Source organism: Toxorhynchites rutilus, chromosome 1, assembly GCF_029784135.1.
Source record: "Toxorhynchites rutilus septentrionalis strain SRP chromosome 1, ASM2978413v1, whole genome shotgun sequence".
NCBI lineage: Eukaryota > Metazoa > Arthropoda > Insecta > Diptera > Culicidae > Toxorhynchites > Toxorhynchites rutilus.
The window spans coordinates 45,091,539-45,375,152 of NC_073744.1; the positions used below are offsets into that span (position 1 = coordinate 45,091,539).

Genomic DNA, 283,614 nt, shown 5'->3' on the forward strand with positions numbered 1-283,614 from the left:
GAACAAAATACGCCACAGTCGTTGTCGACCACGTATTAGGAAAACGCCTTGCTATTGAAAGTGTTATAATTGAGGGGCTTAGAATGAAAGGGGTGTAAGTGGTTTGATCGTTTTCTCTACATCGACTCTTTCTTTTGGTCATAACTTAGCTGCCAATTCGCGACTACGAAGCTGAATTTGACATTTGATTTAACGTTTTTAGCAGAAATTTTCGTAATGGTGAGTATGTATCGAAAGAACTATCCTCTAGGATGCTAATTTAGTTAAATCACATAAATTTACTGCAGGGGAAAACGTTTTCTTACCGCATCCAAAGGCCACTGTCTTTACTTGTGAAAAAGTAAACAAACTTTCAGGATACTAAATTTTAATAAAAATTAATAATTGTGTGCAAAATTTATCTTCCAAACGGTTGGAAAATGAATTTTCCTTATGCAGTGAAAAAAAACTTTGCTGTAGCTTAAGCTGAATTTAACTTATAAGTGTTTTTCTGTGACCTTGTTTCATGCATTATCAGGAGCCATCAGTCGGAGAAAATGAAACCTGCTACGTGGCTGTGGAGTTTGCGGATGTGTTCGATTACGCTGCGGGTGGAAGCCGTTTAGTCGTCGAAGGCGAAAGAGTATTAAAAGCTGGACATCTTTTAAAAGTTGGTGTTGAAGAAGTTCACGATGAAGGCTTCAGTATTTTCTCGTCCTGCCTCCAGTAATCATCTCCAAGCTCGGAACCCCATACAATAAAAATTGGTACGAAAATCTCCTTCTCCAAATGGTTGTTTTCGTGTTCCTGTAAAGCTGGCAAAGGGAAGTGCAAACACGTCATGGCTGTTTTGTATCATTTGCTTAAGTATGTTTTATTTTATTTCTTTATCATCGCACATTTTGCACCAAGTTGGACTGCTTCACACTTTTTCAAAAGTGCGAAAATGTGAATGTGAATACTTGGAGAGTAGAAGTTCGACACGGTGAAATGGAGGCTACAAATACGGGAGGTTTTTGTAGGTTCTATCTTTAGCCGTAGTCGTTGGATCCAGTCTAGATACCGCGATTTGTCCGTTTTCGGAGGGAAGGCATGAAAAGAAATTCCGGGGCGATATCTCTGCTTACATCCGGGGACGACACAAACAATACGGCTTTTGAATTTTGCAGATTGTTCGGAGTCAGCCTCAAGCAAATTTCGTCCGACTTGCATATTCTCCGGGCAATTTGCGCAGCTTTCGACGTCCATATTTCACACGTTCTAAGGAAAATATTTCGAAAAATATTAGAGCACTGTTTGAATAGAAGCCAGATCTTTGTATTTTAGGTATTTTATGAACACTAAGCGGATATTTTTATATCAAATTTCATTAATTCGGTTTACCTCTCTCGCAGGTAGATTGACAGAGGGTGTACTTCAACGGCTTTTTTTCACTACTAAATGACAATAAATTTTCGTTCGGAGCATCGAAACAGCTAAGAAAAACTATTTTTCAACAATTTACACTAATTGTAAAATAAACACGGTACAAGTTTTCGAGAAATCAGTATATTAATTATAGAGAAAATATGCAACGGTTTGTTTACATATTTTTCACTCACACGCGAAACTTTCATAGGTGGCGACACCGTACCTTCGATGACTCGAATACATTCCCAGCTGTATTTGACAATGTGGAAGATAGGTCAGAACCTCACCTATCAGATTATATAGCAAACTTAAATTGGAACGTTTTTGCAATTGAGTTATTAACTAAAGAAAAAGTTGATGAAGAGAAATCGATCAAGTCACTTACACCCCTTGCATTCTAAGCCCCTCAATTATATAATTCGAAGAGATTGTTGGGGTGTATCCAAAGTCCCGCAAATTCATCAAGAAATTGCTTAGCAATAAAAAATTTAACAATAAGCTCAAAATTGGACAATTTTCGTAACGTGATCGATGTTCGGTTTTTAAATTGGTACCCCTTATATGTTCCCGAAAACATACTCCTACGTCAAAATATCTTTATCAGTTTCGTTTAACAGTCTTAATTTGAAACCAATTCACCAAATACAAATCGATAAAAAAAATCGGATGCGGCGGATTTGAATTAGAACAAACTGATAAATATAAAAACATACGTAATGCAATTTTCATTATACAGTGGCAGACAATGATCAGAGAGATCATATACATGGAGCTGTAAAAAGAACAAGATCATTAATAATAAAAGCAACATAATCGATGTCAATGAACAAGGAAAAGGATGAGCAGTGCCTCTTTGCTGGGTAAGAGTATACTACAAGTGGGGCGCCAGCGAAGCATCCTTATTTTTATCGTCCTCATCATCGGGATACAGTCGTCATAACATATTTTGATACCATCATGCATACCAGGGAATCATCGCTCGCCGAGGCTCTCTGACCTTGTAAGTAGAGTGGCAGGCTACGGAAAAAAAACTCAAGCAAACTTCTTAAGATAAGTATTATTGACCAATCCCATCGTCCTTGCCGGATAACAACAATTCAGGAGCGAGAGAATGCACTTCAACCCGAACACCCAAACATCGGCAAAAGGGAACGGCTGATCCCATTCATCATTCTCGGCGGCACTCTAGTCCAAGAGACCGAGAGCAGGACAAATTTACACTGATGATAACGGTGATGACGAAACCGATGATGATGATGATGATAATGATGATGATGATGTTGGCAGTGGATCAGCAATTACGATGAGATCAGCAATGTTCCGCGCTGAAGTGTCGACGAAGCATGCCAATACTCCAGATTAGAGCACTCTCCTCTTTCCTCTTGTCAGTAGTCAGTCAGATTTTGTGGATTTTGTACCATTAATGAGTGCTACTCTCGTTCGCATTCTTTTAGCCAACCGCCTCGATGCCGATCTTCCTCTGGTAATAAAAAAAATAAAAAAAACCCGTTTGCACTTCACTGGAAATAGATGATGCTGCAATCTGCTAGGAGTGCTATTCACGGCTGTTATTGTTTATGGTGGATTAAACAAATATCTTCAGCGAGGCAAATGGTGATAACTTTGAATCCTTATTTTTGTAAATTAGAAACCATAACACGTGTTGTACTAGGATCGATAAGTCGTCATGAATAAGCATGGTAATTTTATTCATATACAGGTCGGACTCGAGTATCCGGAGCATTGATTTTTTTTTTCACTCCGGATAATCGAATCATAAAAAAAGAATTTTCTCTCGGTAAACGTAATATAATTATGATTTGCACTTATTTATTGAACGGTTTTATCTAGCTTGGACATGTTTGTATTTTTGTGACTTTGTAACTGTGTAACTTTGTTTGTGTCACCGTACCACATTAATACAAATTTAACCCCCTTCCTGTTGACCATTTGGTCTGGAATTTGGAACACATCTTTATCTCTGGTGTCTTTATAAAACTGCGTATTCTGTGATCTTGAAAATCCAAGATGGCGACCGGTACAAAATGGCGGATTATATATTTTCTCCAAGCCCCATAAATATGGGTATCAAATGAAAGGGATTGACTAGTAGAACACAGTTATTTATGAAAAATTCAAATCCAGAATGACCACCACCACAAGATGGCGCCATATATAGTTTTTTCAAAGCCCCATCTTATACCCATATTATCAAATGAAAGCGCTCGACTGGTAGAATAGATGGCCGCAGTTCCCAAATAAACACTTACTTTTTAATGGTTTCATTGAGCTTGCCCTGTTTGTATGTATGTTCGAGTGTTTGTAGGATTGTCCCACATTGATTGAAATTTGACCCCGTTCCTGATCACTGATTGATCTAAAATTTGGAACATACCTTTAATTCTACTGCCATTATAAACACGTTTTCCATGATCTTGAAAAATTCAATTTGGCCGCCGCTAAAAAATGACTGAATGGCTTGACTTGGAAAATACACTACATTATGAACAACATAAATTCGAAAAGGTCGCCGCCACAAAATGGACTATGTATTTTTTGCAATCCCCTCAATATTGGTATCAAATGAAATAATTTAACTAATAGAGTACAGTACATCATCAAAATATTTCGATGAAAATTAGATTTTGATTGAATTTCTGAAGATCATGGAATACGCAGTTTTATAATAGCAGTAGAATTAAGGGTATGTTCCATATTTCAGATCAATCAGTGATCAAGAACGGGATCAAATTTCAATTAATGTGGGACAATCCTACAAACACTCAAACATACATACAAACAGGGCAAGCTGAACGAAACCATTAAAAAGTAATTGTTTATTTGGGATTTTTCATGATCTACTGTGTTCTACCAGTCGAGCACATTCATTTGATACCCATATTGATGCGGTTGTGAAAAAAACTATATATGGCGCCATCTTATGGTGGCGGGCATTTTAGATTTTCATCTTTCATGAATAACTCAAGACCCTTCATTAGATACCCATATTGATGGAATTGTGAAAAAGCTATGTATGGCGCCATCTTGTTGTGGCGGCCATTTTGGATTTCCATTTTTCATAAATAACTGTGTTCTACTAGTCAAGACCTTTCATTTGACATCCATATTGATAAGGTTTTGAGAAAATATGAAATCCGCCATTTTGTAGTGGCCGCCATCTTGGATTTGCCTTTTTCATAAATAACTGTGTTCTACTAGTCCAGCCCTTTCATTTGATAACCATATTGGCTATTTAATATGAAATTATTATACAAATTATTCAAAATTTACGAAAATCAAAAATAAAACACTCCGTATAAATGAGTCTTAAATTCCATATAATCGAGTCTCCGGATAATCGAGTCCGACCTGTATTCTTATATTCATTCATTGTTCGAGTGTCTAACAATAAAACAATTTTGGAGAATGTTCAGATTTAAATTTAACAAAACACAAACATATACTTGAAAAGAGAAGATTTTTTCATGCTAGGAAAGGAGAAACATTATTATTCAACGCTGTGATGAGCGTTGAAAATTAACTAATTTGTATGAAATCAATATTGACGAATTTCATGCCAACTCAGAGCTGACAGCGCCATCTCAGATAGCAGTGCAACGGTGTTGGTGTAAAGACATTGGTCATTTAGGCAACTTCGCATACTTGAAATATAAAACAAAAATCAGACTACGTTTAGGAAAGGGCCAAAGTTTTTTTTCTTAATTTTTTACGAGAATCATAGCTCAAACGCTATAATACCCAAAGAAGAATGAAATATAGGAAATTCAAAAAAAAAATTCAAAAAATTACACTGGAAAAGAAATCATTTTGAAAATAAAAATTCATTTTTCAAATTCAATTCAAATGCAAGTATTCTAAAAAAAATGGTTGGGTTATATTTATGATATAATAAAGGTTAACGTCGGACTACTGTTGGCTTAGTAAGCATTTGTTTGTATTGATTCAAAAACTTGAATGAAACAATTTTCGAATTCAATTGAATTCAAAATATTTGCTTTATAAGTAAAAAGTTTAAACAGTTGCCATGTAATATCAATTCATACATTGTAATAGATTATGTTCTTCGTTACAAGTAAACTTGATAACCGTCCTTTTACGTTTGATATTGTGCCTAGGACTATCGAAATATGTTAACGGAAGAATTGCCGAACGATCATCGTATTTTACATTTCCTTCTGAAATTTTTACATTTCGTGTACGTAGTTCTTGAACCGCGAATTTGCTTGTTTTAGTGAACTTCAGGCACTCAGTTTCGATTTTGACATACACGTCCAACGCATATTGTTGAATCAATCGACGTTCTCGCAGCAAATCATTATCAGCATTTTGCCTAATCATCAAACGGTATGCGTAGAAATCCAGTGAGCAGAATATATGAAGGCATATCTTCCAATGCAGTCTTGAATAATCGAGCCAAAGCATTGTGTTCGTACTCGCTTTTGTAGTCCGCGTGAGGACAATACACGGAGTGCAAAAAAAAACAAAACCAAGACGATTTTACCAGGCTTCTCAGTTTAGAAGTACGTGTGACGGAAACGTATTCCGGCCGCACAAAGACAAGCGAGTACAAAAGTACTCGCAGCTTGCATATATTCGCAAAGTGATTCCCCCAGGCACCATGTTAGGGAAACATATTTCGGTGGAAACAAAAATATTACCAACTTGCACGAATTTGCAAAGCGGATTCCCTCAGGCACTTTGATTTTGAAGTCCGTGTTAGAATTTGTTCATTACTCGAGAATTAATCAAGCAAACGAAATCAAATTTGGCATGTGGAGGTTTCAGGGTGCAATAAATGGTTCTATGGTGGTTAGACACTCCTCCTCCCTCTCTTAGGGTGGGCTGTCATACAAATGAAAAACAAATATCTGCATAACTCGAAAACTAATCAGGCAAATGGAGTCAAATTTGGCATGTGAAGATTTTAGGGGGCACGAAATGTTTCTATGGTGCATAGACACTTCTCCCCCTTCTCTAAGGGGAGAAAAGAGGGGAGGGGTATGTCTTTTTTCTATCACATTTTCTGTATCAAACATTTATTCCATGTAACGGAGTACATACTTGGAATTTTTAAGTAAAAGGTAAATTTAACGGGGTCGATTAGAAGATCATTCAATGAACAGTACTGCGATTGTACTCATGAACTTGCGCTTAGTAAGAAAACGTCAATGTTTGAAGGTATTGATATAAAAAAACAAATTTTTGTACGGGACGAAGTTTGCCGGGTCAGCTAGTTATAATATAAAATTAGAGAGAGTGGGAGGAGTGTCGAACCACCATAGATACATTCCTTGTCCCCTAAAACCTCCAAATGCCAGATTAGATTCCATTTGCTAGATTAGCTCTCGAGTTATGGAGAGATTCGTGTTTCATTTGTATGGTAGCACCAATTAGTGAGGGGGAGGAGTCTCGAATCATAAAAAAAACATTTCTTACTTCCTAAAAGTTCCACTTGCCAAATCTGACTGTATTTGCTTGATTAGTTCTCGAGGTATGCAGAAATGTATGTTTCATTTGTATGGTAGTTCACCCTAAAACCTCCACATGCCAAATTTTGTTCCGTTTTGTAGTTCTTACAGCTTTTGTACTGAGCTTGTAATTGCTTTGTATTTGCCAACAGATGATTTCCATCCCAATGACATTAGTACTTAAACTAACTTAAACGTTTGCTTGATTAGTTCTCGAGTTATGCAGAACTACTCTCCAAGAACAAGAATCAGACAGAAATCCATTTGTATATATAGGGGAATGGTAAAGATGGACACCTTAAGTAAACATTGATTTTTTTGGTGAATTTCGCCAAAAAATATATAGCTATCTTATCACAGTGACAGTTTTTTATAATAAAACATGTTTTTGAGGCAGAAATGTTTACAAAATGAATGTGTCCGGCATCTTTAAAAAATAAGAAAGAGTCGGGAAAGACGGACAATAACTGGAGGTCTTCAAATATTCCTTAACAATGATCGAACAAAAAGGCTAGACTAAAATCACTTAGAAGGACTTGTAATTTTCCTCATTTTTTCTTATCTAAAAATAGCTTCCGGCATTCAGAATCGCAAAATCGGATTACGGAAACGTTGGGTGTAAATTCAAAGTTTCGAAAACGAGAGAGTGACGCTGGAGTGCAAGGTTTCGCACGTTAATACCTATTTACCGGCTGAATGGAGCGGTATAATAATAACTTCATCCGAAAGATAAAATGTCAACGAGTTATATGATTTTCACTTATTAGTCCAAAAAATCGTTTCATTAGCTTAAAAATTGCTTTGAAAGCAAGAAATCATCATTGCTCATTGATGATGATTGGTGATCGCAATGTGTTCCCGAACACGGACGTAAAATCTAGGCACCTGGAGAAACCGTCATAGCGAATACATGCGAGCTGCGACTTCTTTTGCTTGCTTGCATTAGTGTTTGGGAAACTATAGCGGACACATGCAAGGCGTGAGTACTTTTACTCGCATCAGTTTTTGTTCTGCTTTCGCATGGAACAGTCATAAAAAATTGTTAGCGTGTGAATGCGTCCGAGCGAAGGAATATTCGCATTTACGCATTCGACTTGGTGTTCCCGTGATGCAATCCAATTGACGAATTTACGCAAAGCTGAATCAGCTCATGCGACACCTACATTAGAGTTCAGAACCCCAAAAGAGATGATGTTTGTTTATTCTACGCACTGAAAAGCAAGATTCGGTCGTGCTTATTCATTTTATTTCTATTTAGATTTTTTTCAACCATTGAATGTCTTCAGTATATGGTAAGAAAGTTAGGGCTTTGTATATTTACGATGATTTCAACACGCGATTGGACCAAATACATTGATAATCTTCGAAAATTTTGAGTTTGATAATGCATACAGGTTATGAATACTGTGGATAATGGTGATGAAATCGATATCATATTAAGTTGGATTATATCATTGAAAATGTAAGGGCCGATACAAGAAGGATTTGCAGTATTTTTAGCGCAACACATGCTACTCATCGTTTATCTAGTTGAAAAAAATTAAGTTACAACACTTATACCAAGCCATTTTTCAAAGTATACATACCACATTGTAAAATGGCGATTTTCTAACCTTTTTAGCGTAGAAAGAATACCTGAAACCGAGAAATTTGAAGATAAGTTCTGATTTTTCTAAAAAAATTGAGCTACCAAAAAAACAAAACATCATCATTTTACTCGTTGCGCCATCTGGTTGTAAATCTAACGTAAATTCGTCAATAGCATCAGTTTCTGTTCTTCTGCTTTCGCATGGAACAATCATGAAAGATTGACACATCACGATAAAAACGAAATGAATTTTATGCAAGGTTATATAGACTTTATTTCGTTTTCCCCGTGAAGTGGCGCTCCAGAGGAGCGGCTGATAAAACAAAGAGAGCTTACGAAACTCAGAGTTAACCTCCGCTAAATATACATTCTACATTAGAAACATTGAGAAGTATTCTAGTTCTCTCGCTTGCTTATTCTAAGGTGGGTTTTTCGTTTGTACTTAAAGAAAATGAAGTTGTATCCGAAAAAAGACAAAAATTATATATAACGGATTGAAAAATTTATAGGCTCTTCATGATATGGTATTAAACTAAATGCTTCATTTAGATTTTTAATCGTGACTTTCATATCTGAATTGGTTTTTTAGGCCACAAATACTTTTTAAAAAAAATATTCCGACATGCATTGGAACGGATACAAAGATACGAAGGATACGAAGAATTTCTTCCAAAACAAGTGGACAAAAGTAACAACGATTCGAAATAGAACCTCACAAATGGCACACCCTTAACAATCTAACCGTTTTATTGGCTATCGTTTTCTCACAAATTGAATATGACGAATTAAAAATTATATACACCAGTAGTGGTTCGATCCCTAGTTGATGGATTTATATCGTTCAGGATTGATATGGAAAATGATACTTCGTCGGTTCTCAGCAACGTGAGCCTACGTCCTCTCGGTCTCACCTTATTTTGTTCAGCATCCTTCCACCGTCCACCACGATAATGAACGTTGAACTAAAATTAATTTCATTCGTTTATTTTATTGCGAACTGGATAGACAATGTTTTCTTCTGCGCGCTATTGTTTGTGTTTGCTCAGCACTTGAATGTTAATTACTTTTCCCTGCCAAATTATTTCTAAACACCACCGTCAGCCAGCGCTCCCGTCTGTCTCGCACTGTCTTTTTCACAGAAATAAAGCAAATAAGTGGGTAATAAAACGATATTTTTGAAATTAATAATAAAATAGAACTGACGCACTTCGGCCAACCCGTATGCTCTCCCCTCCATTAGTCTTTCGAAACGTGCATTTTGGCTTTCTGGCTGACGTTCGACATGCCCCCGAAAATCGTTTCTCCACAGTGCTGAACGGAGTAACTTTCCCCCTTTTCGTTCGTATTCCACGTGAAAGTAAACTTTTGCATTGTCAAGTGGTTTGTTATTTCTGCTACATTCCAATATTTACCCTTGAAACAATGGTGGCATCGACACAGCAGAATAAGTGATTGTTTGTCTGCCTACCAGCACCCACTGATCATCCCACTGATGATGATGAACGGTGTTAAGGATGAGAATGGAGTCAGCGTGAAATAACGCTCCAGGGATTAAAACATGCACAACCAACGTGGATGATGATGATGGGATTGTAAAGATGAACCAAGCGGACATTGAAAAATCGGGAAATACATTTTCTTTCTTATTCCGATTGCCCATTGTTGTCAGGCGTATTTGTGAAGAGCAAGGGAAAAAATAAGTTGTTTAAATGTACACAAACACTAACCTAGGCTCATCTAAAACAAAAAATAGATTGAAAATAGGTCTATTTTTCTGCTGCTATTTGTGCGGGCACCGTTTCTTATTATTTGATAAGTTTTATGAGTATATTCGATATAATCATGTCAAAACTGAATGAAGCCCCTAAGACATTTATACCGTATCCATAGATTGGGAGTATTTCTTTCTCATACTTGACAGAATTTTCGTGTTTCTCTGATTTATAATTTACTTCTTTTATTTTTAAACCCTTCATTTTCTGTGTCCCAGTCACATTGTTGGATGACGGATGGATAGACGAACAAAGATAAATAAAATCGTACATTGTACTATATCTGTATTGATTACTTTCTCAATTAGTTGTTTAAATAAGAACGCCTAATATGATGAAAAATGAATGTTCTGTTCTAGATTACATACTAAACTAAACACAATCATTGGGCTCAAGCAAGAATTGTTCTATTCTACGAATCGAACCTAACATCAGGATCGATGTTGTGATTGTCAAGGAATGAAAATAACCCGAAGAAAATAGAATACTTGACTAATCATTTTTTATATAGATAAACTTCTTTCATGGAATATATATTCTTAAAATTACGTACATGAGCTTTTTATTTCCATTGCACAATGCTCCAGGAAGCGCATTTAAGTGAAACTTTGCATCTAGAGCTCGACAGTTATCCTCTAAACAAAAACAGCCTTCGACAAAGTTATTGCATATGACAGAGCGCTCATTTTGAAACAAAATTTGATATGTCGATCATCTAAATCGGTTCTGTGGTTCAAAAGTTATGAATTTTTGAAAAAAGTCATTTTTGGAAAAAAGAGGAAAAAGTTGATTTTTTGGACCACCCTTAAATGGAAATGGGCACCCTAACGGAAAAATTAAAAATACGGGTCTAATGCTTTACAATAAAGAACAAAATGACCATTTTTGACGAAAATCTGGGAACCACTATATCGGTTTGGCATGGAATGGCTGTATAGATAGATGGAAGTTCGATAATATTGTAGCCCCAATTATTGTAAGCAACCTTGTACAGCAAAGTTTTTTTTTCATATCTTTTGAAATAACCGATATAACGTTTTTTTCCTAAGTTGCGGGTTTTTCCTCTAACTTTTGTATTTCAAATTCTATATGCAAACTCTCTTCAGAAGACTTACTAAGATAAAGTGACCAGACGTCCCGCATTTCAACAAAATGTCCCGCGTAAGATTACGTCCCGCGAAACGTCCCGCAAATGGCAAAAGGAACGAAAATGTCCCGCGATATCAATATATTTCAATATTAAAATTTGATCATGTTGATTTTCTTAAAAATAAACCTCAAAATAAAACTTTTATTTGGCAGACTGTTCAAGAGTGCCTCCAATGCACGATTAATACGTTGAGCTGGTTTCATCGCACCGACAGCGGACTTTTTGTTCAGAGAGTGTCAACTGGGAACGACACAAACAAAATTGGAATATGATTTTTATAAAAGTTCCCTATTGATCTGCAGGGACCAACGTGAGTCAGACGAAAAGTTCATCTTTGGTCCCCTAGCTCGGTCAGGGCTTAACGTGTCAACTAAGCCGGAAGAACTAGTGTATACTGGACAGGAAAAGGGAGGGTTTTTTTCAGTTCATTTATTTGTAAGGCTCAATCACATAAGCTTTGCGGAGCCGCCAATTCAAGATTTGTTTATACAAAATTTCAACTTAAATCTATGTTTAGTAAGTTTCGACCGATTACTCGCGGTTTACTCAAGGTTAGAGTTTTATTTTGAGAGGGGCAAGAATTTTTGTGGGACGGGTCAGGTTAGGAATATGGATAGGAGGTATCATTGTTTCAACCGAGGGTTGTCGCACGCACTGTAGCATTGTGCATAATGACCAGCGATAGCACCTGATGTTCGACTAGCTGTCGAAGGTGGGCGAGGGTGAGATGAGGGGAAGAGGCAGGGTTCTTTGATGTAGTATCGCAAATGAAGCGCCGGGCGGCCTCACGGAAGTTGGTCGGAACCTCAATCATGGCCGATGAAAATATGTTGACGTGTTCTTTCACCTTTCCGTGTCTTTGGCAGTCAGCTATCTCCCCATTTTGGCCATTCGCCCGAAAATTTCCTATCGGTCGCAACTGGGGGATGTTGGGAAGGTTGGCGGTCTTCGCGACAATATTTATCTCCAGCCGATCCATTATCCATTCTCCAGTGATCTTTTGGCATAATGGGCTGATCCCAGGTTCGGCATGAATACCACATCACCTTCGCAACTTTCGGCAAGCACTTCGTACTCGTTCCCCGTTCACCATATGACTCGAAAGAAGAGCGGTTCGGACATTCCCTTTTCGTCTGTCAGAGAAGGACCTTCTTCGAGAACTTGATGTCCCCTGCCATTCGTTGAAATCTAGCATCAAGTACGTCTCGTCTTCCATTATGAGCACGAAAAGAAGTTTTTCACTTCTTTCGCCGGAAAGAAGTTTTTCACCAGCGCCTGAAGCTACTCCTTCTGGGTAATTGCCTGCTGCTCAGATACGGCCGGTCTCGTCTGACGCTCCGCATAAAAATGTCCATTTTGGTCAGATTCTCATTAACCGTTTGGCCGGTTGCTTCGATCTCCCGGCTTAATGAGCGACAGGGAGAGGATGTTGTAAATACCAGATCGGCTATATCTGGCGGACACAAAGTGCCTCAAGATGTCTAACTCCTTCGCTATGGGGTGGATTTGGAAGTATGAAAAAATCATCAAGTTGCTTGACAGTGCTGCTGCTACGAATCAACAGCCTTGAATCATTTTTGTTGTAGGCTTAATAAACGTAATATTTAAGGAAAATTTGTTCCAATAAATATTTTTTTGTAGTTTTTTTTGTTGTCATCCGAAAATAGTCCGTTTTTAATGCATACGTTAACACTAAAATCGATGAAAAATGGATTGGAATTTTTGAGCATACCATTCGGTAATTTGAAGAAAATTGTGGAATGTGAATCATGCTTGCTAGGCTTAAATGCCCTGACTGAGCGAGTGATTTTCAGTAATCCACGGAATAATCACAACTGAGTGACGATACTCAAAAAGAAATAATACAGATCAGGTTTAATTGCAAGGACACATGTTAAGTGTCTCACGAATAAATGAGATTCGCTAAACTATGTTTTTTTTGCACATAACGTATACACATAACGTATTGTTTTTTGTGTCCCGCGTTAGACCTCTGACCATCTGGTCACTTTATACTAAGACATACATTTTACGATGCAGAATTTATCAATATCTAAACTCTACTCAATGTTACTGATATTTCTTCCCCAAAAATACGCTCTCTCTCTAACATAGTTTTGAAAATCACACCCTATATAGAGTAAAATTTGTTCTTTCACATTCCGCCAACAAACAATGTTTATGCTTGCCCCAGAATCCGCAGCAAATCAGCCGAGGTCCGCACCTGCAATTCAAGAATAATTAGCGCATCTACATTTCTGTTTATCAATCGGCTCCCCTATCTCAGGCGGAGCAAAAACTTTGTGAAATATTGTTTGTTTGCACCACACATAACACAAAACAACAATCACAACAAACGAATAATAACAATAGAATTGTCATAAGATAAGAACATGTGGAAAACGGATTCGTCATACAAAGAGCAATTGTGTTATAGCGAATATTCTAGACGCAATCCAGACAAATAGAATTATAAACACTGATATCTGATAAATAGAGCAATGCATGTTTAGTAAGTCAAAAAGTCAAAACATAATCCTTCGTGAAGACACCGACTGGACAACATCGTTGCTGGGTGAGCTGAACGACGAGGGATCGAATACTCAAGGCAATGAGGGTGGAGGAGTAATACGGGAAAAGTAAAGTTTCCCAATGACCTTTCTCAAGGCTAGAGACGAATGAACTGCGAAAGTTTAAAGTCTCTATAATTCAAAACCATGCATCCAGTAAGTCAGCCACAATAAAAACTTCGATCAGTAAAGATCTACTTTGACTATATTCGATCCCATCTCTAACATACCATCGAGTAGCCAGTCTACTATCTACTACTCTGGAACTCTGCTCAGTAACATATCTCGACGGAGACATTTCTGGCACTGTAGACAGGATTTAATTTTGTGATCCTGACGAATGAACACGACAGTCGAAACAATGATGGACATCAGACTATTCGTTACTCAAAAACGTTTGCAGAACATCGCTGCAAGAGTCAACATACTGGATCACGACTCAATAAGCTGCGATTACCTCAACGCTGAGCGAGAAAGTCTATATGAAGCATGGGGAGACTACGTGATCATCTTCGATAATCTTCTGGAGCATTATGGCGACGATATCACCACCTTCGAGTTGATGGTACATAAGCGTAGAATGGCTGTCCCAGCAACAGCGCTTCAGCCATCTTTTCTTCATCACTAGCGAGTGACTCACCATCAACAGATCTATCGCCGCGAATAGAATCGTCAACTAAATCGTCTCAAATAAACCAATCGATCACACGGCCCAGGCCGAGATGGATATAGCTATAGTATAGAGGAAGGTGGCCTTGATCCGACCCCCTAAATTGCAACGGCCATTCATCACATAAAATTCTCGTTTTTTGGCAACTTCGGTATTGAAATGAATACTATGACTCCTCAACTATGTTTTATACTAGTCGGTGTGGTTCCTGAGTGCTAAAAAAAGAGAGGTAAAATTGGAATTCTCATTTCTTTACATCTTCAAAAATGGTGGTTCTAAACCAACCTCCTCATGGTCCTGAACCGGCCTTCGATTTTTTGCAGCGATTCTACTCCCAATTGCTCGGAAATAACATACATGAAAGTAACTGATGAGCGGGAAAAGAATAGAATCTTGTTTTGACTTCCGGTTTGTTGATAATGGCTCTAAATAACCAACAATGATGGATACCCCCTACGATATGGGTATTGGGTGAAAGGACTATAACAGCGCAAGTCGAATATTGTATTCTGATGCCATTTTCGAAACGAACATAAGGGCTTCCGCTTAACTGCCCAACGCTTAACACTCAACGCTCACCGTTCAACGGTCAACACGCAAACACAAACACCCACACACATAGCAAAAACATTTCACAACCATCGGGTAGCCAGTCTACTCTTATCTCAACTCAGGAACTCTGCTCAGAAACTTATTTTTGCGGAGACAGAGGTTCCTCAGTTTTTTTGATGTTTTGATGGTGTTTTTTTTTTTTAATTTTAGGTGGTGAAGCACGCAATCCGGTGGTTGAAAAACAGTAGGGCAGGTTGGGGGGATTTGGACATACGGGGTGATTTGGACCACCCCTTTATCTCATAAAGTACGGCTCAACTAGGATTTTTTTATAATGTCATCTGCTTCTATTGTTGAACCGTATGTACCTATCGTAGAAAACATTGTTAAAATTCAACATGTGGGGGGGAAACGGTAGCATGAACACAGCTAGCACTTTGATTGTCAAAAAATGGGAGTTTTCCGATTAAGGTTTTTCTCGCTGATTGAAAAAAATGTTCGTGTATTGTGCAGTAAAGTTCTGTTGGCCCACAGGAGAGCAACAATTTGATGCAGCGAAACTGTAAGTTTGATTACAATAAATGAAATTAATTGCATTTTAATTTCTGCACGTTTCTGTGGGGTGAATTGGTCCTACAGGTTCGAGGCTTTTCTTTAGTCTGATTGATTCCAGATGCCGCTGAATTACAAAAAAGGATGGGCAAACAACGTTGGAAAAAGGAGGAGCTTGAAAAAGCAACGCAGGCCTTCAAGAACGGATTTTCTTTGACCAAGCATCGAAAGTGTTTGAAAATGCTCGAACAACAGTGAAAAGATCCATGTAGAATTCAAAATGGTCTCAATGCATTTTTTCTTGTGTGGAATCTGGCCAAGACACCTGGTATCGGTATTGGTTTGGAAATATTAGGCGATTTGCTTAGGGGTCCAAAATCTCCCCATTTCCCCTAATTGCTCGCAATAGAAAGTAGGATATTAGAAGATGCAAACAGCTAAGTGCGCATGTAAACCATACCATGTAAAGTATGCCATATTATTAAACGGTTTTATTTCGCTTGTCCTGTTTGTATGTTTGTATGTTTGTATGTTTGTACACCCAAACTAGCGTAGGCAGAAAACATGTCATCTTTGGCAGAAAAGATGCTATTTCCTGTTCATGAGAGTCAAATGCGCGAATAATGAGCTATTTTGAAAGCTTAAAAATGGTTTGTATGTATGCGTGCAGGCATCTCTTTATGTTTTCTTTTCTCTTTTCATTTGGGATTGTGCAAAAAAAGTCCATACGACGTCAATGGGGATCGAACCAAGGCTGGAATCCAAAGTTGCTTTACACGACCACGCTACCCATATAGCTGCCAGCGCTATTATGAAGGAGCATGATAATATTACACCTCATCATAAAATGAAGTTGGAAGGTGTTTTCTAAGACGATAAAGAAAAACATGAACGAGAATATATCTTTCTCTATCTGGGCCGTGTATTTGGCAAACTATATGAAAAGCTTCCATTTAAATGTGTCTCCTGTTTCACTCCCTCATATTGGCTCTAGCATATATATTATACAAATGATATGCGTGTATTGGGGAGTAGAACATTTTATGTTATCTTTCAGCTCATTTAATGTAATAAATCGGGATGCCAGAAAATGTGCTAAAAATTAACTTTGGGTGTATGTTTGTAACATATCTGTAGCGCTGTCCCACAGTAATAGAAATTCGAGAAATTCCTATTGACCGATTGATCTGAAATTTGGAACACACCTTTATCTCTGCAGTCACTATAAAACTGCGTATTTCATAATCTTGAAAATCCAAGATGGCGGCCGCTACAAAATGGCGGATTAAATATTTTCTCAAAACCTCATCCATATGGGTTTTTTCTTCTAAAACCCCATCAATATAGGTATCAAATGAATAGGCTTGACTAGTAGAACACACAGTTATTTATGAAAAATGTAAATCCAAGATGGAGGCCGCTACAAAATGGTGATCACATATTTTCTCAGAACTCCATCAATATGGTTATCAAATAGAAGAGCTGGGTTAGTAGAACACATTTAATTATGAAAAACGCGAAACCAAAATGGCCGCCACCACAAAATGGCGCCTATATAGCTTTTTCAAAATCCCATCAATATGGGTATCAAATGAAAGGGCTTTGGTTTTATTCAGCTTGACCTGTTTGTCTGTATATTTGAATGTCTGTGAGGTAGGTACCATGTATTTTTGCAATCCCCTCAATGTCGGTATTAAATGAAATGATTTGACTAATCAAATACAGTACATCATAAAAATATTCCGAGGAAAATTAGGTAAGAAATAAAAAGGATAAAAAAAGTTAAATGGTTTTAGTATAGAGAAAAATGCTAATAATACAAATAATGTACTAAACACTAGAAAATAAAATAAGTAAAAAAAAACTTTTTAAGTTAAACGGGTTTTTTTTTGTGATTAAACATAATAATAATACAGATAATGTACCAAAAGCTAGAAAATAATTAGGCAAGTAGCAGTTAGCAGTTAGCATACCCCTTCCTTCATTAATCAAGGACATTGATGAGACTAAAATAAAATCGTGGGGCACGTTGGATTTCCGTTATCCGCATTTAATAGTTTCATCATATGCCCCGTGATTTTATTTTAGGCTCATCAATATCCTTGATTAATGAAGGAAGAGGTATGATAACTGCTAATTGCTACTTGCCTGATTATTTTCTAGCGTTTAATACATTATCTGTATTATTATTATTATGCTTAATCACAAAGAACCCGTTTAACTTAAAAAGTTTTTTTACTTATTTTATATCTATCTAAAAACAAGCAATCATTCGTAATAAATGGAATCTGGAATCTAGGATTTATCGAACGTCAATTCACGTAAAACACATGATCGCTACTCAATTGCGTGGCATATACATATTCCACATCCTATTAGATGACTACTTGCAGCAAACCAGCTGCCGATTTTATAAAAATGATGATTCACAGTACAGTACAAAACCTCCACTCGCTCTCGTAACCAACTTCCATCGCCAAAGCCCACACGTCAATGGTTTCGGATCGGTACACTCTTCGTCCAACGCGCAGCTAGAAAGCCGATTGAAAACTGAGATTAGCGCACTTGAGGAACGATTTTTTTCACTCCCATTGTTCCCTCGTAAAGTGCTTCGTCCCATGGATGTAAAAGCCAACCGTTCACATATTCCACTAACAGTCGGAGTCGGGGAACCCGCTAAAAATATGTTACAAATCGACATTCCCTCCAGGGTTCATTTTGTTTGACTTGCTGTGCGTGCAATTACATAGAAATACACTACCCAGCAATGAGGGACAGCTGACAGGAGATGAAAATTCAAAATGACTGAATTTTCTCAACGGTTACCAGCAGACAGACGGACGGGGCACATCGTTACGGATGGTTTCCCGGAATAGGTCTAATCGTATTTGAATTTACTTAACACCCAACACAATGCACCCAACAAAGGAGATTATTTGCCACAATTGGAGTACAAGTGAGGGTAAAAGATGAGCGCATAGAGATCCCGAAGTGATTAATGAAATCGTTAAAGGATTTGTGAAGATTTGTGTTCTTCATGCGTGGTCGGAGATTTGAAATTGATAGTGCGGAGGCTAAGGAATCGGCAGGGACCTCTAAGGATGTTTTGTTTTGTAAACAAGATGTAAATGGACCGATTTGACAAACGATTGGAGATCGTTTCGGTGTCATGAACTCTTTCCTCTTTGAACGTCTTCCATTGAAGAGAAAGCTGAAAGAGCAGATTTCTATAGAGTATTTCACCGTTTGCTAGATTTTTACGCGTGTGTTTTGTTTTTGTTTTGAATTTCATTGAATGATAATGTAGGTAATTATCAACCGGCCATTTGACGTTACTTCAATTCATGACTTCATACCAGCATTCAGGAATTACCATTCCATTGCAGTAAGTACGAAAAAGAGCGTACGTGTTTTTATGTGTTCTAATGAACTTATGGTCTTCGATTCACCGTTATATGCTTCTGCTTTTTCTCCTAAAATTATTTGCTTTATCTCCCGTAAATTGGTGTAGATATCGCCCCAATGCCCATCGGCTATTGATCGGCTATTGATCTCAACGTCAGGTTCGTCAGGTTCAGAATGGTATTGTATTTCATTGTCGCATCTTTATACTTTTTGATTTAATTGATAGAAACAATCAATTTCAACGTAATTTTTTAGGGTAAAATTAATAATAAGATATTAACTTTTAAGTTTTCACTTCCAAAATGTTTTTGAATCCATTAATTTAGTTGTTCAACTACTATATCCTGTACTAAATTTTTTCATCGTTCAAATGGAAGCAATAGAATCGTCTTCCTTAGCGTACTTTAGTGCCAGCTTGAGGAAAAAGAGTCCGAAATAAAAAAAAGCTCTATAACTCTGTCGTTATTGATATTCGAGCATACGCGTAGGAGGATTGTTTTTCATCAAATATGATCACCTATTCTCTCCTTAGAGATTTAGAATAAACTTATTTCTTTTAAGTGAGAAAGGTGTTTTCTGACTTGAGGGGATGAATCAAAAATTAAATTCTTCATTTATATTCAAAAAACAAAAAATATGTGCATAAAAAACAAATTAACCAAAAATTGTTTCATCTCGATTATACAAGGTGTTCAATAAGTTCCAATACACTTGAAAAATGTGTTAAAAAATGAAAATACAAGATATTCTCTTCTACGTCATTTTTTATTGAGACAATGTTTATTAAGATCCTTTACGATTTATTAGTTGGGAGCACCCGCAGAAAACGACTGCAACAGAAACACCCACTCAGAAACAGTATTGTTGGCTGGAAATATTGTGGCGCGGTATTGACGAATTTACGTTGGATTTACAGCCAGATGGCGCAGCGAGTAAAATGAGGATGTTTTGTTTTTTTTTTAGTATGAAATTCGTTTAAATTTTCTAGAAAAATCTGAGTTTATCTTCAAATTTCCCGGTTTCATGTATTCTTTCCACGCTGAAAAGGTTAGTAAATCATCATTTTACAATGTGCTATGTTATATTACGAGGAATGGCTTGTTATAAGTATTGTAACTTTAATTTTTTTCAACTAAGTAAACGATGAATAGGGTGTTTTGCGCTAAAAATACTGCAAATCCTTCTCATATCGGCCCCTACATAATCAATGATATCAGCCAATTTGATATGATATCGATTTCATCGCCATTATCCATGGTATCAATAACCCGTATGCATTATCAAACTTAAAATTTTCGAAGATTATCTATGACTTTGGTCAAATCGCGTGTAGAAACCATCATAAATATACAAAACTCCAACTTTCTTACCATATACTGACGACATTCAATGGCTATATAATAATCTAAATTGAAATAAAATGAATAATCGCCACCGAAACGTGCTTTTCAGTGCGTATAATAAACATACACCCTCACTTTTGTGGTTCTGAGCTCTAATGTAGATGTCGCATGAGCTGATTCAGCTTTGCGTAAATTCGTCAATTGACGAATTTACGTTAGATTTACAACCAGATGGCGCAGCAAGTAATGTGATGTTATTTTGTTTTTTTTATATGAAATTCGTTTAAGGTGAAGGTGGAAGCTAGCCATTGTAGTAGTATAGATAAACCCACGAGTAAAAATGGTGTAATAGTGTTTGTGAGAGAAGAGCAAAGCACACGTAAATAGATCAATTCACTTATTAGACTGTGTGGCGCTTCATTGACACGAGTCTTTGAATACATTTGAAAAACAAAATTACAATTCAATACTAAAGTAAAATGTATGAACGATATGTTCCGATGAACAATTGCAAATATAAATATATATAGAAGGTGCATTTGCATGTGAAGTATATACGCGAGCGTAACATGAGCAAATTTAAAACACATGCGAATTGGGGCTCTTTTGGTATTAACAAAATTCTTCCGATGGTGATAATTCCTTAATATTTTCTTCCGTTGATCGTATTATTTTCACATATTCACGTTGGAGAGCCTTAACCCTTCTCTTCGTTGGTCGAGGCATTTTGATTGAATGTAATACTTTTCCATTTACTGTTTTTGAAAGCATAGGCAGCCGTGGCAGTGTTCCGAGCTCTGCAATACAATTTTCTTACCCAATGTTCAAGTTGCTAAAACTAACATTATAGACCCATTAATCGTGAAAATAATAATTGTATTGATATCAACACAATTTTATTCTATTGATTTTCATGACATGAAACGCTATGACTTAGGAATAACATCTTATTGAGTGGTTTTTATAGCTGTTTCGATGATGTTGTCTGGCATCAGTGTCGAAAAAATAACGATGCTTTCACCAATACAAACAAAACCATTGTCGAAGATTGAAAAATAAAAAATTATCTTTGAGAGCACTTGCTCGAGTTTTTCGACGTTTTTCACTATACAGTGCGACAGCAGATGAAAATTTAATATCTTGTGAGTAATCGATTAGAGTTTGGTTGATATTACTTGGCAGGAAGTGTGCGAAAACGATCGTTTTTTTTCAAACTGTCTCGCTAAACTATTGATTTTCGGGCGAAGGGTGAGGGAAGGACATGAAAGAAATGAGCGCCATTGTGGCAGCCATTTGTGGCTAGCTTCCACCTTCACCTTAAATTTGTTAGAAAAATTTGCCTTTTCCTTCAAATTTCCTGGATTCAAGTATTCCTTACCTAATTACGCATTAGGGATCATTGAAACATTGCCCATCGACCACTATTTTATTTTTTCAGACAGTCTCAGCTCAATAGAGGCAATCCGCTCAATGAAAGTTGATAAACGCTCATCTTATTTCCTAACAAGAATAAGACAACTATTGAGTGTTTTGGTCGAAAAATTATTCAAGATTACCTTAGCATGGGTTCCCTCTCATTGCTCGATTCCGGGGAATGAGAAAGCGGACTCGCTAGCTAAGGTGGGCGCTTTAGAAGGCACTCTTTTTGAAAGGCAAATTGCTTATAATGAATTTTTCCACATTCCTCGTCAGTATACGCTCGCACGTTGGCAGCGCATGTGGAGTGATGATGAGTTCGGTCGTTGGTTACACACGATTATCCCTAAGGTCTCGACGAGTGCATGGTTCAAGAGATTGAATGTAGGTCGTGATTTCATTCGCGTGATATCTCGGCTTATGTCCAATCACTACAACCTAAACGCGCATCTCTATCGCATTGGGCTCGCAGCAAACAATCTTTGTGATTGTGGCGATGGCTACCACGACATCGAGCATGTTGTCTGGTCGTGTATCCGGTTCCATGCTGCTCGCTCTCAGCTCTCTAGAGCACTGAGAGCACAAGGCAGACAATCGGATATCCCCGTCCGGGATATCTTAGGTAGCCGGGATCCTGATCTTCTGCTTCATCTATACCTGTTCCTCAGAAACGCCGATGTCAACGTTTAATGATGTTTCCGTCGTTGTGTCCCCGTTTCATATCCCTCCTATCCGATCGATAAACTTTTACTTAGTCGCGGCAATACATACACACACTCTTTACAGATGCACGGGCCGAAGGTTGTGCAGTCCACTGATCATTCAACAAGAGCCAAAGGTTGTACCGCTCATGACAACTCTACACGAGCTGATGATTGCGCCGGCTAGTGACCATTCTATCCTGGATTCCTCGAGTCGAGAAAGACGCACCACGCTAGATATGGGGTACAGACTAGGGGGGCGTTGCTGATTAATGGTCAGCTGCATCCCAATAGGAAGTATCCCGTGTCGGGCACACGTACAGAGCATCGAAGACTGCAACATACCAATTATGAGAACACTTGTAATACTAACCTCGAGCCAACCGCGAGTAATCGGTTACATATTACTAACATAGTTGTAAGACAAAAATTGTCAAAATATTGGACTCCCGGCCCCGTCAGGCTAACGCCACATGTGCCTTAATAAAATATATATTTTGGAAAAAAAAAGTATTCCTTCCACGCTGATAAGGTTAGAAATTCGTCATTTTGCAATTCAGGAAATACTTTATTCTTTATTTACAAAGACAACAGGCTATACATAGATGCCCTACTGCTTCATAACTACTACTACTACAACTACTACTTAAAATACTACCACTACAAACTACAAATATATAAATCTATACTACTGTAACTAATCAAGTTAATTAGGAGCAATAGAATACATTTTTTGAGTGACGAACGAGACAGATGGAAATCGATATGGGATAGTTATATTATGAAGAATGGCATGGTATAAGTTTTGTAACTTTAATATATTTTCAACTAGGTAAACGATGAGTAGCATGTGTTGCGCCAAAAATACTGCAAAACCTTCTCGAATCGGCCCCTACGATATCAACCAACTTAATGTGGTATCGATTTCACCGCCATTATTCACAGTACTCATAACCTGTATGCATTATCAAACTTAAAATTCTCGAAGATTATCTCTGACTTTGGTCAAATCGCGTGTTGAAACCATCGTAAATATACTCTAATTTTCTTATCATATACTGACGACATTTAATGGTTGAAATTAATTGGCGATCTAACGCAAAACGTAAACGATCGGTGAGATATCTGGATTTTGTTTTTGAACTAAGAAAATGATGATAATGTAATCTAAAACTCAAATCACGTAAAACGTAAAGCACGTATATTTTACTTCCGGGCGTTCCAAGGTAGTTCTCACATGAAGGAACCATGCATTTTTGTACTTGTTTTTGATGGTGCTCTCGAATTTCCTTCTTTGATTCAACCATTGTCAATATTTATACAGATTTCACAACTGTAAGAGGTAAGAAAATAACATATCATATATAAAATTGGCCAGAATTTTAAATTTCTTCCAAACTCATCGCATTCAAATAATCTTTTATGATTATAACATTGTAATTTATGGAAAGAACTACAAACCTCCCATAAACTCACATGACGAAATTTAAAACCATCATCTCTTTCACCGCAGCGCCGCCTAGGTGTAGATTTGTACGTTAGATCGCCAATAACGAATTCATCGCGAATGTGTATGAATCTCCATTTCAGAGGGTAAGCAATTTAGTTGGCAGAAAACTAATTCGATTTTCAAAGTGTTTCATAAGACCCATCTCGTTAAAAAAACGGTGTACTTACGTGGTTGCATTGCATCATAATTTCCATCTGAGCGAACAATTAAAATACTAGCAAGAACGACGAATAACCGACAATTGAAATATGATTTTATGTTAAAATATGTGTATTATATACACAAAATGGGAAAAGAGCACTCATCTTGATATTACATGGTGATATTTCATAGGTAAACACAAATTTAACATATTTTCGTTTTTTTTTCATTTTTACGCTCCACCGAATAATAATAATTATGCCTCTAATAAAACGAAAAACAACGATTAATTATGGAAATAAAACCAATTTCAAACTAACATGGAACATAGTATCAATGAAACTTTCCAAATATCTTCCTTACCGCATACCAGCCTTAGACAATAAAGTCATAATAGTGACATCTATATATAGCAGCAAGTCCACTGAACATCCGCCATCTACTTGTTGGTTTAATAAACACTTCAATGCTGCAATGTTGTTAGATTTATATTGACGAATCTATTGACGCAAAGCTGAATCAGCTCATGCGACATCTACATTAGAGCTCAGAACCACAAAAGTGAGGGTGTTTTTTTACGCATTGAAAAGCAAGATTCGGTGGTGATTATTCATTTTATTTCAATTTAGATTCATGTCAGCCATTGAATGTCGTCAGTATATGGTAAGAAAATTAGGGCTTTGTATATTTACGATGGTTTCAACACGCGATTTGACCAAAGTCATAGATAATCTTCGAAAATTTTAAGTTTGATAATGCATACCGGTTATTGATACTATGGATAATTTCGATGAAATCGATATCATATCAAATTGGCTGATATCATTGGTTATGTAGGGGCCGATACGAGAAGGATTTGCAGTATTTTTAGCGCAAAACACCATATTCATCGTTTACATAGTTGAAAAAAATTAAAGTTACAATACTTATAACAAGCCTTTCCTCGTAATACACATAGCACATTGTGAAATGATGATTTTCTAACCTTTTCATCGTGGAAAGAATACATAAAACCGGAAAATTTGAAGATAAATTCTGATTTTTCTATAAAATTTGAACGAATTTCATAGCAAAAAAAAAACAAAACATCCTCATTTAACTCGCTGTTATATCCGAATGTTTCTTAAAATTTACCGGTTTCAAGTATTCTTTCTACGTTCAAAAGGTTAGAAAATCATCATTTTACATTGTTTCATTCATAACATATGAGGAATGGCTTGATATACGCGTTGTAATTTACATTTTACACATTAAAAAAAATCGAAGATTATACATGACTTTGCTCAATTTTCGTGTTAAGATCATTATAAATGTACAAAAATTGTAAATGTACAAAAATATGAAGGAAAATTCTGATTTTTCTACAAAATTCAAACGAATTTCGTATTTGTCGTATATATCATCATTCCACTCGTTTGTAAATCTAACGTAGATTCATTAATTGCATTGAGTTGAGAAATCATTCTGTGTACAATTTCTGAAAAGAAATGTGTTTCCCGAATCTAAGAAAAAATATAATACTCTGTTGACGATCCCCACGTAACTGGGGGAACGTTCTGGCTTCACTGGTTGTGTCCCTGCCGCATTTATGGCGATGCGGTAGATCAGAAATCGAACTGAGCGTGGAGAAATGTCACAGGCCATAAAAGTAAACAATAACAAACATTCGCTGTTGAGAAGAATAGCAGAAAATAATAAAGAAAGTCATAGGGGATTGTAAAAATAAAGTTATGGAAAGTTAAAAAGAGAGAAATTTCCATAAGTTAGTTAGTAGAAATTCAGACCATGGTATTCCCTCCGTGTCCGAACCTCACAGATCGTTAATCTTCTTCATTGAAATCTGTATTCTGTGAGTAATGTACATAAAATTATTTTTTCGCGATAGATTTTTTCTATTGTTAGTAGAGGATCATTCATTGAAAAGGAATTCTGTGTTATAAGCTTCCATGAAACAATCAGTCGATAAATTACAATAAATAAAGCTCGCAACTGGACGAGTCGAATTTCCGTTCAGTATTAATCAATATGATGGGCGTCGTGTGAGACCACCCAGCAAACATTAAGTCGTATGAATAGCTATAATTGGAGGCGATATACATACAACAAAGACACATTTGTATGATATATGATGCATATAACTAGCATATACACGCAAAAGTGGAGGCGATATACGTATATGCCATATTTTGTACACATATAGAGCTGTATATAAGGATATGCGAGGTTTTCTGGACTGATATGCGATTCGATCCGACAATATTACCACTCAATCCATCGATGATATGGAAAATCGTGTTTTTGCATTTTATGCGAGTTTAGATATACATGATCGATATTTTGATTGACATTTTATGCGATTGTGATTTGATACGAATTTATATGTAACTTATCATGTGCAAAGTTATACGATTTAATGTTTGCTGGGCAGGCAAGGCCCGGCAAACCATTTTGGAGTTTGGTTGGAATGCGCTATTCCACTCACCGTGGTAACCGGATATAGCACCTTCGGATTATTAAATATTCAGATCACTGCCCTATTCTTTTAAGCTGCGACTCTTTGAATAGTATAAAAACACAATGATAGTTTTTTGACGATAGAATGTGGAACAAACCGGTACAAAATATATATTTAAGTTTTTTTCTCTAAACCGGCCAAGCTTTCCGACCTGCCAAATATTTTCCAAGAAATTACACAGGAAAATCATTGGTACACTAGCCAGCCTAGTATTGTGTTCTTTGTTGCTAAGACGATATTGAATAGCAAATACCAATTCTAAATTTATTTCGATGGGATGATGAATCTGTGGATCAGGTAAGTGAATGGGCTCTGAAATTGGCCACTGATTTTGAGCTTGGGCGACAACTTGGATGTTACATCACACTACGAAACCTTTTCATAACTTGAACAGCTTGATGACGATATTATTATTGCAACCATATCATCGTGATTTTTGTTGCCAGTAATGTTGTTGAGAAATTAAATTCCTTGCAGAGAATGTGCGTGATGCAGTTTGTTTGAGAGTTACAATGTATCTAGAACAGCTCGACAAACATGTGGGCGATGCTATCGAATACACTTACTGTAGCATTTTTAGATTATCGACTAGCGCGAGTTAAAAAAAAGTGTGCTTCGTTATCTTGGGATCTGATCTTGGAATGCTGGTAAAACAGGAGCTTCACGTAAACGATTCTGAAGCAGTTCCCTGCAGGCCGTTTCGTAAATTCATAACGAAATGGATGAACTTTAAGATGCAGGATGTATATCCATTGTCAGAAACAGTTATAGCATTTCTTGTATGCACAAAAGCTAGCCGAAGACAACATAAATGGAATTCGGAAAAACCTGACGAGCGATACAAGAAACTTCCCGGATAATGTTGAAGAAGTCTAAGAATAAAGAACAAATCGCTACTATGGCATTGTGCACCAACGACATAACGCAAAAACTCTCCCTAATGTAACGCAAGATATACCCATAAAGCATTACAAGTAACATAACCTCGACCCGTGACTACTTCATTTTTTTAACATCATCATATCTTTATTCACTGAAAATCACCAAAATCACCTCGTTCGAAGATATTCAAATTCAACATACAACAAATATCTTAAAGTAAACCTACGTCAACTATTCAGTCAATTCAATTTTCTTGTTTTTCAAAAAAACATAAAACAGAAAATAGAAATGAAATGAAATTTAAACGCACTTCAATTATTTTCTTGATTTTTTTTCAAAAAAACAGGAAGTGGGTTATATCTATGGTATAACCGCAAGGGTGACGTAGGACTATCGTTGATTTAGGGATCATTTGTATGAAGTTGAATCTGAATTCATTCTGAATGAATGAATATTTGGAGAACTTCGAAAACGAGAGCGTTACGTTGGAGCCACAAGGTTTTATGCATCCAATATTGGATACGGAAATATCCTACTGATGGGGAAGAATAATCTTCAGAAGCTATCCTGTTGATTGCGATTGATTGAAAAATCACAAAACCTAATGTATTTGGTCACAGTGTTACATGGATAGAAAACATTAAAATAAACTCTTTCATATGAATGTAATTTTAAATTCCCAGAGGAACTGGCAGATTATTTTCAGTAACGATTAGATATTTCCACATTTTCCTCGATACTGGAAGCCCACCAGTGGTTAATGCTAACTCGATAACCATCTGTTAATAGCACTTGATTGAAACATATTTAGTCACAGTGTTACATGGATAGAAAACATTCAAATAAACTCTTTCACATGAATGTATTTTTAAATTCCTAGAGGAACTGGCAGATTATTTTCCGGATCTTTCTCGATCCAAACGGAAAGAATTCCGTGCGTGTATGTGTGTGTGTGTAGCGGCTGCTTCGAGATCTTCCCGGGGAACCGTTTGTAGCATCACTCTCCTCCTGATGGATTCCCTTCTGGCCTAAGGTGCACAAACAGGCTCTTGGTGACACCGTTCATCCGCGCTTTCATGATAAATGAAGAGCTTCACCACAACAGCGACAACATGCTCCAATCGCTGTTCAATTAGGACTGAGTGGATTTCCGAGCGGCGCTCGCTTATATACCGACTGGTGATTTCAATAGCCTATTTTGAAAGCAAATTTAAGACTATTGAAACAAGTTTTTGGATCAGAAAGTAACAAGTATAGAACGCGTAGACATTTTATCTTTCGAATGAAGTGTTTATCATACCATTTCGTTCAGTTGTTTAGGAGCTATTAACACTCAAAATCTCGGTCTCCGGCGTAACGCTTTCGTTTTCGAAACTTTGATTTTACACCCCGGTATAGAAATGAAAGACGTAGTCCTACGTCAAAAAATGGAAATGTCCACGTGAACAAAAGGGGAGGGGTATGAGAAATGTCCACGCTTGTCCACGGAGGGGGAGAGGGGTGTCTGAAATCGTCCTTTTCTGTCCGCGGGGTATGTAGGTAGCCCCTCAGGGGCCGTCCACATACCACGTGGATAACTTTAGGGGGGGTGGGGGTATCGAAATGTCCACGCTTGTCCACGGAGAGTGGGGAGGGGGTATAAACTATATCCACGTGGACACGAATAATAAATATTTTTTTCAAATATGATCACCGATACATTCTAATATAAATAAAAACTGTTCCGTGATCAAGAATTTTAAAACTCCGCCCAACCTGAGTATTCCGTAAGTATCAATAAACGGATTGAGTTGCCGGAGAGTGCTTCATATATTTTTTCATGCGGAATGACGTGTAAAATAAATTTGTTGTATTACTTTTCTCGAAAAGTAACAATTTTTCAAAACATTGGAAATTTTGTTTTCAATTCTTAGGATTTAATGTGTAAGTGTAAATTGTGTATGATTATTCATGCACCACAAGTCGTCATAATTTCCCTTGAATGAGATCGTATTATTTCTCCACGCTAATAATCTTTTGTTTACACCAAGTCCGTTATCTATTATCCATAGAAACTGCGTATTGATTCGTGATCAAATTCTCTAGACATTGAAATTCGTACAAATGAAGTGTAAATTATTGCATGTGGTAGGATAAAGGATAAAGTATTTAGTATGATTGCTTGCTGTGGTGGCTGATAGCAGACATACGACCGCAAAGAGTTAATGAATTGCAGAATGGTCGATAAGGATTTGAAAAATAATAAAATTATAAATAGGCTTTCAATACCCTCTGAAAATTTTACAAACTATGGCGGAAAAGGTTTCGTATTGCGCTACCGACTAAAGGTGAAACGGAAATCCAGAGAAGATGAAGCAGCATTTACTGTGATCGATCATATTCCGGAGTGGGCAAAGATCTGCACTCAACAAAAAAGGACCAGAATGCGGCATCGAAAATTTTGAGTGAGTTTTGGAACGCTGTAACTCTGTCATAAAACGATGCATTTGTCAAAGCAATTACTGGGTCTTGTATAGCACATTCCACAACTGCCCATCAATTTGCTGTGCGATGAAAAATTCATAATCCAAAATGAAAGGATAATTTTTCATCCGATCGAGAATACCCATGTTGTTACCGATGAAGTAACAAGACGGGGTTTCCAAAACCTGAATACTTCTTTATTAAGACGTATTAAATTTTCCTGTAACGATTTACATTGATTTCAATAATAGTTCATAGCAGTGGTTAATTCAACTCACATTGGTGCCCGTCTATTCAATGCAGTCCGAAATTTACTGCCGGACGGTAACTGCTTTCTTAGCTGTGACCTAGTTCGCACTGCGGGTTTTATTTTTATGAGAAACTAAAATAATTATTCATCAATTGTTAATCATACCTGATTAGGAAATCAATTTTTAAGAATATAATCTAAGTTATATGATCGATTGTTCGTCACTTTTCGCAATCAGTGGCTATCAAAATAAGTATGTGTTATTAATAATTTCACTTGCAGTTGGATAAACTAAATACCTCACTAAAGCCACTTAAGAGTTTAATTTAGAAAACTTCTGCCTATTGCGCTTGAATATAACTGAATTTTTTACACCTGTACGTTAAGAGCTATCACATGCAGTCGACTCGAGGTTCAATAGCACAATGCCATGTCCACACAATAGTACGCAAGTGCTATGACCTCTTCCGTAGCGTCATTGCGTGCGTATTTGTTCGAGTTGACCTACGCTGATGACCGATCGATGGCGATCCTTTGGGATCAAGAAGACTGTTTTGTGAAAAGGGCGCAACACATGTGAAAAAGGTTCTACTGGAATTTCATATGAAACGAATGGACGCGTATCAATCAGGTTAATTGGATTATTACTGGCGAATATGTTCCAGATGGAATAAGTATACTTCTGAAATAAAGCTGCGAACTTGAATTAACATTATTGTATCTATGTATTCCATTGTATTGATATCATCACATTTTATTGCAAGTGTTGAAAACATCCTGAATTGTATTAAAAAATGATTTTCAATCCATTTATTTTAATTCGATTGGCGTTTGCAATCACAATTAGTAAAGCTCAAGATCAATCTTTGAAGTTGTGTAGTTTATATTCAAATGCGGCTTGTTCTTCACCTGATCAACTGTACATTACGAGTTTGCGTGTTAGCAAACTTATAGCTTGCATATCTTCGCTGATAATGGTAAAACAAAAAAATATAGTTTACTCACAATAATTTCGAAATTAAATGAAACATGTGCTTTGTTATTCTACCCATTTCTCTACCATACAACAACAATGAGCCACAGCAAAGCTGGTACAACAGGGTACAGCTAGTAAAATTTAAAATAAAATAAACTTAGATGGAATTTAGGCGCAATTCAGTTATTCCCTTAATTATTTTAATTAAAAAAGGAAAAATGTCCACGTGGACATGGGTATGAAAATGTCCACGCTTGTCCACGGAGGGGGAGGGGTGAAGCAAAAATCGTGCTTTTTCTGTCCACGTGGTATGTGGACAGCCTCTTAGATGCTTATAATATATAGAAGACCATCATGAATGTTCATTGTAATTTGTGTGTCATTTCATATTTTCATGTAAAGAACTTATAGCAGCAGAACTCTACTGAAATTATTGACAAAGCTTTTGACCAAAAATATCCCACCTTCCATATTTCTGTTCACCTTGAGCTGAACAACCTTTATATACCGTTCCACCTATGTGGAATCTCTTGTTCATATGTTGATTTGCACAAATGTCAATATCATTCGGATACCAAACACTATTCGGACATTGGTGTTTTGCGTTCTCCAAATAAATTATACAGATAGTATTGGACGAAATATCATTTATTATATACAAAAATGCTGCGCTTAGCAGTCCATAACAGTGAGTCACTAGTTCGCAGTTTTTCGTTGCTTCAAACATGCAGAAATTTTACCAATGTGACAACTCCGAAAGCATGGTTTGCATCTTCTATTGGCGATAAACAGCCAACATCTGTTACTAGATCCGCGCATCTATTGATACCTGTAATTCCAACGTTACATAATTGCCGAACGAGTACCAGTTTTTTCAACAAATGTAAGTTGTTGTAATTCAAATTCATAAGTATATTGACATACTTTCATTTCAAGTGCCCGCGGACAAGATTTGGAAAGGCGTAATTTCGGTGAGCAATGCAGGTAAAAAGCGAGGTCGAGGCAAAGGATCCGGGAGAATTACACCAAAGGATTTGAATAAAGGACAGGTGATCGGTTTTGGAAAAGCAAATATTGTGTGGCCGGGTCTTTCCGCCCCAATTATTCGCGGCAAGGAATTAGTTCAGCAACAACAACTCCCAGAGGATAAGGACCGGGAAACAAATCTGAAAAAGATACGCGATGAAATGGTTAATTTCAAGCGGATGAAACTTAGCCCACTGGAACGAGGATGGTCAGGTTCGAAAATGGCTGGGCGAAGCATTGCTCCTCCGGACCCTGTTGGAGACGATCACTTTGAAGGATTTGAAACCAAGTGTTTGGAGCTCAAGACAGTGGTGAATATGAAAGGCAATTTGGGTCGAAAGCGTCGAGTTTCCGCGATGGTTGTTACCGGTAATGGCAATGGTTTATCTGGATTCGGATTTGGAAAAGCAATTGATATGAGAGCAGCATTGAGGCAAGCCAAAAATCGTGCTGGCCAGAAGCTAATGCATTTTGAGTTTTGCAATGGTCATACAGTTTTCCACGATTTCTGTTGTCAATTTGGAGCCACGAAAATTTTTGTAGAGCGCAAGCCAGAAGGCTACGGTTTGAAGTGTCACCGAGCGATTAAAACAGTTTGCGAAGTTATTGGAATCAAAGATCTTCGCGCTAAATGCGAAGGGTCGACAAGCGTTCAGCATGTTGTGAAAGCATTTTACATTGGTTTGCTGAAACAAAAAAATCATCACCAAATAGCTGAACAAAAAGGCCTCCATGTCGTAGAGCTTCGCCCTGAAAATGGCAAATTCCCCAAGGTTGTGGCAAGTCCAACAGTTTGTCGCACCAAGGATGAACTGGAGACCAATGAAATCCTAGACTACACCCAATTTTGTATGGATGGAAAGATTCAACTGAGGAGGAAGAAGCTTCCGCCCTTTTATACTAAATTTCGCTCGTATGAAATATACCTCAAGAAACAGGAATACCTTAGAAATCAGGATAAAGTGCGACTGAGAATGCTAGCAGAAACTGGAGAAATACGAAGTTTCCTAACGGAAAAGTACCCGGAGTGCAAAATGGGACCAGTTCCAAAAGAAGAGTAAACTTGTTTTGTATTTATATGAAGCTAGTAATAAATTGTATCTAACATACATTTCGCTGGAAGATATATTTCTTCCACATGGTCATTTAAATTTCGATGTTTTGGGAAGGATTTGATTGTTCTATGTAACATTTATGTGTCATCTGATGGGAAATAACAATAGCTACCTAATAATTATTTAAAAATTCATGTTTTACCTAGATGGCGCTTGTTGTGAAATTCCTTCGTACTTCATAGGTCGAAGAAAAGGATTTCTGATTCGGAAAGGTAATAAAACAATTCACATTTTATTTGAAGGAAACTGTTGTTTCGGAAAAAGTTATTGTAATAGATGTCACCAGCGAAGCTGGCTAAAAAAATTAGATAAAATTAGAGATTAGATAAAAAGGCAGAAAACAAAATTAAATTATGTTCAAGGATAATTTGTACCCGTGGCCTTGTGGTTAGCGTCTCACATTATCATGCCGGGTGTTCGGGTTCGATTCCCGCTCTGACCGGGGGATTTTTCGTCAGAGATGTTTCCTTCGACTTGCACTGTGGTCACACATATTCTAGAGCTTGCCCTTCGGAACACATTCAAGGCGTGTTATTTGGCTTAAGAAATATCAACTAAGTGTTAATAAATGTCGCTAGTTAATGCATACGTTGAGACGGCAAAAGTTCCACAGGGAACGTTAACGCCTTCCAAGAAGAAGAAAACAAGGAGAATTTGTTACTTTTACGAAAAACAAAATTTGAATTTTTTGTATCGACTTCAAAAACGTTGCAAAAAAAGACGGGTGGATAATGTCGGGGACATAACCGGAGTGACGTAGGACTATACAAAGGGGACAGCTTTTGTTAAATATATATTTTAAATATATTGTTTTATTTTCTTCTCCTACGTGAATACCTACCTATCTACTTGAAAAATGGATTAGTTTACTGTTTACTCTTTATGGGTATGTTGATGGTTCTGAAAAGAACCTTTGGTGTTGTCTTTTTGTTATCACTCGATATTCACATCTTGTTCGGTTAAACCTTCCTGTTTAGCTATTGCGTTTGCCACTCGCCACAGCTTTCACAGTTGGAAAATTTCTTCCCATCCAGCTTGTGACATGTTGTTCAGTAAATTACATTTAATACGACGTGCCGGAGAAACACTTTGCCATTCACTGAAACTAATTGTTGCCTTGATGAGCGCCGAACCGAAGCTGCTCTATTCTTGATGCGGGTTTTCTGATTGTCGTGAGCAGCTTTGCAAGCCAACTCGAGCACTCCGACGGCCGAAACTCTATAATCGCTGTTAGGTATACTGGTGCTCCGGCACCAATCCGTTCGGCCTAGTTACCCTTGCGGAGCAATCAGTGAATGCGACCAACAGGGAACTGGAGACCTGCACGGTTCGAGTGAGACTTTGCCTTTCCCTTAACTTGTCCTCCTTTGTTACGTCCACGATGCCGATGCCGTACAACCACACGGATTTACGGTTTAAAAGAAAATAAGATATTTTTTGGGGGTCCGCGTGTTTTATATTCTAGCGGTACACACTCACAGGATAGAGACAAATCGGCAGACTCAGCCAGAGGGGTGAGTCCAACGAGACGAACGAATGAGCGTTAAAAGGGAGCGATGGCAAAAAAATACATTCATTACGATTTGTTCGCTCGTTGGATTCGTATGCAGGCTAAAAAGGGTCCTTTTCAGGATCACAAAATTATCTTCAATCTAAAGAGTTTGATGTTTTGTTATCACTCGATATCCCCATCTTGTTCGGCTAAACCTTTCTGTTTAGCGATTGCATTGGCCACTCGCCACAGCTTTCACAGTTGGAAAATTTCTTCCCATCCAGCTTGTGACATATTTTACAGTAAATTACATTCAATGGCACGTCGCATTACCACCACTCAGTATCGGATTGTAGGTAATTTTAACCTGTAATTGAACATTTGCGATGACAGTGGTACAGTGTCGACTTTCAATGTGGGGTCATAATTTGGATCTCTATGTTTACAAAAAATGTCCGAATAAATATGTCGCACTACAGGTCCGTCCAATTAGCTAAATGTCGAGATAAGTGTAAATTACTGTACTCTCAATCTAGAAGCAATTTAAGAATTGGTGAAAATCAATAAGCTCAGAACAACTGCCAAATTCACATACTCATCATATCCTGGCAAACAAATTATGAAAAAATCAATTTGTGTTTTATTATTATTTTGGATATTGTTTTAGAAAGCATTGAACTGTATTTCCTAAACTCTTTTTTGGAAGGTTTAATGGCCCTGAAAAGCGCCTTGTTTTATGGAATGGTTCCAATTCAGAAAACTTAGTACTCGTGGTTTTGAAAAAAACCATTTCGGACGCCCTCGATGCCGCCTTGTTCTGGATTTGCCACCAAAGCATTTTGTATAAAAAATAAACTTTTTTCTTCTGCTACCTGATGCCGTTTTGCGATTGCGTTTGCCACTCGCCACTCGCTGCAACTGCTTGTTGTTGTCTTGATGTCCACCGAACCGAATGCGGTCTGTTCTGAATGCGGGTTTTTTTTATCGTCGCGAGCAGCTTTACCAGCCAACTCGATCACTTCGGCGGCCGAAACTATATAACGCCGGCTATGTGGACTGGTACTAACGCGCTAGGCCTAGCTACCCTTGCGGGGAACTCCAGATCAACACGGTTCGAGCGGGATTTTGCCTTTCCCTTCACTTTTCCTCCTTTACCATGTCCAGACATGGCTGCTTGGGTTGGTTTGTTGATGTGTTGTGATGCGAACCGATGTGGTGTACGGTTTGAATGAGAATGATCGTTACGGCAGCGGAGCGGGGATTTTTGAGCTGACTGGCTGGCTCGAGAATTACGCATGTGTGAGACAGCGACCAATGTTCATCTTTTTCTTTTTCCTTTCCAATCGTGCTTCATTCTATTTCGCTGCTGCTCTGGTTGCCCGTTTTGGTCGGTACGATTTGAGGAGCACAAAATGGACCAATCAAAAATGGGCACATAGTGCATTTGGACAATGCTTGATATCTCACAATTATTCAATTATTTATCTCAAGAAAAATGAAATGTTATTCGTTATGATAGATGCGTAGATATATTTCCTATCAATTGATGCAAAAACCTTTGCGATCTATTGAGAAATGCTCGAGTTATAAGCGTTCCAAATCTTGCATTTTTTCCTACTTGTTCAGTGCCTAGATTTCCATTTCACCCCCTATATCTTCCGGTTAGACGTAGTCCTACGTCAACATAACTTTTTAGTGTTTTGCAGAATCTGCTGTAATGCTGCAAATATTACAGCAAGTTCTGATATTTGCAGGAAAATTTTTTGCCCGGTGTATCCCCTAACCCCATTTGAACGCTTCATATTGAAGAAACGGCTTACATGAGGCGTTTTTTCTTGCTTATCGATCAAAGTTTGGAGTTCGATAAGTTCACATGAGGCGTTTTTTCTAGCTTATCGATCAAAGTTTGGAGTTAATTAGAGGAGCACTTTATCGCAAATTTTACCAGAAATACAAAATGCTATGCGTACCCTCGGAATGACCGATTCACAACTTTTGTTCCTAAACATGAAAGTTCCAGTTTTGAATGAATGTACATGCCATCTTCATGCATTGATTTTTCACGAAGTTACAGCATTTCAAAAACCACCTAAAAGTTTCGACTTCGCACTCTGTTCCTCTAATTGCGTTGTCAAGTGTAGAACGGGAATTGAGGAAGTTCCAAAAAACGCTTCCAAATTTTGAAGCTAGTTTGAAGCTGTTAATAACCGTTCGCGTTTTTGTGGCATCTTCTGAAAGAGTTTTGTAAGTTTGATCATTACAAAACAAGTAGTCACAAATTATATTTACACCATCACATTCACTAGGCTGACAGTGAGAATTGGGACGAAATTGGACGGTGATATCAGGTCCAGCTGAAACGTTCTTTCCTAGAACTGTGACTACTACCAAGATTTCGACTAAATACCAGACACATGGCACGGTTGGTTTTAATGGGATTATTGTCAGCGGAATTCTGGACGAATATCAGCTGTTGAATTTCTAATAATAATTTTCAATTAATTTATTCAATGAAAGTGTTCCATGACAGTTCAAGATTAATGCGCTGGAAAATACTTTTTTTTAGGTTTTCAAATTTGTTGTTTGAATAGAAATACAGGGCCCGAAATCTTCGAAGGTGAAAAATGAAGACCGTCTCTACTCTCAGTAGCTTCGCTTCGACTAGAACTGCTTCGGCAGTCGCCCACAACAAAAAGTGACTTGACTAGAAAATGAATTGACTAGCGTTGACTAGCGTTGACTAGCGAGGATGACTGGTGAACTAGTCCAGTCAGTGGTTATGTTAACTGACTCGACTAATGAATACAAATCTGCCTCTTCATTCAACTGACTTCAATCCACATTTATACTCCTCCTAGGAACGAAATTGTTACCAGCGTAGGAACGAAAACATGATTTCTGATGCAAAAAAGAAGTTACCCTATCAATGGACGGTTTATTGTCTACCCATCGTCAACTCAAACCAACGAACTTAGACATTTATCAAGTATGCTATAAAGGTCTCGCGTTGGTATTAGTAAATAGCGTGCAAAATAGCGCACATACACTGCACGCTATTTTATACGTGTGAGTAATTTTCGTGTACGATACAAAAGAATCTAGCTCACCTGTGGCGTATGTCAAACCACGTTGAACTCAAACATCGATGCATGCACACGTACATGGGAGATAGAAAGAGAGGAACGAATTCATTTTGGGGGAAGTGACTTAAAAATGTAATAAGGACAATTTGACTGTGAAGAATGAAATGATATAGTCGAGTCGGTAGAGGGAGATAGCGACGAAACACCCGACTGACTGTTTAGTCGTTTTGGCGGAGAAACTGCGTGAAGAAGCCAAAAGTCATTACTAACTGAATACGGATATAGTCACTCAGATAGTCCGACTATCCTCAGTTGACTATGACTATGCAGAGTCCTGAGAAATATGATACGTGATTTTGACGTAGAACTATTTCTTTCATTAAGGGTGCCAAATCAGAAAATAGGACACGTTTTTATGAAATAAAGTTAACGTAATAACTATTTTTGCCGTGAAACGAATAGGAAATTCCGTAAGATTTGTTTGAAACGTTATACATTACAATCCCATAGTCTGTATATGATTTAAATTGATGAAAATTGGAAGCATTCCCATTTCCTCATACATTTGTTCTGTCCATTTGTGTGCTTTCCCGAACAGAGCTGTCAATAACGAGCAACTTATCGACGAGCAACGAAGGGGAAATCGTAAGATGTAAAGTCTCTGTGAACAAAGGGAAAGAAGAAGAACGAAGGGGAATATTTGCCTGGAGTATAAACAGTAGATCTTGCGGAGGCAAACTTCATTCTTCGTGAGAACACCGACTGAACAACACCGTTGCTGAGCGAGCTGGACGGCGAGGGATCGTATGGTTTTCTCAACGCAATGAGGGTGGAGGAGTAATATTAGGAAAAAGTAGAGTTTCCAAGGGCCTTTTTGAAGGCTAGGGACGAATGAACTGAAGAAGTTTAAAATCTCTTTAATTCAACAAGGAAATGAAGGAAAGGCAAACTTTCAGTATCGTTCTAGATACGAAACAATGAACATCGCTTGTTCTTCCTTGTTTTGTGCCATCACGTCTTCGTTTCGGACTGAGCTGTGGACGTGGCCAAATTACTCACTCGTTGATGTCTCTGGCATTGAAATCATTGCATCAACATGACACCATTACGTTAAGGTTCTGAGCTACAAAAGTGTGTGGGGAATCAACAAGCTAGGCTATCGTCAGCTCACCAAGAAAATAAATGTTCTGGAATTTTGTCAGTGATTTGGTTTCGTATGACGGTATTAAAACTCTCTCCACAAAGGATGACAACTAAACTAAAGGTGGCCGTACACTGTTTGCCCGGTTTTCCAAGGTAGTTCTCACATGCAGGAATCGTATATTTTTCTACTTGTGTTTGATTGTGCTCTCGAATTTCCTTCTTTAAATTAAACAATTGTCAACATTTTTATAGTTTTCACTACTGAAAGAGGTAAATAAATAACATGTTATATATAAAATTGCGCAGAATTAAATTTCTTACAAGCTCATCGCAATCAAATAATCTTTTATGATTATAACATTGTAATTTATGGAAAGAAGTACAAACCTTTCATAAGCTCACATGGCAAAATATAAAACCATCATCACTTTCAACGCAGCGCCGCCTAGGTGTAGATTTGTACGTTAGATCGCCAATCTAGACTGGTAATATTAACAGAAAGGGCTTCTGTTGAGAAGAGCGCAAAACAAAGATAAGTGTGTGTATATTTAGTTACCCCAAGCCATCGATATATGGATATATGTGTGCGTGCATCTTCCTTACGCTGAAACCCCATTTGTAATGATAAATATAAACAAATATTTCTTCGACCTATGAAGTACGAAGGAATTTCACAACAAGCGCCATCTAGGTAAAACATGAATTTTAAAATAATTATTAGGAAGCTATTGTAATTTCTCACCAGATGGCACACAAACACACCTGTGTGGTATTTGTGTGCCATCTGGTGAGAAATTACAATAGCTTCCTAATAATTATTTTAAAATTCATGTTTTACCTAGATGGCGCTTGTTGTGAAATTCCTTCGTACTTCATAGGTCGAAGAAAAGGATTTCTGATTCGGAAAGGTAATAAAACAATTCACATTTTATTTGAAGGAAACTGTTGTTTCGGAAAAAGGTATTGTAATAGATGTCACCAGCGAAGCTGGCTAAAAAAATTAGAGGAGGTTGTGTTCAAGACACGACCGCATTGTGGACGTAGAACTACGATGTAGTTTAATTCAAGTCGCTTGTTTATAACTGCGGATATTATTTTATAATGCTACGAAAATTGTCTACCAGTTTGGTCACCCTGAAATGTTTTTTTTTATTGTATAATCATTTGACGATAATTGTTTGATGATTCATTCTTGTGCTCGCAGAACAATACATGCTCGAGATAAGCGTAGCTGTCATCCATAATGGAAAAAGTTTTGCTACCGGCAAGCGAAACCAAATCACATACAAAATTTTAGAACGACATTTACTTTCTTGGTGACTAAATAAGCAAGGTAAATTCTATCTGCACGCGAATCCAAATAAATGAATGACTTATTATAACTTATTGAATAACTTGGTATTCCCTAAATAATTTTTGGTGCGCAACCTTAACAACTGCTTCACCATAGCGTCAGTTCAATGCATTGATGCAATGTCAAAAGCACCAACGAAGCCTTTATGATGACAGAAAACAAACAATGTTAACTGCTTGGAAAATGGCTGAATATTTGCCTCAGCAGAGATTCATTACTAATATCCTAGGATAAATAATTCCCTCCCGCTATCTCCCCTCCTTGTTTATATTTATCATTACAAATGGGGTTTCTGCGTAAGGAAGATGCACGCACACATATATCCATATATCGATGGCTTGGGGTAACTAAATATACACACACTTATCTTTGTTTTGCGCTCTTCTCAACAGAAGCCCTTTCTGTTAATATTGCCAGTCTAGATTAGTTTAGCTGTCATCCTTTGTGGAGAGAGTTTTAATACCGTCATACGAAACCAAATCACTGAAAAAATTCCAGAACATTTGTTTTCTTGGTGAGCTGACGATAGCCTAGCTTGTTGATTCCCCATGGTGTCATGTTGATGCAATGATTTCAATGCCAGAGACATCAACGAGTGAGTAATTTGGTCTCGTCCACAGCTCAGTCCGAAACGAAGACGTGATGGCGCAAAACAAGGAAGAACAAGCGATGTTCATTGTTTCGTATCTAGAACGATACTGAAAGTTTGCCTTTCCTTCATTTCCTTGTTGAATTAAAGAGATTTTAAACTTCTTCAGTTCATTCGTCCCTAGCCTTCAAAAAGGCCCTTGGAAACTCTACTTTTTCCTAATATTACTCCTCCACCCTCATTGCGTTGAGAAAACCATACGATCCCTCGCCGTCCAGCTCGCTCAGCAACGGTGTTGTCCAGTCGGTGTTCTCACGAAGAATGAAGTTTGCCTCCGCAAGATCTACTGTTTATACTCTAGGCAAATATTCCCCTTCGTTCTTCTTCTTTCCCTTTGTTCACAGAGACTTTACATCTTACGATTTCCCCTTCGTTGCTCGTCGATAAGTTGCTCGTTATACATAGCTCTGTTCGGGAAAGCACACAAATGGACAGAACAAATGTATGAGGAAATGGGAATGCTTCCAATTTTCATCAATTTAAACCATATACAGACTATGGGATTGTAATGTATAACATTTCAAACAAATCTTACGGAATTTCCGATTTGTTTGGTATGTAAATCGAATTCGTTCACGGCAAAAATAGTTATTTCGTTAACTTTATTTCACAAAAACGTGACTTATTTTCTGATTTGGCACCCTTAATGAAATTAGTAGTCAAAATACGTCAAAATCACATATCATATTTCTCAGGATTCTGCATAGTCATAGTCAACCTAGGATAGTCTGACTATCTGAGTGACTATATCCATATTCAGTTAGTAATGACTTTTGGCTTCTTCACGCAGTTTCTCCGCCAAAACGACTAAACAGTCAGTCGGGTGTTTCGTCGCTATCTCCCTCTACCGACTCGACTGTATCATTTCATTCTTCCCAGTCAGATTGTCCTCATTGCATTTTTAAGTGACTTCCCCCAAAATGAATTTGTTCCTCTCTTTCTATCTCCCATGTACGTGTGCATGCATCGATGTTTGAGTTCAACGTGGTTTGACATACGCCACAGGTGAGCTAGATTCTTTTGTATCGTACACGAAAATTACTCACACGTATAAAATAGCGTGCAGTGCATGTGCGCTATTTTGCACGCTATTTACTAATACCAACGCGAGGACCTTTAGAGCATACTTTATAAATGTCTAAGTTCGTTGGTTTGAGTTCACGATGGGTAGACAATAAACCGTCCATTGATGGGGTAACTTCTTTTGACGTAGGACTACGTCTAACCGGAAGATATAGGGGGTGAAATGGAAATCTAGGCACTGAACAAGTAGGAAAAAATGCAAGATTTGGAACGCTTATAACTCGAGCATTTCTCAATAGATCGCAAAGGTTTTTGCATCAATTGATAGGAAATATATCTACGCATTTATCATAACGAATAACATTTCATTTTTCTTGAGATAAATAATTGAATAATTGTGAAATATCAAGCATTGTCAAAATGCACTATGTGCCCATTTTTGATTGGTCCATTTTATGCTCCTCAAATCGTACCGACCAAAACGGGCAACCAGAGCAGCAGCGAAATAGAATGAAGCACGATTGGAAAGGAAAAAGAAAAAAATGAACGAAACATTGGTCGCAGTCTCACACATCCGTAATTCTCGAGCCAGCCAGTCAGCTTAAAAATCCCCGCTCCGCTGCCGTAACGATCATTCTCATTCAAACCGTACACCACAGCGGTTCGCATCACAACACATCAACAAACCAACCCAAGCAGCCATGTCTGGACATGGTAAAGGAGGAAAAGTGAAGGGAAAGGCAAAATCCCGCTCGAACCGTGTTGATCTGGAGTTCCCCGCAAGGGTAGCTAGACCGAGCGCGTTAGTACCAGTGCACCAGTCCACCTAGCCGGCGTTATATAGTTTTGGCCGCCGAAGTGATCGAGTTAGCTGGCAAAGCTGCTCGCGACGATAAGAAAACCCGCATTCGGAACAGAACACATTCGGTTCGGTGGACATCAATACAACAGGCAGTTGCAGCGAGTGGCGAGTGGCAAACGCAATCGCAAAACGGCATCAGGTAGCAGAAGAAAAAAGTTTGTTCTTTATACAAACTGCTTTGGTGGCAAATCCAGAACAAGGCGGCATCGAGGGCGTTCGAAATGGTTTTTTTTTCAAAACCACGAGTACTAAGTTTTCTAAATTGGAACCATTCCATAAAACAAGGCGCTTTTCAGGGCCATTAAACCTTCCAAAAAAGAGTTTAAAAAATACAGTTCAATGCTTTCTAAAACATTATCCAAAATAATAATAAAACACAAATTGATTTTTTCATAATTTGTTTGCCAGAATCTGATGAGTATGTGAATTTGGCAGTTGTTCTGAGTTTATTGATAGTTGGGGACTTTCCTGATTATTCAATTTTCACCAATTCTTAAATTGTTTCCAGATTGAAAGTACAGTAATTTACAATTAGTTCGACATTCAGCTAATTGGACGGACATGTAATGCGACTTATTTAGTTGGACATTTTTGTAAACATAGAGATCCAAATTATGATCCCACATTGAAAGTCGACACTGTACCACTATCATCGCAAATGTTCAATTACAGGTTAAAATCGCCTCCAATGCGACACTGAGTGGCGCTTCGGCACGTCGCATTGAATGTAATTTACTGTACAACAACAAAGCTGGATGGGAAGAAATTTTCCAACTGTGAAAGCTGTGGCAAGTGGCATCAAATCGCTAAACAGGAAGGTTTAGCCGAACAAGATGGGGATATCGAGTGATAACAAAACAAGAAACTCTTTAGATTGAAGATAATTTTGTGATCCTGAAAAGGACCCTTTTTAGCATGTGCATGTGGATGTGAATCCAACGAGCGAAGAAATCGTAATGAATGTATTTTTTTGCCATCGCTCCCTTTTAACGCTCATTCGTTCGTCTCGTTGGACCCGCCCCTCTGGCTGAGTCTGCCGATTTGTCTCTATCCTGTGAGTGTGTACCGCTAGAGTATAAAACACGCGGACCCCAAAAAAATATCTTATTTTCTTTCAAACCGTAAACCCGTGTGGTTGTACGGCATCGACATCGTGGACGTAACAAAGGAGGACAAGTTAAGGGAAAGGCAAAGTCTCACTCGAACCATGCAGGTCTCCAGTTCCCTGTTGGTCGCATTCACTGTTTGCTTCGCAAGGGTAACTAGGCCGAACGGATTGGTGCCGGAGCACCAGTATACCTAACAGCGATTATAGAGTTTCGGCCGTCGGAGTGCCCGAGTTGACTTGCAAATCTGCTCACGACAATCAGAAAACCCGCATCAAGAACAGAGCAGATTCGGTTCGACGCTCATCAAGGCAACAATTAGTTTCAGTGAGTGGCAAAGTGTTTCTCCGGCACGTCGCATTAAATGTAATTTACTGAACAACATGTCACAAGCTGGGTGGCAATTTTCCAACTGTGAAAGCTGTGGCGAGTGGCAAACGCAATAGCTAAACAGGAAGGTTTAACCGAACAAGATGGGAATATCGAGTGATAACAAAAACACAATACCAAAGGTTCTTTTCAGAACCATCAACATATTCATAAAGAGTAAACAGTAAACTAATCCATTTTTCAGGTATAGATAGGTAGGTATTCACGTAGGAGAAGAAAATAAAACAATATATATAAAATATATATTTAACATAAGCTGTCCCCTTTGTATAGTCCTACGTCACTCCGGTTATGTCCCCGACATTACCCACCCGTCTTTTTTGCATCAGAAATCATGTTTTCGTTCCTCTTTATATGGACGTGAAAATAAGATTACGTACGCTGGTAACAATTTCGTTCCTAGGAGGAGTAGCAATGTGGATTGAAGTAAGTTGAATGAACAGGCAGATTTGTATTCATTAGTCGAGTCTCTTAACATAACCACTGACTGGACTAGTTCACCAGTCACCCTCGCTTGTCAACGCTAGTCAATTCATTTTCTAGTCAAGTCACTTTTTGTTGTGGGCGACTGCCGAAGCAGTTCTAGTCGAAGCGAAGCTACTGAGAGTAGAGACGGTCTTCATTTTTCACCTTAGAAGATTTCGGGCCCTGTATTTCTATTCAAACATCAAAGGCATTTAATTTTGATTCTCAGCATGAAGGTCAAAAACAAATTAGAAAACCTAAAAAAAAAAGAATTTTCCAGGGCATTAATCTTGAACTGTCATGGAACACTTTCATTGAATAAATTAATTGAAAATTATTATTAGAAATTCAACAGCTGATATTCGTCCAGAATTCCGCTGACAATAATCCCATTAAAACCAACCGTGCCACAGTTCTAGGAAAGAACGTTTCAGCTGGACCTGATATCACCGTCCAATTTCGTCCCAATTCTCACTGTCAGCCTAGTGAATGTGATGGTGTAAATATAATTTGTGACTACTTGTTTTGTAATGTAAACTTACAAAACTCTTTCAGAAGATGCCACAAAAACGTAAACAGTTATTAACAGCTTCAAACTAACTTCCAAATTTGGAAGCGTTTTTTGGAACTTCCTCAATTCCCGTTCTACACTTGACAACACAATTAGAGGAACAGAGTGCGAAGTCGAAACTTTTAGGTGGTTTTTGAAATGCTGTAACTTCGTGAAAAATCAACGCATGAAGATGACATGTACATCCTTCTAAAACTGGAACTTTCATGTTTAGGAACAAAAGTTGTGAATCGGTCATTCCGAGGGTACGCATAGCATTTTGTATTTCTGGTAAAATTTGCGATAAAGTGCTCCTTTAATTAACTCCAAACTTTGATTGATAAGCTAGAAAAAACGCCTCATGTGAACTTATCGAACTCCAAACTTTGATCGATAAGCTAGAAAAAACGCCTCATGTGAGCCGTTTCTTCAATATGAAGCGTTCAAATGGGGTTAGGGGATACACCGGGCAAAAAATTTTCCTGCAAATATCAGAACTTGCTGTAATATTTGCAGCATTACAGCAGATTCTGCAAAACACTAAAAAGTTATGTTTTTGCAACGTTTTTGAAGTCGATACAAAAAATTCAAATTTTGTTTTTCGTAAAAGTAACAAATTCTCCTTGTTTTCTTCTTCTTGGAAGGCGTTAACGTTCCCTGTGGAACTTTTGCCGTCTCAACGTATGCATTAGCTAGCGTCATTTATTAATACTTAGTTGATATTTCTTAAGCCAAATAACACGCCTTGAATGTGTTCCGAGGGGCAAGCTCTAGAATATGTATGACCACAGTGCAAGTCGAAGGAAATATCTCTGACGAAAAATCCCCCGGTCAGAGCGGGAATCGAACCCGAACACCCGGCATGATAATGTGAGACGCTAACCACAAGGCCACGGGTACAAATTATCCTTGAACATAATTTAATTTTGTTTTCTGCCTTTTTATTTGCGGTGCGATAATTTTTTTTTTAATTAATCATTATCAAAAACGAAGAAATTTTTTTTCATTCAAACATAAATATCTCTGTATTGAAATATCCTACAGGAACGTTATTAGGGATTAAATAAAATCTGGTTAATAAGGTTGAATCGATTGGCCATTGATTTAAGTGCGCTTCACATGCAACATCCACGTCACGTTCACGTTCCGTCACGCCACGTTGCGTCAATTATTCTCGCATGCAATTCTTATGGAAGCATTCACATACACCAGCCACGGCAAGTCGAAGTTTCCGTTGCCGGTGTATGTGAATGAGATTAGTAAAATCTACGAATTTCTGAACAATTAAAACAATTAAATTCAAAAACATTTTTCGAACTATCATATTCCTATCTTAAGCTCGTGTTCGTGCCCTTAGGTACAGACCCTTATGTTTTCGCACTGGATAATATCACTTTTTTGACGTAGGATTACGTCTTTCGGGAACATATTGGGGTACAAATTGAAAATCGAAAATCGATTACATCGTAAAAATTGTCCAATTTCAAACGCTTATTGCTCAGTCATTCCATGATGAATTGATGAAATTTTTGCGTCAATCGATTCCGGCACTACATAATAATTTTTTTATATTGAAGAAAATAATATATGTCATGAAACTAACTATCGAACAATTGAAAAATCTCATCCACTATCCTAACGGAAATACCCACTTCTGATTGGTCGAAATTGACTACACATGCGGCGGGTCCCTAACAGAGACATCAAAACCAAGCTGCCTGGGGGATTGCATGCAAGTAGAAATGTCTAAATTTTTCGTTTATTCGATTAATCGTGGGGCCATTTTTAAATATTCGATTCATTCGAATAATTGTCTTTCATTATTTCATTTATTTCTTGTAAAAACAAGTGACCAAACATTTATAATTAAAAAGATTATGATGTCATAAAGTTACATTAAATATAATTTTGAAATGAACATGGTGCAGAATAATGGTTTTTGAATGAAATGGTATTTCAATATTAGTTAAAATTACCATTTCATGATTTTTTGCAGACGGTTGAAAAAAGATTGAAAAAAGAGCACATCATGAAATTGATGCACAATGTTTTCATTACACCAATATACAATTTTTACTGTTCAAAATTACCTGTTCTTCGAATGTTGTTTAGTTAGCAAATTTGTTTGAAAATTTCTGCTTGTTCCCTATAGCTAATATCTCAAAAGAAGTATATTCATAGAATCATTGACCACTAGCACTAAATTCTTCTTCTCAGTCTCCTCCACCATCAGGGAATTATTTTGATGCTAAATTATTTAGCATATTTGATGAATTTCGACAAAACACCATGACGGTTAAACAAATTTTGCACAATTTTTTTTTTCAAATGATTCCCTTTTTCATCAATCGCGATTACTGTAATAATTATTCGATGTATTCATATTTTTATTTCTCATTATTCGATACAAAATTACTCGATTAAAATTGCAGATATTCGCTTATTTGAATCAATCGAACGATTAACCGACGTCTCTATATGTAAGTCGGAGGTTGCTTCGTGAAATTACATATCAATGACCGATCGTTTATTGTGAACAATTTAGCACAAGTGTAAGTGTAAAATTGTATATGGTAGCAGTTGTGTTAAAAATGACTTGATATATGAAACGATTTATTTTAATTTCCTAAAATTAAAAACCAAGATCTGTTCCCGCTCGAGAACGGGTCGTTTGGTTTAAGCTGTCTGTTTTTTGTGTTCATCTTCACCCAAGAGAAGTTTATACGGCGAGAAAAAATTGAAAAGTGAAGAAATATTCGAAAAAGTGATTTCCCATATCCTCTACGTATAGTATTAGGCGTTGTTAGTCCAAATTAAATTCGCATTGGGTCGAATAAACACTCCGAAATTAAAAATCATAAAAAAATACCTTTTCCATTTCAAATATGTTTTCTCTATATTAAAGTAACATGTATTTACTGATGAGAAAAAATGATGATTGTGTTCGGTATTGTTAATTATCTTATATTACATTGGTGAGTTTTTTTTCTTTATTTCATACATACATATCACAGGAGGCATCTCGTCTAGGATCACAGAGGGTTTTCATCATATCTCGTTCCACTTCGGTGTCTTTTATCTGATACGAACCATACAACGACTGTCACAACCCTCCTGTGACTTTTTTACTTATCGTGACCCTCAGAGGGGTGACACCCGCCTTCACTACGCCACTGTAGGGGACCGCCACGTAATCTTGACAGGACATTAGCCACAACGCAATCAAGGCGCCTAGAAGTATATCCTAAGGTGGACCAACTTGCTAAAACCACTCTTCAGCCATCTAGGGAGTCTACTGTGTTTTGTTTGTAAACAAATCACAATACGCTTGTGCGCAAGCTCGCTCGTGATCAGTCTGTCTCTTTCACGCTTTAAGCAAATAATTCCCCTTCTGCTTTATTCCGTACTGCTACATATACCGCTCCCCTAACCAACTTAGTGACGAAACGGCCTCACCTCAGAATTTACTTCTATGCGCCTTGATCGCAATCACAACTAAAGGTGGAAACAGAATGCCGCGTTGTGCGTTGCTTCTTATCAGCTGTCATTGCTTGCGTTTTGTACTAAAGCATCCACCCGACGCAGTAAATATAATAAACTCAGCCGAAGTTCAGTTTGCATCAGTTGCTTAATTTTGCATAAGTATGAATACATAATAACTTCTTTATACTTCTAATGATTCTATGTTTGCATATTATAAATAGTTTAAAAATTGGAACTGAAAAAGACATGAACCGATTTCGGAGAGCAGCCCCGCAGAAGCAGCTATTTATGCTACCCGGAATAATATGCGAGGCTCCGGCTATTGTAGATGATAGGTCCTACCTACGAACCAGAACAGCGAGCAGGAGGGATTTTTGATATGCTGATGCGACAAAGAAACCGTTATTATTTTCTGAGTTCGATTTATATGTAATGTTGTGTTAACGGCTATCTGCGATGCTGAATTTGAAAAGCGCTTTCTTAAAAACGAAGTAAGTTGGTTCTTCTACAGTATAACTCCAACATAATATTTCCACATTACATTATTGGTGCCACAGTGTTTACTCTAAAGCACAAGCTCATGTGACCATATCAAGGTACATGAAAACTTCAATTATCGACATTCTCGTGCTAGAACAACTATCGAAAACTTATTCGACATCTTGGTTGGAGAATTTTGGGAAAGACAATAGCATAACATCCTCAAAATGCTGAAATGTTAAAGATAATTAAATTAGTTAACTATGCATAAAACAAAGAAAAAATCGATAACATGTCGTTTTTATTTCATTTTCGCATTTTCATTGTAACAATTGTGATCATTTTAGGACTATGATCTGTCCAAAAATTCGGCCTCCAGCAGTCTAGCGGTCTTCTCCATCAATTCGTAAATGTATTTTGCGAATACATCAAGTCTCGTAAGTTCTGCTGCATACATTGTTTTCACCATGAGCTCCACGTTGCGCTGGCGTTTGTTCCTTTTCTGTGGAGTATTCAACTCACAAGTTGTTTCGTCGAAATTATCTACACGAGAGCCGGTCGTTCGGGGTCATAGTTACTGTCAGTACTACAATATAACAATTTTGTTATTTAAGACGTTGAGTATCATTGTAGCTATAATTTGTATAATTGGAGAGTTATAATTTACCGCCATTTGCGGATGTGTTTTCAAAATCTTTAAAGTTTCAAAACGATGGAACTGCAGTCGGCACTGATCCTGGAATTGAAGTTTGTGATAACGCATTTATTCCGTGAACATCAGATCCTCTTCCACCATCCTTTCATCCTTTCCAATACAAAATAAAAGCACTAAAACAAATAAAATGAGATGCTCAATTATTTAAAAAAATGTTTAACTGCAACTTACATCCTTGTTTCAGTGCATTGTCTATCATACAGTCGATGTTGCTTCGATCTGAGGCACTCGTTTAATATCACCAGTTCAATTAGATTTCTTTCAAACTCCATCTTCAACGAATTCAGTTCGTATGAAAATCTTGTTCTTGTTGTGTCCACGGATCAGTTGATTGTTTTCAAAAACAACACATTGACATTGGCGCAAGCAGTTCACAACAAATGTTAGCGTTTAGTACAACGATGCTAATGACGCAACGCATTATTGTGGGCGACTAAATGGAAACACACATATTTCAAATGAAGTGTCAAAGCACAATTGTCGCGACGCGACGCATAGCACGACATTCTGGTTCCACCTTAAGTTAATTCCTGACTGACTGACTGAATTGTCGAGTTATAGAGATTTTAAACCGTTGAAGTCCATTCTTCTCTACAGTGGATTTCTGAGGGGACATCTGCTTATATATAAATTTGTGTGATTCCAATAGCTTATTTTTCAAGCAATGTTTAAACTATTGAAATTAGTTTTCGGGTGAATAATGAACAAGCATATAGCTCTTTGAAATTTTATCTGTGGAAAGAGGTGACTATCATACCACCATATTTGGTAACAATTTTAACGTGTTTAGGTGTGATCGGGATTTGTCATTGTGTGATAAAAAATCGGGGGGTGGTGTACTCATTGCTGTAAATGCCTTGTTAAACGCAGTTCGTATTCCTAGTGAACAGCATAAAGAATTTGATGTATGGGTTAAAGTATGTATTAATGGCCAAACACATGTTTTTGTATCTATATATTTCCCTCCTAATTTTGCCAAAAAACATTCTTATGAGAAATTTTTAAATATTGCAGAGTCATTGATGAACTCGACCCTAATATTAAAATCCATATTTACGGGGACTTCAATAAAAATACAATTGATTTCATTGTAGACGAGGAGAACGAATCAATCTTACTCCCGATTGTAGGCGAAAATGAGACATTGCAACTTATTTTCGATAAAACAAGCCAACTAGGTCTTTGTCAAATCAATCATATTTCAAATGAACTAAATTGTTTCCTAGACTTGTTGTTTACTAATTGCACAGAAGATTTCCATGTTTCGAAAGCTGAATGTCCTCTTTGGAAAAATGAAAAATTCCACACCGCTATAGAATACTCTTTATTTATCGATAGCACAAGTACACGAGATAAATGAGATAAATTTTGATTTCAAAAGGCAGACTACGAGCAAATTAATTGTAAGCTTAATGATATAAATTGGTCATTTCTACTTCAAGATGAAAGGAACATACACAAAGGTGTTGAAATTTTTGATGATAATCTGTATAGAATCATAAGCGAACATGTTCTAACAAGAAAGAAAAAACTTAATACAAATTCAAAAACACCAGTATGGTTCACTCGTGATATTAAAAATCTCAAAAACAAAAAACAAAAAGCTCATAAAAGATACAAAGCCAGCGAAACTTTCGATAATTTAATCATATACAAAGATATTTGTAAAAACCTTGATGCGAAAATATCACTAGAATATGAAAGGTATATTACAAGGATAGAAAATAATATTAAATCCGATCATAAGAAATTTTTTAATTTTGCCAGCGATAAGATGAAATCTAATAATTTTCCATCAAGTATGGAATTTGGAGAATACGTTGGATCAAATGATAGTGATATTAGTAATAAATTCGCCCGTTTTTTTCCAAGATAACTACACAATAAATAACGTGGTTCGAGATTACGATTATTTTTCGTTTTTACCCGAGTGTGCAAACTTGGTCTCAATAAATAATATTACCGCTAATGAACTTCTTATCGCGCTGGAGGGTCTAGATTCATCTAAAGGTCCCGGGCCGGATGGCATCCCTCCAATGTTGTTGAAAAAGTTGGCATCGGCTTTCGTTCATCCTTTGTCCTTGCTTCTCAATTTATCGCTAAAATTGACAATATTTCCTTTTGTCTGGAAAAAATCATTCCTACTACCCATATTCAAATCGGGTAACCGTTCTGACATAAATAACTATCGTGGCATCGCCATATTATCTTGTGTTCCCAAATTATTTGAATCTATTGTCAATACTAAAATGTTCAATCAGTTAAAACATTATATTTCACCGAATCAACATGGTTTTTATAAAGGAAGATCCACTGCCACAAATCTGTTTGAATTTGTATCCTATTCTCTTGCAGTAATGGATAGAGGCAACGTTGTCGAGACTCTTTATACAGATTTCAGCAAGGCTTTCGACAGAGTAGATATTCCAATGCTTATTTTCAAGCTCCAGCGTATGGGAGTAACTGGAACTTTATTGAAGTGGGTAGAATCTTACCTCACCAATAGAACACAGTTTGTTCGCTTTAGAGGAAAAATCTCTAATCCAGTGAATGTCACATCCGGAGTTCCACAAGGTTCTCACTTAGGCCCTTTACTTTTCATCCTATTCGTAAATGATGTGTCACTAGTATTAACTAACCTCAACATTCTAATATATGCTGATGATATGAAATTGTACATGGAAGTAACCAAATGTAGTGACCTTGTGATTTTCCAACAAGAAGTAGATGTTTTCTTCGAATGGTGCGTGAAAAGTCGTTTAGATATTAATGTGAAAAAATGTAATATTATATCGTATACTCGAAAACATGAAACTTATGACTTAATATGTTCTCTAGGATTTGAAACTGTAGAAAGATGCGTCAAAATTAGAGATTTAGGTATAATTCTTCATTCGAAACTCACTTTTGGCAAACATTACAATAATATTGAACTCCCGGCCCCGTTAGGCTGACGCCATATGAGCCTTAATAAAATATATATTTTGGATAAAAAAAACATTACAATGCAATGATCAATAAAGCAAATAGTATGCTCGGTTTCATAAAAAGATTTAGTTACAATTTCAGTGATCCATACACAACAAAAACATTGTATATAAGTTTTGTAAGATCTATTTTAGAGTATTGCAGTGTTGTATGGGCTCCCTATCAAGAACTGCACTCCAATCAAATAGAATCAGTATAAAAACAATTTTTATTATTTGCCCTGAGAAAGCTAGGCTGGACAACATCTCCCCTTCCCCCATATGAAGCTCGTTGTATGTTAATAAATATTGAAACACTTGAGAAACGCAGAGAAAATGCCACAATTTCATGTTTAATTGACTTAGTTTCACATAGGATTAGCTCTGAAAACTTACTTGAAAATCTAAATTTTTATGCAACAACACGAGCATTGCGAGCACGGAATTTGTTCAAACCAACTTCATTTCGAACTTTATATGCTATGAATGGTCCACTTAATTGAATGATGAGAACGTACAATAAGTACAGTAATGTAATTGATGTGACAATGACGAAGAAATTATTGAAAAAGTCATTGACTGAAAGATCATTGTATTCATGAATTACAGTTTTGTCATATATGTTTGCTGCGTTGCAGTTCGTAATTCATTATTAATACTAAAGACATGATACCTCTTATAATTGATTTTCATAAATATAGCTATAAATTATTCATTAAGTATATTGTAATTGTAATGTAATGTATGTAATTGGTTGTCTACTATAGTTTGACGAAATAAAGAAATAAAGAAACTTCATTGAACCGGCAATGAGATAATAACGTTCGCAACATAGCACTTCCAATGTAATGCTCCCGTTTTCGAAACTTTGACTTTACACCCCAGTGCAGCAATGAAAGACGTAGTCCTACGTCAAAATGCACAAGTCATGCGACCATCAAATAAATGAGAATCAAGTGTGAAGATGGCTATGAAGAACTATATTCGAAGGTGGTGACCTCTAGTGGAAAAAATGAAATTATTTTCTTCCGAAGAACCCAACCCCTAAAGTTAGCGTGAAAAGTAATAACGTTTCAACTAAGTGCAAATCAGTGTGCCTATTGTTTTCGTCGAATATTTAATCGATTTCCCATTTTCTTTTATAGTAAATGGATCCAAAATTTTCGCGAGAACAACACAAATCAGCAGTGTTCAATGTTATTTTCGTTTGATCTTTTCAAAGGTTGAGCGTGCAGGTAGAATTTGTGGAAGAAAGAGTGACTCACTGGGTCAGTCTTCATTTGCAGCTAGAAAGAAGAAGAAGCTGTTCGGAAAGATGCGATTTGTTTTGGTTGGTGGAGGCTGTGGCAAAAGTACACACGGGACAACGAGTGTGAAGAATTGATTTGGTTTTCAGGCGGTCGACTTGTGATATTTTGTTTTGATTACCCATCGGGTCCATAGATACAATTACCCTGGTATGCTATAAGGATTCGCGCATTAATATTGCTAAATAAGCATCAACATTGCCCGAGATTGATTCTGTGCAAAACAGCATACTGGAAATGGATTTTCGATAATAAAATTTACGATGTTGTTACAAATGCAGATCAAAATATTGTGATTCTGCTAGATATTTTCATGTGTGTGTGTGTGTGTGTACGATTTAACAACTGTAGCATACCTGGGTAAATGTCAATTTACGTTGGTGATTACCTGCAGCTGCTTTTGACACATTATTGCTGTGTTTGTTCCATCGGCACAGCTATTTCGTAAACAGCAGCGTAGCAGTCCATTTTATTCGTAAACAGCAGGAGAGCGGTACCACGATTCGGCAATTTTGTTTCAAATTTCTGAATGAGCGAGCGACTAAAATGAGCAATATATTTATGAAAGTAAGATACAGAAAATGTATGTTGAAGGTGTATCGAAATATCGACACTTGTTTATATATTTTGCGTTGAGGTTTTCTAAAGATTATCTTTTATCGGAATTACGTCGAATGCAAAATCGATTCTGTTGTATTGGTTCTATCGAATGTGGAACGAAGCACGAGTAAAACGGAGGTAGCACCACTTCTAGGTGTCTCGCTCTAACTTACACAAGGCATCGGAAAGTGACGTGTGCGTGACATATGTCAGTACCTTTTTTTTCCGTTTTGTACGGTGTTCGTGTATGTGCGTTGCCAAAAGAGATGTGCTGGGAACAAAGAATCCGATCGTTCAGTCAGTCGACCAGCAAAAGTGGAACTATTTGGGTAGTGCTCTAATCGTGATATAAAGTTACAATTCCTCCAAACTACTACATGATTAGTATGTTTTCATACTCTGCAATCTGTAGGCTTTTTCAGTGGGAGGAACCACTTTTGGATAGTTCAGTCATTTCTAGATGATTCAGGTGATGAGGAATTGAAGGTCGTCTATGGAACAAAAAAGTGCTAATGTGAAAAGTTGTGATACCGTAAAAATATACCCCCCCATCGAACAGAATTAGAAAGTTACCACTTTGGGGTATGAAGCATTCCAGTGAAGAATTTTTCATTGACGCGTAGAACCCGGATTGACGAATTGGTTGAGATGAAAATCTGCCTGCTTGGCCCTTTTTTGCCCCACACCGAGTGAAAAGAGATTGAGTGGAAAGTTTCCGATACATAAAACAAGCGAGCAAGAGAAGGCAAGCAACTGCAGCTAAGCAGGCAAACATCGAACAGCTGAGAAGCCTTGAAATTTTATTCGTCAATGTGCTGAAAGCAAAAACAAAAACGAAGAAGGGGAAGAAGTGAAACAGTAAACAGTGATCAGGATAAAATCGACCGAGTCGTGCAAGGAAGAAGAAGACTAACCTAGCCAAGATGTGGTGGGCCACGTTTGGGGAGATAGTTAAGAAGAAAGTTAGCCGTTTCCTGCTGGAACGCTACCTGGGGCACTATGTTGAGGATCGGATTAGCGTCCAGCAACTGGAGGTTGAGATCATCAATGGCACCGGGACGATATCAGATGTTAAACTCTCCTGTCAGGTAGGTTGCGAATTATGGGCCCAGTAAAACTTATATATTGAAACATGATTGAGTATGTTGGTGGGTATAATGTTTTAAAAAAATCAAAACATTACATGCCTATGTATCTACGCATTAGAATAAATTGGTGGTCAGCTACGGAATCCACGACTAGCTTCGAAATCTTATTTCAAAATGTATTCCTCACTTTTTTCTTGCTTTTATTCATCATTCTATCTATACTTCCTTGATATTTACTGTCCGAATTTGATACACACTTCTTAGATTCTACGAAATTCTCTGTTGATAAACAAGTCATATATCCCCGGAGTCAAAGCTCTTTCCGGTGGCTGACCTCGTGATGACGCTCGGGTGAATATTCGCTGTGCTCGTACAGACGGGCGGGGGGCGCGACGAGACGCGTGGCACCGGACTCACCAGCCTGCAGAACGAACCCAAACAAAAACAACACGACGTTACGACTTTTTTTTCGCATGTTCATCCGTTTGGGTTGGAGATACGTACATATAGTATAAAATGGAAGATGAAAGAGGTGAAGTGGAGGGATCGAACAAAAATTGCGTCGTTCGTTTTCTACTGTACGACGCATCGAGAAATAGACGAGATATTATCAATATTCGTCCGACAATGAAAACAAAAACAAAACCAAAATTCCACCAATACATCACGAGAGTGAAGAATGGTCTTGTTTTTTTTTCGGGTATGTGGAAAAGTAAGAAGAACTTCAATGCTTTGTTCTCGTAAGGGAAACCCGTCTGGATTGTGAATTAACCCTCCCCCACTTCTTTTCCTAAACACAACACTCACACACATGACTGGAAGAGACTGAAGAAAACAAGGGTGAGGGTCAGTGTTGCCAAGATTTATTTTCGAAAGACAGGAAGCATGAATGTAGAAAAAAAAGAAGAAATTCAAATAGCTTGAAGTGAAACAAATACATTTAATTCAAGAAAATGCTCACTTTTCCTTATATCTTAGGGTGGGTTTAGACTAGGGATATATTCATGTGAAGAAATATGATGAGATTTATAGAAATCGCATCAACCGTTTACACTAGCGTGAACTTCTATAATGAATATATTCATATCTTCGGTGAATTTATTCACCTAAAGTAGAACTGCATCCAACTTTAGTGATTTCTCACCAGTGAGAAATTCACAAGCGTTTACATATGCTGAATTTATTCAAGTTATATATACCTCGAATAAGTGTATCATATTTATTCTCACCCGTTTACACCTATTTTCACGTGAATAAATCCATCTATAGCTATAGATCTCCCTAATGTAAACCCGCCATTACTGTTATTGGATAAAAAGAAACCCTTTAATTTTTTTGTTTTTATCGATTGTGGTACATACCTCGTTCGATTTTGGCAACACGCCCGAATATTTTGTGTTGCTAAAATCGAACCGTGCCAAAAACGGTTTTTTTTTCATTATTTTTTTAAAACGTTTTTGTTTTTTTATTTTAGTTTTTGCTCTCCTCGGGTACACTATGGTATACTCTGAAGAGTCTACTGCTCCGTGGCAAAATCTAGACCAACATGTCAAAAGGGTCTATCTTCTTCGATCGATTCTCTCCATCTACATTCTCTTTCATCAATAACTCAGCAGTAACAGGATTTCCTGATGTGTTCGACGACAAGGAGTGTGAAAGGGGACCTCGTTTATCAAACTACATGGCAAAACTGGAGCAAAATCTGTCTGAAAGGCCGTGGTTATCGGAAGAGAAAGACGGCAGAGAGTATCGATCAAGAAAGATAGACCCTTTTGACATGTTGATCTAGAAATATAGAATAATCTTTATGCCATGCGCTAGTGCTACGGGTGCTCACAAATTTATAATTGAAAAAACTAAGAACCCAAAGAGCTTTCAAAAACGTTCAAATTCCTGTTGAATATTCCATTTCGAAAAATACATGGTCAACTCACGACATATTTCAGAAGTGGTTTCACGAGTCTTTCATACCAAATATTCGAAGGGGTTACGGAAATGTCCACGCTTGTCCACGGTGAGGGGGGAGGGGGTATAAACAATATCCACGTGGACACGTTGAATGAATATTAAAAAAAATACTATTCACATCTGTGTTCAACAATATATGGAAATTTCTGCATTCTGTATTTTCAATAAATTCATTCGTATTTATCGACAAAAAGGATTGAGCTGTCTGATAGCGCTGAACATATTTTTCATAAAGTTGAACTTCTTTGCTGAAATGTGTATTCTGAGGATGTATTTTGGAGTGTATCTTTGAGGCAAGCGGAATGAACCATAATCAGCTATCCCCAAAACTGGTCTTCACCTGGAGAAAGTCATCTTTGTATCTGGTGGGATTCGAACGGAATTCTGCATTATGCATTATAAATTCCAGCAAGTTCAAGTACGCAACTAAACGAACCAAAATCAGCGATTTACAGGGTTTTCCAACTTTAAATTCCGAAAATAAATTGAAGTAAAACACACTTAGAATTCGAATTTCGATTAAACTTTTATTTCAAATTAAAGTTTGGTTTATGCCATTATGTGTGAAATACAACATCATTCAAATGTCCACCTAGGGCTTCCTCGCACACCTTGATCCGGAATAGGTAATTTTCGATGACTTTTCGGCACATATGGGGCGGTCTCTCGGTCATAACTTCACGAATGTTGTCTTTCAAATGTTCAAGAGTTTGCGGAGAGTTGGCATAGACACGGTCTTTCGCATAACCCCACAAAAAAAATTCTAGCGGGTTCAAATCGCATGATCTGGACGGCCAATTGGCATCACCAAAACGCGAAATTATGCGTCCCTCAAATTTCGTTCGCAATATGGCCATGTTCGGTCGTGTTGTGTGGCACATGGCGCCGTCCTGCTGAAACCACATGTCACCCGTATCCATATCTTCAATTTGTGGCAAAAAAAATCGGTTAACATGCGGTCATAGCGCTCACCATTCACAGTTACCGTCTCGCCGTCCTCATTTTCAAACAAATACGGCCCGATGACTCCACCAGACTATAATGCGCATCAAACAGTGACTTTTGGCGGATGCAATGGCCTCTCAACAATCACGTGTGGATTTTCTGAGCCCCATATACGGAAATTTTGGGTGTTCACATAGCCACAGAGCTCGAAATGTGCCTCATCGCTGAAGAAAATTTGATGCAAAAATTCAGCATTTTGCTGCTGTTGTTCGTTCACCCAATCGACGTATGCCCGACGCATTCCATGGTCACCCCGCTCTAATTTTTGTACCAGTTGGACTTTATATGGATGTAGGTGCAAGTCCAAATGCAAAATTCGCCACAATGATGTGTTTGACAAGACCAATTGCTGAGCACGCCGTGGAATCGAAACATTCGGGTCATCCTCCACACTGGCAGCAACAGCAGCAATATTATCGGCCGAACGCACATTACGATGCTGCACAGGTTTCACAATATCCGCTACGGATCCAGTTTGTTCGAATTTACGCACTACATTAGCGATTGTGTGCTCTGTAGGCCGTCCATGACGACCATAATCCGTCCGTAATGCTCGAAAAACATTTGCCGGTTTTTCATCATTTTTATATAATATATATATTTTTATATAATAATTTAACAAAATTAACACGTTGTGCGATGCTAAAACGATCCATATTGTAAAATGGCAGACATTCAACTAACGATATGACGCTTTGGTTGACAGCTATGTCAAACGGTTGTCAGCGCAGGGCTGTATACTTTCGGAAGCCCGAAATGGAAAACCCTGTATAATTAGTCAATATGATAAGTAAGCTGTGAATTATGTTCCTTTGACAGTCCGAAAAAAATTCTTGGAGTTTGACTGGGATGTGGTACTCGGTGGAATACCTATTTGGGTCGTACTCACCAGATATTGCATCGTCAGATGCCGTTGGGAAAAAGGGCAAGAATTTCGACTCATGGGATGGCATAAAAAGTATCCTGCACAGTTTTTTGACGAGAAAAAAAAGGACTGTGGATTTGTGGAGAAAAAAAAGGTGCACATACAGTACCTTTCAAGTACCTTCTTACGACTTTTAGAGCTTATCATTACCAACATTTTGCGATGCAGAATTCGTCAATATCTCAATTCTGCTCAAAGTTATTGATGTGTTTTCACCCAAAAAACTCATGATTTCAATTTTAATTTACTCAAATACAAAAAAATAACATATCTTCGAAAATCACATATTATATAGAATGAAATTTGTTCTTTCAAATTCCGTCAACAAACATTTTTTATGTTTGCCCCAGAAAGAATGGCAAGCAATTGAAGAGACTGTATTTTTTAGAAAGAAATATCAATAACTCTGAGTGAAGTTGAGATATAGACAAGTTCTGCATTTGAGATATAAAAGTTAAAGCAAAAAAACAGTTTTTTTCATGGTAACCCTAACGTAACTTTGAAAAAAAAAGCGCTATATCGATTATTTCAAGAGATAGAGAAAAACTTTGTTCTACAAAGAAGTTTCAAATAACTGGGACAACAACATTGTCGAACTATGTTTACCTCTATCTATAAAGATAAGAAAGTTAGATTTTTTATGTCATCGACAATTTTTGTCACCCTATTTTTGATAACATAAAAATGAGCGCTCTATCATATGTAACAACTTTGTGGAAGACAGTTTTTGTCTAGAGAATAACTGTCCTGCTGCTTAAATACATCTCCTGGACCATTGTGCAGTGGTTAGATAATTTGAATGCCATGACCGAAACAAAAGAACATGAGCTTACCACTCACTGACTGATTCTGGGAAAGCCTATAGATTTACTATAAAACTCGTCGCGAATAATCCGCACGCCGGATCGCGTGGCATACTTTTTAACTTTTGTAATATTTTATCACCCGACCACACAGGTTATCCATGGGAAGAAGGGAGAAGGTCACTGGGAAACACCTCTACAATGAAACGAACCTACATCGTATTTAGTAATCGCGTAGCATACATTCTATCCTTCGGAATATTTTATCATCCGGCGCCAGAGGTTATCGATAAGTACAAATTGAGTTGATATAAGAGAGTATTAATTAACTTCAACTCTACAATGGTACCAGACTGGCGGTGAAAAAATGATGAACACAACGTCATTGAAGCCACAGTGCTGTCATAAACATGGCTGTCATATCAAGGGATTATCGCGAATCTTGTTACACAACGAAGTTTGCCCGATCTGCAGGTTAATAGCACTTATTTGCAGCCTTTAATCGATTACTCAATGAATTGTGCTATTCCCAGATATCATCAATTACAAGTACATTCATCCATTGTATTTTTTTATGTAGAAAAACATCTTGAAAATCAAAAAGACGGGTGGGTAATGTCGGGGACATAACCGGAGTGACGTATGACTATACAAAGGGGACAGCTTTTGTTAAATATATATTTTAAATATATTGTTTTATTTTCTTCTCCTACGTGAATACCTACCTATCTACCTGAAAAATGGATTAGTTTACTGTTTACTCTTTATGAATATGTTGATGGTTGTGAAAAGAACCTTTGGTGTTGTGTTTTTGTTATCACTCGATATTCCCATCTCGTTCGGTTAAATCTTCCTGTTTAGCTATTGCGTTTGCCACTCGCCACAGCTTTCACAGTTGGAAAATTCTTCCCATCCAGCTTGTGACATGTTGTTCAGTAAATTACATTTAATGCGACGTGCCGGAGAAACACTTTGCCACTCACTGAAACTAATTGTTGCCTTGATGAGCGCCGAACCGAAGCTGCTCTGTTCTTGATGCGGGTTTTCTGATTGTCGTGAGCAGCTTTGCAAGCCAACTCGAGCACTCCGACGGCCGAAACTCTATAATCGCTGTTAGGTATACTGGTGCTCCGGCACCAATCCGTTCGGCTTAGTTACCCTTGCGGAGCAATCAGTGAATGCGACCAACAGGGAACTGGAGACCTGCACGGTTCGAGAGAGACTTTGCCTTTCCCTTAACTTGTCCTCCTTTGTTACGTCCACGATGCCGATGCCGTACAACCACACGGGTTTACGGTTTGAAAGAAAATAAGATATTTTTTTGGGGTTCGCGTGTTTTATACTCTAGCGGTACACACTCACAGGATAGAGACAAATCGGCAGACTCAGCCAGAAGGGCGAGTCCAACGAGACGAACGAATGAGCGTTAAAAGGGAGCGATGGCAAAAAATACATTCATTACGATTTGTTCGCTCGTTGTATTCACATGCAGGCTAAAAAGGGTCCTTTTCAGGATCACAAAATTATCTTCAATCTAAAGAGTTTATTGTTTTGTTATCACGCGATATCCCCATCTAGTTCGGCTAAACTTTTCTGTTTAGCGATTGCATTTGCCACTCGCCACAGTTGGAAAATTTCTTCCCATCCAACTTGTGACATATTTTACAGTAAATTACATTCAATGACACGTCGCATTACCACCACTCAGTATCGGATTGGAGGTAATTTAATCCTGTAATTGAACATTTGCGATGACAGTGGTACAGTGTCGACTTTCAATGTGAGATCATAATTTGGACCCCGAACTCTATGTTTACAAAAATGTCCAACTAAATATGTCGCATTACAGGTCCGTCCAATTAGCTAAATATCGAGATAAGTGTAAATTACTGTACTTTCAATCTAGAAGCAATTTAAGAATTTGTGAAAATCAATAAGCTCAGAACAACTGCCAAATTCACATACTCATCATATCCTGGCAAACAAATTATGAAAAAATCAATTTGTGTTTTATTATTATTTTGGATATTGTTTTAGAAAGCATTTAACTGTATTTCCTAAACTCTTTTTTGGAAGGTTAAATGGCCCTGAAAAGCGCCTTGTTTTATGGAATGGTTCCAATTTAGAAAACTTAGTACTCGTGGTTTTGAAAAAAACCATTTCGAACGCCCTCGATGCCGCCTTGTTCTGGATTTGCCACCAAAGCAGTTTGTAAAAAGAACAAACTTTTTTCTTCTGCTACCTGATGCCGTTTTGCGATTGCGTTTGCCACTCGCCACTCGCTGCAACTGCCTGTTGTTGTCTTGATGTGTTCTGTTCTGAATGCGGGTTTTCTTATCGTCGCGAGCAGCTTTACCAGCCAACTCGATCACTTCGGCGGCCGAAACTATATAACGCCGGCTAGGTGGACTGGTGCACTGGTACTAACGCGCTTGGACTAGCTACCCTTGCTGAGCAATTGGCAGATACACTTACGGAGTGTCGCATTGGAGGCGATTTTAACCTGTAATTGAACATTTGCGATGACAGTGGTACAGTGTCGACTTTCAATGTGGGGTCATAATTTGGACCCCGAACTCTATGTTTACAAAAATGTCCAACTAAATAAGTCGCATTACATGTCCGTCCAATTAGCTAAATGTCGAACTAATTGTAAATTACTGTACTTTCAATCTGGAAACAATTTAAGAATTGGTGAAAATTTAATAATCAGGAAAGTCCCCAACTATCAATAAGCTCAGAACAACTGCCAAATTCACATACTCATCAGAACCTGGCAAACAAATTATGAAAAAATAAATTTGTGTTTTATTATTATTTTGGATAATGTTTTAGAAAGCATTGAACTGTATTTCCTAAACTCTTTTTTGGAAGGTTTATTGGCCCTGAAAAGCGTCTTGTTTTATGGAATGGTTCCAATTTAGAAAACTTAGTACTCGTGGTTTTGAAAAAACCCATTTCGAACGCCCTCGATGCCGCCTTGTTCTGGATTTGCTACCAAAGCAGTTTGTATAAAGAACAAACTTTTTTCTTCTGCTACCTGATGCCGTTTTGCGATTGCGTTTGCCACTCGCCACTCGCTGCAACTGCCTGTTGTTGTCTTGATGTCCAGCGAACCGAATGTGTTCTGTTCCGAATGGGGGTTTTCTTATCGTCGCGAGCAGCTTTGCCAGCTAACTCGATCACTTCGGCGGCCGAAACTATATAACGCCGGCTAGGTGGACTGGTGCACTGGTACTAACGCGCTCGGCCTAGCTACCCTTGCGGGGAACTCCAGATCAACACGGTTCGAGCGCGATTTTGCCTTCCCCTTCACTTTTCCTCCTTTACCATGTCCAGACATGGCTGCTTTGGTTGGTTTGTTGATGTGTTGTGATGCGAACCGATGTGGTGTACGGTTTGAATGAGAATGATCGTTACGGCAGCGGAGCGGGGATTTTTAAGCTGACTGGCTGGCTCGAGAATTACGCATGTGTGAGACTGCGACCAATGTTTCGTTCATTTTTTTCTTTTTCCTTTCCAATCGTGCTTCATTCTATTTCGCTGCTGCTCTGGTTGCCCGTTTTGGTCGGTACGATTTGAGGAGCACAAAATGGACCAATCAAAAATGGGCACATAGGGCATTTTGACAATGCTTGATATTTCACAATTATTCAATTATTTATCTCACGAAAAATGAAATGTTATTCGTTATGATAGATGCGTAGATATATTTCCTATCAATTGATGCAAAAACCTTTGCGATCTATTGAGAAATGCTCGAGTTATAAGCGTTCCAAATCTTGCATTTTTTCCTACTTGTTCAGTGCCTAGATTTCCATTTCACCCCCTATATCTTCCGGTTAGACGTAGTCCTACGTCAAAATGTTTCAAAAATTTTGGATATTCGGGAAAAAATCAAGAATACTGGCATCACTGACAAGGGCGATGTTTCTTTGTAGGGGATCTTTTCGTGTGGACGAGATAAGCTTTATGTGAGATGAATACGGGCTTGCTTGTAAAGAAAAGTAGGATTAAAAGAAAGTGCGAAAAATAATGAATGAAAGTATAATTACATTTGTTGCCAAGTGGTAGATTTGTTTTTGGTTGAAAGCGTCGATGTCGTAAACAGTTTGAAAAACTAGACGTTTGGTATTTACGGATAGCTGTTATTTTTTGAATAAAACAAATGTAAAATCCATCATTTTTATTTATGTAAATTTCATGTTATTTATGTAAAATCCTTCATTTTTATTTGCAACAACAACTGAACTGAACAACAACTTCCAAAATGGAATAGGAATGGTATATTTGGACGCAGGGAGGAGAACATATTGTTGAAACTTTGTCCAGACATGCACCAACATGATTCTATCGTTCTTTGTTCTTCTGCGTAATCTAAAAATACCAACACAAGGTCCGCTTCCATTCGCAATCTGTCTGCTTCATGTATTATGTGTGCGGAATACAATACACACATTCGATTAGCGTTCAGCAACTAAACAAACACCAGATTATTGTTTTGTTTTGCTGTTACTGACAAAATTTTTATCAGGATCTGATTTGAACTGTCTCTGTGCAATATCACGTATCACATCATGCTCTCTTTACCCGGAAGCAAAGAGGAGCCGATAAGAATAGGAATTCAAACATTCGAAACACATCGTCATCGGCTGCAGCATATTTGCATATTGATGTTACGTCGCAGTAATGCCGCAAGCGCGCTTCAATGATTCGCAATAATATAAATACCACGACATTACAGTGAGAGGGGGAAATTTTCAACGGATTGTGGTGGGTTGTATAAGAATGACCGGTAAGACAAGATGTTTTCCCCGTTGTTGACTACTTCGACTGTCGCGAGGATAAGTTCAATGCTCGTCGTCTTCGTCGTGTTGCAACATCTTGTCGTGTATGTAATAATGGTTTAATGGGCATATTACAATGTAAAATGTATAATTCTGATTTTTAGTAACTTACATACACGTTTATTGACTCAACATAAAACTGCTCAGTTAGATTTCAGTCTAGTTAAAGATCACCCAATTAGCGAACGACTACTGTGATAGCAACGCGGTCTTCAACATTGCTTGTTGATAATCCGATTGACAAGAGCACTAACAATCGTTAATGACTGTGTTTTTGTTGACAACTAGGATGTGTACGCCACTTAAGGAATCGTATGCATGAGTGATATACACCTTTTCTGTTTTTTTTTTGTTTTTATTTATAATGGTCTACTACAACTCTTTATGAGATTACATCCCCCTCGTGGTGTAGTTCTCCAACCCTATGCTTATTCAATTCCCGTTGAAGAATCACTGCACTAGTTGCTGCTTTTCAACGCACAATTTGTACCAAACACAAGAGCGTCAGCTTCCGATGTAGCGCCACGTCAGCGTCCGATTTGAAACCCTGTATCACCTCAATACCCGACCTCCGGAATGAACGAGAATTACGTGTTGATATTCCCGTACGTGGTTTTATAGTGAATGTTTATTTTACGTGGAGGATATTCCTCTTCGGAACAATCTGCGCATCATGCCAACTTGTGTCCGAGACGACAACACAACCGAGCGCGCTCGACTTCTCTGACGAGCGGTCTTAGTCTAGGATGTGTTCGTGAAGAGTGCGATAAAAATAGAAAGAACGGGTACCTACCAATAGGGAACGGACATTCACTTCTCTATCCGTTGATGATGATTAATCCCGTTTTGAATAGCCGCATACTGAACAGACCAACGGTCCACACGTGCGGGGAAAAACTGTGCCTCTGGCGCAGAATATCTGTAGTAAATGATGGTTTGACGAGAGTTACTCTATCGCGAAATGTGCATTTTTTCTGTTCGTGTGTTTATTATTGGGAATAAACTGTACAACGTGCTATCAGCTAAGTTTATTTAGAACTAGTGGATTTATATTCGAACTAAATACGATTTGTTTTCAAACAATCGGCAAAACTAGTTTTTAAGAGGGTATTCAATAAATGTTTGTATAAACTTTATCGAAGACCCCATGTAGGCCAGACATGTAGTTTGTGTTTTTTTAAAAATTTTTCATTAGGGTGCCCATTTTCATTATAGGGCGGTCCGAAAAATCATTTTTTCTCCTTTTAACAGAAACGACTTCTTTCAAAAGTTTATAACTTTTGTACTTCTGGACCAATTCAGATGATCTATATATCAAATTGAAGCGAATGAGTTTTGTAAATAAATATTACACTTACAAAAAATTGGGTTCTGTTTTCGTAATACAGGTCGGACTCGATTGTCCGGAGACTCGATTATCCGGAGACTCGATTATCCGAGATTCGCTAATCCGGAGTATTTTATTTCTGATTTTCGGAAATTTTGAATAATTCCATATTGAATAGCTAATATGGGTATCAAATGAAAGGGTTTGACTAGTAGAATGCAGTGAAAAATTCAAATCCAAAATGGCCGCCACCACAAGATGGCGCCATGTATATTTATTTCACAACCCCATCAATATGAGTATCAAATGAAAGGACTTGACTAATAGAACACAGTTATTTATGAAAAATGCAAATCCAAAATGGTGCCATATTTTTTTTAAATCCCCATCAATATGGGTATCAAATGAAAGTGCTTGATTGGTAGAACACAGTAGATCATGAAAAATCCAAATCCAAGATGACCGCAGTTCCCAAATAAACAATTACTTTTCAATGGTTTCATTCAGCTTGCCCTGTTTGTATGTATGTTTGAGTGTTTTTAGGGTTGTCCCACATTAATAGAAAATTGACCCCGTTCCTGTTGAATGAATGATCTGAAATTTGGAACATACAATCAATTCTACTGTCATTATAAAACTGCGTATTCCATGATCTTGAAAAATTCAATTTGGCCGCCGCAAAAAAAGGCTGAATAGCTTGACTTGGAGAATGCACTACACTATGAACAACATAAATTCGAAAAGGTCGCTGCCACAAAATTTGTGGCTATGTATTTTTTGCAATCCCCTCAATATTGGTATCAAATGAAATGATTTGACTAATAGAATAATAGACTAATAGAATCATCAAAATATTCCGAAGAAAGTTAGGTAAAAGATAAAAATTTAAAAAAAATCATTTTTTGTATGGCTTGAATGTAGAGAAGTATACTAATGATACAGATAATTTACTAAAAACTAGAAAATTAAATAAGTAAAAAAGCTGTTTAAATTATACGGTTTAATGTACTAAAAGCTAGAAAATAATTATACAAGTACCAGTTAGTAGTTATCACATCCGTTTCTTCATTAATCTAGGACAATGATGAGGCGCCCATCTTGAAATTGGATTTTTCATGATCTGCTATGTTCTACTAGTCGAGAACTTTCTTTTGATTTGATGAGGTTTTGAAAAAAAAAACAGTACATGGCGCCATTTTGTAGCGATCGCCATCTTGGATTTACATTTTTCATATATAACTGTGTTCTACTAGTCACGCCCTTTCATTTGATACCCACATTGAAGCGGTTTTGAATTGCATTTGCATTTTCCATAAATAATTGTTTTCTACTGATCGAGTCCTTTCATTCGATACCCATATTGATGGGGTTTTGGGAAAACCCATATTGATGGGATTTTGAGAAAATATGTACATAATCCGCCATTTTGTAGCGGCCGCCATCTTGGATTTTCTAGATCATGGAATACGCAGTTTCATAATGACACCAGAGGTAAAAATGTGTTCTAAATTTCAGATCAATCGGTCAACAGGAAGGGGGTTAAATTCCTATTATTGTGGTACAGCGCTACAGACAAAGTTACAAACATACAAACGGGTCAATCTAGACAAAACCGATTAATAAATAATTGCAAATCATAATTATATTATGTTTACCGAGAGAAATTTGTTTTTTTTTACTCGATTATCCGGAGGATTCGATTATCCGGAGTGAAAGAAAAATCAATACTCCGGATAATCGAGTCCGACCTGTAATTGATTGTATTTGTTTTTGATATCTCTGATTTTTTGGATATGTTATGGCATGGATGGCTGTATATATGTTTTTGATAAATAAAAATACTGGGTGTTTTCAATTGTTTTTTGTTCAATACTTGTATAATACTGCAATTGTTTTTTGTTCAATACTTCTATTAATTATGCCTGCAATATTCATGTCAAGGTAAAAACATATTGACTCAACCAAAACTTTCTTTACTGATGGATCTAGTCCTAATGCTTCCACAGGCTTTGGGATATTCAACATTAACTTCTCCGCATTATGTAAGCTTAGTTTACCCTATTCCGTGTTTGTTGCGGAATTGGCTTTACAGCATATTCAGACCTTGTCACCCGAACATATTTACATTTTTTTCTGATGGTCTCAACTCTTTAGATGAACTTCGTTCGGTGAGGTTTAGGTGTTCTTCGTATTTCTTGTTTGGAATCCAACAGATTTTAAGTGTCTTGATGTGTAGATCGTTTAATATCACCTTTGTATGGATTCCCTTTCATAGTTTGATACCAGGAATTAAAGGTTATTAATGTTTTCATTTTTCTTAAACTTCAACTCAAAAGTTCTGAGATGCACGCAATCCATAATTCCTTAGCTCCTAGGAGGTGGTTATATCTATAAAAAAATCCACAAGAAGGAGCCTCAAATAATATTTTGATTGTTATATAATTATTTTTTATCTGTCATTATTGAAATTCGAACATATGCGTTAGGGTGTCAATGAATGTGTGGAAAAAAACGACCCTAAAATTTAAAAAAGTTACCCTATACAAAATGTTCACCACCTCGAAAAAACACCCTATGCCGAATTTCAGCTCAATCGGACTTAAGGGAGAGTGGCGCAAAGCGGTCAAAGTTGGAGTTTTTTGAAAATCGAAAAAATCACCCAAGGGGGGAGAAAAGGAAATCGGGGTTTCCGAAAAGAAAATGTTGATGCCAAATGTCTTAAAATTGCATGAAACGTCGAGATCTAGTGTCATCTCGAATTTTTTTTTGTCAAAAATCGGCATTCTGGGACTGGGGTTTTTTTCGGAGTACGAAACGAAATGTTATTTTGGTGCCAATAAGGATAGTAGGGGGTCTCCGTAGCCACATTGGTTGCGCGTTCGCTTAGTAAGCGATCAATCGTGAGTTCAAAACTCAGGGCCCTCATTGACCATCTTTGTGTTGTTACAGAATAGCTACGTTCACGCAACAATCATCAGCGATGGAGATCGATCCACGGTCGAAATAAGATCGATTCATCTATACAACTGTGCTCTGCTCTGCAAGATACATCGGGCTGCTGTTCTATAAATAACTCAACAATGATCAATCAACTGTCTCCGCTGTCCGTGTCCAACTGGATAATGGAAGAACAGAAAGAATACTCTTACGCCTAAATGGCTACTGTGTGAATATACCATATGTAATGGTATAGAAGGAATACTGGCGAATGGCAACTGTGTAATGTACTAATTATAGATATAATAACCATGTGACATGTATACGATTAAAATTCTGTTACAGCTAAAATGCTAATGAGCCTTAAATAAATAAATAAATGGGATAAAAAAAAACCACATTAGTGACGAGAAGCCCGACTACCGCGAAGGTTTGCCAGATATTAGCGATGTGACGAACTTCTGGGCTGGTATTTGGGAGACCCCAGTAGAACATCGCGACGGGCAAATGTGGTTAAGACGGGAGGAGGAGAGTTGTGGTGAAATTGGAGAGATGCCAGCTATCATCGTCGAAGAGAACGATGTCCGCGAAGCCTCGCGGTACCTGAGGAACTGGGCAGCACCGGGCCCCGATGGTGTTCAGAACTTCTGGCACAAGAAGCTGACCGTCGCACATCTAAAGATAGCTGAGTGCTTCAAAAAGGTGCTACGTGACCCACACAGCCTTCCTGAATTCGCCACCCGTGGCGTCACCTTTCTCCTCCCGAAAGACAGCAACACATTGAACCCATCAAAGTACCGATCGATAACGTGCCTATCGAGTCTGTACAAGATATTAAGCAGTATCATTACCACCAAAGTTTCTGCTCACGGCGAACAACATCACATCATCGCAGAAGAGCAGAAAGGATGCAGAAAAAATACGCATGGCTGCAAAGATCAGGCCATCATCGACGCAGCCATAGTCGGCCAGGCGGTATATAACCAGCGGAACCTAAGCATGGCCTATATCGATTACAGGAAGGCTTATGACTCCATACCTCACTCGTTTCTCGTCCGGGTATTGGAGCTCTACAAAATTGATCCCGTCGTCGTTAGGTTCCTGCAGCATGCGATGAGGCAGTGGAGTACGTCTCTGCACCTCAGTGATGGGGAAAATGTGTTGCAGTCTAGAACGCTGCAGATAAGGCAACTCTTTCAGCCCGCTTTGGTTTTGTTTGGGACTGAATCCCCTCAGTAGGACGCTCAATAGAAACGGTCATGGCTATAAAATAAGGTATGGCGACGGCACCCACGAAGAAGTGACCCATACCTTCTATATGGATGATCTCAAGGTCTACGCTGATTCACGTCAGCGTCTAGGTGTAGCTATCCGGGTTGTCGAAGACATAAGCAGGGACATCTGCATGGAGTTCGGCCTCGACAAGTGCCGCTGTGTCCATCTGCTGAAAGGGCAGCTTACCGAATCCGGAGGTTACGAGGTCTATGACGGCGAGTTTTTAAGAGACATGGTTTGCGGCGAATCCTATAAATATCTTGGATTCCGACAGCTCACCGGGATTCGCCACTCCGACATCAAGACGGAGCTGCGAGACAAGTTCTTGAGTCGAGTGAACTGTGTCCTGAGGACTTTCCTCAACGCGGGGAACAAGGTACGCGCGATCAATACATTCGCGGTTCCCCTGCTGACCTTCAGTTTTGGTGTAGTCAAATGGAGCAACGCTGACCTAGAGGACCTTGAGAGGAGGATGAGGAAAGCATTTAAAGAGGCCGGAATGCACCATCCTCAATCGGCACTGGAGAGAGTTTCACTGCCACGCAAAGAAGGGGGACTTGGAATAGTCGACATATCTGCACTGTGTGTTGCCCAGGTACGACAACTGCGCGAGTACTTCGCAGAACGCGCCAACCAAAACGCGCTATACCGGGCTGTCTGCGCCGCCGACAGAGGATACAGCGCTATGCACTTGGCGCAAGCGGAGTACCAACTCAACTGCAATCTGCAGACAGTGGAGGAGAAGATTGCAGCTTGGAAGCAGAAGGCATGCATGGTGCCCACCCCCATCAACTGGACCGGCCACACGTCGACAAGGCCGCATCTAATCTGTGGCTAACGCGTGGTGAACTCTCTTCAGTAGTAGAAGCCGACATGATAGCCATCCAGGACAGGATAATGCCGACGAGAAACTGCAGGCGGTACGTCTGGCATCAAGACGTTGATGACATTTGCCGGATGTGTCATCAACCAGGTGAAAACATAGAGCACATTATGGAAGGCTGTTCCGTTTTGGCCAACGCAGCCTACACCGAGCGCCACAACAACGTGTCCCGTATTGTTCATCGACAACTGGCGCTCCAATGTGCTCTACTGGAAGACAACGTACCAAACTACCGGTACCTGCCTACACCTGTCCTGGAAAATGACCGTTTCAAGCTGTACTGGGATCGCACTGTTATGACCGACCTCTCGATCCACCACAACCGCCCAGATATAATGGTTTACGACAAGAGCGACCGTAAAGTCACCATCATCGATGTCGCTATTCCACTGCACCAGAATCTGGAGGAGACCCACGGTCGCAAAATCTGCAAGTACCGACCATTGGCCGTGGAGCTCAAGGAACTGTGGGGGCTAAGGGAGGTCCCAAGCATTGTTCCAGTCGTTCTCTCTGGAACTGGAATTGTCCCGAAGACACTTCTGGAAGCGCTAAAGGTGTTGAACATGGAGAAGGAATTGGCCGGCATCCAAAAGTCGGTCATCCTTAGCACCTGCGCGATTGTCCGACAATTTCTCGGTCAGGACTGAAACAGCACGAGCATGCAGATACGTGAATTCCGTAGAGCCTAGTCCTCCTTTGGCATTCAGAAGCTCGGGGGCAGGTGAAAATTCTGGCTAGGTTCGACTAGTTAAGAAGTGTGATAAGTCTGCCGTAAAGATAGTAATCTCGATTTTTCGTTCGGAACTTGCCACCGAATGTTGATTTACACGATTATATACCCTATGCAAAATATTAGCTTATTCGGACTTCATTTACTGGTGTCACAAACGTTAAAATTTGAGTTTGAAAATTGAAAAATTGAAAATCGAGGTTTTCAAAAAAAAAGTTTGATGCCAAATGTCTTAAAATTGCATTATTCACAGTTATTTCGAAAACTTTTTTGTCAAAAAAAAAGGTTTATTTTTGGTCGTTTTTCTGCCTGAAAATCGATTTTTGACAAAACATTTATTTTAGATAACTGTAAATCTAACCGTGTCATGCAATTTTAAGACATGTCGCATCAAATATTTGTTTTTAAAAACCCCGATTTCCTTTACCTCCCCCCTTAGGTGATTTTTCGATTTTCAAAAAACTCAAACTTTGATCGCTTTGCGCCACTCTTTCTTAAGTCCGATTAAGCTGAAATTCGGCATAGGGTGTTTTTTTCGAGGTGGTGAACATTTTTATGGGGTAACTTTTTGAAATTCAAGATGACCATTTTCATTGGCATTTTCATCATATGCGTAGAAGGATTTTTTTCATCAAATATGATCGTCTATCACTTTCTGAGAGATTCTTGAAAAAAATATTTTTTTTCATGTTGTAAAAAATATTTTTTATCTTGTTGAAGGTCCATACGATAGTGGCATCTTTACTGTCTGTCTGTTTGATTTTCTTTGGTTTAGGATAATCAGAAAGACTAAAATGGTACAACTTTTTTTTATTCCCCTCACTTCACCAGCTTGTAACTAAAGTCTGCTTCATTTAATATTGGAACACAAACAATTGCGTGTAGTTCAGTCATTTATTAACGAATTCATAATTTGTTTTTCATACAAATGTAGCATTTTCTTTACTCTTTCATAAAAAAAAATTAAAAAAATTATTCATTGCTGTTTCGAAGAAATTCTCGTACTTTTCCCGTAATACGGCACATTAGGCGGCGCACACCCTTTTCGTCCACCGTTTTGGCGATTTGATTCCACCAGTTCTTCATTTGAGTCATGTTCCTAACAAGTTTTCCCTTTGCCTTAAGCCTCCGCTTCGTGATTGCCCAGTATTTCTCTATCGGCCGGAACTGGGGGCAGTTTGGGGGGTTGAGGTCCTTCGGTATTACGCTGACCCCGTTCGTTGCGTACCATTCCATAACCGTTTTGCTGTAATGGCAGCTTGCGAGGTCCGGCCAAAACATTACTGGACGGTCGTGGGCACGAATAAACGGCAGAATCCGTTTCTGTAGGCACTCTTTTTTGTAGACTTCTGATGTCATTGTCTTGTCAGTGAGAAAGACTTTGGTTTTCTGTCCACAACTGCATATCCCCTGCCAAATCATGTACTTGCGGGCGAATTTATCCGCAAACACGAACTTACATTTTGCAGGTACATCCCCCCGAGTCGTCGCCAAATAAAATTTTTGACCTGGGATTTGCCCAAAGTCCGCCTTCACGTAGGTCTCATCGTCCATCAGAATACATCCGTCGAACTTGGTCAGCACTTGGTCGTACAGCTTTCGAGCACGGATTCTGGCCACATTGTTCTGCTTCAGCGTCCGATTTGGCTGTTTGCTGGCTCGAAATGACCTTATTCCTTCCCGGAGACGAATTCGTCGCTCCGTACTGTGAGCGACCTGGAACTTATTGGCCAAATCGCGGTCTGAAAGATTGGGATTCCTCTTGACGGCCTTGATGACTTTCCCACGTAGTTTCCGGTCGACAGTTCCACTCCGACGCTTCGAATGCGGCTTCCGAGCCGTCGTCAATGTTTCCTTGTACTGCTTGATAACACGCCATACGGTATTTCTGGGCATTTTAAGCTGTTTAGCTAGCTTAGATGTCGACAACAATGGATTTTCAAGAAAACTGTGCACAATTTTATCTCTCCGTTCGGCTTCCATGGCGGTTGTTTACAAAATGCTATCGTTTGGTGTTATGACATAAATACATGGTGAAAGGTAATGAATTTCCCGACACGTGGGTGAAAAAAGTTTCCAAATCCGTCCACTAGGAGCGCCACAATGAGCAAAAGAATTTGTTCCAATATTAAATGAAGCAGACTTTATTCTAATTTTTAATATTTTTTCTCATTAGGTTCATTAGGTTATTGTTAAAAACTAAATAAACAAATAATGGAATAATGTATGGATGGTGTATTCGTTGAACGAAGAACGCGTTGGACGCTTATTTGTTCAGAGCTCGCAAAAGCGTCCAAAATTCGTGCCTTTACATGAGAATTTCCCCTTAATGAATAAATATAATTAGATGATCATTGATGATTCCATATTGACGTAAATACGATTCTTGCACACATTGGCCGTATAATTGTTTCTATTTCGGATATTATTATTTGTTGATTATCACCTTCAACGTAAACAACCCCCTCTCGGACATGGGCAAACGCCGCCTTCGCCGCCGCCGCCAAGTTCTACAGCATTCCCCTGCCCACACGATGTTACGGTCGATTCTATCGGTTCCTTGTGTTTGAATCATAAAGTGGATCTCGCTCTGCTTTGCGAAGCTTACATGATCTCATCAACTGAAATTTGCCCTGGAAAAGAAAGAAAGAAACCGGTTCCATCAACTTCTTCAATAGCGTGTATTTAGTACATAAGCGCACAGTACAGAAGGAAAAAAACCTTGCTGGGTGAAGAAAGAGCCCCGAGAAGGTTCAAAGCATAACGAATCCACTGATAACTACCGATTTCGCTTTTTATTTATTCCTATCGGTTGGAAAGCGCCAAATGTGCGATCTCTAGGAATGGGTCATTTGAAAAGTGAGTAAGTGAACACCGCAATCTCGCCGCGAGTAGTACCTGTTGTAAGTGGTACTATATAAAACTGGATTGTGGAGTGTCTAGTTTGAGCATAATAGAACGCTACTGAATGCACTAGTGAACTGCTGGGATGGTGGAATTTCTTCTTTTCGTGTATGCCTCGCGGAATCAACCGTAGTAACCGACAACAGCCCCACATCATCAGCTGATAGGGGCCTTTCACGTTGTTTCTCTATTTGTGTTTTTATTTATTTTTATTTTGTTCACCTGGTGAAAGGATGGCAACTTTGTCAGATGGTGTAAAGGCGAGGATCGACTTCGCTATGCATATTACACTATTACACTTTTTCTGATTTGTACTAATGTTGCTATATTCTGTTGGAATAATGTTAAACTTATTTTTCTTTTCATCTTGAATCTTTACTGTGAATAGATCCAAATTCAATTTCAGTATCCAGTATCGCGAAAATATTGATTTCAATTTGAGGTCGTTTTTGTTTAATGTGTTTTCTAGATTTACTATCGCTTTCGATCAAGCTATCGACAAACGTGTCGTTCGAGTTAAGTCGATCAGTAATTACAGTTAATCTTTCTAGGCCTCTATAAGTGCATATCCCGGCCCGATGTCGTTATTTATGCGAGCAAAAAAGTGTAGTTGAAAGAAAAAAAACACAAAACTATGTAAGAGAAATAGCAAACCAGTTCTTCAGGCTATTAACGGCGGACTTATCACGCGAAACTACTCAAATGTCAGATGTCGTATTGAGCGAGTTTGATGACGTCATCATCGCTAGACTAACACGCATAGGGCTGCTGGATCGTAGTTTGATTGGATACTGCTCGGAATCATTAGTTGAGAGGAGTAGGAAGGACAACTCCGTTATGAATTTGAACATGAGCAACACATTTACATTTTATTTGGAACTCTTTGATGTTCAAGGGGAATAATAATATGTCTTGTTCGACACGGTTGTCGAGCGCGTTAGCGAAGTCAAGGATCTGGGAGTTATTTTGGACACGCAACTCTCATTTAAACAGCACATCTCATTCATGGTCAACAAAGCGTGCAGAACTCTGGGGTTCATTTTCAGGAATGCCAAAAACTTCACGGACATCTACTGCCTTAAAGCCCTCTACTGCTCTCTAACTCGTTCCATTATAGAGTATGGTTCAGCAGTTTCTCCTCATTACAACAACGGTGTCGAAAGAGTGGCATCAGTTCAAAGACGGTTCGTGCGATATGCACTTCGTAGATTGCCATGGACAGACCCCTTCCGATTACCGAGCTACAAGAGTCGTTGTCAGCTGATCAACTTGGAATCTTTGTCGGTTCGTAGAGACACAGCAAGAGCTTTGCTGATCGCTGATGCTTTGCAAGGACGCATAGACTGTCCCGTTCTCTTGGAAAAAATCAATATCAACGTTCGACTCCGAGCTCTCCGAAATAATTCGATGTTACGACTGCCTGTGCTACGCACGAATTATAGCATGTTCGGTGGATTCAGTGGTTTGCAACGACTCTTTAACAGAGTAGCCAGGCTGTTCGACTTTAATCTATCCCGAATGCTTCTTCATCGAAGATTCAGTTCTTTTTTTAATGATGAAATTGCCATGTGATAATTGGTTTATGTTATGACTTTGTGACGACTTTTATGTAATGCAATATTCGTATTTAGAAGTAAGCTACATCATTAGGGCCTTAAAGCCCGTTGATGAATTAATAAATAAATAAAATAAATAAAATAAAACCCGAGGAGCAGAGAAGCTAAATCTATGGATTTTTTTATTTCTACGGAAATACAGAGGTCTTTAAATCTTTACGGATAAGATTTTCTATTTTCAGTGTATGTTGTTCCAACTTTTTCATAATCTCAGTATGTTCCGGTTTTGAAGGGAGCGAAAAAGAATAGAACTAGATGGAAGACATAATTGCCGCTATCAATTGTCAATGTTAACTATTTCCTTCTTTGCGGATGATTTAAAAATCTATCGTATCATATCTTCCCTTCTGGATAATGTCGTTTTGGAAGTGACGAAAACATGGTATTGATTTGGCGACAACGATATGCGCATCAACAGTAAGCAGTAGAGATAGGAAAAACTGTTCATGTCAGTGAGTGGCTAAGTGTTCATTTGAGCGGTTCAATGGTCCTTTTCAAGAATTATTTGGATATGTAAAAAATGAAAAATTTTCTCTGCTGATAGTCGGCTCCACCTCCAAAATATAGTATCGCTTATCCTCAACAAATGTGGTTCCACTCAACATTCGTCTAGTTCCGTAAATGTAACACCTTCTGAATCATGTGAGACTCAAAGTTCCCCTAAAAGCTCATCGAACGCCTTCTACTCAGATGACCCGGCGCGTTTTGTGGTGGTTCTGCAGGCGTCAGTTCTACATCCAAACTAGCGCTGACAGAAAAGGTTTCATTCTAGACAGAAAAGATGATTTTTATTGTGTCACAGGGTCAAATGCACAATTAAAGCACCTGTTTTTAAGAGTGTTAGAATGTTTGTGTGTATTGAGCATACTTCCCATTCTCTCAAACTCAATGACAGCTTGGAATTGTACTCACAAAAAAATCCCAAACGATGTCAAACAGAATTTGAAAGCAAGGCCGGCTGGAGCGTAGGGCTGTTTCACATAACCACGCTATCCACACAACCACTGGCGCTGTCATATCAATGCACGAGATTATAAAATGAACATTATAAATTGTATTTTTTGAGTATGCAAGGAAGAGAGTTTTTTTGCTGAGAGTAAAACGGATAGAGTAAACAGCTTATTTGTAAAGTGTCTCTTATTTTTGCTCTCTCATATTGATCTTGTATTGTTACGGCCAGAGTCTCCAACCATAATTTTTAAAAATCAGGAAGAATCAAAATAAAAATCAGGATAAATCAGGATAGCTCACCGAAATAGTTGTCCGAAAAGTTAGTGTCGATTTTTGGGAAAACAAAAACATAATTTTCAATCAAAGCATTATAATTTAATTTTATATCCATAGTTGTGTTTCACAATCTTTCGCCATCTTTCACACAGCTTAAATATTCTATCCGCCCAGAACATGTTTGCTTCCTCGTCGAAAAATGCTGCGAGCCATACATGTAAGAAACAAGTTGCTTGGCAGTAGCTCATAATACAGAATCCATCCCACATCCCACCACAGACAGAGTATATTTTCCTTCGGGCGAAGACCGGATTTGTAAAAGAATTATTAAGCATGGTATAAATCCTCGCATAAGCGAAAATGCTACTGTTTCGCCTAACTTTTTGATCGTTTACATTTTTTCCGTAAAACCTACAGCATCACTACAGTCAATTGCAGAGAAATCAATATTCAAATTTTCACTGAATTCATCATCCATGCTTTGGAATAAATTTTTACCCAAACAAATGAGGAAAGCATATCAGCAGTGGATTTTTTTATGATATTTAGTACGGTTAAAAATATATTTACCACATTCTCATCATTAAAGTTTATTCTACTTTGAATCAGACGAACAAATCACATATAAAATCTTTCTATATTGACTGTGGAATCAAAAAATTTCTCTTGAGTAATTTTACACTCTAAAATTCAAAACTCATTCCTACATTAATAACTCTGGGGATACATCTACATACACATTATCTTCAATAAAGCAATGTTGTTCCTCAAACTTAATCTTGGTGTAATTTCATAAATTCGTCAGACAATCTGGTTTCATGAAATTTTCCGTTATAAATTTGAACATGAGCAACACATTTACATTTTATTTGGAACCATTTGATGATCAAAGGGAATGACTCGAGATAATAATATACCAGAGATAAATCTAACGGATTTCTTTTGATTTCTACGGAAATACAGATGTGAAATCTCATATCTCATATCATAGTTCAATCTTCACGGATAAGATTTTCTGTTTTCAGTGTGTTTTGTTTCACTTTTTTCATAATCTGAGTATATTCCGGTTTTGAAGGGAGTGAAAAAAAATAGAGCTGGGTGGAAGACATCACCGCCGCTACCAATTTGTTCTGTAACTTGTCAATGTTAGTTGTGTCCTTTTCTGCATTAATCCTTTCCCGTACAACATGGAGTCTCACTCGTCACTTTCTTTGAAAAAAATAGACAATAAAACCTAAGTACCTTAGGAGTCCCTCGTTCATTGATCTTCAACATCTTGGTTAACGTCTTGTTTTTCCTGCTCTTATCTTATAAGTAAACACGGAAAGTATTTTCTGAAGGTGAACGGAGAGAGTAAACAGCTTATTTTCAAAGTGTCTCTTATTTTGCTCTCTCATATTGATTTTATATTGTTACGGCATATATATTATACACAAACTCGCCTCTCGCTTGAGTAAATGCTGTATCAGTATGGGTGGATGTCATTTTTAATGATTTTAATGATTCCAAGACCGGTATGTTCTGTTGTATCTGTTGTATTCTGTTGTTCTGTTGTAGATCCAAGACCGGTATGTTCTGTTGTATTTTCTGTTATCTGCGAAACCTTACTTCTTGGATCGAAGATTTAGTAGCGGGCTACTAATTCGTCTGATTAAATATCTCTTCACCAACTCCGTACTATAATCGTTCAGAAATTCCTAATAATCACTAGGACATATTTTTTATCGCTCCGTATATTTCGCGATATTTATAATAACTCCAACTCGAGACTCCAACAACAAGTTAGACTCCATTAGTGCATTGATAAAACACTCCATATTTAGAATTCCACAGAATTGGAAAGTTTTTCTCCAATTTTAGTTTCTCGCTATATTTTTACCGGAGCCGATAGTAGAGCAAATGGCAAAGAGGCTTAAAACCACCAATGAACGAACAGGACACAAGCGAAAACTTTGTAACAGAGCCGTTCGGTTCTCAAGAGTGCTAAAAAAATTAAAGTGAGTTATGTACAAGACACGATCGCATTGTTGATGTAGGACTACGGAATTCGTTTGTTTAATTTGCTTGTTTATCACATCGGATATTATTTTCGACTGCATCGAACTTATTTAAATAACCTCTAATAGAAGGCTTTAGTGACCCTGAATAAAGCCGATAGTTTGCGTGGTTTTGTAGAAACAGTTGAAGATGGTTGATTGAAAATTCATTCTTGATTTTGCGAGAACATTGCACATTCTGGCAATATGTTGTCATTTTGTTCACTTATATCAATGCAAATGTCTTCACAGTGAGTCAAATGTCTTCAAACCTGGCATATCTGTTCATCATCATTATTCTCGTTCACTCGGGACAGTTTTTCCTCTTTTTGTTTTGTGTTTGTGTTGTGGTTGTTCGGAAGGAGAGAATTTGAGTTCGTTCTCTCCGCTTAATGATTTGTGAGTATTTTTGACGTAGGACTACGTCTTACATTAAGGGTGCCAAATCTGAAAACAGATCACGTTTTTATGAAATAAAGTTAACGTTAATAACTATTTTTGCTGCGATTTTAACGGATTTTAACGTTCAATATCATATCAATCGAATCGGAAATTTTCTATGATTTGTTTGATATGCTATACACTACAATCCCATAGTCTGTATATGGTTGGAATTGATGAAAATTGGAATCATTCCCATTTCTCCATACATTTGTTCTGTTCATTTGTGTGCTTTCCCGAACAGAGCTTTCAATAACGGGCAACTTATGAAGCCGCTAGAATAGAAACAACGAAAGGGGATAGCGAAAAGAGAATATTTGCCCCTCACCCTTGCATAGTAAGTAACCTGTCGCTAACGAATAAGTATTGCATCTCCTCTGAGGAATATTCTCAGAATCTTTCTGTGCCAGAAGCAACAAAGGTCGCTTCTTCTGCTCGTTTTGTGTTTTGTTTCCCTTCGAGCTGTGAACGCTAACGAATATCCCACTTGAAATGCATCTGGCATTGCAATTAACACAACCATCCGAGCCATGGCAAAGCAGGCGAAAAAAAGACAAGAGTGCAAACGATTATAGGTCGCTTCTAGCCATCAGTGTTTGGCTTTGTGTATGTTGCTTGTTTCAGTTGCGCGAAACTTAGAACCTTTTCATTTCATGTACATGTGAATAGCACACCTTGGATACTTTTAGTTGCTATTCGCATTTGCTCTCGTGCGCATGGGCTCTGTTCTGATACAACAAACTCCTAGCTTTGTTGACGGTTTTGACCGAGAGTGGAGAAACGATTTTTCATAAACGGTCATTCTCGCGATGTTTCATTTTTATCACTGCAACTGTGTGTTAGACGCGTGATTGATGCTTGTTGAATAGCGATGCACGGAAGATGCCTCTTGTTAATCCCTTCCCGTATTATTTAATACGTCACACATCAAGTGATTTCACTAGTCTGTTGAGCGTTCTAGCGCCCTATGTTATTCAATTACACACGAGTGAGACTCGATGTTGTACGGGAAAGAGTTAAATACTCAGTGGAATGCACGCATTGATATGAAGAAATAAATTGCGACATATGACCAATTAGTGTATTGTTCTCGCAAAGGCACGAAAGAATCATTGCTTCTGGAAATTATTCTACAAAACTACGCTAGCCATTAAACTTCTTCAGGTTCCCCGGAACATTTTAGAGAGTTAGAGATTAGACATATTCGCAAACAATATCCGACATGATAAACCAACAAATATCAAGAAAAAAAGGTTGTGTAGTCCTACGTTCTAAGTGGTCGTTTCTCAGATAGAACCCCTCGGATTTTTATCCGATCGATCATTCAATTTTCGTAAACTTGAGCTTTGCCCCCGGGTTAAAAGTGATGTGAAGAACGTATTTTCCAGCAGTGAGAGCTGTGTTCTTCGGCGAAAATCTACAGCAGCGGTTGTTGTCGTTGACCACACATCGCAAATGCTTCCAATTGAACGCATATAGAGAAAATACATACGATTCGATTTGTATCAACTCCGTCAAAACCTATTTCGAGCGTTGCTAGTTGTTGCTCGTGTCAAAATTCAACGTTTATTCGCTTTCGATATTCTACGGGGAAATATTGACGTGAGAAGGGACCTGACAACTGGATCCGTATCTTCGATGGAGGCGAATTGACATTTGGGTTTCAAGCCGCTATAAAACAAAAGAGGGAGAAGAAGAATCTATGAGCGTTGAGTAATGTTATTTCCGATTACTATTATAACTTTGACAATGGAAAAAAAACTTGCCTATCAACTCGTCTAGTAATATCTACTATCTACAATATGCTGCCTAGAGGTGGGCAAAACGGTTCATTTCAGTGAGCGGTTCAGAGCCGTTCGTTCATTGAAACTAGCCGGCTCACTTGAGCGGTTCAATGGCTCTTTTCAAGAAGCGAGTTATTTGGGTTGTAAAGAAAGAAAGACGTAAAAAAGCTTATAACATTAATTTGTGCATAGAATAACAAAAATATTACTTTATTCTAGGCTTTCTCTAATAAATTTTCTTCACAACCATGAGCATTGCATATTTTTGTTTATAATCATGATCATTTCGATGTTATCCAATGAAAGTCTATTCCGTCTTTCAATGCAATCATGTTCTGCATTCGAGAAAATTCGCCCACGAGGCGTTAAAGTCGATACAGTCTTTTCAGAACGATGTCGTAGGACCGAGGATGGACAGGGTTTCTTTCTTTTCTCCAAGGTAAAAAATCGTTTATTCTTTGCAAATGTGGTACCCCTCAATAAGTGTCCAGCTTAACTACTGGAGCAGCTTCTGGATCCTGTAAGGCTTGAATTTTGCCAACCAATGCAGCGAACTCCTCCCACACAGATGACCGCGCTTCATCTGCAATACTATCAAATTTATTTTCATTTCTTATTTCATTTTTTTCTGATGCTGTTGATGATTTGATACCAATACGCGAGACTTGGAGTTGATGAAAAGTAATTGATCATTTTGTGACTGCGGCCATCTTGGATTTGGATTTTTAATGATCTACTGTGTTCTACTAGTCAAACCGTTTCATTTGACACCCATATTGATGAGCTTTTGAGAAAAAAAAATATATATATTGCTATTTTGTGGCTACGGCCATTTTGTATTTGCATTTTTCACAAATAACTACTATTAGTCGAAACCAGTGTTACCACACGTACAGATTTATCTGGAAAGGTTCAGATTTTTTCGTTATTTTTGGTACAGATTTTTTCTGCGTGTGAAATTTCTTACATTCGAACAAAGCAACATCAAGGCACATGTCGACTTTTACGCCGCAGTAACCGCTTGGAGCGGTTCTTTTTAAAATTTTATTCGTGATAGTACGCAATCTAGATTAAATTTTTTTTAAGGGATTGTATCTAGGACATATATTTCGACGTGGAACTACGCAATTGCATGATGCAACCCACTTGTTTACCACTTCGAATATTATTTTAGAATGCGTCAAGATTTTTGTAATAGATTACGTTCTTCGATACAAATAAATTTGATGAACGTCCTTTTACGTTTGATATGATGCCTAGGACTACCAAAATATGTGAACGGAAGTATTGTCAAACGTTTTATTATATTTTACACTTTCCTCTGAAATTATTGCACATCTCATGTTTACGTAGTTCTCGAACCGCGAAAGTTCATTCACCTCTAGTATCTGAAATGACGATTTTCCCAGGCTTCTCAATTGAAAAGTACGTTCTAGGGAAACATATTCCGGTCTGCACAACGACAAGCGAGTACAACAGTACTCAACACCAAAAAAAATCCGACTTGGGAAACATATTCCGCTCTGCACAACCCAAGCGTACAGTACAGTACTCAACACCAAAAAAACCCCGACTTACAAGTATTTGCAAAGCGGATTTCCCCAGGCACATTAATTTTGAAGTCCGTGTTAGGGAAAAACAGCCCGGTGGGAACAAAAATACCCCCGACTTGCATGTATATTTGCAAAGCGGATTTCCACAGGTACATCGATTTTGAAGTCTGTGTTTGGGAAACCGTAAATCGGGCCAATCAAAACATTTTACAGTTATCAATTGTTCATCTCATGAAAAATAACATTTCATTAATTGTGATAGACGCGTCGAAATATTTCCTATCTATTGATGCAAACATCTTTCTGATCTGTTAAGAAATGTTCGAGTTAAAAGCATTCGAACTACGGGTAGGGTTAGCACACAGATCGGCAGAACAAATGTGTGGGAAAAAAATAAGTTCTTCTAATTTTCATGAATTTGAACTGTTTAGATATTAGCGAATTGTAATGTATAGCATATCCAACAAACCTTAGACAATTTCCGATTCGATTGGTATGCAAATCATGAGAATTCGTTCACAGCAAAAATAGTTATTAAGGTTAACTTTATTTCATAAAAACGTGACCTGTTTTCTGATAAGCAATATAAAATAAACGAAGAGCTGGCAAATGTAGTATTTGTAGTAAATAAATGAGTGTTTTTTCCAGATTGGTACAGATTTTTGGACGAAAAAGTACATATGAAAAAGATTTTTAACCCTTCTGGTACAGATCAAAATGTGGCAACACTGGTCAAGACTCTCATTTGATCTGATTTTGAAAAAAAAAATATATTTCCATTTTGTGGCGGCGGCAATTTCGCATTTTCATTTTTCACGAATAACTGAGGTTCTTTTTTGAGCAGAGACTCTTTCGAAAAGCGGCTCTTTTTTGAGCCGAGACTCTTTTAAACCGCGGCTCTTTTTTTAAACCGAGAATTTTTTGAAAAGCGGCTTTATTTTGAACCGAGATTCTTTTGAAAAGCGGCTCTTTTTTGAACCGTGGTTCATTTGTAAAGAATCGTGGATCGTGGGCTCGTTCTGACGAACCGGTTCAAATGAACAGCTCGTGAGCGCTCGCCCATCTCTAATGCTGCCCAAAACGTTTATCATACAGTATGTGATATTATGCTCGATTAAAACGAGCATCGCTAGAGTGTTGACGTAATGTCTGTATTGTTTATAACTGCTCGCCATGGATGACGGTTAAATTCCCCGTAGCCAAACGCCGTTCATAAAGCGGTCAGTATGCAAAGAATCTCCCGCAACCGCAAGTGGCGAGGTCTAAGTAGGCGAACCACTACCTAACCTCGTGCTTGACTTTTGTACGGTTCCCGGAATAAATCGCCACAGAAAACGACTGCAACAGAAACCACCGCTTATAAAATGTGTAGTAGGCTATAAATATTGTGGCGCGGTATTGTATTTCAAAACAAGAATTAACCGGGCAAACGTATCGCCCCAGGCAAACGTAACGCCCCGGGCAGACGTATACCGTCCGACGCTCGCTAGAGCTCGGTCGGACATTGCTAAAGGATCGTATCCTATGTTTCAAACTAACCGGGCAATCAGTGGATCCCAGGTTTGCGTGCGAGACACCGCCGCTTCCGACGGCGGGTCGGCGGTGGACTCGGATTGCGTCATCTTGGCGGCATGGGCCGCCTCGATTCCTTATCCTCGCCAAATGGGGACTTCGTCCCCATTACATTGTCCTCAGAATAAATTTCGAAAAACGAGAACAAGAGAATAAATTTATAATAGAAATGTGAGGCACATGATGTTTTTCCCGCGCCAAATATTTCTAGCCTACTACACTTTTTCTAAGCGGTTGTTTCTGTTGCAGTTGTTTACTGTGGCGATTTATTCCGGTCACCCTTTTGTACATGCGTATGTTGGCGCAGCGTATTTGCGCTACGACGAACTTACTAGTAGCAGTAGTCAGTCAGTCAGCCAATTCTTCTGGCCTCTGGCTATCAGTTGCCTGCCGCGTGTGATTATTTGTTTCCCTTATTCCCTTACAGCAATGGCGTTTTAGATTCCGCGGTGGTGGTGGTGGTGGTGGCGCGTGCTTAAAATTAATTGAACGATTATGTTGAATTCTCTATTCATCAGATGTCGAGCACATTGTAACAAAACCGTCCAGAGTGGTGTGGTTCATGAGCAAACTTGTTAATGCTGCACTGAATCCAGACACGGGATCATGTGGTTCCCAAAGTGATAAGATAAGTTGCACACGCTCAGCGTTTCGTTTCACTTCCGTAAACTAAATTTAAATTTCATCATACATAACTGACCTTCACCACTGGTATAGAAAAAAAAACATGTTCAAAATAGAACCACGAAAAGAGCGTGTGTACAAAATTACACACTTACTAAGAAAGACGGTAATGTGAACTAAACGCGTTTGGAATGATAATTGGTAATAAATTTTGTTTGGTGTATACTTACTGGAATTGAAGACAAAGAATCACATCGAGGGAGAGGGGTATTTGTTTTTGCATTTGTCGTGCGATGGCAAATGTCGGATACTTCGCTTTTAGGTGGTCGTCTTATGAATTATTAAAACTAAGAATGGCGAGCTTGCATGGCATCGATTCGCGTAACCTGCTAATTTGACCTGTCATTTAATTGGAGCAGAACCTTTTCGGACTGCTACTAATATGTGGCTCAAAATAATTGAATGATAAACGGTTCGCTTGAATGATGTATTCGCCTGCATTGATGTGTTGTTGTGAACTTCTTCTCACAAGAAAAAGATGGAAGAAGAACATTTTTGATGTATTTTATTTTTACAATATTTTCAAAACGATGTTGATATTTACTATGGCCGAATTTCTGAAACGATTCCACTTCCTCTTTTTGTTTGGGAGCACATGTAAAAGCGTTTTTCATTCAGCACCAACCCGCATGAGTTGTAGAATGCTGGGATGTAGTAGTTGGGCCAGCTAGCTATACTTCAATACAATAATCTGAGAGCAGCGGCATGAATAACACCTTTGCGACCAAACGAACTGCGGTTCAGGGAGACGGACGCATAAGCACGAGCAAGAGAGCATTAGGAACTCGTACGGATCGAGTGAGCATGAATGAAAAGGACAAACTGCCAGCCATATCTGTGCTGGTCAAAACAAAAACAAACCCGATCGCAAGTTGTTTGCCTTTTTTAGAAACTTGTTTTACCATTCTCAGCTTTGAAGAACAAATGTGTAGCTTCCTCGATGTGTGGTATGCTTTATTGTTGCGGTATTGAAGTTCAGAGCTTTCAGCGATTACACTGCATAATAATTGGTTCCCCCATGTTCGACAGCAAAACGAGATGATAGGTTTCAAGTGCATGCCGATATTTTGTATACATAAGTGCACAACTGCACTGGCTCTCAATGCTGGCCGCCGTGATGTATTGGGTTGTTCGAAAATTATGTCGATTTGTTGCTTCCCTCAGAGTGGTCATAGCTACTGGACGGCTTTTTTCACACCCGAGCAGCAACTTGCGGGATTGCTGGGATCTCGAAGGGCGCGAAATGTTCGAAATTACTTTCGGAACAACCCAATAGCCACTGACTACATAAAATTTCTATCCGGTTTTTCTCTTTAGACATCTACGTGTGATCTTCGTTGACCCGCACTAGCTTCAATGCGGTATAACTGGGTAAGTTGACGAGAGATGTGTGCATGCGAAGCTTACAAAAGCACATTTTAACGATGTGCGATCAGCTGATACCGAAAGACGATGTGTTTTTCTAGAGTTTTTTTTTCAGTAAACTAAATCGTAGAGTAAATATGAAAAGCTAAATTTGATATTGGGCTTGTGCATTTAAGTGAGGTGAAGAGTTTCCGCACTGACGAAGAATGGTGATTTTCGAAGATTTTAATTGAAGAATCGTCAGGAATGGTGTAAAATGATATTGCACAAAAACTAAGAATAGAAGTTGGGAACCGAAGAACAAATTGAAGAGCAGTTAGAGAGCTTCAATTTGGTTAATAGAAACAATCACGTTTATTTTGAATTCTGAATTAGGGTAATAACCAGTGTCACAAATTTCCAAATTTTTTTTCACGAATGGAGGATTTAACTTTTTCCCAGTGTCGAATGAATTCTCTTCTGTTGAAACTCAACATCATATCTGTCATAATGAGTATAACACAAGAGTCGAGAACGCGTGAACTTTGTCCAGTGTTTTTTTGAAAAAAAGCACGAATGAATTTCGAAAAGTCTGCATTCAGGCACCTTCCTTACCGTCAATAATTTCAGATGATTACCACGAAAGATCAACCGGACTTCATCGCTTACAGTGAATTTTTATTGAGAACATGATGTATTTCCATATTTAGAAAAAAAGAAATGATCAGGCACCCGGAATAGGCAACATTATGGGTTTCGTTGAGCGTTGACCGTGTGCGCTGTGCGTTGAGCAGTTGCGTAGAACGGCATTGTGCGTTGAGCGGCGTTGAGCATTGTGCAGTGTTGAGCGATGAGCGTTGAGCGACGTTGAGCATTGAACAGTGTTGAGCGTTGAGTTGTATTGAACGTTGAGCGTTGAGGATCGAGCAGTATTGAGCAGTTTTGAGCGTTGAGCGATGTTGAGCGTTGAGCATTGAGCGCTGAGCGCTGAGCGTTGAGTGCTGAGCGTTGAGCGTTAAGCGTTGAGCGATGAGCATTGAGCGTTGAGTGGCGTTGAGCGTTGAGTAGCGTTGAGCGTTGAGTGGAGTTGAGCGTTGAGCAGTGCTGAGCGTTGATTATTGAGTAGTATTGAACGTTGAGCGTTAAGCGTTAAACGTTGAGCGATGAGGAATGAGCGTTGAGTGTTGACCGTTGATGTTGGCGTTGCATTCTTTTCAGTTTCTTTTTTGTTCTCGCTTCCGTTTTCGTTTCAGTTTCTGTTCTCGTTTCCGTTTCCGTTTCCGTTTCCGTTTCCGTTCCTGTTTCCGTTTGATCGTTGGCGTTGCATTCGGTTCTGTTTCCTTTTTTGTTTTTCTTTCCGTTTTTTCCGTTTCCGCTTTCTTGACTCTTTCATTACCGCCATTTCGCTCTAACACGATTTTAGTTTCTAACACTTTCATTGACGAACTCTACTTCTCTATTTTTGGTCTATCAATGTCGTTTTCAATGAACCTGAAGCTATATCTTCTTTTCCAAATTAACTTCGGAATACGATATTCGTTTGCTACTCGTTTAGAGTTAGTATCATTAATCCGGAAATCAAAACAAGATTAGGTGTATTTTACGCTCGTCGGTTAATTTCACCCATTGCTCATATAATTGGGTATGCCATTTCCGGCCAATTGGGAGCAGATTCATAAAACACAGCAATAGTTACATTCCATTGCTGAAGTCGCCAAAAATAATAATTTTGTGTGATGAATGGCCATCCTTTACCATTAATCGATTTCACTCTCAATTGGTTCACGTTGAATTTTATGCTTTGATTTTCACTAACACGCAATGTTCTTCAATTTCGACGTTTCGAATATAGTAAGTTATCAATACAAGGTGGCTGAAATTCACCTTATTTGAATATCGTGAACGTGAATATTTTCGGTACTGGTAGTAAAAAAAAAAATTAAAAACCATTAACTTCTAGGTTTGGCTAGTTATTTCAATCCCTCTTTTAAATGGAAGCAACATAATCCTCCTACATAGCATACTTTTTGAGGATGTCGGTTTAAGCCGACAGAGGTCGAAACAAAAAAAAAAGTTCAATAAGTCTTTCAGTGTTGTAATTCGCACATAGAAGGATTTTTTCCATCAAATATGATCCTCTCTCACATTCGGAAAGATTTCGATTATATGTAATTTCTGTTATGTGAGAAAGTTGTTTTCTGATTTTAAGGGTATGAATAAAAAATTAAATAAAAGTATATAAAACGGATAAAACAATATTTTTTTTGACTCGAGTGTATACAGGATTCGATTATAAACAGTGAGAAGACATTGAAGACTGTATATTATCGGGACTCTAAATCGGTAATGTAATACCGTCCTGTATTTATATTTTTTGATATTTGATAAAAAAAACATTGTGGTGTAGGATATAAACCATTCGACTGAACAGGAAAAAATGCAGGTTTTAGACAATGTTTTATATTTCGAACAGTTATTTCCCGGAAAGTGGAAGATTAAAAAAAATTAAATTTGCACTTTCTTGAACGCCAATAATCGAAATTACACCAAAGGTTTTCGTCAAAAAAATATTTTGTACAGTTTGGTCTTCGCACGGATTCGAATTCTAGTCGCGGTACAGCCAGCGAGCCGGGGGGAGTACATGAAATCGGGGTTTTCGAAAAAATATATTTTTTGTTATGCCAAATGTTTCAAATTACATGAAACGTCGAGATCTGCTGAACAGTTTTATCGAAAAACGACTCTCTGGGACTTCAAACGTCTTCAAATTGCATGATTTTTTTTTGTCGGAAATTGACTCTCTGTCGTTTTGGCACTCTGTCGTTTTTTCGTCTGAATTTTTTTTTTTTTGATAACAGTAAATCTCGACGTTTTATGCAATTTGAGGACATTTGGCATGCATTTTTTTGAAAATCTCGATTTCATGTACTCTCCCCTTGGGAGATTGTCAAGGTTCAAAAAATCAAACTTTGAACGCTTTGAGGCACCTCTAAATCATGTCCAATTGCGCTGAAATTTTGCACAGGTCATTTTTCTGGGCCAATAAACAAAATGTACATGGTCGGATCTTTACATTCGACGATGGAATATTCTTCTATGTTGTCACCCTAGTAAAGGTGTAATACCATCCATTTGAGATTGTGACTTTTGACGAAATCTCCCGAGAAACGTTCAACTTAAACGATATCTTGATTTGCAAAATTGATTTCGATGTATTCGAAACAGATCGTATTATTTGCGTGGCGATCTTTAAGTTTTCCTGATTCGACAAGTTTTTACATACTTGATGAAATCGACCGATTTCAAGAGCAATTTAGATCTTTTCAACTTTTCAGCTTTCAATTTTTTATGGTAAAAAGCCTCATTTTTTCCTTCTGCTTTATTCATTAACACTTTTCCTTTTGGCATTAAAAAAAATCATAACACAAAATTCAGATATCCTATTAAAATATGACGTCTGTCAAAGTTGTCAAAATTAACCATTTACGAAAAATAACATTTGGAATGTACTGGAAAAAAAATCCTACTCAAAAATTTAATTTAATATTAAGAACTGTTATATCTCAAAATATCCCCCCATTCGATTTTTTGTATATTTTTATAAAAAAAAATTAAATTTTCAATAATTTGTGAAATCGTAACCATTTAAGAAAAATTACATAAAAATTGAATCTACATGCGGTTCTACATGATTCTCGGCATTGTTTTACTATTTTTTTTTGTAAAACATACAAAATTCATGGAAAACATTTATTACAATATTCGTCACGTGAACACGTAAAACAACACAATATAACATAATACAATGGAAACTCAGATATCCGCGAGCGGATTATGCGCGACAGCGAGTTCCATAGTAAATCCATAGGCCTTCCCGGAATTTGTCAGTGAGTGATAGGCTCATGCCTTTCTGTTTTGATCACGGCTCTCACATTACATATCTGGCCACTAATGTACACGACCTTATAGATGGACAGTTTAATGATTTCTGTATTGATAAAACATTGTCTTCATGCTGAACTATCTTTTTTCGTGTTTGGAACTCATTTTTAGTTCTTTATTGCGTTATCTGCGATTTTCGTTATTCGCGGTGAGCTAGCCAGACTATTCCACGGATAATCGGGGTTCTACTGTATAACGAAACTAGTGTTGCAGTGTTTTTTTCATAATTATTTCTCGTAGTTTTCTCGAAGACAGTATAGGAGCTTAATCTACAGGGTCTTTCAGATTAAACGCTCACGCAACAAATTTTAATAGCTTCCACAAAATTGAACCGATTTTTATTTTACAAAAACCTAAATAAAACTTATTTTAGGACATTTTCGACGTGACCAACCCTTTTGAGACAGGGTTTTCAAATTATTCGCACCGTACACTATGACATTTTTATATGATGGGAAACAGGAGCGCATTCCATTCCTTATACGATTCCTTACTCTTGGACCTTCTGTCGAGTGGTTTCTTATAATTTTCGAATGCACTCTTGTTTCCCATCATGTTACCATTCTCAAGCAGTTTAGCATAATGTTGACCGATAAAATCATAAAATATCATCAATTATTCTACACAAATCGTGTAGATTTGAAAATGTTTATAAACTTCCAAACTGTTTGCCGCTGCCTTGTAAATTCACTTTCTTGCGGCTTTGGTAAAAATCAAAACAATATCTCTAGTGCAGAGAATTTTTTTTTATTTTTTTATCTTAATCATTTATTTTATTGGAAAAACTGCATTATCTTACACAGTAGATACTAAATAGTACGTTTACAGTGAAAAACTTATCAACCTTTTGCATTTTCAACGCATTCAAAACGATTATTCTGCGGGCGCTCCAAAATTTTGGTTTTGTCACATAAAAATAACTCCCAAATTAATATCGTACATTTTTAGCAGCCCAAATCAATTGGAGTATTGCCAGATACCTTTAGAAGTTTTTTGGTTAAGTGAAATATTGAAACAATATTTCAAGTACAGCGAAAGAAATATTTTTCGTGGATGGCAATATAGTTGCCACGGCCTTACACAGGGATAAAATATTTAAAACTTCTCAACATGTATGAAAAAGCTAAGAAATTTTGCTAGCATGTAAAACCGGTCGGAACTGCTTCGGAGGAGACAAGTGTAATGTATTCACCATATTACCATTCGCTCTTTTTTATGCGCTATTTTTGTCACAAAATCAAAACGTCCATTGTGTGTGTATGGCCATGATATTTGTGTGTAGCAAAAAGACGTCATTTGTTTAAAATTCAAACAAAATACCAGAATATAGCGCTTATTCATGGCTCGAACGTCTGTTCGTTAAGGTGTTTTGTAAATATCAATCACAGTCATGTGCAGCCTATTTCTGCTCTGCCATAACTTATCAATGATTTTGCAACGACTCACGTCATAGATACATAGATACATAGAACACACCCTGTTATTTGATACTTTCCATATGTTGCCGAAATAACTCTCTGATAAAATTCTGATATTGTGTTTTTCAGGCATTGAACGAGCTATGTGAGAAACAATCGTTGGGTATCCAGGTGACCCAGGGACACATCGGATCAGTGTCCATTTGCATTCCTTATGACTCAATATTCACCAAGGATAGCTCTGTGGAGCTATCGAATCTGTCGATCACAATCAGACCAAAACCACGGGATACGGATGGAAAGTCGATGCTCGAATCGATGTGGTCTTCCATGTCAAACTCGATCCAGTTGGCCGAAGAGTGCATGCAAAAAGAAGAAATTCCTGCCGTCAGCCGCATTGAGGGAATTGAAAAATTCGCACAAATTATCGACAACGGTAAGAGAGTGGGTTTACGGATTCGTTTTTACCAGCTAATACGCAATATAAGGGGCGATGAGAACTCTTAACACCGCAAAACAAACCAGAATGTGTCGCAAAAGAACTGAATCCCGTACAAACACAATTTTGTTGACCCAATTCCCTAACTGACTGGTGGTGATTCACACCGTATAGGAAACACTTACTGACTAGCTGAACGGAACACGCAGCCATCAGTACATTAGCCAACGATAAACAAAATGCGAAGGAGAAAAACGAGTGTTTGTTTACATGACGCCACGTTGTACGACGATAGCACAAAATCTCACGACCATATCTTTCACATTCGGGTTCATTGGTGGGGTGACGAAGCAACGTGTTCAATCATCTCATTCACGCATTATTGATTTTGTGTTATCACGTTATCGCGGTGTATGTTAATGGGCATAACAAGTAGAATCTTTTTTTTTTCACTGAAACTCCGTGGACTCTTCTGCCAATATTTACAAATTTGTTCAAGAATCCACTACGCATCTAGAATGTTTGGCGTACCCCTTGTATCCAGTTTAAGCCAGGCTTGAGGACTGCATTTTTTTTCGAATGTCATATTTCGACCTAATAATACGACCTAATCGTACCGTTTTCAACTTGTCCGTAGAGCGAACGCTGCATTTGCTATTTCAATTCCATAAAAAGTGTCCTGTTGGCCAAAGGTTGGATATTGCTGGTTTAGATGAAGCGGAAAGATTGGTTATCCAACGGTGGATATCGACATAACGTCTTCCGTCACCTTTGTACAGAACGGATTTCGAAGTTATACAACTTAAAACTAGAATATCACACAGATAAACGGTATTAATTATCACCAATATAGCTTTATTCAAATCATAATTCTCTGTCATTTAATTTGAATTTGATTTTCGCATACTCGCATACCCCAACAGGCTCGATCTTTTGACAGCAACGGAGGCCGTCAGTTAGAAGCCGGAATCACCGTTTATGAACGTGAACGTGCAACTGTTGTTCAGATGTGAGATGTCGCGTAGTAGTGGAACTTACGATCGGAAGCTGAGGTTGAAGGTATTGAGAACAATTAAGGCAATCCCGGGACTGTTGGACTACGACTTCGTCAAAAAACACAACACTAACCATAGTACCATCCGGAGAATACGTATGCGAGACGGTTATCGAAATTTCCGTACCTGCAGGCAACCAAACATGGTGAACTCATGATGAAAATCTGTAGGTTCAATTTTTAAAGGTAATTTTCATTAAGGGGGTAGTACACTATGGAAACTTGAAGAAATAAAAAAGAAATATTTCTGGCCTAAAATGTTCTCTAGGATGTCTACTTTACTGTAGGTTTTGTCCCAGGTTTGTCCGATGCTCCGTTCCAAAGTTACAAGCCAATTAGTGGACCTAAGACTTTGCGTAAGGAGCGCTCCAAAACCCAAAATTTAAAACGCGTTCTTCTCGAAACCATGTTTTGCAAACTGGTGGGAGTTCTACATCGGGAACGGTCCATGCGATTTTGATGAAATAGTTTTTCACAGATTCTCCACTAAATTTCCTGTCATCGCACGTAGGACTTTTTTGATATTTTGAAAAATAAAATTTTGGTAAATGTTTTTGTTTCGTCTCTTTTTTTTACAAAAAATGTCGCCATTTCGTCAAAAATCAATATTTTGAGAAAATCCTATGTACGACGACAGGAAATATATCCAAGATTACGTAAAAAAATCATTGGTTGAAATCGATCCACTAGAAAAACTTGTAGAACTCCCACCAGTTTACAAGGTTGCAAGGGTTCAACAAACCGGTTGCGGCTATTCAGGGGACAGTCCAATTAACACCAATTTATTTTTTGTTTGTTAAGTAATATATACCTGATAAAACTGTGATATCAGATTAATCATAGTAATTTATTTTCTCGTTGAAAAAAATCGCGAAAATCACATTCTTTTTATTATGTTCATAGTGTACTCTCCCCTTAGGGCCGGAAGGTCAAACAATTGAATTTTTGTTTTTTTTGTATTTTTTGCGAAGCTTGTGTATTGTTGTATTGTTGTACGAATTTTTAAACGCGTTTCTCTCGAAACTATGTTTTTTCAACGTATCGATATCTAAGGATCTACTCGACCGATTTGGCTGAAATTTTTTATCAGCATGTCAAAGTGAATTATCTAAAGCGTTAAATAACCGTTTTTTGATATCTATTTTTTTAGATTTTTCATGAACTTTTATACAGCGATTCATTATAAAAAATACTCATTTTAACAAAAATGGCCGCCTTTTGACAATTTTTTGATTTTTCAAAAACCCCTATGTAACGCTTTAGGCTTTTCCTGAAGTTTAAAAATTTTGATTGGAATTCATTCTGCGACACCCCGTTGCTTCAGAACCGATACCACCAGCAAGGTACCAGCTGTCAACAGCGTAGTAGTCATTTCTAGTGCACTCACAAAATGGACCTTAAGCGGCCCACAGACATTCAATATCATCGATCAAGAATATAATGATCGGCTCAATTTTTCATATGGAACTTCGTGCGAAATGTTGATTTACACAATAAAATATCCAATGCAAAATATTAACTCAATCGGATTTCATTTACTAGTATCGAAGACGTTAAAATTTGCGTTTTTCGAAAACCAAAAAAATCCGGAAATCGGGGTTTTTAAATTCTTTTTTTTATGCCACATGTCTAATAATTGCACGAAACGTCGATATTTACTGTTATCTTGAAAAAAAATGTGAAAAAAAATTTTTTTTTCGGCACTCGGTCGTTTTTTTCATCTGAAAAGTCGATTTAAAAAAAAATGCTTTCTTGATAACTGTAAATATCGTCGTGTTATGTTATTTTTAGATATCTAAGACAGCCAATATTTTGCATTGGGTATTTTATCGTGTAAATCAATACTCCGCACGAAGTTCCATGTGAAAAATCGAGACGATCATTTTCATTGGCCCCCTAATCCATACGTTTTTCTTCGTATTCCGAAAAAAAGAGAAGTCCCAGAGTGATAGATTTTTGACAATTTTTTTTAGCGAGATGACAGTAGATCTCGACATTTCATACAATTTTAAGATATTTGGCATCAAAAATTGGGTAATTTTTCGATTTTCAAAAAAACTCAAACTTTGACCGCTTTGCGCCACTCTCCCTTGAATCCGATTGAGCTAAAATTTTGCATAGGGTGTTTTTTTTCGAGGTGGTGAACATTTTGTATGGAGCAACTGTTTGAAATTTTAGGGTCGTGTTTTTCCCATACATTCATTGACACCCTATCATGTATATTAGGGTGGCAATGTATGGAAAAAAATTCATCGTCGAATTTCAAAAACCGACCATGTACATTATGTTTGTTGGCCCGAAAAAATGATCTGTGCAAAATTTCAGCTCAATCGGGCATGATTTAGGGGTGCCTCAAAGCGCTCAAAGTTTTGATTATTTCATCCTCGAAAATCTTCCAAGGGAGTAGTAAAGGAAATTTGGGAAATGGAGTTTTTTTCGATGCCAAATGACATCTCGAAAAAAAAATTTGGCCTCAAATCGATCTTTTGGGACTTTTGAGCCTGAGGGGCCAAAAAACAATATTATGAGTAATTTGATCATCATGTCCGATTGAGCTGAAACTTTGCACAGATCATTTTTTTGAACCAATAAACAAAATGTACATGGTCGGTTTTTGAAAAAACAAATTGTACATGGTCGATGATGAATATATATATATTAAGCTGCCAATTAATGTATGGGGAAAAAACGACCCTAAAATTTCAAAAAGTTACCCTATATTTTCGGTTAAATGTTAACCACCTCGAAAATAACACCCTATTTCAAATTTCAGCAGCTCCTAGAGTGTCGATTTTTGACAAAAAAATTTTTTCGAGATGACGAGATGACTAGATCTCCATGTTTCATGCAATTTTAAGACATTTGGCATCAAAATTTTTTTTTCGAAAACTCAGATTTCCTTTACTCCCCCCTTGGGTGATTTTTCGATTTTCAAAAAACTCAAACTTTGACCGCTTTGCGCCACTCTTCCTTAAGTCCGATTGAGCAGATATTTGGCATAGGGTGTTTTTTTCGAGGTGGTGAACATTTTTTATGAGGTAACTTTTTGAAATTAGAGATTTTAGAGATATTAGAGAATTTTTCAGTAGGGTGATCATTTCCATTTTAGGGTTGTCCTAAAAATCAACTTTTTCCTCTTTTTTTCAAAAATGACTTTTTTTTCAAAAATTCATAACTTTTGAACTACTAGACCGATTCAGACAAGAATTTTCAAATTTAACCGAGGATTCGAAAAATCAAATTTTTCCTCTTTTTTCCAACACAAAAATTCATAACTTTTGATCTAGTGGACCGATTCAGATGATCGACACATAAAATTAAAGCCAATTAGAGAGGAATTCAATTAATTGGCAAATGTGGCATTTTTTCAAAAAAGATTTATTGGCTTTTTATTATTAGCTAATTGGCTTTAATTTGATATATCGATCATCTGAATCGGTCCAGTAGTTCAAAAGTAATAAATTTTTGAACAAAGTCATTTTTGGAAAAAAAATTAAAAATGATTTTTGGACCATCGCACAGTGGTCCAAAAGTGCAAAAACGTGATCGTGAGGGATTTCTCCAAAACGGTTAAAGATCATTATATGTTTTATTTAATATTTAAAGAAACCTGCCTTAGCTTTGCTCATGTAATCTAGAATACTGAAGTCATTGTCTAAATGATATTTTTTAGAAAAATATCATATAGATGTATACAAAACAACTATATTCAATATAACATATTTTTTAACAGGAGAACGTAGATGGAGGCCTTCCTTTAAATTAAGTGTAACTTTTGAGGATACAGGTGGATACAGACACTTGAAGTGTGGTTTTGCAGCATTTTGCTTGTACTTTAATTTGTAATCGGTTTGGTCAGCCCCTTTATGAAATATCCTAGTTCAAAAATAGGTCAATTTTAACATAAAAACTCCAATATCTCCAAATATATAAGAGATAGAAAAAAAACAACGTGCGTCAAAAATGTGTGTTTTGACTAGGCAAGAAAGTTCTCTAAACATTGTAAAATTGTAAAAAAACAAGAGGAAAAGTTAGGACGAAAATATGATTTTTTTGTGCCTTTCACCGAAAATGTCCCATAACTTTTTTACCTGAATAGATAGAAAGTTGATGTTTTCAGCAAAATTGTTTGTTTTGATAAGAGCTATAATTTTTATGAAGACACCAACTTCCTATATCTTAAGCTGAAAAAAATGGATTTTGGATCTCACTTTTAGGGGGATTCATTTCAATGGCAGCCCTCAAAAGGTGGCCCTCGTTGTACTTTAAAACTTCTCCGAAGACATCATATACGTAAAATTAACCGTTTTGGAGAAATCCCTCACGATCACGTTTTTGCACTTTTGGACCACTGTGCATCGGTTGAATTTGAAAAATCATAACTCAAAAAGAAAGAAAAACGAAGAAAAACGAAAAAATCCTCAGTTTTTCTGAAAAAATATAAAAAAATATAGCGCCTTTGGTCCCGAGACTATGAAAACAATAAAAAACGAATACAATCAATAATAACGAGAGCAGAGTTCAAATTTTCTGCAGGTATGGCATTTTTTCAAAAAACGATCAGGTTTGGATTGGCTTTAATTTGATATGTCGATCATCTGAATCGGTCTAGTAGTTCAAAAGTTATGAATTTTTAAAAAAGTCATCTTTGGAAAAAAGAGGAAAAAGTTGATTTTTCGGACCACCCTAAAATGGAAATGGTTATCCTAACAAAAAAATAAAAAAAATACGGGTCTAATGGTTTGCGACAAAGAGCAAAATTTCCACTTCCCACGAAAATCTGAGAACCACTATATCGGTTTGACATGGAATGGCTATATAGATAAATTTCCGGAATTCCGTTTCGTCGAGTGGTCCAGAGTTCGCGTTTGCATAATCACATAACTTACCCCAGTGAATTCTGATTTTTATCCCTTCCCACTAACAACTATCCCTTCCATGATAAACGCTAGGGTACCACGCTATAGAAGCGACCCTTCTGGCCTTCGGACGGTGAATATAATACTAACATTCCTTCCCTTCCCCTGGTGACTGTAAGGACGTGGCCGGCGTCGTTATTTACAATTTAAAGTTCGAATCACCGAAACTTGCACAATTCGCGTTGACGGCGGAATGATGTCGACATCTGGATACGACATAAGTTCGTATGAGGCCAACTATTCTCTATCAGATCAGTCGGCCTTTAGGCAGTTTTAAATTGCTAACATTTGCATGGAATTTTTTTCTTGGCGTTATTTATCTACTAGAAGTACGTCGTTCTGACCCTAATTGAAACTATTTTCTATGAATTTTCTGATATTATCACAAAAACTTACCATTATAATATAAAATTATCTTGAGACAAAATTTTTGTATGATATTTTTGCACTACTCGCAAGCAAAAGTGATTTTCATTTACATAGAGTTCTAATTTGATTTGCGAAAAATAACTTTCATTCATAATTTTTATTTTAAAACTGTGTTCAATTCTTCTGCAACCCCATATTGTCATGCCTACTCCCCCATTCCGTGATACGAAGCTCAATACCGTCAACGCGGATGAAAATGGTTTGCTACTCCCAAGCGTCATTCGGTGTGTTAATTGTGCAATTTCGCTGGTTCTGATCAATCACTGAGAGCAACTACGAAATGTACAGTCTACTCAAGCTCAAGCTCAAGCTTAATATCTCCAGAGGTTATAGAGAACCGTATTCGATGGGAAAAATCGTTGATAGATAGTAACGAATGGCAAGCACAAAACCTCAATTTCTCATGATATTTTCGAGAGAGTACTAGTAATTTAATTATCCCATTTAGATTATGGAGAATGCCCATGCCAATGCTGGTATACCGGGGAAGACCAAATCATATCAATTCTGCGCCCTAGATGTGTACCACTTATTGATGTTTGCTTTACTTGTTTTGTTTATTCTGAATCACGCAGTGCTGAACCGGGTCAAAGCCAGACTGATCAATACAACACTACGTATTGAATACTTGCCACCGGATAGCGATTGTGGAATCGCATTGATCGTCAAAATCGATAGGTAAGTGTTTGGCCCAACCAATGTGTATAGTTCTTATCAAACGAAAAGCGAAAAGATTTCAAAAATAGGTTAAACATACACTCTGTCCAATTTTATCTCATCCAGTCCAGTCGTTCAGCCAGCGAAAATATATACATGAGTATTGCTGACCTATTTCCGCGAGCGCTGCACGCATTTGCCTTTCGCAAATTCTGTTTTCACTTTTCGTTCCGATGTGGTGCATGTATGTGGTACACTCGCGAGATATCACCGAAACAGCTGTTTGGAGCGCGTGATTGGTGTAGATTGCGAATTAGATTCGGAATCAGAGCCACCTAGCACAGGTTGGCGTTAAATAACGATTTTTCTTCCTATTTAATATCCCATCGGTATATTTCCAACTTTATCAGAAAGCTGACTGTTATCATTCTCCTTAGACATAATGCTCACCTCGTTTTTCAACGGGGTGTTTGATCAATTATTTACTAACAGTTTTATTTTATTTCCCGCTCTTCGCCTCCATCAGCATTGGATATAACAATGAAGCCGTTAACGATGCTCCAAAACAACGTCAACCGGAAGCGGATGATGAGCAAAATCAGCAGCAGCAGCAGCAACAGCAACAACAGGCAAATCGGAAATCCTTGCCCTCGGCCAACTACGATACACATAACATCTCTATGGAAGGTATCACATTTTACACGGAAGAATTCCGGATACATGACCCTCGCCGGCAACAGCAAAAACAACGACGCAAGCAAGAGTTCTATGACAATCCTGGAAGCTCGGTATATAGTGAGCAGTTCCTCAGCACAATGTCAGAATTGCCTGATTTGACCACAGGAGGAGGAGGAGGAGGAGGAGCATTCGGGGGGAGCAACGAATACTACAGTCAAACAAACGATTGTGATAATAGCAGTAATAGTAATATATATAAACAAAGTTGCAGTGGAAGCACAACCGAAACGGAGGACGAAGAAGATGAGGAACAGACGCAATTTCGCTCCGGCGAGATACTGGCCGGTAGAATAACCTCCAACCAGGATATAAGGGTTAAAATGAAGCAATCGGATAATTTAGCTGGTCCCAATGTGGAATTCGAAATATCGCTAGGATGCCTACAATTGTTCCTGTCGCCAAGACAGCTGCACTTAATCATTTTAATGAGTGATACTTTCCTGGGAGTCAATGAAATTCCCGTGCAAAACAAAAGCTCTCCGTACGATTTACACCCTCAAGTGCAACGAGGCGATATGGCTGATTTCGAATTCAAGCATAACGTAAGTCGCATGACTGGCGGCGTTGGGATGGACCAGGGATGGTCTCTGGCGGATCCGATGCAGACAATACAGGAGCAGGCCGAATTTTTGGAGAGCGACTTTCGGGAAGAGGAGATGGCTTCGGTGGAATCCTCCAATAGTTCTATGACAAGCTCGTTCGCGACGACTAGTTCAGGTTCGCGGGCAACCTCCACTAGCAAGAGGCGAACGATAAACCCGGATGCCGACGCAGATATCTCCAAATTTAACGTACGAATTTCCGCACTTGCATTTGTTTTGTTGCACGAAGAGCTACTGGTAGAGAGCAGTCACATAACGGCGAACGAGTCTCCTCTGAACCGAGCGAGTGTACAACATTTGATGCTGAAGGCTGAACGATTTTTCCGCTCAGTGGGCAATTTAGACATAGGACACAGCGAAAAAGATGTTCTGAACGCAGGAATGATAATGGATTCTGGTTGTGACAATAGCCGCCTAAGATTGATTTTGGCGCCTGTCGTTCTGGACGGAGAACAGCAGCGTAATCGCCTAGGACATCTGTTAAGATTTTCCGCCTCAGTGGCCTGTGCGGATCTTCGCGAAGTCATGCCCGATATATCGATACCACTAGTGGAATTCTCCCGCGAAAACAGCTCAAATGCGACATTGTCGAAACCGACGGAAATAGTGATGGATTTCAAACAAACATGTAACGCTTTAAAGGAAACCAAGGGCTTACGGTTCGCTCCCCCCAAAACGGAAATTCGTTTTTCACTCGCCCCATTCGTCACCGAGTTCGATGTCGCAATACAGGATCGTTTGAGTGCATTATTGTACCAATGTCCATTCGCCGACTATCGTACCCCGGTGAACTCCCCCGCCACACCACCGAAAGTGGCAATCAATCGAAGGATGGAACCCAAAACTGAAATCTACTTCGATTCGTCTTCCATCGATTTTCGGTTAAGATTCCCGATACCAGATTTAAGGCCCATTCATGACACACAACGTGTTCCCTGGTGGCGCCGGAACGTTAGGCCGGATTTCCTGCTCGTGAAACTCCAGCAGGCTCGTGCCACTATATGCTTAACTCCACATCCTCTCTACGACATCTCGGCGAATGAGATCGAGCTTTTCTACCACGAAAGTGAACTGAAGAGCGACAGTGTAAATATTGGCAAAGCTGTGATGACAGATAATCTAGGCACTACGTTTAGTTTTAGAAATAATGAGCCTCCGCAGGAAAAATCAGGAGTAGAATATCCAAGAATAATAATCGAACTCCCGAGTGAGGCTGCGATTGAAAAGATAATGGATGCGAAAATCGAGGAAGCTGTGGATTTGCAGAATCAAACCAACCACGAGGAAAGTGATAGTGAAAATACGTCTGGCGAAAGCTTTACTATCCGGCCGGGGAAAAGTAGAGAGGAAACTCCGTTTAGTGCGAAACGGGTGTGCAGGGAAAGTGACACACCGCACGTAAGTGCATCAACTGGTGATTCGGGAGTGCACATTCTACCCGGCGATTCGGAGGATTTGAACGTGTTTTGTGAAGCAGCCATGAAACAAAGCAAAATGCGGATTCAATTTGAATTTCCCGTTGTAAGCATGCAATTGAGGTGAGCTTCACAAAAAATACATTTACGCCAATAAGGCGTTGTATACAAATTACGTAACGCGAGAAGAAGGGGAGGGGTTCGAGGTTGTGTTACTTAATGTGACATAGAGGGGTGGAGGGTAGCCGTGACGTAACGAAATTTCAATTTTATTCCTGAATAAATCCGCGCGCCCCTATATGTTTGAGCAGCTAGCTTTAATTTTGGGACCGGGAGAGGTGTGTTTCTTGAACCAAGATGATAAAGCACGTGTTGTAATGGGCTTAACAGCAGCCAATAAGCAGGTACCGATTAATTAGGCTGACTAAACGTACCGTTTTGAACGGGACAGTACAGTTTTTTCGACCATTTTGGATTGTCCCGTCTTTTTATCAGTTTGTACCGTATTTTGAGTATAAAGAAAACATATTTGTAATAATACCCTGTTGTACTACGATTTATTTGAAAACCCATACCTTAAATTACTTCTCACCAGAGATTAGTTAGTGAGTTTTCGATCATTTATTCGCCTTGTTGAAAGAGATGATGTGTCTGTGATCGAAGTTGATGGTTGGTTTTATTAGAATTCCTCGACATAAAAGGGAAGAAATATTCTCGACTAGTGAGATGCAAAGTGTTCTTTGAAAATATAGAAGGGTTGTATACAAGTGAAGACTGCGTTGTTGACGCAGAACTACGGAATTATTTCATTCAATTCGCTTGATTACCACTTCGGCTTGAGATGGTGTAGAAAGCCTGTGCCATGCCGTCTTGAGATTCCTTTTTGAATTGCATTTATAGTTTCTTCGGGTGAACATCAAGGCTTCGTCATATCTGTCTTTTATGAAAACAATCAGTGAATGCGAAACAAAGAGGCTCATTGTCAACATTGTGATATCCCCGCTCAGAACCAGTCCACGATTCTTAAAGCAATTCGAACGGGTTTAAACTGCGTGATTGCTACAGGAAACACAATTCTGACGGCACAATTGATGATCATGATGGCCCACCTTATATCGCTATAAAGGTCTGAGCAGGACGATTTATCTTACCTATATGAATAAAAATGGAAGGCCAAATGTGATGCTAAGCACAAAACCCGAAAAAGGAATGGTCCGATTTGAGCCGTATTTGTTCTGTTGTATTTGTCACTGCCCATATATCAATACAGTGGAGAGAAAAATTGTAAAATTTTCGGAAACCTCTGAGAGAAGATCGGAAAATTCGGAAAATTGAATTCCCATATGTTCGAAAATTGCACCATGATAAGCGTTGTTAGTCCATTCGATGTTTGCTCTAATGAAATAGATCTTTGTTCGAAGATGGAAATGGATTTTCAGAAAAAATAACGCACTCCTATATATTCTATGTATATAAATAAAAATGGAAGGCCAAATGTATTGCTAAGCGCAAAACCCGAAGAGGGAATGGTCCGATTTGAGTCGTTTTATTTTTTTTATATTTGTCTCTACAACACCGTGGATCAATGTTATGATGAGAAAAAAAGAAATTTTGAGCTTTGAGAGAAACTGAGAAAACAAAATTAATTCCCATATGTTCAGCATTGGCGTACCGTTCATGTGAAGCGTAAATGGCACTAGATTTTCAGCTGGAATGTCACATTTTGAAAATACAATTTATGAATGAAAAATCACTTTCTTGTATCAAACATGTATCCTATATAACGAAGAAACATGTTATTTGCAAGTAAATAAAAAATCTTGAGCGAAAAAAGTGACTGAAAATAAATTAATGTTATAATGACGAGTTTTGTTAGAATAAATATGAAATTTATAGTAAAAGGAAATTGTAAAGGGCCAATTAGAAGATCAATTAATAGAGAGTTCTGCGATGGAACCCACGAGCGTTCGCTCTGTAAGAAAACGTCAAGGTTTGAAAGGACTCATATCAAAAAAAATAATTTTGGACGGGACGAAGTTTGCCGGGCCAGCTAGTAGATAATATTTATGTTTAAACATATCATGAAACCAGTATTATAAACAAACAAAGCGTGCTGGCTCTGTTGCAGGCATACATATCCATCAATTTTTAATCAAAATTAAAAATGGGTATAAACTGTGAAAAAACAAACGACGCCCCACATCCGTATTTATATAATCATAGTCTGAAAGTTTCTACCTAGAGCATAAAAGAGATCTGCTACAATTCAGAAATAATCGATATAAGCATTTGATGAATGATAGTTTACGACAATTCCGGATGAGCTATTCCAATTCCAGTCTCCACTTCAGACCCCATAGACCGGTTTATCGCGTGGAACGATTTTGCTTTTGAAGTTTGTGTCTAGCAAAGTCGTTGAGTGTGACATCAGCATCAGGTGAGACTTCAGATTGGCCTCTAGTTGGAGCGAAACTGAGTATTAGAAATCGCGAATGGCTTATTTATACCCAATAAGTAATGAATGTCGTCACAGAAAATTCTTTCGATTTGAACTGAGGTCACGAGTATTCTAGAGCTTGCCACTCCAGGATACATTCAAGCAGGGTTGCCATAATAAAATCTGTATTTTTGATCTCAAAAAATCTTTTTATCTGTGTTTTTTCTCAGAAAATCTGTATCGAAATCTATATCAACCCTTTGCGGTCGTTTGTATGCTTTCAGCCATCACAGCAAAAAAGTATACTAATATTATAATTTATGCAACAATGTATCAGTTTTCTAAACGAATTTCAATGTCTTGTGAACTTATTCACGAACCAAAATGGGGCAACTATGAATAATAGACAACGGTACTTTTTATACACAAAAGTTGTCATCCATGCTTGAGGAAAGGATTAATGGAAAACTCCATTTATTATTTTTTGTGATACATGCAAAATATATCAAACGAAGAAAAATTATAGCAAATATTTTTTAAACATAAACATAAAAACATTGTTTAGAATTTACTTATCAGAAGATTACAAAAATATAAAGGAATCTCTTTCATCTTTCATAATCTCACAAAATTATAATTCACTGATTTCTTATTTTAAAATATTGCAACCAGTTCGACACACATGTCGAAATTTAATACGAACGCAAAGGGTTAAATTTATAAGTTCAATCTTGAAGCATAATCTTAGCATTAGTATCATAACATCGTCAAATTCATAATAACTATGAATTTGACGATGTTTCGAAATTTTTTTTTTGATTTCGTTTCGAAAAGATTCGTGTTCACTGTACTTTAGTAGGAATCAGATAAACAGTGTTATTTATTTTTTGTAAATCTAGCCGATGACGCAGATTTGTGCATCCTTTCGCCTTAGATTGAATAGAGAAAGCAGTACTATACGCTACATATGAATGCCAAAATGACTCTCATTCAGACTGATTCGAATGCTATATGAAAAAAAATGATGAGTTGGGAAAAATATTATAGAGATCAAACCATAACTAATATCGGATCGTTATTTTGAAAAATCTGTAAATCTGTATGTAATCTCAACTAAGTCCTACTAATAAAAATGACGCAAGTAATACTTACGTTGAGAAAAAAAAGTTCCACTGGTTCCACGTTAGTGCCATCCAAGAAGAAGTAATGAACGGACGGGATTAATTTGCAATATCTCCCCTCTCTACAGTGTCCGTACGAAAGATCTCTGCTTTTACATTTCTAGCAAGCGATAGGTTTGAAAGCATTAATGTGAGCATTAATTTTCTGTCTAAATTTCTTCGAGCTTCTATGAACTTGTGGAAAGTTCTTCCGAAGTTACTACTTGCATATAAGGAACTTCCCTATGAACATATGATTCCGACTTGGGCAGATGTCTGATTTTTAACGTTAATATTTTCATGATTTAAAAAAAACTAAAGTATTATGGCATTTTCTTAAACGATTTGACTTTTTGCACAGATTCTGTTAGCGTTACGTAACTTAAGGGGGAGGGGGTCTGTCTTGCGTTACTTATTGTTAGTTAGGGGGGAAGGGGGGTGTGGTGGTACAAAAACCGCATTTTTAGTGTTACGTAATTTGTGTACCACACGTAAGCGAATGTTGTAAAATGACAAGTTTCACTATTTCAGGTCAAAACATTTGTATGAGATCATCTATAATCGCATCACTACAGATTTACTTCTGTGGGAACCAAGTGCGCCAGCAGCTACCGCAGCTGCAGAAGCGAGCGCCCATCTCAGTGCTTCGAAGATGGCATTTCAGGAGTCCTCGATTGATCTGGCCAATATGGGCATGACGGATAGTATATACACTCCTTTCATCATGTGTCAGAGTGTGGTACAGTTGGGTATGTCGGACTTAGGTATAATATCCAGACAGAATATTTTCAAGGTGTCCTTTAGATTCCAGCTCATCGGTAACCAATTCGGAATCAGAGTCAGATTCCGATGGAATATTCTATTCTATCTATGAACGAAGCAATAAATGCTCTCCGGGTGACAGTGATAATCAACGACAGCATCCGAAATTGAGTAGTACTCCGCGCCAGAAACAGCTGCACAGGAAGGCATCTTTCATTGATAGGAGTAATGCTATAGCGTTCCAGCTGAACATTGGACAGGGAATACTCACGATGTTTGCCCCCGTTCGGGTATGTTCTGCTCTCTGCAAGCTTAACATTTGGTATTATATAAACCGTTTTCACGTTTCCCTAGGATGCCCAAAATCACGTAATACCGGGTCAACTGGGAGAGTTTACCGTTAAACTACAATCTACGTATCTTTTCTCTGTAAACGGATTTCATGGGAATAAAAATTTAGGATATCTTTGCATCTTAGGCAAAGCTGCTGAAATATATCACTGTGGTAATACCGTGTAATCCATAACGTTAAACATAATAGTATATATTTCATTAAATGTTCCGTAGGTCTGATTCCAACACCAGTCGGCAATCCGCCTCTACGCTTGGTCAGCAGTGTTTTACCGTCATACTTATGCAGTACGCTATATTCTACTCCGGAAAAGCTAACCCTCAATGAACAGCAAGGCTGCCCCAATCGTGAGATGTTTTCACTGGTGATCCAAATCAAAGCCCTACCAGAGCACAACGTCAAAAGAATTCGGATGGCGGCAGGAATTCAACTTACCACCCTGAGACACCACACCACCTTGCCGCAGCATTGGTGGTTGACTCAGTTGCGGGACATGTTCGATGTGTCGGACTACCCCGTGCCTGGGTATACTCCCCTGGGGGTTGCCACGGAAATGCATCTTCATCTTTGGGACTGTGCAATAGACTATCGTCCGCTATATTTCCCGTACCGGGCGGTGATTTCGATTGGTTCGTACATGATTAGCAGCAATATAACGACTGAAAACTCGGGCCTCACATTGAAGTTCATTGCGGAAGAAGCTGCGCTCTGCCTCGCGCCGCAAAACGTTTCTCCGCCGAATGTGAAACACGACAAAGAACAGCAGAGTCGAAGATCTAGCTTTAGCTTCTTTAACGATGATAATAAGGTGACCGCACTGCCTTCTACCGAGTTAGTTTGCCTCGTTGAAGTAGGTTTATTTGAAATATCTCTGCAACTTCAAGAGAAAGCTACCAGCTCTCTCCCTAAGTTTGACCTGAGAACTACCATGACCGATGTTCATTTACGATCTTGCGCAGATTCTGGTCAAGCGCTTGCGTTGTTGATTGGCTATCTTGCAGCGGAAGGGGACCTAATTTCCCAAGATGATGGTGCTAGTAGTATAGGTGACGATGAGAGTAACAAGGGTTTGCCTTTCGGTCATGAGCATGAGGAAGAGTTGCTATCACTGAAAAAAGGCAGTCAAACTCCCGGGGTGACTCCGAAACAACAACAGCTAGTAAACACATTGATCACGGAAGCAATGGAGGAAAGTATTTCTGTGCAAAGCGATGTGAGTGATTCTTCTCGAGACGATCAGTTGCTAGCGGACGGAGAAGGTGTCGAAGTGTTTTTCTTCCCCGATGAAGATCAAAGCGCAGCGGCGAGGAAAATGTTGATGAACAATTTGATCTCAGATAACAGTAATAAACGACGCTTCACATCGGATGATGACTCTCTGAGTATAGACGAAGGATCTAGTGTCCCTTCGTCGTATCAGGACGATGATCATTATCTCAAACAAAAGACGTTCGATAAGAGCTCGGAGGATGGGATTAGCACAAACACGGAAATGAGAGATCTACTGAACTTTGAATGTTCGGTGATGGGTTTACAGCAGGAAAAAGATGATGACGATGAAGCAGTGGAAGCACTACCACAGGTAAGCCGAGAGCAAAACGCATTCTTTGTTTTCAGATACCAAACGAATTGTTCACCAGATTCAAAGTTCCACGTTAGTAGTTGGATTATATTATATCTTTTGAACCAAGCTCACGTGGCTTCCATGGCCGAGTGGGAATCATTGAGTTTATCACCATCTTATGCCAAACACAAAAAAACGTCAACGTGAATCTTATGATCGAATTTACATGCACCGTCAACGTCAACGTCAACGTCAGAATCATTCTCATTGACAAGTCGTCACTCTATAAAGAATTTACTGCAGTGCATGTTACGCCTCATTCACGCTGACGCGATATATTGCTGCTATCTCTTCACACTCAATAAATGTGATGTTTTTTTCTCCTACGTGCATGCTTCGTTTGATCATTCAAACTTCATTTTTTTTCTTTTTTTTCGAATTGAACTATTTCCTTTTATTCGACACCGAGTGGAATAGGTGGGATTTTTTTTTTTCGAGCAGTTTATACTCAAATTAATGTTTCGTTGGTGTATTCGAAACGTACTCATTGAACAAATGAGTGGGGTGGAAGATAATGTAGAAGACCACCGTTACTCCTGTTTTACTCCTATTGCCGGCGAAGGTGGTTTAAGTGCGATTCACATACAACATCCACGTCACGTTCACGTCCTGTCACGTCACGTTACGTTAGTTATTCTATCATGCAATTCTTATGAAAACATTCACATACACCGGCAGCATAACAACCGGTCAGCGACCGTTCATCGAATACGACCGGCAGGATTTGTAGAAAAGAATATTTGACGGAGACGGACGGTTCGTTGGGGTTTTGTCTGGGCATTGTGTCTCGGCTTTTGTGTTAATTTTGGTTGTATTCTTTACGCCAACATATCTCTTAGTTCTAAATCTCGGAGTCAAAATCATTCGCAACAAGCTGAGAAAAAAAATCTATATATTATTATTGTTGAATGAGGGTCGGGACGACGGGGTTTAACCATTTAAATAATATAATTCAATGATTTTCATTGATGTTTTCTAAATTTAGTACTGGTTCTAGGCATGTTGATTCGAAAGAGGGCATTGCAGTTCAAAACTGTTGTAGGTGACGACATCATGAATAACATTAAGTAAATCATTCGTTTGACATTTGACGTGACGGTGCTGCTGCAAGCATAGACTGCATGTGTGAATTGGTCGAGACGGTGACGGAACGTGGACGTCCTTTTTCGTAACTTTCTATCTGAATCGCACATTAGTGGTAAGCAGGGTTGCCAGGAGATTTACCCAAATGTCTTCACATAGTATGAAAAAATGTTTTCAAATGTCTTAACAATCATATCGGGGTTGGGGTTTTGAAGTTTGTTTCATTAAATGCGAACAAAGAATATATTCCGCAACTGCGAACTTAATTGTATGAGTTTAGAAATGATAATTAGCTTGATATACCGTTGATTGAGTGAATATCGCTCCTGTTCTTCCACAAAACCGGAACTGTGATAACTCAATTTGTTTATATGTACTCGGACCGCTTGAAGCTCTCCAGAATTCGAAGTAAAAGTCGCATTGCTGTTGAATTCATTCTATATACCTATGGATTTTTTGCTTGGAAAAATTTAAAAAGAGCGAGTGAACGACGATATTTCAGGACAATAATTAGAATTTTATGGAAATAATATCTCCCAAAAATTCACATACGTTATCGCACTGAAATGTCTTCACATAATGTCTTCAAAATGATTTCACAAAATCAAGTGACTTCACAGTGAGTCAAATGTCTTCAAAATGAAGACATGGCTTCAAACTTGGCATCTCTGGTAGTAAGCGTGATTGTTAAGTCCTGCCATTCGGAAAAGGACTTATCTTATTTACTAACGCCATCTAGCAAAATCCGATCGCACCTACAACGAGAAATGTCGAAAATAATGGTTTTTGGATCGAAACGGTATAGTGGATGGAAACCGATAAATTGGTTCTCAGATTTTAGTGAAAATTGTTAGTTTGGTTCCATATCGCTAAATATCTGACCAGTTTATTTTTATTTTTCAATTGGGGTGGTCATTTCAATTATGGGGTGGTCAGAAAAATATTTTTTACCAAAAACGACATAACTTCCGCAAAAAAAAAGTCTAATTATTGATTGTATTTGTTTTTTGTAGTTTACATGGTTTACAGATAGAGGGCTATATTTCTTTTTGTTTTTTCCTTTTCACATAAAATATCCAAAAATCAGAGATGTGATTTTTATCGTTTTTGAGTAATAATTTTTCGAAGGTAACGGGCTTTATTCTCGTTTCCACTTCACGGTGAAATGAAATCAAGTTTATCCGCGATGCCAACGGTACGGTGACGACTTCTGGATACGTAATTAGTTTCCCACTAAAACCTATCATTATAATATAAAATTATCATCAGATACAATTGTAATTTGTAAGAGATTTTTCCACCATATGAAGAAAACAAAGTTTCCCATTCACCTTGAACAAAGTGTTGATACGTTCTGTTTGAAAGGTGTTCATTCTGCCTGAAAACTCAATATTATCTTTGGAACTTCACTCACTCGTAAAACGTAGTTCAATGGCGTGAAGTTCAATTCGTTTTCACCGTGAAGTGTTTACGAGAATAAGGTCCGACACGTTTGGCATGGGATAGTTAAAAAATCTTATCCAGGTAGTCGACTACCTGGAAAACCCTCGAAACTCAGGGAATATTAGGGAATTTCTTCACGAATCAGGGAGAATTTACAATTTGATTACTATTTGTTTATTCATTTACAACGATGCTACATCCTATGAAGAGTTTGGATCTCATTCACAAGATTGTTGTCTGGGCTGACCAAACGTACCGATTCGTACGGGACAGTACCGTTTTTTCGACTATTTTTGTGTGTCCCTTCTTTATATCAATTTGTACTATATTTTGAGTATAAAAATATTTGTAATGAATTCCTGTTGTACTACTCGATTTATTTGAAAACTCAAGTCTTAAACCATGGTTGAGTTTTACCAGATATCAGTTTGCGATCTTTCAAAAATTTGCCCTGTTGAAAAAGATGACTTGAATTGCTGTTAATTTTAATAACTAGCTGACCCGGCGAACTTTGTCCCGCTAAAAATTGATTTATATGAATTCTTTCAAATATTCACGTTTTCTTAATAAGTTCGTGGATTCAATCGCAACACTCTTCATTGATCGATCTTCTAATTGACCCTTTACAATTTTCTTTTACTAAAGGGTGTGTCACATCAAATTGCATTACGGAAAAAATGCTGTAGAAATTCGCCCAGTAGACCGATCCTTTTGAAAATTTTAGACAGTAAAATAAAAACTATTAAACAACTTTTGGCATTTTCTTTTTATTCATACTTCGAGCCCAAGCCTGTATGCTCGCACCTTCCTCTTTACCCCGTCCATAAAGTTCTGTACAACGTCAGGTTGTAGTTTTTTTTGAACAGAAATCCATTTTCTCTTGAAGTCCGCCTCCGATTTGACAACTTTTGGGTTCTTCCGGAGGGCCTGCTTCATAAACGCCCAATATTTCTCTATTGAGCGAAGCTCCGGCGCATTGGGCGGGTTCGTTTCCTTTGGCACGAAGGTGGCCCCGTTGGCCTCGTACCAACACGTCCTTTGAATAGTGGCACGAAGCGAGATCCGGCCAGAAGATGGTCGGGCCCTCGTGCTGCTTCAATAGTGGTAGTATGCGCTTCTGTAGGCACTCCTTAAGGTAAACCTGCCCGTTTACCGTGCCGGTCATCACGAAGGGGGCGCTCCGCTTTCCGCAAGAGCAGATCACTTGCCACACCATGTACTTTTTGGCAAACTTGGATAGTTTCTGCTTGCGAATCTCCTCCGAAGCGCTGAATTTATCCTCTGCGGAGAAGAACAACAGGCCCGGCAGCTGACGAAAGTCCGCTTTGACGTAGGTTTCGTCGTCCATTACCAGGCAATGCGGCTTCGTCAGCATTTCGGTGTACAGCTTCCGGGCTCGCGTCTTCCCCACCATGTTTTGCCTTTCGTCGCGGTTAGGAGCCTTCTGAACCTTGTATGTACGCAGGCCCTCCCGCTGCTTGGTCCGCTGGATGAATGAACTTGACAAATTCAGCTTATTGGCGACATCCCGGACCGAACTTCTCGGATCACGTCTAAACTGCTTAACTACGCACTTGATCTTTTTCACTGACGGAGCATCCATTTTTGTCGTTCTTCACCTTCCGGTCGATGGTTAGTTTCTCGAAGTATCGTTTTAGTACTCTGCTGACCGTGGATTGGATGATTCCCAGCATCTTACCGATGTCCCGATGTGACAACTCCGGATTCTCGAAATGAGTGCACAGGATTAATTCACGACGCTCTTTTTCGTTCGACGACATTTTTCCAAATTTACGAAAAATTGACAGTGAAGCATGGCCAACGTGATCTATACACTCTTATCTGATTATAAGCGAAAGCTGAAGATATAATTCCTAAAAATTAAATTTCTACAGCGTTTTTTCCGTGATGCAATTTGATGTGACACACCCTTTATGACTTCCCTAGTAATTCTACCAAAACTCATCATTATAATATAAACTTATTTTCAGACATAATTTTCGGCCGAGATTCTTGATTTGCTTGCAATAACATGTTTCCCCGTTAAATGGAATACATGTTTGATACAGAAAAGTTAATTTTCATTCATAGGTTTATTTCAAAGCGCGTAATTGCATCTGAATTATTCCTGTTTAACTTTCCCTCAAAGCTTTTAAAAAAAATATTTTTTTTCCTCACCATAACATTGACAGGGCCACAGAATAACAGAATAAAGCCTACTTTAATCTGACCACTTCTTCCTCGGGGTTTGCGCTTAGCAACCCATTTGGCGATCCATTTTTATTTATAAAGATAGAAGATATTGAAGTTCGTTATTCTATCTGAAAATCAATTTCTACTTTCGAACAAATATCAATTTCGTTCGCGCAAACATCGAATGTACTAACAACCCTTATTACGATGTAATTGTAAAACATATGTGAATTAAATTTTCCAAATTTTTCCATTTTCCTTCATAGGTTTCTAAAAATTCTCCGATTTTTCTCCGTAACATTGATCTACGGGCAGAAGCGAATACAACAAAATTAAGACGGCTCAAATCGGACGATTCCTTTCTAGAGTTTTACGCTTACCAACATATTTGACGAATCATTTATATATATACAGCGCGGACTCGATTATATACAGTTCTTGATTCCTTTTCACTGTACACCCAGGTTTTTTTACGCGGTTTTTTTTCGCGCGGTTTTTTTACGAGGTTTTTTCTACGCGGATTTTCCAATTACGCGGATTTTCCAATTAACGCGGTTTTTTTACGCGGATTTTCCAATTAACGGGTTTTTTTACGAGGTACGTATCCCCCGCGTAAAAAAACCTGGGTGTATATAATCGAGTCAAAAAAAATTTTTTTTATTTATTTTTTATACACATATTTTTCGTTTTTTGATTATAAAAGAAGAATTTAATTTTTGATTCACCCCCTTAAAGTCATGAGATACTTTTCTCATATGAAAAATCCTAATTATTTCAGGAGATGATAAAGGATCATATTTGATGATAAAAATCCTTCTTCGCATATGTTCGAATTCCAACAATGACAGAATTATTGAACTTTTTCTCTATTTCTGGCCCTGTTTGCTTCAAACTGGCTCTAATTCAAAAATTATGCTACTTAGGGCAATTATGTTGCTTCCATTCGAAAGATAAGAAAATTTTATACAGGATACAGTTATGAAACTTCCAAATTAGCGAATTTAAGTAACATTTTAGAAGTGAAGTACTTCAAAGTTTGTGGTTTTGATGGTGTTTTTCTTAATTTTATCCAAAACATACATACTCTCTAACCGCTCTACAGTTTGTTCTCTGACACCCAACTCCTATCTTTTCTAATTTCGCTGTAACATCGTTCTAAACAATTCCTGGTGAATCTTCAACTAAAATCTACCAAAATCACGATTTTCATTTCACTGTACTCGGAATAGCCAATTAACTTTCACTTTAACGTTGATCCATTTAATTTTCTCTTGAAATAAGTCACATTTGAAATATATATAAAAAAAATAATTTTTCGATCTGTATATATACGAGTCTAAAATTGTATATAATCGAATCACATATAATCGAGTCTGACCTGTATATAGATTTTAGAAAAAATCTTCAAGTATATTTGAATAGTGAAGTGTAGGGTATTCTTAAAAGTCTAGTTGTTTGAAGAGAAATATAGGAGGCTTAATTTCTTAAAACTGTGGAATTTCTTTACGATGACATATTGTAAAATGGAAGCTTAGTCTAGGGAAAACGCAACATTATAAATGGATTGAATTCAAATCTATTTCTGAATGGCCAAAGATTCAAAGAAGCGTTTGTAAAAAAACTTCCTGTTTAGATAAATGTTTTTTTTGTTTGATGGACAATGCCATAATGATTTATTGATTAATGAGTTGAACAGGTGGGAATAACTGCCAATTGGCGAGGAATGAATTTCCAGAATGCAAGAAATTCGTGAAGCTTACTGGTCATATTATGTGGTTGCCTGGTAGTACCGCATCAGTTGAGAGGATTCTTCTACGATGAAAAACAACGAAAGAGTCACGACTTAAAGTAGAAACTATGAAAGTTATGCGTAATGTTAAATAGAACTTTCATTGCAATTTTATCATGATATTCGTCACATTTCAACACATTTTATGATAAATTTTCAAAAATCATATTCTCCTTCGCAATGTCTCTACATCATCTATTTTTCTTTATTTTACTAATAAGAGAGTATGAATTCCTACCGTAGACAAAAGGGAATGCAGATATACTAATATCTTTCCGAAGAACCTTCGTCTTCTTGAATGGCACTTACGTCTTTACATTAACTTCTTCGTCTCAACGAAGTATTGCCTGCGTCATTTCGATTTTGTTCTTGAAAAAGTCTTCGAATAACGCATTGCATTCTATTTTTTTTATCCCATCTGTTTATTTTATTAGACTCGTTTATCAATTCATAATAATTTAATTTTGTAATATATAACACAGTAGCCATTTAGACGTAAGAGTATTCCTATCTTTTCGATACACATGGTGTAAATTACACAATGCCGCCTTTTTTGGCGTAGTTTTTCCTATTATTCGAATGTTCACAGTTGAACCATACACAGCGGGGACTGTTGATATGAGTCTTCCACTGTTGTGTGATTAATAGAGCCAATTACCGATGCAACAGACTGTATGTGAAGTGAGAGGCTGGGATCATCATCACATAATAAATGTTGCGTGTTTTTTCAAAGAAAACATGTAAAAGTTGTTGTTAGAAAAACTTTCCCCTGTAAAAATGCCCATGTATGGGTGATTTGTTGGAAATTGTAAGGGCTATTCATATATTTTTTTAGAGTATTAAAAAAATTAGTTTCGTTTGGATTGCCGAAATCTCCAGATTTACCCGCAAAATGTTGCTATGGGGATCTGTCGCTATTATCCCGTCGATTTTCACGAGACTTCCCACTTCACCCCACGAAAAACACCCCCAGATCATCACATTTTCTCTTCCATGCTTCAACGTGATTTGGATGTGGCGCACCTAAAGCTTCTCTCATCTTGGTATCTGTTTTGCGCTTCCTGCCTGCCTCCTGTCAGGGCGATCCACCGCTAATCCGAATTGGTGATACCGTATTTTCAAGTGAACCACAAATTTTCGGAACCACAAGAAATTTGTTCTGCGTTTTCCATTTTTTTTCAACTAAACCAAATGCGATCTCGTGAGCATCGTGCACTTCTCTGTTTAGAATCCCACATTGGCACGAGCCGTGTTTTCTGTAGGTTTATCAGTATATGCTGTTTGCTGTTTGTACATGCTTTGGAAAACGGACAGAAGAATCCAGAACAGTTTCGTGGAAGAGATAAATATAGAAATAAATCGTTCTGTGCCAGCGGTTCAGTAGGGTAGGGCGGGGCTAGTTGGTCATAGGGATAAGTTGGTCAGTGACGATATCTTGGAATCTGAGCGTCCAAAAAATTAGCGATCTATGGATGAAAAATAACGAATTGCTAATACAAAAAAAAAAAGCAAATTGGAAAAACTTTTTATGAAGTAGGTTAAAAAATACGGACATGGTTCCAATTTTGACAAAAATCATTCACGGTTTGCGCATTATAAAATGTGTTCTAATTGATTTTCTGGTTATTTTTCATTGAAAGGATAAAAGGTAAGCTTCATTGTGGTACATGACATTCTAACGCAAAACTTCGTACTGCAAAGTTATAGCCAATTTTTTTCAAAAACGACCAACTAGCCCCGCCCTATCGAACACTTCATGATAATTTTGAACAGTATTAATGAATCATATTTCACATCTTTCAAGACACTTCTCAATCTTCAATCTCAAGCAAAAATCACAAACAATTCTTTTATTTGAAGATATAAACAAACGTTCATGAATATTGGTCTAACTAATTAAATGTTTGAAGGACTACAACTACGGAACCAATAGAACATTTGATCACCAGTTTACATCTGGATTTTTTTCTGAAAAAATTACTGAACAGTCAGGGAATATCAGGGAATTGTTTTCGGTTGTTGAGTTGACACTATGTTATTGAATGCGAGACGAATATTTGTGTCCATGTGTTTATTTTTACCAGTCACTGTATGATAATACTTTTATTACATAGTCAAATATTTTGAAAAATGTATTTTTTTTTATTTCCGTTTGTAGGTTACAATGGATCTCGGCGATGTCAACAGGGCCGATTGCAGCACTCCCAAGCCTTTGGCCAAGTTTCAGAAAAATCCAAACCAGAATCTTAGCTCCGATACGGACGACGAATTTTGCTTTATCGTCGACGAGGAACGTCCGCATCGTGGCAATCAAGAGGTGCCACTGCTGGAGGATTCCTTCCGAGTGATCGATAATCATTATAGCGTTCCCATAGAGAAAACAGATTTGCTGGCAGCACCGAAAGGTTTTCCCACGGCCATTACCCGGTACGCCATTTGTGAGATGTCTGTCACTTGGCACATGTATGGTGGACATGATTTCGGCACTGATGAAGACAAAAAGAAGCATAAGTATAGAAAGTCGCATCCAGAGCACAGTGATTTACATTTACCGATGACCGAGGCGTACAAAAGTGGAGTCAGCTATTCGAAGGGCTCACCGTCTGTGACATTCGGTCGCCCACGTGTTCATCAGTTGTCCTGGAAGAATCGAGGCGGGCCCCAACGGCGACATGACATTATGATGGAAATTCAAATCAACAAAGTCAAATTTTCACACGAGGTATACCCACCAAACACGGAGCAGGCCTCCAGACAGGTACTCGTGGTGTCCGAGTTCGAAATTTGGGATCGGTTAGCTGTGTCCGACATCAAAAAGTTTCTGTACCATTGGAACATCGGTCAGCGCCCGAGTAAAGCCAATAATCATATGATAGTGATTAAGGCACTTCATTTGCGTCCCAATCCCGTGTTGCCTGCACAAGAATGTTGCCTGAGGATATCGCTTCTACCGATTCGGATGAACATCGATCAGGATTCGCTTTTATTTATGATTAATTTTTTCAACCAACTTGGAGGTGGATCTGACTTAAACGAACCGGAACATAGCAAGCAGATTGTTAGAGGATCGAGCCATATTATGCCTTCCGCTCATCAGGTACCAATAATGACGGTTGATCTGCCGGAAGCAGTCCAGGAGATGCAGGCGAGAAAAATCGTTTCCGAAAATCTAATGCTTCTGATAGAGGAGAAGGAGAACAAAAGTAACGAACAGCCGGAAGCATGTGTCGAAGGTAACGACAATACCCCTCCTATTTACTTCCGCACGGTAATTTTTGAACCGGATGTTCCGATCCGGATCGATTATCACGGAAAACGAGTGGAGCTGTCGCATGGGCCACTAGCTGGTTTACTCATGGGTTTGGGACATTTGCAATGCTCCGATATTCGACTGAAAAAAATATGCTACAAACGTGGCATATTAGGCGTTGAACGATTGCTGAACTTTTTGCTGCACGAATGGTTGAATGATATAAAAAAGAAGCAGCTACCAATGATCCTCAGCGGTGTTGGTCCAATGTATTATCTGGTGCAGCTCTGTAAGTATTGGTATTCACCAGTGATTGGATTTGTACTGAAATTGGTTTCATTATTTTAGTTCAAGGAATATACGATCTGTTTTGGCTTCCCTTCGAACAATATCAGTTGGATGGTCGTATTGTATGGGGATTACAACGGGGAGCACATAGCTTCACGGCGAGAACGGCGCTGGCCGCTTTGGAAATTACAATGCGAGTCATTCATTTGCTGCAGGTAAAAAACAAATGAGTGCATGCTTGAGTGAAATCCGAACAATAACAATTCTTGTATCAAACAGCTAACAGCGGAGACGGCATATGATATGGTATCGCCTGGACCATCGGTGCGTCGTGGTCGTGGGATTAAGAAAGGAAAAAGGAAACGATTACACCCCCCACAAGATATTCGGGAGGGGATGAATAATGCCCTACAGATTGTCAGAGAGGTAAACAATGAGTACGCAAAATCTAGTTTGGGAAAGATTATTCAGTTTCTCTTCATTTGTTTGTAGGGTATCTCTGAAACCGCCCACAATTTGGTAGAGCTAACTGCCCAGGAACACGACCAGAAAGGCTATACCGGTGCTGTCGGAGCAGTTGTGCGTCAGCTAGCGCCAATAGCAGTGCAGCCAATCGTGTTGGCAACGCAGGCCACCAGTAACGTGCTCGGTGGTGTGAAGAACCAGTTAGTACCGGATGCTAGAGCGGAGGCACGCGAGAAGTACAAGGATGACGTGGAATAGTGAGTGAATCATTTAATGGTTGATGTTAGCAACGTTAAGGTAGAGTTTAGGTTATATACTTTTTTTCATTTATGTGACAGTGCATATAGATTTTTTGTGATTCGATTTTATTATACATTAGATCTCGAGAAGAAAGTTTCGCTCGTAATCTGCTAACGGTTTTCGAAGAATTGAGAAATCCCAGTTTATATATTTCAAATATATTCTCTGAATTTACTATTCTTTCAGGTCACTATGAGAAAGAAACTAGAGTTATTCATATTTCTAAATCTAAAGAAACCAATATTATTTTTAATGGATATGTATTTTGTATGAAGTGAGATAAAGTCATGAGAGCGAAACATTGGCTCTCACAGACATTTATCGTAAAGTATGGTTTTATATTCGACTAGAATGAAATTGAGACAGAGATTAATGGAAGTGAGAGAGAGAGCAGAGCTAGATTAATAAATAAATAAGTATATTATGAAGATAATTCAATTCAAATATGTAGAGAAAGTTCCCTATTCTCTATTGTGAGATCTCGTCTAGTATGGAGAATTACAGCAGCAGTTCACTATCAGTTGGTGTTCATAGCAAGAGTTCGCGTAGAGGAAACTACAATCCTGTTGGTAACCACAGCCACCATAGCCAATACCTTCAAGAGACAAACAAGATTAGTTACAGTTTTTGTGAAGAAAATGAAATATTGGAGCATTTTTCACCATTTGGACCACCTGGAAATCCTTGTCCTCCAGGGCCTCCTGGGCCGTTCATGTACCCACAGCAGCAACCATCGTGGTACACTTTATTATCACAATAGCTGTACACGGATGAATCACACAAAGGACATCCGGGTTGTGTTCGAGCAGCCAGCGTCGAGTGCATGACTGGGAGAGGAGACCGTAAAGTATGCAAAACTCTAGAAACTAATTCCAGCGTGGGACTTTCGTCTTTCTCCGTTTTTGCGTCCTTGTCGGATTTCTTTTCTGTGTTTTTGGAATTTCTGTCTGCCACTGGAGCAGAGGATGTCGTAGTAAGAGCTGCTTCCGTGGTCATCATCGGATCTGTCGCAACCAGCGATTGAGAGAATAGAACCGGGTGCAAAAATGGTGATTGTAGTACCTTAACTGTAAGAGAACAAAAATATTGGGTTCTAATAGGGTTTCACAATGATAACTCTAACGCCGTACGGCCTATTCTGCTGCCCCAGACCCTCACAGACACTGTGACAAAACTCTCCCATGATTCAACAAACTGCGAGTTGTCGTGTCCGATCGAAAGGAGGCAAACGAGATTTTTTCTGATGAGCACTTCAGTATTTATTCCATCCCATAACGACCCCCATAACGGGATATGACGAACGAACAAATGAAAATTGTAGGCAAGTTGGACTGACGTCAACTCGAGAAATTTTCTCATAAAGAGGAAAAACTTAAATTTACGCCGAACCGACTCGTTTCGAGTTACTTTTACTGGTGCCGCCCTTCCTGACTGCGTTATGATGGACAAATTGTTGAGGCTACCGGTGCGACTCTTCGTGCCAAAGCCGATGACTTGCCAAAAATGCAAGTCAGTGGGTCATATGGACAGCGAAAGGCAGATAATTTCAAAGGGTATTTGTCGTCGAGCTGATCAAACAAATGAGAAAAATCGACAAAAATGGTTTACTTAAAAGAATTGACGGATGCCTCACTCCTCGGCAACTGCCGAGCTATTTTTTATGAATATAATCAGAACAGAAATAAGCTTCGAAATCGGCTCAGCAACGATACGATGAACGCTATTTTGAGATCAAAAGATTTGGCCAAACATCGTGGCGGCAGCTCGAAGTTTTCAATAAATGATAGTATGCAATCTAAATTCAGAAAAAAAACTATGTATAAGTATCACCAAACACACGGATGACTTGCAAATGTAAATGTAGCATTTGTAGTAAATAAATGAGTATTTTGTTCATGCTAATAAAAATTTTTTTTCTCTACAACGAATATTTTCGATGGTACAGATTTTTGGAAAAAAAGTACAGATGAGAAAAATTTTTGACCCCTCTGATACAGATTTAAATGTGGCAACACTGGGTGCGATGTTGATTCCGGTTTTCTGATGGTAGAATTCTCTCTTGCTCTCCTTTTTAGTTCTGCTCCAGAATCGGATCGAATTATGTTCAACTTGTTAATAAACCTCCCGGAAGTGACGAAGCATCGCTTGTTGAACTTACTCAATCGGTTTCTGGAGCATAATATTGTTCCGGATGATTGGAGACAAGTACGAGTTATAGCTATTCAAAAACCCGGAAAACCAGCATCCGACTTCAATTCGTACCACCCAATAGCAATGATGTCTTGTATTCGGAAATTGTTGGAGAAAATGATCTTGTTTCGCCTTGATCGATGAGTTGAATCAATGGCACTTCGTCTTCTTCATCGAGCTTTCACCCCATACATACTCAAGTAACCTCAATTCGACTGAAGCTAGGCGCATCACCGGCGAGCTGGAAGCCTTTTTGGATGAGCACAATAAATTATGGAAATTCTACTAAACACACACATGCTTAGAATGTGAAGTAACATTCATGCTATTCTGGTCAATCCTGATAATAAATCGACTGGTGAACACATGTGTAGATTCAATGCACCAAAGTTACTTCAATCATTAAGAACATAATTACTTATTTTTAATTAATATTTTTAAACATGTGGTTGGAGGAGACGAAACAAACAAGAGAGTGCGCTCCATAAATTCTTATGTGTGTCGTTTGATGAATTGACGCAGTTAGGACAACGTCTTGAGCTGTGCCAATAATCCATGGTCAACATATACGCAAAGGTAGAGAGCGTACGACTGCGATTCCTATGACACAATCAACAGAATACATTCATTTGCGAGACGCTATCATGAGCAACGTCGACAAAGCTTTTGTTCAAACGACGGCACGTGTGTTCAAACAGAAGAAATGATGTCTTTAATGGACTCCATCAAAAATTACCCGTGTTCCGTCAAACATGTTGATGGAAGTATTTGGTTGAATGACAAAAAAAAAGGATTATCTTATACACACATTTTTAGTTTTTAGGATAGAGTACCTTCCTCGGAAATCCCAGATCCATCCACTGATCAACTGTTCTCCGGTATTCTGAAATTCGATCGAATCAGAATTACCTGTACGGATAGCAACTCAAGTTCAATCGAGTTGTGCAAATGTGGCAGCCTTGCCATGCAACTCGATTTTCCGCTATTTTCGTTTTTGAGTTATGATTTTTCAAAGTTGACTGATGGTTCAAAAAATCAATTTTTCCTCTTTTTTCCAACACGCAATACACGCAATACACGGTCAAGTATCTGCTCGATAACCACGTGGAATCTATCCTTTATCGTTCACAATCGATTAATTTAATAGATCGTTAAAACATTGAAACACACTTACAATACATGAGTTATTTTTTATTGAAGAGCCAAAATATTCACTAGAAATAATTTACATGGCAGAACAACGTTTGCCGGGTCATCTAGTAACTTAAATATTATTAAAATTTTTCTCCGAAAACCCGAATTTCGTGTATTGATTGTAAAATTGCATGAATTGGGCTCCGAATTGCTTCCGCATCCACCGTATTCTCCAGATCTGGTCCCCAGCGACTATTTTCTGTTCGCAGACCTGAAGAGAATGCTCGCTGACAAGAAATTTAAGATCGATGATGAAGTGATTACCGAAACTGATTTTTTTTATTAAATTTTTTAATTATTAAAAAATACTGATCATCTAAATCGGTTCAGTGATTCAAAAGTTATGAATTTTTGAAAAAAGTCATTTTTGGGAAAAAGTGGAAAAAATTATTTTTCGGATCATCCTAAAATGGAAATGGGCACCCTAATAAAAAAATAAAGAATACGGGTCTAATGTTTTGTGACAAAGAACAAAATTACCACTTTTGACGAAAATCTGAGAACCACTATATCGGTTTGGCATGGAATGGCTGTATATATAGTTTTTTTTCAGTCTTTGTTCGTCAATTTAACAGAGTCAATTACTTTTTTTATTTGCTTTTCCATATGTACATTCTGAACATTTTGTTCAGTTCAAAATGACCAAAGGCCAGGCAATTCTAATTTGATCAATTTGAGTATTACGCTGTTGACAGCTGGATGCGTAGATGCTGTCTGAAAATCGTTACCTTTCTGCTGGTTTCGGTTAAGAAGAATTCCGAACGTATTCCAATAAATATTGTGAAATATCAGGATAATACCTAAAGCGTTTTTAGGGGTTTTTGAAAACTCGAAAAATTACCAAAATTGCGGCCATTTTTGTTAGAGATAAGTTATTTTTCATGAAAAATTTCTGGTTTAGAAACTCAGAAAAAATCGAAAAAATGTGATATCGGAAAACGGCAACGCTTTAGATAATTAATTTTTACATGCTGAAACAAAATTTCAGCCAAATCGGACGAGTAGATCCTGAGATATCGATACCAAAAACATGGTTTCGAGAAAAAGGCGTTCAAAGATTCGTACAGCAATTCTATTTCCCCCACAGCTTTTCAACGAAATCAAATATCGAAAAATCCTTTAAGGACAACATTGCTAAGAAAAAAAAATCCAATTTTTCCGACCTTCCAGATCGGGGTCTCTCATGAGGAAGAAAGGCTGATATTCAATGAGAATTTTTAAATCTTCAGACATGATTCTTTTTGAATTTTATCATTACAATTTTTTATCTTATATCGTCTGCTTGTTGCACTCCTGCGTTATGTGAAATTAATATTATTTATTATCAAAAATATAATCGTTTAAAAGCTGTTGGGATTGAGAAGCTGTTTAACACGCTTTCCGTCGCATCAAGCTCATTTGTACAATATCAGTGTCGGTCCCCGCTTTCGAAGATAGTTATTGTATACAAAGAAAATAGTCTGAAATTCGACTACGAGGTATCGTAAAACATCCGAAAACAAACCGTGTTTTTTTTAAATTTCATTACTTGTGACTGTCAGTCCCAGTGATAAACGTTTTTCTAGCGAAAAGCTCAATGTCAGTCCCTAGGGACCGACTCGGGGCTCAACGTGTTAAGGCAAAGTGACGTTTTACGGAAGTATAATTTATCCGGCTTCATTCCGATAAATACAAAAAAATGTCAAATATGAATAATTGTTACGTTGGTGTGAACGCTAGACTCAACGATTTGGTACATTCGGGAAAATACTCATCGAATAAACGTTGACGGCTCATATGTCAATACTTTTTTCGAGAAAGTACGAATTTGGAAAAAAGCATAAACTAATTTCAGATTGCCGTAATAATTTATTGAACCCGGAAAACCACTGAATATTCAATTTTGCTATATTCACTATTAGTTCAAAAGTTGAACTTGACTCTTATAAATGGTGAACGGAGAGTTTGCAAAAAAGAAAATAGACTGCGTGGGTATTCTTTTTTCGGCGCTTAGACGTTTCTCTTGGGTGATCCGAAATGGCAACAGAAAAAGACAACGAAGTTTCCGACTTTATCGTTTGACGTTAAAACAGATTGAACAGTCGTCACGACATGAAAGGTTAGTTCCGAGAAATGCCAGCCATTAACCTATTCTGATTTTGATTTTTGATTAATATGATTCGATTATTATAATTACCAATGTTGTCTATGGTCGGGATAGTTGCGTGCGTCAAATAGTTCGCGATGAAGATCATCAGCACGAAACATACCCGTAGGTGTTTCGCCATTTCTGTCGTATTTCCTTCCTCCGACCTTTGTCCACGACCACGAAAGTTAATCCTCTTCAAGTTGTTACCGTTATTCTGATTTCTCTCTGCGGTAACCTTTACGCTGCTTTCACCTGCGAATTGTATAAAAATTACAATTGGAGCGCTGTTATGTGTCTTTCTTGCGAATCGATGGAATTTACATTAGTTTCCTCGAAATTCCGTATTCTGTGTGTAGAGGGTGTATGGCAAGCAATTTGCTCGTGTAGTTTGAAGGTCACTTTGTATTTCATAATGGACACAATCAATGATTGTGCATCAAACGGTTTTTTTTTTGGAAACCCCGATTTCCTGTTATTTTCGGTTTCCAAAAATTCAAATTTCAACGTCTGCGACACTAGTAAATGAAGTCCGATTGAGCTAAATTGTCTAGTTTTTCCTTGTATTCCGGAAGAAAACTAAGTCCCAGAGTGTCGATTTTTGACAGAAAAAATCGGAATGACAATAGATCCCGACGTTTCATGCAATTTGAAGACGTTTGGCATCATTTTTTTTAATCGAAAACACGATTTGCTTCATTCTTCATTCTTCTTCTTCAGGAGAATGGCGAGAGCGTCGAAAGAAGCCTGGTTCTGGTCGTCGGACAGTGCAGTAAATTTCCATTCTTTGTTTTTGAAAACCTTCAACTTTGCAGTTCATTCGCCTCTATTGTGCAGTAAAGTGCAACAGAAACTAGAAAGGGGGACCGAGAGCAAGATAGCCTCATCGTCCATCGAAAGGGAGGTCGGAGCAACCGCTCAAACTATAAACAAGTACATTTATGCGGAACGTCAGTCTAGGCCTGCCGTGTCTGGGCAGCAGGCAATCACCCAGAAAGGGCGACTGACAACAAATCACTGGAGATGGAGCGACTGAATATATATGTTGTACCGAAGTCCGCTAACCCTTCCAAAGGCCCCCATCTGCGACCAATAGGAAATTGCTGGGCGAACCACAAACGGAGGACCTACTCCAATAATGTTAGAACAGAGAACAGAGAAGTAGCTAATCGCCAAGGGCACGAAAGATCTGATGAATATTCTGACAAATATCTTCTCATAGATCATGACTACGGTTCCGTAAGGCTATCGTTTTTTTAGTAGGCTTAATAAATGTAGCATTCAAGAAAAATTTAGTCCATTGAATTATCTTTTGTATTTTTTAAATTGCCATCCGAAATTTGTCCGTTTTTTCAATGCATACGTTGCACTTATTTACAGTTAGTATAAGGAAAATGATTTTGGTTTGTTCAGTCAAAATTTGATCATGGTTTGTCCATTTTTTTTAATGCTCTAATTCAGCACACCTTTTGTCAAATTAAATCAAAATTTGGCACGTGTTCAGACCTTTCCTGGATTATAACACATACAAATATTGTAAACATCATGCTTGCACACCACTTGTATCAGATTTACAAACCATTAAATTAACGCATTTTGTTGAACACAATTCTGATCATGAGTTGTCCAATTCAATAATGTTATTTTGTCCACATGATTTCTATGACCACCGCTTGGCGCGCTGCAGTTTGTTTATTGTGTACTTCGCGCATAGCAGAAATAAAGTTTCTCTATGTTGAATGTGTCGTGGTGAACATTTTTAAAATGCCCAAGAAAACACAATATTCTGAAGAAAGCCTAAATTATGAATGGATCAATATGATGACAGTAAACACAAACAATGATAAATGCAACATCTACTTGAAAATTCGATTTTTTTTATTCAAAAACAGGAAGTGGGTTATATCTATGGTATAACCGCAAGGGTGACGTAGGACTATCGTTGATTTAGAGATCATTTGTTTGAAGTTGAATCTGAATTCATTCTAAATGAATGAATATTTGGAGAACTTCGAAAACGAGAGCGTTACGTTGGAGGCACAAGGTTTTATGCATCCAATATTGAGTACGGAAATATCCTACTGATGGGGAAGAATAATCTTCAGAAGCTATCCTGTTAATTGCGATTGATTGAAAAATCACAAAACCAAATGTATTTGGTCACAGTGTTACATGGATAGAAAACATTAAAATAAACTCTTTCACATGAATGTAATTTTAAATTCCCAGAGTAACTGGCAGATTATTTTCAGTAACGATTAGATATTTTCACATTTTCCTCGATACTGGAAGCCCACCAGTGGTTTATGCTAACTCGATAACCATCTGTTAATAGCACTTGATTGAATCATATTTGGTCACAGTGTTACATGGATAGAAAACATTCAAATAAACTCTTTCACATGAATGTATTTTTAAATTCCTAGAGGAACTTGCAGATTATTTTCCGGAACTTTCTCGATGCTGAACGGCATCCAAACGGAAAGAATTCCGCGCGTGTATGTGTGTATGTGTGTGTAGCAGCTGCTTCGAGAACTTCCCGGGGAACCATTTGTGGCATCACTTTCCTCCTGATGGATTCCCTTCTGGCCTAAGGTGCACAAACACCTTCACAATAACAGCGACAACATGCTCCAACCGCTGTTCAATTAGAACTGAGTGGATTTCCGAGCGGCGCTCGCTTATATATCGATTGGTGATTTCAATAGCCTGTTTTGAAAGCAAATTTAAGACTACTGAAACAAGTTTTTGGATCAGAAAGTAAAAAGTATAGAACACGTAGACATTTTATCTTTCGAATGAAGTGTTTATCATACCATTTCGTTCAGTTGTTTAGGAGTTATTAACACTCAAAATCTCGGTCTCCGGCGTAACGCTTTCGTTTTCGAAACTTTGTTTGGTTTTACAACCCGGTATAGAAATGAAAGACGTAGTCCTACGTCAAAATGGTGATTTCAAAAACCGGACAAACCATGATCATTTTTTGAACAAACCATAATCAGAGGTGGTCAAACCATGATCATAAAAACATAAAAATTTGAATAATTTCAACGCCTTATGGTAATATTAGCAACTAGAGACTTGAGGCTTTTCAACAAACCCAAACTCGTATCGATTATATGTGATTTTCATGAAGAAAAATTGATTTGCATTTACTAGTTGTGTAAAACACCCCAAATCGGACAAACCAGGATCATTTACCCTAGTTATTTCTAGGGCCTGAAATCTTCGAAGATGAAAAATGAAAATCGACTCTCCTCTCAATAGCTTCACTTCAACTAGGCCTACTACTGCATTAGCCGTCAACATGATATGAATTGACTAGAAAATGAATTCACGAGCGTTGAGAGCAAGAATCACTGATGGACTATTCTGGGTATGGTTATTCTAATTGACGTGACTAATGAATACAAATCTGCCTCTTCATTCAACCTGACTTCAATCCTCATTTCTACACACGAATCTCGTTACCAGCGTATGCAATCTCATTTTAACGTCCATATGAAGTGAAACGAAAACTTGATTTCGGACGCAAAAAAGTATTTACACCATTAATGGATGGTTTATTGTCTATCCACCGTGAACACAAACCAACGAACTTAGATAGTTATCAAGTATGCTGTAAAGGTTCTCGCGTTAGTGTTCGTAAAAAGCTTGTAAAGTAGCGTGCAGTTTGGGAGGAATCCTAAACAAAATTTTGGTTCACTTTGTCTCCGAGTTCAATTTTGTGAAAAACAAACATATAGAAAAACGGGTTTATATTAACAAAATTCACAAATTTATCAGTGTTTCTGAACACAACACTGCACGCTATTTTATATGTGTGGGTGATTTTCGTGTACAATACAAAAAAACTAGCTCACCTGTAGTCTATGTCAAACCGAGATGGAGCATGGAAGGTGGGAAGGTTCACGGGTTTTGGTTGTCTCAAACTTTGATTGTAATAGTAGCCAATAAGATAGGAAGTTCACATAACAGGCATACCTGTCAGTTACTCAAATGGTACGAAATTGTATGTCTCAACGAATAACGTTGAAAGGCGATATACAGAAACTAACTACATATTTGAAAAAATATTTTTCGCATTACATTCATCATTTAAAAAAACAGAGCATGTCATGAACTAACATGTTTCATTTTTTCTTTGATTTCTTCTTATATCAGAATTAGTATTCTAATGTCTATTATTTTTGGATTTTAACGGAGCTTTATAGAAGCTTATCTCTTGTCCGCAATTGTAATTATTTTTTCTCAATTAGGGTGCTGAATACCTCATTCGTCTAAAACATGAACGCATGCGGACAATTTTTCGTCTCAATCTAGATCATACGGAGTGAATCAAACATATCTTTCAAGTGGATTTTACATGAAAACAATTTGCAACCTTTTTTCCCATTTTCCTGTCGATTGTGCGACTCGGACTTTGTTCATTTACGTTTTTGGACGAACCAGAATTTACCCAAAAACGATTATCCTGCAGCAGAAGGCTTCGACTGAAAGCCGAAGATATCGAAAACTCAGGAAATTTTTATTAGAAACTAGCTGACCCGGCAATCTTCGTTACATTAAATCGTTCACATTAAAATCCATTTCCAACGAACGAAGATCAATTTCGTTAGCGCAAACATCAAATGGACTAACAACGCTTGTCACTATGTAATTGTAGAACACATGCGAATTGAATTTTTCGAATTTTCCCATTTTCCTTCAGAGTTTTCCGAAAAATTTCAATTGTCATTGTTTTTTTTTATATTTATTTAAGGCTCATTAGCATTTTAGCAGTAAAGGAGCCGAATTTTAATCGTGTACATGTCACATAGTTTTTTTTTTTTTTTTTTTTTTTTTCTGTATTATAGTGACTTTCAACTCATTTGGCTGGTTCGTCACTTATGTCACATAGTTATCATTTCTATAATTAGTACATTATACAGTTGCCATTCGCCAGTATTCCTTCTATACCATTACATATGGTACATTCACACAGTAGCCATTTAGGCGTAAGAGTATTCTTTCTGTTCTTCCATTATCCAGTTGGACCACCGGACAGCGGAAACAGTTGATTGATCATTGTTGAGTTATTTATAAGAACAGCAGCCCGATGTGTCTTGCAGAGCAGAGCAGTTGTATGGATGAATCGATCTAATTTCGACCGTGGATCGATCTCCATCGCTGATGATTGTTGCGTGGACGTAGCTATTCTGTAACAACACAAAGATGGTCAATGAGGGCCCTGAGTTTTGAACTCACGATCGATCGCTTACTAAGCGAACGCGCAACCAATGTGGCTACGGAGACCCCCAATTGTCATTGTTGGAATGTGTCCTATTTTGTGTTTCATTTTTACGGCAGCACCCCCTAAGAGAGGGGGGAGAAGTATCTAACCACCATTGAATCATTCATTGCACCCTAAAACCTCATAAAGATAATTTTCGTTTCATTTGCTTGAACAATTCTCGAGTAATGGAAAATGAGAAAAACAGAGCGTGACAGCCGAAGTATGTTCATTGAATTCGTAAGTATTGATCTTGATTTTTTGTCTTTTGAATGTAGTTGAACAAAAATAGGAAATATTATAGTTTGTGTAATTTGTATTTTGAGCTGTTTAAAAATTATCCCACCTTATATTTTCCATCTCGACGTCAAACCACGTTAAACTCAAACATTAATACATGCACACGGGATACATGAGAGAGAGAGAAACGAATTAATTTTAGGGGGAGTCACTTCCATGTGCATTGAAGTCCATTTGACGGGGAAGAATGAAATGAGAGAGTCGAGTCGTAGAGTGAGAAAGCAACTAAATGTCCGCGTGTCATCACTACATGTTTATGTTTGTGGATCATGGCGAGTTTGGGATAAACATTGAACACTAGCGAAAAGCATGTTCTCGTAGAACAAAAACATGGAATTAGAACATCGCGTACTCATGTGTAAGTATTTTTAGGAAGACTGGATGGAGAGCTCAAGATAGCTTCCACATCCTTCAAAATGAATAGCAAGAACCAGGGCTCTGCATAGTCAGAGTCAACTGAGGATAGTCAGCTGACTATCTGACTGACTATATCCGTATTCAGTCTGTAATGACGTTTGGCTTCTTTGCGCAGTTTTTCCGCCAAAACGACTAAACAGTCAGTCGGGCGTTTAGTCGCTATCTCCCTCTACCGACTCGACTATATCATTTCATTCTTTCCAGTCAAATTGTTTTCATTGCATTTTGAAGTGACTTCCCCCAAAACGAATACGTTCCTCTCTTTCTCTCTCCCATGTACGTGTGCATGCATCGATGTTTGAGTTCAACCTTCGAAGATTTCGGACCCTGGCAAGAACTACATCCGGGTTCTGCGGGGCTGTGTTATACTGCGCTGTTTATGTTTCGGCAGTGGAACCAAGTGGAATCCCTTTAAAGGATCCTAGTTCGAAAAATTTACGCCGAGGACAAGTAGATGAGCCCAAGACTGTGATTTTGGAAACATGCCAGAATATCGAGAAGTCTGTTATGAAAAACTGTATGATTCGTTCGAACATGTTTCGATGTTTGGAAATGCTACTGGAAGTACTGAAAAATTTGGATATAGTATGCAAACTTCAATTGAACAGATTGAATGATGCAGGCGCAAAGCTATATTATATGAAAATAATTGCTTTTTCTCAACATTTTTCGGGGGAGACCAACTTAAAATCCTTCATCAATTTCAGAACTGTGTTTAATGACCGAATACCACAAAAGTGTCCGATTACTGCAATCGCACAAGCCTGATTTATTCCTTATCAAGAATAAAAGTGTCAAAAGATTTAAAACTCTTTCATATTCTTCACTTCTGCGACACGTAGTTTAATTGAATTCGTTGCTGTAAAGCCAAAGGCTCTTCTGGGAATCCTTCACACTACACGAAAAAATAGAAGCACACAATTCATCACACTAAGAGTCGGAAAACTTATTGGATTGCTTTGAAAATAACATCGTATTTAACCAGACAAACACATGAAGCATCGAAAAATAGTCTCACCAAACTGTATGAAACGAACATGTATCTTGAAACACTCTAACTGCCTGCTCAGCGGAAGTAAAACAGCGTCCAAACGCGGCGAAATTTCCGAGTAAACTAAAATCTGTGATGAAAACAGGAACGATATTTGGACACGCACTCCTCCATGCCGTTAGAAGCTGAAGCTGTTGCTGATCTTCGCTTTGGATAGTTGATGCTGCGGGGCAAAAGCCATACAATCGGTTCATAGCGGTACTTGATGTGGCATTTTGCTGTCGCTATCATCTCTCGTTTTTTTTTCACCGATGGTACGAATAAAGGGCTTTCGTTAATTCTGGTTCAACGCGTACCTGCAGAATCGTGTTTTTCGCTCGAATCGACAAGTATTGGCTTTTTTTTGGAATGGCAGCATTGAAATAACCAATCTCTGGCTTCAGTCAGCTCCATTATTCATTTTAATTTGGTGTTTCGAAAAGTGATGTAAAAATCAGAAATTTGTTTCTGTTGTTTATTAAATGAATGTTTAATCTTTTGAGGTAGTTTCTGATAAGTACTATACACATTTCGGGCAGTATAATGGCCATGACATGACGAATGTGGGTTTACAACTGCTCAAGATTTTTTTTCAGAATCGCATATACACAACACTCTGTGTAGCCTCATAAGAAAAAGTTCAGTGAAGTCAAAACACATGACCTTACTCAATTCACAGTTCGGCTGAAAAGTTCATAAGGTCGACGTCTAGATGGCGCCTCTTGCAAAAAATCTACTTGACTATCACAAAGCACCATCTTTCAATGGATACGTGTCAAAATTTGACAGCAATCGGTTGATTGGTTCGTGAGTTACAGCATTGAGAGTGAAGCAACTTTTGTTATTGTGAAAAAATGGAAAATTCCGAATTTCAATGAAAATGATGGCAAAATTGCATGGATTGGGCTTCGAATTGCTTCCGCATTCATCGTATTCTCCAGATCTGGCCCCCATCGACTATTTTCTGTTCGCAGACCTGAAGAGAATGCTTGCTTGCAAGAAATTGAGGACCGATGATGAAGTGATTACCGAAACTGAGCCCTATTTTGAGGAAAAATCGAAAGATTACTTGTATCGAAAAGTTGCAAGATCGCTATAATCGTTGTATCGCCCTCGAAGGCAATTATGTGGAATAATAAAATTGAATTTTTCAAAAAAAAAAAATAGTTTTACTGTGTTACCTTATAAACTTTTTAGCCGAACTGTTAAATTGAATCACATGACCTCGCCCAATAATGTCACTAGATTAGCTATTTTTACAACAAAAAAAATCAATCAGTTGAACACGTTATTCGGATGTTAATTGATCTTCTTCTTAATGTTTTTATTGTAATTATTGTCTTATTGTCAATGACAAGTCATAAACAGGACAAGACATATTTGTTAATAAATAATTTATTTATGTGGGCATTTAAAGAAAAGCGGGTTCTTTTTGCAACAGCCTTAATGAAGATCTTATTGCAAATTAGCAATTCTAAATCATAATGGTAATTATATTATATCAATAACAATTTATAATGGTATAGTTTTCCTTCTACCTCGTGCAACGAGTGTCAAGGATTTTTACAAATTTTACATGAAAATTGAATTATTATCACGCATTACAATCATTTTTTGTATAGAACTCACCTCATAGAAAAGAATAATTTTAACGTTTATCGTATGTACCACTCTAGTCACGGTTCTTTTGACCTTCCCAATATTAAAATACATAATTAAACATTTTCATCAATGTTAGTTTGCGATAATCACTTAACATTAGCTTAGAGCTTCAAGCGCATTAGCTTAGAGCTTACCATTCCAGAATACATTCAAGGCGTGTGTTATTCAGCATAGAAATCTCAACTAAATACAGGTCGGACTCGATTATCCGGAGTATTGATTTTTTTTTCACTCCGGATAATCGAATCCTCCGGATAATCGAGTCATAAGAAATTAAATTTTCTCTCGGTAAACGAAATATAATTATGATTTGCACTTATTTATTAAACGGTTTTATCTAGGTTGACCCATTTGTATGTTTGTAACTTTGTAACTTTGTAACTTTGTCTGTAGCGCTGTACCCCATTACTAGAAATTTAACCCCCTTCCTGTTGACCGTTTGATCTGAAATTTGGAACACATCTTTATCTCTGGTGTAATTATAAAACTGCGTATTCCATGATCTTGAAAATTCAAGATGGCGGCCGCTGCAAAATTGCGGATTATGTATATATTTTCTCAAAATCCCATCAATATGGGTTTTCCCAAAACCCCATCAATATGGGTATCGAATGGAAGGGATTGAATAGTAGAATACAGTTATTCATGAAAAAAGTGAATCCAAGATAACGGCCGCTACAAAATGGCGGATTACAATTTTTTTCAGAACCCCACCCACTGCCTGTTTCTTGAATTTGGATTTTTCATGATCTACTGTGTTCTACCAGTCAAGCCCTTTTATTCAATACCCATATTAATGGGGTTGTGAAAAACATATATATGGCGCCATTTTGTGGTGGCGGCCATTTCGAGTTTACATTTTTCATAAATAACTGTTTACATTTTTAAATAAATAACTTCTACTAGTCAAGCCCTTTCATTAGCTATAGAATATATTATATAGCCCCATATTAGCTATAGAATATGGAATTATTATACAAATTATTCAAAACTTCCGAAAATCAAAAATAAAATACTCCGGATAATCGAGTCCGACCTGTACTACTAATAAAAATGACGCAAGTAATACCTACATTGCGAAGGCAAAAGTTACACTGGGAACGTTATGCCATCCAAGAAGAAGAAGGTTGGCTACTCCGCGTCAGAATAGGCCATTACTTGATAAGTCTGTCTGCCGAACTCGGCCATCAGATTCAATGATATTTTTCTCGATTCTGACCAAGATTTTTCCTATTCGGGATTTCTGAGGTAAATGATTTTGGTTTGTCCAGTCGAAAATATGATCAAGGTTTGCCCACTTTTTTTAATGCTCTAATTCAGCGCTACTGTGTCAAATAAGGTATTCGAATGTTTCAAAACATATAAATAAAATTGTCTTTTTCATGCTTTACAGTAGTTTTATAGTATATTTTTACGAAATCACATGTTTTAAAGGATTATAAAATACACCTTCTATTTGTGTCATTGCGCCCTTCATTCGAGCTAACTTTTAATCGATCACCACGATTGGCACGTATTCAGACCTTTTCTGGATTATAACACTTACAAATACTTACAGATTTAAAACACTTACACACCATTTGTATCAGATTTACATAGCTAAACCATTAAATTAACGTGTTTTGATGAACTCAATTCTGATCATGAGTTGTCCAATTCAATAATGTTATTTTGTCCACATGATTTCTATGGCAACCGCTTGGCGCGCTGCAGTTTATTTATTGTGTCCTTCGCGCATAGCAGAAATAAAGTTTCTCCGTGTTGAATGTGTTGAGGGTAATACTTTCAAAATGCCCAGGAAAAGGCAATATTCTGGAGATATCCCAAATTATGAATGGATCAATATGATGACAGTAAACTCAAGCAATAATAAATGCAACATCTACTTGAGAATTCGAATGTTTTCATTCAAAAATGGTGATTTCTGAAACCGGACAAACCATGATCATATTTTGGACAAACCATGATCAGAGATGGTCAAACCATGATCATAATTCCTCCTTAAGGAAAATCGTTAAAAACATAAAAATTTGAATGGTAGTATTACTAACTAGAGACTTGGGGCTTTTCAACAAACCCAAACTCGTATCGATTATGTGTGATTTTCATGAAGAAAAATCGATTTGCATTTACTAGTTACGTAAAAACACCCCAAATCGGAAAAACCAAGATCATTTACCTTATCATGAATACTAGGTCTCCCTTCATAGATTACGTTTTCTCAGAAAACCAATTGGTGGGTTTTTTAATTGCTGCAAGGAAAGGGATGAACGATCAAAATTTGGTCAATTTAAATTTTATATTTACAAGTTTTTTACTCATTTTATTTTCTAGTTTTTAGTACATTCTCTATTTCATTAGAATATTTCTCTATAATAAACCCACTCAACATTTTTTCTAAAAATTTTATTTTTACCTAAAATTTTTTGGAATATTTTCATAATGTATTGTATTCAATTAGTCAAATGATTTCAATTGATACCGGTATTGAGGGGATTGCAAAAAATACATAGTGGACCATTTTGTGGCAGCGACCTTTTGAATTTATGTTGTTCATAATGTAGTGTGTCCTCCAAGTCAAGCCATTCAGCAATTACACACGTACATACGTAATCTTCTTCGGCCAAATTTTGGTCGTTCCACCCTTTACTTGCCGGAAATGTTCTTCACGCAAGCGGACCGTCAGGTAGAAGGAAAGTCTCTTGGTAGAATGGTAATGACCCATCCCAACGTGACGTGACAACGTTTTGACTCACTAGAAACAGTTTTTTTTTGTCGTTTTCATGTATAAATCACACGATTTCCAAATAGTAAACGATATAAAAGTAAAATTGAGAAAATTTCCTACAAGAATCTTCAGTTGGAGAATATTTTACAGTTGAATCCGCTTGTTGCCAGCCCAATACTTTTGTGATGTGACAACACCTGTTTTTGGGGTTTCCGACTTTTGAACTTTATTGTTGTTTTTTCAGTTCCGTTTCAAAACATACAAATAAACTTTGTTCTTTGATTTGTCAACAAAACATGAACGTGGATACCTGTATATTCAGTTTTTCAAAAAATTCTCAAGAACTTGGAAAAAATCGGTATGCATTTTGTGACATGACAACGCGCTCCGTGTGAAAAAACAGTCTCCACGAAGCGTTGTCACGTCACACAATCAATAAGTTGTATTTAATAACAATTTCACCGTATTGTGGCAAGATATATATTATTTTTTGTGTTTTTTATTACTCTGAATACTTCTCACTTTCCTCTGAGATCTTCCCTGCCCTTTCCAAAAGTCCATCCTATAGGAGAAGGTGGTCCTAACACGACCGGTGGTCCTGAACCTACCGCCCTTTGTATCTCAGGAACGATGCTTCCTAACCAATTTCATGTAGTGTCAAATGAAAAGTGTCACAATGCTGACAATTTGATAATATGGTGACCATGTTCTGGATCTCTTCATTCTTCACTATGGTATGTTCATCAAAATAAGCTATATAAATTGAATCTACCTGTTACCTGTAGTACACGGCATGCCGTTATTTGGGAAAAGTCGGGGTGGTCCTTAACCGACCCCCAGTTTTTACACCGTGATTGTTTACACGTTCTCTCTGGCACTTGCCATCAATAGCTCGCACGCACCTGGTTCATCGAATGGCGTTCACTACCGGGGGAACCCATCTGATGTTGCTCTCAAATACTTTTGATAAACTCTCCGTATGCATGCGTGTGTATGTGCGCAAGGGCGTTTATGTTTGCGTGTTGAAGATGAATTTGACTTTGATCATTGACCGTTGACGTTTGCGTGTGCATTTGTATGTGCACTTTCTTTGTCTAACTCCACACGGATCTCTCTAAGGATGTATCCTTACCACTCAAATAGTATCTCCCTCTCGCTTAAATCCTATCTGCTCTCTATCAAACTTTATTCTATATAAACTTTCATTCTTTTTTGCGTACCCATGGCTTTGTTTCAACGCTACCATTCACAATCATATTGTGCGATTTCAATCCATTTCCGGTCTTTTAGATCCCCTTTTAACGAACCGAAAGTCATCATCCTCGATTTTAAAATGACATCGGAATACGATATTCGACTGTCGCTGGTGAGACACCTGCAACCAATACCCAAATCGTATGGATTTTACATATTTTTTTGTCATTCAATACTATTATCAGCAAACCGGAAATCGAAACAAGATTATATTCTATATTCTTGAATCTACGTTCATCTATTGTTGACAATACATAGAAGAAAGTTCATTTGTATGCTTTGAAACGGAACTGAAACATTAATTTTCAACAGTCAGAAACAGCAAAAAGACGGGTGTAGCGACATCCCAGAAGTATTTGACTGACAACAAGCCAATATAACTATAAAATATTTTCCAACTGATGATTCTTGTGGAAAAGTTTCTCAATTTTTCTATAACATTGTTTAATTTTATGTGATTTATACATGAAAACGTAAAAAAAGTGTTTGTAGTGAGACAAAATGTTGTCACATCACGCTGGAATGGATTTACTTTGCGTGACGAGACAACAACTTCTGGAGACAGTCGTTTCTCCTCTATTTGTGGACCGATCTTAACCAGATTTTGTGAGTTGTTGACCCTCATTTTCTGCCCAGAGAAACCCAAATATAAAAATGTTTGAGTTTGAGTTTATCTGATAATCTAAAAAAATGCTCTATTTTTGTGACGTGATAACACTTCAATAGATCTGTTTTTCAAATTCTTGTTTCTCACAAGTTACAAAATAAAATCTTGATCTGCCAACGGCTCTTCAAACAAGTATTTAATCATCCATCCAATGGTATATAGCACCCCCTACTTTCATGTATTTGCAACGCCGATTTCCCTCAGGCAGCTTGGTTTAGATGTCTCTGTTAGGGAACACATTCCGGTAGGAACAAAAGCACCCCCTACTTTCATGTATTTGCAATTAGTGATCCCCGATAATCGTTTGATTAATCGATTAATCGAATAATTCGTAAAGAAATCGATTATTAATCGAACGAATACAGTACAACCAATAATCGAAGCGAACGAATAATTTACGTCGATCAATCGATCCAAAACAAAGAGAACAGAACGTACAGTCGCTGCAGTTTTCTCCTGAAATTCAATTCATTATCTTTGGCGCTCCCTTAGACTCGTAAACGAAGCTCAATGCAGTCAACACGAAGTGAGCTTCGTTTGCGAGTTTGGGGGAGCGTAGAAGATGATAATTGATTTTCAGGCGGAATGAACGCTTTTTTGATTCCAGATGGCCTTCTAGCAAATAAGAAATATTAGTCTAACTAATTATTTCTCTCAGTGTGACGATTGTTCGATTATTTGGGGCGATTAATCGTATCGAATAACAAACTGCTGAAAAGTATTTGATTAGCTGGTGAACGATTAATTTCAAAAATCGGGGATCACTATTTGCAATGCCGATTTCCCCCAGGCAGCTCTTGGTTTTGATGTCTCTGTTAGGGAACACATCTCGGCAGGAATAAAAGTTCCCCCTACTTTCTTGTATTTGCAATGTCGATTTCCCCCAGGCACCTTGGTTCAGATGTCTCTGTTAGGGACCCGCCGCATGTGTGCATGTGAAGTGAGTATTTCCGTTAGGATTGGGGTTCAGATTTTTCAATTGTTCGATAGTTAGTTTCATGTCATATATTATTTTCTTCCATATAAAAAATTATTATGGAGTGCCGAAATCGATTGACGCAAAAATTTCTTCAATCCATCATGAAAATGGACAATTTTCACGATGTGCTCGATTTTCGATTTTCAATTTGTACTCCAATGTGTTCTCGGAAGACGTAATCCTACGTCAAAAATATTTCAGCTCTTCATGTAGCTTCGTGAATTCAGGTTTTTCAGCTTGAAAAAAAAACAATTCAATTTGTTGATCTGGGGCAAAATATGCTCGGGAAAAGCACCAGTAACAAGTCATTCAATCTTTGCGGGGAAGTAAGTATTCTTCAAGTAGTCTGATTTTTATCACAGTTAAACTGAAATCTGTTTCATCTGTGCTATTCCTTTCTGAAATCTCTATCGCAATCTGTACCATTCAAAGTATTTGTTGCATAGAAATAACTGTTGAAAAAATAGTGCTCAAGCCTCAAAGTACTCATTTGTTTTATGATTGTTATACACACTCTTGCTAAACTTTGACTGCATAAATTATTAAATGTTTTGAGCTGCCCTATGCTGTTATGATCAATGGATTCAAGATTGTGATCATCACACCATTGCTTTGACGATTTAGATTTTAGATGTTTAGTTTTATTGTTGTTATGATCAAAAAAAAATCATTCGTCAGTTGCCAAGGAGTGAGGCATAGTAAGAACATAAAAATGCGAGCGAACTGATATTTCTTCTCAGTTAATCCATTTTTATCCAGAAGAGATTTCTTTACGGAGCCTCTTCCAATACTCCTTTGATGCTTGTTAAATTGGGAATGTTTTTGTGATTTAACACTGCAGCAGAATTGGGGGTCCAATCGTCAAAATAAAATCTCGGTCATATCTGTTTTACCAACTCCACGTGTTATTAATTTATCACTCCAGGAAATCTGTACATATCTGTACATATCTATACATATCTGCAAAAATCTATAATCACACTCCGGAAATCACAAATAGAGAAATTCTTCGTATCCTTCATTTGTAATTTTCGGAGTATTTCATCCTTAGCATAACGAGTTTTTGGAAGTTATTCATCCATTATGATGATATCATTCTCATTTTTCCATCGGTCCCAAAGGCGCCTTCCAACCAGCGTTGCAACATGTGCAGATTTATCTGGAAAGGTATTCTGTATGGTACAGATCACAGATTTTTGCACAAAAGTACAGATAGGTACAAATTTTCTGGAGAATATTATTGGAATAATCGAAATAGTGATTATTTCCAAAGGGGAATTTTTTTTTTGCAAATTGATAATCCTTGAATGACGAGGATACAAAAAGTCACGGAAAATCTCGCAGATGCTGAATTCCGGGCCAAACCTGAGAAGGGAAGCGAAGATGCACCTGAAGTGATTTACAGTTCAGTACATTATAATGGTTCTAGCGGTATATCGGCTCACGAAAATACAAACCGTGGTCTGAGATGTTGTCATATGGCGAGTTGAACACATGCTGTTCACAGCACATTTCTGGCAAATTTATGATGAATTATCAATATCATGATATCCGATAAGAGCCATTAATGGTACTGTCTTCCGTTGAATCACGAATTATCGGTACCGTCATCCGGGGGCAAATTGATCACCGTGAAATCGATCAAACGTATAACTGAACAAACATAAATTTTCAGAGGTATTATGCAATTTAATCTGACATGTTCAATAACCATCTGAAGCATCTTTTTGTCAATGGTTCTCAACGAACCATTTATTAAATTGCATGAAAATTAATATATTTCTGAATAGCATTTTCGTTTCCATTTTTTTTATTATGGTAAAGAAACATATTTTCAACACATCAAAGCAATATTTATAGACGCTAAACATATTAATTTATTTCTAGCCGATACTTGATGAGTTGAATAAGTAATCAAATACTTGTAGTTACTATCCAATCACGTAAGAAAAAACTATTTTACAAAAAAGCACCACAAATGACCAGAACCGAAACCCATCATGCGAGATATCTAACGTCTTGGTTTGTCAAAACTTGCTCATTGGTGAGCATTTCAAGGGTTTTTGGCCACATTAGGATGACCCGAATGGTCTCCGGATGACCTGCAGATCAATTTTTAAATCGAGTTATGGAAAGACATGACCACACCTTTAGGTGGATTCAATCAGGTTTTTGTATCCTCAACCCCATGAACTATCATTTAAATGACCGTAGGTGAAGAAATAATTGATTTTCTATACATATTTGTGCATATTACACTAGAAAGTCCTGAAAAACATAGATTGATCAATTTCACCCCGGAGCTTTTGAAATTTTCCGCCTAAAATTTTCCAAATTAACGCTAATGGATTTTTTTGAACAAGCTTTCCATAACATTTTGTGGCCTTAGCACCAGGAATGATTTTAAAAATAATTGGATATTAGTCTAACTAAACTAATTGTAAATATTAACATTTTTCTGAAAATAGTGATCAATTTGCCCCCGGTTTACGGTACACCCATACCTCGCTATACGGCCGCTCTTTATACGGCATTTCGCTATTACGGCCCTCTTCAATTAAGACACGTTTTCGATTTACGGCCTAAAATGTTTCGCTATAAAGGTATGAAATCGGGTTTTACAAAAAAAAAAATGTTGATGTCAAATGACTTCAAATTGTATGAAAAAATTTTTTTTTTGTCGAGAATTGACTATGAGAAAAACTTGTACTTGTGTGATTTGTGATTGTGTGATTGAGCAGATATTTGGCATAGTGTAGTTTTTCGGGAGAATCAACATTTTTAAGAAAGTCCTGTTTGAAAATTCGAAGGTCATTTTTGCCCATACACTCTAATGTATTCATCCTTTGATCTTTGACATATATTTAATGTAACATGAAGTTGTTCCATGTTATTATTTTATGTACAAAAGTATGTACTTTTTATGTACGTATTTTTGATTTAAATGACTAAAATGCATTTTACAAAGACAAATTTGGAACCGATCTGATTGAATTCGTATGAATTTGTATTATAATAATTGATTCCCTATTCGGCTTTTCGCTTTGCGGCCAAGTTTTTTGGAACGTATCTAGGCCGTAAAGCGAGGTATGGGTGTATATAGAAACGATACAAGATCATTTCCAAGCAATGAAGTAGCTAGTAAACGAAAAAGCGATTAGCATATTTTACTATAAATCCACGTCTATAAAGCGAATGTAGGAATATCAACCTGCACGCATAATATTTCTTTGTGTCATCCCCGGTTCTTTCATGAGTCAACGGTGGACTTCGAACTGCTTCTCGGCGATAAAACCTTAAGCCCATCCACTCATTCGAAAAAAACAAGTATTCACATACATGTAGTTGCATAATGCAACAATCGATAAACTGATGTACGCATGGACACCCACCTTCTATTAGTGTCTAATCGGGAAAGTAAATTACAATCTGTAGACTCAAACTTTTGTCAGTATACGTGGACAAAATTGCATTCATATGAACTGAACGAGACTGTAGATAAGATGATTATCAGCACAGAGGAACCAATATCATCGAAGAGCATAATCCAGAATTGGCGCTATAAATAGGATCCAAAAAGTACCAATCGACATCAGTTCAGTTGTTACAATCGGCAACGAAACCCTGTTCGAACATGTCTCTAGATCTGGTTGTGGAAAAAATTAAGGCTCGTGTAGCCGCTGTAGACCCTAACGGGCCACGCAAGGTTTTGGGCGTTTTCCAGCTGAATGTGAACATTGAAGGTAGCATTGAACAACTGAGTAAGTGTCTATGGGTTTGCACACATTCACAATTTTTCGAGCATTAAAATTATTTCAAATTTCAGCTGTCGATCTGAAGCAACTGAAAGTGGAGAAGGGCCCTGCCAGTGGTGCCGATGTAACCGTTACTCTTTCCCTCGAGGATTTGCTTGCTATCCATTCACGCACATTGACAATTGAGGATGCTGTCAAACAAGGCAAGCTCCAGGTGGAAGGAGATGCTAGTCTGGCCACTAAATTGGCTGAAGTAATTTAAGCTGTTAATAAATTATTATCACATTCCATCGTTTGGTTATCATGTTCGAGTTCACTAGAACTGATGTTGATGCTTAGGGTATTATCATAATTTTTGGATATATTTGACCAAAGAGACCCTAAAGCATTCGAAATTTAGAAAATACAAGTTCATTTGACATAGGAGGTCTGTTAAAACAGTATCTCAACTTTTGAATTTCCGCAGGTTACGTATATTCGATTTTAATTTTTTGTGGCTTTATGTTGGTACTCACGTTATGTTGATAGGTTCGGCCATTTTGAATGATGAGTTAATTTAGACAGCTGCTTTACTTGCAAGTGTTTTGGTTCATCTTCGATTTTCCCTATTCTAAAACATGAATCAAAGAATACGTAACAAAATTAGCATGTTTTGAATGGTAGCCTAAAAATAAAATATCAGATAAATTTCATCTAAAATTTTGAAATGAATAAGACAAACCTGTAAGCTATATGCAAAGATTTGATCCAGCAATGCAAAATTAGGGAGCGGTTAGCGCTGCCCTACAAATAATTGGATATCTTTTGGAACTGCAGGAAACTGCACCTAAGAGGACATATTTTGCAATAATTCTGTGGAGGTTTGAGAGCGGAAGTCGGTGGATGTTTTTTAAAACGATAACTGAAATTTTATTTTTGACATTATCATCATTTTTATTTCTTTGCAAATTCAACTTCCCCGTTTCTCAAGAGTATTGTTAGAACCAAGCCACTTTTCCATTGAAATATTCTCTAATTACCTTTATAATTGCATTACATTTCAGTTGATTTGATGACACACAAGATTTGAATTTTAAAACCGAGTTGAGATCCGTTTGAAATTTCTCAAAAACCTTCGCAAACAACAATCTCGCCAGAAGTTGACAGTTCAACTGTTTATATTAGTAGTTGTGATGCTTTATCTAGCTTTCCAATACTTGTTTACATAGTTTTAGGCATACATAAACAAGTATGAGTGCATTGGACATCCGAAAAAAAATGATTTTTGTCTACGACTCAGTGCACTGTGCGTCATTAAGAATAAGTCAACTTGTTATTGCTCGGCGTTTTTTGATATTGCTCAAAATTATTGTGTGAAATTTCGTGTTGCAAGCAAAATTTTATGTGCCGAGAAGTGGAAAATTTTGCAGAATACATTTGGCGATTAAACTATGTCTAAAATACGGTTGTATGGATGGTATAAGCAATTCAAAGGTGGTTGAGAAGAGATGAACGATTTGCCACGACAAGGACCGTCCACCTATTCAACTGATGAGAACATCGACAAAATAAAGGGAATGGAGCTCGGAAATCGTTATTCAAGTATGAGAAAGTTAGGGCGCGATTTAAATATGTCTAACGAGACCGTTCGTCAGTGCCGTTCGACTAGTGCCAAATGAACTCAATTTTTCTCAAAAATTTAATGAAAAATTTTATCAAGAGGTTGAAGACATGCTTTAACAATCAAATTCTGATCTCACGTTCGTCCAACGCATAATTACTGGCGACGAAACATGGGTGTACAATAGGGTGCCAATGAATGTATAGGAAAAAATCGACCCTGGAATTTCATAAAGTTACCCTATACAAAATGTTTACCGCCTCCTTAACATCCTTAACATCCTATGCGAAATATCAGCTCAATCGGACTTAAGGGAGAGTGGCGCGAAGCGGCCAAAGTTTGAGTTTTTTATAAATCGAAAAATAACCCAAGGGGGGAGTAAAGGAAATCGGGGTTTTCGAAAAAAAAATTGATGGCAAATGTCTTAAAATTGCATGAAACGTCGAGATCTAGTATCACCTCGATAAAAAAAAAATTGTAAAAAATCGACACTCTGGGAATTAGTTTTTATTCGGAATACGAGACATAACGTATGGTTTCAAGTGCCAATAAAAATAGTTATCTAGATTTTTCATTCGGATATTGCTGCGAAATGTTGATTTGCATGATAATATACCCTATGCAAAATATTAGCTCATTCGATCTTCATTTCTCAGTGTTGCGACGCTAAAATTTGAGTTGTTTTAAAAACCGAAAAATCACCGGAAATCTGGGGTTTAAATTTTTTTTTGATGGCAAATGTCTTAGAATTGCATGACACGTCGAGTTATCTCAAAAAAAAATTGTTTGTCAAAAATCGACTTTTCAGACAAAAAAACGACTAAGCGCAAAAAAATTTTTTTTGGTATATTTTTTTTTCGAGATAGCATCAAATCTCGACGAGTAATTTAAGACTTTAAGACATTTGACATCAACCATTTTTTGACGTAGGACTACGTCTTACATTAAGGGTGCCAAATCAGAAAACAGGTCACGTTTATATGAAATAAAGTTAACCTTAATAACTATTTTTGCTACGAACGGATTTGCCTACCAATCGAATCGAAAATTTTCTAAGATTTGTTTGATATGCTATACATTACAATCCCATAGTCTGTATATGGTTTAAATTCATGAAAATTGGAAGCATTCCTATTCCCCCATACATTTGTTCTCTCCATTTGTGTGCTTTTCCGAACAGAGCTGTCAATAACGAGCAACTTATGCGGCTGCATAGAATAGAAACAACGAAGGCGAATAACGAAAAGAGAATATTTGGGAAGTTAACTGCACCTTATATAGTGAGTAAAACTGTGTTTTCCCTCGAGCTGTGAACGCTAGCGAATATTCCACATGAAGTGTGTTTCGATGTTTCATTTTTATCGCTGCAATTGTGTGCATCTGTTAGACGCGTATTTGATGCTTGTTGAATGGCGATGCACCGAAGATGTCTCTCATATTAAATATTACCAATTGGTGTATTGTTCTCGCAAAGGCAAGAAAAAATCGTTGCTTCTCGAAATGATTCTATAAAACCACGCCAGCCATTGAAACTTTTCAGGGTCCCCGAAATTTTTTCTAAAGAGTTATTTATGGAATTTCGACGTATTCGCAAATAATATCCGAAATGATAAACCAACAAATTTAAAAAAAAGATTACGTAATCCTACGTCCTAAGCGTTCGTGTCTCGGATACAACCCCTCGATTTTTTTAAAACCCCGATTTTCGGTGATCTCCCGTTTAAAAAAAAACTCAAATTTCAACGTTTGTGACACTAATAAATAAAGTTTGAATGAGCTAATATTTTGCATATGGTATATTATCGTGCAAATCAATATTTCGCACCAAGTTCCGGATGAAAAATCAAAATAGCTATTTTCATCGGTACCCAAAACCATACGTTTCGCCTCGTATTCCGAAAAAAAAGTCCCAGAGTGTCAGTTTTTGACAAATTTCTTTTTCGAGATGACACTAGATCTCGAAATTTCATGAAATTTTAAGACATTTGACATCAACAAAAAAATTTCGAAAACCCTTGGGTGATTTTTCGATTTTAAAGAAAACTCAAACTTTGACCCCTTCGCGCTACTCTCCTCTAAGTCCGATTGAGCTGATATTTGGCATAGGGTGTTTTTTCGAGGTGATGAACATTTTTATGGGGTAACTTTTTGAATTTAGAGATGACCATTTTCATTGGCACCCTAGTGTACGAGTATGGCATGCAAACGAGTCAACAATCATCAGCATGGACCGCTGCAAACGAGACGAAACCGAAAAAAAACACGTAAAAGTCGATCAAAAGTGAAAGTAATGTTGATTGTTTTCTCAGATATACGTGTTTTTGTCCATTAAAAATTCCTCCCGGAGGGTCAAACAATCAATAAAGGTTTAGGAGATTAAATTTCTTTGCAAGCGGCCATATTTGTGGAAGGATAACACTTGGATTTTGCACCACGATAATGCATAAACTAATCAATCGATCGATCTCAACCATACTCTCAAGATGTGGCCCCGTGTGACCTTTTCCTATTTCCGAAACTACCGAAATTACCGCTTCTTGGGACCTATTTTGACAGCATTGACGACATAAAAACGGATTCGCTGCGTGAACTTTGTATCGATTTGTAGCTGTCTTGACGCAAGGTCCTTAACGAAGAATGGTAAGATGAGAAGGTTCATATAAACATGTTCATAATTACATAAGTTTATCCAAATATTATTATTGCCCTTATATTAACTATTCAGTGCAATTTTATCAAAATTTGAAAGAGAAATTAAAGAAGGAATGTGTTTTTCAATAATTTTTCTGATTTGATTATTAAAAATCCATAATTACCTTTGATTTATCATTTATCCCCCCATTATTTGTCAATTTTACCTGCTTTTCGTTCTCTGATCTATCATTTTGACACTTCCATTTGAGAGATTTAAAATTGCGAAAAAATTGCGGCAAGATATAAATTTGTTTTGAAAGAACGAATTGTGGGAAATGAAGTGGCATTTTGTTTCAGCTTTATAATTAAAGTTCTGAGTTTGACTTTGAATGACAGATTGAAGTTGATTAATAGAACAATAAGATATCATTTGATCTATCGATTTTTGGAATTGGCTCAATGGTTGAAAAGTTATGAATTTTTTTGAAAGAATCATCAGTTTTATGTGTTTTTTTTTATTCTTAACTTTCAAATCATTGAGCTTATTTGAAGGATTGACATATCAAATGGAATCTTATCTTTCTATGAATCCACAAACATGCCTAGTAGTAACTTAAAAAACATAACTAAAAACGACAAAAAGCGTCTTCGATTGTAGGATATGTAATGATAAAAAAATATTATATGATAAAATATAATTATATATGAAAAATAATACACTTACGATGATGATATCCGAAAACATATTTGAAAAAAATATAAATATACATACAGTACAGTTCGCTTATCCGCATTTTTTTTAGTTGGAGTGCTTTTTAATTGGCGGATCGTTAGTTTGAGTGGAGCACGCACCAATCAAAAAGCAATCATCCTTCGTATGTCAGTTTTACTCTGTTGTTTCAATGTCATTTTTATTGAAGGGTTTTTGAATGTTAAACTGAAAAATAAAAGCACAATATAAAATGTTTTAGTTTTGCAGTTTGTTTGACAAATGTGAATCATATCACATACAATATTCAAGAAGTTAATCGGTGAGAGTTCATTCAAGTTAGTTTTCTCACGGCATACGCTTGGTGGAATCGCGTGACATACGTGACAATTGTCATCTCACCTCACACGCCGCGTAGAATCAGGCCGTATATTTTGCATAGGGTGTTTTTTCGAGGTGGTGAACAATTTTATGGGGTAACCTTTTGAAATTTGAGATGACCATTTTCATTGGTCCTAATAGGTATCGTACACAGTGATGCAATTTTGTACGGTGGAGGCACCGTGTCGATTTCATCGTTAATACCTCTTTGCCGGCTGAGGGAAGTAGTATGACACACTTTGGAAAGATAAAAGGCGTATATTGGGCCTGATCACGAACGTCACTTCACAGTGAAAACTGAATGATTTGCATGCAAGGTTATATGCACTTCATTTCGTTTTTTCGAACTAATTTAGATGATCGACACATCAATTTGAAGCCAATGAGCTAGTTTTTTATCATGATATATTATTGAATATTGAACTCACGAAAACTGGATTTAATTTCAGTAATTATTGATTGTAGTCGTTTTTTGTTGTTTTATTGGACAAGAGGGCGCTATAAATTGGATTTTTACGGAGTGTGTTCGAAACAGAAATAAAAATGAAATTTATTCAGAAAACATATTTTTATGTTGCATTTTAAGCGTACATACATTATTCATTCGTAATTTGATCAATTAAATTTTTGCGTTTATCATGATGATACGTGTTTATCATGATAATGCTAACATCAATGAAAATATATACAGTAATTTACATTTAATGCGACATGTCGAGACACTACGTGTTTTCTACTCAGTTTATAATTGTTATGTTGTTGAACTATCCGGACAGTTCTTATTTTTACCAAGTTACCTATTACCTATGTTTTGGTGGAGCAGTAGAGGTGGGTTCACTTTAAAGAACGGTTCTTCACTCAAGTTATTTGGTTCTTTCGAACGGTTCACACGCTCTTTCGTACAACGAAAGGAAATGTCAAAGCAAGTGTGAAAAATAAGTGTGCTATGTTATGTAGGACAGTTAAATTTAAATTTTTCTGCTTACAACGGTCTTTTCCTGGTAAAGTATTGGGTTGTGGAATAAGTTCGTAGCGTTTTTACATCTATTTTATTTTACAACGATTTGTTTGCTGTTTGGCAAAGGGTAAGCATTCATTCGATAGAGCTCTTTCTGCTCTACAATTGTTAATTGTATTTTTGAGTTGTTTAATATCCAGAAGGCTCCAGGATATCAACATTTTCGACACCTGCTATTCCTTGCTTTTCATCGAGGTCAAAAAGCTGCCGAAGCAGTCCGTGTATGCGACGTGTATGGAGAAGGTCTACAGCACGGTAACAATTTGCAAAGTTCAAAAATGACGAGTTTGACACGCTCCTTCTGAATTCGATGAACGTTTCGAATCACTTTTGAAGGAGAACGGACGCCAAACCAGTCGTGAATTGGCGGAAAAAAATGAACTGCGGCGAATATATATATTTGATTAACTCATTGATATAATTATTGTTTTTTGTTTAAATAAAAGCTACGCTCAAATTACTGAAATATTCATCATTTTACCCTCAACTTAGAAATAGGAAGATAAAATTTCATTTGATAAACAATTCAACAATCCAATTTGAAAACCAACGTATCCTCAAATGTTGCTAGCTATTATTTGTTTTATTTTGTTTTATTTTGAAAAAAAACAATACCGAAAACTTTTGTTTTGTCTATCGTTTGTTATCACCTTGCTGCACTGTTCATCCATCATTCGTTGGTTCTCCTTCCACTTGTAAACTGATCATCGTACACAGTTTGTTCAGAACTGTATACACAGTTCATATAAACTGCTGCCCAGTAAGATAGAACGACCATTTGTTCACTCTTTTTGGTGAACGAGTTCTTTTGAACAGCTCATGAACGGTTTGTCCATCTTTAGAAAGGAGTTGTCGACCTCGATAAAGAAAATGTTCTTCGGATCACTAGTTTTTTTCGACTAGTGTGTTTCAATTACTAAACTAAAGTGACTAAAGCGAAAGTTCATAATGAATGCGTTATCGATTATTTTGGGAAGTTTTACTGGATATAATTATGTGCTGGATTAATTTTGATGTGCTTTTTTTTATTTCTGGGTCCGAAACTTCTCGTCTAATTTTATGAAAATCTCCTTCTCTCCTGTGATCTTTGCGCTGCCCTGTAAATATTATATATAAGAGAAAAATAGATTAACACGTTGGCTGCCACGTCTGACAGTATAACATATGATAATAAAGGTAAATAATATAAGCATATAAGCAAGCTTCCACAACGATAAGGAACGATGGCTCTAATACGTTTGAAAATTTTCATAGAGTCGCTATAAAACGGTGACACTCAACGTGTTAAATAATGTATACATAGGTTATAATGACTTTATGATATAATATATTAGAATTCAAATTGTAGCCGCGTATATTTAATTTATGTAAAAGTAAAAGCGGACTTTAGTAGCATGTTGTCCGGAAAATAAGACGCGGCGTGTATCCTGTTTATGTGTTCGTTCAAAAGAAGTTTTATATAACGAATTTCATGCCAACTCGTCTTAGGAGTTGGCTGCACCATCTCAGATAGCATTGAAACGTTGTGGGTGTAAAGACATAGGTCATTTAAGCAACTTTGCATACTTGAAATATTCGAAAAATAATTTGACTACTTTTCGGAAAAGGCAAATTTTATTTCTTAATTTTTTACAAAACTTTATGACTTAAAAACTATGATACCTACAAAATTTTGGTCAAAAGATGAAATATAGGAAATTGTTTAAATTTTATACGAAAAAAGTGCCAAAAATTTTTTGGAAAAAAAATCGCTGACAAAAAAGTTATTTAAAAATTTAAAATTCATTTTTCACAAAACCGTTTTTTTTTAAATTCCCAAATATATATATATATATATATATATATATATATATATATATATATATATATATATATGACAAATATACAAATATACTAGCTGACCAGGTAATCGTTGTTCTGCCAAACAAATTATTTCTAGTGAATATTTAGGGTGTTCAATAAAACACACTAATGTATTGTAAGTGTGTTTGAATATTTTAACGATCTTTAAAATAAATCGAATGTGACCGATAAAAAAACGAATTAAATGATTTGAACGAAAGGTTATATGATGTTTCTTGGTGTATTTCATTTACGTAACTGACATGTTTGATCTCTTAAAAGTTAAACGTCAACTGAAAAAAGTAATATAAGTTTGTCGTAAAGTAGAAAAAATGAAATATAAAAAATCAATATTTATTGCTGTCTCCTTGTTAGAAAATACGTGCATGTGATTTTCAACATGGCTTAGTTTATAACAGCTTGGTCTCGTTCATAAATTGGAAAACGTTCAAATTAATCGGCCTGTTTGGAATCGCGTTATTTTATCGTTGTCATTTAATCGAGGAGTATTCACATCGGTAATCTAAGTTTGAAACACAGCCATATTGCTTCCTTTATTCATGGATGTTTTTATTACTCTTCACCGATTTGTAGAACTCAATATTCATATATGCATATGAGTGATCGGATTTTACAATTTGATCGAAATCGACTTTTACACTCTTAAATTCGTTCGCCTTGTCGCGAAACAATGGTCAGAATAAGTTGTATTCAACAGAATACAACCAACAATATGTGGGGACGAATACGATCGAACTTCATTTTGTGTTTGAACACACGCGCAATGTCATGACAATGCATTGCGCTTTGGCCTGGCTATAACTAAAGCTGTGTCGGCGTTGCTCATGATAGTGTCTCGCAAGTGAATGTATTATTCCTCGCACCGCTTTTGTTGATTGTGTAGTAAGAATTGCAGTCGTTCAATCACTACCTTCGCGTATATGTCGACCATAAATTGTTGGCACAGCTTACGGAGTTCGAGTTGAGCAGCGATGGAAGACAGACGCGCGCGTTTGCGCTCTGAGCATTTCTTCACAATTTTAATACGTTTCAAAAAGTGTTCAGTCTATCGGGAAAACAATTTGAAATTTGAAACGAAGTGTTAGTGCAATGTAATGAAATTCTCTGTACGAATGAAGTGATTAATTAGCCCATCCACTTGGCGGAGCCCGTTTGATTTTCGCGAAACGCTTAACACGCAAAGACATGTTTTCTCTCCATCCGCTTTGTTATAGTAGAGTGGACTTTCTCTACGCGGCTGTGTTTGTGTATGTGGGAAATAAAAAATGCTGTCATGCTTCAAGTTTCAGTGTTTGTGATTTATTGATGAAATAATATAACCAAAGTGATGCAGAAGATCCAGTGGCTGCCAGAAATTCAATATTTTATTATTGCAGTGATTTTATCACCATGATTAGGTGTATCGTAATTGTGTACCAGCCTAATAGATGAACCAAAATATTTTGCTATGTTTACTTTTCTTTTCATTCTCTAAAAATCGAACTTATAATTTATTATTTTACAACACACTTACAACAAGTAATTTGGTTTAAAAGCGTATAGTGTACGGAGAAGTTTCCTTTTATTTAGCTATTTTATTACCCTCATTATTTCTATGACAATTCAATTGGATTTATGTATCATTAATAATCTTCGGCGTCGCGAATACAAATACGATACAGTATTGGCGTTAGGCACAGAACAAGTCTCCGATTCGAATCATAATAGAGAAGTTCTTTCAGTTACCTTCTTAGGTAGTGATTTTAGTATTCAATAGAGTATTACGTGTGAAAAGTCCCACAATTTATACCCGATTCGAACTGTCTCTCGGAGTCTGTTTGGTTACCTTCTCAGGTAGCAATTTCATAACCGCCGGCGTCGTGATTTGACATTAAAATAGAGTACTTGACGTGAAAAGTCAAAGTATGTATGACCGATGCGATTTATTCTAGAAGATCTTTCGGTTACCTTGTTAGGCAACTGAATAAAAATCTCCTGCGTCACGATCAAAGATTGCAATAGAGTACTACATTTAAAGTCCGCGTTAACATAATCACATCACTTACCACAGTGAATCCTGATTCTTACCTTCCCCACTAACAACTATCCCTCCCATGATAAACGCTAGGGAACCACGCTATAGAGGCGACCCTTCTGGTTTTCGGACGGCGAATATCATACTAACATTCCTTCCCCTCCCCTGGTGACTGTAAGGACGTGGCCGGCGTCGTTATTGACCATTTAAAGCTCGAATCACCGAAAATTGCACAACGAGAATGATTTGCTAGTCCCAAGCGTCATTCTGTGTGTTCTTTGTGCAATTTGGTTGGTTCAGGTCAATCACGGAGAGCAACTACGAGTTGTACAGTCCACCCAAGCTCAAGCTCAAGCTCATAAATTGTTGGCACAGCTTACGATATCTTGAATTGGCGTTTCTTGACCATGTGAAATCACCATATGATAAACATAAAAATCCTTCGAGTGCGCCCTCTGTTTGTTTCGTCGCATGTTCATAAATATTAAATCAAAATGAGAAATGATGTTCATAATGAATTAAGTATCTGTGACGGGGTCTCGTTGGTCTAATGTTTATGCAAGAGATTTTTCGTTAAAGAAACCCTTCTGACTTGCACTGTAGTCACGCGTATTCTTGAGCTTGCCACTCCATAATACATTCAAGGCGTATTGTTCGTCATAGAAATCTCAACTATTTACTAATAAAAATGATGCAAGTAGTACTACGTTGAGCAGGCAAACCTTGGGAACGTTAGTGCCATTGAAGAAGAACATAGCGAGGGTCGTTTGAACGGTGTATGTCAACGATGAATTCCAGATTATTGTTTTTTCTTCGCATTAAATTTCTCGTGTCACCGTGCTATCATGATTTCAGCGGCGCTTGTGCTTTGGATGTACACACGTGCTCTCCAGCTGATGTTTTATCAGGGTTGATGGCAATAACGTGATTGTCATTTTGTAATCCGAGCAAATGTGATTTGAAGAATTTCGATAACTCATTGTGCTCATTCAAAAAGGCTTCCAGCTCGTCGGAGATGCTCCCTGCTTTAGATGAATTGATGTTACTTGTGTATTTGTAGATGGATGTTCAATGAAGCGGGCGTTACGCCATCAGTCATTGAACAACTCAAATAAATTCGTTCTGGTGAAAAAACGAACAACGGTTAAATTATTAGAATATTTTTGACACAAAAATAATAAAATCGCAATTAAAAATAGGGAATCGGGGTCAAAATTTAAGGTTATATGTATGGTATGAAGTCAAATTTTTGAAAAAATATCCAGAACTTTTTTTCTGCATAGAGCCACCCTATTCGATATTAAATGTATGATTATCGGTATCCTACCGGTATCATATATAGTTTACAACCTATTCTCATACCTACCAAGTATTTTGAGTATAATTTCATCAAAATCGGTCGAGCCGTTTCGGAGGAGTTCGGTAACAAACACCGTGACACGAGATTTTTATATATATAGAAGATAAACTTTTTCCCTGTAAAAGTGCCCATCTTCCGATGTATGGACGACTTGTTGGAAATTGTAAGGGCTATTCATATATATATTTTTGGGAATTTTAAAAAATACGTTTTTAAGAAAAATAAATTTTAATTTTTAAAATAACTTTTTTGTCAGCGAAATTTTTTTCCAAAAATGTTTTGGTTTTTTTTGTGAAAATTTAAACAATTTCCTATATTTGATATTTTGACATGTACTTTGTAGGTATCATTATAAATTTTTGTAAAAAATTGAGAAAAAAAAATTTGGCTTTTTCCAAAAAATAGTCTAATTATTTTTCGAATATTTCAAGTATGCAAAGTTGCTTAAATGACCCATGTCTTTACCTCCACAACGTTTCACTGCAATCTGAAATGATGCTGCCAACGGCCAGTCGAGTTGGCATGAAATTCGTCATATGTTGGATTGCATGTAATCTGTTGATACGAAGAGAAGACGTCACGGTCTGCTCCGCTCCGTATGGGATTTTCCCTCTCTAAAAACACGTATTATCCCTCGTAGTTGATTGCAGATGAGATGTGGAAGTGTTGGTGAAGGAACTTCGGTCATTTTTGCATGCATGACCAAACGGATAAAGGAGACTACGCCGCTGCCTCCTGAATATTAGGTTCTTATTTGGGACAACCTTAGCCATAGCGAGTGGTTAAGGGGATAAATACAAGAAGTAGTCTAAGGCAAGAAGCAAGAAGCAAGAAGTAGTCGAGGCGAGTAAGCAAGTTGACAAGGATTGAAGTCATGTCGCAGAATGTAGAATGCAGACTAGGTTTGTAGGCCATACAAGGTTTACAGGTCGGGGAATTGTTAAAAACCGTCATCTATGAGGCTTGATAATAAAACTCCCGATATATTGAGAGACGGAGAAGTTTATTTATTCTAACTTTGTATGTTCCAATCTAGTCCTACACTTCTGGAAGATGTGATGGAATGAAAGAAAGGTTAATGCATAAAAATAATCTACTAACTTAATTTTTTCCTAAGCTCAATAATTCATGCAGTTAAATCCAGCCGATATATTTTCTTGTATAAAAATTAGGCTTACGTCGACACCTGATCTTAAGCAACATTATTAGAATTCAGTGTACGTGAAAGGTGAAGAAAAATAATCAGTGCATTTCAGTGGCGCTTATTTCGTGAAAATTGTGTTGATAAGACAACATACGTGTGTGAAATTTGATTCCACGAGTGATACGCTTTCGAACATGCTGTAGCTTAACAACAAATATAATCCAGTGTGATAATTAAAATTTACCTGTTCGATAATAGCTGCAAACGTTGTTTGCTTCGTAATCACCGAATAGAAGTCGTTATCATCAATCGTTAAACTGCCGTCAATGCGTTCAGTTGGATATTCGTCGTTACTCATTGCTCCCAATTCAATTTCAGCAATTTTCAACTTATCGAAATCAAGAACTGGTGAACACATGATTAGTGAGTTAGTATTGATCCAAAAAATAGTCAATAGCAATAGACACTCAATGACTCACCAACACTCTTTGCGAGCTCTTCGTTCTTGAGCAGATGAACGAACAAAATAATCTTGAATGATCGCTTACCGCGATCGACAAGAGCAAGACGTTCATTCATTTTGTCCCATATCAGATCGGATTTCAAAGCCATCTGAAAAAGTTGAGTGATTTACTACTTCTGTGATTTCCAAGGGATTTTTCGATTTTTTTCTAGTTTACAATACAAAGTATAGTTATAGTAAAATCGCCAAAAAAAAATTTAAATTATTACTTCAATTTTAAACATATTTATTGACGATCAGTAGAAGACTGCGAAATTGTTCGTGCTTTCTTAAATTTCGAACGTCAAATATTGGATGACTTCGTGTGTTCCTATACCAAAAATTAAAAAAATACAGGATGATTGAGTTGAAATGTTACCAATTCGAAAAGGGGCATTATCCTTAATTTTTCCATATGAAGTATGAAGCTTCTCCGCATTTGGTTCAATTCAATTTTGAGTAAGGTTTGTAAGGCTATACAGTTCATTATTTAGGTGATCATTCTAGAAAAAATAAGAATGCAAACGTCGTTCACAAAAAGAAGAAAAAGCGATACACGTACTAAGTAATGTCAATGATGAATTCTTTTGGTGAATTCCGTTTTTTCACGTTAAATTTACGTAAACGTTACGTTGAATGTGTATCACACTTAAAGTTTCCTTGCGACACACCGAATGTAATTTATTGGTTTCAAAAGGAAGCTCAATCAAACTGGCGAATCTAATTTGTTAATGTAAATATAATTTGTACATTAGCGCAAAAATAATCAAAACTCCTATTTCTTGTTAATGGTACTGAAATGCACTATACAACTTTGAAACATGATCGAAATCTAAACAAATGATTCACCTACGTGATTACATAACGGTCGCTAAAGATAAACAAACCGATAAAGAAGGATAAACAGATTATCCAGATTATCGATAACGCAGCTGCTAGCTTTCTCAGATATGAAAAAAGTGATAATGCAGTTGCCGAAATTTATTCTTGTGTAGGAAAAACATAATTTGTGAGTTTAAATTTTCCATCAATAATACATGTTTCATCTCTCACGGTTGAACACGGGCAGAACAAGTATCAAAATAAAAATGATTAGGGGTAGTGGGGGCATATTGGTCATGGGGGGCAAATGGTATCTAAGGAATTTCTCGTGAAATTTAGTTTATTCAATCTGGTATGTTGGACAAATCATCAGTTTGGACGACTGTTCACATTTTCTATGAGAGCTGAACAGATATTTTCTTTAATCTCAGCGATTAATTAGCATAGTACTCATTTTGATGTTTGGGGGCAAAGTGGTCATAGGTGAATAACGACTTACAATGTTCTGTTTACTAAAGCTGATACACCTCATCGCATTCTGCTCTTGAAGAGATTCCTTTTGTGACTTTGACCCTAGGAAAATATGCCACTCCAACTAAACCAAGCCTAATTATACGAAACGTTATGTGTTTCTTACTACGCTTTTGTATGCATGAGAAAATTTAAATTGGGACTATAGGTGAATAGGCCAAGCTTATTTCATACATGTACCTACTATATCAAATTTGATGTGAACAAATTTGGACGAAAAAAAAGCATAAATCTATCTCATTTAACTTTATATATGTAAGAGTGACCACTTTGCCCCCACTAGGTGACCACTTTAGCTCCAAGTAAAAAAAAGTTCGATTTTCACATTTTTTTCGAATAATGAAAAATGTACTATTTTGATTTTTTTAATAAAAGGCGTTTGCTATCTTGAACAACAATGAGTTGAACTATAATATTCTTCGAACAACGCGAATTGAAGCGGTATGTGGACGCTGAAAATGAGCATATTCCTTAAGGTGACCACTATGCCCCCACTTCCCCTATATTCAATATACACTCGACAAAAAAATTAGAGGAACAGAGCGCGAAGTCGGATATTTTAAGTGATTTTTGACATGCTGTATCTTTGTGAAAGATCAACGCATATCGATGGGGTGTGCATCATTTTGATGCTACAACTTTCAGGTATTAGAATATTTTTCGTACATATTTTTTTCTTGGTAAATATTGGTGTAGTGGGCAACAATAACGGGAAGAAATTTAAAATCGATTTTTCTTTGTTTTTTCAAGAATATTCTGTACTAACCCCATTTTTTGCCAACCAACTCAACAGCTATTCCAATTAACCTTATCAATCAGCTTTTATTTGGTTCCAAATTTTTAGCCTAGTGTATTCCCTAAACATCCGTGAACGTTACATATTGATACGTTCAGCCGTTTTTCTAGCCGATTTTGGAGTAAATTAGAGGAGCAATCGTATCAGAAGTACAAGATCCTACGCGACTCTCTGAACGAACGAATCGTAACTTTCGTTTTCATGCGTTTGTATGTACAAATATTGTAAGGAGTGATGATACTCACACATGTTCATACGAATACGAAATACGAAATACGAAAGTTACGAATAGTTCATTCTAAGAGTCGCTAATTTACTCCAAAATTTGAAAAATCGGCTAGAAAAAACGGCTGAACGTATCAATATGAAACGTTCACGGATGTTTAGGAAATACACTAGGCTAAAAATTTGCCTGCAAACATTCGAACTACCTGCGATATTTGCAGAACTACAGTGGATTTTGTAAAACACTATGAAAATCCTGTTTATGGCACATCGATGCAAAAATTTAAATATTTTTTTTGTCAAAGTAATAAATTATCCTTGTGCAGAATTTGTTGGAGTTTTCAAAGCTGCCTTTCGACTTGCGGTGCGATGGTGGGTTTTTTTTTGAAATTGAATTATTCATCATCAAAGACGAAGGGGTAATTTTTCATTCAAACTGAAATATCTCCGTGTGGGAAGGTCCTACAGGAACGTTCTTGGAACCAAATAAAAGCTGATGGATAAAGTTAATTGGCTGTTAAGTTAGTTGGCAAAAAATTGGGTTAGTCCAAAATATTCTTGAAAAAATAAAGAAAAAACGATTTTTCATTTCTTCTCGATATTGTTGTCCACTACACCTACACACGCCAAAAATATGTACGTAAAATATTATAATACCTGAAAGTTGTAGCTTCCAAATGGTGCACATCCCATCGACATGCGTTGATTTTTCACGAAGATACAGCATGTCAAAAATCACTTGAAATTTCCGATTTCGCATTCTGTTCCTCTAATTTTTTTGTCGAGTGCCTATTTAAGGATGGTTTCTAATCTGAACATTTGGAGAAAGCCGCTTTTTTTCTTAACATTTCTAAAGTTCAAATATTCAACAATATGCTCTAGGAGGGATGTTTCGAAATTCCCCTTGCTTACCGAACTATAACCATTTTAGTGGTGCGGTATCTTGTACGGCTTTGACGCAAAGTTTCAAACGCGTTTTTCTCGAAACTAGTTTTTTCAAGCTGGCGTATCTCAAGTTCTACTAAACCGATTTATTTCAAATTTTGTATGAAATCTCTCTATCTCTATGAATCTAAAACTCCAAAACCAAAACTTGCACCTCTACACTACAATACCCCCTTAAATTAGATGGTTTCGATAAACTCAATTCGATCTGTGTGTTCCACAATTTTGGAACATTCAAGGCGGGATTTCTAAAAATACCTTATCTCACTCTATTCATATTTCTGCTCAACTTACAGCTTCTGATTACTTCGTCTTGTAAACAATTTCTATGTCCGATACTGACGGGAATCAACTTAAATATAGCATGCTTGAAGCTCAGCAGCCAGAATTTATCGCCTCATTTCCGTCCGTTTAATTCATCTGGATGCTATCCTCTTAGTTGATCGGCGACACGACATTTGTTAATTAATTGATCCCAATTTATACGGTGCGGTGCGGTATACTGAGAGATAAAAATGTAAATTCTTACCATCTTTTTGAAACTATTGGAGATGTTCACGGTTCATTAAATAACGGAATATAAAAGTCTGGTTTTCTTAGTAAAATAAAAGTAATGGTTAAATGCACTGTTGAAAGAACATTTCATTCATAATATTATCCATTTTTCCCACATTTTTGACAATTCATGGTTTCCCTGCCATGGATGAATCAAGCCAATTTTCGTAATCTGTTTTGAAGTGTAGCGTATCCCACTGAGGACACCAAAATTCCCATCCAATCGCTTCCAAATAGTTCTTAACCGGCACAGCAACATGAGGCCAAGCGTTGTCATGATGGAACATTCTGTCTACGTGTCCAGCAGCTTTCAACAAGCTTCTCCTTCGACCAAATACAGAACCATGGCGTTCCTGGCTGATTGAACTTTACCTATGATTTTTGTTTTTATACTTCGGTGGTGTCTATGAACTCATGTTCCGTTAACAAAAATAATTCGGTGTTGTAACAACTTCATTCTAAAGCGCTTCAGATAAATTTTCATGTCTCTCGGCTTTTAAATTGATTCCATAATCTGGCAAGCTCAAGTATAATAAAAGAAACCATTTTAGGAAAAAAAAAAGATTTTTTGGACCATCCCCGGAAAACCCCGATTTTCCGGTGATTTTTTGGTCCCAGAGTGTCGATTGTTGACAAAAAAAATTTCGAGATGACAGTAGATCTCGAATTTTCAAACAATTTTAAGACATTTGCCATCAATTTTTTTTTTGAGAACCCCGACTTTCTTTACTCCCTCCCTTGGTGATTTATCGATTTCCAAAGGAACCCAAACTTTGACCGCTTTGCATCACTCTCCCTTAAGTCCGAATGAGCTGAAATTTTGCATATGGTGAAAACTAAGTGAATTGTAAACAACCTTATTACGGCTGCCACCGTGTGTGTAGAATGCCGAAGAGTTCATCCATCGTGACAACTTGGATGAATTCAATGTTTTTATTGTTCCGTCCGCGAAGCGTACGGAAGGGGAAAATAAATGACGTCTTTAGCACTTCCCCTCCTCTTTCGACAAGGAGGTGCGAGGGTATAAAACGAGCCACCCGATTGTGCGGAGTATCAGTTTTCATTCAACCATCGCCCAGCAAACAAGTGAGCAACCAGAGCAACAATCAGTAAATGCAGTAACAGCGAAGGAAATAACCACGGAGGAAGCAGCAGCGGCATTGCAAGAGGAGCAATGACTGTACCATCAATATCAGAAGACTAACAACATCAACAACAGCAGCCGCTTATCGAGCGCATCAGTAGCGAGAGAATCACAAGCAGCGAAAGTGGCGCATTCACATGCGTATCAATGCAATGAGACTATTACCAGTGTAAAAATAGAAAATTTAGTGAATTCAAGAATAAAATGAGGAAAGTGTAAATAGTTATACATCATGTTTCATTCTGCGCTACTCGAAACCTGAATCCACGAAGAGTTTTCTGAAACACATTCCAAAAGAGTTACATGCTCTTTTCAGAACATTGGAGCGGAGCCACAAGGGGCTCCCACCCATTGAACAAGGCGTGAGGAACACAAGGGTTCCTTCCACGCACCGGTTGTCTCCACGAGGGGAGCAACCTTCTAAATACAGTCCACCCCTAGTTCCCAGCAGACGGAACATTTATGAATACCACGAAACTGTCATGTTGTCATGTCGGTCATGTCGGGTCATTATTCGTGATGAATAGCGATGAGTCAAAAAGCGATCAATACGAGAATATTTTGGGCCTGATCACGAACATCACTGTCACATACGCCTCCACTTCACGTACACTTCACTTAATCTTGTTGTGTCTATCATCATTGTCACGGACATTTGCGTGTAGAAATAAACTCCGTGCAGTGAGAGTGTTCATTCCCGTTTATAAGAGACATGTCGGTTGCATAATTTCGGGCGCTTGAACGTTATGTCGGTTGCATAATTTCGGACGTTTGAACGTTATGTATGTTAAATTAATACAGTGTATGAGATAATATTCCATTTTTATAAGCGTATGTTTTAGAATGACAAGTTTGCTATTATACCTCGATGATTCGGTATTTCAATGCCAACTATTCGGACTCATCCCATGATTCATTTGCTTGGTGCGTTAGTTTGCTGAATCAAATGCTGATTCAAAGATGAGGAGGAATACTTGGTTTCTCAGAGTTGTTGAACATATGGGAATGTAACTTTATTATTTTCTCTTTCTATAAATTAGTCTAGAGATAAAATATGACTATTATGTTTAATAATCGACATCTCGCATACTCTTGTTCTTAGCTCTGTCTTACTCGTTTGAAAAGTAAGAAGTATTCTGTATAGGTCAAGGTTAGGTTAGGTTAGTTTTTTTTAAGAACCGTTTCTACAATTTTGATGAATAATAATATCTTCTCTATCTCAGAACAAACCCGAATTTATCCACCTCACGATTAATATAATCTGAGCTACTGAGCTACATATGGGATTCTGAAGTTTAATCCTATTATCCGTGTGATCTGATGTACGGGACATGAGGTTTGATTTAATTATTCAAACAGAAACTGGTGAGTAGCGTCAGTCAGAATCATAATCTTCATATAAAACATCTGATGGGTTTCAAGGAATTTGTCAAAAGCAGAAAGTGATTCAGATTTTTTTAGACGGATATCAACATTTTGGAAAAAGAACTAGAAAAGAATTTAAAAAGAGTATCTTGTATATCTATTACCTAAAAAGAAAAAAAACAAAGGCCTTATTCGTTATAACTATGGTCCTGGTTCGGGTCTTGTCCACCAATTGCGAATGTTTGAATTACAAAAATCAGCTCTGCAATGTTGGAAAAACTTTACAGTCACTATTTTAAATTCAAAATATCAACAAATCAATATTAAGCATCAATCATAATGGTCGTTCTTTCTAATAAGAGATTATTAATTATTGTTTCTTTCAAACTATTCCAGCCTATTCGGGCCAGTGGCCTCCATTACCATTTCATGCTGTTGCTACTCTCTGTTAGTCTAATCCTAAAAAAGAAACAAAATATTTCTATTCATTCAGGACAATCGGAAGTAGACCTTTCGCCATGTTTCAATGGGTCTACGGGAGCTACATTTTTAGTCCTTAATTACATTCCATAGCGCATTTACCGAATCTAAATAAACAAATTTACATCTTCTCGATACGTCAGGATTTCGTTCTATAAATGCCAGCAGGCGGGTAAATTGCTGTTTGTTTATCTTTTCTTTCTTAAAAAGCAAGACAAGATTCAAAACGTTAGTAAAAAAAGCCAAATAAATACGAAATTAAACATATTCCATTCCGCGTGACTAGCTTTCACCATCTAAAACCCAACTGACAAATATACTTGTTTTTCTCCGTGACATGACAGTATCGTGGTATTCATAATAACACCGAGTTCATCACAGATGTCACAACGGATGAACTCTCCTGGATTCTACACACACGGTGGCAGTCGTAATAACGCTGTATATAGTTCACTTCGTTTTCACCGTGAAGTGACGTTCGTGATCATCATCTTTATCATGTCAACCGCCAGCGAAATAAGGCGGTTTTATTTCGCTGGTTTACATTACAAATTCAAATTTGCGAACCCAACACAGTGCGGTAAGATCTATTTTGACTATTTTGAGCGCTACTGTATCCTTGCCGGCTAAGCGAATTGCGAAATGAGCGGAATGAGAGAAATATAAATTGGATTGGCGAGGTGACATCAGTGCTTTGCTTAGTTTTACAAAAAGGGAGTGGGAGAAAGGGGAATATAATTTGTGCTGCATATTTTAAAAGAGGAATCGATTCCTTCACCGGACATTCTTTGTGTGGACACCGACTGGACAACATCGTTGCTGGACGGGCTGGACGGCGAAGGATCGAGTGCCTTTCTCAAGGCAAGAGGGCGGAGGTGGTAGCGCTGGAGTAGAATAGAGTAGAGTTTTCAAAGGGCCTTTCTCAAGGCTAGAGACGAATGAACTGCAAAAGTTTAAAGTCTCTATAATACAATACCTTCCTTCCTTCCTTCACCGGAGATTTTGTTGGGCCGCTGGTTTGCACAGAAAAGGATCATGTTGGTTGGTACATCAACGTTACCGAACACTCCGAGTGATTTCGTGCAGAAGATTCTACACCCAAAATTAATTTTTAGTACATGTTTTGTCATCCCGATTTATTACATTAAATGAGCCTAAAAATAACAGAAAATGTCATGACTATCAAATACTGGTATAGCATTTGAATAAAATATATGGTATAGTCTGATCATATTCCTTGAGGTGACCTCATAACTTTCCAACGAAATCAAATATCGAAAAATCCTTTTATCACAACATTTCTGAGAGCATGGGCTTCCCAAAAAAAATCTATTTTTTGACCATCAATACAGGGGTCACCTCTTAAGTGATATCCGAAGTAAGAAAAAGCTTATTTGAATGATTTTTATGTTTTTTTTGTCGGGAGAGAGCATGTGAATTTAGGAGTGTGTTCGGAATAACCGATCATTCAGTTTTCTTGAATTCGAGCATTGTGTTTTGGTCGAAAGGAGCGTCATAGTGCGGTGCAGCGTTTGTTTTTGCCAACTATTAATGCGATCGTGCTTTGAGCAAACCCCTTCTGTTTTTTTCCTCCAAATCATATTGAAAAACACTGCATATTACCTCAGAAGCGATACTGTGCAAAACTACAAATTAATTATAATTGATGTCCGATTATCGGATTCTGATTGCAGTAGTCTTTCAAATATTTCAAATATCATTCAAATATTTGAGTTATCACCTACAGTATGGGCGGGATAAATGATCCTAAGGGCAAAAAGTGTACTTCAATGAGTTTTAACAAAGAAAATGTGGAGAAACCGTTAAGGAGAAATTTGCGACATTGTAAAAAAGCTGTATGATCTCTATGAAAAGAAGAGAGCCATTCATCGACTCTAACCTTACATTCCGTTGATTGTTGCTCTGTCGTGAAAAGAATAGAGTTCAAATAGCCCTTCCTGTCCAGCCTCGCTAATTTAATTAAGACACTATAGTACGACTGCTGGCAATGATGTTCAATGAGCGTCTAGACAAGAATATGCTTTTACGTGGTGTTGAATGTGAGTCATGAACATTATTTATCTGGATACGTGTATTTCCCTTGTCCATTTCACGGTCCATTGTCACCACCAAGCTTCGATTAGCGGTGAGTGGAGACTCCAGCCTTGGCACTACCTATTTTTTCTTTCGGAAGAAATGCGTTTTGAAAAATATTACCGGAATCAGCTGGAATTGGGCATCTGGCCAGCTGGGGTTTTGAGGTCGCTACACTATCCACCTATTAAAACATTGCATCTGATGTGAATTCTCCCACCAATAAACACATTAACTTGGATTTCATTTGCTGGGATGTTTTGAACCCATTTTGAACCATACACTGGAAATATATTTTTTCTCAGTGCGAAACGCAAAAGAGAGTCTATTCCGCAAAAGAGAGGTTTGCGTTTGCATTTTTGATGTTTATCATACGTAAATACATTGTTTTTTAATTTTAGTAATAAGATCATAGAAGTATCAAATGTAACAGTTTCTCAATTAAAATTTTATCCGTCTACTGTTTAAAGGAAAGATAATCACATTGCGTCAATTACTAAGTATACCGCAAAAATCGAAAAAAAATCATGCAACCATTTAAAAACTCGTTATGAATTAGGCTGATTGTGAATTTGTCAATCATAGCCAAAACGAACTCAATTGTAAGGAAAATTGATTGTTCAAGCCGTGTATTCACATGCACAACAAGGGAATAGTTTCAAAAACAATATTTAATGCGCCAAATTCAAAATGACAGTTGATTCGAAATAAATTACAACAAGTAGGATGACATGAAATCCGCTCTCACGACAGGTACGACTGTTACGTTCACTTCAGCGAGGCAATGAATGGTTCCAGGAGGAAGATCAGCTCAACCTGTCCCTCCACTTCCATTTTATCCTGAGCCATGGCTTCCTTGGCAGGCAGAGCACCGGTTCCGATGGCGAACATGACGTCGTCTTCCATGATCAAAGTGGCCTCGGCATCACCGTCGGACTCTTGCAGTTTGACGTTCTTAAGGTCCAGAATCCAGTTCTTCACCACCTTTCCATCTTGGGTTATTCTGAATTTGTACACCTGTTGAACCTGGCGGTTGGCAGGATCTATCGACTCCAGGCGCTTGGTGATTTTCGCGAAAACTTCGTCGGATTTCAGAGTCATTTTGAAGATGGCTGGCTCACTCTGTGAAAAACGTGAAGATGGTCTTAAGTGAAATTTTAGTACCTCAAAAACAACTAACACAAATCTAAACCTACCGATGCTCAAGGCGGACAACTTGAAACTGATGGCTTCCGTCCGTTCGGCGTTCCTATTTAAACCCAGTGAATTCTACTTTCGTTGCATGTTATCAACGCAGGCGGGTTAATTCGCTAGATTAGTGTACAATACGGACCCACGCATACAGAAGCGTGTCGTGTTTTCATAGTGTATCTCAGCAGTGTTGCCAATATTATCGTTTTAATTGAGTTCGAGTATTTTGACGTAGGACTACGTCTAACCGGAAGATATAGGGGGTGAAATGGAAATCTAGGCACTGAACAAGTAGGAAAAAATGCAAGATTTGGAACGCTTATAACTCGAGCATTTCTCAATAGATCGCAAAGGTTTTTGCATCAATTGATAGGAAATATATCTACGCATCTATCATAACGAATAACATTTCATTTTTCATGAGATAAATAATTGAATAATTGTGAAATATCAAGCATTGTCAAAATGCCCTATGTGCCCATTTTTGATTGGTCCATTTTGTGCTCCTCAAATCGTACCGACCAAAACGGGCAACCAGAGCAGCAGCGAAATAGAATGAAGCACGATTGGGAAGGAAAAAGAAAAAATGAACGAAACGGTCGCAGTCTCACACATGCGTAATTCTCGAGCCAGCCAGTCAGCTTAAAAATCCCCGCTCCGCTGCCGTAACGATCATTCTCATTCAAACCGTACACCACATCGGTTCGCATCACAACACATCAACAAACCAACCCAAGCAGCCATATCTGGACATGGTAAAGGAGGAAAAGTGAAGGGAAAGGCAAAATCCCGCTCCTCGAACCGTGTTGATCTGGAGTTCCCCGCAAGGGTGGCTAGGCCGAGCGCGTTAGTACCAGTGCACCAGTCCACCTAGCCGGCGTTATATAGTTTCGGCCGCCGAAGTGATCGAGTTAGCTGGCAAAGCTGCTCGCGACGATAAGAAAACCCGCATTCGGAACAGAACACATTCGGTTAGGTGGACATCAAGACAACAGGCAGTTGCAGTGAGTGGCGAGTGGCAAACGCAATCGCAAAACGGCAGCTGGTAGCAAAAGAAAAAAGTTTGTTCTTTATACAATTTGCTCTGGTGGCAAATCCAGAACAAGGCGGCATCGAGGGCGTTCGGAATGGTTTTTTTCAAAACCACGAGTACTAAGTTCTATAAATTGGAACCATTCCATAAAACAAGGCGCTTTTCAGGGCCATTAAACCTTCCAAAAAAGAGTTTAGGAAATACAGTTCAATGCTTTCTAAAACATTATCCAAAATAATAATGAAACACAAATTGATTTTTTCATAATTTGTTTGCCAGGATCTGATGAGTATGTGAATTTGGCAGTTGTTCTGAGCTTATTCATAGTTGGGGACTTTCCTGATTATACAATTTTCACCAATTCTTAAATTGTTTCCAGATTGAAAGTACAGTAATTTACAATTAGTTCGACATTTAGCTAATTGGACGGACAAGTAATGCGACTTATTTAGTTGGACATTTTTGTAAACATAGAGATCCAAATTATGACCCCACATTGAAAGTCGACACTGTACCACTGTCATCGCAAATGTTCAATTACAGGTTAAAATCGCCTCCAATGCGACACTGAGTGGTGCTTCGGCACGTCGCATTGAATGTAATTTACTGTTCAACATGTCACAAAGCTGGATGGGAAGAAATTTTCCAACTGTGAAAGCTGTGGCGAGTGGCAAACGCAATAGCTAAACAGGAAGGTTTAACCGAACAAGATGGGAATATCGAGTGATAACAAAAACACAACACCAAAGGTTCTTTTCAGAACCATCAACATATTCATAAAGAGTAAACAGTAAACTAATCCATTTTTCAGGTAGATAGGTAGGTATTCACGTAGAAGAAGAAAATAAAACAATATATTTAAAATATATATTTAACAAAAGCTGTCCCCTTTGTATAGTCCTACGTCACTCCGGTTATGTCCCCGACATTACCCACCCGTCTTTTTAATTCACTAAATTTGGTCGTGGTTGCAGAGCAAAAGCTAATTCCTTCTGTTATAGCGGGTGCAAAATAATGTACGGACAATTTAGCCACGCTGAAACTATTCCAACCAGGGGTTCATCATATGCATTCAAATGCATTCTCTCAGGTGACTGACTCCGATGTGGAGTGTTAAGGAGCGAATGAAATAAATCTGTATTCAGAAGCAATCAAGCCTTTATTTACATCTATCATGAATGGAGCACCAAACGTGAATGATTCTTACAAAAAAAAATCCAATTCATCTAACCATGAATATTGTGTATCATAATCAATAAAATTAAATTAAAATTAAATAAAGCTAACATAAAATCACAAAAGCTTCACGCGTCTCGACTTACCAGCAGCAAATTATCTGAGCACATTATTGAAGTTTATTAACTTAGAGTTAGCACATTCACTTTCAATTGACTGCAAAGCTAACCCATTTAACACGTTGAGCCCTGTGCTGGGCCCTAGGGACTGACATTGAGCTTTTCGTTAGAAAAACGTTAATCACTGGAACTGACAGTTGCTAAAAAAGAAAAAAAGAAAAGTACATAGTTCGTTTTCGGATGTTTCAGAATATGTGACCCTTTCCTAGTCGAATTTCTGACTATTTTCTATTTATACATATTATATTTATGCATATTTTTGGTAGCGGGGCCGACACTGGTATTGTAGAGATGCTCTTGATGCGGACTGAATGGAAAGCGCAGCAAGAATAATCCAGGGCTCAACGTTGTTCAATTAATTTCGGTTTGGAGAAGCTTCTTCCACAACATATAGAGTAGTGCGGGGGAAAGGTGCGCACGGGGCAAAAGTGCGCATTGGCCTTTTTGAAGCAAACGAGCATAAAATTTCGACAACAGTGTATTCGTTTGATACATTATTACACCAGCAGCTCACACATATAAACAAGATACATTTCATGAAAGTGGCAAAAAGTTATGAGGTAAAAAGAGTTTTGCGATGTTTTGATCTATTTTTTCAGTTTTGGAGATGATGATTAACTTACCTAAAATAACTGGGATGTTCTAAACTACACTCTCAAAGAAACCTTCATTCTATAGTAAATGATAGTGTGTATTCGCTTTTGTGAAAAAGTTCAAGAGCTTTTTTTTAAAAAATTCGAAACGAAGCAACAGCGCTCCAAGGCAAAGCGTCGGAATCTTCAGAACCGAATCCAAGATGAGGAAGGAAAATAAACAATTACTTAAAAAATGTTCAAAATGAATTCAATAACGCTTATGTTTCGTTTATGTTTATGTTTTAACAATGAACTTCAAATAAATATTGTTTTATTTTCAACAATGAGTTTCAAATAAATCAAGTGAAGGTATTGTATGTATTTATAAACTTGATCTATATCAACAAAAATGATTTGGTGTCCGTTCCACACGATCTAACTCTAGAACGGAGCAACGGATTTAATCAGTCAGTATCACCATTGATGCGTCTTAGTCTGCATCAGGTTTATATGCCAAAAAATGAAATTATATACCGCGAGTATAGATTATGTATTATTATTATAGAAATAATTTCTGTGGGAACTTGAGTGTTCGAAATGATTAATATCAAAAGAATTGTTTTTCAAATGTTGGATATCTTCAGATATCTTATATTGTCAGTCCCTTCCCTCCCAAAAATTTCCACGTGGTATGTTCGTTATGGTCCCACTCATCTCCACCCATAAAACATCATACAGCAGACACCTCCCCTCCCCTCCTCCCCACTGGATGGTGCCGACACACTCTGGTAATGATGCTTCTTCCGCTGGTAATGGTAAAGCATTTATTTTTGTTACAAGTTAGTACAGGTTAGAAGTACAATTCAATAAGTGCACACTTTTGCCCCGTACGGTGCGCACCTTTGCCCCCACTATGGGGCAAAAGTACGCATTTGCCATTTGGTATTAAAATAGGTTTTTGTCTAACTACAAACAAAACTCGAGAAATTCTTGTACTACGCTTCAAAGGTAATATATATAGTTACAATTTGGTAAGCAAACTGAATTTCATTTGCTTTTATTTCAAGAGTTATTAGACGACAACATTAGGAAATTATACTTCCCGATGAACTATAACACATCCAATGCAATCCAATGATTTGCATCGTTGGCTGCTATTTTCAGCGGCCTTCAAATGTTTATGGAATCTTGGTGTCGGTAGCTCGCTATCCGAAACTTCGTCGTACAAAATTGCCAGATTAAGTGCAATGTACTACGCGAAAAAGGGCGATATTCCTGCAGCAATTCAATTCAACTGAACGAAGGATGGCAGGAAAACAGAAAAACCACTGAAACACTGTTTTCCAAATACAGAAGGAAGCCATTTCTCCGTCGAATTGTGGTGGCTGACTATGAAAAGTAAATTTATTTCGTATATTCGTATATCGTATATCGTATATCGTGTAAATTTATATCGTATATATATATATATATATATATATATATATATATATATATATATATATATATCAACTCCGTGTTTGGTGGGATTGTCTTTCGTCCAGTGGGAGACGGGTTTGATCTACTATGAGATACTCAAACCTGGCGAAACCGTTACGATACCACATGGAATCAAGCCTTGGGTGAAAAATGACCAGGCACCAAAAAAGGTAACACAAAGTGATTTTGTTGCATGATAACGCTCCATCAACCTCTACAAAACAAATCAAGGAAACGATTGAATAATTTGTTCGGGAAGTTATTTCACATGCGGCTCACTCACCAGACTGAGCAGCGCTTCGCTTGTTACGAGAAGTTGGGAATATAGCTTGATGAATGATTGGCTTCTAAAGAGGAACAATTCTTTAGGCGTGCTATCCACAAACTGCCAGAGATCGATAAAAAATACTTTGAATTAGGTAGAGTTCTTCATGTTGATGCAATAAACGGGTGTTTCTTTAAAATAAAATCGGTTCCATACTCATACACCCAGTGAGTAATGGATTTCGATTTTTCCATGGGAAAGAACAATTTGGAGTGGTATATAGGGAAGACGCCGGTTGACAAGCATTGTGTAGATCAATATGCATGCTGAACACTCTTAGAAAATTTCAGGAGGCATGGTAGAGGCGAATGAACTGCAAAGTTTAAAGCCTCTCTGATACAAACAAGGAAGGAAGGAGACATAGAAAATGTGCATGTTACGGAAACGAATAACGGGACGTGGACGTCAATCCATGGAGCAACGCTTGCCAAGTCGTGATGGCGGAGCTCTTTGGCCCAATGACACCCGCCGAAATGTGTCCTGATAAGCTAGTTGTGAAAACATTCAAAATGAAGAAAGCACCTGGCCCAGATGAAATCTCTCCAAGGAAGACGCCTGTTCCGGCCAGAGCCAACGAGGAACTTAAATTAAAAGAAAAGAAATCCACAATTTATTATTCACATTATTATTCACTGGTTTACAAAAAAATACACTCGGACTCGTTGAATGAGTTGTTATTAAGGGTATTATTTCAAAAACAATCAACTTAGCTCAACAAGTCTACAGAACTCGAGAAATAATCAAGCAAGTGGAACGAAAATTGACACGTAGAGGTCTTAGGGGACAATAAACGTTCTCCAAGAGGGTGGCTGCCATACAAACAAAACACAAATATCTGCATAACTCGAGAATTAATAGAGCAAATGGAACCAACATTGGAATATGAGGATTTAAGAGTACAAGAAATGTAATGTAAATCCTCTGGAAGAAGGACATTTTTCAACCAACCATATTAACAACTAAATATTACAATTGAAAGTTTTCGGAAAACTCTAATGGAAAATGGGAAAATTCGTAAAATTGAATTCCCAAATGTTCTACAATTAGGGGAAGGCCGGGAAAGATGGACACCTATGTATGATTGATAAATTACATTTTTATTTTAAATTTTAATGATGTACAATTTTAATGATGTTGAAGTATTTAACTCGTTGTGGTCGTTTGTCTGCTCTCAGCCACCACAGCAAGAAACCATGCTAATCTTATATTTTACTCAATCGCACAATTTCATATATAACATGTTATTTTATTACCTCTTTCATTTGTGGAAACTGTATAAATATTGACAATGGTTGAATCAAAAATGGAAATTCGAGAGCACAATCAAAAACAAGTTGAAAAATACATGGTTCCTGCATGTGAGAATTACCTTGGAAAGCCCGGAAGTAAAATATGCCTGATTTATTTTTGAGTTTTAGGTTACATTGTCATCATTTGCTTAGCTCAAAAACAAAATCCAGATGTCTCACTGATCGTTTGAGTTTTGCGTTAGATCGCCAATAGAGTATTGATGTTTAAACGTGAAAGAAAACCTGAAAACTGAGAAAAAAAACTCTTTTTTATTTACGAGAAAAAAAGCTTTAATTTGCAATATCTTAACTATGTATTTTTTATTATTATTTTCTTTTTAATATAAAATAGAAGTCATGTAGAAAATTGAAAAAATTAGTCCAAGATGGTAAAACCAATAAGAGTACCGGTAAGTTTCTTGGTTTTTTTTTTTCAAAATATAATAAATAAGGCATTAATTTATTCTGCAAAAAATGGTTACGAATTTAAAGTTCAAATTATTGTCCATCGCTAATCACAACTTTTTCTCATCTTTCTGGCAATTCACGGATCCCTTTACGGAAATAATCGGCCGATTTGTCGGCTAACCACGAATCGATCAAATTTTTGACTTCATCAAAATTGGAAAAGTGCTGGTCAACCAGGTCATGTTGCATCGATCGAAAAAGGTAGTGATCGGACAGAGCAATGTCTGGAGAATACGGCGGATGGGATAGGACCTCCCATTTCAGCGTTTCCAAGTATGTTTTGATCGCTTTCGCGACATGCGGCCGAGCATTGTCGTGCTGCAAAATAACTTTAGCGTGTCTTTGCTCGTATTGTGGTCGTTTTTCCTTCAATGCACGGCTCAAACGCATCAATTGTCGTCGGTAGAGGTCCCCCATAATGTTTCATTCGGTTTTAGCAGCTCATAGTACATAACGGTTGTGTCCCATTCACCCGAAACACGTTTATCCGAACCACATTTACCCGAATGTAACCCATACCCGAATGACATTCCCCGAACGTAACACATACCCGAATGCAACATATACCCGAATGAACATATACCCGAATGCAACGTTTACCCGAATGCGACATTTACCCGAATGGGATGTATACCCGAATGAAGAAGGAAAAATTCCGACAAATCAGTTTATGAGTTTTGTCGAGTCTGATGTTAGGAAGTTACGAAGTAAACTAAGAAATTGTAATGAGGAAATTCGAAAAAGATGTTCAAGACTTCGCTGTGTCATTTTTAGAAATTAGTGTAGGCACAATTGGCATGCTGTCTTCTTTCCTTTCCGTATTGCTCTTTAAGACCAAGAGATCATTCAGAAATGGGCATGGGTTATCCGATCTATAAACTTTTACTTAGTCGCGGCAATACATACACACACTCTTTACAGATAAACGGGCCAAGGTTGTGCAGTCCACTGATCATTCAACAAGAGCCAAAGGTTGTACCGCTCATGACAACTCTACACGAGCTGATGTTTGCGCCGGCTAGTGACCATTATATCCTGGATTCCTCGAGTCGAGAAGACGCACCACGCTAGATATGGGGTACAAAAAAAATATAGGAGACGATCCTTTAGTCAGGATTTTATTTAGAAAGGATTTTATTCAATGCCAATATTTCTCGAATTGTACTTCCCACGAAAACTACTTTTTGAATGGAAATGAAAGTATGAGACAAATATGATCTTTATATAACACTGATCAGAATTAAATATACAAATACAAATACAAATATAGTATAATTTGTGTATTATTTGAATATATCCTTCTTTGGGTAAGTGTCGCTTTCGGGTAGATGTTACATTCGGGTAATTGTTACATTAGGGTAGCTGTCGCATTCAGGTAAATGTTACATTCGGGTAAATGTTACATTCGGGTAATTGTTGCATTCGGGTAAATGTCGCATTCGGGTAAGCGTCAATTCGGGTAGATGTTACATTCGGGTAGCTGTCGCTTTCGGGTATTTGTTACATTCGGGTGAGTGGAATTCGGGTGAATGTCTTTCGGGTAACTGTCATTCGGGTGAGTGGGTTTCGGGTAAATGTGACACAATCGTACATAACACCCAGCTGGTCCCACCAAATAGACAGCATAGCCTTCTGGCCGTGAATATTCCGCGCGGCCGTCGATGTTGATGCATGGCTGGGGTATCCATACGTTGCCCGACATTTAGGATTGTCGTAATGGACCCACTTTTCATCGCCAGTAACGGTTCGATGCAAAAAAAACCTTTATTTTATGCCGTTGGAGCAGTTGTTCGCACGTGAAAAACGGCGTTCGACGTCTCGTGGCTTCAACTCATACGACGTCCAATGTTCTATCTTTCGGATCATTCCCATTGCTTTAAAACGATCGGATATGGTTTGCTGAGCTATTCCAAGTGTATCTGAAAGTTTTTGTTGCGTTTGTGACGGATCTTGATCGAGTAAAGCCTCCAATTCTTAATCTTCAAACTTTTTTTGCGATCCGGAACGTTCTTCGTGTTCCAAGTCAAAATTACCACTTTTAAACAGTGCAAACCACGTCTGACACGTTCGCTCAATTGAACATGGTCACCATAAACTTCCACCAAAATGTGATGACTTTTCTTCATATTGAAGAAATGAAGTAACACTCCTCGCAAAAAACACTCTCGTTGGTACGAAATTCGACATTATCGAAGTGGCAATAAACTATGTTGTTTACGCTTCAACTCTTTGACATATACTGAAAAAGACGCGCAATGACGGTAGCTTTCCAACGAATGTCTGGAAATTTGATTCACTGGAATAATAATCAAGTCATGCCATCTGTTGTAAAACCGAAGAAACTTACCGGTACACCTAACATAAGAGTTTTTGTTTGGAAGTTTATAGTGAATGGAATGTTTGAAAATATTGATAAAAAAAAATCCATTTTGGGCGGGACGAAGTTTGCCGGGTACCATATGAATAGGGAACGTAATTTGCACGTCTTCATTCGTTAATAAAGCTATCTTCTATCTCCAACGGAAAGTGAAATTCCGCACATTCAGAAGTCCAATACCAATATGCATGCTGTACACTCTTAGAAAACCTCAGGAGAGAATCATCCTCAACAGGCTTATGGAATGCGTTTGTATTTCGGAAAAGGAGATCTGTGGTAGACACCATTCGCATAGTGGTCGAAACAGCAAGCAAAGTATTCAAACAGAAGGGTAGAGGAAACCGATACTGTGCGTTGACAACGATCGACGTTAAGAACAAGTTCAATAGTGCCAGCTGGAAGGCTATCACTGGTCTAAAAGACTTAACCTACAACATCAAGTCTCATTGAGTAGCGAATCGATTGGGTCAATGACTATATTATTGGGACCAGGGCTCGGCAAAGTCATATTCAATTGAGGATTGTCAGGGGACTATGAAGTATTGTGGATTGAAGTCAGGTTGAATGAAGAGGCAGATTTGTAGTCATTTGTCACGTCAATCAGAATAACCATTTGCTAGAATAGTTCACCAGTTATCCTCGCTTTTAACGCCCGTCAATTCATTTCTAGTCAATTCAAGGCATATTGACGGCGAATGCCGAAGAAGTCCTATTCGAAGCGAAGCGACTGAGAGGAACGCTTGGCAGAGAAAAAATGCTCGATCCGTAACCAACTGAAGAGTTTGAATTTAGTCCACTTTTTTGAAAAATGAAACATAGGTTAAAAGGTTAATAATGCGGTCGTGTTTAGACACCATCATTATAATTCTTCAATGAACTTTAAATGAGTTAGGTGTATTTAGAATGTAGACTGATCTCAAAGATGAACTAATTTTGTTTTGTTTCAATAAATCGAACCTCACGAAAACATCCTATAGAACTTGCCAACTGGCAACCCTCACTATACTCTGACGAATCTACACGAGTGAATGCAATTTGTATTTGTGGTCTTGATTATCCACATTGAATTATATAATTGAATGCGTCTCTCGTCTTTTGCGCCGACTACTGGTCAATGGAGCCGGTGCGTTGACGCATATGCATACATGTGAGAACCCACGCGATGGTACCTATTTCCGTTTTTGTGTTTCGTCTCGGGAAGCATGATGGTATATCCAATCGGATGATATGCTCAACCAAACGAATGCTTTTGCGTTTATTAGTTCGCGTGAAAATATGATGTCTCTGAAAGGCTTCTGGAGTGTACGAGTGAAGTTCGTTTCGGGATAAGGTGGTGCAATTTTGGAACGAAATCAGGATTCCATGTGTTTATCAGTTTGCAAGCCACCGCAACAGAGATGTATATTTGAAACGAAAGTACACGCGATTAATCCATTTTGGTGGTCTTATCAGGTGGTGAAGATTATAGAACAGCATTTCTTATTTTTGCATGTGTTGCGAATACGAACCTTTATCGTATCGAATTGATTATGATATCATACATGGACGATGACACGAACTGATACAAAAATCTTGGTTGCATTTTGGGTTTAGACATTCGCAGTATGAACATGCTATTAGATGTGATTCATATACAAAACTCCGGATACTGCTGACCTTCGCTCCAGACAGCTGCGATAAGACAAAATATTATGTATGAACAGTTAATCAATCTCAAAAATAAGATATAACTCGTACTAAGACACAGACGAATGGACGGCCAAATAAGTTTCAACAGGCATTTATGTTGCAATAAAGAAAGTAACAAAAAGGTTGTCGCAGAACACAAAGTTCTGCACTTGTAGAAATGAAAATTTCAGATTGAAAGGAATGCTAAAAGCAAGCACAAAAAATACGCAGATAATCATATTAACCAAACAGATGTTTTTGAAGTACGAATAGAATATATTTGCCGATGGATAATGGTCGAATCATTAGTACGATTTAAACACTCAACAATCGGTATGATTCCTGCTCCTTCAAACGTCAAACAATATATATCATGGCGCCGACATCTTATTTGGGATAAACTTTTTTGATATAAAAAGCTAATGTTTAAGGGAAAACGCTTGTGAAATAAATGAAAGTCAATGGTTACCGTTGTGTTCATAGATTATGAACTACTTGCAATGGCGTCGAGTGAAGCTTTCGCACCTGGGGCGGAATAGTCAATTTGCACCCTCACTCCCCCGCCGAAAAAGAAGAATCGATCATATATGAAAAAGCTGCACGAGGAGCGCATTGTGACACGTCCTACTAAAATTAAATTTAAAAAAAAACTCGATATATCAATATTTAATAGAATTTTCTTTCTTTTAATCACAAAAATGGTAACAACAAATGATAACGTGCTCGGTAAAAAAAGATGAATTTCAAATTAAATGTTCTCCGCATCAGAAGATTCTGTCCTTTGTCCTTCAATGAACACGAAAAAGTAACTCATATTGAAACACAATGTATATAATTTTCAGACATTTTATAGTTATTGAAAATTTGATTGAATATTTTATTATATCTTGTTCAGACAGAGTGGACCAAGTGTCAGAGAGTGAGAAATTGTAATTACCAAATTTTTCATGGTCAATTTCAAATCCAACCATGGTTTTTCATTGACTGCCGGTATTCTTTATTAAAAACTCGCTAACCCGTTTGTTGTTGAAACATATTTTTTTCAAGAAAATTAAGAATTGTGCTTGAAAATACATACTAATCGATTATTGCTGGTAAGTAGAATATTGTTTCAAGCCATTAAACTTAGTCCAGTCTGACTGAACTCCGAGGTCATCAAATATGCCTTAAAAATGATCTACCAAAAAAAACTAGACCAAAATCACCTAGAAGCGCTTGTAATTTTTCCCATTTTTTCATGTCTAAAATAGCTTCCGCCATTCGGAATGACAAATTCGGATTACGTAAAAAAAAATACGCTTAATAGGAACGGTCAAGGCTATGGTATGGGGCTAAGGTATGGGGACGGCGCCAACGAAGAAGTGACCCATACCTTCTACATGGACGATATCAAGGTCTACGCTGATTCACGTCAGCGTCTAGGTGTAGCTATCCGGGTTGTCGAAGAAATAAGCAAGGGCATCTGCATGGGGTTCGGCCTCGACAACTTACCGAATCCGGAGGCTACAAGGTCTATGACGGCGACTTTATAAGAGACATGGTTCGTGGCGAATCCTATAAATATCTTGGATTCCGACAACTCACCGGGTTTCACCACTCCGATATCAAGACGGAGCTGCGAGACAAGTTCTTGAGTCGAGTGAACTGTGTCCTGAGGACTTTCCTCAACGCGGGGAACAAGGTACGCGCGATCAACACATTCGCGGTTCCCCTGCTGCCCTTCAGTTTTGGTGTAGTCAAATGGAGCAAAACCGACCTAGAAGACTTTGAAATGGGGTGAGGAAAGCATTCAAAGAGGCCGGAATGCACCATCCTCAATCGGCACCGGAGAGAGTTTCACTACAATGCAAAGAAGGGGGACTTGGAATCGTCGACATATCGGCACTGTGAGTTGCCCAGGTACGACAACTGCGCGAGTACTTCGTAGAACGCGCCAACCAAAACGCGCTATACCGGGCTATCTGCGCCGCTGACAGAGGATACAGCGTTCTGCACTTGGCGCAAGCGGAGTACCAACTCAACTGCAATCTGCAGACAGTGGAGGAGAAGATTGCAGCTTGGAAGCAGATGACAGTGCATGTTACCACCTCCATCAACTGGACCGGCATCACGTCAACAAGGCCGCATATAATCTGTGGTGAACTCTCTTCAGTAGTAGAAGCCGACATGATAGCCTTCCAGGACAGGATAATGCAGACGAGAAACTGCAGGCGGTATGTCTGGCGTCAAGATGTTGATGACATTTTCCGGATGTGCCATCAACCAGGTGAAAACAAAGTGCACTTTATGGGAGGCTGTCCCGTTTTGGCCAACACAGCCTACACCGAGCGCCACAACAACGTGGCCCGTATTGTTCACCGACAACTGGCGCTGCAATGTGCTCTACTGGAAGACAACGTACCAAACTACCGGTATCTGCCTGCACCTGTCCTGGAAAATGACCGTTTCAAGCTGTATTGGGATCGCACTGTTCTGACCGACCTCTCGATCCACCACAACCGCCCAGATATAATGGTTTACGACAAGAGCGACCGCAAAGTCACCATCATCGATGTCGCTATTCCACTGAACCAGAATCTGGAGGAGACCCACGGTCGCAAAATTTGCAAGTTCCGACCATTGGTCGTGGAGCTCTTGGAACTGTGGGGGCTAAGAGAGGTCCCAAGAATTGTTCCAGTCGTTCTCTCTGGAACTGGAATTGTTCCGAAGACACTTCTGGAACTGGAATTGTTCCGAAGACACTTCTGGGAGCGCTAAAGGTGTTGAACATGGAGATGGAATTAGTCCAAAAGTCGGTCATCCTTAGCACCTGCGCGATTGTCCGACAATCCCTCGGTCAGGACTGAAAAGCACGAGCATGCAGATACGTGCATTCCGCAGAGCCTAGTTTCCCTTTGGCATTCAGAAGCCCGGAGGCAGGGGAATATTCTAGCTAGGTTCGCCTAGATAAGAAGTGAGACAAGCCTGCAAAAAAAAAACATTCACGTAACGAAGAATACCCCAAAAAATTACTCGATATCAATGAGAACCTTATTTTCTGCAGACAAAAATTTACATTGAGCTGCTCTTCGTAGATTACTTTCATTTACAATTTTAGCAGAAAGCCAACTAGGTGCACACAGTAAGTATCAAAGGCATTGATACGGGGGAGTTGGGATCCTTTGCCTAGTTCTCACGGCCCGTTAATTTTAGAGGCGAATGAACTGGAAAGTTTAAAGCCTCTTTAAAACAAAGAAGAAGAAGAAGGCCCGTTGAAGGGTTAACCCTTCATAAGGCCGTGGAAAGTAGTCAATGAATCGACTCCAGAGAACATAATCCTTACATGATATATAACACATATTTACCTTTGAAAAATTTTAACTATTGAAACAGTTGATATAATTGGTGGCAATATAGTTGCCACGGCCCGTTAACCTCAAAAAGGTTGCGTTGTAAATTCCCTTCATTGCGCCTTTGGTTATGCAAAATCAAAACAATATTTCTAGTGCAGCGAAGAACCCTATTTTTATATAAAGTTTCAAAGAATAAAAGAAAAATTTGAATTTTTCATCAAATACACCATTTACTTTAATGAAAAAAATGCATGATTTCACACAGTAGATCCTATACTTACGTTTACAGTGAAAAACTTTTCAACTTGTTGCATTTTCAACGAATTAGAACAGAATTTTCTGCCGACGTTCAAAAAATTCCTAATTAATATTGTACATTTTTTTTTGCATTTTTAGCAAATTGGTATTGCCAGATACCTTTAGAAGGTTTTGGCTGAATAAAATATTGAAATAATATTCCAAGTGCAGCGAATAGAATATTTTTTGTTGGTGGTATTATAGTAGGGTTGGGCGGGGCTAGTTGGTCATTTTTGAATAAATTTGGCTATAACTTCGTAGTACGAAGTTTTGCGTTAGAATGTTATGTACCACAATGAAGCTTACCTTTTACCCTTTCAATGAAAAATAATCAGAGAATCATTTATTTGATTTTTTTCTTTTATTTAATGTCTTTATATTTCAGAATAAATTGAACTAAACCCATACACGAATAAATTCAACTAAACCCATACACGGGGTACATTAGTCAATAATAGGCATGTTCTTTTTGAGCGAATGATAAGTTTTCCCATTAGAAGTTTCCTTCATTATAAATTAATTAATTAAATCAAAACAAAAACAGTTAACAAATATCATGTAGTCAAGTAAAAAAACAAATTCTTCTTCTTCTTCTTCTTTGTTTTCAAGAAGCTTTAAACTTTGCAGTTCATTCGCCTCTAATGACAAATTAATGAAAATTTCAAATTCTCATCGTTGTGAAAATTAGTCAGGCAATCTTTTCTAGCGATTTCGTCTCTTTTCCACTTTGTGGCGAACCAGAGATGCCAGGTTTGAAAACATGTGTTCATTTTGAAGACATTTGATTTTGAAGACATTTTGAACACATTATGAAATATGTGAAGACATTTCAGTATGATAGCGTACGTGGATTTTTGAGAGATATTATTTCCATGAAATTCTAACTATTGGCCGAAAATATCGTCAAAAAAGTAGGGCTTTAGTCTCAGCGAACGAAGCGGTCTGAATACATATTGTCTCCAGAAGACATAAGTTCATTTGCGCTCGAAAATTCGAATGATTGTGATATTGAATTTCTTTTATTTTGGCCCTACTATACAATAGATTAACCTAGATCTTTCAAACGACCATTTCACAAATCAAAGGTTTTCCGGTTACATACCTTTTCAACAATTAGTTTCATGGATATGGTTTGAGTTACAACCAAAACATCAATGCTGAAATAAACAGATAGAGTTATCACAGTTCCGTTTTTGTGTGAAGAACTTCCCTCCGATATTATGGTGAAGACATTTTCTCGTACCATGTGAAGACATTTGAAACAATCACCTGGCATCCCTGCGGCGCAAAGCCGATTTCTTGCCTGCATTTGTTTTGATGACATTTGTACCGTTCGCCCCAAAGTATATTGAAATAACCTCCAGGTATGCAACAGTACTCGATACATTATTGTGAGTTCTGATATTTAATAATAGCGTTTATTATATTTAATGAAAATTTTACAGCAAAAAGTATAAATATGACAATTATATTGCAAGTGGTTTGGGCGATGGTTGGTATCAGATTTCTCGTTTCAAATACACTGGGTCTAGCAGTAAACGTATATCGGTTCCATGGAATTTGACCGCAAAGTGAAAAGCCGTATAAAGAATCAATTATTTTTATACAAATTCATACAAATTCAATCAGATCGGTTCCAAAGTTGTGAAATATGTAACATGGTTTATCATTCAAAATGTATTTTATCTTTTCATTTTTATTTCATTTGAATCGAAAATTAAATTCATTTCAATTTATTTCATTCAAAACAAAAATACATCCATAACATAAACATAAAACATACAATACATACAACATACATAAAAACCAACAATAATCTATAAATGAAAATGAAACAACTTCATGTTTCATCAAATATGTGTATGTATACATACTTAATTTTGTTGTTGCTTAAGTTATAGTCTCGCAAATATTTTTTCACTTCTGTACAAGATTGATTTTTGAAACAATCCTGAACCGTTATAACGAAACATTTTAGGTTGCAAATCGAAAACGTGCCTGAATTGAAGAGGGCCGTGATAACAAAATGTCGTATAAAGAGCGGCCGTATAGCGAGCTTGCGTATTGAAACGCGGCATACCTGAAAATTTTATATGCGTTGCTCTCAAGCGAACAATTTGTGTGACCAACTAGCCTCTCTGTATATGAAAAAGGATATTCATGAAAATTCAATGGAAATATTTTTAAAAGCAATTTCTATTAACATTCAAAACTAATACATACAATAAGCTGTTGTTTTACGTTAGAACCGATTTTTTTTCATGATTTTTAACCATTTTCAGAACCAATTTTATAATGCGCAAACAGTGAATGATTTTTGGAAAAATAGGCAACATGTTTGTATTTTTTAGTCTACTTAATAAAAAGTTTTTCAAATTTGCTTATTTTATCACATCAGCAATTCGCTCTTTTTCATCCATAGATCGCTAATTTTTTGGACGCTCAGATTTCAAGATATCGTCACTGACCAACTTACCTCTATGGACAACTAGCCCCGCCCTGCCCTACCCGTAAACGAGTTAATCAAACGTTCAAATATCTTATAAAGGGTTAACCCTTTTGAAAGTACTCTACTCTTTTAAAATATTCTTATTGGAAAACCCTTGCAATTTAGCAAAGTTTGACGTATAATGGTGCCGTGTCGGACTCTATAGAATGGAGATATGATGTTTTGAAAATTTATGAAATTTGAATACTTTGTGAAATCGTTACCATTCAACAGAAGAAACACAATGGAATATACATACGAATCTAAATACGATTCAATATGGAAACCTATACATAACGTTTTATTCTAGGACCAACCGTTCTCGAGATTTAACCAATTCCATGCTCGTCATACATTAGAAAATGCATACTGCTGCTGGACATTATGACTAAGGTTCCGACATCATGTAGAGATTTCACTAACATTATTGTATATTATATTGTTTTATATTATTTTATATCTCGAGGACGGTTTGCCCTAGAATAAAAACAATAAAAAAAATGTTTAAGTTAAGTTTAAGTTTAAGTAAAAATTCCATAGTTTTTAGTAAACTATCAGTACTGTATATTTCTCTACAGTAAAAAATATTATACCAATTCAAAATATGTTTTTGTTGGACAACAAAATAATGGTTCTTAAAGCTATTGGATGAAACATTTGGACAGCAGTGTACGGTGACTTACATTGCATTGCATACATGCTAGGCGTTCTTTAACTGCTACAGATTTCATGATGAAATATTTCACTTTATGGAAATAATGATTTTCATTTTGACTGCATTCTGTTGTTTATTTACACTAAAACTAAATTTATATGGCTTTGATTCAAATCGTGGATAACATAAACGAAAACATTCACATTACAGCGCAAATCGAAGCATTTTAATAAAATAAATAAATATACCGTATATCCATCGAAATCGTCTACTTCTTTTCCTCAATACGCAACTAGAATTACACAGCCTATCTCAACTTGTTTACATAAAATAAGTACATCTTAGACACTCTTTTTTGCTGGTGGAATCGATGAACCAACACTGGTGGTTATCATATCGTGAAGCATCGTGAAGCATCCAGTTATTATTAGTACGGCCTTTGGTGGGAAATAATTTTTGTCCTCCGAGAGACTAGCGAGCTAACTTAAGCGGATTGTGTAAATCGATGTCACTAAAACGGACAAGATCCAGCTGATCTTATGCGATCGGCTGCAGGTGGGTGATCCCGTAGAAAATTTCGCTTTATCTGAAAATAGAAGTAGATATTGGAAAATTATGAAATTGATGAGCACGGAAGTTTTCAAGCTATAAAATATTGGGAATGTTATCCTTCGTCAATCTTTTTCTGGTTCTGCTAATCTAATCGTTCTGACATTCGAAGTGGGTAATTAGAAAAGTGAATCAAAGATCAACCCAACCGAACTAAAAGAAAATAGATAACCCATCAAAAACAATGCCCCAAGATCACGGTGTTAAGCGAATCGTGAGGAGGAAATCGATTTGCGGCTGGACGATCTGGTTTCCGTTATGCACCGTAGAGCAGGAGCCAAGAGCCACTTACTAACCCTGACAGTTTCAAGTAGAAGTAATAGAATAGCAAACATCAGTACCATTCCTAGCTGCTGTTTTAGTAGCAATTGATTGGATCATGACATTGATACTGAAGCGGAAGTTTTTGCCTTCAATTTTACAACACATGTACAATCATGTTCCGCTTAGTACCAGGTAATTGTTGCTCAAATGCAGGTTTAGCCATATACTTCTCCTTACTATCGTTAAAATTTATCATTAAAATTTAAAATAAAAATGTAATTTATCAATTATTCAGGCCGAGTGGTTACCGTCACACTTAACATGCCGGGGGTTAGGGTTCGATTCCCGTTCTGGTCGGGGGAATTTTCGTCAAAGAAATTTTCTCCGACTTGCACTGTGATCACGCTTATTCTAGAGCTTGTCACTCAGAATGTATTTAAGGCGTGTTATTTGGCATAGGAATCTCAACCAAGTACTAATAAAAATGACGCAAGTAATACTATGTTGAGACGGCGAAGTTCCTCTAGGAACGTTAGGGCCCTTTGAGAAGAAGAAGAAGAAGAAGAAGACAGGGGTGTCCGTCTTTCCCGATTTTCCCCTAATGGATAGTAAAAATAATCTTTGTTTTACTTTTTCGGAGCTCGAAGAAAGATCCGAAATTCGTTCCTCTACACTACACCTTTTTAAATTCATCATACACTCGACAAAAAATTAGAGGAACAGAGTGCGAAGTCGAAATTTTTGACGATTTTTGAAATGTTGTAACTTTATTAGAAATCACAGATGTTTGGGCGATACATTGGGCTGAAAATTTACCTGCCAACTTTAAAACTTACTGCAATACTTGCAAAATTACAGGAGATTTTCTTGAATACTAGAAAAACCAATATTTTTTTTCGTCAAATCAACAAATTAGTTTTGTACTAAATTTATTGGAGTTTACAAAATTTCTTTGCGGTTTGCAATGCGATAATTATTTATTGAATTATTCACCATCAAAAACGGAGAGGTTATTTTACATTCGAGCAGAAATATCTCTCTATGGAAAGGTCTAACAATTAAATGAAAGCTGTATGATGAGCTTAATTGAATTTGCTATTGTATTGGTTAGCAAAAAAGTTTGTTAGTTTACAAAAAACGGGTGTGTACACCAAGGGCTGTCAATTTAAATAACTAATCTATAGTTATAGATAAGTTATCTATCTAAATTATTGACCGATAGATAGTTTGCAATCTGCGGAGGCTCTTAGAATAGGATTGCAACAAAATTAACACATTCGTCGCCCAGAGCGAATCGGTTGAGTTTCTTGCGGGGCCCAAATTCAACTCTCGATGCGCTAGAAAAATAAGCGAGCAACAATAATAATGAATTCGAGTTCGATTCAGGACTACTTTTCTGTTGAATCTGAATGAAATCAACTAACTGCTGATCTTATAAAAATATTTTTTCAGCGAATTGTGCAGTGTTGCCAATGATAATAAAAAATTGTAATCAACCGAACGTACTTGCTCTATATACTTCGATGACGATGAACAACTGCAATTTTATTGGAGAATATGCAATACACCTATACCTCGCTTTACGGCCTAGATTCGTTCCGCAAAATTTGGCCGCAAAGCAAAAAGCCGTATATGGAATCCATTATCCTAATACAAATTCATACAAATTCGTTCGGATCGGTACCAAAATTAATTAACATGTAACATGATTTATCATTTAAAATGCATTTTTTTTTGTTTCTTTCAAATCAAAAATACATACATAACAAATACACATATTGTACAAAAAAATAATGATGGACTCCGAAAACCAACAATAATCCATAAACAAGAATTAAACAACTTCATGTTACATAAAATATGTGTATGTATACAGAAATTCCATGCCGAACCGATATAGTGGTTCTGTATATCGACATCGAAAAAAGTTTTTTTTGCCGTTATAGCGAATCATTTTAGGCCGTAAGTCGAAAACGTGCCTTAATTGAAGAGGGCCGTTATAGCGAGGTATGGGTGTATTCTGTTCAATCGATTGCGAAGATTCTGTGAATATATCATACCAAGAACATAGGAATGATTCTCAAATACACTTCACGATGGAAACGAAATGAAGTGCATCTGCGATGACAACGGTACGGTGCCGACATCTGGATACGAAATTATTTTTCCACTAAAACTTATCAAATTATCTTCAGATAAAATTTTTGTGTGAGATTATTTTATCACATGAAGAAAACAAAGTATTCCATTCACATTGAACACTAATTTGAAACGAAGAAGTTAATTTTTATTGATAATTTTTATTTGAAATGTGCTCATTCTGCATGAAATCCATCATTACCTTTGACGCTTCACTAACTCGTAAATCGTTCATATCGTTTTCACCGTGAAGTGTATTCGAGAATCAGGCCCCATATGTCACTTTTGTGGGAAAAAAATCGTCACAAACTATATCACATTTGGCAACTCCGACTTTTTATGTGATTCGTCTTCATTGTTCTTTGCGCGTGGTAGATAAAAAGCTAAAAGAAGAAGCAGGTTGCAAGTTTTTTTTTGACGTAGAACTACGTCTTTCATTAAGGGCGCCGAATCAGAAAACAGGTCACGTTTTTATGAAATAAAGTTAACGTTAATAACTATTTTTGCCGTGAACGGATTTTGGCGATTTATATACCAAACGGTTCGGAAATTCCGTAAGATTTGTTTAATATGTTAGACATTAGAATCCCCTGGTTTGAGAATGGTTAAAATTAATGAAAACTTTAGCGTTTCCATTTTTCCATACATTTGTTCTGTCCATTTGTGTGCTTTCCCGAACAGAGCTGTCTATAACGAGCAACTTATCGACGACCAACGAAGGGGAAATCGTAGGATTTGAAGTCGCCGTGAACAAAGGAAAAGTAGAAGAATGAAGGGGAATATTTGCCTTGAGTATAAACAGTGGATCTCGCTGAGGCAAAATAGAGGCGAATGAACTTCCAAGTTTAAAGCCTCTTAAAAACAAAGAAAGAAGAATGAGGCAAACTTTCATTCGGCATCGGACTGTTGAGCAATTCAGTTCACTTTGCTTTCGCTGCGCTTCGATCTAAGATTGGACCCCACCAGTGGTAATCCAACTTGGATATCGTCATTTGGTTTTTCTGTTCGTTTTTCGCGTTATTCGTATCGTGTGTTTTTTTTCCACGTCATAAAGTGGACGGTTTGCTTAGTGTGTGATGAGCAAGAAGAAGAGGAAGGCAGGCTCTAGCCCTGCAAAAAACGAACGCATTGCCAGGGGCAATGAAATTTCGAGGCAAGCGTCATCTAATGATGCACGCGATGTTGGCGTACTGAAAAGCGCGCGCACTGAACCGAGCCTTCGCGAGTGTGACACCGCATCGAACAACAGCAAAATAGGCTTCTTTGGTGCCTTTGAAAATGCATCAATGCATTAAACTGACGTTATGGCGAAGCAGGCGTTAAGGTTATGCTCCAAAAAAATATTTGGGGAATACCAAACATCTTGAATGTCTTACTGGAATGTTATAAGTTATTTAGGTTCGCGTGCCAGTCGCAAAACTGCCTTCAACTAGGATTGCATTTGCGCTAATATTGATCATAATGATGCATTGCTACTGTTTTCGAGGTTGTTGATATTAACAAAAAGAGTTTATTTTGCTTGTTTAGTCACCAAGAAAGTAAATGTCGTTCTGGAATTTTGTATGTGATTAGGTTTCGCTTACCAGTAGCAAAAATTCCTCCATTAAGGGTGACAGCTGCGCTTCTCTCGAGCATGAGAAAGTAATGCAACTTTTTTTGAGGCCAGTAATATTAACAAAAGCGTTTCCCTTGAGAATAGCGCAAAATGATGAGAAGTATTTGTATTCCTAGTAGCTTCAAGTCACCAATGTATGGTTCTGTATGCATGCTATGACGAACGCTTGTTTGGCGCTTGATTTACGTTGTACGAACGATGCCTAGAGGTGCGATTGCTTTGAGGCAATACTAAATAACATGTAGCATGGTATTTGTTACTTGCTAGTGTTGTCATTGTTGTTGTTTCCATTCGGTGCCAAAGATGTATTGATGTGGTTATGAGATGTGGAATAATGGTGCTGGTGTAACATGTATATAATCGACTGTAGCCGAGTCTATGTCAATTACGAAAAAGGCCACCGGAATAGCGTTCGAGGTAAATTTTCAATGCATTCACATGAAATAAATTGCGACATACGATCAGCTAGTGTATTTTTTTGCGAGGGCAAGAATGAATCATCAATCAATTATCGTCAACTGATTTTACAATGAGAAACCATTTCAAAGATTATTCTACTAAGCAGTTGTTTCGAAAATTTCACAGCATTATAGAATAATATCCGAAGGTATAAACAAGCGATTTATATAAAATAACAGCGTAGTTCTACGTCAACAATGCGGTCGTATCTTGGACACAACCTCCTATAATTTTTTTCTGAGAATGAGAATAATAATTGCACAACTCGGATAGGCCCAAATTTGTTTTTTCTTAGACGCACATGTGTTTTTTCCATCCTCAAAATGTTTACCGGGCGGCGTAATAGTATATCTGAAAACGAGGGAAGTAGTGACGACGGAATAGTGCGAAGCGTTAGAAGAAAAGTTTGGAGTATTATCTCATCGAGTTCTGATTCAGATATTCAGGAACTATACACAAGTGAAGTCCTGGAAGATATGTTAGAAGAATATACTACAGACGACATAAAAATATAAAAGTTTTTAATACTATTTTTGAGAATGATTTTTTAACAGTACATTCAAAATGTGATTTTTCTCAAACGGTTTATTGATTTTCCATTTATTGATTTCCAAACCTAGTCAAGATTTTTTCATTTGATATCCATATTGATGAGGTTTTGAAAAAAAAGCATATCGTCATTTTGGATTTGCATTTTCACAAGTAACTATGTTCTATTAGTCAAGCCCTTTCGTTTGATACCCATATAGATGAATTGAAAAATAATATTCTCATTTTGAATTTGCATTTTTCTTAAATAACTGTATTCTACTAGTTAAGCCCTTTCGTTCGATACCCATATTGATGGGGTTTAGATAAAATATGTAGTCCGCCATTCTGTAGCGGCCGCCATCTTGGATTTTCAAGATCATGGAATACGCAGTTTTATAACCACAGCAGAGATGAAGGCGTGTTCCAAATTTCAGATCAATCGGTCAACAGGGGGTTAACTTTCTGTTGATATGGAACAACCCTACAGATAAACATAAAAACATACTTACAATAGGCCATGCTAAATAAAACCGTTTAAAAGTATAGTATAAACAATATTTTTTTATGTTTTTGATTTGTTGATTATTCTACATATACCATATTTACATTTAAGTGCCTATTCTATCAAATTTCGTTTAAAAATCCTATTCAAATTCAACGAGAAAAGTGTCACCCGCATCTGGATGACGGGCGATCAAAGTGTTAAAGCTCGTTGTCCACTATCACGGTTGCCATCGCTTCGCTCCTGGCACTCCTGCCGCTACTTCTGCCGCAACACGCTAAAACAACGGCCTTAGCACATCAGCTCTGCTTCGCGGTTAGAAAATGAATGTTTCATTTTGTTTCATTCGACTGGCGGAAGAATCACGAGGGGAGTGGCTTACATTAAAATACTTTGCTTCTCTTCGGACATCATTTCAAAATCCTTCGTATTTAGTAGATAACTTTAAATATGCGTATAACGCCTCCACTTTTGCATGTATATGCCAGTTATGTGCATCATATACCCCACGAATGTGTCTTGTAATGTATACATCGCCTCCAATTGTGGCATTTTATATTATTTATTGTCTGCTGGGTAGATATCCGTGGTATATGATGCGCTTAACTAGCATATACATGCAAGTGGAGGCGATGTACATACATTAGGGTGCCAATGAATGTATGGGAAAAAATCGACCCTAAAATTTCAAAAAGTTACCCTATACAAAATGTTCACCACCTCGAAAAAACATCCTATGCAAAATATCAGCTCAAAGGGAGATCAAAAATCGAAATTTTCAGACAAAAAAACATCCAAGCGCCAAAAAAAAATTTTCTGGCCTTTTTTTTTATTTGGATAACAGTAAATCTCTACGTGTAATTCAAATTCAAGAATTTTGGCATCAACATTAAAACCCCGTTTTTCGGTGATGTTTGATTTTTCAAAAAAAAAACTCAAATTTTAACGTCTGTGACACTAATAAATGAAGATCGAATGAGCTAATATTTTGCATAGGGTATATTATCGTGTAAATCAACATTTCGCAGCAAGTTCCGAATGAAAAATAGAGATAACTATTTTTATTGGTACCCAAAACCATACGTTTCGTCTCGTATTCCGAAAAAAAAACCCAGAGTGTCGAAAAAAGTCCCAGAGTGTCGATTTTTGACAACAAATTTGTTTTTCGAGATGACACTAGACCTTGAAGTTTCATGCAATTTTAAGACATTCGGCATCAAAAAAAATCGAAAACTCCGATTACTTTTACTCCCCGCTTGGGTGATTTTTTGATTTTCAAAAAACTCAAACTTTGACCGCTTTGCGCCACTCGCCCTTAAGTCCGATTGAGCTGATATTTTGCACAGGGTGTTTTTTCGGGATGGTGAACATTTTTTATGTGGTACCTTTTCGAAATTAGAGATGACCATTTTTATTGGCACCCTAACATACATAGCAAATGTTTGCTAATAAATGTTTGTTTCAATAAATATACAACTCACGTGTGCATCTAGCACGACTATTGTCATACGTATATACGATTTCTTACAGATAAACAAAGAAACAAATAGCGGAAAACATTCATGAGGTTATAATTATTTTTACAACCTCGCGAGTCGCCATTTGTATATATGAGAACATTTATATTTGCAGAAATAGAAAATATTCAATTGACTTTTAGAAGGAGGGGGATGTTTTAAAATGAGTGGTAGTTATGGTTTAGAAAATTGCTCCGATGGGATTCGAACCCCAGTTGTTTGGATGAACGAGATGCAGCTATCTCGCACGCCTATCTGAAATATAATGTTGGAACAGTAGGAACTCGTACAAATGATACGAAAGAGATGCAATCGGATACGTCAATCCTGGTTGCTGATTTCTCTTATTTACTAGTGTCTCAAGGAAAAGAAAAAGTCATCCCAATCAAACAAACCAAACACCCAGTTTCGTTTATTTGAAATGATAACCCATGAAGTTAATAGCAACGATCTCAATTGTAAAGAATTTTTGTTCATTCATCTGAGAACAATTAGCCCTTTCAATGAATTCAGAACGTAGCTTTACATAATTGGATACTATTTGTAAACCAACTCGAAAACCTTGCAAAGCCTAATAAACCAAGGCGCTCCGAAGTATACTACCAGGTTGGTCAATACGATAAAACCACACCACAGCCATCTTGAAACTCTATTGTGTTTTGTTTTTAAACAAAATTACTAGTACTAGTACTAGTAGCTGAATACCACTGAGCTTATTAGGAGAATGCAGAATTTCAAAAGCTTGTGTTTAAATTCTCTCTTTAATGTTTGATGTGTCAAATTCATTATGTGATGCAATATGTCCTCAGTTACGATCTAATATGATTTACTGCCGAAAGATATTCCACAGCATGTAACACGATTTTTCGCAGTACAGGTCGGACTCGATTAATCGATATAATCGCAATTTCACTTTCAACGTTAATTTTCGAAACCAATACTTAAACGAATCAGAAAAAAGCTATTTTTCTATTAATGTTTGACATTCATACATTAATGAAAAAAAATGTTTTCTTGAGATTCGATTATGTATAGGATTTGAAAATAATTGTTGAAAAAAAAGGTCGACTATATATTAGGCTGTCAAAAAAGTCCTGCGGTATTTCCGCGAGGTATCGTTGTAAGCGCGTAGTTCTAGTTGTATTCATTGTATCGAGTCATACTATAGCTTGTTTGAAAGGTATAAAGAGAAAATCCGACATATTTTACAGTACTACTATGACAAAGGCAAAAATGCATCTCAAGCTGCCAATAAAATTTGTGCAGTTTATGGACTCGATACAGTTTCCATTTCCACCGCACAACGATGGTTTCAACGTTTTCGTTCTGGGGTAGAGGTCGTCGAAGATGCGCCACGTTCCGGAAGGCCTGTCGTCGAAAATTGCGACAAAATCGCTGAATTAGCCGAGAAAGACCGGCATAGTAGCAGCCGTAGCATCGGCCAAGAGCTGGGGATAAGTCATCAAACCGTTATTAACCATTTGAAGAAGCTTGGATTCACAAAGAAGCTCGATGTATGGACGCCACACGTTGACGCAAAAAAACATCTTTGACCGTATCGACGCATGTGAATCGCTGCTGAATCGCAACAAAATCGACCCATTTCTGTAGCGGATGGTGACTGGCGATGAAAAGTGGGTCACTTACGACAACGTGAAGCGCAAACGGTCGTGGTCGAAGCCCGCTGAAGCGGCTCAGACTGTGTCCAAGCCCTCATTAACGGCCAGGAAGGTTCTGCTGTGTGTTTGGTGGGATTGTCAAGGAATAATCTAAAGGGTATGTCATCAAATTGCATCACGGAAAAAACGCTGTAGAAATTTAATTTTTAGGAATTATATCTTCAGCTTTCGCTTATAATCAGATAAGAGTGTATAGATCACGTTGGCCATGCTTCACTGTCAATTTTTCGTAAATTTGGAAAAATGTCGTCGAACGAAAAAGAGCGTCGTGAATTAATCCTGCGCACTCATTTCGAGAATCCGGAGTTGTCACATCGGGACATTGGTAAGATGCTGGGAATCGTCCAAACCACGGTCAGCAGAGTACTAAAACGATACTTCGAGAACCTAACCATCGACCGGAAGGTGAAGAACGGCAAAAATGGATGCTCCGTCAGTGAAAAAGATCACAAGCGCGTAGTTAGGCAGTTTAGACGTGATCCGAGAAGTTCGGTCCGGGATGTCGCCAATACGCTGAATTTGTCAAGTTCATTCGTCCAGCGGACCAAGCAGCGGGAGAGCCTGCGTACATACAAGGTTCAGAAGGCTCCTAACCGCGACGAAAGGCAAAACATGGTGGGGAAGACGCGAGCCCGAAGCTGTACACCGAAATGCTGACGAAGCCGCATTGCCTGGTAATGGACGACGAGACCTACGTCAAAGCGGATTTTCGTCAGCTGCCGGGCCTGTTGTTCTTCTTCGCAGAGGACAAATTCAGCGTTCCGGAGGAGATTCGCAAGCAGAAACTATCCAAGTTTGCCAAAAAGAACATGGTGTGGCAAGCGATCTGCTCTTGCGGAAAGCGGAGCGCACCCTTCGTGATGACCGGCACGGTAAACGGGCAGGTTTACCTTAAGGAGTGGCTACAGAAGCGCTTACTACCACTATTGAAGCAGCACGAGGGCCCGACCATCTTCTGGCCGGATCTCGCTTCGTGCCACTATTCAAAGGACGTGTTGTAGTGGTACGAAGCCAACGGGATCACTGCGTGCCAAAGGAAATTAACCCGCCCAACGCGCCGGAGCTTCGCCCAATAGAGAAATATTGGGCGATTATGAAGCAGGCCCTCCGGAAGAACCCAAAAGTTGTCAAATCGGAGGCGGACTTCAAGAGAAAATGGATTTCTGTTCAAAAAAAACTACAACCTGACGTTGTACAGAACCTTATGGACGGGGTAAAGAGGAAGGTGCGAGCATACGGGCTTGGGCTCGAAGTATGAATAAAAAGAAAATGCCAAAAGTTATTTAATAGTTTTTATTTTACTGTCTAAAATTTTCAAAAGGATCGGTCTACTGGGCGAATTTCTACAGCGTTTTTTCCGTGATGCAATTTGATGTGACACACCCTTTATTATGAACTGCTTCCCTATGGCCAAACGCTCAATTCGGACCTGTACTGCCAACAACTGGACCGCTTGAAGGTAGCACTCATGAAGAAGAGGCCATCTTTGATAAACAGAGGCCGCATTGTCTTCCATCAGGACAACGCCAGGCCACACACTTCTTTGGTGACGCGCCAGAAGCTCCGGGAGCTCGGATGGGAGGTTCTTTTGCATCCGCCGTATAGTCCGGACCTTGCACCAAGTGACAACCACCTGTTTTTGTCCATGGCGAATGAGCTAGGTAGTCAGAAGTTAGCCACAAAAGAGGCCTGTGAAAATTGGCTATCCGAGTTTTTTGCCAATAAGGAAGCGAGCTTCTATAACAGGGGTATTATGAAGTTGGCATCTCGTTGGAAACAAGTCATCGAACAAAACGGCGCATATTTGACTTAAAACAGATGATTGTAACTAATTTTATGAACAAATGAAAATTCAAAAAAATACCGCAGGACTTTTTTAACAGCCTAATATAATCGAGTCCGACCTGTACTATATTAATGTCCTGTCTCTCGAATTGTATTTGCCTGAAAGGCGTATATGATGTCGATTATAGTTTAATTTTACGATAGTGTATACCCTTAAACCGATGTTTGTCGTACCCAATTGTGACTTAATTTGTCGAGATAAATAAATTATTTTTTTCGCACTTTATACTTTAGATCTACACAATGTATGTATTGATCGACATTATGTACGATTGTGATTCGATCCTACTAAATATAGGACCTAGAATATGCCATGTTATACATTTGATGTTTGCTGGGTACCCTGAATATCATTTCGATCCCGAATAGCTGGGAGACTTTGTAGAAAGGCAAACGAAGAACAAACGAATGTCATTAGAAGAAAGGCAAATAAGTACTTATGTTTGCTCATAGAGAAAGACGATAAACGTCACAACGGTCATCGATGTGAATATTTCGTAGTAAGATTCTCATAAATGAGAGGAAAAAAATAATTTAGGGTAGCAAGAACTTGAAAATAACGAAGAAATGAAAAAAAAGCTAAAACTGTAAAAATTCAAAGAAACTGGAGATTTTTTGCCTTTGGCAGTTTCGCTGGCATACTTAAATAAATCCAGGAAAAACTGGAAAGTTGGCAACTCTGGTCGTGATTGGTATGGTATGGTGTCTCGAAACGTAAGAAATGGCGAGTGTGTAGAATGGGCATTGAACAGAAAAATACATTGAAACTGGAAAAGTAAGAGTCGGTGTCTGTTTTACCCTGATTTCCCGTGTATATTTTTCTAACGGTTTATTTTTATTTCGTTCTTACTATCGTCTATGTTGCGAATATACGTGAAAATGAAACATCTAGATATATAACGAAACACAAACACTAAAATTCTCCACGGCAAAATCATCGGATAGATCATAAATTTCTCTCCGAATTAGTTCCGAATTTGTCTGCCTCATCCACTCGGAATCATGTTGTTGTTCGCTTCTACGAAAGTATTTACATTGACGACCATAAACTAAACAAAAATAAATTCAGATCTCCGTAACTAATCGAGCGCGGCTAGACCAACGTCTAAGTCATTCGCGCGTCCCCGACCGCCGTCACCCCAGTAAACATTGAGGTGTTAAGTGTGCGCTAACTTTGAATGCCTTGTGGAATCTATCAACGGTGCTCACATTTATTCTCCTCCGAAGCACCCCACTGCTTAAGAGAAAAACACCCTCATGACTTGGATTACTAGTCCATAAAGCATCGGAATTGATTAGCACTTCAGATTAAAGAATGTTTGTGTATCACGCGGGCATCGGTTTTCAACGCTTCGGAAATAAATAATACAACTTTTCACTTTGTGTATGGTTCTGAAGCAGGAGGCCACAAGCTGAGTATTGAAAATTTCTATGCTGAAAAGTACACTATTTCAATCAATCAATCAGCAGGTGCTGTATTTTATTATCTGTAAATCTAATATGCATCGACAAGATGGAATAAGAAAATGCGTCAGGTATAAGATAATAGTCGACATCTTTTTATTTATGGTAATAAGAAATAAATATCTAATCCAACTTTTTTCAAAGTGTGAGGTTGATGAAAGTATATTTACATGATAAACCAATAGTACAACTCGTAACTATTTAGACCGCCGATAGAATTAAAATATCAAACACATCTGAAAGTTACGCCAAATGAAATATAAATGTTTACTTAGCGTGGAATCGATAGATTTTATTGGCGGTTTAATTACTACAGTCACATTGCATTTTGCCGTGTTTATAGACGTACATTTGCGTGAATTTAGAAGCTTTCCCTGAAAATGTCTATTCACGAGACCTACAGAAAACAAACCGTATCGAAGGAAGCGTTCGGTTTTTGTTAGTATTATCCATATGTTACAACGGAGAAACCCATACAAACCATGACTCGCGATCATTCCCCACCGGAGGTGCACCCAAAGAGTCAGTTCGGGAGCATATTACAGCTGCTCATAGCAGATGAAGCTCGCCGATACCCCGATCGTTGCGTAGGTTCTGGTTTATGTTAATGGGCTGAATTGGTTTGACTCGAACTAGGTTAAGTTCAAATATTTGTTCACCGATTTAGTATTGGGTGAGGAATAGATTGGCGGCAAAGATTTACTTCTCTGTAGCTAAATACTTACAGTCGGCAATAAGCAAGCGGTCGCAGCAACACTGTCGTATCTCCCGATATTTGCTGCAGGAACTCGTATGAGGTTGACATCGCTCTTTTCCCAGATAGCAGGTATGAGGAATCCATGGGAGTTTTTCTGGAAACAATAACAATGGAAAAAGCAATGAAGTGATTGAGCAGCTAGAAGGTAAACAAAATCGGTGCAATTATTCAAAGAACTCAGACAGAACCAATTGGTTCTGTCGATCATTGGCTGAATCGCGCGATATGTCGTTTTTGATTTTTTACGATCAACTGCTTTTGCAGTCTAACTTATCCAAACAAGCCAACTCTAGACGAGCGAATCGGTCAAGACGAATGTGTAGAGTAATAACAATCCTCACTCGCTTAGAGTTCTGTTTGCATTCTATCCCCATTCGTCACACTCTATTGGCTACGCAGATCAGTGAATCAGTAATTTATCTTCATTGTTTGTTCAATATTGAACTTAGTATCAATGTCTATGATGCAGAGAGTTGTCAATCGTCCGTCACGTTAATCATAGCGATTAATCGAAAAATAGTTTGTTGGTTTGACGTGCGACTACGCCTAATCCGAGTGCGACTACGTCTAATCATAAATCGAACATTTTTTAATAGATCGGAAAAATGTTTACATCAATTGATAGGAAATATTTCTACGCATCTGTCAAAATTAATAAAATGTTATTTTTCATGAGATAAACAATTGAATAACTCTGAAATGCCAAACGTTATCTAAACGCCCGAAATGCCCCGTTTTGTGCCATTGTAGGAGTATAGGTAAAACCACGTGTAAAAATGGGGTTATAGTGTTTGTTAGAGAAGAGCAAAGCATACGTAAATAGATCGATTCATCTATCAGACTGCGTGGCGCTTCACTGACACGAGTCATACAGGGTTTTCCATTTCGGGCTTCCGAAAATATACAGCCCTGCGCTGACAACCGTTTGACATAGCTGTCAACCAAAGCGTCATATCGTTAGTTGAATGTCTGCCATTTTACAATATGGATCGTTCTAGCATCGCACAACGTGTTAATTTTGTTAAATTATACTATAAAAATGATGAAAAACCGGCAAATGTTTTTCGAGCATTACGGACGGATTTTGGTCGTCATGGACGGCCTACAGAGCACACAATCGCTAATGTAGTGCGTAAATTCGAACAAACTGGATCCGTAGCGGATATTGTGAAACCTGTGCATCATCGTAATGTGCCTTCGGCCGAAAATATTGCTGCTGTTGCTGCCAGTGTGGAGGATGACCCGAATGTTTCGATTCCACGGCGTGCTCAGCAATTGGGCTTGTCAAACACATCATTGTGGCGAATTTTGCATTTGGACTTGCACCTACATCCATATAAAGTCCAACTGGTACAAAAATTAGAGCGTGGTGACCATGGAATGCGTCGGGCATACGTCGATTGGGTGAACGAACAACAGCAGCAAAATGCTGAATTTTCGCATCAAATTTTCTTCAGCGATGAGGCACATTTCGAGCTCGGTGGCTATGTGAACACCCAAAATTTCCGTATATGGGGCTCAGAAAATCCACACGTGATTGTTGAGAGGCCATTGCATCCGCCAAAAGTCACTGTTTGGTGCGCATTATGGTCTGGTGGAGTCATCGGGCCGTATTTCTTTGAAACTGAGGACGGCGAAACGGTAACTGTGAATGGTTATGGCCGCTATGGCTGCATGTTAACCGATTTTTTTTTGCCACAAATTGAAGATATGGATACGGATGACATGTGGTTTCAGCAGGACGGCGCCACGTGCCACACAACAAGACCGAACATGGCCATATTGCGAACGAAATTTGAGGGACGCATAATTTCGCGTTTTGGTGATGCCAATTGGCCGTCCACATGCGATTTGAACCCGCTAGACTTTTTTTTGTGGGGTTATGCGAAAGACCGTGTCTATGCCAACTCTTCGCAAACTCTTGAACATTTGAAAGACAACATTCGTGAAGTTATGACCGAGATACCGCCCCATATGTGCCGAAAAGTCATCGAAAATTACCTGTTCCGGATCAAGGTGTGCGAGGAAGCCCTAGGTGGACATTTGAATGATGTTGTATTTCACACATAATGGCATAAACCAAACTTTAATTTTAAATAAAAGTTTCATCGTTTAAGTTTTAAATAATTTCATTTCAAATTCTAAGTGTGTTTTATTTCAATTTACTTTCGGAATTTAAAGTTGGAAAACCCTGTAGAATACATTTGAAAAAATACCAATTCAACACTAAAGCAAAAAGTATGAACGATGAACAATTGAACAATTGAACAATGAACAATGAACAATTGCATATATAAATATATATAGAATGTTTATTTGCATATGAAGTAAAATTCTGATCATACGCGAGCAAATTTATAACACATGCGAATTGGGGCTCTTTTGGTATTAACAAGTTCTTTCGCATAGTAACTCGATGTTGATAATTCCTTAATATTTTCCTTCGTTGATCGTATTGTTTTCACATATTCACGTTGGAGAGCCTTAACCCTTCTCTTCGTTGGCCGAGTCATTTTGATTGAATGTAATACTTTTCCGTTTACTATTTTTGAAAGCATAGGCAACCGTGGCAGTGTTCCGAGCTCTGCAATACAATTTGCTTAACCAATGTTAAAGTTGCTAAAGCTTACCAGACCCTTTAAACGTAAAAATAATAATTGTTTTGATATCAACACAATTTTATTCTATTGATTTTCATGACATGAAACGCTATGACTCAGGAATAACATTTTATCGAGTGGTTGTTTTTATAGCTGTTTCTATGATGTTAGGCTTCAGTGTCGAAAAAAATAACGATGCTTTCACCAATACAAACAAAACCATTGCGGAAAATTGAAAAATGAAAATTTAACTTTCAGAGCACTAGCTCCAGTTTTCCGACGTTTGTCACTATACAGCGCGACGGCAGATGAAAATTAATATCTTGTGAGTAATCGATTAGAGTTTGGTTGATATTACTTGATGGGAAGTTTCGCAAAAACGATCATTTTCTTCACACTGTTTCGCAAAATTATTGATTTTCGGACGAGGGGTGAGTGAGGGAGATGAAAGAAATGAGCGCCATTGTGGCAGCTATTTGTGGCTAGCTTCTACCTCCACCTTAAAATTACGCGATTTTTCTACGCGATTCTATCGTGTAAAAAAAGAATCCAGTGTACTTTTGTCCCCATTGGGATGTGTGTCCCTAGCATGGACTTCAAAACCAAGGAGTCTGGGGAAATCTCTAGTACATTTCACATTTTACGTTTTTTAAATGGAATGGAGAAAATGAATGGTTTGTTTTTTTATTTTTGTCGGCGGTCAACGTCTATAGCACTCCATTATTCTTTGAGTCATAGGTTCCATCCTAAAATATCTGTTCGATTATCATGAAAGAATGGGCCGTTATCATACTCGGGTTCGAGAAGATACGATTACGCTGATATTTCTGAATTACTCCGCAGCGTTATAGTGCTGCGACAATTTTCTTCTTAATAGAACACAAGAGTCACGAACGTTTGAAACACCTTTGTTTAACGAATGACAATGCGCACCGTCATTTCCGGCAGCTTACTTTTGCTCAAATCTTTTCATTCGTATATCTCAATCATATTCGATCAATTTTATGGATCGGTAAAACGTTCATATACGCTTACTGTACAATGGTTATTTTTTATTTAACCACCAAAATATGCAATCAGCTACACCCAAACTAGCGTTGGCAGAAAACATTTCATCTTTGGTAGAAATGATGCCATTTCGTGTGCATCTCTTTCTGTTTTCTCTTTCAGTTCATTTGGGATTGTGCCAAAAAAAGTCCATATGACGCCAATGGGATCGAACCAAGGCCGGCTGGAATGCAAAGGTATTTTACACGACCACGCTATCCACATGACTAATGATGCTCCAGCAGTTGTTCAGCAAATACGTGATAATATTGCACCTGATTATAAAATGAAGTTGAGAAGTGTTTTCTGTGAGTAAAAAAGAAGCGCATGAAGAAGAACAATATCTATCTCGGTCTGGGCCGTGTATGTGGCAAAGTGTGCGGAAAGATTATTTGTCTTTTGTTTCGCTCGCTCGTATTATTCTTATATTGCTGTACTATGTATATTATACTAATGTCACGACATTTTCTGTTATGTTATGTTTCATTTAATGTCATAAATCGGGATGACAAAACATGAGCTAAAAATCAATTTTGGGTGTAGTCTTGCTATAAATATTGCACCAGTCTTGGTTGAATTGATAGATCAAATGGTCTGAACTTCAGAACGCTTTGGAGGACCTAGAACATCTGTTATTTATATAAATTCAAAGCAAGTGTAACACGTTGCAGCTTGGGTAGACATCGCTAACCGTCTTGAATTCGGAAGTGCAAAATAACATTGAGTTGAGCATGAAAGGAAAAGTAACACGACCATTACACCTTGGATCGATCGAACGATAAATGTCAAAAAACAAAATTGGTCAAAGACAAGAAGGGTGAGGGAAGAATAGGACTGAGAAATAATGATAATGTGGAGTGGAGTGATTCTATCACTACACCCAAACTAGCGTTGGCTGAAAACAATTCATCTTTGGCAGAAATAATGCCCTTTCGTGTGCTGCAGGGTCAAATGCGCAAATAATGAGCTTATTTAAAAGCATAAAAAAAGGTTTGTATGTATGCGAGAAGACATCTCTTTCTGTTTTCTTTTCTCATTTCATTTGGGATTGTGCCAAAAAAGTCTATACAACGCCAATGGGGATCGAATCAAGGCCGGCTGGAATGCAAAGCTAGTTCATACGACCACGCTATCCATATAGCTGCCAGTGATGTTATATAATAGCGTGATAATATTACATCTCATCATAAAATGAAGTTGGAAAATGTTTTCTAAGAGGATAAAGAAGAACATGAACGAGAATATATATTTCTCTGTCTGGGCCGTGTGTTTGGCAAACCATACGAAAAGCTTTCATATGCTTTCATTTGAATGTGTACCCTGTTCCGCTCGCTCATATTGGCTCTAGCATATATATTATACAAATGATGTACACGTATTGGGGAGTAGAACATTTTCTGTTATTTTTCGACTCATTTGATGTAATAAATCGGGATGCCATAACAAGTGCTAACATTAACTTTGGGTGTAGCCTGAATCATTGAACTGTCTGTCATTACTAATAATGCCATTGGTAAAGGGCCGTTTATGGATGAATCCATGTCAATCACAAGCACGACCTTGACCATAAAAAGTGCCGCTTTGAGGTAATATCCAATAGTATGCAAAGAGCCGCAATAAAATCGGCCTGAATCAATGTTTCCAAATATACCGAAAGCATGAACCGCCAATTTTTCGGAATGCTTCCTGTCATGTGCTTCCCCATCTATGAATGCGTGAAAGTTTGTAACCGCAGCAAAGTTATTCATTCCAAATTTGTATTCAACGTCCGGTAGATTCGGGTGTTCCATTTCAATGTAACATTTTTAAACATTCTCTCACGTTTAAGCTTTTAGATATCAAATTTTCTGATCGCAATTTCAGATAATTATGATGTTAGCAACAGTACCCATAAGCGATAACTGGCAGCATAATGTAAATGCGATCTTTCAATTGACAGCGTTCCGTTAAAAAGCCGCAAGGGCAAAGCGAACAGACGTTAAACACTGAATGAACAATATAATCATTTTAAACACATAATACGCGAAATTAGCCAGTTGACAAGACATATAATCTCATTGTTAACCCACAAACTTAATGCGAGTGTCATTAGAATTATGCGCACGTGTACACTGTTACCGCGGTTACCTTGATAGCGAATCGCGCTCAAATGCTCTGCCGTTGTCAGACAATTCGCATATCGGTAATACATAATTGTACAGAATGCTGGGCTAACGCGGGAAAAATATTTTCTATTGCTGAAAGAACGATAAAAAATATGCCTCTTCACAAGCGAACGATTTAAAGTTCAGGAAATGTATACTTGCTAAGGAATGACTCAGTACTTTCCAATGTGTATGATTACCGCATTTAGCTTCTCGCCAGACGCCAACTTCAGTGTGATTGGCGACTCATTCTATCATCATGTTACCGCACATTAGGAAAGTGCATCTGTATCATACGACCATTTGAACAATACAAACTGACTGGTGCGATTGGCATTAATATCAGTATTGGATGCGTATGGAATAAATAATGAAGCTCACTGGATGAATTATTGAAATATTCATGCCCCACCCATTATAACATGAGTATTTAACTCAATAAAAACAAACATTTCCACCACTCAAGTTAATAAAACGCCAGTATCGAAACTTTCTGAGAAGAAATACTATGAAAATTGTATAGTAATATATTAGAAATTCAGAATATTGAGTATTGAGTATAATTCCTATCGGCACGATCTTCGTTCTCTTCCTAAGACGATTTCCATCACTGCTGGTTATTGCGGTGCTATATTCAATGAAGGTAATGAGCGTTCCATTTTCTCACATTTATTCCGTTTGTGCTGCGCGGTTATTGCATTCCAGATCCCGCTTCATCATGTCCAACGTTAGGCAAATCAAATTGCTGAAAACGGGGCAGAAGAGCATCTTAGCATCATTCAACCTCATCGCGACGTTCGTCGACATCTACCTCGAAGAAACCGGTGCTTGTGAGGTACCTGTCCGTTTAGAGCACCTTGTTGCGATCTAGAATGACTTCAACATCGCACAGAGCGATTTGAAAACGCTGGACAAGGCCGGCATCGAACATAATCTAAAAGCCCGTATCGATTTGGAAACTGCCTACTTCCGTGTTGAAAATTTTCCTTATGTCGCTGAATAGAGCTCCATCAACTCCGGTTAACCCTCCATCTCCGATCGATTACTGTGACATTATTTTCATCAGAATCTAGATCATACAACAAGGAGAGAATGGGAGGATTGCGCTTCAACGAAGGATGCCATAAAATTCAGCGTTCTATCATCTTTCATCTAACGGCTTGTCTCAGTACTTCAATCGATTTGACGAACCAGCGATGTTTTCCAACCTCAACCTACGAAAAGGCCTCGACGACAAAGACCGAGAAGTTCGCCGTCATCAGCTGTGTCGGAACTGTTTGCTCAAAGGCCACCGAGCAGATAATTGTTCTTCTTCTAACGCCAGAAAATTATTCTGCCGATCGCCAGAATAGGACAACGATCGACACATGGTCGCTTCCAGATTGTGTTTATGGTTCGTTCTCTAGTGACCGAAGTTCCGGTTGACCTCATTATTCTACTGCAGGTTACTGTCGATCTGCCAGCTACTTCATTCGACATTTCATCCTGGAAAATTCCACCCGTGATCCAACTTGTAAAGGGTGTGCCACACTAAATTGCATCACGGAAAAAACGCTGTAGAAATTTAATTTTTAGGAATTATATCTTCAGCTTTCGCTTATAATCAGATAAGAGTGTATAGATCACGTTGGCCATGCTTCACTGTCAATTTTCGAACGAAAAAGAGCGTCGTGAATTAATCCTGCGCACTCATTTCGAGAATCCGGAGTTGTCACATCGGGACATCGGTAAGATGCTGGGAATCGTCCAATCCACGGTCAGCAGAGTACTAAAACGATACTTCGAGAACCTAACCATCGACCGGAAGGTGAAGAACGGCAAAAATGGATGCTCCGTCAGTGAAAAAGATCACAAGCGCGTAGTTAAGCAGTTTAGGCGTGATCCGAGATGTTCGGTCCGGGATGTCGCCAATAAGCTGAATTTGTCAAGTTCATTCCTCCAGCGGACCAAGCAGCGGGAGGGCCTGCGTACATACAAGGTTCAGAAGGCTCCTAACTGCGACGAAAGGCAAAACATGGTGGGGAAGACGCGAGCCCGGAAGCTGTACACCGAAATGCTGACGAAGCCGCATTGCCTGGTAATGGACGACGAAACCTACGTCAAAGCGGACTTTCGTCAGCTGCCGGGCCTGTTGTTCTTCTCCGCAGAGGACAAATTCAGCGTTCCGGAGGAGATTCGCAAGCAGAAACTATCCAAGTTTGCCAAAAAGTACATGGTGTGGCAAGCGATCTGCTCTTGCGGAAAGCGGAGCGTCCCCTTCGTGATGACCGGCACGGTAAACGGGCAGGTTTACCTTAAGGAGTGCCTACAGAAGCGCTTACTACCATTATTGAAGCAGCACGAGGGCCCGACCATCTTCTGGCCGGATCTCGCTTCGTGCCACTATTCAAAGGACGTGTTGGAGTGGTACGAAGCCAACGGGGTCACCTTCGTGCCAAAGGAAATGAACCCGCCCAACGCGTCGGAGCTTCGCCCAATAGAGAAATATTGGGCGATTATGAGGCAGGCCCTCCGGAAGAACCCAAAAGTTGTAAAATCGGAGGCGGACCTCAAGAGAAAATGGATTTCTGTTCAAAAAAAACTACAACCTGACGTTGTACAGAACCTGATGGACGGGGTAAAGAGGAAGGTGCGAGCTTACGGGCTTGGGCTCGAAGTATGAATAAAAAGAAAATGCCAAAAGTTGTTTAATAGTTTTTATTTTACTGTCTAAAATTTTCAAAAGGATCGGTCTACTGGGCGAATTTCTACAGCGTTTTTTCCGTGATGCAATTTGATGTGACACACCCTTTAGACCCATCGTTTCACTAAACTGCTCCTAAGGGTGCCAATGAATGTATGGGAAAAAATCGACCCTAACATTTCAAAAAGTTACCTTATACAAAATGTTCACCACCTCGAAAAAACAACCTATGCAAAATTTCACTTAATCGGACTTAAGGAAGAGTGGCGCAAAGCGGTCAAAGTTTGAGTTTTTTGAAAATCGAAAAATCACCCAAGGGGGGAGTAAAGGAAATCGGTATTTTCGAAAAAAAAATTTGTTTGCTCCCAAATGTCCTAAGATTGCATGAAACGTCAAGATCTAGTGTCATCTCGAAAAAAAAATTGTCAAAAATCGACACTCTGGGATTTTTCTTTGAATACGTAACGAAAAGTATGGTAAAAGCCAATAAGAATATTTATCTCGATTTTTCATTCGAAACTTGCTACGAATTGTTGATTTGCACTATAATATACCCTATGCAAAGTTCGGACTTCATTTACTAGTGTCCAAGACGTTAAATTTTGAGTTTTTAGTAAACCGAAAAATCACCGGAAATCCAAATGCCAAATGTCTTAAAATTGCATGAGACGTTGAGATTTACAGTCATTTAAAAAAATTTTTTGACTTTTGAAAAAAAAAAGATTTTTCAGGCAGAAAATCAACCAAGCGCCGAAATTTTTTTTTTTGCAATTTTAAGACATTTGGCATCAAAAAATTTTTTTTAAAACCCCGAATTTTCGATAGTTTTTCGTTTTTCAAAAAACTCAAATTTCCGCCCTTTGTGGTCGTATTGAATTTGAACATGGGTATCGTACTGATTGTAATAATTTTTACTTGAAAAAGCAGTTATGTATATTGTGAGATTATATGTAGTGTATTCATAACGTGTGAGATTATGAAAGATGAACATGATTAATTTTTTTGTAAACTCTAGATAAGTATTTACTAAACATGTGTTTCAATGTGTTACTTTCATATAAAGAATTTGTGTGAAAAATTGTCCTCGTCTGATATCTTCCGAAACAGTCCCTAAAGTGCAGCCCTGGTTTTCGCATATATCACAAACAAATAGTTTGATGTCTTCGTCTTTAACCCTTTCAATACGAGGGAGCGATAGCGCTCCTCTTGTTATATGTCAAAAGAGCGGGGAGCGCGAAATCGCTCTTCTTGTTTGATGTTAATATTTTTGACTTGGCACCTTTAACGTAGAATTTCGTCTTTCGAGGGCATTTGTAAAAGAGGACTTCACGCGATTTGTGCAGCAATCGATAATTGCGAATGAAATTGTGTAAATATAATATTCTCATTATTAAAAAAAAAATATATATACAAATAAGGAAGTTAATGTTAAAAAAAATTATAAATCCCACTTTTTATGTGTGTTTTTTTCATTAATACAACTTTTGTGACCTAATCAGTTATCTGCGCTATTTAGTATTTTTTCAAATATACCCAAACTCATCCGCATTTTTGGCATATGCTCACAAAATTTGCTCCGCACTCAAACGGTTAATCTTTCTGTTTGAACATACAGAACAATGCTCTTCACATTTACACATTGCATTACATTACATTAAAATTCGTTTATAAAAAGTTTGAACTGATAAATTGTTGCGTAAAGTATAAGATTATAATAGTTCTTTGCTGTGGTGACTGAGAGCAGACAAACAACCAGAACAGTAGAAAAGGTATGGTTTCTGAGAGCAGACAAGCGGCCCCAAAGAGTTAACATCTGCGAAACTGGTAAATGGAGTCCGAATGAGCTAATATTTTGCATTGGCTATATTATCGTGCAAATCAACGTTAACAGCAATTTCCAAATGAAAAATCGAGATAACTATTTTTATCAGCACCCAAAACCATACTTTTCGTTTCGAATTCCGAAAAAAATATAAGTCCCGGAATGTCGAACTTTAACAAATTTTTTTTCGAGATGACGTTTCATGCAATTTTAAGTCATTTGACATCAATCGCCCCCTTGGGCGATTTTTCGATTTTCATAAAACTCCAACTATGACCGCTTTGCGCCACTCTCTCTTGAGTCCGATTGAGCTTATATTTTGCATAGGGTATTTTTTTCGAGACGATGAAAATTTTTTATTTGGTAACTTTTTGAAACACGAGATTTTCATTGACCATTTTCATTGGCACACTACTGCTCCTATCGACATAATATTAGAAGCCGACCTAATTTTGATATGTTCAAAGAATTTAGCTCGATTTCAATGGTCCACTGTTCGATCCAGCTCCGTCTTTGGCCCGAATGGTCAGTCGGCAGCTCCAGCATGGGTTAGTATTTATTCGTGTACATTTTTGTCTTATGATAATTTTGGTTGTATATTACACAGTAGCCATTTAGGCGTAAGAGTATTCCTATCTTATCGATACACATGTCGCCTTTTTCTGCGTAAGAATATCCCTATTGTTCGCATGTTCTTAGTTGGACCATACACAGTGGGTCTGCTGATATATGGCTTCCATTGTTGTGTTACTAATAGTACCAATTACCGATGCAGCAGACCTTAATGTTAGCGGTACGGGACTGGGATTACCATCACATGATGATTGTTGCGTGGACGTAATAGCTGCGGTGGCGTTGATACATAAGTACCAAAAAAATGATATTTTATACAATTTATAAATGAAACACAAATTTCTGCCATATAAATGAAGCATACATTCCTGCATAACTCACGAACTAATCAAGCAAATGGAGCCAAATTTGGCATGTGAAGGTTTTAGGAGAACGAAACGTGCTTATGGTGAACAGACACTCCTCCCTCTCTAAGGGAGGATAACTTCAGAACTAATCAAGATAACTTGAGAACTAATCAAGTAAATTGAACCAAAATTTGCATATGGAGCTTTTAGAAAGCAATAAATGTTTTTTGGGATAGCTCGACACACCTACCACCTCTCTAAGGGCACGGGGGTACCATACAATTGAAACACAAACTTCTGCATAACTCGAGCACTGATCGAGCAATTCCTGGATCGGTCTTTCTCTCTCACACACTCAACTCAGTGTTCTTTACACTTCCGAATTCAATACGCGCACTGCAGCCGTGTTTCACCTACCTCCTTCTTCTGCGACAGGCGAGGTTGTAATTTGGTTTTTCCCATTTCGTTCAATTCGTCGGTGTTTGGTCGAAAATCCAAAAAGAAGAGCTTTCCCGAATGCTGGAAACTCATTAAACTACTTAGAAAAAAAAAACGAGAAGTGGGTTATATCTGTGGTATAACCGCAAGGTTGACGTAGGACTATCGTTGATATAGTGATCATTTGTTTGAAGTTGCATCTGAATCCATTCTGAATGAATGGATGAAAGAATATTTCATTTTATACATCCAATATTGAATACGAAAATGTTTTACTGAAGGGGAAGAATAATCTTCAGAAACTCTCCCGTTTATTGTACTTGATTGAAAAATCACAAAACAAAATGTATTTGTTCGCAGTCTGATATGGATAGAAAACAATAAAACAAACTTATTCCCGTTTACATTTACATATACAATTCTAAGGTGAACTGGCAGATTATATTTCAGTAATTATGACATCTTTTCGGTTTCTTCTCGTCGCTCGATTCCCGCCAGTGGTTAATGCTAACTCGATAACCACCAAACGAAAAGAGTAACGCGCGTGTATGTGTGTGTGTGGCGGCTGCTCCAATGCTGAACCAAGCAGAAACAATGTTCGATGTTGGTCGTAACAATGCCGTTAGTGTTTATTTTGCAAGTATGCAGGTTAACGACGCCATCAATCCCATCTCCCGCGGAGACAACATAATGCTATTCACCCGGGCCACACCAACTCCGGCGTCAGCAAAATAAGCATACGCCAAACATTGGGTTGGAGAAAAAGAAATGTCGTATATTGTCAATATATGGTAACACTTAAACATATCTTGTGTTGTACTTATCGCGTCGGGTCATACTATACTATACGGCTATTTAAAGACGACAATCTGTGCTACAATTGTCGTTTTGACAATGTTGTGATTGTGCTTTTCAGTCTCAAGTTATAACGCGTCGAAGATGGAGATGGACCAAAAATCTTTTAGACCGAATCAACACCTGCGATGCACTGCTGAAACGGAACGAACTCGACCCATTTTTGTAGAAGATGGTGACTGGTGATGAAAAGTGGATCACGTACGACAACCTAAAGCGAAAAAAGTTGTGGTCGAAGCGCGGTGAGCCGGCCCAAACCACCGCCAAGCCCGGATTGACGGCCAGGAAGGTTTTGCTTTGTGTTTGGTGGGATTGGAAGGGAATCATCCACTATAAGCTGCTCAACTATAGCCAGACCCTCAACTCGGTTCTCTACTATGAGCAGCTTGACCTTTTGAAACAGACGATGGACCAGAAGCGGCCAGAAATGATCAATAGGAATGATGTTGTTTTTCACCAGGTCATCTCTTCCGGGCCATGCAAAACGCTCTTGGTGATACTAAGTTGGCCTGAGTTTTTTGCAAATAAGGAGGGGGGATTTAAAAGGGATTGGGGGGGTAATGAAGTTGCCTTCTAAATGGCAACAAGTTTGCGAACAAAACGGTGCATATTTGATTTAAATTGAATAAATTTAAGTATGTTAAATAAAGCATCAAATTTCGATCAGAAATACTACATTTCTTTTTCCCGAACCCAATATTTGGGGTACGAGGTGCTTAGCTGGACAATAACATGCACAAGGTGCTGATCTGGACACCACGCCACCGGCGACTCGGACGTTGGACTCCGGAGGAGGAGTCCGGAAAGGAAATACTTAAGGATACTTTTTTTTTATCTTGATTGGTTTGTACAAACCTGTCATAAGAAGTAAAATACCAATGAATAATGAGCAATAGCTTCTCAATACCAAAAATTGATCATTTCAATGTCAAAGTAATACTTGAGTAGTGTTGTTTTGGCATCGAATGCGCTTATTTGAGTTTTGAAATAATATTGTGAGAAGATGTTTATATTATTTTTAAATTGGTATTTTATGCTATGTATCTCATGCTAATCCATACCCTTTGGTGATATCGAATTTTGTGCGCTACAAATACAACGTGTCGTCACCATTTCGTCAACTATTCTCTTGTATATATATTGCCGATGGCAAACTTGCCGTTGCTGGTGTATGTGAATTTTTCCTTGAGAATTGCATGGGAGAATAATTAACGTAACGTGAAGTGAGCGTGACGTGGATGTTGTATGTGAATCGCACTTTGTTCGTTCCTGCTCGGGTTACCTAAACGTTGTGTTCCTTAGCAGATACTACGATACACCTAGGTAAAATGTTCAAATGAACTACTAGAACGCTCAATTCAGAAATATTTATCTGCTATGTTATGACATGGTACGACCTAATCAAACATTATTCCAGAATTCTAATACAAATCAGTGCATGGAGACGTCTGTTTGACAGTTTTGAGTGATTTGTTGCAGCTCCCATTCGTTGAAATTTCCACATGCCCAGATTCAAGTGTCAAAGAAGGGGGGCTGAAGCAAACTTAAGACAAGACATGACAACTGGCTTCCCACCTTTTGTTTGCCTTTTCATCGACCAAGCGCGAGCAACAGGGATGCTGAATCACTCGAGACGTGAAGTTTCTAAATGAGATAATGTTTCTGAAGACTTTTTTTCCCGTCCCTCACATATGTTTTCGTATCAGTGGCGTCGAGTGGAACTTTTGCACCCGGGACGGAAGTGCTTAGTTGCACCCCTCTCTCTTCGCTATCTGCATATGATGTATGCCGAATGGTGAAGTATTTGTCAATGTATCAATGTAGGGGTATTTCGGCACCCCTGAAATCGTGTACCCGGGGGCCCCCGGTGCGAATAATAACATTTGGATGATGTAAAGCAAAATTGTTGCGTATTTCACAACAATCATGAAATCATGAACACTAGTGTGAGAGTACATACCATGTGTACATTATGTAGAAGTGTATTTTCAAATATTATTGCCTTTAGAATTGACCAATCAGCAGCTGGTACGAAAAGTTGGTCCGAAAAGTGGACCGAAGTCGACCCTCTATTGTCTAGTCTTGTCTTAGAATCGAACCACACAGAAACAGCGAACCGAAGGTAAGGTTAAGCACCGTGCATTGATTTTTCGACTTTATGTACAGTAGAACCCCGTTTATCTGAGGAACCATGACCAAAACAAAAGCGTATGAGCCTATAATTCACTGACAAATTCAGGGAAGGTCTATAAATTTACTATGAGGCTGGCTTTCGCGGATAATCCAACCGCGGATCACATTATCGAACAGTTTTGCGACGATCTACTATCAGCGATTATATGGACATGAATCAGTAAAACGAGATTCTTCAAGTTTTGCCCAAATAAAACCGTTCCTCAAACATTATTTCACAGTAATGTTCAATGGCAGGAAAAGTAATTTGTATCTGCTCGAATGACATGATTAATTAATAGTTTATTTCGTCATTTTATATATAAACACTAGCTGACCCGGCAAACTTCGTCCCGCCAAAAATTTGTTTTTTTGTTATCAATACCTTCAAACATTCACGTTTTCTTACTATGTGCATGTTCATGGGTCCAATCGCAGAATTTTTGATTGATTGATCTTCTAATCGATCCCGTTGAATTTACCTTTTACTATAAAATTCCTAGTATTTCTAACAAAACTCATCATTATAATATCAGGTTATTTTGAGGCACAATTCTCGTTCAAGTTTTTCAACCGCTTGCAAATAACATGTTTCTCCGTTACATGGAATGAATGTTTTATACAGAAAATATGGTATAATAAAGACAGCCCTAAATCGAACAATTCCTTCCTCGAGTTCTGCTCTAGTCAACACATTCGGTAATACTTTTTTATTGGTAGAAGTTTAGATAGAAGAAGATATAGGAGTGCGTTTTATCACAGTTTCGAACAAAGATTTCGCAATTTCGCTAGCGCAAACATCAAATGGACTAACAGCACTTCTCACTATGTAATTGTAGAACATATGGGAATTTAATTTTCCAAATTTTTCCTTTTTCCTTCAGAGTTTTCCGAAAATTTTCAATTGTCATGTTTGGTTGGAATATTTTTGGTTGAAATATGTGGAATATTTTTGGATGAAATATGTGTAATATTTTTATGGGACCCCTCTCCATTCCAGAGGAGGGAGGGGTGTCATACCATTATAGAAACATTTCTCATACCCAAAAACTCTCACATCCCAAATTGTGCTTGATAAGTTCTCGAGTCATGCAGAAGTTTGTGTTTCGTTTGTATGGCAGCCTCCCTCAGAGAGGGGGAGGAGTGTATTCACCATAGAAACGTTTCGTGCCCCGTAAAACCTTCACATGCCAAATTTGGCTCCATTTGCTTGATTAATTCTCGAGTAATTCAGAAATTTGTGTTTCATTTGTATGGCAGCCCCTCATTAGAGAAGAGTGACATTTATTGGTCCCTAAAACCCCCACATGCCAAATTTGATTTCATTTGCTTGATTAATGTAATGCAGAAATTTGTGTTCCATTTGCATGGCAGCCCCTCCTAGGAGAAAGGGAAGGAGTATCTAACCACCGTAAAAACATTTATTGCACCCTAAAATCTTCATATGCCAAATTTGGTTTTGTTTGCTTGATTAATTCTCGAGTAATGCAGAAATTTGTGTTTCATTTGGATGGCAGCCCCCCCCCCCCCCCCTTAGAGAGGGGGTGGAGTGTCTAACCACCATAGAAACATTTATTGCACCCTAAAACCTCCACATGCCAAATTTGGTTTCATTTGCTTGATTAATTCTCGAGTAATGCAGACATTTGTATGGCAGAATTGGATTCCTTTTTGGATGGATTCCTTTTTGGCCTTAGGGGGAATTTTAACTATCCCGAAGTAAAAATCGGCCCTTCTGCACTCCCTCACAGCGCTTTCATGATGAACGAAGCTTCATCACAATACGTCAACTTGTGATAAAATTAGAATGATTATACTTCTTCTTATGCACATTCTCGTGCCAATATGAGGTGATCCAGTCAACCGAGAGACCCCGCATTCATTCATTCCAAGTCACCATCCATCTATTCGTTATTCTTATTCCACCGGGTTTCGCTACCGTTTCCGCTCCAGTAACTCTACCTCCAGACGTGGTTACCAAATATGCTAATATGTTCGTCATAACTTGAATAACAATATTGTCAACTGTCGTTTGCTTGTTCCTTTCTTTAGCACATTACAGACGCATTCAATCGGCCATTGCTACTTCGGTGTGAATTGAATGAAGATGCCATTCTACCACTCCGTAATTCACATTGGTCGTAAAAAAACGGACGCTTTTGCATGAATATTTAAGGCCATTGTAAATATCAATGTTTAGTCTAAATATCGAAAGTTCGTTTTCGTTTATTCATGACGCATTAATGCAAACGTCGTTCGTTTGCACAAAAAACCTTATCAGCATTTGTGCAAATGAAATTACTGGAGGTCTGGAAGAAGTAAAGATATGTCACTGTGAGTGCGATTTTTGAACTTCTACAAGACAGACAAAACTGATAGGGGTAATGGGGGCAAATTGATCATGGGGGGTAAAGTGGTCACCTGCTTGTTTCGTAGTATTACTATTGACTATTGATACCGTATGGATAGGCACCTTATGTTTGAAGAATTTAATGAATTTTGAAACACCCTGTACTTCAGTAGGGCTGTCACATATAAATATAAATAAAAACAGAAATTGCTCTCTCGATAGCCATTCGGCCGTAGTTCTGTGCGCATGGTATCTAATGAATTTCTCCTGAAATTTAATTTATTCAATCTGATATGTTGGACAAATCATCAGTTTGGACGACTGTTCACATATTCTAGGAGAGGTGAACATATATTTTGTTCAATCTCAGCGATTAGTTAGAATATGAATTACTTTGATGTTTGGGGGCCAAGTGATCAGAGGTGCATAACGACTTACAATGTTCTGTTTACTAAAGCTAATATACCTCATCACATCCTGCTCTTTAAGAGGTTCCTTTTGTGGCTTTGACCGTGGAAAAATTTGCCACTCCAACTAAATCATGCCTCATTATGCGGAACGTTATGTGTTTCTTACAACGTTTTTCTATGCATGAGAAAATTTGGATTGAGACTCTAGGTGAATAGATCAAACTTATTTCATACATGTACCTACTATATCGAATATGATTTGAACAAATTAGCACGAAAAAAAACGCTTAAATCTATCCCATTTAGCTTGATATGTACGAGTGACCACTTTGTCCCCACTAGGTGACCACTTTACCTACAAGCAAAAAAAGAGTTTTATTTTTCACCTTTTTTTAATGATGAAAGATGTACTAATTTGAATTTTTATAATAAAAGCCGTATGCTATCTTGAACAACAATGAGTTGAACTATAATATTCTTAGAAAAACGGGAATTGTAGCGGTATGTGGACGCTGGAAATGGACATATTCCTTAGGGTGACCACTATGCCCCCACTTCCCCTATATAATTCTGCAGTGTTTACCTATCGTATAAATCCACGCGTCTAGGAGCGCACTGTGGATAAATTTTAGCTTGTAAACGCTCTGTTTGGATGCTTATAGTCATAATAATTCAAATTATTAACATGAAATTCTCTGTGGCTTGTTTGATTCACTGGAAAACAATCTCCCATAGTTATTGTAGAACGAACTAATAAAAATAATGAATGGAATAAAAATCACTTGCCACGATAACCTTTCACGCTCAAACACGAAACTAGCATGAGTCACGGATCTACTCACATAGAAAAATAGCGGACTCTCCCCTCCGATCATGCAATGGTTATCCCTTTTCTTATGTCTAACAGTTTGGTCAAGGCGTTATTGGCGCCATTGCGCCCGCTTCAGGAAACTCACCCCTCGCGTGACGATGTTCGCAACAGCAGTGGTCGTTGATGAACGCTGCCGAACGGCAGAAGTGGATTTTATCCAAACTGCATTCGTTACACCATGCCGGCACTTGGGACACTAGGTCCAAATCCAAAGCATCGAGAGCCATTTTGGAATCTTTTTCACTGACTTCATGCTCCTTGAAGTACTCAACTATCGGTGTTGTGCTTTTACTTCGACTGTTAACCATTTTCATCTCTTCATCACAATCAATATGTACTTCGTTAGTTGCAATACCCGGACAGGGCAGAACTTGCGGAAGATTCATCAATACTATTAATTTCAGCAACACCAACAGTGGATAGGTTGCATCCAAAGCCATCACAGTTGATAAGAATTATTGCCAAAAATCATGCAAGAGAACACACATCAGAATGATTTTACACTTGAGGTCGCTTTAAGATGTATTTTTGAACCACTCAACTATTATCTGCTTTGGTTTTGTACACTATTTTCATTGTCGAATTTCAATTGGCATCACAATCTTAAAACGCAGAAACGAAAAGAGCTCACAAAATCCATCCGATTGAGTAAACCTCAAATAAATGAATCACCGTTTTCTTATGGTCTTCATGGGGAGGAAATGCAACACATAGGGTGAATTTTGTTTACGCTCGACTAGGATGGGAGGGTTGGCTAGGGAACGGATGTTCACATGCGCCGCGCTAGTGTATAAATATTGAAAGGGAAATGGAAAAAAGCACGCCGAACACAAACGGAAAATACAAACATCTAACTCCGACCAATACTTGATAGCAACTAACCGAAAGAAGCAGTAATGTTGATGTTTCGAATTTTTCTCTCCTGCCTTCGATATTCAAGCAGCGCAAATCATATGATTACATTCGTACCACGCGCTTCCTCGGAAGCACTCGGTTTCGCAGCGAAATGAACACTCGGCAAAATCCAAAACAAAACTTTGAATCAGAGCGCGCTTATTCGGCACTGCCTGAACGTACCCCAAATCAGTGAAGTGCATAATGAATACTTGTTCATGTCACATTTCTTATTAGAGGCGAATGAATTCAAGTTTGAACTCTACGATATTTCTATCGAAAAGTTTTAGAAACGAATTTTAATGTCTAGTGAACCCGTTCACGAATTATACGAAGCTTCTACACTGCGTTTCATAACTAAAGAACCACTTAATTTTTCTGAGTTTACAGATATGTAAGAAGTCGGATAAATTGAAGTCTATAGTGTAGGATATAATAACTATCTTCATTTAGAAGACTGGCCATTTTAACTTTATTGTTTTGTTCAGGCCCGATTCCAAAAACTAAAATTCCACTGTTACAAAGATATAGAACCAGATGGAAAAACTCTCACTCTTTCACAAAACTAACGTCAATTTCACATGAATTACAATAAGTTTTCAATTCGTAGGTCATCTTTAGTGCTCAATCAGTTAAAATAACCCATTCGGGGTGGTTTCGGTCATGCTACGCCATGTTGTAGTTTGTTAAAATTGCTGAAAGGACGAAAACTAGTAAGAGGTTGTGCCTAGGATACGACCACATTTTCGACGTAGAACTACGGAATTATATTATTCAATCTCCGTTTTCTACACCCAAACTAGCGTTGTCAGAAAGCATTCCATTTTCGACAGAAAACATGTCATTTCGTGCCTTGAAGCGTCAAATGGGCAAATAATGTCATATGTACCCAACGCTTTAAAAAGTGTGAATGTATGACATCTCTTTCTTTTTTTCATCTTTTTTGGTATTGCACCCAAAAAAAAAGTCCGAACGACGTTAACGGGAATCGAACCTGGAATGCAAGACTGTTTTACACGATCACGCTATCCACATAGCTAATGATGCTGTCGTTTTCGCACACTTCCCATCAAGTAATATCAATCAAACTCTAATCGATTGCTCACAAGATATGAAATTTTCATCTGCCGTCGCAATGTATAATGAAAAACGTCGGAAAACTCGAGCTAGTGCTCTGAAAGTTAAATTTTCATTTTTCAATTTTCCGTAATGGTTTTGTTTGTGTTTGTGAAAGCATTGTTATTTTTTCGACACTGATGCCAGACAACATCATCGAAAGAGCTATAAAAACCATTCAATAAAATGTTATTCCTGAGTCATATCGTTTCATGTCATGAAAATCAATCAAATAAAATTGTGTTGATATCAATACAATTATTATTTTTACTTTTGATGCGTCTCTAATGTAAGGGGCTGTCCACATACCACGTGGACAATTTTAGGGGGGGTAGGGGTTACGAAAATGTCCACGCATGTCCACGGTGAGGGGGGAGGGGGTTTATATAATGTCCACGTAGACACGTAAAGTATATTTTTAAGCAAAACATTCATATTTATAGTCAAAATTCAATGAGATCTGCTCTATATTCACAAGATATTTTTAACTTTACGCCCACTCTGAATACTCTGTACTGAAAAATAAATAGATTGAGTTGCCTGAGAGTGCTGCCCTATATTTTTTCATATGGCTGGACTTCTTTCCGGAGATGTATATTCTGAAAGAAACGCGCATGAACTGGCATCGATCAATTTATTCCAATCGGTAATAGAGGACCATGTATTCCGTCAGGACAAAGACACAAAGAATGTTGTAATTTTTGTAGTATGAAAAATCACGACTTATGTGCAGGGTTCGATTCAGCTTCTGCTCTTGATGACAAAACGTATTCGTATTTATTTTCCGAGAACTCCCAGCTTCTTGTACGATTGCACGGGTCGTTTCTGTGGAGATCTGTTTCTTGCAATGATGTTTTTCTTTATTGATATCTGGTAATTTTTGTAATACGCTTCTAGTGACTTGCAAGGTTGCAACATTTGCACAACACCATTGGATTTGACTCTATCAGTTGAATGTACGCAATATTGTGATAACTTCACATCCGACCAGATTCCGGAATAAGGGTTTATTTTATCGAAAAACATTTGGAAGAACGCATTTCAATCCACGATTCGTTTCATAAACGCAACGAAAATGCATGACTTGACTTGGATAGCACTAACGTTCCCAGTGGAATTTTAGGCTTCCCCAATTCTGCATTTCGCCGGATTTGCATTTTGTTCGAAACCATTATTTCGTTCGAGTTATAATTTCGTTTTCTCTATTTCGAATGTTTTGACCATTTATTTTTCGAAGAGAAGCAGATCGAACGAAATGCAAAAACAACTCGAAGGGAATACAGCATGAAATTCTATCAAGTCGTTATTTCGAATCGAAATACAGAATAGGGGTGAATGTGTAACGCTAATCACTCGGCCACGGGAGCACAAAAATACGAATTTATAGCAAATTGTGAAGAGCAAATCATTCACAATAAAATTGAGTTAAACAAATATTGGGCAAATGAATATAACCCCGAAGCAGGTTCTCTGGGTCTGGTAGGACTGGAAGAAAATCTGCATCATGAGCTTCTACCATGTAACTAGTCTCGATGAATTCCAACAAGTACTGCTCGCAGCTGAACGTATTAGAATCAATAATCTAGAACGCTTCAAGAGAGCTTCTAAAACTCCACCCACCTTACTCACCAGATATTGATTATCAACTGTTAAGATTTCTGTAAGACGAAAAAATATTTCGCAATCCGCGATCATGGATGTATATGAATGGATTCTGAGACATATTACGTTCATATTGGAATTTTAAAAAATTGAATGGAAATTTTGACTTGGTTTTATTTGATTAATTGAAACCCGTAGTCCTGACCTCGACTGGACTATACTATGATATTACCGCTAAAATTGATTATTATAATATATTATATATATATTATATAATATATTATATAATATAAAATTTTTATTAGACATAACCTTCCTTGAAAATTTTTCGCCACTCGAAAATTAATAAAATTTTAAATTACATAGAATACATAAGTAAGTAAGTTTTAATTAACAATTTTTATTTTCAAAGTGTGTTCAATCCACCAATTTATTGTCATTATCCCTTCCCTATAACGAAGCACAAAGTTTAATGTAGTCAATAAAAATAACGTTTTTTCGTTCGAGTGACAATTCGGGTTTGTTGAACGATCCAAAACTAGCAATACATTACAACATTTAAACGATTTGAACAGCACGATGATATCAACATCGGTGAATTCAAAATATATCGTTACTAATAAGACTATCAATTCTATTAAGAAAACATGTAATAGAAAATTGAAACAAATTTGAAATTAGATTTAAGCGGAAAATATCGGATTCTCTTCATTTTCTTCCAAAAACTGGAGGAATTTCCACGTGGACAACAGGGGGACGGGTATAAGGAATGTCCACGCTTGTCCACGGAGGGGGTGGGGAGTGTCTAAAATCATGCTTTTTCTGTCCACGTGGTATGTGGACAGTCCCTAAGTTTTAGCAACTTCAACATTGGTTGAGAAAATTGTATTGCAGAGCTCGGAACACTGCCACGGTTGCCTCTACTGTCAAAAATAGTAAACGGAAAAGTATTACATTCAATCAAAATGCCTCGGCCAACGAAGAGAAGGGCTAAAGCTCTCTATCGTGAATATGTGAAAAAAAAATACGATCAACGAAAGAAAATATTAAGAAATTATCAACTATAATCAACTGGTCTAGTCTCCTCAAACACCTTGGTTTTTTATTTATTTACTGATTACAATAAGTTCAAATTTGTGACTCCCCGTGGCTTTGCTATGAGGTAAGATCGCAATTCACTCCTTGCTATTTTTATGCCCTGGAAATACACTTCCAAAAGAGCTCGAATTTGAATGTGTTATAAATTTGCTCATGTTACGCTCGCGTATAATCAGAATTTTACTTCATATGCAAATACACCTTCTATATATAATAGTAATAAATTCTCAAATTTTTATGAAAACTGGTAGTTTTGTTCTTTATCGCGAAACATCAGACCCGTATTTTTCTATTTTTTCAGTAGGGTGACCATTTCTATTTTAGGGTTGTCCGAAAAATCAACTTTTTTCTCATTTTTCCAAAAATGACTTTTTTCAAAAATTCATAATCTTTGAACTACTAAACTGATTCAGATAATCGACATATCAAATTAAGGCCAATCACCTCTTTTTTTAAAAAATACTACACCAGCAGAAAATTCGAATACTGTTCCCGTTATTATTGATTGTTCTCATTTTTATTGTTTTCATAGTTTCGGAACCAAAGGCGCTATATTTTCTTATATTTTTTCTGGAAAGCTGAGGATTTTTCACATAACATATGTTGAACCCAGAGAGGCGTTTTTTTCGTTTTTGAGTTATGATTTTTCAAAGTTAACCGATGGTTTAAAAAATGAATTTTTTCCCCTTTTTTTCCAACACAAAACATCATAACTTTTGATCTACTGGACCGATTCAGATGATCGACACATAAAATTAAAGCCAATTAGATAGTCTTTCTTGAAAAATATTATACTTGCGAAAAAATTGATTTTGATTTCGTAATTATTTATTGTATTAGTTTTTTTTATAGTTCACATGGTTTCGGGACCAAGGATGCTATCTATTTTTATATTTTTTCTTGAAGGCTGAGGTTTTTCTACAAAACATATCCAAAAATCAGAGATGTGTTATTTTTCGTTTATAAGCTATGAATTTTCAAAGTTAACTTGTTTTCAGTTTTCGTTCAATATTTCTATGCGACTAGACTGGATGAATGCGATTAGAATTCAATTAATTGGCAAATGTGCCATTTTTTGAGAAAAAGGTTAGTTAATTGGTTTTATTTTGATATATGAAATAAATAAATGAAATAAAACAATCAAAATTCGTCGATTGAAGCTCAAGGAACAGTTGAGTCGGGTTAAGCCCAAGACCAACTTGTTCAGTACAAAACAGCTGAGTCGGGTAATGCCCAAGACCAGCATATAATTCACATACTGTCACTTATGAATATGGACTACTCATTGTGCACAAGCTTCAAAGTTATTGTAAATGCTGAACAAATTTCATTTATAATTTGATTTAATTTGTCCACTTGTACATTACCTATGCCGCCTTTCTTCTCATCATGGACAAACATGGATGTTTTCGTACCGTCTGCTTCGCCTAAGTTGTCCAGGTGGTATGTGGACAGCCTTATGACATTTTCGAAGGAAAGAATTTGGATTGTAATGTACAAGTACACTATACGCAAAATGCTATCATTGAATTAGAAACATTGTTTAGTATGTATGTATAGGTATGTATTGTACAATAAATATTTGAAACGTATTGTATTACTCGTGCGTTAACAAATGCTCAATAACATAAATTTTTCACTGTATTATAATGACTTTAAACCTTATGGCTGGTTCGACACTCGGATTCTGCGTCACTCGGTTGACCAGTTCAAGAATTGGCGTTGGCGGCATTGAGCTTCGTATTACGAATTGAGAGAGTGAGCATGATGATATGGGTTTGCAGAAGGACGAACACACTTTTAAAATGAAAATCATGAATGAAAATTATTTTTACCAAATCGAATTAGTACTCTATGTAAATGATTTCACAGAAAATAGTTCTTAGGTTAAGGTCTAGGAAAATAGTTAGGGTCAGGACAAAAAATCCATACAAATTTTATCAATTGAAAACTGCCTTCGGGTCGACTAATCTGATAAAGAATAGTTTGCTTCATACAAATGAATAGGTTAATTAAATATTCCACGTGGCAATACTTGGTGCCACTCTTCAAAATAGTAGAATGTGGAAAGAGAATGCTACATGTTACAATGAAGTATCACAATATTATAACATGAAGCATTGTAAATTCAAGAAAATAAAGAAATAATATATTACAAACTACTGGGATGCTGAAAACACGAACAACAACAGTAATTTGTAATTTTGAATTGTTTTCAATTTACGCCATTTTGGTCGCAAACATATTTACATATTTAAAGTGTGCACGCAGCTGAACATGACACAGTGTATGTGGAAGCACATTGAACGCACTCTTTCCTGACATCATGCGCAGGGATGCCAGATGTGAACACAAGGCTTCATTTTGAAAGTATTTAACTTTGATGATATTTGATTTTGTGAACACATTCTGAAGCCCATTCAAAGGTAATGAATACTGTTGTCCTTGTTTTGTAAAAATGGCAAAAATTGGCCGAAAGTCTCGGACGACAATGATTTACAAATCGTTGTTACGATAACAGTCTGTTAGGTTACTTCTTTTCTCGGTGCCTTTTTTTACCATATCATTTACTCAAAAAATAGGCAAAGAAATTAGAAAAAGAAGTCACTTGGCATCTCCAATGGTGAGAGATTTCACTTACAGGAATGCCAGGCAATTTTTTCAACATCTTCACGTTACACGGCAAACTGTTTTCAAATGGTTCCACTTTGAATGTCATATGTTTTGTTGGAGACAAAAGACATCTGAAAAGGATTAGAAAATCGATCGATATCAAACCAAACCAATCACGTTGTCATCCAGAACTAATAATTATTTTATTTATTTTTCGAACGATCCATTTCGAACCATTCCATGAATACAAATATCTCCACATATTTTGAAGGCATTTATAAACCTTCACGAAAATATATGCATTCACGATAAGTCGAATGTTTTCAAAATGAACCACGTCTTCACATCTGGCATCTCTGTTCACCGCCTCATTTGTGATCTGTCCTTTCTATAAATAAAAATATACATTTTGACAGTTCGAAACACACATCTGTGCGACGAAGTGTGGGTGAGCAAAAGTGTAAGGTGAAAAAAAATATATATTCGGAGAGTGTCTGCCTGTGATGCGAAAGTGTTTTATCCGTGCTTTTCGTTCTACAATATAGTAAAAAATCAATCCCAACAGGACAATAGAGGATTACAAATATTACCAGTACAGGTATGTTATTTCTAGGATTTGTTTATAGTGAATCTGTTTGGTCCATGGTTGGCATTTTTGGATCGTTATATTTCGGGGAATATGAAGCTCCGCAATATTCCGTCATGCGTCTTATGAAGAGATAAATTCGATTCTGCTAGTGCTACTGATTCCATCTTGTCATTCAAAAACAAATCATTCGCTGGGTTGTGTGAGTGAGACGGCTTAGTGCTAAATTGGAAAAATGAGAAATTATGCAAGATACTACTTTCGAATGATATACGATTGCTTATCCGGATTGAATGTTAAGCAAATTCAGATTGGATAGTATTTCCTAATTGAAAATACTTTTGACACTCGTAAATTGCGTCCCTTTCACTAAGATCGGTCTTTCTTTTCGAATTTGAGCTTGTTTTAGATTTGGATTCCCTATGATTGTTTTTGTTTAAATCGTGTTGGGTTAGCAATGCAATGCTCGGTATGCGTTTCTATTGCAATGTCATGGAAAATCAACCTAAAATGTAGAAATTGGTATACATTTCTTCACACATAAACATTTAACTTGACGCTATCGCAAACTATGACGCGTAATATCTGGCGTGACAATTTCTTTCCCTGTTTTCGAATCGTGTTTGTATGAAGACGATCGTGAGTTTTGCAATAGTTATATCAATAGATGACAGAAAGTGATAGGCGTAGTATTTCATAATGATTGTTGTATATGAATATATGTATAATTGTAGTTAACGTTTCAACGTTTACCCTCTCCTTTCGGGAATCTTTCAAACTGAAAGGACATTTTTTGCTTTCTTGGAAAAGGATATTCGTGCGATGTTATTGTTAAAATTACCCCAAACACACAGTAATAATATCCACACTTAGGAAAATTATTGCCGCACGATTCCGTTCATCATCTAATGGATTGGTTTGATCGCTCGCACGCGCGTTGGATTTTATTGTATGATCAGGGCCAGTAATATAGGTTACTTCTTCTCGAGTCGAGACTGTGTTGTTTTAAACCAACTTCTTGGGTTTGATATTTTATGACAATGTTACGATGGTGTGACTAGTTCTAGATGATCAAACGTTTAAATGGTTTTTTTTTCTAGTCCCATGAAGTTTGTTGTTTAATGCGAATTGTGTAATATATTTGGTAAAACGAACATCTCTGTCATTATTTTTTTATAGCATATACTTCCATTCTATGCATGGTTGTTCCATGTTACTTTTTGACAATCTTCACTCTTCTTCATAAAACGATGTTTTTATGCCTAATCTTCCAGAAAAAAAACACATGAAACTTATTGTTTGTTCCAAACTTTTTAAAAACCGACATCAAGCTCAGTTGTCTCGTGTTGATATTCTAGGCATCTATATAAATGAAAATGTAAAAGCGCTAAGCGCGAAACCAGAAGAAGGAATCGTCCGATTCGAGCCATCTTTATTTAAACGTATTTATCTCTGCCCGTAGATCAATGTTATGGAGAGAAAAATTGGAAAGTTTTCGGAAAATTCTGAAGGAAGGTCGGAAAATTGCTTTCCCATATGTTTTAAAATTACATCATGATAAGCGTTGTTAGTCCATTCGATGTTTACGCTGACGAAATTTATATTTGTTTGAAGGTGGAAGTAGATTTTCAGACGGAATAACGCATTCCTATCTATATAAATAAAAAAGGAAGGCCAAATGTGTTGCTAATCGCAAAATCCGAAGAAGGAAAGGTCCCTTTTGAACCGTCTTCATTTTGTTGTATTTGTTGTATTGTGTCTATAGAACAATGTTATTATGATAAGAAGTTTAGAATTTTTTTTTTAAAAAAATCATCAAAACAATAATTTTGGGCGGAACGAAGTTCGCCGGGTTAGCTAGTTTTTTATTTGTAAATTCAAGGCTAATGCTGACATAGGTGTTGGGTTCAATTCTTGATCGGTCAAAGATTTTTTCGGGTTGGAAATTTTCCTGATATGCCTTTGGATGTGTAAAGTATTGGGTAATTTCCTTTGTAATGTCATGGCTAATAGACTGCCGTCATCTCGCAGTTGACGTTTTTCATTTTTTATTATAGAACGATAAAGAATACCAAATACTTTCAAAAAACTGCGCACTTTAGCAGAAATGTGAAAAATGACCCCGTTAAAGCTTGAAAACGGATTGGCTTAAGCACCATTATCACTGTGAGGTGGCGAATGGAACGAGCTGGGAAAGTAAAATTCACACAACAACATTGTTCGTAATGGATGTTTAGCATAATGAGAGTCACATATCTTCTTGTAAGAAATCACTTTTTCGAAAAATTTGTCATGACAAATGTTTCAATGAACAAATTAATGAATCAATCCATCCTCATGCATTGCTCCAATTATAATAACCATCTTCTATTAGAACTGCAAACCATGCATTTAGAAACGCTGTTTGAAAATCTTGTTAAATATTCAAATTCATAAAATTAAAGTCAGCTTAACCCATTCGCTGCCAAGGATGAGTATACTCGTCCTACTTTAAATAGATTATAACATGCAGGCTTTTGAATGAACAATTTTTTTGTGGCCATAAACATAAATATTTAGGTTTTATGCAAAATCCTGTATATTTTCCTATATTGACCCATACTCACGTTTCAGTCTATAACTTTTCTCTGCCACGATCAAGAGAAAAATGAATTATGTGGAAATATGAATGATTCAATTCTCTATCTAATGAGTATGATTTTGAAGGTTGTTACTTGATAGACAATCAATTTATTTCAACTGAAATAGTTCATTATTCATTAAATCCAGCAACGTTGAACAGAAACTTGCACGCAACAAAAACTTTTATCCGCTAATTTCACACAAGTCCGTAAAGAAGGAACGCGAAACACGAGAAATCTCGTGAGCGATCCGTAAGGTGTTAATTAGGAGGAGGCAGTGATTATCATGCGAAGACTCATTGAGATCGGTATTACATCGCGTCACAAAAATGAAATACTCATATTCTTCATGACTCTCAATAATTCTCAATGATTCAATTCCTTCTATGATAGATTGAGCAGTAGAATCAATACGACTTGATTGTGATAGTCTGCAAACGAACATTATTTCACCGAAATAGCTACAGCTCTCGATGCCTTAGAATACGACTAATAATAAGAATAAGACAATGGGAAGAAATCACAATACCATAGCTATCCATTAAAAATAAAGCAACTTCATGATTCAATGTTATTTTACCTTAAAATATCACGAAATCGTGATTTTTTCAATTTGTTTTTTCGTTTCTTCCCCATAAATTTAATATTCAATGTAATCAATAACGATATATTTTTTGTTTATAGATCCACGTATACTTCATCTACCATTCTATCCTGTTATGTGCCACACTGATATTCATTAATCACTTGAACTTCCTGCCAGTAGCGTATTGTCTTTCTTTGTTCATTACAAACCGTTTGAAGATTGTGAGTACATACAACGAACGGCCCTTTTCAGGGCTACTATTCTAAGTTTCAAAAGAGTTAAACTAACAGATTTCTAACCAAGTATTTTGAACAATCACAGTCCTACGTCAAACTTCCGTTCGTGCCCTTAGGCTCAGACTCTTCTACTTTTTGTACCAATCATCACTGTTGCGTGTAAAAAAAGTTAATGGGTCTGGGCCTAGGGGCACGGACGGGATTTTGACATAGGACTGTGATTGTGTGTAATAATTGCATTTGAATTGAGTTTTTTCATTGTTCAAAATCTGTTATTTTTTCTCTTTTCATACATCGAATGGAAGCCCTGAAACAAACCGTTTCTTGTATGAACTTGTATCCTTTATACGGGTCAAATGAGAACGTAGTTGAATCCGGAACCATATTCTGTTCAAAAATGTACACAAAAATACCATCACTACCATTTTCCTCTGTTTATTCAATTATGCAGAATAAGACAAATAGTCATCATATATCCTTTTTGCATAAAAGTGTAAATAGTTAAGATCTACATAAATATTCCGGAACATTGTTTGCAATAACTTTATAGCCCGGTGATGTATATTGAGTATTCTATGGCCATGAGTGCTCTCTTGGGAAGTTCGTGTAGTTGCTGTAGTGAATTTATCTCATTGCGTGGAAAGTTCTGCTTATGTACAGGAAAGGGAAAGGAGAATTTGGCAAATGCATCCGAAGAAGTAAAGCGGGCTTTTTAGGAAGACATGGGGAGCATATTATTAGGATCGCGACTACGCAAGCTATCATAATATTATATGCGTGAGTAAACATTTTCGTTCTTCTAAGTCAGCAGCCAGTCAAATTCATTAATTGTGTATATTACATAACCAAACAACATGCCCGATATTATGACATCCTGGACCACAATTACATAAATTGTTAGTAGCAACCCCTATACGATAAAAAAGTGAATTGAGCACGAATTGATTGGGCAACATACAATACAATAACTGATGAATGCCTATTATCGGTAAATGAAGAATAATTCATTCTACACATCAACTCACAATGTGATCTAACGCCCGAATTTAGGCAAGAACATTGCTCGTTGGGTCGGGGAGGAATGTGGTTAGTGCAATCGAAAGAAAACATACCCATTTGAATCGTCTAATTGTTAACTTTTTTTACTATATTCACTGTTTTGAGCAAAAAATATACTGGAAAAATTTTCTGTTTAATGGTATATAACATATGTCGATATAACGATTTTGAGTAATATGCGTTTGAAAACTCTTAATAAATCGTTACATTTTTCGTAGAGTGACCCCCCTATATAGAAATCAAAGACATAGCCCTATGTCAATAAACTCCGTTAAGTGAAAGAGTTCCTTGCAGTTTATTAGAGACAAGTAAGTTGTATAACTTCGAGCGTTTGAACGTTATGTCGGTTGCATAATTTCGGACATTTGAACGTTATGTAGGTAAGATTAATCTCGTCTTACTCTTTTGAATAGCGAGAAGCATTTAGTATAGGTCAAGGTTAGAACCATTTTGTAAGAACCATTTCTACAATTGTGTCGAATAATAATACCTTTGTTAACTCATAGAAAACCTGAAATTATCCACCTCATGATCAGTATAATCTGAGCTTCTCTCATATGGGATACTGAGTTTCATTCTTTTTATGCTTCCTATTCTGGTGTAATTTGATATACGGGACACGAGGTTTGATTTGATTTTTTAAACAGAAACTGGTTAGCAGCATAGCCGGATATAAAAATTATGAAAAAATAATTCTAAAATAGTATCTGTGAATGCTTTGTAATGATAGACTTTTTTTCCTTGTTTGAATCTCATTATCACTTCAGTTCAGTTCTTTGTTTTTAAGAAACATTAAACTTTGTAGTTCATTTGGCTCTTAAATCTATTATCACTTTTCAATATACTTTTATTCAAAGCATGGCTTCTAAACAATATCGTTGAAGATATTTATTACGTAAAAAGGAAAAAAATAATGGTCTTATCCTTTATAATTATCGTGTGAATGTTTGAATTACAAAAACCTGATCTACAATGTTGGAAAAAACTTCACGGTTATTATTCAATACTCAAAATATCAACAAATCAATACTATACAAGTTATGGACTTCAGGTTCAATGAAACAATGATAGAGTTTGAGCTCTAGACTAGAACTAGTTTATTTCACATTGTTTCCCATTTTTATACACGGCTAGAAACTTTACTTTATCTACTCTTTTCAGCATAGGCGGATTAGCTGTATCTCCTTTATTTACCCTGTTTCCTAGCATTGTCCTTGTTCAATGCGTACTCACGTGGAAAGCATGCTCTATGTTGCTTCTATGGTTGTAAAGGTTTGAATGTAAGGATCTTAACTTACATAATCAACCGTAATGATCGTTCTTTCTAATGGGTGATGACGAATTGTTGTTTCTCTTACACTGCACCTTTTTTTCTAAATTACATTAGGGTCACCATGAAAATAATTGTTTTTTTTGCTCTAACTTTTGTATTTCAAATTCTACATACAAACTGTCTTCGGAAGACTTTTAGAACTTACTAATACAAACATTTTGCGACGCAGAACTTGTCAATAGGTCGTATGAATAAAAAAAAGTATTTACTTATTCTGCCCGTTTCCAAGTAAAGTAAACTTTCCTAGTATTTACTTGAATCCGTGTGAATAAAAGTTTACTTTACTAATTTGATTTTCGAATTCGAACATAGTTTTTACTTTGTCAAACATCTATCAACTGATTGTTTAGGTTCCGTTTCAAAGCGTGAATTCGTGATGAAAAAGGAATAGTGTCGACGTCTGGTGGCGACTTTCAATTAGGGACCATAGTTTGGGTCCCTATCTCGTTAGTGTACTACCTATCATATTAGAAGACACGAAGCCAGTTTTCAAATGTTAAAACTTGAATGAAAATGTTCACATCATGTTATTTAAACACTTAAAACACTTTTTTCCGACTTTTATTTAACCCTTTGTCTATACATTTCCAACATCATTACTGAAACTTTTCATTATAATATAAAGTTGTTTTCAAAAACAATATTCGTACAAGATTTTTTCACCACTTGCAAACAAAAGTGTTTTTCATTCAAACAGAATGCCAAATTGGTACGTAAAGGTTGTTTTTCATTAATAATTTAAATTTTAAAAACGTGTTCATTCCCTGAAAATCAATCATTTTTTTTACGCTCCCCCAAACTAGTAAACGAAGCTCAATGCCATCGATGCGGATCGTTAACTTGTTTAACTTCAAGCCCAAGATAGCAGCATTAAACATAAATCGGATATGACATCAAAACGAATGATAGTGTTTTCAGATCCAAAGTATGCTCATGAGCATACTTGATAATAACGAAGTAAATACTTGATGTTTATACTGTTTTATTTTTTTACTGTTTTATTCATATGAAATCAGCTGAACATCCATTTTCGAAAAGTAAATACTTTGTTGTTTCTTTTATTCATACCAAACGTAGTAAAAACTTAATCTCACTGCTCGACTGCTCGAATGAAGTAAAGTAAAGGTGAATTTTGTTTTTATTCATACTGCCTAATATCTCAACTTCACTCAAAGTTATTGATATTTTTCCCCAAAAAACACGCTTTTTCATTTGTTTGTCATTCTTTCTGGTGCAAACATAAAAAATGTTTGTTGACGGAATCTGAAAGAATGATTAAGATATTGACAAGTTCTGCATCGCAAAATGTTGGTATTGATAAGCTTTAAAAGTCGTACTAAGACAGTTTTGATGCAGAATTTGAAATAATAAAGTTAAAGCAAAAAAAAACGGTTTTTCATGATTACTCTAATGCAACTTAGATAGAAAGTGCCAAAAACAACTTTGTGGGAGATATTTGTTTTTTAGACAAAAACTGTCTTCAACAAAGTTGTTACATATGATAGAGTGCTCATTTTCATGTTATCAAAAATAGGGTAACCAAAATTGTCGATAATAAAAATCTAACTTTCTTATAAAGCTTTATAGATAGAGATAAACATAGTTCGACAATGTTATAGCCCCAGTTCTTTTAAACAACTTTGTAGAACAAAGCTTTTTTCTATCTTTGAATATAATCGATTTAGCGCTTTTTTTCTAAATTGCATCAGGGTGACCGTGAAAAAACGTTTTTTTGCTTTAACTTTTATATTTAAAATTCTACATAAAAACTGTCTTCGTACGACTTTTAGAGCTTATCAATACCAACATTTTGCGATGCATAACTTGCCAATACCCTAACCCTACTTAAAGTTATTGATGTTTTTCTACCCAAAAACTCATGATTTCAATTTGGAAAATTGAAATTTTATTTTTGATGCCAAATGTCTTAAAAATGCATGAAACATCGAGATCTGGTGTCATCTAAAAATAATTTTTTGTCCGAAAATCGACCTTTTGGGATTTTGCCTGAGAGGCAATGAAGGTATGAAAACAAAATAATTAAAATCGAATTTGAAGAAACGACCATATACATTTTGTTTATAGGCCCAAAAAATGACCTGTGCAAAGTTTCAGCTCAATCGGACATGATTTAGAGGTGCCTCAAAGCACTCAAAATTTTGATTTTTTGACCACTCAGTCTCAAAAGTCGATTTTCGAATCCGAGTCGATTTCTCGGATTTTTTTTTCGAGATAACACCAGATCTCGACGTTTTATGCATTTTTAAGACATTTGGCATCGAAAATAAAATTTCGATTTTCCAAATTTCCTTTACCTACAATAACATATTTGTAATGTGGGTCATAATCATCAGTTTATGTTTTGCAATTGCCCATCAAGGACGTTCACAGGGTACATTGACAGCATCTGATCAACTGGAAGTTTGTCGGTTTGTTCCAAAAGTGCATTCGCTTGGCACTTTTCAAATGGCTAAACTTCTTTTCATTTTTGCTCGAATCATCGTACCGGATCGTATGTGTGGTCGGGGTTGAGAATCGAGACTGTCGCCTTAGTAAAAAAAATAAGCTACTGCAAGCGCAATAATTACTCTTCCATACTGATTTGTCCAAAAGTACTTTTGGTTTTGATGACTCTCTTTGACGACGGTGGGCCATTAATCCATCGCATCGTGGTATGGCCATGAATTGTTGCAGCCAAAACAAAAAAAGATGTGGAGGATTATTTCAGTTCAATCACCTCTACCGAATCCAACACCAGAGAGCCATATAAACGCATCTCCGTTCCGCATGGCGTATGCACTTTTTGGTGGGTATTGTCCTCTCTCAGGATTTTTTTTTGTCCACTGGGTAATTTCACCAGGTTGCAAATATCAGCGTTGGCCAGATCATTGCATTACCAAGTCATATTCTTTTATTACTTCATACCCATAAATGCAATTGAATTGAAAAAAGAGAGATACATAAAAAACTGAAGTAGTCAAACAGACCACGGCGGCAGACGAGACAAATAAAGCCTCTTATGTCTACAGCATCAAATTCTAATGCCATTCTGGCAAGTGCTCGTAAACCCGTTAATTAAACTGAAAACAATGGGTTAATTTTAATTCAATGCATTGACTGGCGCAAGTTTTGTACGTATTCATGACATTTTTATGCCAAGTAGAGTATGTCGAACTCCGAAGTGAAGTATAATAATGAAACGAATAATGTTTCTTTGTAACTTGCATTGTTAATAATTCCCGATTAAGGATATACCCTTAGTACGATACACACAGATACCTATGTGTTTATATTAACACTCCTATACTCGCGCATTGGTCTGTCAGACCGAGAAATCAATAATTCGTTGATTTCTCAGAAAATAACAACACTACGACTTTGCGATTCTTTCTAGCTTCGTTATTCGTCGTTCGTCATCGTTTGGCGTATCGCATGTGTTGGTACAAAGGGGACGCGTGGTACTTTTTTAACACTTTCGGTCTGACACACCGACGCGAGTATAGAAGTAACTTTTTTGGACAAGTGCCTTTTTTCATATTCTAGAATATTGTTGAATGAAATGTATAAATTGATGTTAGTGGCGCGGAATATTTATTGAATATAATGCATAAGATCATAACCGGACTATTCTTATTTGATTTCAGTGCCTTTTGTAACTGGATTAAATGGATCCATATATTAACTATTCGTTGATATACTCGTCGTTAGATTCATACGTTCAAAAGCAAAATATAAATGTTTGACTTTCGTATAGTTATTCGCTAAATATAATGGTCATACATATACACACTTATGAAAGAATTTCACTTGTGGAAGAATAGTAAACAGTAAACTATAAACTAATCGGTAGCTTATGGTAATTTTTAACACTTACAGTTTCGAGGATATTTTTTTTTATAATGAACAATATCGACAATAAAACAAGAAAAAGAAAAGGAAGTTGCTAGGAATCCTTTTATATAATCTTTTTATGTCCCATCTAAAAAAAGGCATTAATTCTTAGTTTACCAAGAAAACAGAGACAAAGAATATTAGAAATATGCAAACTTCATATTCCAGAACCTTTATCATCTGGTAATTATCTAGAAGGTAGTTATACATTCTTCTCTTCGATAAAGCAACAACTGCATGAAATGTAAAAAATATGTTTGTTTCGAGCATGCAGTTATGTTATGTTCTGATTCTTACTCCAATGAAACCAGAATCGTTTAATACGTTTTTATGTTATTTTATAGCTCTTTATACTTCCATGAATTATATTCAGTTACTTACTTTTAATTAATAACAGTGAAAAATTCGAATTTCGTTATTTGTGTTGGAGTATCAAAAATTACTCTATTATGAGGAGGCTTAATAAGATGACTATTAAAACATAATAAAGACGAAGAAAACGAGTATACGTGTTATGATTTTGCACGCGAGTACAAGAGGGTTAAGAATTCAATGTTCTAACTCAAGTGGCTAAAAAGAGCTGATTTGCTCACTGTATGCAAAGTTTCGAAACACGGTCAACAGTTTTTGTTTGTGATACGACTTTCATTGGTCAGCTTTTTAACATTATTATGCTTCTACATCAGAAACAACTCATTAGAAACCTTATCAAAGTCTCACCAAAAATCATGTTTATTCTCCCTCCTTCTTTTTCTTGAGTAAACAGAACTGTAGGGACGGTAAGGCTGTTTGATTGTGAACGTGTGCTGGTATGATCCATCAGATCGTATTATATAAATATACCTTTGATAGACATCAATCAAGATTTCTGTGTCATTGGAGGACTGTATGACTACCATACCGGGGGAGCCTGTTTCTTATGTGTTTTGTAGCGAACAAAACATAACACAAAAAATGCGCAAACTTTTCAATGGTCAATTGATTAATGTAAGTGCGGAGTAAGTTTCTCCGCACAAAAAAAAATATATACAGGGTGTTCAGGACCAGGGTTTGACAGTTTCGGAACTAAAAGATGAAAATGACTTTTTTGCTTCTTCCTTTTTCTTCAGTCAATTTCAATTTCGATTGTGTATATTCACTACGCATACTGAAATATTGATTCTTTGATTTCGTTTCCGTTCTGCTGTCGTTTCCTTTGAATTCAAAAGCGAACGCTTTCACTTGCCGATTGAAAGTGCCCTATTGACACCTATTATTATTTTCATTTGAATGGGTTTTATGTTGCTTCCAGTTTCACATATGAAAGGACGATCACTGCTTTCAATTGAAAGTTTCTTTCGGTTTAATTTCTCCAACCTTTTTTTTCCGGACCGTCTTTCAAAAATAATGGAGTTATAGAGGCATATGCGGGCAAATTAGTCTTACAACCAGCGCCGACAACGGATTACGCCTGCTAGTGTACTGCGCATTCTTTCACATCGTCATTTTCATTAGTTTCAGTGAATACAGTTCGAGCTCCAACGAAATTTTCATTTGAAATGAGATACTTTCATTCGATATAAAAACCTTTCATTTTCATTTGACGATTTGATAATTCGTGTGAAGAATGAAAGAAATGGGCGTGAAGCGAAACGAGACTGTATGAAGATAAAGTGATATTTTCTCTATTGAGTAATTCCAAATGAAATCGTCCCAAAAATGCAGATTTTAAAAACATATATTTTTGATTCGAATTAAAGTTTGTATTCCGTTTGGGTTGGAGGAAATATGAGTTTTGCACAGCAATTGGGAATTTGGGGGGGGGACGTGTGCTGAATATTTTGGGGGCACGAAACGTTTCTATGGTGAATAGACACTCCTTTCCTCACTCTAAGGGGAGAAGGGGGGAGGGGTCTGTCTTTATTCTATCATATTTTCTGTATCAAACATTTATTCCATGTAACGGAGAAACATGTTATTTGCAAGTGGTTGAAAAATCTTGAACGAGAATTGTGTCTGAAAATAATCTGATATTATAATGATGAGTGTTGTTAGAAATACTAGGAATTTTTTAGCAAAAGGTAAATTCAACGGGGTCGATTAGAAGATCAATCAATGAACAGTTCTTCGATTGATAACAATAAAACAAATTTTTGGCGGGACGAAGTTTGCCGAGTCAGCTACTGCCGTATAAAGAGTGGCCGTATAGCGAGGTATGGGTGTATAGAGATAAACGGCATGATCCGCATATTTTTAAAGGTGTATGATATAATATAGAGATAAACGGTTTTCTTCGTAAATGAAAAAAAGAGTACTAATTTTGTTTCTCAGTGTATATTTTTTTCACGTTTGAACATCAATACTCTTTCGAAGGCACTATTTCGGTACGACTCGTAGTTTTTGAGATATTAATTATAAAAGATTCCTCTAAACGTCACCAGTACCGTTAAAAAAAATAGTGTTCTCTACACAATTCGAAAAAAAACTTTTTTAATGCGGTGGATAAGGATCGCATGAAAAAAGTTTCCTGAAGAAAATAACCCAAATGCTAATGATTATATTCGTGATCAACATTCGATTCCTTTTTTCGCTTCAATAAGCGATCTACTCACTTGCGCAGATCACAAAATCAACTTTTTGGTCCTTTCAATAAGCTGCTTTTGACGCTTTAAAACAAACAAAACAAAACATGAGAATGGGAATTAGCTGACACAGTCCCTATGTAGAGCGATGAATTACATATCAATGATAAAAAAAATAGATGACCGATGACTTAATTTTTTTCAACAACCGCACAAAAGAATCGCACTAGATTTGTTATGCATTTTGTTTGTGCGATCGCACAAAAAAATCGCATAAAGAACCGCACAAAAAAAGGTTTTATTGTACAAACTATCATTCTAATCGATAATATTTATGTTTCGTCGTTTGTTGAATTCATTTGGAATTATGTTTTTCAATATTTTTTTTCGATTTTCAAAACATCACCTCCCCCTCCCATCACCTCCTCCCCAGGGGAGCTCATACAATTTCTGGCTACGGCACAGCAATATACGAATAAATCAGTGCATGTCATAGATATTTTACGTTTACCGAGAGATATTTTTTTTTAAATTTTGTGATCTAGGGAACTCGAAATTCCCTAGATGCTTGCTATTGAAGCAAGACTTTTAGCTCGTCCTCTCTCGAGCTTTTCGTTAATTAATCTAGGGATTTTATTTCCTTAGATATCGGCAATTTAGGCCTAAGAATCACGTTGTCGGAGCCAGGGAACCCATTTCCTTGGACTTTGGCGAATTGGTCTCTTAAGGGCTAAGCCCGAGGAAAAATATCCCGTAATAGTAAATACGTTTCAGAATCAGACGGCTCCAGACTGGTCCGTCCGAGTGAAACTTACAATCACGTTTCGGTTTGGGATATTTTTCGGTGGTTTTGTATACCTTTTTGGTGCGTGGCGCCTGGTTATAATTGTCAACAGCAATAATTCATTGTGATAGATGCGTAGAAAAATTTCCTACCAATTGATGCAAACATCTCTTCGATCTATTAAGAAATGTTCGAGTCATAAGCATTCGAAGTCTTTCATCTTTACCTGCTTGTTCTGTGTTTAGGTTTTCATTTCATCTCCCATATACTCCAGTTAGACGTTGTCCAACGTCCACAAATTTCTGTAATGTAAATAATTCGTGAAGCTTACTATTAAATTTTGTGTTTAGCTGGTAGCATATCATCAGTTGAAATATTTTTCTTCGGTTTTTCAATATTTGTATAACGGAAAAGTCGCAAAATAAATTACGTTATGATAATTGTGAAACATAAATTTGGTCTGGAATGTGACCAATTTTATGATAAAATTATCAAAAATCATAATCTGTTTCGCAAAGTCTTTTCAGCATCCAAATTTTTCTTCTTTGTAGAGACCAAATCAGGGACAGCTAAGAATGTTTAATTGATTGGTTTTATTCACTCACTAAGATTTTTCAAACAAAATTGTGTTTAGTTTTTTTCATTTACGTGTCCCTTTTTTATTCCTGAACTATTCGGTGAGCCTACACCTACATCAATGGAAACATTGTTATTTCAAATATGGATCGTATTTTTTTAGACTGAATTATTTACGGAGATCCCACCGTTCGTGTCGATGTAGTTTTTCATTACGTTCGCGTAATTCATCAATTTTTTTACCAAATGAGCAATATTTTATTGCGGAATTATATGGAATATTCTTCCAACCCTAAACTCACAAAGTTCTTCTCGTATTCCATTTTGTCAGCGGATCTGTTCCAGTTCACAATTTATCCATCGATCTGCGTTCACGCTTCTCAATTCCGTGAGCACTCAAATAACACACCGGTGAATGCATGCATAATCCCTCATTTGCGCCTGTGTGTGAAGAAGAGTCCCGCAACAGCGAACAAGAAACAACATTTGCACAACAAACTAAAATTAATCTTCGTGTTGACCCTGAACTTGACTTGCCTACCAGCAGAGCAAAGCAAAGCGAAGCGCGGAGTGTACTTAGCGAAATGATGGATACATACATGCATTGGCCGCTACCTCTCGCTCTCGCTACCTCACTCTAGATAAGCCTTGCTCTTTCCGTTTCGGCTCTCTGGCTCAGTGTCTCTATATTCTGCCGGCTTTCAGTATCTCGTGATACACAATACAACCCTAAAAACACACCCCAAACTCAATTTGAGCAGATGAGTGTGTACTGACTGCGTGTGTAAGTACGATTCGATGCAATCAACTTGATGACTGCTGTGATGATGACTGTGAAATGTTTTTTTTTCGCCAGCCCATCACCGGGCGCGCGATCGTTTATCCCACGGAAACACGCTCATATGGTGAGGACAGTGTGCGAATCTGCTCTGAATGAAGCGAATCGATGTGCTTGGAGAATGGAAGCAAAAGATTGATTGTTTTGGCGCGTTACTATTTGGTTTTATTGGTTAAATAAGTTTTGTTCAATTCAAGTAAAATCTGGTCGTTCCATTTATGAAGAAGATTATGACACATCTAGCATAATGAAGAACTTGAAACAATCCCTCGGAAATAATTGGAAAATGTTAAACTAAACAACATTCCCACGTTATGGTTGGTCCCTGTGTTTCTAAAACTTTGTTGATCAAAATGGTCACTTAAAATAGCGGCGAGGCATAATTTTAATATATAAATCGCTCGAAAAACAACCGATTTTGACGCGACTCCCTCCGATTTTTTTTTGAATCTTGTGTATACTCAAAATTACAATTTTCATTATCATATAAGCAATTTTAATTACAATTGATTTTCCATAAGGGCGTTTGTAAGAAATGGAACTTTTTTCAAAACATCATAGCTTGAAATCAAGATGTTTGATTAAAAATTGACGTATGGCAAAGTGGTTGGAAAACCATTGAAATATCCAGAAGAAATGATATTTTAAATATACTGTTAAAACATATTATTCAAAGATTGAATTTAATGTTAAAAACTTTTGCATCTTAAAAGACCCGCCGTTCGTTAGTTTTGAATATATGTTTACTAGAAAACTTATTCAATTCAAAAAATTTTGACATATAATGAAATTAATTTTTTAAAGCAAAAATAAATTCTACTTTCGCTACGGCCAAACATTTCTGCATTCTCAGAATATGCACAAAATCATGCTCGGTGTTGAGCTCGCACTGACACGCACAACCCAAGAAGAACATAAATATAAATTGAAGTCTCTAGCATAAAAGTAATTTTATTTGCAACTCTGTAAAATTTATGTTACAGACTACAATAAAAATAGTTTTAAAATGTTTATTTTATTAGCCAGGAGCAGCCAACAGTCGCACGCAGGGATTCTTCATATTGCCGCAAAAACGCACTGTTTTGAGATGAGATGTTCTTGATTTTATGAACCATGATAATCCTTCAATGAAACTGAAATGCTGAGAGGAACTTCGCCTTTGCGTAACGAAATATCTCCAATGCAAAGGCAAAATATTTGATCCTTTATGGTGACTGATTGTCTGAGTGTCACCAATTCAAAAGATTGTATCCATAACTACTACAAAGATACAATCTTCCTTTTTTCTTTACTGTGGAGCATACTCCTCTTTCCAACGTGTTACTTTTTGATGTAGGACTACGTCTTTCAGTAAGACACCCTCAAAAACGAAAAAATAGCATCTCTGATATCGAGATATGTTATGTACAAAAATCTTCAGCTTTCTAAATATAGTGCCCTCTAGTCCTAAGCCATGAAAACAACAGAAAACAACTACAATCAATTATTACGAGCACAAAATCCATTGTTGTGCGAGTTAAATATTTTTTAACAAAAGGCTAGCTCATTGGATTCAATTTAATATGTCGATCATCTAAATCGGTTCAGTGATTCAAAAGTTATGATGGAATGGCTGTATAGTCGAATGTGACGGAGATATTTTTCAGCGGTGAGAGCTGTGTTCTTTGATGGAAAACTGATGATGAAAATTTGTTCAGTCGAGCTTGCTGTCTCCGCCGCCGTCATTACACAACCGATTCGGTTTGGACTTTCTGTTCCAATTTTTTAAAGGGTTCTGTCTAGCAGAATTTGGGGATTATTTCTTTGAGAATTGTTTTTTTTTTGCTAGAGATACTAAACAACTACTTACTTGGATATTCAATAAGTTCAATGTCGCTCTGAACAACGAGCAATCAACATTACATGTTAATGCTGACAGTTTACTCAATTTGGCTCTTTATGGCTTTGTGAATCGTTCGTGTTTCTCAGTGCAAGCACTCATTTTTCGACCCTTGTCAGTGATACCAAATATTTGTACTAGAGAGTTCATTCATGAATTTCTGTATTGTTTATTTTCGCCGGTAAAAAATTGTAGTGCTACTATACATTACCGACGAAAACCCTCCGAAATTAAATGGTCAATTATCCTTTAATCATAGCAAGCAGGCAATTATCTCTAAAAGACTGGGATTCGGTCTAATCACCTTGTCTTATTCCTTATTTCCATTTAGAATTTCGCTTTTCCGAAGTGATATTTCGTGATGATTGTAGAATGTACAGTTTATATTCCACCAGACCGCGTCCGGTCTATGGTATATGGTATATTTGATGACCGTTCACACAGATTCGATCGCAACAGTGCGCTCCAGACTCACACCGATGGATGAAATTGTGATAATCGGAGTTTTCCATTGACATTGAGTTATATGGAAACCCACGAGGTTTGGATTTCTGCACCCAAATGAGAATCATTTCACGCTTTCAACGAGCGCAGTCCTCTCATACAGCACCATCCTGCTCCAACAGATCAACCACGTTGAGAACAATAATGGAAGAATTCTGGGTCTCTGCTTCGTTAGCAATGCTGACTCAACTCCAGTTATTTCTGCCGCAGCTGCTCCATTAGTTAAAGTCGTACTTAATCATCCTCCTCTGCACATTGTTTTGGAAATCTGTGCTTCAAATCAATTCCGTAAAACTGCAACTACAGTATACGACTTCAAAAACGCTGACTATAACGCCATTTCTAACGTCCTGTCTACTATTGATTGGGAAGATGTTTTAGACTGTGACGATGTAGGTACTGCAGTTCAAAGGTTCTCCAATATTGTAAACTATGCTATTGACGTGTTCTCGGAGAAAATGATAACACCGGAACAAATTGATTTTGCTGCTGAAAATGTACCTTTTCTCGGCCAGTCTTGTTCCCATATCGAGATTGATGAGTCAATGATACTATCTGCTATGAACAAACTCAAGGCGTCTTGCTCCGCTGGTCCTGATGGAATTCCGTCTATTTTGAAGAAATGCGTCACTAATCTGATGAATCCTTTTTGTCGCATTTTCAGCTTGTCGTTGAATAGTGGAAAATTTCCTACCTCCTGGAAGTCAGCGTTTTCGTTTCCTGTACATAAAAAGGGTGTCAAAAATCAAATCGACAACTACCGAGGAATTTTCACCCTCAGTTCGGTCGCCAAACTGCTTTAGCTTGTCGTCTTAGAACCGATCTTCTGTTCCTGTCAGCAATACAATACATTGTTGAGTATCAACATGGATTTATGCCTAAGAGATCTACTGGAACCAACCTGTTGTCCTTCACAGCCTATATAACGGTAGGTTTTAATAGTGCCAAACAAACAGATGTGATATATCTTGACCTAAGCAGCGTTTGACAACATCAATCACGAAATTTCGATTTTTAAAATGGAGAATTTGGGGTTTGGCGGCAGAATAATCAGTTGACTGTGGTCATATCTCATCGGTCGTGAGCTAGCAGTAAAAATTGGTGATCATTCCTCACGCGAGTTCGATGTTCAATCTGTGATTCCTCAAGGCAGCCACCTGGGCCGTTGGTTGTGCTTCTGTACTTCAATAACGTAAATTTTAAACTGAATCTTCCGCGCTTGTCATTCGCCGACAATGTGAAAATTTACTTTTTAATCAATTTGACTGCTGATGCCTGCCTACTTCAGCAACAGCTTTGCCGAATGGTGTAGTGCTAATCGCATGGTGGTGAACCCAAGTAAATGTGCCATTATTACTTATTCAAGAGAAAAGGAACCGATTTTGTTCAATTATAAACTCTTGGGTACTTTCATCGAGAGAACTAACTGTATCAAAGATCTAGGTGTGCTTCTTGAGAGCAAACTATCGTTTCAGCCTCTGGCTTTTTAATCCGAATCGGTAGAGATTTCAATGACATCTATTGCTCGAAGTCTTTATTCTGCGCGCTGGTGCGTTCGACTCTTGTGTACGGTGGTCAAGTTTGGAGCCCATACTACATAAACGGTGTCGACAGAATTGAAGCTGTACAGCGCAGGTTTGTGCGCTTTTCTCTTCGACGTTTGCCGTGGAGGGATCCGTTCCGGCTACCCAGCTATGAAAGTAGATGCCGTCTAATCAATTCAGACACCTTAGTGGTTCGCTGCAATGTCGCCCGTAATATGTTTGTGTCTGATGTCCTGACGGCGAGAACTGAGCGTCCCGCATTGCTCAGTTCATTCCACCTGTAAGTGCTTCCAAGAAGTCTGCTGCAGTGATGACGTTTTCACTGAAATGATGCATCCCCGCACGAGTTTCATGCCTAAACTGAGGATACAGTCATCACTCACCAAAGAGAAACCATGCGCTATTCCCTTTCACCGGCGAATATATAAAGAGTCAGTGTGCGCTAGTTGAGAGAAATCTTGGTGCGAGTGAGTCACACTCTCTTACACTCTTTTTACTCTTGGGAGCTCGAGTGTGCGAACATTTGTGTTCAGTACTGAAGCACGTTGATCTGTACTCTGCCACACTGAGAAGTACACTAAAGAGTGCAATCTCATTCGACATGCGCATCAGCCAGAGCGCACAGGTATACTCTCCAGTGAATTTATCCGCTGCAGTGTAGAGAGTTTGTGCGCTTACTTTCCACACTCTAGCGCGACCGAGTGTTGAGTGAAAAAACTTATCCTCCATCATCTTGCGCTCGCACTTATCTAGAACTATGGTTATTATAGACCAAAGTGGAGCGCTCTCGTTGAGGATGACGGAGAAGGTGGGTGAATTAAAGTTTAAAAGGATATGGACATCACTGGTCTGCGGAATTAAAATTTTCTGCGTATACCGGTCCGGCGTACAAATTATGCGATATCCGGTCTGCTTAGATTATTTAAGAGAATTGCAGAGGACTTTGATTCTAACTTGTGTAGGGAGGCTATTAAGCGTAATTTTGAGATAATTTTGACAAATTTGAATAACATTAGAACATAGCTTCAGCCTGTTGATTATTATTGTAGATAAATTGTTAGAGAATTTTTTTTAATTAAAAAAAAACTGAGAAGTTCTCACTTAAAATTTTGGTACGGGTTCCCTCTTCTGATCTACTTCTCTTGAAAGATATTTTTTTCAGTTTTAAAACCATCAGCGTGTTTAGTGAAGAATGAACCTAGATAACTTTGTACGTGAAACCGTCGCGTTAACCACACTGCCACCGACGCTAATTTCTACCTTTTTTTGGATACATTTTTCAAGTGTTCCACTCTGTGCGATAATACATTCTGATCATCATCACTAAGTCATTGTTATTGTTTTCAACGACGGTAGAGATGGTGATGATTATGATGATGAATGTTGTCAATGGCAACCCCAACTATGTATCACTTTCTTAACACTATCAAATCCTACACATAATATGGGACAAATTTTAACAGCACGATAGCACATCACATTGCCAATTGTTTGGCGTGATCTGTGCATCCGCAGTTTGTTCTGCTGCACCAGCGTGTCCTCATTGGGGGGAACGTTTATTTTTGTTTCATATTTTTCATGAAGATTCTGACACGCCAACTGATTCTGGTGCCTCTGAGCATTTTGAGCCGGTAGATGGTTTACCCAGTGGGTATCTGAGTGTTTGATTAGTCTTCATGGAAATGGAAGTGTATTCCAAAGGAACGATCGAATATGGTCGAGATTAAACACTCGAACGAGCAGAATTGACACCTTAGTCATTCAAAAATGAATGCAGAATTTATGTAATATTGCGTAGATTTACAAATGATTGCCATTAATGCAAGTATGATTTAGCAGAGAAAATAATATATTTTAGGCCATTTTTACCCTTTTAACGTTTGAATGCAAGCTGTGGCGACCGAGAGGCACTTCAATGGCACAGTTACAACAGATATATTTCATCGACATGATCTTAATCCACTCACTTACCCAAAATTTCGCCAAATCGAGAAATATTGATCGAAAATTGGTGTAGAGAGGCAATTTTGCAGCATGCAGAAAAATAGTGTCAAAAAAGTGTCCACGATTTCGGAAACCCACATCGGAATAATGTTTTTTATATTTTCTTAGAAAGTGCAATATCTAGGCTATACCTTGACCACTCAACATTTTTTCACGTCAAACTAATCCTGAGAAAGTTTTAATTTTTTGGTTCCAGATTCTAATCTATTCGTACTTTGGGATATACTCAACCGTTTCACCGTTCCTTATGGCTTGATGAGTTATTATACTTCACAGTGATTGCAATGATGGCTAGTGACCTTTGACTACTTGGTCTAAAATTAACAATCGAGCATTTGTAACACTTCAAGTCAGTCACCCAGTATGTCAATGTAAAACACAGGACTATATGTGGAATATTGTTGCATGTTAGCGTTTTGTAGTTTTCCTGTTTCCAATAATATTTTGTAACAGATAATGAGCAATTCATTTAAAAACATACAATCAACGAATGATGCGATATTTCATCCCGGTTGATGGCCAATTGGTTACGATCAAACGTGAATGATTATCACATAACCTTATCTACAACATGCAACGTGATTTACGTTGATAATGTTGGATGGTTTGACGTCGGTTTTGTTGGGTGTGTGCGAGTGCATGTTTAATGTGATGAAGTTTTATGGATAGTTTACTAACTTTTATACTGATACGTTATCATTGATCAGAAAAAAACATTGAATTCCGCGCATTTTAGTGTGATTATGTGAGATGCAATGTGTGTATTTTTGAAGTAGCAGTTGTTAATCATAGTTCTCGTTGTTTTTACAGTAATTTCCATAGCTTTTGGTACTTTTGGTTTTGATTACCGTTTAGGACAGTTGAATTTTTATGCTCCGAAAGGCTTCCGATATGCATATGTTCAAAAATACACTTACAGCACTTAAAGCTGCTACCTCATTGCTTACCATTTTCTTTCTCCAAGTGATTTTTGAAACTAAAAAGCTGATGATAGTAACTGAGGCTTTTGAGATTTTTGAGGGCCGAAAAATCCAAACTTTGAGGGTTTTGAGGCACCCCTAAATCATGTCCGATTGAGCTGAAATTTTACACAGATAATTTTGTTGGGCCAATAAACGAAATGTACATGGTCTGTTCTTTAAATCCGATAATTATTTTTTTTCCATACCTTCAGTGCCACTCAGGCTAAAGCGGCCCATAGATGTTCAATATTATTGATCAATAATATTGAATTCCATATTGCCCCTAGACAATCAATTATATTGTACAAATCAAAATATTGGGCCATAATATTGAACGTCTATGGGTCGCTCAAGTCCTAGAAGGTCGATTTTCGGTCAAATTTTTTTTAAGATGACACCAGATCTTGACGTTTTATGCATTCTGAATAATTTGGCATCGGAAAAAAATTCGATTGATTTCGTGCCAACTCGAATGGCCATTGACAGCCCCAACTCAGATTGCGGTGAAACTTTGTGGGTGTAAAAACATTGACCATTTAAGCAACTTTATATACTTAAAATTTAAAAAAAATACAACTTTTAGGAACAGAGTTTTTAATTAAAAAAATTGGTAGTCGCAAGGTTGGAGTGGGACTACTGTTGGCTGCTTAGTAAGCCTAAGCTGTTTGTATTGATTAAATAAAATAATTTTCGAATTCAATTGAATTCAGCTTTGTAAGTACAGAATTTGAACAATTGCCATGTAAGATCAACTCATGCATTGTGATAGATTATGTTCTTCGTTACAAGTAAATTTGATGATCGCCCTTTTACGTTTGATATGATGCCTAGGACTACCAAAATATGTACGATCATTGTAATTTACATTTCCTTCTGAATTTATTGCATTTGTCATGTGTACGTAGTTCTCGAACCGCGGATTTGATTGTTTTGATGAACTTCAGGCACTCAGTTTTGATTTTGCTATGCACTCCCAACGCATATTGTCAATCGACGTTATATGAATCAATCGACGTTATCGCAGCAAATGGGGTTATCAAATTTTTGCCTAATTCAGTGAGCAGAAGACATGAAAGCATATCTTCCAATTGAATAATCGAACAAAGCGTTGTGTTCGTACCCGCTTTTGTAGTCCATATTAGGACAACTAATTCCGGAGTAAAAAAAAACAAACATATGGGTACAGAAGTACCCCCGGCTTGCATGAATCAACAACTTCAATTTCTACTTTTTATACTATAGAGACTTTAAGCTTGAAAGCTCTTTACGTGAAGCTCTTTAAGTACGTGTTAGGGAAACATATTCTACACAAAGACAAGCGAGTATAAAAGTACTCGCAGCTCGCATAGATTTGAAAGTTAGTTAGTTTATTGTATTATAGAGGCATTAAACTTAAGAGTTCATTCGCCTCTATATTGGAAAGCCTGGGGGATCGGCTCGGCACATTGATTTGGAAGTCTGTGTTGGGGAAACCGTAAATTGGGCCAATCAAAACGAGGCAGTTAGGGCGTTTGGATAACGCTTGACATTTCACTATTATTCATGAAAAATAACAGTTTATTGAAGAATAACAATTTATTCATTGTGACAGATGCGTAGAAATATTTCCTATCAATTGATGCAAACATCTTTCCGTTCTAGTAAGCAATGTTCGAGTTATAAGCATTCAAAATCTTTCATTCTTTCCGGTATGTTCTGTGTTTAGGTTTTTCATTTCACACTCATATACTGCGGTTAGACGTAGTCCTATGTCTTCAATAAGACCTACAAAATTTTGGTCAAAGAATGAAATGCAGTAAATTGTTTAAATTTTTCATTTGTAGGTCTTATAGTTTTTGAATCACAAAATTTTAATTTTTTTCAACTTTTTTTCGAAAAAATTTAACTTAAAAACTAAAAGGACCTACAACATTTGGGTCGATGAATGAAATGTAGGGAATTGTTTTGAAGTTTTGAGATTTTCATTAAAAAAATAACAAACTTTTTTTTATATTATTATAAAAAAATATTTTGAAAATAGAAATTCATTTTTCCCAAAAAAAAATTTTTAAATTCAGAAGAAAATGAATAGCCCATACAATCCAACAAGCCATCCCTGCATCGGAATAAGGGCATTTCTACAGGGAAAGGGTTCTTACAGCAAAAAAATTCTCATGTTTTCTTTGAAAAATTACTACTAAAAATATTATAGCTCTTAACATATTCTGTAAATTTTCGACGTAGGACTACGTCTAACCTTTCGATATAAGGGCCAATTTCAAAGTTTCGGATGGAAAAAGTGAATGATTATGAAAGCTAATATCTCTTCAATTAATGGATGAATTTAGTTTCCAAATACACAAATTAAGAGAAAATATTAACCAACTTGATTTGTACACAAAAATATAACTCAAAAAATATAATACCTACAAAATTTTGGTCAAAGAAGGAAATGTGGAATATTTTCATAAAAAAATACCGAATTTAGAAAAAAATAAATAAAAAGTTGAGACTCATTTTTCTCAAAAACGTATTTTTTTAAAGTACTAAAAATATATGAAAAGCCCTTACAATTTCCAACTAGTCATCCATACGTCGGAAGATGGGCACTTTTACAGGGAAAAAGTTTTTCTAAAAACAACAACTAACAACTGTTTTCTCCTAAAAATTACAATTAATCCTAATTTCGTTAAAAGTCGAAATATAGTGTATTGGAAAAGGTTTTAGATCTTGTTAAAATATGAACTTTTGTCGAAGACGACAACTTTCTATATTTTATGGTTTCTGGAATATTTATAAGACATGTTTGTGTGAAGATTCCTGAAAAAATAGTGTTTTACTCGTAACATTTTTGTGTGTAAATTCTTGCGTTTGATATGTTCTTGTCATGTTTCTGAAAAGAAATAAGAAATGAAAATTTTGTCAAGGGCAGACGATACAAAATTCAGTCTTGATTACATGTGATTTTCATGAAGAAAAATCGATTTGCATTTTCTAGTTGCGTTCCCACGGGGAATGTCAGTGCCATCCGAGGAGTATTTTCAGAATACTCAGATGGTGTAGAGCCCCTTGACCGTTTGACGAACTCGTTTACAAAAGCAACCATTCATCTGCACTATACATCACATTAGCTTTCGACGCAATCGCGCGACCTAATTACATAATCATCTAATAAGAAAGTGGAGTTTGTAGGATTTTTTGTTTGAGATGTTCTGAACCAGAGTCAAGCCGTGATATTCGAGCTGTTAGAAACTGAAAGTTGCTTTGAGTGAAGCCTCTCACCGGACGAGGAGTTCAGTTGTCAGGGGATATCTTCTCAAAAGAGATAAATCGTTTGGGAACATATGTTATTCAAAATATTTTAGCTCTCTTCCTTTTCCACCTCGACATGCAAATTCGCATTTGAATACCCACAGACCTAGAGGCCAATACATCATGTCTGTCGCCTGTCGTGCCTCCGACCTGCCCGCCCTTAAACCAATCTCCGGTGGCTGTATTTTATACTATGTATATGATTATATTATATTGTTCGCTCTACCACCACAGTTTGAGAGACAATTATCCCCGTGTGCAGAATGAGTAGTATTTCATAAGTTCCCTGTTAATTTGATTAACCATTTCAAACACGGTTGCTCCGAATTTCTGTTCAATATGTGCATGCAGAATATGTTGATTTCGGTTGATGGCATCCGACTCTAGACGAGTGATCTTGATTCTTGAAGGATACGTTATTGGTTGCTATAGGGTTGGATATTACTCAAAATTAATAAACAATAAGCAACTGGAGTGTTACGCCTACAATTCACCTGGAATGCTTCTGTGGTTTCCACTCAACTGTACCAGAGTTACGGCCATGAAATAAAAAATGAATTGTACATCAGCGCCGGGTTCCTGAATGCTGTGATAGCATTTGGCAGTGAAATATTTTTCCATATTATTAAATCAACTTCAGAGGTCTCGTAAAGGTCTTTGCTGAATCGGCAACGAACCGGCTTGATTTGAATTGTGTGAGAAATTGTCGTTTGCTTCCGTCGCCAAACGGTGAATGACGTTATCCTTTTGCTGTCGTAGTCCTTTCCAAAATCGGCTGTTTGCACTTACCGTCACGTTTGAATAAATGTGAGTGCATTTTAGGATTTTTTTTTCTCCTAGCGTTTACTCTGATTTGCATCGAAGATTATTTAATAATCTCGATGTATTTGCACAAAACTACCGACGAACGTCGTAGTAGAGAGATCATCGTAATATTTGTTTTTGTTTATGTATCACTTTTAATGAATCAGCGCACATCGCATCGAGTACAAACGCCCTCTTGATGAAGACTATGTTGATAAAGATCTGTGGGTTACGTTAGTAAATTAAATATTTGGAAAAATAACGGGTGTTGGCACATGTATAGCGTTGCATGGGTTAAGTTCATAATCTACTTGTTAGAGGTTTTGCGATGAGACAAGGATTCGCCAGTGAAGACTGGGTAGCACGTAACATATGATTCGATAAGTTTCCGATTCAAAAGAACACTCATATTTTGTCACACAACACCCATACATTATTTGGTGCGATCCATAAATCAATTCAGTGGAAGCATGGCCGGGAACTTCTTATAACTTCCTGCGTCTGGTGTATGATAGTATAGAACACAGTGAGATGTTGGGAAAATCGTATTCCACTGTTACTCGGGATGGTCCTTTAGCCGGTACCATTTGAGAAGCACAAATCCAATTGAAACGTGCGATTTAGCGCGTTTAAGTTAATTGTTTAACCCTTTATGAGACCGTGGAAATTAGACGAAGAATCGACCCAAACTTCAGAGAATCCTTACATGAGGAAGTACACATATTTACCTTTGATAAAAAATTAAAAATTGAAATAGTTGAAAAAATTGGTAGCAACATAACAGTTCGACTGAAAAGTTCATAAGGTTGACGTCTAGATGGCGCCTCTAGCAAAAAACTACTTGACTATCACAAAGCACCATCTTTCAATGGATACGTGTCAAATTTAACAGCAATCGGTCGATTCATTCGTGAGTTACAGCATTGAGAGTGAAACAACATTTGTTATTGAGAAAAAAAAATGGAAAAAAAACACAAATCAATGAAAACGATGGCAAAATTGCATGAATTGGGCTTTGAATTGGATCCGCATCTACCGTATTTTCCAGATCTGGCCCCAGCGACTATTTTCTGTTCGCAGACCTGAAGAAAATGTAGCCTTATAAAGGAAAAAATTAAAATTTGAAGTGGGTTATATATATGATATAACCGTAAGGTAGACGTAGGACTAGCGTAGGACAGAGCCAGTTGTCATTTTTTTGAAATTGCATCTGAATCAATTCTCAATGAATGAATAAATAATTATTTCTAAAGATTGCTTAAAGTGTGAGTGTGGGTGTATAAGTATGAGTATGAAATTGCTATTAACATGAAATTCAACTATTTTGAACTTGTTGGTGGCCCAGAAAAGAACCGTTGGGATTGCGTGGTTTTGCAAAAGGAACTGATGAAGTTTGATACTTAATTCTATTTTGTTCTCGTGAGAATAATACACGGGAGTTTTCATGACCACCCCACGCAGAAGCAGAATGAAAACTGATACTCCTTTGCTCCAGCACATTGCTCCAGGTCTCTCGACTTGACGTCCGTGTTCGGGAACACATTCCGATCACCACAAAAGCAATCATCATCAATGAGTCAGATTATTATGATTTCAATAGCCTGTTTTCAAAGCAATATTGAGGTTTTTGAAACGATTTTTTGGACCAATAAGTGACAATCATATAACTCTTTAGCATTTTATCTTTCGAATGAAGTGATTATTATACTACTTCATTCAGCCGTAAAGAGGTATTATCGTGCAAAACCTTGCACTCCAGCATCACTCTCTCGTTTTCGAAACTATGAACTTACACCCCGGTACAGAAATGAAAGACGTAGTCCTACGTCAAAACTGCATAATCTTCCACAGTAGATCCTAAATAGAACGTTTCCAGTGAAAATCTTCTAAACTTGTGGCATTTTCAACGAATTTTAACAGAATTTCCTGCCGGCGCTCCAAAATCGCGGGTTTGAGAGTTAGTGACAAGCAATGTACAGGGCAAACATGAGAAAGCAGAGAATAAATTTTGCACCAGTTTGCGTGCTTCTTCTGAATATTTTGCCTTCACTACACATAAGTTGATCGCCGACGTTGTGCCCAATGCGAACGACAATCTTGCTTTGCCAGCCGTGTCTTGCATTAAAATCATTTATAGATTTTTGCGATTTCAGTAATTTGTTGCTGTCTTGACTTATAGAGACTTCTTCAGTTCATTCGACTCTGCCAATAGTTTGCCATCAAGGCATATAGCTCGTAGACATTTTATCTTTTGTATGAAGTGACAATCAAGTGACTTCGTTGAGTCGACAAAGAGGTATTGGGGCTTAAAACCTTGTGCCTACAACGTAACGCTTTCGTTTTCGAAATCCCTCCCAAATATTCATTCTTCCATTTATTGAGAATTGATTCAGATACTACTTCAAACAAGGAGGAATTGGAGAAGTTACTCGATGAAGATCCGTGCCAGACACAAGATGAACTTGCAGAAATGTTGGGAGTAACACAACAAGCAATTTCACATCGTTTAAAGCAACTCGGAACGATTCAAAAACTAGGCATTTGGGTCCCATATGAGTGGAAGCCGAGAGTCATTGAAAGACGCTTTTTCCCCTGGGAACTGCTTAAGCGACAGAAAAGAAAAGATTTCCTGCACCGAATCGTGACTGGTGACGGAAAGTGGATACGGTACGACAATCCTTAGCGTAAAAAAGCTTGGGTTAAGTCCGACCAGCCATCAACATCAACCGCAGAACCGAATATTCATGGTTCCAAGCTTATGCTGTGTATCTGGTGGGATCAGCTTGGAGTCATTTATTATGAGCTACTCAAACCAAATGAAACTATCACAGGAGAGCGTTACCGACAACAATTTATGCATTTGAGCCGAGCCCTGAAGGACAAGAGCTCGTAATAGGCCGATAGACACGACAAGGTAATTCTGCAACATGACAACGTTCGGCCCCATGTTGCAATTGGTGTCAAAAACTACCTGGAGAACATCAATTGAGAAATCTTACCCCACCCGCCGTATTCACCAGACATCGCATCCTCTGATTACCATTTGTTACGGTCGATGACACATGGCCTGGCTGAGCAGCGATTTTCCTCCTATGATGATACCAAAAAATGGGTCGATGACTGGATTGCCTCAAAAGACCAGTCCTTCTTTCAGCGTGGAATCCGTATGCTACCAGAAAGATGGGAATAGGTTGTAGCTGGACAGTACTTGGACAGTACTTTGAATAATGTGTGATTTCTCTTCTTTTTATAATAAAACGCTGAACTTAAAAAAAACGCTGGAAACTTATTTGTACTCCCAATTAGTTGATATACATCACCTGGCTATAAAGTTATTACAACTCTATACAAACAATGTTCCGGATAACGTGGTAACGTAGTAAAAAATGCTATTTTTATTCATAGCTAGCTGACCCGGCGAACTTCGTCCCGCTAAAAATATTTTTTTTACATTAACGTTTTTTTTTATTTGGCGAACGTGGGTTCAATCGCAGAACTCGCCCTTAATTGATCAAGTAATTTCCCTATTACTTCTACCAAAACTCATCATTGTAATATATATTTCAGAATGTTCGCTCATGATTCTTGATTCACTTGCAAATAACATGTTTCTCCATTACATGGAATACATTCGAAATCAACATACGAATACAACAAAATGAAGACGGCTCAAATCGGACCATTTCTTCTTCAGGTTTTACGCTTGGCAACATATTTTACCTTCCATTTTTATTTATATACAGCCATTATGGAATGCCAAACCGATATAGTGGTTCTCGGACTTCCGTGCAAAGTGGTAATTTTGTTCTTTACCACAAAACATTAGACCCGTATTTTTTTTTATTTTTTCAGTGACCATTGCCATTTTAGGGTGGTCCGAAAAATCAACTTTTTCCAGAAATGACTTTTTAAAAAAATTCATAACTTTAGAACTACTCGACCGATTAAAGGCAATGAACCAGTTTTCTTTAAACAAAATATTACACTTGCTGAAACACGGATTTTGTATTCATAATTATTGATTGTATTTGTGTTTTATGGTTTACATTGTCTCGGGACCAAGGGCGCTATATATTTTTATATTTTTTATTAAAGCTGAGCATTTTTTAAATAACATATCAAAAAATCAGAGTGCCGTTAGTTTCCGAAAAATAAATTTTTCTCCTTTTTTCGAAAAATGACTTATTAAAAAAATTCATAACTTTAGAACTACTCGACCGATTCCGATGATCAACATATCAAATTTTTCATAATTATTGATTGTATTTGTTTTTTTATGGTTTACATTGTCTCGGGACCAAGGGCGCTATATATTTTTATATTTTTATTGAAAGCTGAGCATTTTTTACCTAACATATCAGAAAAATCAGAGAGGCATTATTTTTTGTTCTTTGATTTTTCGTACCGTCGGTTAATTTAAAAAAATCATAACTCAAGAACAAAAAATAACGCTCTCTGATTTTTGGATATGTTATGTAAAAAATCCTCAGCTTTCAAGAAAAAATATAAAAATATATAGCACTCTTGGTCCCGAGACCATGTAAACTATAAAAACAACTACAATCAATAATTATGAAAACAAAATTCAATTTTCCTGCAGGTCCTGTATATCAAAAAAGTTCATTGTCTTCAATTTTATATGTTGATCATCAGAATCGGTCCAGTATTTCAAAAGTTATGAATTCACCGGAAATTGAGGTTTTCAAAAATTTTGTTGATGCGAAATGTCTTAAAATTGCATTGATATTTACTGTTATTACGAAAAAAAATATAAAAAAAATTTTTTTTTGTGCTTGGTTGTTTTCCCGTCTGAAAAGTTGATTTTTGACAAAAAAATTTTTTTAGATAACTGTAAATCTCGACGCGTCATGCAATTTCAAGATAAGGCACCGATTTTTTTTTCAAACTCCGGTCAATTTCCGGTGATTTTTCGGTTTTCAAAAAAACTCAAATTTCAACGTCTGCGATACTAATAAACGAAGTTCGAGAGGGCTAATGTTTTGCATAGGGCATATTATCATGCGAGTCAAAATTTCGCAGCAAGTTCCGAGTGTTTTCTCGAGATAACTATTTTTATTGGCACCCATAACTATTTTTATTGGCACCCAAAACCATATGTTTCGTCTCGTAGTCCGAAAAAAGTCCCAGAGTGTCGATTTTTGACAAAAAAAAGTTTTCGAGATGACACTAGATCTCGACGTTTCATGCAATTGTAAGACGCTTTGCGCCAATCTCCCTTGAATCCGAATGAGTTGATATTCTGCATAGGGTGTTTTTTTCCGAGGTGGTGAACATTTATTATGAGGTAACTTTCCGAAATTCGAGATGACCATTTTCATCGGCACCCTAGTATAGGTGTACAGGGAAATTTCGATATAACGTACCCTCGTTATAACGTACCCTCGATATAACGTACATTTTACCTCGATATAACGTACACATTTCCAATGTGTAAAGGAAAAATTTTTCGAATATTTTTTTCTGAAAGAATAATGAATTATTTGTATTGTGATGCTGAAACATGTTTTGTAGCTTTCATCAATCCCGAAATACAGCTGGTTTTGTAAGTTTAATCAATAGTACGAAGGGAAACATCATGAAAAAGTCTGGCTTCGTCTTTTAATTGAATTTATTCATCAACTTTACTGAAACAGCAACGCAATAATGTATTATTGGCTACGTTTGTGAGTTCTTTATTATGATTTGATATAACGTATAATTCGATACAACGTACAATTTTGAAAGTAGAATGTTCGTTATATCGAAGTTACCCTGTATATACCTTACAGGAGAATAGTTTAATATACTGAGCCCCGCGTCGGTCCCCAGTGATTGACAGCAACAGTTTTTCGTCTTTTTTGTGACGATCTTATCGGACTGACAGTGAACTTTTCGTTTAGAGAGTGTCGGTACTGGGAACGACAGCAACAGCAATTTTTTCGAAGAAAACATGAAAAATTTGTTGTTAGAAAAACGTTTTCCCAGTAAAAGTGTATGGGTTATTCAAATAATTTTTTTGAGAATTAAGAAAAAGTTTTTGAGAGAAATGAATTTTTATTTTTTAATTTCTAATGAAAATTTTAATAATTCCCTATTTTCCTCTATGATCAAAATTTTGTAGGTTTTTGAGCTTGTTAAATTTTGTAAAAAATGAGAAAACTTTTTGGTTTTTTTTTTCAAAAAAATAGACTTTTTTTCTCGAATATTTCAAGTATGCAAAATTGCTTGAATGTCCAATGTCTTTACTTCCCCAACGGTTCACTGCAATCTGAGATGATACTGTCAATGGCCAGTCGAGTTGTCATAAAATTCGTCATATATGACATATTTTATATACCTTCATTTAGGACACACGAAAACATATTCTTCTTCGAATTACTCCAATAAAAAGTCTCAATGTTAGAATATTTTATCTCCACTTCTGTATAATGACTGCCATCGGCTGATGATTCATGCAAACCAACCGGATTATGCGAACCCACATCAGCAGTTAGCCGGGAGTTTTCTGAAAAAAATAACTCTACATTTCATGAATTCTTAGCTTCTAGTGTTAAGCATGCGTCTGGCCATACGTCTGTGTATGTGTTCGCAAAGTGTAGACTTACTTTTTTTTAGTCGGGCCAATCAGCGTATCAGTCAGCCACGCCGTCACGATCATCGAAAACAACTCGCAATGTTTTTATTTGTCGGCTCGCCATTCAGAAGCGCCATCAGCAGCAGCAGCAGCAGCAATTCCATATGTATACACACTTGAGCTACAGCTCTTAGCTTTTATGCTTGAGTACGAGAATCGTCATTATCATCATCGTCATCATCACTCGATGACCGGCCAACGTTAAACCATCTGAAATTACTGTAGGATCGACTACGGCTCCCCAAAGCGGGATCCAGTCGAGAAGAGCGAGAATATATGAAAAATAAATTCGCGAATCGCATCTGTTTCAGTACGAGACTTCATGTCGCTCGATTCAGATCTGACTTATCTCATCGTTACAACGCGTGCGAGAATAAGCTTCGTGGGCTGCTTGTTCTATGCAGTTATGTTTGGTGCATGTAGAGACGAAAGTGTACAATAGTTAGAATGGACAATTAACTTAAATTGTGATAGATACAACTGCCGCATGAATACTTGCCTAATTTACTTTCAAAGCGGAATAAATACGGACAGTTTGAGTGAACATAAGGACGAAATACATCTGTGACCGGCTGATGGAACTGGAAACACATTACACACAAGTAAACAGTACAGAAAATACACGGTGTATTCGGGATTAGTTGAGAAACAACTGTTCAAATACGAACAAAAACAGCACAACTAGACACGAGCGGCGGCAAGAGGCCGTAAAATTTAATAACAATTTCGTGTTTCCTCTTCCAGTCTTCTTTGCTTATTTACCTCACCATTTGTTGCTTACTCGGAAATAGCAGAAATAAAAGTGAATTTTCGGCTGGCTTTTGCTATGTTTTTCCTTCTGTCTGATGGAAATAACCAGCTTCTTTTGTGTTTTCCTTCATCGAGAAATTATAAAAATGAATCTCTCAAGCAGTAGTGTTTTCTAGTGGCGCGAAGTTGGGGAAACCGTGACTGGAGGAGAATTTGTAGCGAAGAAGATCGAAATAATTGTATTTTACCGCCGTGCCGTTTCTATACATTTTGTGGTGGTATGTTTTGTCGGTGTTACGTAGTTTGAAACTGGTGTTTCAATAGCTGTGCGGGAATTCCAGAACCAAAACAGCGAGCGCTAATACGGTGGTAAATATATTCGCGTGAAAACGCGACAGAACTATGGATAGCTGGATGCAAGAAGTGGTAGGTGTTATATTCTGTAAACATTAGCAAATAATTGTCGTTAATCATCGAATCGTAGAATTATCAACAAGAATTACTGTGGACTGATTAGTGGTACATTATATCCTGTTATTGAGTCAAATTATGATCTATTCTAGCATGACGTGAAAATGTTTTGTACTGCAAATGTTCTGAGAAATCCTGACGGAATCGTTAGCAGTGTTTTATGTCGAAATTTTAATCCTGCGTGTTTCAAGATTTTGGCCTACAGTAATTTTGAAGCTCTTTAACACTTCCATAATGTTTGTTGTTTGCATATGCTGTTTGTGCGATCAATGTCCACAAGTAGTATATTAGAGTTTGTTTGAACCGGCCTGCTCAGGATCTGAACCCTCTACTTAACAATAGAACCATCAACCGGTCAAAATGACCGGTTATATGTTTTGTTCGCAAGATTTGGCATTGAATTTTTTTTAAATGTTTTTAAATAAAGTTATGAATTTTCCTAAATTTTCTAAAAAAATTCGCATCTGTGTTTTCATTCTATTCTATTTTTGGTTTCCGTCTCTATCCCTGAGAAGGGCCCTTGTGGAAAAAAATATAGGAGGTTGTGTCTAAGATACGACCGCATTGTTGACGTAGAACTTCGCTGTTATTCTATATAAGTCGCTTATTTATACCTTCGGATATTATTCTATAATGCTGTGAAATTTTAGAAACAACTGCTTAGTAGAATAATCTCTGAAATGGTTTTCTCATTGTAGAATTTGTTGACGATGATTGATTGATGATTCATTCTTGCCCTCGCAAAACAATACACTAGCTGATCGTAAGTCGCAATTTATTTCATGTCAATCCAATGAGAATTTACCTCGAACGCTTTTCTTTTTTTTTGGCCTTCGCAATTGACATAGACTCGGCTAGAGTCGATTATATACATGTTGCACCAGCACCATTATTCCACATCTCATAACTACATCAATATATCTTTGGCACCGCATGAAAACAACAACAATGACAACACTTGCAAGTATCAAATATCATGCTACATGTTGTTTAGTATTTCCTTGAAGGAATCGCACCTCTAGGCATCGTTCGTACAACGTAAACCAAGCGCCAAACAAGCGTTCGCCATAGCATGCATACAGAGCCATACATTGGTGGCTTGAAACTACTAGGAATATAAAACACTTCTCATCATTTTGCGCTATTCTCAAAAGAAACGCTTCTGTTAATATTACTGACCTCGAAAAAAAGTTGTATTTCTTTCTCATGCTCGAGAGAAGCGCAGCTATCACCCTTAGTGGAGGAAGTTTTGCTACTGGCAAGCGAAACCACATACAAAATTCCAGAACGACATTTACTTTCTCGGTGACTAAACAAGCGAAATAAACTCTTTTTGTTAATAACAACCTCGAAAACAGTAGCAATGCTTCATAGCGCTAATGCAACGTCAGTTTAATGCATTGATGCATTCTCAAAGGCACCAACGAAGCCCTTATGATGACGGAAAACAAACAATGTTAACTGCTTGGAAAAATGCTGAATGATGCCACACAGCTTGTACTCTGCTGTAACACCCATCGATGCGAATTCGCTGATGAGTTTGTTAAGAGCGACCGCCTTCACCACCAGCGGGGGGAGCTTGATTTTGGTTGCTGCCTGGGTAACGGCGTTTACATTTTCGACCGACGCGCCGAAATCGCCTACTTCGCTGTTGTGCGATGCGGTGTCACACTCGCGAAGGCTCGGTTCAGTGCGAGCGCTTTTCACTGCACCAACATCGCGTGCATCATTGGATGACGCTTGCCTCGAAATATTATTGCCCCTGGCAATGCGTTCGTTTTTTGCAGGGCTCGAGCCTGCCTCCCTCTTCTCTTGCTCATCATACACTACGCGAAGCGTCCAATTTATGACGCGGAAAGAAAAACACGATACGAATAACGCGAAAAACGAACAGAAAAACCAAACGACGATATCCAAGATGGATTACCACTGGTGGGGTCCAATCTTAGATCGAAGCGCAGCGAAAGCAAAGTGAACTGGATTGCTCAACAGTTCGATGCCGAATGAAAGTTTGCCTCAGCGAGATCCACTGTTTATACTCTAGGCAAGTATTCTCCTTCATTCTTCTACTTTTCCTTTGTTCATGGGGACTTTGAATCCTACGATTTCCCCTCCGTTGGTCGTCGATAAGTTGCTCGTTATTGACAGGTCTGTTCGGGAAAGCACACAAATGGACAGAACAAATGTATGGGAAAATGGAAACGCCTCAAGTTTTCATGAATTTTAACCATTTACAAATCAGGGGATTCTAATGTATGGCATATTAAACAAATCTTACGGAATTTCCGATTCGTTTAGTATGTGAATCGCCAAAATCCGTTCGCGGCAAAAATAGTTATTAACGTTAACTTTATTTCAAAAAAACGTGACCTGTTTTCTGATTTGGCACCCTTAATGAAAGACGTAGTTCTACGTCAAAAAACTATTCCATACTCCATACTTCTCCTCCACCCGTCAGCTCGTCCAGCAACGATGTTGTCGAGTCGGTGTCCACACAAAGAATGAACATCGCGGATGGCTTATTTAAACCGAATATGTTGAAAACGGGCACAAACGAATGTATCAGTTGCTCGTTATTGACAGCTCTGTTCGGGAGTGCACACAAATTGGCAGAACAAATGTATGGGAAAATGAGTCTCCAGATTTCATTAATTCAAACTGTTGTACTGTATAGTATATCAAACAAATCTTAGAGAATTTCCGATTCCATTGGTGTGCGAAGTATCAGAATTTTTTTGCTGTGAAAATAGTTATTAACGTTAACTTTATTTCACAAAAACGTGACCTGTTTTCTGATTTGGCACCCTTCCTGAAAGACGTAGTTCTACGTCAAAAATTGGTACTTACGTATTAGCGTCAACGGAGCCGAAATTCAATAGATTTTATAGTTCGCGCTGGCACTCGTTGCCCGGTTAGGTTGAAACATAGGGGATCGATCCTTCAGTTTGGTCCGACCGAGTGTTAGCGAGCGTCGGACGTAATACATTTGCCTGGTGCATAACGTTTGCCCGGTAATTTTTGGTTTGAAATATGAATGACGCTCTGGTGACGCTCATACGTAAATACCGCAAATCCCAAATACGCATTTTCGTAGCAGTAAAAAATAACAAAGCAGTGCAAATAACAACGCAACAAAAATACAAAAGATATCTGAGTGTCCGTAATCGTACTCCACCATGCAGATCTCTTTTCCCTTCTTTTGAAAGTCGAAAACAATCTTTCGGAACATTCTATTTAGATAAAGTCATAGTGTCATATGAGAGTTAAAAGGTTTTCTATCTGTTTTAAGAATAATGGTTTTTCTTTCTCTACAAATGGCAAATGTATGTGCTAATGTATGAACATTGACTCAAACTCATATTCGTACGCTGGTTTTTTTTTCTTTATTATAGTGACTTTCAACACATTTCGGCTGGTTCGTCACTTTTACTTTCATTTTTTCCATTTTTTTGAAAGAATGTCGGGAGTGAGAATTGAACTCGTGATCTCTGCGTGAGAGGTATGGATGTTACCACGACGCCAGATCGCCTCCGCTGGCGTACGCTGGTTGAAATCTCTACTCGATTTCGAAGGCGTTGGACAACTGTCGAATTCCATCATTAGTATGGTATCCCTTGTTCATTGCAACTATCTTTAGCTGTCTTTGGCCTTATCTGTTAGTTTTTTAGTATATTCGGAAGGAATATTTATCAAGTGGTTTTAAAAATCGTTACTTCTAGAAATTGAATGATTTCTAAATTTCCTGCACAGATAACTTCCCAAGTTTTAATATCAATATCCATAACCTTCAAGCAATTGTAATGTAACCATGTACGAAATAAACGTAAAGAAAATCTGAAAGGAACGTTAGTATTGGATGTATTGGATCAGTATGTTTACCTGAACATCCTGAAGGAAAATATGAAGCAAAGTTTCAACAAAATGTAATGGTATCGAGGATTCAAGTTTTGCCAAGACAACGACCCAGAGCTCAAGAAATATAAAGTTTCGTACATGGTAACATTACAATTGCTCAAAAGTTATTGATATTCCTCCACAATCTTCCGACATCAATCCCAGTAAAAAACTGAGGAAGTTATCTGTGCAGGAAATTTAGAAACTATTAAATTTCTAATAACGGTTTTAAAAACCACTTAATGAACAAATTGATAATTCCTTCCGAATACACCAAAAAACTCGTAGATAAGGCTAAAGACAGCTAAAGATAGTTGCAATGAAAAAGAGATACCACACTATTGAAGGAATTCGTAAATTCTCCAACGCTTTCGATATCGAGTTGAGATTTCAACCAGCGTACGAATATGAGTTCGAGTCGATTTTCATACATTAGCACATACATTCGCTATTTGTAGAGAAATAAAAATCATTATTCTGAAAACAGATAGCAACTTTTAACTATCATATGACACTATGACTTTATCTAAAAAGAATGTTCCGAAAGCTTGTTTTCGATTTTCAAAGGAAGGGAAAAGAGATCTGCATGATGGAGTACGATTACGGGTTTGAGTCACTGTACGTAATCCGTGATACTTTTAATACTTTTGATACTTTTCAGTGGTCCACCCTATCCCATTCAATTAAGCATTTCCATAGCCATAACTGATTTTGCTTTAGCACTACGAAGGGATTTCTCTAGAGATAGGCAATAGCCAAAAATCGAAGATGAACCAAAACACGTGTAAGAAAAGCAGTTGTCAGAAATTAACTGCACATTCGAAATAGCCGTACTTGTCAACATAAGTGAGAGACAATACCAACATAATGCCACAAAAAAACAAGATCCGAATATACGTAACCCAAGTAAATTCGAAAGTCGCGATACTCTTTGAACAGACCCCGTATACTATCGAAGGGCTTGACAATCTTCTGATTTTGCGCTTGATACTGATTGGTTTTTTTTAGCCTGCAGACTCTTTTATGTTCAATTTGGTTTATTCCAAAGCAGTTTCTTCAATAATGTAAAACATGATTTGTAATTAAATATTGATAAGACACGTGCCATAGAAAATGGAAATTACAAAACGTGGAGAGCATAACCCTTACACGCGTGTGTATCCGACTCGTTGATTCCGCTAGCCTTCGAAAGATTTTTTTTTCTTCCTGTGAATAAATGAATAAATGGATGTGTGTGATTTTTAAAAACACATATGTCTGAACGTACACGAGACATTGAATATGAACACCTGGACATCAATTGTTTTGTGATGCCTCCAGTAATTCTCGCTACAGTATCATATGGGCAATGTGCAATGTGTGCTTATGGTCAATTTATCTCTTCCACATGGACCATTTATAAGGTCCACTTGATTACCATGCAGTAATTGAATGCCGCGAATATAATTCAGCGATTCGAATTGCATCAATCCGTATAATGATATTCCATTCACTACCCCCCGTGCCCGCGCAATCGAACTGTCCGCCAGAGGAATACTTTATGATTTTATAACATAGTCTGCCAATCACGGATTCGTTCGGATGTCTCTGAATGCTTCCAATTGAAATCAGCTGGTTCCAACGAGAGCGAGAACAAGTCAAACAGACGGTTATGGTTCGACCCGATCCGAGAGTTTTTTCACATCACCTCTCCTAGGGTCGAATGTCATTATGAAATGATGATTTAATTCGCGACTTTTCATTCGTTTCGCTTCCTTCTCATTTACCACGACTTTCTCTCTTTCTCGGTCTGCATCCAATCTTATCTTCCTCAAACATGCGATTGAGAGAACAGCTGTTAGTTGTGTGATCTTTCGCTCGCCCGAGGATTCACTTTGTGTCTGTCTGTTATATTTTTTAGATTACTTGTATTTATTCTTTTTCTGAAAAATCATACTTAGCTAATTAAAACTTTCCTAATTAAAACTATGATTCTCACTATCTTATGACGACTTATATGATTTATGTGATTTTTGTAGAGGATTAGTATCGATTATTGAAACAAAATGTAGCAAATTTAGCACTCGCTCACGAAAAGCCACCATTCATTTCACTTTCTAGGTTGCTCTATGCTTATGCAAATAATTATACTCGGTGTTTTCTAGAGGTGTTGTCGTTTCTATGAATAACTTGTACGAATCATAATTCAAAATATGCATCTCAAAATTGAGTATTTTTATTATTTCATATATCTGTCTTATACTTATATTCTCAACTATCAGTTAAAGCAAGTAGAATGGTGATTTTCATTTCGAGATACAAATAAGGATCATTATAGGACTCTATGCGCTCGATTGAGCTGTTATTGGCCTTTCCGAAGTTGATTTTGAACAAAACGAGTGTAAGTATGTGACGTGAAAATCAGTAAAATTAATTTCACTGCCACCATATTTTAAGGCAGTATTGTAGTTTAGAAATTTGAATTTCAAATTTTTTTTTCATCGTATTTCTGAAGTTTAGACATTCAAGAGTAAACCCTAGAAAAGCCTTTGTGAAAAACTCATTATTTACCGAGTTATGGCCATTTTAGTGACGCGGTTCTAATCTAGTATAGCCTTAATTTAAAACTTTGAACGCGTTTTTTTTCGAAACTAGTTTTTTTTCAAACTGGCGTATCCGATATCTCAAGTTCTACTGAACCGATTCAAGTCGAATTTGTATGAATACAATCTGTATGCACCCCTCTATCGCATGAACCAAAAATATATTTTTTTAATTCGATTATATACAGTCTCCGATTTCTTTTCACTATATATAATCGAATCCTGTATATAATCGAGTCAAAAAAATTTTTCTTGTATTCGTTTTTTATGCATATATTTTTCGTGTATTGAAAATAATAGAAGAGAAATCTTTGATAATTTATATCTCAGAAAATATGAGTCGTACGAGTCGTACCGAAATAATGTCTTAGAAAGAGTTATAGAGTACTGATTTTAAAATGTGACAAAATATACACTGAAAAAAATTAGTACTCTTTTTTTATTTACAAAAAAAAAACTTTAATTTGCAATATCTAAGATACAACATTTTTTTGAAAATTTTTCATATGAAATAGAAGTTATGAAGAAAATTAAAAAAAAAATTGTCCAAGATGGTAAAACTATTTTTGATTAACTTTGTGGAGTATCGAATTTTTATGAATTTTCGAAACTTTGAATTTTTGTATGTTAACAGTCATTTTTAGGCACAAATTGTGAATCCTGATGTGATTTAAAACAAAAAAGATTCAAAACAAAATCAATCTTCTACTAAATGCAGCCATTCTCGAGATATTTAAAAAAATATTTCTAATTTATTGTCTTTTTTATAGTAAATAGACTCTTTTAATATGTTTGTCGAGTTATACAGCCATGTTCATTAAATTTTATGAATTTGCTTATAATTTTCAACAACTTTTCCAAATACATCATCGTGGTAAAATTATATGTTCAGGAGTTGGAAATTCATACTAAACTAGATTGTTTCCATCAATAAAATGAAAGCTCTCAAACCACTCTACAATTTGTTCTTTGACACCAAACTTCTATCTTTCTTAATTTCGCTGCAATATCGATGTAAACATGTAATCGAATCATATATTATCGAGTCCGACCTGTATTTTAAAAAAATGTGGAAACGTGAAAAAAAACGTTTTAAACCGCTTTTTTTCAAACGGCCGCCATTTTGTCAAAAAACATGTTTTTTGCTTGTTCGAGGTTCTTTTTTACTGAATCAGAATCTGGTCGATTGTTTGTTTCAAATGACCAGAAGGACTGGAATCGTGTACACCATGGCACAGCTTTTTTTGAGTTCCCTCACTTCATCAGCTTATAACTATTCTAATTATGAATATTTTTTTCCGTTCAATTTTTGCTTTGTTGCTAAAAGATAGATAAACAAATAATGATATAATGGACAGTAAAAATAATCATTGTTTTATTTTTTTCAGAGCTCGAAAAAACGTCTGAAATTCGTGCCTCTACACCAGAATAAACTCTTCATCATTTTGCTTTAAACTTAAGACAGTATTCTAGTCTGGAAATTTGAAAAAAATCAATTTTAATTTTTTTCATATTTATGTAGTTTAGGCATTCAAAAATATGCCCTAGAGAGGACTTATCGAAAATCCTATTAAAGGGTGTGTCACATCAAATTGCATCACGGAAAAAACGCTGTAGAAATTCGCCCAGTAGACCGATCCTTTTGAAAATTTTAGACAGTAAAATAAAAACTATTAAACAACTTTTGGCATTTTCTTTTTATTCATACTTCGAGCCCAAGCCCTTTTGCTCGCACCATCCTCTTTACCCCGTCTATAAGGTTCTGTACAACGTCAGGTTTAGTTTTTTTTGAACAGAAATCCATTTTCTCTTGAAGTCCGCCTCCGATTTGACAACTTTTGGGTTCTTCCGGAGGGCCTGCTTCATAATCGCCCAATATTTCTCTATTGGGCGAAGCTCCGGCGCGTTGGGCGGGTTCATTTCCTTTGGCACGAAGGTGACCCCGTTGGCTTCGTACCACTCCAACACGTCCTTTGAATAGTGGCACGAAGCGAGATCCGGCCAGAAGATGGTCGGGCCCTCGTGCTGCTTCAATAGTGGTAGTAAGCGCTTCTGTAGGCACTCCTTAAGGTAAACCTGCCCGTTTATCGTGCCGGTCATCACGAAGGGGGCGATCCGCTTTCCGCAAGAGCAGATCGCTTGCCACACCATGTACTTTTTGGCAAACTTGGATAGTTTCTGCTTGCGAATCTCCTCCGGAACGCTGAATTTGTCCTCTGCGGAGAAGAACAACAGGCCCGGCAGCTGACGAAAGTCCGCTTTGACGTAGGTTTCGTCGTCCATTACCAGGCAATGCGGCTTCGTCAGAATTTCGGTGTACAGCTTCCGGGCTCACGTCTTCCCCATCAATTCCCCAATTTTGTTGAAGAAACGGCTTTTATTTAGAATGACTAATTTACAAAAAAACATTTTGCAAGTTTTTGTTGGTTAAAGTAATACTTAAGGACACAGAGAATGTTAATTCTGTCGTCTTCTAATTTAAATTGGATCTCATTATGTTGGGCATACAATACGAAGAGTACCGAATACCATTGTCATGTATTTGCCTTTGATGGCCTCTGTACGATAACTCTTGTCCGAGGGTTTTCATCAATCCGTTTATAGACATTGAGCTTGGGCTGGACGTTGATACCTTTGATTGTTGCAATTGTCGTTCAAGTTTTTTCTTGATGCTCAACTGCAGGTCTCGCATCGTCCAGTGGATTTTTTTCCTCCTGTTGTCCAGCTACTGAATCAATATCATCATCGTCGAATTTGATCAAGTCAGGAACAATTTAAAATGCCTGCTTGATCAATGCAGTCCGTGACGTTTGATAGAAGACGCCAAAGTTATAATTAATTGTGTCACGATCACAAGCAGAATAATTATTCATATACGACAGGGGTGGCTAAACTTTTGGGCATTACGGACGACTAATTGTTCAAATGTTAGGCTGCGGTCTACTAACGTTGACTGTATCAAATAGTCACTAGAAATTGAATGTAGAACATGACGATAAAACAAAGTTTTAACTAGTGATGAAATGGATAGGGGTTTGGCCGGATACCGGATAACAGATATCCGACCAGCCTCGAGCCTCAGCCCTTTATAGGCTTATACATGACTAAGAGAAATGACAGGCAAATATGAGGCAAATGAAGCGTTGAATTTTAGAAATATATAAACACATTTTTAAATAAGAATTATGAACGAATATTAAATTTTTCGTTCAGAATAAATATCCTATTTAGGGGGTCTCCGTAGCCACATTGGTTGCGCGTTCGCTTAGTAAGCGATCGATCGTGAGTTCAAAACTCAGGACCCTCATTGACCATCTTTGTGTTGTTACAGAATAGCTACGTCCACGCAACAATCATCAGCGATGGAGATCGATCCACGGTCGAAATAAGATCGATTCATCCATACAACTGCTCTGCTCTGCAAGACACATCGGGCTGCTGTTCTATAAATAACTCAACAATGATCAATCAACTGTCTCCGCTGTCCGGTGGTCCAACTGGATAATGGAAGAACAGAAAGAATACTCTTACGCCTAAATGGCTACTGTGTGAATGTACCATATGTAATGGTATAGAAGGAATACTGGCGAATGACAACTACTGTGTAATGTGCTAATTATAGATATGATAACCATGTGATATGTACACGATTAAAATTCGGCTCTGTTACATCTAAAATGCTAATGAGCCTTAAATAAATAAATGGGATAAAAAAATGTCCTATTTAATAGTGTATCAAGTTTTCTACAAGGAATCTGGAACAGTTTTTTTTTCCTGATAATGATTTTATATCATAATATTGAGATTTTTGTAAGTTGTATTTAGAGTTGTCTTCAGAGATGGTAATCTGAGAGGGGGCACACTTAAAGGGTGTGTCACATCAAATTGCATCACGGAAAAAATGCTGTAGAAATTCGCCCAGTAGACCGATCCTTTTGAAAATTTTAGACAGTAAAATAAAAACTATTAAAAACTTTTGGCATTTTCTTTTTATTCATACTTCGAGCCCAAGCCCGTATGCTCGCACCTTCCTCTTTACCCCGTCCATAAGGTTCTGTACAACGTCAGGTTGTAGTTTTTTTTTTGAACAGAAATCCATTTTCTCTTGAAGTCCGCCTCCGATTTGACAACTTTTGGGTTCTTCCGAAGGGCCTGCTTCATAATCGCCCAATATTTCTCTATTGGGCGAAGCTCCGGCGCGTTGGGCGGGTTCATTTCCTTTGGCACGAAGGTGACCCCGTTGGCTTCGTACCACTCCAACACGTCCTTTGAATAGTGGCACGAAGCGAGATGCGGCCAGAAGATGGTCGGGCCCTCGTGCTGCTTCAATAGTGGTAGTAAGCGCTTCTGTAGGCACTCCTTAAGGTAAACCTGCCCGTTTACCGTGCCGGTCATCACGAAGAGGGCGCTCCGCTTTCCGCAAGAGCAGATCGCTTGCCACACCATGTACTTTTTGGCAAACTTGGATAGTTTCTGCTTGCGAATCTCCTCCGGAACGCTGAATTTGTCCTCTGCGGAGAAGAACGACAGGCCCGGCAGCTGACGAAAGTCCGCTTTGACGTAGGTTTCGTCGTCCATTACCAGGCAATGCGGCATCGTCAGCATTTCGATGTACAGCTTCCGGGCTCGCGTCTTCCCCACCATGTTTTGCCTTTCGTCGCGGTTAGGAGCCTTCTGAACCTTGTATGTACGCAGGCCCTCCCGCTGCTTGGTCCGCTGGACGAATGAACTTGACAAATTCAGCTTATTGGCGACATCCCGGACCGAACTTCTCGGATCACGTCTAAACTGCTTAACTACGCGCTTGTGATCTTTTTCACTGATGGAGCATCCATTTTTGCCGTTCTTCACCTTCCGGTCGATGGTTAGGTTCTCGAAGTATTGTTTTAGTACTCTGCTGACCGTGGGTTGGACGATTCCCAGCATCTTACCGATGTCCCGATGTGACAACTCCGGATTCTCGAAATGAGTGCACAGGATTAATTCACGACGCTCTTTTTCGTTCCACGACATTTTTCCAAATTTACGAAAAATTGACAGTGAAGCATGGCCAACGTGATCTATACACTCTTATCTGATTATAAGCGAAAGCTGAAGATATAATTCCTAAAAATTAAATTTCTACAGCGTTTTTTCCGTGATGCAATTTGATGTGACACACCCTTTACTTCACTACAAATCAAATCTAAATTATTATGACCGGCGACCGGTGGTTGAAGTAGTTCGCTTATACATATTTTATTATAGCTTTTATATTTTTATTATAGCTTTGAAATATTCGAGGAAATTTTGCATGTTGTTGCATCAAAAAAGTATCTGGACAGAGACGAAACCGCCCAAAGAATACCGATTTCACTTCGATGTTCTGCTGGAAATTCATTATTTCATCATCATCATTATTCATCAGAATTTACCACTGGTTAATTTTGAGTACTGTTATAAAGGTAATACTGTTATGAGTTGATAATAATTAATATTTAGTATATAATAAAATTATTGTGGAGAGGCGATCGGACAGCCGTCGGGAATGGACGCATATTTTTTTTCTCTCCGCTATGCGTTTTTTTTCGCCATACGTTTCAACATGATGGAAAAAGTAATAATTCGGTGAGGTGAATAATAGTGGACGCGTATAAATAAATTAAATAAGTGAAGTTATGCGGTGAAGCATTTTTTTCGCATGTTTAGTGTAATTTATCAATTCGAATGGCTTCAATATGTGCGCGTTCGTCGTTTACTCGTTTTCATGTCGCGACATGTTTAAATATTTTTCGTCGCGTGTATGTGTGTGTAAAAGATTAGAAGATGAGAGAAATGACTCTCGTCCGTCTTTTCGTGATTACTTTCGGAATAGTTTACTGGTGCAAACTGTCGGTTTTACTCGTTTCTCGCATCATTCTCTCGCGTACCGTGGCGTGTGTGGTAGTTAGCCAAGGAATCACACTAATTCTGCTAACAGGATGGTATTGGAGCATGCCGAAAATCATCACAGCTAAGTTTTTATTTTTTCGCTGTCTTTTGCTTCTTTTGCCTGATATTTTTCGCTACTCGTAATTTCGAAAACCGATCCAAAAGTTGCCCGAAGTGTACTTCGCTTGCAGAGTGTCTTCCGGTGTTGTGAGAGGGAGAGTAAATGTCAATAAATTGATGAACATAATAACGGGCCTGATCATGGGCGCCACTTCGCGATGGGAACGAAATGAATTGTATGCAAGGGTATATGGAATTCATTTCGTTTTCTTCGTAGGGTGGCTTTCGTGATCAGGCCTAAAGTGTTGCTAAATGTGTTTCTGAGTTAAAATATATAACCATACATACAATTATTGCAACATTTTTTTTAGTGGGTCAGTTTTTTGCAAATGAGGTTTCGTTTGTATATTGAAAGTAAAAAATATATTCATGTTGTTTTGCAAATCATGATTAGAACGCTAATGTGAACTTAAATGTGAACTCGGATATCCACTCAATGAATGTAGTAGTATAAGATATTATTATTGAAATATTATTATTAAATACTACAAGATTTTACATTGCTTAGATCCAAAATCGTCGTACGTTGTCTTTGTGGTGGATCTTTATTTTTCAAGCTAGGTTGTGAGGAAGAAAATCCATTATTTTTACATTGACTTGAAACGTTTACTTAGCAAAATTAGATTAAATAACTTAGATCAAATATACGCCGTTTAGTACTAAGTCTTATCGATCGATGATCGAAGGAATTCTCTCGGTTACCTTTTCAGGTTTCCTAAAGTTAACTCTCAGCCGTCGGGATTAGTGTTCGATAAAAAGTATGCTTGATTGTTAACGCAGGTTTAAATTATTTTCGAGGAGTTCCCTTGGTTACCTTTTCAGGTTTCCAAATATTATATCTCCAGTGTTGCGATAGGAATTCGATAAAAAAGAATGCTCGATGATTAACGGAAATCTCTCGGTTACCTTCTCAGGTTTCCCGTCATAGCGATTGGAGTTCGATAACGCGCGATAAATAATATAAACGACCCAATTATTTTTACAAATTCCCCTTCTCATGCTGCCTGGAGATAGTCTGCAACGCGCTGTGACACATAAAATTTTCGGAGTTTCGATTCATAAATTGTTTACATAATCACATCACTTACCGCAGTGAATCCCGATTTTTACCTCTTCCTACTAACAACTATTCTTTCCATGATAATCGCTAGGGAACCACGCTATAGAGGCGACCCTTCTGGCCTTCGGGCGGCGATTATCATACCAACATTCCTTCCCTTCCTTTGGTGACTGTGAGGACGTGGCCGGCGTCGTTATTGACCATTTAAAGCTCGAATCACCGAAAATTTCACAACGAGAATCATTTGCTAGTCCCAAGCGTCATTCTGTGTGTTCTTTGTGTAATTTGGTTGGTTCAGGTCAATCACGGAGAGCAACTACGAATTGTACAGTCTACCCAAGCTCAAGCTCAAGCTCAAGCTCAAGCTCAAGCTCAAGCTCAAGCTCAAGTATATAATAAAATTATTGTGCTCCCGTGGCCGAGTGGTTAGCGTCACAACTAACATGCCGGGTGTTCGGGTTCGATTCCCGTTCTGGTCGGGGGAATTTTTCGTCAAAGAAATTGCCTCCGTCTTGCACTGTGGTCACGCGTATTCTAGAGCTTGCCACTCAGAATGCATTCAAGGCGTGTTATTTGGCATAGAAATCTCAACTAAGTACTAATAAAAATGACGCAAGTAATACTACGTTGAGACGGCGAAGTTCCTCTAGGAACGTCAGTGCCATTGAAGAAGAAGAAGAAGATAATAAAATTATAATACATTAATAACATAATAACATTTCTGACATGTCAGTAATCACACCTTATTTACTTGTAGAAGATTTTTTTGTTGATTGTCTTATAATTTATCTTAAGTTAATAAGATTTTTTTTGTATTATCCGATCACTATCCGGTACCCGGCCCGGTAGCAAATATTGGCCAGATAGCTACCGAATGTCCTTTTCATCTCTAGTTCTAGCTCTCCTGTACTCGCACGCCAAATCATAACTCGTATATTCGCGCACGGTATCACAAACAGTAATTTTGCTATTATGTTTTTCTAGGCGTGATGATATTTGATTAAAGTAAAAAAAATATATATTATTGAATCTTCAAAGTCCAGAAAATAGTTTTTCTTCAACTTCATTCAGTTTCAATAGTCATTTAATTCAGCCTTTTCAGAACAGAATGATTGATTCCCGGTCTGTGAGATCGTATGCTCGAGTAGAGGATGGTTAATTAAAGGAACAAAATAGCTCATGCTAATAAAAACTCAATAATAAATAATTCTATAGAATAAAAAGAATTATCGGTTACTACATCATTGATAAATAATACTTTATTTTATGTAAAATCTCAATAATCTATATCGTTGATTTTTTTAAGAAAATTGTCCCTCTGAAGATTCAAAACATTTATTTTCCATGAAAATACATCCAACATGATTATTATATTTCTCAATTACCGAGAGGTACAAGAACTACCTGTCAGAAATACTGAACCCTATTATGTAAATTAAATCGAACGGTCAATTGCATATTTTGAAACGAAATTTGGGATTTTTCTCCCAAAGCGAAATATCAGAAATGCAACAAGTAAACCAAACAGCTCGATGAATTATACCGACAGCTTTCACCCGACTGCAAAATAGAGCATAATTCTGTTATTCATAATTCAAACTTAACTTTTAAGAAGAAATATCTAGTTTTACATCTTAATCCATTGCGTTTGGATAGTGTCACCATCCTAGACCAGGTGGCGGGCGCTAAGGAGTACCTACGCGGGCGAATGGTAGACCGAGGACTACCGTTTGGCCATCCCTGATATACGGGAACAAATCTGCATATACGAAACGTCTTTCTGCAGCCCTTCCAATCGGGGCTTCGAGCAGCTGCTTCGAAATTTCCTATAGTTGTTCCGATAGCTATTCTAGCATAAATGGCAATCTGACGTCAGCTTCATAAAGGGTGCATTTCTTCCGCAATAGCAGTTCAACAGCGACCAGAACTGGTTCCAGGGCATCAACAAATTTCTTTATCGCTGTCAGTTCTTCATCGCTGAAGCTGAATTTTGTGTTTCGTTTTCAGATCGAGCAGCGATTTTTTGAACTCGTCGTAGGTCGGAAGTCATAGATCTTATTTGATTCTCGAGTAATATTTCAAAGCGGCATAAAGGCAAATATTATTTATGGCGTAAAAAAAAAATTACTGAAATTACCGGTTATTTATTGTAAAATTACTGGTAATTCGGTAATGGAAAATGACCCTGTATTACCGGTAAAACCGGTTAACAATCCCTATTATTTACTGATTTAAAGCTATTTTAGTGATGCGGTATCTAACCTGATACGGTCATAATAATGAATTTCAAACGCGTTTTTCTCTAAACTAGTTTTTTCAAACTGACGTATACGATATCTCAAGCTTACAGAACCGATTCATGTCGAATTTATATGGATACAATCTGCAGGCGTCTCTCTATTGCATTAACCTCTAAAATGATATTTTGAAAATTTACTATTTTTAAAAAATCGGAAAACGTAATAAAAGGCGTTTTAAACCGCATTTTGTATTTCAAACGGCCATTTTGTATTTCAAACGGCCATTTTGTCAAAAAAGATGTTTTTGACTTGTCCGAGGTTCATGCGATAGCGGCATCACTGGTTCAGAGTCTGTTCGATTTTTTTGTTTCAGATAACCAGCAAGGGCTGGAATAGTGTACGCCATGACACAACTCTTTTTTGAACCCCCTCACTTCATCAGCTTGTAACTATTTTAGTTATATATATTTTTTCTCCGTTCAATTTTTGCTTTATTGTTAAAAGATAGATGGACAAATACTGATATAATGGATACTAAAATATTATTTGTTTTATTTTTACGGAGCTCGAAAAATTGTCCGAAATTTTTGTCTCTACACTAGAATACACCCTTAAAACACATTGTTACAACGTTTCAAACAGCCTTATCTCCCTATAGTGAGGCGTAAATAATGGATGGTTGGAAAAGAGAGGGGAAATCTCTGAACGAAGTGGGAAGTACTCCCAACAATGACTAACATAATAAAAAGGAAATAATACACAGTATGCTACATTACAATAGAATACACAATTCTGCGTATACTCTGAGGAGACAATGTTTTCTGAATCCTGAATTCAGATTTATGCATGAAATTTGGAAATCTCGAAGTTTATACAAAAAATGTGCAAAAACATTTAACTCCTTGTAAGGCCGTGGCAACTATATTGTCACTATTTTTTTCAGCTGTCCGCGTAAATTCCAAAATCCGCGTGAAAATAAACCGAGTGAATTTCAAAATCCGTGTGAAAATCTAACAAACAGTGAATTATTAGTTTAAAATTCAACCCGTATTCTAACTATTGATTAACTGATTTTTGCTACAATCATGATATCTGTTTCTCCTTTTATTTCTCAGCTACTAATCAGTGATACAATACAAACTGATTTCGTGACTTCAGAAATCCGCCTAAAAGAATCGTGTGAATTCCGAAATTCGCGTAAAAACCGCGTAAAAATGAACCGCGTAAATTCCTAAAATCGCGTGAAACATAACCGCGTAGGAAAAAAACGTAAAAAGCGACATCTGTGTACTGTTGATTGCTCACTGTCTAAAGCTTCTTCACATCCGGCTTGAAATGCGCAGAACCTGACGCCGTTTTTAACCCGTAAACAATACTCGACTTCACGAAAAAGATTTAATCGATTCAATAAGTCATTCACGATTCATCAGTTATCCTGATAGCGAATAGATGGCAGTGGCAGCGAGGTTTTTACATATGGCCTTTCTCAAGGCCGACCTCACAAAATAAAATTTGAATTACAAGGCTAGAAGCGAATGCAAAAAATTATTATTACACCAAAAAAACCGAATCCGCTTCTAAAATCGCAATGCTCTTTTTCAACAACAAAAACAAATGAAAATCAATTCGCCTTTGATTACTTCGGATTTTGTTTCAGAATGCATCGAAAGCTGATGACGATGATGATAGCCCAAGGCAGGGCAGGATTCTTCGAAAAAGAAATTCAAAATAAGTGATTCATGTCTCATTCTTGTTCTCGTGAGAAGAATACATGAGATTTGTGTTCTTATTTCCAATGCACGTAGCGCACTCAGTATGCATCACTAATATTCTTCTCGTGCTAGAATCGGGCGGCTCGAGGCGATTACCCCCCATGCCACCGTCAACTCATGAAATCCACAATTCGTACGTGTGAGTCAATCACACACAACCAATTCCCACATGATGGTATGAAAACTGAAGCGATAGGTCCTATTTAATATTTCTCTTCTGCTTTGTTTCTACCCGTCAGCTCTGCACTATACTTACTTCGTGCAGATTCTGAGAATGTACTTTGAGACAGAAAATTTTGCCTCTTGACTTCGATGAACTTTAAAGCATATTCATAGATACAAGTAAACTTCGATATAACGTACATTTCACTTTCAAAATTGTTATATCGAAGCATAATAAAGTACTCACAAACGTAGTCTATAATACATTATTGTGTTGCTGTTTCAGTAAAGTTAATGAATAACTTCAATCAGAAGACGAAGCCAGCCTTTCTCATGATGTTTCCCTTCGTACTGTTGATTAAAACTTGATTCATTTAGAATCCGGAATTACAAAACCAGCTGTATTTCGGGATTGATTGAAGGTACAAAACATGTTGTAGCATCACAATACAAATAATTCATTATTCTAGCAGAAAAAAAATTGAAGTATTTTTTTCTTTACACTTTGGAAATGTGTACGTTATATCGAGGTAAAATGTACGTTATATCGAGTGACGTATATCGAGGGTACGTTATAACGAGGGTACGTTAAATCGAAGTATTTGTTATTTCACCAATATCTATTTTTGTGATTTCAAAAGTTTGTCTTCAAAGCAGCTATGGAAAAAAGCGTTTGGGTCAATAAGTAACAAATATCACATTTCATACAGTGATTATCGTAGCACTTCGTTCAGCCGGCAGAGAGGTATTAACGCTCAAATGCTTTCACCCCAAACGTAGCACTCCCGTTTCAGAAATTTTAAACATACACCCCAGTACAGATACAGAAATGAAATGGTACAAAATACGGAAGAACTCTTTACCAGACGGTATGGAAACCATGTAGAAGAGCTTTTAAATAATGATGATCATGGTTTGAATTATGGAGGCTTTAAAATTTCTCAGTTCATTCGACTCTAGCTTTAAAAAGGCCAATTTAGAAAACGGTAAACATCGCTAGCTGGGTAATTGATGAATCGTAATTGCTGTGAAATCGCTAATAGCTTGTTTGAATGAAGTGAAAACGGATTCTATTTCATAAAAACCTGTCCTATTTTCCGATTTGGTACCATTACTGAAAGACGTGATCCTACGTAAAAAAAATTAGGTAATTTCTCAGTTTTTCGTTATTTTTACACATACAAAATAAAGGGTGTGTCACATCAAATTACATCACGGAAAAAACGCTGCAGAAATTTAATTTTTAGGAATTATATCTTCAGCTTTCGCTTATAATCAGATAAGAGTGTATAGATCACGTTGGCCATGCTTCACTTAAAATTTTTCGTAAATTTGGAAAAATGTCGTCGAACGAAAAAGAGCGTCGTGAATTAATCCTGCGCACTCATTTCGAGAATCCGGAGTTGTCACATCGGGACATCGGTAAGATGCTGGGAATCGTCCAATCCACGGTCAGCAGAGTACTAAAACGATACTTCGAGAACCTAACCATCGACCGGAAGATGAAGAACGGCAAAAATGGATGCTCGGTCAGTGAAAAAGATCACAAGCGCGTAGTTAAGCAGGTTAGACGTGATCCGAGAAGTTCGGTCCGGGATGTCGCCAGTAAGCTGAATTTGTCAAGTTCATTCGTCCAGCGGACCAAGCAGCGGGAGGGCCTGCGTACATACAAGGTTCAGAAGGCTCCTAACCGCGACGAAAGGCAAAACATGGTGGGGAAGACGCGAACCCGGAAGCTGTACACCGAAATGCTGACGAAGCCGTATTGCCTGGTAATGGACGACGAAACCTACGTCAAAGCGGACTTTCGTCAGCTGCCGGGCCTGTTGTTCTTCTCCGCAGAGGACAAATTCAACGTTCCGAAGGAGATTCGCAAGCAGAAACTATCTATGTTTGCCAAAAAGTACATGGTGTGGCAAGCGATCTGCTCTTGTGGAATCGGAGGCGGACTTCAAGAGAAAATGGATTTCTGTTCAAAAAAAACTACAACCTGACGTTGTACAGAACCTTATGGACGGGGTAAAGAGGAAGGTGCGAGCATACGGGCTTGGGCTCGAAGTATGAATAAAAAGAAAATGCCAAAAGTTGTTTAATAGTTTTTATGTTACTGTCTAAAATTTTCAAAAGGATCGGTCTACTGGGCGAATTTCTACAGCGTTTTTTCCGTGATGCAATTTGATGTGACACACCATTTAGTTTAAAATAAAGTAACCCCAGATGGGCCAACCAGGAGAACCTGTCGGGCCACATGTTGAGTATAGCTGCCCTAGATGCTCATTCGGATTTCGGATGATTTCGGAGCGGAGCGGGAATTTTTAACATATTAAGAACAACTCACGGGTTTTCCCGTGTTTCGCGTGCTGTCTGTTACTGATGGATCACGAAATAACCCGTGTTTTCTACACGCTGTCTTTAGCTGTCACCTACTTACATTGTATCCTACTTTGTGTATTGAAGTATTTACATCGACAGCCAATGTATTTCTAATTTTAATTTTTTTAAATAAAAAAAAGTTATTATAATTATTAAAAAATATTTTTTTTTCAATAATACCTAGAATGTACTAAAAATTTCACGAAAATTACTTCATAAAAAACAAAGTTATGCTGATTTTAGAACGTACAAGTTTGCTCCAAAACGGTCGGTCCTAGGCGTACAGATTTCGTACAGATTTCTTTGCAGTCTTTAATGTGTTGAGCTTTAAGCAATCAGCTAGCCGACTGCAAAAATGAATGAGGTGTGGCTAACGACATATTTTTCCCTTCTCTTATTTCTCATTTTCTTTGGAAGAACTGGTGGCTTGTTACGATTGTTTTCGCAGCGGTATTGATGTATTCAAATTGTATTTCGCTGTTGCTCTAGTTGCACCCTTTAGTCTGAGCAGCACAAATGACCAATCAAAACTAGGCACATAGCGCGTTTGGATAATGCTTGACATTTCACAATTACTCAATTGTTTATCCCAAGAAAATTAAAATTTTGTGACAGATGCGTAGAAATATTTCTATCAATTGATGCAAGCATCTTTGCGATCTATCAAGAAATGCTCGAGTTATAAGCGTTCGACATAATTCTTTGTTTTTTTTCCTACTTGTTCAGTGTGTAGATTTTCATTTTACCCTCATATCTTCCGGTAAGACGTAGTCCAGCGTCGCGTGACCACACACATATTTGCCGATTAAACACCGAAGTTCTACATGAATAGAATTCAAAAATGACCCTAAAAAGTTGGAAGGATTCAGATAATAACGTCCAATATGGAAGAAAACAGTTGACAGTTTTTAAATGATCCAATATCTGTGATTGTCAAATGTACTGGAATTAGTTACACTAAGTGTGGAAAAATAATGTTCGCAAATCTTATTCGTCAAAACCATGCATTGCCATCAGGGATTTAAATAATGTTTTTATTACTATAAAAAGTGTAATACGTTGTTTGCAAACGAGGTACCACAGACCAAGAAGCGTGTGCATGTGTTTGTGTGTAGCCGAATGATAGAATCGCCCGTCATTAAATTTAATACCCAGAATTGTGCGGTATATTCTGGGATTGCTTAAAAGTGTAATGAAATTGCACTTTTATGAACTCAAACGATTCTGCATGATCGTGTTGATTGTCCTGCTCAGACAAGGGCCTAGCATCGAGATGCGGAAGACATTACAATTCAATCTGGTGGGTTCTCCTAATAATGGGAGGTGAATATCAAGTAAGGGTTTCAACCAATGTTCATAATGTATACTTATGCAAATGATTATGAATCAGTTTGTTTAGTTTCCCTCTTCCACACGTTTTAGATTCAACTATCACGGTAGTACTGGGCCCCATTGCGTGTCCGTCGTGAGCTGTAGCACAACATGAAAATCTATTGCAAACATAAAGCATTGTTATTTGCTACATCATTATCACATAATTGCCTAAATTTCGAACCAAGAGCTAGGAATCTAATTTGCGGAAGCCAGTCAGTTGTAACGTTGCGCGCTTTTATTTTTGATTTGCAACGAATTGCGTACCAGACGGATAGACCGAAAGTGTAGAGTAGGTATATAGCCAATTCCCCACTAGAACTAGCTAACCTTGAACTTGACCAAGAAAATTTTCACTTTCTTGCTCTCGCAAATTTGCTTTCTGTTTCACTCTCGTTCAACTCACTCTGCGCTCATTCGTACACCACTGTGTTGTGTTATTGGTTACATGCTATTTCCGATGTCTTACTTTGAGACCACCATTCGTAGGGGAAATGGGAGTAAGACGAACATGTTAAGAAGAACCTCAATTGTATCTTTGGAAACTCATGTTTTCCAAAAGTTAAAAGCCGTTTCTTACAGTTCAATATACTGGTTTTCGAAATAATTGGCCAAATATTTTAGAAAAATGTGTTTTTCCATGTTTTTACTGAAATTAAAACAAGCCGAAAAGTAGAACACAGCCGAAAAGAACAAACAAGCCGAAAAGTAGAACAAAAGCAGAACAAACGCCCTAACTGCTTCGTTTTGATTGGCCCGATTTACGGTTTCCCCAACACAGCCATCTTAACCAAGCAGCTTTGGGGAAATCGGCATTGCAAATACATGAAAGTATGGGGACTTTTGTTCTCACCGAGATATGTTTCCTTCAGTACCAAGGTGTCTTAGGAAATTAGCATTGAATATTCATGCAGGTCGGGGGTATTTTTGTTCCGACTGAAATGTGTTTGGCTAACACAGACTTCAAAACCAAGGCGTCTGGGGAAATCGGCTTTGCAAATAAATGCAAGCTGCGAGTACTTTTGTACTCGCTTGTCTTTGTGCGGACTAGAATATTGTTGATTCATGCAAGGCGGGGGTACTTCTGCACTCGCATGTTGTTTTTTTGCACTCCGAAAAGTGTTTTTCTAACACGGATTACAAAAGCTGGTACGAACACAACGCTTTGGCTCGGTTATTCAAGATTGCATTGAAGGATATACCTTCATATCTTCTGCTCACTGAATTTCTACGCATACCATTTGATGATTAGGCAAAATGTTGATAATCATGCGATAACGCCTTTTGATAAAACAATATGCGTTCGACGTACATGTCAAAATCGAAACTGAGTGCCTGAAGTTCATCAAATCAAGCAAATTCGCGGTTCGAGAAGTACGTACGCTTGAGAGATGCAAACTGCAGAGGGAAATGTAAAATAAAATAATCGTTTGATAATTCTTCCGTTCACATATTTTGTCCAAATATACACGTAAAAGGGTTGTCATTAAATTTACTTGTAATGAAGTACATAATCTATCACAATCAGGGGTTGGAAATATTGAGCTCGTTAAGCAATATTGGAAATATATTTTTATCAGTGTAACGCGTTTATTTTGCTTGTCGATGCTGCTGTCATTCATTCAACGGCAAACAAATTTACAACTGTGTTCATTCATATTCATTCTATGCTATCTGAGCTTTCCTTAAAGCTCGAGTCATGAGAATTCATTCACATTTATTCATTGAATTGTCAGGAATGTTGTGACTGTTCATTTTCAATATCCCGATAAGTGTGTGATTTTCTCATTGAGTCAGTGCCTTGCTTATTCAGTTATTTTTGAAGTTACTCCGAAAGGACAAGGACAAGTGGCGCAAGCGGAAATGCCAACAAAAGAGCAAGATCTGCATGCACACTCACAGCTAAGTATTGCATATGCTTGGACAGCCGGGAAGCATTCTGCAGAATCGATCCGAGTAGCGAATGCAAAATTCGTCAGCCAAAGGTGGATGTTGGCAATTTCACCCGCTAATTCTATAGCACAGTTTGATCCGGTTGCAAAAGGAAGCTCAAAATGTTCCCATTGCGGTCGTGTCTTGGACACCACCATTTTATGTTCGTGTGTTCGGAATTTCAGTCAAAAATTAAATGTTTGAAATTTGAGTCAAGACGGTATTTTTTGCATTGGAGTCTTTTGAGGCATTTCTGACAAGTGGAATTGAAATCGCATATTCACTATGTTAAATGAAAGCATTTTAACTTGCATGCTTGAACAATTTAATTTCTTGTCACTATTATGAGCATTCTGTACTTCGTTATCTTCCTCAACGAATTTCTACGTTCGATCAGTGTCCGAGAACGATGCTGATAGTGAATGAACTGGTATATTAATATCAATGAATGAGAAAACTAGGGATATTTTCTTTTGGTCACACTCCGTGAACGCAGAACAGAACGAAAAAGGGAATGAACAGAATTGGATGAATCAACTGTGAGGGGCTTGCTGTGATTGTGAGGTTCGGCGTTGGTTCATTTTCGGTATCCCGAATGCCATAGTATAATGATCGAATGTGGTCGGAAATTCAGCTGAAAAGGTTGATGTGATACAGATATTTCCAAGCACTGATCACAATGCACGAAACATGGCATTTATTAAATCTGTTTACTCACAAAGCAAATATATTGAATTCAATTGAATTCGGAAATTGTTTCATTCAATCAACAATTTAATCAATACAAACAAATGATAGTTAAGCTAAAGTAGTCCCACGTAAACCTTGCGGTTATATCATAGGTATAATCCACCCATTTTTTTATATTTCGAATATAACTTAATAATAGCTATCAATGTCAAAGTGAAATGAATTGTTTATATCGATATTGTAGCGAAATTAAGATTGATAGAAGTTGGGTGTCGAAGAACAAATTGTAGAACGGTTAGAGAGCTTTAATTTAATTGACAGAAACAATGAAGTTCAATATGAATTTTTAGAATGAAATTAATAATAACACATTAAAAATTACTAACTTTAAAGTTATTCACTTACAAAATGTTATTTAAACCCACTAATTCAGATGTTTCACAACTATATCATGTACTAAATTTTCTCATATTTCTAATGAAAGCAACAGAATCGTCTTCTGTAGCGTACATTTTAATGTAGCGCCGGTTTGAAGCAACAGAGTTCGAAACAAACAAAAAGTTCTCTAATTCCGTCACTGTTGAAATTAGAACATATGCGTAGGAGGATTTTTTTTGTCAAATATGATCCCTATCACCTCCCGAATTATTTCGGATTTTTTATATGAGAAAGGTATTTTATGACTTGAAGGGGATGAATCAAAAATTAAATCCTTCTTTCATATTCAAAAAACGATAAAAAAATATTTTTTTTACTGGATTATATACATCATTTGATTATATACAGTGAAAATAAATCAGAAACTGTATATAATCGACTCAAAAAAATTTTTTTTTGCATGTATTTTTCGTTTTTTGAAAATAAAAGAGGAATTCGGTTTTTGATTCATGGTGATAGACGATCGTATTTGATGACAAAAATCCTCCTACGCATATGTTCGAATTTCAACAATGACAGATTTATAGAACTTTTTTTTGCTTCGGACTTGGTTTCCTCAAACTTGGCTCTACATTAAAAAGTATGCTACGGAAGACGATTCCGATGCTTTCATTTGAAAGATGAGAAAATTTAGTACAGCATATAGTAGTGGAACAACTAAATTAGGCGATTTCAATAACATTTTGGAAGTGAAAAACTTAAAAGTTAATAATTTTTAATGTGTTATTATTAATTTTATCCTAAAAATATATATCAAATTAGATTCTTTCTATCAATTAAATTGAAGTTCTATCTTCTATCTTTCTTAATTTGGCTGCAATATCGATATAAACAATTCCTGGTGAAAATTCATTCAAAACTGTATATAATCGAGTCCGCACTGTATTATAGAATAGCATGTAGAAGAGGTTCCCATCAATAGAAATTTGAAATTCATAACGCAACTATACAAAGCAACCACCTGTCCATTATACCCCCACTGTCCGTCTTACCCACGGTTCC

At 37.4% G+C, this 283,614-nt stretch overlaps 8 protein-coding genes across 17 annotated transcripts in view; 4 read left to right on the forward strand and 4 right to left on the reverse strand.

The window, feature by feature from the left end:
• Window positions 1-31,900: 31,900 nt before the first annotated feature.
• Window positions 31,901-33,511, forward strand: LOC129774982 (28S ribosomal protein S5, mitochondrial). Its single transcript, XM_055779110.1, has 2 exons — window positions 31,901-32,217; window positions 32,271-33,511. The coding sequence occupies exons 1-2, from the start codon at window positions 31,998-32,000 to the stop codon at window positions 33,419-33,421; spliced, it is 1,371 nt and encodes a 456-aa protein (XP_055635085.1). The 5' UTR covers window positions 31,901-31,997; the 3' UTR covers window positions 33,422-33,511.
• Window positions 33,512-54,385: 20,874 nt separating this feature from the next.
• On the forward strand, window positions 54,386-121,275 carry LOC129762843 (autophagy-related protein 2 homolog B). 2 transcript variants are annotated; one of them, XM_055761406.1, is made up of 13 exons: window positions 54,386-54,471; window positions 55,556-56,231; window positions 93,582-93,888; window positions 100,869-100,971; window positions 101,477-103,828; window positions 107,834-108,051; window positions 108,107-108,354; window positions 108,419-108,569; window positions 108,632-109,998; window positions 118,707-120,087; window positions 120,147-120,301; window positions 120,366-120,512; window positions 120,579-121,275. In XM_055761406.1, the coding sequence occupies exons 2-13, from the start codon at window positions 56,067-56,069 to the stop codon at window positions 120,807-120,809; spliced, it is 6,825 nt and encodes a 2,274-aa protein (XP_055617381.1). In that variant the 5' UTR covers window positions 54,386-54,471; window positions 55,556-56,066; the 3' UTR covers window positions 120,810-121,275. The 2 variants fall into 2 exon arrangements, with proteins under 2 accessions (XP_055617381.1, XP_055617380.1); XM_055761405.1 differs by lacking the exon at window positions 54,386-54,471 and having other exon boundaries at window positions 55,351-56,231.
• On the reverse strand, window positions 120,994-151,553 carry LOC129762844 (uncharacterized). 3 transcript variants are annotated; one of them, XM_055761408.1, is made up of 5 exons: window positions 151,417-151,553; window positions 149,383-149,595; window positions 126,412-126,615; window positions 121,514-121,918; window positions 120,994-121,446 (listed from the first exon to the last, which is right to left on the reverse strand). In XM_055761408.1, exons 2-5 carry the CDS (start codon window positions 149,450-149,452, stop codon window positions 121,337-121,339), a joined length of 789 nt encoding a protein of 262 aa, XP_055617383.1. In that variant the 5' UTR covers window positions 149,453-149,595; window positions 151,417-151,553; the 3' UTR covers window positions 120,994-121,336. The 3 variants fall into 3 exon arrangements, with proteins under 3 accessions (XP_055617383.1, XP_055617382.1, XP_055617384.1); XM_055761407.1 differs by lacking the exons at window positions 149,383-149,595; window positions 151,417-151,553 and adding an exon at window positions 133,387-142,496; XM_055761409.1 differs by lacking the exons at window positions 149,383-149,595; window positions 151,417-151,553 and adding an exon at window positions 133,368-133,487.
• On the forward strand, window positions 144,250-146,528 carry LOC129762846 (uncharacterized). Its single transcript, XM_055761412.1, has 2 exons — window positions 144,250-144,430; window positions 144,496-146,528. Exons 1-2 carry the CDS (start codon window positions 144,304-144,306, stop codon window positions 144,684-144,686), a joined length of 318 nt encoding a protein of 105 aa, XP_055617387.1. The 5' UTR covers window positions 144,250-144,303; the 3' UTR covers window positions 144,687-146,528.
• LOC129762845 (uncharacterized) lies at window positions 150,298-161,343 on the reverse strand. The gene is made up of 4 exons (XM_055761410.1): window positions 161,263-161,343; window positions 157,627-157,759; window positions 157,392-157,552; window positions 150,298-151,863 (listed from the first exon to the last, which is right to left on the reverse strand). Exons 2-4 carry the CDS (start codon window positions 157,757-157,759, stop codon window positions 151,792-151,794), a joined length of 366 nt encoding a protein of 121 aa, XP_055617385.1. The 5' UTR covers window positions 161,263-161,343; the 3' UTR covers window positions 150,298-151,791.
• Window positions 161,344-167,259: 5,916 nt separating this feature from the next.
• On the reverse strand, window positions 167,260-167,933 carry LOC129761915 (SCP2 sterol-binding domain-containing protein 1-like). Of its 3 annotated transcripts, none has more exons than XM_055759764.1 (2): window positions 167,803-167,933; window positions 167,260-167,728 (listed from the first exon to the last, which is right to left on the reverse strand). In XM_055759764.1, exon 2 carries the CDS (start codon window positions 167,705-167,707, stop codon window positions 167,375-167,377), a length of 333 nt encoding a protein of 110 aa, XP_055615739.1. In that variant the 5' UTR covers window positions 167,708-167,728; window positions 167,803-167,933; the 3' UTR covers window positions 167,260-167,374. The 3 variants fall into 3 exon arrangements, with proteins under 3 accessions (XP_055615739.1, XP_055615740.1, XP_055615741.1); XM_055759765.1 differs by having other exon boundaries at window positions 167,260-167,750; window positions 167,803-167,854; XM_055759766.1 differs by having other exon boundaries at window positions 167,787-167,811.
• A 16,724-nt stretch (window positions 167,934-184,657) lies between these two features.
• Window positions 184,658-217,696, reverse strand: LOC129761787 (uncharacterized). Of its 4 annotated transcripts, none has more exons than XM_055759558.1 (4): window positions 217,504-217,696; window positions 216,917-217,222; window positions 198,488-198,613; window positions 184,658-185,724 (listed from the first exon to the last, which is right to left on the reverse strand). In XM_055759558.1, exons 2-4 carry the CDS (start codon window positions 217,215-217,217, stop codon window positions 185,618-185,620), a joined length of 534 nt encoding a protein of 177 aa, XP_055615533.1. In that variant the 5' UTR covers window positions 217,218-217,222; window positions 217,504-217,696; the 3' UTR covers window positions 184,658-185,617. The 4 variants fall into 4 exon arrangements, with proteins under 4 accessions (XP_055615533.1, XP_055615531.1, XP_055615532.1 ...); XM_055759556.1 differs by having other exon boundaries at window positions 216,917-217,433; XM_055759557.1 differs by having other exon boundaries at window positions 217,374-217,696.
• A 6,895-nt stretch (window positions 217,697-224,591) lies between these two features.
• LOC129776003 (steroid hormone receptor ERR2) overlaps window positions 224,592-283,614 on the forward strand; it is an 83,632-nt gene continuing 24,609 nt past the window's right edge. Inside the window, exon 1 of one of the 2 annotated variants that reach the window (XM_055781369.1) lies at window positions 224,592-224,752. Coding sequence is in view for 1 of the 2 variants with exons in the window: in XM_055781362.1 (XP_055637337.1) it covers window positions 258,000-258,023 (24 nt within the window). In the remaining variant the exon portion in view is untranslated. Of the gene's footprint in view, window positions 224,753-257,155; window positions 258,024-283,614 lie in introns of those variants that run through there. The other variant, XM_055781362.1, reaches the window with a different exon arrangement.

Excerpts from the sequence above, each read along its gene's own strand:
- LOC129774982 (XM_055779110.1), top strand. The coding sequence starts at position 31,998 with ATGCTGCGCTTAGCAGTCCATAACAGTGAGTCACTAGTTCGCAGTTTT. Across the intron at positions 32,218-32,270 it reads TACCAGTTTTTTCAACAAAT|TGCCCGCGGACAAGATTTGG; the intron begins GTAAGTTGTTGT and ends TTTCATTTCAAG.
- LOC129762843 (XM_055761406.1), top strand. The coding sequence starts at position 56,067 with ATGTGGTGGGCCACGTTTGGGGAGATAGTTAAGAAGAAAGTTAGCCGT. Across the intron at positions 108,052-108,106 it reads TCAGAGTGTGGTACAGTTGG|ATTCCAGCTCATCGGTAACC; the intron begins GTATGTCGGACT and ends GGTGTCCTTTAG. Across the intron at positions 108,570-108,631 it reads TGCTGAAATATATCACTGTG|GTCTGATTCCAACACCAGTC; the intron begins GTAATACCGTGT and ends AATGTTCCGTAG.
- LOC129762844 (XM_055761407.1), bottom strand. The coding sequence starts at position 133,594 with ATGAACCGATTGTATGGCTTTTGCCCCGCAGCATCAACTATCCAAAGC. Across the intron at positions 126,616-133,386 it reads TAGAGTGTTTCAAGATACAT|GTGAAAGCAGCGTAAAGGTT; the intron begins GTTCGTTTCATA and ends TACAATTCGCAG. Across the intron at positions 121,447-121,513 it reads ATTTCCAGGTGGTCCAAATG|GTATTGGCTATGGTGGCTGT; the intron begins GTGAAAAATGCT and ends TGTCTCTTGAAG.
- LOC129762846 (XM_055761412.1), top strand. The coding sequence starts at position 144,304 with ATGTCTCTAGATCTGGTTGTGGAAAAAATTAAGGCTCGTGTAGCCGCT. Across the intron at positions 144,431-144,495 it reads AGGTAGCATTGAACAACTGA|CTGTCGATCTGAAGCAACTG; the intron begins GTAAGTGTCTAT and ends TTCAAATTTCAG.
- LOC129762845 (XM_055761410.1), bottom strand. The coding sequence starts at position 157,759 with ATGGCTTTGAAATCCGATCTGATATGGGACAAAATGAATGAACGTCTT. Across the intron at positions 157,553-157,626 it reads AGAGCTCGCAAAGAGTGTTG|TTCTTGATTTCGATAAGTTG; the intron begins GTGAGTCATTGA and ends TGTGTTCACCAG. Across the intron at positions 151,864-157,391 it reads TTGCAGCTATTATCGAACAG|GGCAGCGCAAAGATCACAGG; the intron begins GTAAATTTTAAT and ends TAATATTTACAG.
- LOC129761915 (XM_055759764.1), bottom strand. The coding sequence starts at position 167,707 with ATGACTCTGAAATCCGACGAAGTTTTCGCGAAAATCACCAAGCGCCTG.
- LOC129761787 (XM_055759556.1), bottom strand. The coding sequence starts at position 217,271 with ATGGCTTTGGATGCAACCTATCCACTGTTGGTGTTGCTGAAATTAATA. Across the intron at positions 198,614-216,916 it reads CGAACATCGTCACGCGAGGG|AAAAACTCCCATGGATTCCT; the intron begins GTGAGTTTCCTG and ends TATTGTTTCCAG. Across the intron at positions 185,725-198,487 it reads CCGCTTGCTTATTGCCGACT|ATAAAGCGAAATTTTCTACG; the intron begins GTAAGTATTTAG and ends TTCTATTTTCAG.